Source organism: Oncorhynchus kisutch, linkage group LG23 (genome assembly GCF_002021735.2).
Source record: "Oncorhynchus kisutch isolate 150728-3 linkage group LG23, Okis_V2, whole genome shotgun sequence".
NCBI classification, from domain to species: Eukaryota; Metazoa; Chordata; class Actinopteri; order Salmoniformes; family Salmonidae; genus Oncorhynchus; species Oncorhynchus kisutch.
The window spans coordinates 11,004,140-11,238,113 of record NC_034196.2 but is presented as its reverse complement, the minus strand read 5'-3'; the positions used below and the strand labels follow the sequence as shown (position 1 = coordinate 11,238,113).

The 233,974-nt window shown below is 42.9% G+C and overlaps 10 protein-coding genes and 3 non-coding genes across 18 annotated transcripts; 11 read left to right on the top strand and 2 right to left on the bottom strand.

The window, feature by feature from the left end:
* The first annotated feature begins 13,911 nt into the window (after nt 1-13,911).
* On the top strand, nt 13,912-17,422 carry cfap53 (cilia and flagella associated protein 53). The gene is made up of 8 exons (XM_020457239.2): nt 13,912-14,534; nt 14,931-15,160; nt 15,267-15,440; nt 15,551-15,854; nt 15,963-16,181; nt 16,303-16,519; nt 16,689-16,791; nt 16,917-17,422. The coding sequence occupies exons 1-8, from the start codon at nt 14,460-14,462 to the stop codon at nt 17,158-17,160; spliced, it is 1,566 nt and encodes a 521-aa protein (XP_020312828.1). The 5' UTR covers nt 13,912-14,459; the 3' UTR covers nt 17,161-17,422.
* A 2,080-nt stretch (nt 17,423-19,502) lies between these two features.
* myo5b (myosin VB) lies at nt 19,503-96,792 on the top strand. Of its 2 annotated transcripts, none has more exons than XM_031802517.1 (39): nt 19,503-19,658; nt 51,250-51,360; nt 51,922-52,093; nt 53,759-53,903; nt 54,595-54,751; nt 56,929-57,072; nt 57,366-57,447; nt 57,659-57,766; nt 57,938-58,047; nt 58,170-58,435; nt 64,482-64,563; nt 65,208-65,348; nt 65,891-66,013; nt 68,806-68,889; nt 70,879-71,031; nt 71,262-71,359; nt 74,257-74,343; nt 75,134-75,245; nt 75,832-76,043; nt 76,233-76,389; nt 76,839-77,078; nt 77,309-77,545; nt 78,218-78,311; nt 81,497-81,630; nt 81,724-81,843; nt 81,959-82,093; nt 82,240-82,302; nt 85,879-86,124; nt 88,243-88,337; nt 89,834-90,032; nt 90,240-90,333; nt 90,476-90,625; nt 90,910-91,061; nt 91,224-91,313; nt 91,570-91,720; nt 92,125-92,419; nt 92,739-92,913; nt 93,067-93,147; nt 93,258-96,792. In XM_031802517.1, exons 1-39 carry the CDS (start codon nt 19,581-19,583, stop codon nt 93,408-93,410), a joined length of 5,526 nt encoding a protein of 1,841 aa, XP_031658377.1. In that variant the 5' UTR covers nt 19,503-19,580; the 3' UTR covers nt 93,411-96,792. The 2 variants fall into 2 exon arrangements, with proteins under 2 accessions (XP_031658377.1, XP_020312948.1); XM_020457359.2 differs by lacking the exon at nt 19,503-19,658 and adding an exon at nt 20,224-20,696.
* A 7,633-nt stretch (nt 96,793-104,425) lies between these two features.
* On the top strand, nt 104,426-116,554 carry il7r (interleukin 7 receptor). Of its 2 annotated transcripts, none has more exons than XM_020457371.2 (8): nt 104,426-104,651; nt 104,849-104,966; nt 105,144-105,295; nt 108,730-108,881; nt 109,069-109,228; nt 109,371-109,470; nt 112,441-112,522; nt 115,204-116,554. In XM_020457371.2, the coding sequence occupies exons 1-8, from the start codon at nt 104,570-104,572 to the stop codon at nt 115,624-115,626; spliced, it is 1,269 nt and encodes a 422-aa protein (XP_020312960.1). In that variant the 5' UTR covers nt 104,426-104,569; the 3' UTR covers nt 115,627-116,554. The 2 variants fall into 2 exon arrangements, with proteins under 2 accessions (XP_020312960.1, XP_020312961.1); XM_020457372.2 differs by having other exon boundaries at nt 104,427-104,651; nt 115,207-116,554.
* A 1,825-nt stretch (nt 116,555-118,379) lies between these two features.
* capslb (calcyphosine-like b) lies at nt 118,380-121,186 on the bottom strand. 2 transcript variants are annotated; one of them, XM_020457384.2, is made up of 5 exons: nt 121,117-121,186; nt 120,525-120,666; nt 119,920-120,097; nt 119,607-119,816; nt 118,380-118,792 (listed from the first exon to the last, which is right to left on the bottom strand). In XM_020457384.2, exons 1-5 carry the CDS (start codon nt 121,151-121,153, stop codon nt 118,691-118,693), a joined length of 669 nt encoding a protein of 222 aa, XP_020312973.1. In that variant the 5' UTR covers nt 121,154-121,186; the 3' UTR covers nt 118,380-118,690. The 2 variants fall into 2 exon arrangements, with proteins under 2 accessions (XP_020312973.1, XP_020312974.2); XM_020457385.2 differs by having other exon boundaries at nt 120,525-120,669; nt 121,117-121,174.
* Nucleotides 121,187-123,329: 2,143 nt separating this feature from the next.
* lmbrd2b (LMBR1 domain containing 2b) lies at nt 123,330-144,127 on the bottom strand. The gene is made up of 18 exons (XM_031802516.1): nt 143,959-144,127; nt 136,059-136,266; nt 135,788-135,903; nt 135,027-135,125; nt 134,586-134,753; nt 134,187-134,397; nt 132,604-132,678; nt 132,319-132,432; nt 131,994-132,177; nt 130,087-130,268; nt 129,814-129,947; nt 129,411-129,516; nt 129,222-129,319; nt 128,915-129,018; nt 128,749-128,795; nt 128,525-128,639; nt 128,149-128,275; nt 123,330-126,357 (listed from the first exon to the last, which is right to left on the bottom strand). Exons 2-18 carry the CDS (start codon nt 136,230-136,232, stop codon nt 126,294-126,296), a joined length of 2,118 nt encoding a protein of 705 aa, XP_031658376.1. The 5' UTR covers nt 136,233-136,266; nt 143,959-144,127; the 3' UTR covers nt 123,330-126,293.
* Nucleotides 144,128-160,322: 16,195 nt separating this feature from the next.
* Nucleotides 160,323-164,980, top strand: LOC109868016 (protein phosphatase 1 regulatory subunit 3B). Of its 2 annotated transcripts, none has more exons than XM_020457380.2 (2): nt 160,323-160,700; nt 162,628-164,980. In XM_020457380.2, the coding sequence occupies exon 2, from the start codon at nt 162,659-162,661 to the stop codon at nt 163,520-163,522; it is 864 nt and encodes a 287-aa protein (XP_020312969.1). In that variant the 5' UTR covers nt 160,323-160,700; nt 162,628-162,658; the 3' UTR covers nt 163,523-164,980. The 2 variants fall into 2 exon arrangements, with proteins under 2 accessions (XP_020312969.1, XP_020312968.1); XM_020457379.2 differs by having other exon boundaries at nt 160,683-160,963.
* Nucleotides 164,981-169,384: 4,404 nt separating this feature from the next.
* Nucleotides 169,385-172,163, top strand: LOC109868014 (3'-5' exoribonuclease 1). The gene is made up of 7 exons (XM_020457376.2): nt 169,385-169,857; nt 169,978-170,150; nt 170,314-170,536; nt 170,685-170,768; nt 170,890-170,999; nt 171,111-171,225; nt 171,334-172,163. The coding sequence occupies exons 1-7, from the start codon at nt 169,780-169,782 to the stop codon at nt 171,574-171,576; spliced, it is 1,026 nt and encodes a 341-aa protein (XP_020312965.1). The 5' UTR covers nt 169,385-169,779; the 3' UTR covers nt 171,577-172,163.
* A 1,341-nt stretch (nt 172,164-173,504) lies between these two features.
* LOC109868005 (malignant fibrous histiocytoma-amplified sequence 1 homolog) lies at nt 173,505-200,765 on the top strand. Its single transcript, XM_020457363.2, has 3 exons — nt 173,505-176,885; nt 198,997-199,337; nt 199,538-200,765. Exons 1-2 carry the CDS (start codon nt 173,930-173,932, stop codon nt 199,125-199,127), a joined length of 3,087 nt encoding a protein of 1,028 aa, XP_020312952.1. The 5' UTR covers nt 173,505-173,929; the 3' UTR covers nt 199,128-199,337; nt 199,538-200,765.
* Nucleotides 200,766-206,089: 5,324 nt separating this feature from the next.
* rpl17 (ribosomal protein L17) lies at nt 206,090-211,321 on the top strand. 2 transcript variants are annotated; one of them, XM_020457387.2, is made up of 7 exons: nt 206,090-206,164; nt 206,603-206,652; nt 206,900-206,940; nt 207,244-207,378; nt 207,827-207,925; nt 210,676-210,867; nt 211,241-211,321. In XM_020457387.2, exons 2-7 carry the CDS (start codon nt 206,613-206,615, stop codon nt 211,286-211,288), a joined length of 555 nt encoding a protein of 184 aa, XP_020312976.1. In that variant the 5' UTR covers nt 206,090-206,164; nt 206,603-206,612; the 3' UTR covers nt 211,289-211,321. The 2 variants fall into 2 exon arrangements, with proteins under 2 accessions (XP_020312976.1, XP_020312977.1); XM_020457388.2 differs by having other exon boundaries at nt 206,145-206,202.
* LOC116356670 (small nucleolar RNA SNORD58) lies at nt 206,749-206,818 on the top strand. Its single transcript, XR_004205097.1, has one exon. It is a non-coding gene; the product is annotated as a small nucleolar RNA SNORD58 (small nucleolar RNA).
* On the top strand, nt 207,644-207,713 carry LOC116356669 (small nucleolar RNA SNORD58). The gene has a single exon (XR_004205096.1). It is a non-coding gene; the product is annotated as a small nucleolar RNA SNORD58 (small nucleolar RNA).
* On the top strand, nt 211,078-211,147 carry LOC116356668 (small nucleolar RNA SNORD58). Its single transcript, XR_004205095.1, has one exon. It is a non-coding gene; the product is annotated as a small nucleolar RNA SNORD58 (small nucleolar RNA).
* Nucleotides 211,322-226,076: 14,755 nt separating the features above from the next.
* Nucleotides 226,077-229,441, top strand: nkx6.1 (NK6 homeobox 1). The gene is made up of 3 exons (XM_020457377.2): nt 226,077-227,156; nt 227,504-227,676; nt 228,606-229,441. The coding sequence occupies exons 1-3, from the start codon at nt 226,604-226,606 to the stop codon at nt 228,849-228,851; spliced, it is 972 nt and encodes a 323-aa protein (XP_020312966.1). The 5' UTR covers nt 226,077-226,603; the 3' UTR covers nt 228,852-229,441.
* The last annotated feature ends 4,533 nt before the right edge of the window (nt 229,442-233,974 follow it).

Here is a 233,974-nt window from a genome sequence, read left to right as displayed (position 1 = left end):
GAGCCCCATTGGTGCACAGCAGAGTCCTCTGCTCTTGGCACCCGACCAGTAGAGGGGAGTGGAGTGTGAGTGTGCGTGCTCATGAAATGTTTGTGTGTCAAGGAAGCGTGAGATAGGGGGACTGGCAGTGTCTGCTTTAGGCTCAGGTGTTTCCTATCTTTGCAGGAGTGCATGCAAAGATCAATGTCAGTGAAATAGTTTGGCACTCTAAGCTCGTTAGTGTTGCAGGATGTTCTTTGTAGTTTACAGGGGAGTATATTTGAGTGGTGGCAGCCATGTGTCCTTCGGATAATCATGTTATTGCACGTAGGCTCTAAACTTGACTGAGGACACTGGGCCCAGAGTTATCTGAGGACATCCGGTTTAACCAGAGCATTGCCCTGCTAGTAATGCTTGATATTTGATTATTTTTACAACAAATCCCCCTCTTCACATCTATTAGATGTGAATACTATTATAAAAACGAGAAATAGCGAACGATAAAAACGAAAAGTAGCGAACGAGTCCATCCCCCCTATCTATTAGAAAGCAAAATAAGGTAATGGTACATAAAAATAGGATAAAAAGGTACTCTGGTATTTACTGACAGAAGGAATACTGTGGCGGGAGGGTATACTCCTCAAAAGAGGTCAAAACATCCTCTGTGTTATCTGTTGCCAATAACGGGTACATATGGACCTGGTCCTTTGGCATAGGGGTAATAGCAGTGGTAATTACTCTAGTGGCCAAAGTGCGGGCGCAGGGAATGCAACAACATCTGCACAGGGTTAGGATAGCTACAAAAACAGCAATGGACACTAGGATAGAGGAGATCAGTGTTTTATATTTACCAAAAGCATCCATTCAGGAGTCCCACATAGAGGTATCGACCCCAGAGTGGTATTTCATTTTACCATTAAGTGTTCGAAGTCCCTCTAGGGCAATGGTTAGACTACCATCCGTGGCTGTGTTATTGGGAATAAAAGTGCAACATTGCTCACCGAACATGGCACATACACCACCACGTTCAGCCAACAGCATATCGACTGCGATTCTGTTTTGGAAGGCCATGAGGGATGTGGCAGCCAATTGGCCATGAACAGCCTCGAAACCTTGTTGAGTCCAGTTGCCTAGTTTCTGGACATTAAAATGAATGTAGTTTATTCTATCAACATTTTTGTTAACTGTGCACCACCAGCAGATTGAAGATTCAAAACCTGCAGCAACTTGGTTGACTAATTTATACTCATCTGGTACCCCCCTGGGTACTCCAATGGCGTCAATATATGTTGGATCCCCAGCTGTTGGGGTAACCGCACGCTTGGTCCTGCTAGGCCAATAGATAGGGCCCTGGTCATTTATGCGAGTTAGCAGGTCTTGCACGCCTATGGGGTAGACAGAGATAGGCAACAGGAGGTTTATGAGGGCACAGGTACCAGTGGCGTTGCGGGGAAGTCTGTCAAGCAAACGAGTTCCCCCACACCACCACCACACATCAGCTCTGGATACTGGTTTATAAGTAGCCATAAACATGTGAGTGTATGAGCAGAAATCAGTAGGAATATCACAAACAAATGCCAAAATATTCCTAGCCTTGCCCAGGGAGAGAGAGATATCCCTCTAACTGGGCGAGGTTCCTTTTTCAGGGGAGATGGAGTTTGATACTCCATCACCTGAGTCAGGAGTGTCTTCATTTGGTATCGAAATTAGGCTGTTCAAATCAGCTCTGACTTCAGTCAGTGTTCTGGAAGGAGTTGGGGCTGGGGTGCAATGTGTAAGGTGGTGCCAAGGTGCGCCTGATTTACCTTTGACCTGGACTGAGGGTGAAGTATCCTCCTTCACTTCGTACGGTCCAGTCCACCTGGGTTCCAGCCACTTTCTTTTGTGGACTTTAACCCTCACCCAGTCACCAACTTTTACCTTCAGTAGTGGCGTGTCCCCCGGCAGCTCCCCCTCTTGGACAATGTGAACCTGAGAAGAGAGTGCTGCAGAGAGTTCCGTCAATTTTTTACATATTACAACATTTCAATTTGTTGTACATCAAGAGCGGGCATATGACCTCCCTCCCTTGGTGGACCAGGCATGACTCTACCAGTCATTATCTCATGAGGAGAGAGATGGGTGCCTGCTCCTGGTGAGGCTCTCATGGCCATCAGCGCCAGAGGCAGGGCTTCAACCCATGTCCACTCTCGAGTGGAGTTTTGGTCTCTGCTGAGGCCACACACATCATGTCCAGTTTGTTTTTTTGGCAGCACCCTCCTACTCTCTTGTATCACCCATGTCCCTATTTTCAACTCCGCTTCAGCTCGCTCTCTCTCTTTAGTGCCTTCCTTTTTGAACAAATGAGTCTTGTTCCCCTCTGTCTCACTTGCTTTCGTCCCCTCTACGGCTTCTTCTAGCCCTCTCTGCATAGATTGGAGTTCCTCGTCTACTGGAGGTCCCCCTCTAAGGTAACCTGCCTGTATCCATTTTAGTTTCACCCCCTCCCACACTTTCTTTACTTTTTTATACTGTTCTTTCCCTCCCGCTCTATCAGTAATGCGCTGTTCTAAGTATTCATTGAACTTGAGTTTGGGTGTAGTTGAGCCAGACATGTTATCACAAAATAATTACGTGAACTGCTAAGGTAATTATTAACGCGGTTAGGCAAGATATAACTACGGCAGTGATTATCTGAAAAAGGTCTTATTTGGCTCCTATTTCCTGTTCTAGCTCATCTGGTAATGTCTGTAATGTGTCCTCTAGGTTTCAGTCAGTCCTGTACTATGTCCTGTGTAATATGTGTTTATTTCTATCTTTGTATACTTAGCCCGTCCTTGATCGAGACCAGGGATGTATTCGCGGTGCTGGCACAGACTTATCTCTTGCACCCCACCCTCGCACACAAAGATTTTGTCAGTATGTGGTGACAGTTACGTGTGTATTTCTCCGGTATTTTATTTGAATTTGTTATTTAGGTATTTTCTAGAAATGATTCGGCGATTTCCTTTTGGAAAAATATATTAGTGAATTCAGGCGGTTCTATAACAATTGTCGGAATAATTTTATCACTTTGGGAACCGGTATTTTTATTCGGATATGTTCAGTGATTTATTTAAGTACTTTCTAAAAATAATTCAGCAATCACCTTTTGGAACAATATATTAGTAAATTCCATCGGTTCTATAACAATTGTCAGAATCATTTTAGTACTTTAGGATATACCAACAGAAATGGAAAACTAAAATTCAGTGTTTAGCTCGGCGGCTGTCAATCAAAAGTCAGTGCTCAGCTCGGCGGCTCTTCAGCGGGTGTACAAGATGCTCTGAAAGCGGCATGATGACTAGACTACTAGGTGGCTAGACTAGCAGTACGAGTACATATAACCCAGTTACATAACTTAGCATGGCGGTTACTCCGCAACAAACGTTTCTCTCAATTGGGTATGGGATTTGTAGTCTATGGTTTTAATTTCCCCGGTCTCAAAATCGTGGAACGTCAACTCTGGTTCATATGTTTTCTCAATACCACATTCATTTGTATGAAATTCACATTTAATTTCCAATATCCATTATTGTGTCCATTATGTGTTAGAACACAGCCACAGCCACAGTTTAACCTCACCTCATACACAACCTATATATAATAGGACAGTTTTCTATGCAGATTTCAGAACAAACAGGGTCCCAGAAGGAATCTAACACATTGGTCAATCACAATTCACCGTGTCCATCATGTACTAGAACACAGCCACAGTTTAACCTCACCTCATACACAACCTATATATATATAATATCCTTTTCTAAACTAGGGATAGAGGGTAGACTGACTCAGTCCACAGACTTAACCCAGGGGTGTATTCTGCCCCAATGTCAGAGGTTAGTTAGTCTGAACTAAATAGTCAACCTGTCAGGGGGTCGTCTTTCTCTTGCAGGGTAATGACGACGTACAGGTGAGTCTGCAGTCACATTATCTCTGAGTGGTGATGGTGTATGCCCAGACTGGGGTGCAACAGTACTCTGAGTAGGCACTCTGGCTGGTTCAGGTGAGTCTGGAGCACTTTCCACATTTGTAGGTTGCTACAGTGGATGTTCAGGTGATAGCTCGTTGTCATGGTAGGTCTCCAGTAGCTGATCTTGGTTTGTCACTTGACATGAGTCATCTCTGAGGTTGGTTCCTGGCAACAGTTGATCCACATGTCTCCTCCAGATTATGTTTTATGGTGTGTGAACTGTGTAGGACACAGGCCCTGTTTGTGCAACCACTGTGGCTGGTATCCACTTTGGACCTTTGCAGTAGTTCCGAGCAAGAACTCTCTCTCCAGCTATGAAGCTTCTGTCTTTTGCTTTGCTCCGTCTCTCCACCTGTGCTCTCTGTTGTGTCTGTACAACCTGTCTCGTCTTTGGAGGTCGAGTCGCGTGTGAAGCTGTCTTTTCATCATGGCTGACGCGGGTGCCACTTTGCTTGTAGCGTGGGGAGTGTTTCTATAGGTTAACAGGAAGGTGTTTAGACGCCTATTGAGGGAGCCGTTCCCTTGTGATGATTTTAAAGCTTGGTCATCGTTTGGACAAACCTTTCAGCGAGGCCGTTCGTTGCAGGGTGATACTGCGCTGACTTGATGTGCTGAATTCTATTTGCTTCCATGAATGACCGGAACTCTTCAGACACCAGTTGGGGGCCATTATCACTAACGAGTTGCGTTGGCAAGCCGAAGCGACTGAAGATTGACCGTAGCTCTTCGATGGTTCTCTCCGCTGAGGTGCTCTTCATCACTGTGACCTCAAGCCATTTGCTGTGTGCGTCAACTACGACTAAGAACATACAATCCTCCAGTGGGCCTGCATAGTCTATGTGGACTCGCTGCCAAGGCTCCTCTGGGAATTCCCATGGGTGTAGTGGCGCTAGTTGAGGCATGTTCCTCATCTTTTGACATGCAGAACATGACTTGACCTTGTCTTCGATAGCTGCGTCCAGGACTGGCCACCAAAAGTAGCTGCGTGCAATCTCGTTCATTCGCACCATGCCACAGTGCCCTGAATGGAGTTCTTCAAGCACCTGCCTTCTCAGTGGCGGCAGTATGATGACTCAAAAACCCCATAGCAAGCATCCAAACTGAACTGTGAGTTCGTTTCTCCTCATTAGATAAGGTTGTAGGCTGTCCGACATCTCTCCTTTTCCACGAGTGACAATGTCCACGACCTCAGACATCACTGGATCAGTGTGGGTGAACTTTTTCACTTGAACAGACATAACTGGGGCGTTTGTCACTTCCTTGAAGTAGAAGATTTCAGCCTGGGAGTGCTCAGTGTGTGTGACAGGTAAGGGAAGCCTTGAGAGGCCATCTGCATTGCAGTTCTGCTCAGACCTTCTGTACTTGATATCGTACTGGTGAGCAGATAACAATAACGCCCATCGCTGCATGCGGCTGGCTGCAAGCAACGGAATGCTGGTGTGGGGACCAAAGATGGAGGTAAGGGGTCTATGGTCCGTCAGCAGTGTGAATTGTCGGCCAAACAGAAACTGATGAAATTTCTTAACTCCAAACACAATGGCGAGTGCTTCACGCTCTATCTGTGCATAATTGCTCTCGGCTTTACTTAAGGTCCGTGATGCGAAAGCAATTGGCCTTTCTTCACCTGATGGCATGATGAGTGAGACAACCGCACCAAAGCCATAAGGCGATGCATCACATGCCAACTGTAATAGCAAGTTGGGGTTGAAGTGGGTTAGGGCCTCTGACTGAGCTAAGGCTGTTTCCACTTTCTTGAAGGCCTCCTCACATCTGTCCACTTCCACTGTTTGGTTTTGTTCAAAAGTTCATGCAGTGGCTTTAACATGTTACCTAGGTTTGGCACAAACTTAGCGTAGTATGTCCGTAGTCCTAAGAATGATCTCAGCTGACTCACATTCTGTGGGGATGGAGCTTCCGCAACGGCCTTCACCTTCGATGGCGCCTTGCGGAGCCCCGAACTGTCGATGATGTGGCCCCGGTACTCAACAGAGGGCCAGAAAAACTTGCATTGAGTGAGCCCGCTCAGTATCTGGTCCATAGCGCTCTGAAACAAGGCCCGGAGCTGAGGTGATTCCAAAAGGAAGCCTCCGGTACCTGTACAGTCCTTTGTGAGTCACTATAGTCAACAGTTCTTGTGACTCTTGGTCCACATGCATCTGTAGATAGACTTATGTCAGGCCTATCTTACTGAGATTTTGTCCTCCAGCTAAACCAGAAAAGAGGTATTCAATGAGGGGTAGTGGATATTTTTCAGCAGTCAAGACTGGGTTAATGGTGACTTTGAAATCACCACAGTCTGAGTGATCCATCTTTTTTTATGACTGGAACAACGGGTGTAGCCCATTTACTAACATTCACTGGAGCCAATACTCTACTCTCGACTAGTTTGTTTAGCTCAATTTCAACTTTTGGTTTTATGGCATATGGGACAGGTCTAGCTTTGAAGCATTTTGACTTGTATGTCCTTCATACTGCCAAGGTCTCCTTTGAACACATCTGCATGTTTCCTCAATATCCCTTGTAGGTTTGTGTCATCTTTTGCAACCATGTGAATTTCCTGCCAGTTTAGTTTGATCTTTTCCAGCCATGTGCGTCCTAGCAATGCTGGATGTTTGCTTTGTAGTGGTAGCTTTACCTTCTGTTTGTTGAGCTCCACTGTAACAATCACGCTTCCTCTCACTGGAACAATCTCACCGGTGTATGTTTCAGGCATCATCTTTGTGGGCTGTAGTATTAGGTGATGTAGTTTCTCCTTGTATACAGCCTCAGACAGCAAATATATGGCTGCCCCAGTGTCCACGTGCATCAGTACTGCGTTTCCATCCTGTAGCGGTGTCACCCAGTACCCGTATCCATGGTCTAAAATGGACAAAACATGCAAAGATTCTTCTCCTTCAGACAGGGTATAATTTTGTTAATCCTCTGTGTGCTCCATTTTATGCACTTTCTTTTTGTACTTCCTGAAGTCACTTTTCCTTTGTTCAGTACTTTGTTTGATTGTGTCTTTTTGTTTTTCCATGCATGTTCGATGTGACCCTTTATTCCACAACTTCTCCAGTCTAAGTCTTTGCACCAACACTACTCTGCTTGTTGACCTGGTTTCCCACAGCGATAGCATGGCTTCCCACCTCCTGCCTTGTTTTTTTTACTCCGTAGACCCCTTATGCACTTTGGTCGATGCACTTAGCTGTTGTGTGTCTTTATTTGCCATTTCCATTGACGTACTCACTTCTCTTGCTCTCTGCAATGTTAAGTTACTCTCAGTCAAAAGGCATTTCTGAATTGCCTCACTGCGCATGCCACACACTAACCTATCACGTATAGTGTCACTCATTGATCGCCCAAATTCACAGTGTTCAGAAAACTGTTTCAATAAAGCCACAAACTGTGAGATTGATTCCCCCTCTTGATTTCTCTTATGAAACCGGAATCTCTCTGCGATTATCAGTGGTTTGGGAGAATAATGTCCTTTTAAGGTAGCCACAATTTCATCATATGATTTATCACCAGGTTTTTCAGGTGTTACTAGGCTGCGCAATAGATTGAATGTTTTTCCTCCCATAACAGTCAAAAATGACTTCTGCTTTAATTCCATTTGCCAACACAAAGTACTCAAAACGTTCTGTGTAAGAACTCCATTGTTCCACAGATTCATCAAAAGTTCCTATATTTCCAATCAATGCAGACAATTTCGGTTTATTTTTCTTTCTCACACTTTTCACACGGTCCCTTACTCCCAGTCCCTTTTTTCTTTCTTTTAACTCATGCTGACTTCCCTTTCTCCCGCAGCGAAACTCTTAACTTTTTTATTATTATTATTTTATTAGCGAAACTCTTCCTATCCCTCCAGGCACTCGTTGCCGTGACATCAAAGGCTAGCTGGCATCACTCGACTGGCTAGCTCCACGTTTTGTTTGCGTCTTTCTACAGCGAGAAAAAAAAAACTAATTTAACTCAAGACTTTCTGCCAAAGATGATGAGCACAAACGTGAGAACGTTTCTTCCTCGTCGCCAGTTGTGTTGTATAGCACACTGTATTACTTAGACAACTAATATAAGGACAGGACATGAGACGGGAGTAGCAATGAACGTGGGCATTGTTTAATGGGTTTCACAGGAAGAACATTCCAAGCATTTCAACGTAGGTAAGCAAGGGTGGTTACTGGTGCCCTAAAGGGACAAAACTAGAATATCAATACACAACAGTCCCTGTAACACCTAACGATTTTGCAATTGTTTTAGATGCCATTCCCTCAGGTGTTGCTCTGTTATTCAGGAACGTGTCAAGACCTGACCCCCAGAGCTTACCTTCAATTGACCCTGTTGACTCATCAGTAGGAAAGATTTATTTCTCTTTTGGTCCATTCAACAACAGAGTGATACGAACCTTGTTTCAGCAGGATGTTGTATCTATACCTTATGTCATGCCTTATTGGAATGGATTTATTGATATCTGTTGGGAAAAAAGTTTGGATGTTGCCACACACATACCTACATGTTAACCAAATTAAGGAAGTCTCCTTTAAAATGAATCATAAATATTATCCTGCCAACCACTATATGAAGAAGTTTAAGGAAAACATCAACTCAAATGGCTCCTTTTGTAATGACAGCCCAGAAACAGTGTTGGATCTTTTTTGGCATTGTATTCATGTAAGAAAACTGTGGCAAGACATCAGTAGATTTATAATTGAACACATTTATGAAGGTTTTACACTATTGTGGAGAGATGTACTCTTGGATTCTTTACATACGATAGAAATAAGATGAACATTTTTATGTAATTAATTTCATTATTCTTTTGGCCAAATTTCATATACACAAATGTAAATTTACAAACAAAAAAACACTTTCTTACCCTACAAAAATAAATTGAACTGTATCTTAAGACAATTAAATACTCTACTAACAAAAAAGCTGTTAGAATTATAAGTATGTATGTTCCTTGAGGTCCTTGTAATTGTAATGTGATATTGTAACCCCTAGCTCGATTGTCCATTGTATATAATCTATATATACCTGTGTTCCCTCATGTACTTTCTGTATTGATTTGTTGTTAATAAAATATATTTTTTAAAGACACTATTTCCGTACTTTAGGGCCCATAATGCAATTTTTCAAGAAATGGGCATGGATCCACATCGTTTTCAGATTTCAAGAAAATGGCGGAAAATATGCAGCCAAAGTCCAACAGCGGATACAAATTCATTGCTTTAACTAATTATGACAACAAAATGTTGAGAAATGTCAAAGTAATGACTTTTCCAATAAGTTACCTTACACGCTGACAATTTGTTAGCTACGCTGTCCTTACGAACCACATAGCATATCAATACAGCAGAATGAACAGGCGTTGTGCCGAAAATCGTTCATTGCTGCGACTTGCTTGCTAGAACTTGAGATTTCTGCTCTTCACTTCGTTGTCAGTTTAGCCTACATTTCATTGATCTTAGTAGCAGAAAGCATTTTTGTCTGCAGTTTTCGGTTTGGCTATTTGTTTCTAGTGTATGTGGCGGTGGGCGGCTGCCATTGTCGCCCATACCTAAATCCGCAACTGATTTTGTAGTCTATAAATACATATCTTAGCCAAAATTCGTAATCTCTCCCATGTCTCATTTTACTAGTATTTTTGAAAGTGTAAGGATAATAATAATATTATTATAATTCAGCCATAGTAATAAAATGTTTATTTCTTGCTAACATGTTACTCCGTCCACTATGTTTAATATAACACACATACATTCATTATTACTTTTGGATGCCTATCCTGGCGTGAAGTTTGTTCTATAGAAGGTATTTGACTCTGATGTGTGCCACAGAAAGTATTTGACTCCAGCCACAAAAATTAAGGAAATTAGAAGGGGGGGGGGGGGGTTCTGGCAGGGCGAGCTTTTCGGCACAACACCTGTATGTTAGCTAACTAACGTTAGTTGGCTACTTATACATCAGTATATTAACTATAGGCCATCTAACTACCCAACGTTTATTGACTTAATTATTCCATTCTTAGCTAAATTGTATTATCGTTGTGCATTCTCAATGAACGTTGGGTGCTTTCGTAAATTCGCTCTGGCTATCTACTCCGATTGTGTACCAGTCCAGAGCACAGAATAATGCATGTAGGAGTGCTCAACAGCGGTTGAATATGGCAGACAAAAAAAGCGTCATTAAATTGTTGCTACCAACGCTTTGGACAACATAAAAACTGCCTAACCAGCTCTGCTATGGCGAGTAAAATGGTCAGAGTGGTCACTCTCATTTGTGTCTGGAAGTAGCTAGCCAACATTAGCATGGTGTCAATATGCCTTGTCCATTGTTGTTCTGGTTAGTGTTTATTGGCTTATTTCACTGTAGAGCCTCTAGCCCTGCTCATGAGATCTTATCAAACCATTCAGTTCCACCACCCACACATGCGATGACATCACCTGGTTTCACTGATGTTTCTAGAGACAATATCTCTCTCATCATCACTCAATGCCTAGGTTTACCTCCACTGTATTCACATCCTACCATACCTTTGGCTGTACATTATACCTTGAAGCTATTTTATCGCCCCCAGAAACCTGCTCCTTTTACTCTCTGTTCCAGACGTCCTAGACAACCAATTCTCATAGCTTTTAGCTGTACCCTTATCCTACTCCTCTGTTCCTCTGGTGATGTAGAGGTGAATCCAGGCCCTGCAGTGCCTAGCTCCACTCCTATTCCCCAGGCGCTCTCTTTTGATGACTTCTGTAACCGTAATAGCCTTGGTTTCATGCATGTTAACATTAGAAGCCTACTCCCTAAATTTGTTTTATTCACTGCTTTAGCACACTCTGCCAACCCGGATGTCCTAGCCGTATCGGAATCCTGGCTTAGGAAGACCACCAAAAACTCTGAAATCTCCATCCCTAACTACAACATCTTCAGACAAGATAGAACGACCAAAGGGGGCGGTGTTGCAATCTACTGCAGAGATGGACAGAACTCTTCAGGCTTACTATCCAGGTCTGTACCCAAACAATTGGAACTTCCACTTTTAAAAATCCACCTCTCTAAAAACATGTCTTTCACAGTTGCCGCCTGCTATAGACCACACTCTGCCCCCAGCTGTGCTCTGGACACCATATGTGAACGGATTGCCCCCCATCTATCTTCAGAGCTTGTGCTGCTAGGTGACCTAAACTGGGACATGCTTAACACCCCAGCCATCCTACAATCTAAGCTTGATGCCCTCAATCTCACAAAAATGATCAATGAACCTACCAGGTAGCACCCCAAAGCCGTAAACACGGGCACCCTCATAGATATCATCCTAACCAACTTGCTCTCTAAATACACCTCTGCTGTTTTCAACCAAGATTTCAGCGATCACTGCCTCATTGCCTGCATCCATAATGGGTCAGTGGTCAAATGACCTCCACTCATCACTGTCAAATGCTCCCTGAAACACTTCAGCGAGCAGGCCTTTCTAATCGACCTGGCCCGGGTATCCTGGAAGGATATTGACCTCATCCCGTCAGTAGAGGATGCCTGTTTTTTTTTTTTTAAATGCCTTCTTCACCATCTTAAATAAGCATACCCCATTCAAGAAATGTAGAACCAGGAACAGACATAGCCCTTGGTTCTCTCCAGACCTGACTGCCCTTAACCAACACAAAAACATCTTATGGCGTTCTGCATTAGCATTGAACAGCCCCCGTGATATGCAACTTTTCAGGGAAGTTAGAAACCAATATACACAGGCAGTTAGAAAAGCCAAGTCTAGCTTTTTCAAGCAGAAATTTGCTTCCTGCAACACAAACTCAAAAAAGTTCTGGGACACTGCACTGAGGAGTGGAAACTCTGTCACCACCGATAAATCCACTATAATTGAGAATTTCAATAAGCATTTTTCTACAGCTGGCCATGCTTTCCAACTGGCTACCCCTACCCCGGTCAACAGCACTCCACCCCCCACAGCAACTCACCCAAGCCTTCCCCATTTCTCCTTCTACCAAATCCAGTCAGATGATGTTCTGAAAGATCTGCAAAATCTGGACCCCTACAAATCAGCCGGGCTAGACAATCTGGACCCTTTCTTTCTAAAGCTATCTGCCGAAATTGTTGCAACCCCTATTACTAGCCTGTTCAACCTCTCTTTCGTGTCGTCTGAGATTCCGAAAGATTGGAAAGCTGCCGCGGTCATGCCCCTCTTCAAAGGGGGTAACACTCTACACCCAAACTGCTACAGACCTATATCTATCTTACCCTGTCTTTCTAAGGTCTTCGAAAGCCAAATTAACAAACAGATTACCGACCATTTTTAATCCCACCGTACCTTCTCCGCTATGCAATCTGGTTTCAGAGCTAGTCATGGGTGCACCTCAGCCACGCTCAAGGTCCTAAACGACATCATAACCGGCATCGATAAAAGACATTACTGTGCAGCCGTATTCATCGACCTGGCCAAGGCTTTCGACTCTGTCAATCACCACACCCTCATCGACAGACTCGATAGCCTTGGTTTCTCAAATGATTGCCTCGCCTGGTTCACCAACTACTTCTCTGATAGAGTTCAGTGTGTCAAATCGGAGGGCCTGTTGTCCGGGCCTCTGGCAGTCTCTATGGGGGTGCCACAGTGTTCAATTCTTGGGCCGACTCTCTTCTCTGTATACATCAATGTATACATCAATGATGTCGCTCTTGCTGCTGGTGAGTCTCTGATCCAATTCTATGCAGACCACACCATTCTGTATACTTCTGGCCCTTCTTTGAACACTGTATTAACATCCCTCCAGATGAGCTTCAATTCAATACAACTCTCCTTCCGTGGCCTCCAACTGCTCTTAAATACAAGTAAAACTAAATGCATGCTTTTCAACCGATCACTGCCTGCACCTGCTCGCCCGTCCAGCATCACTACTCTGGACGGTTCTGACTTAGAATATGTGGACAACTACAAATACCTAGGTGTCTGGTTAGACTGTAAACTCTCCTTCCAGACTCACATCAAACATCTCCAATCCAAAGTAAAATCTAGAATTGGCTTCCTATTTCTCAACAAAGCATCCTTCACTCATGCTGCCAAACAAACTCTCGTAAAACTGACCATCCTACCGATCCTCGACTTTGGGGATGTCATTTACAAAATAGTCTCCAATAACCTACTCAATAAATTGGATGCAGTCTATCACAGTGCCATCCATTTTGTCACCAAAGCCCCATATACTACCCACCACTGCGACCTGTACGCTCTCGTTGGCTGGCCCTCGCTTCATACTCGTTGCCAAACCCACTGGCTCCAGGTCATCTACAAGACCCTGCTCGGTAAACTCCCCCCTTATCTCAGCTCGCTGGTCACCATAGCAGCACCCACCCGTAGCATGCGCTCCAGCAGGTATATCTCTCTGGTCACCCCCAAAACCAATTCCTCCTTTGGCCGCATCTCCTTCCAGTTCTCTGCTGCCAATGACTGGAACGAACTACAAAAATCTCAGAAACTGGAAACACTTATCTCCCTCACTAGCTTTAAGCACCAGCTGTCAGAGCAGCTCACAGATTACTGCACCTGTACATAGCCCATTTATAATTTAGCCCAAACAACTACCTCTTCCCCTACTGTATTTATTTTGCTCCTTTGCACCCCACTATTTCTATTTCTACTTTGCACATTCTTTCACTGCAAATCTACCATTCCAGTGTTTTACTTGCTATATTGTATTTACTTCGCCACCATGGCCTTTTTTTGCCTTTACCTCCCTTATCTCACCTCATTTGCTCACATTGTATATAGACTTATTTTTCTATTGTATTATTGACGGTATGTTTGTTTTACTCCATGTGTAACTCTGTGTTGTTGTATGTGTCGAACTGCTTTGCTTTATCTTGGCCAGTTCGCAATTGTAAATGAGAACTTGTTCTCAACTCGCCTACCTGGTCAAATAAAGGTGAAAAAAAATGGTGCTTGACTGCCGTTGTAAGGTCAGAACGCTCAAACCCTACACTCCTCGGGCCTAGCGTCCAGTGTGCGCTCCGAGAGCGAAACGCTCTGACTTTACAAACGGACAATGACAACGCTCTGAATTTACGAGCGGACTCTGGCACCCAAGGTTGGATTTAAGAACACAACCGAAGTCGTAAAATATCTAACTAGTAATTTGTTACGCTAACTAGCTAGCAAGAGGTTGCATAGCAACAGCATCAACTTCCGGTAGCCCGGTGAAGAGCTAGTACGCTCAACTGAAAGGATACTGTTCCGTTTACAGTATACAAAAATTAACTTATAGTATGTAGTATATACTCATTAAATATGTAGAATACAGTATGTTAGTATGGGTATTCGAACACGGCGCCAGTGATCAACTCCTGCAGCATGTTTTGTAGTTGTCATGGTAACAATTTACTAGTTCCGTCAACAAAATCGCCGGAGAGACTCCTCGTCAAGGTCCATGAAACAGTTGGGAAACTTGATGGGATGCAGGACAAATAGGAGTATCTGGCTGGGAAGAAGCTTGTTTTGTATCCAAGTATGTTGGCCAGTCAGACTAGAAATAAACCACAATGTCGCGAGTTTACGGGACCAACACCTCATTCAGTGGCTGTGGTAAGTTCAGCACAAACTCTGTGGCTAGTTAACGTTAGTATCCTAGCTAGTAAGAAACCTACCGCAAGCTAACGTTAGCTAGCTAACGTTAATACGAGTCACTACATGTTGTACATTGCTAAACAATCGTATTGTTTTGTAAAATTAGAGAGTAAACATATCTAGGAATTATTTTTTAAATGTTTTTTTTTCCTGACCCCAGTTGACCTGGGTAGGAAAACTGGCCCCTAGTTGTACTGTAGCCAGATAGATTCCCGTGTGACAGTTCTGTACAATGTTTTAGTTAAAGCAAATAACTACAGTAGGGCCTGGAGTTTTCCTTGCCAGGTCACTTGGTCAGGAGAATCTGCTGCCTCCCATAAACATAATTACTAAACCCTCACCAACCTTTTCCAGAGGGCAAGGTTCCCATCATCCAGGCCCCCAGACTACCTCATCCTGGAGAGAAGGAAACAGGAGGAGGCCCGGGACAAGGTGTTGGAGTTCACCAAGTACCAGAACACCTGTGACCTTAAGACGCGCTGGGAGAAGAACTCTGACCGGCGCATTGTGTTGGGAACCATTGAGAGACGGGTCAAAGATGCCATTGGGCAGTATCAGATGACCATCAATGAGAGGAGGGATAGGTCTGTGACAAATCTTTCTGTTGAGTTCCTATAACAGCTGATCATATTTTTTTAATAGAGGTATTTCAATTGCTCCATGTCTGTCTATCACCCCTGTCTCCCTTAGACTGCATGATATGTTGGAGGCAGAGGAGAAGGAACTGCTGAGAGAAATGGAGACCAAGAAGGAGACAGTACTGGAGAGACAAGCCAAGATGCGAGAGAGAGCCAAGTTACTGCGAGAGAGGAGGGAGAGTGAAAGACTAAGTGTGGTTGAAGACAAGCTTGAACAGCTATTCAGGTAGACAGAACACCTAAAGGGAGGTTCTACAAGACAATGTTGCAGCTTTCTTTTCTATGTGTGTGTTCAAACCTCTATACAATTAGATTTTTTAAATGGACCAATTTCAGAGAGCAGAGTGAGGAGCTCCGGACTGAACAGACTCGGCGCAGGCAGGACGAAATTTGCACAGAGAGGGCTGCGCAGCTATGTACACGGCAGGTGACGCAGCGGCAGAAAGAGGAGGAGGAGCAGCTCTTTGCTCAGCTGTGGGAGAGCGACCGGCGAGCCAAGGAGGAGCGGGAGGGCCAGGATGCGCAGAGGCAACGCCAGAGTAACTTGCAGCAGCTGGTCTACCTGCGCGTCCAGATGGAGGCTGCCGAGCAGCAGAGAGAACAGGACAAGCAGCTCAAAGAGGAAGAGGCCCTGCTACTGGTAGGCGAATTCAGCCTGTAACTGAGATGCTTCTCTCTGTGTCTGTGTGGGTTTCTGCTTTGTGATCACTAATTGAGCCCTCTCTGTTTTTCTCTGTGTGTGTCCCAGAGGGAGCAGAGAGAGATGCTGCATCTGGAGGAGCAGAGAGAGCACCGTCATAAGCTCCAGGGTCAGGAGAGCCGGCGCAGGCTGCTCGACCACTCTCTGAGGCTGAAGATGAAGCGCCAGGCCAGGGAGCAGCAGGACGAGCTGGCCCTGGACATGAGCATGCTCGAGCAGCTGCTGACGGAGGAGAGAGATGAGAAACAGGGCAAGGTCACGAGGAAGGTGGGAAAGTGGAGTCGTATTAGCATGTTAAATTACCACATTGTCACTATTTGGCACACAAAGAAATCTTATGAAACTACAAGAGGCAGATGATAACTGACTGAGCGTGTGTGTACCACAGCTTGAACTGCGAGAGGAGCAGAGTAGGTACCAGCAGTACCTGGCCGATCAGCTTGAGGAGCAGAAGAGACAGGAGGTAGAGACAGAGAAGCTGATCGAGGCAGAGCTAAAGCAGACCTGGGCCCGGAGGGCAGAGCAGTGTCACAAAGAGAAACAAGCCAGGGATAGGCTGATGAAGGATGTGATGGACACACGCCGCCTGCAGATCCAGGAGAAATGTAAGAAAGCGGAAGAGAGGGAAGCAGATCTGTCACTTGGGCAGGTCCTCTGTGACAGTGCAGTTGATTTACAGTTTACAATGAATCGTTTATATCACAAGTCATATTTTAAATGGGATGTGGTCTCATGGTGTGTGTGTGTGCTTGTGTATTTGTGCTTCTTCTTTAGTGGATTTGAACAAGCAGAAACAGGCTCAGCTGGCCGAGGAGAGAGACGAGCTAAACAAAACCATACAGGAGAACAAACTGCTGGATGAGAGAGAGAAAACTCGGTATGCATAGTGTGATCAAAGATTCTGACATGCGTCCTCTCACAGAAATACACAATCATTTTACCCTTTTTCACACACAGCAGAAGTCTTCACAATTAATACATATCTCTGCTTTCCTCTCCCAGTCTGAGACAGGGCTGTCAGGAGTTCCAGGCAGACCTGCTGGCCCAGATGATGTACCAGCAGCAGTTGCGTGATGAGGGGAGATCTCAGACAGAGCAGGAGCACCAGCAAGGCCTGGTCTACCAGGAGCAGTACAACAGGAAGATGCAGGAGATCCTCTCCAGGCCTACCTCACACACCAGGGCTGTCCACCCCTTCAGGAGAACCTCTTCCACTAACCCACAGGGACAGTTTAGCTTGGAGTAACCTAGCATGTGAAGTAAAGCAAATGCATTTATGGCCTGGCTCGACAGGGAACACATACTTTCGTAATTCAGACAACATACACAAAAACGAATCTCTAAAAACCATACACCCACATGCCTGATCCTGTCTTACCTCACAAACATACATCTCCGGCAAGTGCTTTATGTGTAATCCTCTTAAGACAAATCCGAAATTAGCTGTCCCAAGTTTCTCAGAAAATGGCTAATGGATATTAAATGCAAATAAAATAAGTTTAATCATATTTTTGATTTCAGAAAATGTTTCCATTTTGCTCCATGGCAGAGTGCTATATTGCAAACATTGATGGAGGATTGCCCCAGGAACAAAGCTGTTAATATTTTGTTCAGTAGGTAGCGCTGAAAATGTATTTTTTTCAGTTCAATTTCAGGAACTCTTTATGAGCACGTTGTTGGTATATTAAATGTACCTAATTTAAGGATAAGTCGATTTTCAATTGAATAATATTACTGTGGAGGTGGAGGCCTGCCTGCATACATTTCAAGAAAGCAGTGTCTTTCTGGATTTTGCAATGTAATGTAATATCAAGTGATGGCAAACATAACGTTGTTGGATAATACAGGGATAAAGTCTGAAATACATTGTGTCATGAGCATAAGTTGCTTTCTCTGGATATAGTTACAGCAAGTGAAGGCAGAGAAAGATACAAGAAAAACTATCTTGTCGAGTGTGAAAGTGTGTGTGTGTGTGTGACATTTAAGATAATGCATCATGTGCTATATAAATCTACCAAGCGAAAATTAGATGTGCCTGTATTTAGCATGTTTAAATAAGGCATGATTTAGTGGTGCCAAAAATAAGAATTGGGCTAAAAGCTTATTGTATCACCCAACTCGACTAACTGGATTTTAGTGTCATACTGCCATTAAGTCTATTATGCTTAGACTCATCGCATGGCACATACCTGTAGGTAGTTGAGCAGGTGGTAGGAATCCAGTGGTTAGTCTGGCTGAGTTACCAGAACAGGTTGTTAGTGGCATGTCAAAGCATTGAGTCCTATTATCTCAGTGTCATTTCCCAAAGCAACCCATGGTGTTAGCCCCAACGTTAGGACCACCTGCTGTGGAATAAGGCATACACAACTCTCCAAATGGATTGCTGTGGAAAATATTTCACAAGCACTAACTGAGTAATCTCTATCCTCTTTGTAACCGACTGTTTTAGGCCCATTTCATAATAACACAAACCCTTTTCCTTACAAACCATTTTACTTATCTGTGCTAGTTATCAATACTACTGTAGTTCAATGTGACCTTCAGTGGAATGTATACAGTACAAATTGTAGAATGTTGAAGAATAATTGTGTATTCTTGTACAAGGCATGGATTGACATTTGGAAACCAAATGAGCAAATAGCACATTACCAGTCATTTTCCTTGTGACCTGTTCCATCTGTGATCTCTGTTCTCTTTATTTAATAAAAATATATATATATTTCACCTTTATTTAACCAGGTAGGCTAGTTGAGAACAAGTTCTCATTTGCAATTGCGACCTGGCCAAAATAAAGCATAGCAATTCGACACATACAACAACACAGAGTTACACATGGAATAAACAAAACATAGAGTCAATAATACAGTAGAAAAAAAGAAAAGAAAAAGTCCATGTACTGTGCGTGCAAATGAGATAAGATAAGGGAGTTAAGGCAATAAATAGGCCATGGTGGCAAAGTAATTACAATATAGCAATTAAAACACTGGAATGGTAGATGTGCAGAAGATGAATGTGCAAGTAGAGATACTGGGGTGCAAAGGAAGATAAATACAGTATGGGGATGAGGTAGATTGATGTGCTTATTACATATGGGCTATGTACAGGTGCAGTGATCTGTGAGCTGCTCTGACAGCTGGTGCTTAAAGCTAGTGAGGGAGATATGAGTCTCCAGCTTCAGTGATTTTTGCAGCTCATTCCAGTCATTGGCAGCAGAGAACTGGAAGGAAAGGCGACCAAAGTAGGAATTGGCTTTGGGGGTGGCCAGTGAGATATACCTGCTGTAGTGTGTGCTACGAGTGGGTGCTGCTATGGTGACCAGTGAGCTGAGATAAGGTGGGGCTTTAATTAAAAAATAATCATTTTAATGGGTGGAATCTATTTTGACTGTGCCTGCATACTTTTCAGATTCCATATAGCAGCCTGGTAGGTGAAGTCAATCAACACCCCATACCTGCAGAAGGAGTGGTTTGGGAGTGTAGTCATGGCATGATATTGGAATGGATTTTTTTCTTCTTTCAAGCCTGCCTTCTGCTAAGGCTTAAATAGCCTACTGATAATAATGTATTGAGAACAGTATGATCTGGAACATGGAATAATCACAGCTACCTCTGAATAGAGTAGCAGAATCTTCTACTACATACAGTATCTAAGGACTATAACGCCATAATGAAAAGGCAAGTGAAGGAACATAGCAACATAATGAAGAGACAAGAGGGGAAGATTGACCATGAACTTTACTGCAAGGTAACATACTACTGTTGTATTTTGTGATATTGTTGATCATAGTGGGACTAAATGCGGAACAGGATGTATAAATGATGCTGTGTTTTCTAAAGTCTAATTTCCCAAAATATTGTAATCTTGCAGCTGTCATGGACATACAACTTCACATTTTAAGCATGACATTTTTATAGGCTTCAGGTAACAGCCTAGTTCCTGTCACAGATTGTACTACTACAATCAAAGATAACACTCTGACGTGTTAATGCTTGCCTTGGACTAAGATACTAGGTCCACTGAGTTCAGGAAATCATAGTAATTGATTATCCATACCTTTGCTTTTCAGAATGATTTTGTGGTGTGGAGCAAAAAGTTGCGTTAATTTCATTAAGATTCCCAAAATGTGCCAAGATAAATCACATAATAGCCATACATATAGGCGTATATTAGAAGTTTTCAACTTAACATTATGACCTAAACCCATAATTGGACCTACCCCTCCACAGTCCACCATGGTATCCCCACTGTAATGTTCGTTCTCATTTAGAGCTGGAATAAAATTGTAGTGCGCTGATGAGCCAGTTGGGGTCTCGTGCGGTACTTCGGTACAGCCTGAGCTATTGCCAGTCAACATGACTTGAGTCCATGGATACGACGGGGAGGATCTAAAGGGAAGCTATTGATAAACTATTTATAGTTTATGTATTTGCACTTATAACCTACTGGGGCTGGCTACCCATATCCAGTCGTCATTCGTTGGCGTTTTTCATTATTGAGTAATATAAGGGGGATCAAGCAACACTGAGTTGTTACGCAACTCATCCACGTGAAGACACCTGCCGTTCGTGACCAGGAAAGGGGTCGGAAGTGGCTAACATATTTAACTCAACCCTGGACGACGACACTCGGGAATATGACGACGAATTAAACTTCTAATTAGATGAAAAAACTTTACGGGATTATCAACAATCATGAGATATTGTCATTTATAAAACGCTGCAGTTACTTTTCAGTTTTCGTTGATAGTGTTGGACCATGTCCGTAAACGAGTTATATTCAAAGGTGAGTGATTTGTACAGTAATTGATTCTTTATATACACTTCTTTCTCCAGTCCAGGTCCTTTTGTTATTGCATAATTATTGTGGCAACCACATCTAAAGAGGGTGTAATTGTAGAATTCGCCATTGTAGCCAGTTTCCTGCTTGGATGGCATGTATTTTAATGCAGGCGTAATGACAAGTGTTCAGGAAGAAATCGAGCGCCAGCCATCCCAGTTCTGCTGGCTCGGATGTCATTGCAGCTTGTCTGACAGGTGCACGAGCAAGTTTAGTTTCGGTCTGGTATCGGTGTTCGGTTGTAGTTTACTGTTGTCTTCTAGCCTTGTGAGCTACTGCTGGACCTAGTTGTGGCCATAATAGTAAAATCATACATTTTCAATACTGACTAGTCTTAAGATAAAATAACTTCTGTTATCTTTTATTAAAGGATAGTGAGTCAAAGCATTCATAATCTGATTGTACAGTATCTCCCAGGCGACAGTGAGTTTTGAACATGGGATAGATAATTGCAAACAAATTATACTGAAGCTGCTTTGTGAAGAGGGTCAAAAGAGGCGTTTTAATCATGGATTGATTGAATATTCTATTTCTGGTGGGAACATGCTTTATGCAGTAACACAGGCTTGTGCCCAATCCTCAAAAAGGGATTTAGTTTTTGATATACCCCTACCCGAGGTATAACAAAGCACAACCATTTTTCCCCCCCCATATCTCGAAGGTCTCTCATATGAAATGGATGGTTGTACAAAAATATATAAAAAGGCAGCAGACTGCTTGGCATGGCAACACCAAGTATTTATTCCAAGTCACAAGCCTCTGAGGATCAATGAGGCAACTGGGAGGCTCCAACAACAGGAAAGATAATGTAACCCTGGACTCTGACACGTCTTCCTAGCTCTACAACTTGCCCCCACTGTGGTATAACTTGCACCTCCAGGATTGGGCTCTTAAATCACCTCCTTATCATTTAGAAGTGAGCTTTGATTCATTGCTAGTCTAATATGTCTGCCTGAATCTAACATGACCTTTTGCTGGCTCACTGCATTTCTGATGTTTATTGGGATTTTCTGGTGCACTCTTATCCTGTTTGGTTTGAGCTGGCACATTGCTTCTTCCAGACTTTCATGTCCACCATCCTGGCCATCTGCCTTGGAGTTGCTGTATATCTCGACTTGGTGACAGTTATGGTGTACCACACATAAACAAGCTCATAAGGCAGGTGTTCACTACAATGAACCGACACAACCTGACACTCATTGACCCATAAACCTATTGGGCCTTCACATGCCATCCATGCCATCCTGGATCTCCCAGAACTGTCCATGATAGGCCCAGTCCACTATCAGTCCTTCCCTCATGTAGTTACTAGAGACAGACACACCATGGAACTGGACTGCCACATGTCAGGAGGCCATTCAACAGCAAAAATGCCATCTGGACATTGCTGGCGTTCATTGTCCTCATATGTACCTACTGTATTTGGCTACCAACCATGGCTGGCCAAGCCATGTGATACCTGAACTGTACTCACTTGTGAAGAATGGCCTTTTATGCTGAGGTGAATCATGTTTTGGTCTGGGAAATCCCAACATCCCTATAAGGACATATGTCATTTATGGCAAATGAGGAACCTTAGGATGGTAAAAGTTGCTGTATGTGATCGTTTATGGTGGCTGGGGATTGACTATGAGAGTGGTCTTTGTGGGTCATGCTTAGTCTGCTCCACCTCCTCTGCAACCCTTATACTGTCCATCAAATCCCAGGGATTGTCTTCAAATGTATATGTGTGTGGAGCTGTGCTATGTCCCTCACAACCAATGCTTCTTAGTCATAGTCTATGTGGCACAGCGGTCTAAGACACGGCATCTCAGTGCAAGAGGCGTCATTACAGAACCTGGTTCGAATCCATGCTGTATCACATCTGGCCTTGATTGGGAGTTCCATAGGGCGGCGAACAATTGGCCCAGCGTCGTCCAGGTTAGGGTTTGGCTGGGGTAGGCTGTCATTGTAAATAACAATGTGTTCTTAACTGACTTGCCTAGTTAAAGGTTAAATAAGTTAAAAAATAGCTACACTCTAATTGACCTCTAAATATAAGTCAACCTCACAGGTTCTGTCATTCTACATCTCCTGCTTGTTGTGCCCCAGTCGCTAATCAATGCCAACCACCCACAGATAATATCGGCAGAATTATCATCCTACCTGACTTCCAAAGGAATTTCAAGAAATATGTAGGACTTGACCTGCAGGACATTTTGCCACATTCAACATATAAAAAACCACACCCACAGGCCAATTAGGTATTGGAAAGATCTAAAAGCAAGTCTGTTTTTGACAGCCCTTTCACAGACTTCCCTTCACAACCAGACAACCAACCATTCCACTACTGGTGTATCCCCAGCAACATTCAGGCTGGGATAAAATTACAGTTAGACTTCTAGGCAGAGTTGCAAAGAAAAAGCCATATCTCAGACTGGCCAAGAAAAAGATTACGATGGGCAAAAGAACAGACACTGGACAGAGGAACTCTGCCTAGAAGGCCAGCATCCCATACTGTTGACGTTGAGACTGGTGTTTTGCGGGTACTATTTAATGAAGCTGCCAGTTGAGGACTTGTGAGGCGTCTGTGTCTCAAAGTAGACACTCTAATGTACTTGTCCTCTTGCTCAGTTGTGCATCGGGGCCTCCCACTCCTCTTTCTATTCTGGTTAGAGACAGTTTGCTCTGTTTTGTGAAGGGAGTAGTACAAGTAATTGTTTTCAGTTTCTTGGTCATTTCTTGCATGGAATAGCCTTAATTTCTCAGAACAAGAATAGCCTGACACGTTTCAGAAGAAAGTCGTTTGTTTCTGGACATTTTGTGCCTGTAATCGAACCAACAAATGCTGATACTGCAGATACTCAACTTGTCTAAAGAAGGCCAGTTTTATTGCTTCTTTAATCAGACAACAGTTTTCAGCTGTGCTAACATAATTGCAAAAGGTTTTTCTAATGATCAATTAGCCTTTTAAAATGATAAACTTGGATTAGCTAACACAACGTGCCATTGGAACACAGGAGTGATGGTTGCTGATAATGGGCCTCTGTATGCCTATGTAGATTTTTTTTTTTAAAAGCAGCCGTTTCCAATTACAATAGTCATTTACGACATTAACAATGTCTACACTGTATTTCTGATCAATTTCATGTTATTTTAATGGACAAAAAAAAAGTGCTTTTCTTTCAAAAACAAGGACATTTCTAAGTGACCCCAAACTTTTGAACGGTCGTGTATACACCTACTAGAGTAGCTGTTTTATTACGGTTGCTTTCCGGTTACTTGGTTACGATACTGTGTGATGTGTGTTGTGAAAGCTTGTTATTATATTTTAAGGTTTTGCTCCTTGTTGAAATGAATGAGATTAAAACATGAACACACATTGTGGCTATTCAAACACAACTGAGGCATGACAGTGCCACTCATTGTCCTTGATATACCAAGAGCCTTATGAAACCATTTCAAAGACAGAATAACACAATCAAAATGAACAAGGGCTATTTATATGGAGGCTAAGGTGTTTGAGGGTAATCAACATGTTGGCCATGTTGAATTCAGAATACAATTGATTCAGAATTAGGAATGAGGGTTGTAAACAATTGTGAATAAATGCCTCCCATTTACAAAATTCATATTTGCAGGTGACTTAACCTTGATCAAATGTTATTATGGCAGCCATAATTATATTTTTGGATTTGAGGCTAAATATAATCTGTGATTGCCCCTTTGACCTAATTGCAATCCTTTAAGGAACCTTGGACCCCAAAAGTTTGTATACTGATGTTTGTTGTTTTCCTTAGAGCCAATTACAATAGCCACAACATCAAAGAATGTGTAACTGTATGTATTTTTTTCAGGCAGGACCATACAGTAATGAATGAGAGCAAATTTGACTTGGAAAATGTTCCATTGAACAGCTACCAAAACGTGAAGTTTCATAAATATTTGTATATCTGATATTGCCGTCTATTGTATCTCTGTGTGTTTACAGGTCTACATTTTATAAGATGCTTTAACATATGCTAATGTTTGTTTCGGTATGTAGGGCAGATAATTGTCTCCTTCTATTCCAAATTCTAGCAATATCAGAGTTTGCAGTACTGGGTTACATGAGTCACCCCCCCCCCCCCCCCCCCCCCCTCAGCCAGGCAGGCATTATTCTTTACTGTTTGAGTTAAGGTAATGTCACAACATCTATCAATTTAACCACTATTGCTATAAAATATTTGTATACAACCATCCATTTCATATATTTATAGGAGACCTTTAGAGATATGGAAAAATGTGGTTGTTTTGTTATACCTTGGGTAGGGTTATGTAAAACATTTTGGGGGCCTTGTCACTAGCCTATTTTCCAATACTGGGGGCCCACAGTTGAATGAACATGCAACAATAACTTGAACGGACACCATTACACACATTACAGACAATTAATGGGTTACTGGCCTACTCTGACATAGATTGTTGTGCAAAATTAGTACTTTGAATTCATACTTTGTATTTTGTTCCAATTGTTATGAAATATTATAGTTTTTTGTGGTGTAGGCCTATGTGTTGATTAACCTAGAAGATTTGTGTACACCACTGGAATGACTCATTTCAGGAAGAAACCTAGCCCAATGAAAGACACTAACTGCCTTCAGCGCCTAGTGACGATAGTGTCTTCTGGCCGGGGGAGTTTCTTTAAGAGCCCTGATGCTTGTTCTAAGCATTAACACTCATTGCTTGCGGCACAGTTTTGGAAACATAAGGAACGTGTCTTTCATATCAGCGAGAAATAATTAAAAAAGGGTTAGGGTTCCCACATGGCCATATTTCCATGTTACAGTGCTTGTTTACGGGAAAACAGACGTAAGACTACCTGTGCTAATTAGCTATCTGCGTCTCTGAACACCTGTGTGCAAATGGAAGACAGACGCCACAAACGTGTTGTCACTGATAAATACTGTCGGCTGCAACTGTGTTAAAACAGTGTTCAGTTAGTGTGTTTTGCATTTGTGAAATTATTTAGATGTTATGTGAAAGTAAAGGGATTTTAATTTTTTTTTTAGAACCGTACCGATATCGATTCACTTTTAAATGGAGTATTTGGCTGTTTTGGCTGCCAGAGACAATTCACCTTTTAAACAGAACATGTAAGGTCCTTGGACTATAAGGAGTAACATTAGGCTCCTTTAGTCTAGAAGAAACCTAGCCAAACTATTGAGAAAGAGATGTCTTTTGAAGTGTGGAGTTATACATTGCAGGTGTTATTGGCTAGAGAACAGAATCAGGTTACACACATTATTTGTCACTAATCCTCCATGACTCAAAATCTAGTTTCACATTCCTCTGCAGAAATGACAAAAAACAAAGCTGCATTGTTGTTTTGTTTTAGAACTCTTGCATTTAGTTTAGATGTTCCCTTTACTCAACTTTTGACTTGTTGAGTGAATGGCTGTTACAGTTCTCTGTCCAAACATATTGTTCCATTTATTTACTAGTTACTTCCCTCTGTCTCTCATTTGTTTACTCAGGGACAGACCAGTCAAACTTTGTCCCGTGAATAATTAACTTAGTCTGACAGATGTCAAACCTTTTTCTTCATGTTTTCCTTTGTGTATCGTTAGTAAAAATAGGACTTGTGACATCATTGTAAAACACTAAAGACACACCTGTAGGCATTGTCATCTGAGTATTTCTCCTCTCTAGTCATTCCTGCTCGGTGCTTTCATCCGTGACCTTTTACCTTGCATTGTGTGACATCTCTATGAAATATTCTACCCTGTCTGTGAATTATATTGTATAAGAAGATTCTTTATGTCATAATTCTGTCTCGCTGGGCCAGTTCAAAGTCTTCTGATTAGGAATCCATTTAGCTTTTAGATTTAGTTTTGATACTGGATTGCAGTACAGTAACAGTCCTCAAATTGCACTCCTCAGTTAATAAGCTATTATCTTCCTGGTCCATCCTACTCACACTCTCTGCAGCCCCCCCCCCCCCCCCCCCTCCCCCCCAAACATGAAGCCCAGTAATCCAGAATAAAGACAAATCCTACGATTCCATCTGTTTTGTGATCAACGGCTGTACCAGCTGGCACACAGATTCTTTTTTAGCTTACTATGTTGTGGTCAAAACACAGATTCAGCATGTGTCGTCTATCTACTATCTACCTTGCATTATGTACATAACCCGTAGATGTTGTGATGTCATTGCAGACCTATAGTAATTAGGCCTTCCCTCTGACTGTGTGTTTGGTCTGCTGGTGGAATGTTGTTTCTTTGTGTTTAGTCAGGCTGTGGGCCTTCTAGAGCGGGATTATTTGGAGTCGCCACTAACCCCTTCCAGTTTGGGCCTTGGAGTGAATTTAGCCTAAACCTGCCCTCTGTTCAGAGTTTTTAGTGGATTCCCAAATCATGACAAATACCTACAGTTGAAGTCGGAAGTTTACATACACCTTCGCCAAATACATTTGAACTCCGTTTTTCACAATTCCTGACATTTAATCCTTGTAAAGATTCCCTGTTTTTAGGTCAGTTAGGATCACCACTTTATTTTAAGAATGTGTAATGTCAGAATAATAGAGAATTATTTATTTCAGCTTTTATTTATTTCATATTCCCAGTGGGTCATAAGTTTACATACACTCAATTAGTATTTTGTAGCATTGCCTTTAAATTGTTTAACTTGGGTCAAACGTTTCAGGTAGCCTTCCACAAGCTTCCCACAATAAGTTGTGTGAATTTTGGCCCATTTCTCCTGACAGAGCTGGTGTAACTGAGTCAGGTTTGTAGGCCTCCTTGCTCGCACACACTTTTTCAGTTCCCGACCACAAATTCTTCCATAGGATTGAGTTCAGGGCTTTGTGATGGCCATTCCAATACCCTGACTTTGTTGTCCTTAAGCCATTTTGCCACAACTTTGGAAGTATGCTTGGGGTCATTGTCCATTTGGAAGACCAATTTGCAACCAAGCTTTAACTTCCTGACTGATGTCTTGAGATGTTGCTTCAATATATCCACCTAATTTTCCTTCCTCCTGAGGCCATCTATTTTGTGAAGTGCACCAGTCCCTCCTGCAGCAAAGCACCCCCACAACATGATGCTGCCACCCCCGTGCTTCACGGTTGGGATGGTGTTCTTCGGCTCGCAAGCCTCCCCATTTTCCTCCAAACATAGTGATGGTCATTATGGCCAAACAGTTATATTTTTGTTTCATCAGACCAGAGGACATTTCTCCAAAAAGTACAATCTTTGTCCCCATGAGCAGTTGCAAACCGTAGCCGTGGCTTCTTCCTTGCTGAGTGGCCTTTCAGGTTATGTCGATATAGGACTTGTTTTACTGTGGATATAGATACTTTTGTACCTGTTTCCTCCAGCGTCTTCACATGGTCCTTTGCTATTGTTTTGGGATTGATTTGCACTTTTCAAACCAAAGTACGTTCATCTCTAGGAGACCGAACGCGTTTCCTTCCTGAGCGGTATGACGGCTGCGTGGATCCATGGTGTTTATACTTGCGTACTATTGTTTGTACAGATGAACGTGGTACCTTCAGGCATTTGGAAATTGCTCCCAAGGATGAACCAGTCTTGTAGACGTCTGCAATTATTTTTCTGAGGTCTTGGCTGATTTCTTTTGATTTTCCCCTGATGTCAAGCAAAGAGGCACTGAGTTTGAAGGTAGGCCTTGAAATGCATCCACAGGTACACCTCCAATTGACTCAAATTATGTCAATTAGCCTATCAGAAGCTTCTAAAGCCATGACATAATTTTCTGGAATTTCCAAGCTGTTTAAAGGCACAGTCAACTTAGTGTATGTAAACTTCTGACCCACTGGAATTGTGATACAGTGAAATAATCTGTCTGTTAAACAATTGTTGGAAAAATGACTTGTCATGCACAAAGTAGATGTTCTAACCGACTTGCCAGAACTTTAGTTTGTTAACAAGAAATTTGTGGAGTGGTTGAAAAACGTTTTTTAATGACTCCAACCTAAATGTATGTAAACTTCCGACTTCTACTGTATGTGTTCATGTGGGCCTCAGAGGAATGTTATTTCTCAATTGCTTGTATCCCAGCCTAATGGTAGGCCTATGTTTTTCCCATTTATCATTGCAATATTTGAATTGTTTGAACTCTCACCTCCCCACTTAATGTAGCAGTATTGACAAGTGCTTGTTGTTAAATGGCAGGAGTCAGCTAATGTTAAACATCTCCATTGCAAGATGTCAGGTGATGGTGTAATTCTACTCCATACATTGTTTATTAGACATGCCAGTGCAGTACTTTCCTTTCATAAACAGGTAATAGGGTGCTGTCAGTGAGCCACTTTCAGCGCCAACATATACGTTATCTTGCAGGCTATTCTAAAAGTTTTTTCCATACATGCCCAAACAGACATTTCTTTACTTCAGACCCCAGTGTCCTAAACTCCTAAAGTATACGCTTGGCTACTGTATGTAAGAGTAGGACTGAAACACGGACCCTGTATCGTAGCTGAAGGGAAGTTAACTGTAAAAATGTTAAGGCACAAAAACAGAGGGAGAAAATTGTACCATGAAGCAGGAAGTTGCTGTGATTCTCAGGAGTACAGCACATAGAGAAGCTGGTAAACAACAACCTTGGTTCTTCAGGGAATTGAGCTTAAAGCCAGGTGTGTGTCTGTGTGTTTGATATGTGTGTTCCTCTCCCTGGGGATATATTGTCCCTCATAGGGCTTGTAACTGTAACATTACCCAGAAGCTTCACAGTAGAGTCGCCAGCCCACAAATGTCTGTCAGGGAGATACTAGTTGCATATAGCCTCAATGTCATATGTAGGCTATTCTAAAAGGGCTCTATTCTGACTTGAGATACTGTAAGTAGACTTAACTTAACATGGACTTATGTCAAACACTGTTAAGTCAACTCAAGTCTGAATAGGGCCCAAAGTGATTAGCATTTCGTTTTGTGGTCAAATGCTACTGAAAAGGGTGACATGTTTTTAACACCACATCTTTTGCATCATCAAGCATATCTCTTGATAATTATCTGCAGCTAGTCTGTTGCTTCGGAAAAGGTGTCATGTCCTTTGTACAACAAAGCACTCCAGGAAAACCTTTATTCCACCTGCCTGCCTCATGATCATGCTAGCTGACATTCTCAGCATTTTCCCCCTAACACCTAAACGTTTCTCCTTGATTCTGTCTTTAGAACCGGTGTAATTAGCGCTCTCTTTTTCCGATAAAGAGACAGGTCAAAGTTCCTGGAGGAAGGGATTATGGACGTGACTTCCTATTGGCAACAGGCAGCAGGTTTTCACCTGACGCAGTAATAATAGTCCTTGTGCTGCCTGACACGCACATCCTAGCAGGGCGGGGCAATGATAGCACTGGATCAGAAGGATAGAACACCTGTACAGTAGCTAGCTCCATTCTCACGGTTTGCATTTTACCTGTGTGTATTTACTTCAGCAGTTTATAAAGGGACTTTTACTGAAACCCGAGAGTAGTCTCTTCAGGTTAACCTCGTTTTCTCTCCTCACGACCCTTCACCAATTTATCCTATAGACAAGAAGAGGATAACTTTTCACCAACTGTTATAAAACCCATTAATAGTTCACAAAAATTACAATGGAGATTGAAGAAAAAATATTCTTTGCCTAAAAATTTGAGCCAACAGCCCAAAGGTTAGCCTAGCTGTAATTTGATTTCATTTTTTAATCATTGCGATTGTTTGTAATAATATGGCCCACGAAACTTTTCAATGTTATAGTCAGTGGTTTAGTGGAACGTAAACGCCCCACAATGACAAAGCAAAAACAGTTTAATTTAGAATTTTTTTGCTGATTATGACATTTTTTTTTTCCTACAACTTGATTGGAGTCCACCTGGGGTAAATTCAATTGATTGGACATGATTTGGAATGGCACACACCTCTCTATATCAGGTCCCACAGTTGACAGTGCATGTCAGAGCAAAAACCAAGCCATGAGGGCAAAATAATTGTCCGTAGAGCTCAGAGACAGGAATGTGTTGAGACACAGATCTTGGGGACCTTCAATGCTGCAGAAATGTTTTGGTACCCTTCCCCAGAATACTGGCACCCATCATACATAAATGGAAGAAGTTTGGAACCACCAAGACCCTTCCTAGGGCTGGCCGCCCGGCCAAACTGAGCGATGTCGGGAAAAGGGCCTTGGTCAGTGATGTGACCAAGAACCCGATGGTCACTATGACAGAGTTCATCTATGGAGATGGGGAGAACCTTCCCTTAGGACAACCATCTCTGTAGTGCTCCACCGATCAGGCCTTTATGGTAGAGTGGCCAGACGGAAGCCACTCCTTTAGTAAAAAGCACATCACAGCCCGCTTGGAGTTTCCCAAAATGCACCACAAGAGTCAGACCATGAGAAACAAGATTCTCTGGTCTGATGAAACCAAGATTGAACTCTGGCCTGAAAACCAATTGTCACGTCTGGAGGAAACCTGGCCGGTCCCTACGGTGAAACATGGTGGTGGCAGCATCATGCTGTGGGGATGTTTTTCAGCGGCTGGGACTGGGAGACTAGTAAGGATCAAGGGAAAGATTTAATGAAGGAATGTACAGAGATCATTGAAAACCTGCTTCAGAGCGCTCAGGACCTCAGACTGGGGCAAAGTTTCACCTTCCAACAGGACAACCACCCTAAGCATACAGCCAAGACAATGCAGGGGGGACTTCGGAAGAAGTCTTTGAATATCCTTGAGTGGCCCAGCCAGAGCCTGGACTTGAACCCGATCAAACATCTCTGAATAGACCTGAAAATAGTTGTGCAGCGATGCTCCCCATCCAACCTGACAGAGCTTGAGAGGATCTGCAGAAAATAATTGGAGAAACTCTCCAAATACAGGTGTGCCAAGCTTGTGGTGTCATACTCAATAAGGCTGTAATTTCTGCCAAGGTGCTTCAACAAAGTACTAAGTGAAGGGTCTGAATACTTATGTAAATGTTATGTTTCAGTTTTTTATGTTGAATAAAATTGCTAAAATTTCTAAACCTATTTTTGAATTGTCATTATGGGGTATTTGTGTATAGTTTGATGGGGGGAAAAAACAATTATTATCAATGTTATAATAAGGCTGTAACATAACAAAATGTCTGGGTCTGAATACTTTCTGAATGCACTGTATATAACATTATATTGGTTGCAAGAATTTTGTATAATAATTCAAATAAAAAATGGGAAGTTTTAAATCTGGCATCGTTTTGTGCACCGATGTCATGTGCCAGTTTATCTACTACATTTTTTACCACTACAATCACTGGTTATGCTAGTGTTATAACCATGAGTTTAATCAGTCTTGTTGTAGGTTGGTTGACTGACGTGGATACGGGTAGTATCAGAAAGGCAAGGGGATTTTAAGACATTGCGCAACAGCATGACTTCATCAGGGTCATAGGGGAAACCGGTAATGTAACTTTGTCCTCTGACGTTATTTTCTTCTTCTCTCCCTTATTTCCCTACTCGTCCCTCCTGCCACCCTTACAGGTGTACTTCCACTAACTCCACCAGACCTGTCTGGATGCTTGTTTTATGTCTCCTTTCTTTACACTAGTAGTATTTGGTTGGACTACTACTGTATCTAATGTATTGTTGCCTCTTCTCACTGTTAGAAATCAGATGCCTGAACTCTGATCTATGGCTGTCTATTAGATTTCCTTCTCTTATGTTCTACATATTTGACACAGAGCATAGGGTACTACCCCTATGACAATTCTGTCAGTCCATGGCCATGAGAGAGAGAGAACAAATACACACACACACACACACTAAAGACTGATTCTCAATGTTTCCTTGTCAAGATCATAAACATCCCTGTGTAACTCCTTTGTGTCTTGTCAGCCCATCTGCAAAGCAAGCAGGACCAACACTAAGCCTGATTGAATTGACCCAGTGCAGTGGCCGATTGGTAATACAAATAATAATAAAGCAATTTCATTAGGTCTGTTGGAAAGTGTGATGGTGTGATCAGAGGGGGAGAAAGAGGCAGGGAGTGAGCGAGAGTAGGTCTCAGTTAGTTAGTAGTCAAAGCCAGTACTAAGTGAATTTAGGCTTATTATACCCTGTCATTACTGATCCTGTCTTTTGTACTCAACAATGAGGAATGGCATCCCTTTTTTTTGATGACCATGGGTGACATGGTTAGTCTTCTAAATAGCACTGATTGAACAAAAATGACAATATTACTCACAACAACAGCTGTCGGTGTACAACAAATGTCACCCATTGTCTCTTAATGTGCTTATATCCAATACCTGTAGGGTAGTCAAAGCATTACCTGTCTGTGACTATTGTCCATCAGAAGGGACATGGAGATGCGATCTTGGCTATTGTATCTTTCCCAGTATAAATTATAGTGGCACGTTGGCCATGTAATGTCTCCTATTATTTTGGCTGATGTCTGACTGCACAATCCCAACTTTTTGGGACTGCTTCTTTGTGATTGAATTCTGATGAACTGTACCTGTCATCATAGAACTGTGGCCTATGATGCAGCACAAACTACAAATCATGTCAGTTCCATTATCAAAGACATAAGGTCCTATGTGATAAAAATCGGGAACCATATTTCTTGGATAATGAGGAAATAACTTTCTGCCCAGCGAAGAAGCATTTTTTGAAGTTTACTTTCTTTTCACAGTGGGATGGTTAGGATTGGATGAGAGGAGTGTAGAGGTAAACACTCAGCTGAGTGTCATTGAACTTGGCTTTCGAAACATGCTAGGGGCTCATTTCATTACGATCAGAGTCTTCACTAAAGTTTCACCCACGCAGCGTTTGACATAGCAGAACAGACTAAATTCAAATGGCTGCCTCAAAAATATATATATTTTTAAATAAGGTCACATTCATCAACAGTATATAATTGCAGATATCTGTAATGTAGTCTACTCTATCTGAACACCACCACACTATCCTATCAAATCACAATTTATCACATGCTTTTTGTAAACAACAGGTGTAGACTAACAGTAAAATGCTTACTTACTGCCCCTTCCCAACAACGCAGAGAGAAAAATAATAAAGATAACACAAGGAATAAATACACAATGAGTAGGAAACATGATTGATAATACGCTGTAGCAGCAGTGTGTGATGAGTCAGAGTTGGTTCAAAGGGGGGTCAATGCAAATAGTTAAAATTTGGTTAACTATTTAGCAGTTTTATGGCTTGGGGGTAGAAGCTGTTCAGAGTCCTGTTGGTTCCAGACTTGGTGCATCGGTGCCGCTTGCCATTCGGTAGCAGAGAGAACAGTCAATGGTGGCTGGAGTCTTTGACCATATTTAGGGCCTCCCTCTGACACTGCCTTGTATAGAGGTTCTAGATGGCAATGGGGCTCAGCCCAAGTGATGTACTGGGGCTTACGCACTACCCTCAGTAGCGCCTTGCGGTCGGATGCCAAGCAGTTGCCATACAAAGCAGTTATGCAGCCGGTCAAGATGCTCTCAATGGTGCCGCTGTAGAACCTTTTGAGGATCTGAGGGCCCATGCAAATTATTTTAATCTGTGGATCTGTTGGGTTGGTATGTGAATTGTAGTTGGTCAAGGGTGTCTGGGATGATGGTGTTGATGTGAGCAATGACCAGCCTTTCAAAGTATTTAATCGCTACGTATGTGAGTGCTACAGGGCAAAAGTAATTTAGACTGGTTACCTTGGCGTTCTTGGGCAGAGGAACAATGGTGGTCTGCTTGAAACATGTAGGTATTACAGACTGGGTCAGCGAGAGGTTGAAAATGTCAGTGAAGACCATTTCCATTTTTGCTGGCATGCTCGGAGTACGCGTCCTGGTAATCCATCTGGCCCCGCAGCCTTCTGAATGTTAACTGTTTTAAAGGTCTTACTCACATCCGGAACAGCTGGTGCTTTCATTAACTTATTAGTGTCACGTTCTTTGAAAGTGGCAGCTTTAGCCTTTAGCTCAGTTCGTATGTTGCCTGTAATCCATGGCTTCTAGTTGGGATATGTACGTACGGTCACTGTGGGGACAATGTTGTCGATGCACTTATTAATGAAGCTGGTGACTGACGTGGTAAACTCCTCAATGTTATCGGAAGAACCCAGGAACAAATTTCTGTGCGAGCAAAACCGTCCTGTAGCTTAGCATCTGCTTAATCGGACCACTTCTGTATTGAGCAGGTCACTGCTACTTCCTGTTTTGAGTTTTTGCTTGTAAGCAGGAATCAAGGTTAGTTGGTCATCAAGTATTGTGATTCTGATGACTTCTGTGTGAACCACGTCTAAGGACAGGATAGATGTATATGTTTTGACGGCAGAAAGGAGTGGTGTCATGGATCTAGGGGAGGACACTTCAGGATAAATGAGGCCATCTTCATATGCGTTCAGGATTGATGTTTGTTTCCGAAGTGAAGAATGGGTTGGAAAAGTGTGTGTGTGTGTGTGTGTGTAGGCTATTGTATGTGTGCTGATGTTTTAGGGGGTGGGTAGGACCGGGTGTAGCATCGCATCAGAACAGAAGTCTTTAGCAAAAAGACTCCTTCACAAAGCTCTCTATCCATCTAGGTTCCACGTTCATTTGGCAATGTCTTATTGTCCTTTCTTCAAACAGTGATGGGCTGAAGTGAGATTGCGCCCGCTGCGCTACTTATAAAGTTCTTTATTTTGGATTTCAACTCAGTTGTTGAAGAGTTTGAAATTTGGAGAATGTTTAGTCACCTCTATGTTTAACCAGAGGCACAGATAGGCTACTAAATAATCCCAGTTGAATCAATGTGGAGAAGGATCTAGCTGTCTTTTGCTCACATTGGCAGAGGAGCTTGGCTTTCCCCCTACTGTGTTTAGTCTGATGGTACATAATTAAAGATGGTTTGATCAGGACCTAGCAAGAACACTGCCCTCAAACGCCTTAGCACACCATGGGAGAGAGACATGAAAGATTAGGAGAGAAAAATCAACTGCAGAGAGAACACCTGCCCTCACTTCTGTGGCATGAAAATAGATTTTTCGCCAAGTGATTTCCCCTTAGACTTTTATGTAAGTCTGGCAAGAATTGATTACTTGTATAAATATGTTGGAAAATAATCCTTAATGTTCATGATCTCCTGAATGCCTTAGTTTATGAAACAAACTCATAATTTTACATTTGAGTGTCAACAAAAAAATGTGTCTCACATCCAGTCTAAGCACCAGGTTTCTTAATAAAGGCGTACACTACTCCTCCTCCGGCCTACTGTATGTTAGGCATAGCCTACATACCATAAGTCCGTATGTTTGGCCTGCTTTGTTTATATAGTTTTTTTCTGGGTCAATCCATGGGCCGTGGGACATGTAGAGGTCCTTTGTGACGGTCATTGAATGAGCCAGGCGCAGTCAGAGGGCCAGTCCCCCCCCCCCCCCCCTCAAAATCTCTAAATGGATTTATAAGGAGGAGAATCAGCCCCTGAATTCATAACTTCAGAATTACGAGAGAGCCCACTCTGGAAATGTAATGTACTTAGAGTATATTGTTCCAAACGTTTTAACTACTTCACAGATATGAAACAGACAATCATCATATCAGTCAAATATCAAATTCCCAGTTTATGCTTAAAACCAACTTTAATAAGAGGTTTTTCAAATAAGTTTTATGTTTTTACTCAAAATTCCATGACGTACAGTTTAGAATTTTTGACCGAAATAGATGGATGCAGTTCAATGCATCATTTATATAATCAATACATAGCTTGCTAGCTAGCTAGCTGCTGGGAGGATGTCATGTCATTGGAGGAGTGGGTGAGTGACCAACCTTATTCCCCTCATCGTTTTTCAGTGGCTACAGCTAGAAATGCAGGTGTCATTTGTTTAGCTAGCAAGAAATGTGAATCGCTTTGCTTGGTATGTTGAATTTGAACGACTGTTATCCAGTTAGCATATCTCTTGCGTTCTTAAATGAACTCTGGCTATTTACTCTGATTAAAGAGCAGAGTCTGAGTGTGCCAGAGTGCACAGTAACTGATGAATTGATGAAAGAGCAACACCTGCTGAATATATCCAGTATCAGTAAATGTCTGCAAAAAAAAAGTTATTAAATTGTTGCCAGCAGTAGAGTTGGTCACTAACGTTCTAGATAACATGTAAACCGCCTAGCTCTGCTAGGGCGAGTAAAATGGTCAGAGTAAGGTCATTCTCTCATTTTGTGTCTGGAAGTAGCTAGCAAGCTAGCCACTGTGAGGAACACTCGGATCAACCCTACTCCTCGGCCAGAGCGTGAAGTGTCAATAGTGCAGTGTGCGCTGTGAAAGCTCTGAATTTACAAACAATCTGACAACGCTATGAATATACAAATTACCCAGAGCGCACTCTGACAAACTGGAGGCAATTTACGAGCGCACCCTTAGTTGTCAATCAAATGTATTTGGCATCGATCAAATGGGTGGGCAGATCCCAATCATTTGTCAAAATGTGGGTTGGGACAAGCATGCATTGGCAGGCAAGCTGCAGAAGGACGAGCAGGATACAAGTATTTTACACCATTTTAAAGATAAATTCTCGTTAATCTTGCCACCGTGTCTGATTTAAAAAATGCTTTACAGCGAAAGCACCACAAGCGATTGTTAGTTCACCACCAACTCACAGAAAAACACAGCCATTTTTCCAGCCAAAGAGAGGAGTCACAAAAAGCACAAAGAGATAAAAATGAATCACTAACCTTTTGATGATCTTCATCCGATGACACTCATAGGACTTCATGTTACACAATACATGTATGTTTTGTTCGATAAAGTGCATATTTATATTTAAAAAATCAAATTTTACATTGGCGCGTTACGTTCATGAGTTCTAAAACATGTGGTGATTGTGCAGAGAGCCACATCTATTTGCATAAATACTCATTATAAATGTTGATGAAAATACAAGTGTTATACATGGAGTTAGAGATATACTTCTCCTTAATGCAACCGCTGTGTCAGATTTTCAAATAATCTTTACGGAAAAAGCAAACCATGCAATAGTCTGAGTACAGTGTTCAGACAACAAAGCAGCCAAAAAGATATCCGCCATATTGGGTAGTCAACATTAGTCATAAATAGCATTATAAATATTCGCTTACATTTGATGATCTTCATCAGAATGCACTCCCAGGAATCGCAGTTCCACAATAAATGTTTGTTTTGTTCGATAATGTCCATCATTTATGTCCAAATAGCTTCTTTTGTTAGGGAGTTTGGTAAACAAATCCAAAAGCGCGTTCAGGTCCAGCCGAACGTCGGACGAAAAGTTAAAAAAGTTCCGTTACAGCCCGTAGAAACTTGTCAAACTAAGTATAGAATCAATCTTTAGGATGTTTTTATCACAAATCTTCAATAATGTTCAAACCGGAGAATTCCTATGTCTGTAGAAAAGCAATGGAACGAGAGCTAACTCTCTCGTGACCTCGCCTCAGAGCCTGTGGCACTCTGCCAGACACCTGACTCATTCCTCTCTCATTCGGTCCCACTTCACAGTAGAAGCCTCAGAACGTTCTAAAGACTGTTGACATCTAGTGGAAGCCTTAGGAAGTGCAACATAACCAATATCCCAATGTATCTACAATAGGGGCTGAGTTAAACTACAAGCCGCACATTTCCACTTCCTGGTTGGATATTTCTCAGGTTTTCGCCTGCCATATGAGTTCTGTTATACTCTGATATCATTCAAACAGTTTTAGAAACTTCAGAGTGTTTTCTATCCAATATGACTAATAATATGCATATATTAGCATCTGGGACAGAGTAGCAGGCAGTTTACTCAGGGCACCTTATTCATCCAAGCTACTCAATACTGCTATCCTGTCAACAAGAAGTTAACACAAAATCTGGGGGGGGGCCAGCTGAGTATAAGACTATCATCTGCATATAAATGGATGAGAGAGCTTCCTACTGCCTGAGCTATGTTGTTGATGTAAATTGAGAAGAGCGTGAGGCCTATGATCGAGCCTTGGGGTACTACCTTGGTGACAGGCAGTGGCTGAGACAGCAGATTTTCTGACTTTATACACTGCACTCTTTGAGATAGTTAGCAAACTAGGCCAAAGACCTGTCAGAGACACCAATACTCCTTAGCCGGCCCACGAGAATGGAATGGTCTACCGTATCGAAAGCTTTGGCCAAGTCAATATAAATAGCAGCACAGCATTGCTTAGAATATAGGGCAATGGTGACATCATTGAGGACCTTTAAGGTTGCGGTGACACATCCATAACCTGAGCGGAAACCAGATTGCATACCAGAGAGAATACTATAGACATCAAGAAAGCCAGTCAGTTGACCATTGACAAGATTTTCCAACACTTGATAAACCGGGCAAAATAGAAATAGGCCTTTAACAGTTAGGATCAGCTTGATCGCCCCCTTTAAATAAAGGATGAGCTGTGGTTGTCTTCCAAGCAATGGGAACGTCCCCAGAAAGGAGAGACGGGTTAAAAAGTTTGGAGATAGGCTTTGCGATGATTGGGGCAGCAACCTGAAAGAAGAAAGAGTCTTGAAAGAGTTGCCAGAACAATTTGAGACACCCAAAATATTATTGTCTACGCTGGCGTGGAATCATCCCAAATTTAGTCGAATAACTCTTCAAAGTACTTTGTTCTTTTGTATGTGTTATAGTGGGAGTTTTCAGTATATTCTTGGTGTCCTAATTACAGTTTGATAGGGCCCACGCTGAGCTGTTCTGCATTCAGGGGATGGGCAGCACTCTTTTCTGTACGCTGTACATATTGGAGAACTTCACTGACCCAGATAAACACAGAAAACGGGGATGGGAGGATTCGCTTTGCAGCTGATGCATTTAAATTTTAACAGAATAGCTTAGGCCGACTTATTAAAATGCCCAGGCCTGCAAGAAGCAGAAATGTCTACTACGGCATGTGCTCATATGGGTGCGGGGAGGAGTTTACTAAGGATGACCTCATTGCCCCCTTTTAACTTTCTCTCTCAGTCCGATGCAGCATCTATGACATTTTAGAGGATATCGTGAATACTGTCACAATTACGAAGAGAAACAACAATTCCACGTTCCAGCTAACCAGGGTATGATTTTGGCTACTTGATTTAATGTTTGTCTTGCCCGAGTCCAAATTTGCAACAAACCTTTGGAAATAGCGAAGTGTTGTGATGGATTGTTTTGAAAGGTGGACTAATGGTCCAGTTTTGCTGCAAAAGCTGCATGCATACTGTTGTTGCTTCTGTAGAAGATTATTTATGCCATATAACCGGGCTTTAATCTTGTTTGTTGTTAGTCTCAAAATGCTTTCGACCTGTAGAAAATCACAAAGCAAAGAGCGAAGCAAAGGACGGGAAAATGCCAGAATGCCAGTCCCAGCAATAGAATGTAACGAGTGAGAGAAAGATGAGGAGTAGAGGGAGTTTTACAGTACTGATCAAGTCCATCTCATTCAATGGAGCTGATTTACTTCAGCACCACTGCAGCTTGACTCACAGGTAGCTGCTGCTATTCCTAGGCATTACTGTAGCTTAGCACTGCTACAGCAGGGGCTACTGTTGGAATGGTGGCTAGAACACATATTGTAAAGTCATTAGCGCACCTTCCTGATCTCTACAAAGCAAACTGCAGTCAGAAGTCCTCTGTCAAGTCTCTCCATTCATTTGTTTTCTAATGTAATAGTGAGGTCATATTTAGCCCTGGCTCTGTCAGCCATTGCTGTTTATTTTAAGTGTACAGAATGCTGGTTTGAGGAGGAGTGAGGCGGAGCTCTAGGAGATGACACTGTTTTACAAATCAAATGAGTTCCTGCCATCACTGAACAAGATTTGCATTTCTGCTACTACCGCACGAAGGAACAGCATTCTCTGCCAGTTTTCCCTCTTGCTTCCAGTTCACTTCAGAGTGCTGCACCATCACAATCACCTGACCCATGGGGCAGTCCAAGACAATTGAATTAGCCTATTCCTTTCAAAATGTCTTTATGACTGACTGAAGCCATTTACAATGTAATGGCAATTGCCTTTCAATCTCATGTTTTTCCTGTTCTTCCTCTTTTGACAGTTTCCATCCCACCACACTTTATTTCCCTTTTCTGTTGACTTTCTTTCATTATTAGGCAAGTACCACATCAGAGGTAGTACCTGTACCGTAGTTCCTTATTTGTGTTGATTCATGAAGCCTTTGAACTTTAGTTAAACATGGGTATTTTCTACAGATTTGTCCTTTTATGTGCTAAGTTAGAGAATTGTATGTCCACTCTAACTTACATGATACCCCAGTGACTACTACAACCATGCACTACTGCCAGCAGATAGTCCATCTGCTCTTGTTCAGGTGCCCTAGAACGTTGCCGTGTCTGTGTAAAGGCAACCATATGTGACTGTCATGTTTACACTGCTGAGAGAAACTGACTGGGCTGCTACAGCGTTAGAACTGTTTGCCATCAAACCAGATTATATCACAATGGTCTGACACAGCTGCCGTGTGAATGGCCATAGCAGCCACCCAGCATGCAAAAAAAAGCTTGCCGCTCGCTATTTTTAAAGTTCTACCACCAGCAGGTGAGCAGAGTGCCGCTTAAGACATGATTTACATCTCTGGCGGGTAGCCCCCAGTCAGAGGACTGCTACAAGCCTTCAACAAGCCCCTTATGTTATTTGGCTGTGTGCTTAGTGTCGTTGTCCTGTTGGAAGGTGAACCTTTGCCCCAGGTGAGGTCCTGAGTGCTCTGGAGCAGGTTTTCATCAAAGATCTCTCTGTACTTTGCTCTGTTCATCTTTCCCTCGATCCTAACTAGTCTCCCAGTCTGTGCCGCTAAAAAACATCCCCACAGCATTATGCTGCCACCACCATGTTTCACCCTAGGGATGGTATTTGCCAGGTGATAAGCGGTGCCTGGTTTCCTCCATGCATGATGCTTGGCATTCAGGCCAAAGAGTTCAATCTTGGTTTCATCAGAGAATCTTGTTTCTCATGGTCTGAAAGTCCTTTAGGTGCCTTTTGTCAAACTCCAAGTGGGCTGTCATGTACCCTTTTACTGAGTAGTGGCTTCTGTCTGGCACTCCACCATAAAGGCCTGATTGGTGGAGTGCTACAGAGATGCTTGTCCTTCTGGAAGTTTCTCCCATCTCCACAGAGGAACTCTGGAGCTCTCTGAGTGACCATCAGGTTCTTGGTCACCTCCCTGACAGAGCTCCAGAGTTCCTCTGTGGAGATGGGAGAAACTTCCAGAAGGACAACAGTCTTTCATCAGTCCTTTTACATGAAAATGAAGTCTAGACCAGATTTTCCCAAATATTCTGTTAACAAATCTTTTATTACTATAATGTTATACTATATGAACCCTCAATTGAATTATACATAAGCCTATTCTCTTTTACAGAAAGTCAAGATCTATGTATAGTGACAGTCACACGTTAACTTCCCAAGCAAAGTCTCCATTTTTTGACTTCTTGACTTTAGAAGGACTTAGCTCAACTTCTGAATGTCATAGAGACAAACCAAAGATATTCCCATGTGCATCAGTCCCGTCTATCTCTGGCATTTTACAGCTTGTTTCACAGAGTTATGCGTTGTTATAGATCGGTTCATACAATCCCGAATTTGTAAAAATAAATGTTTAAAATTACCACTCATATCAAGGACGGTCCCGTGATACTTTGGTGTCTCCCACAATTTTGAAAAAATGGCCAAACCATTAAACAATTGGTACTGTGAGTAGGTTAGATTGTGTTTTGAAGACATCAGTGCTGCCCGTAGTGGAAGCCAATGAAGCAGAGCGTTAAAAGCATCTTGTCAGGATCAAAGGGAAATGACTCTGGTGTTCCACTGAAATACCAGTTGTCCTTTTGAAAGGGTCTGTAACCTGGAGCTCTGGGCCTGATTGGTCATCTCCTCTGGGCAGATCCATCTTATAGTGGGCTGAGAGAGTCCCTGAACTCTGAATCATGTCCCCATTGTGTCAGTCTGGATCTCTCACACGCTCCAGGTGATGGGCTGAGTAGAGCGCTGGGCTGGCTCGACCCAAACCCGCAGAGCCAGGAAAAAAGGCAGCAAATTGTTTACTGTATGTTTATGCTCTGTTTACAATCACATGGTCCAAAAGTTCTGTCTTGGTCTCATCAGCCAATCTTTAGGATAATCAAATGGCCAGTTCAGTGGCACTTTGCCAAAATCCTTGCTATTTATAAATGAATTCTTCTCTTCTCTAAATGCATGTGTAGATAGTCTACTGTGTAGGGGCACTGTAGTCACTCAAGACTGTGTAGTGGTGGATTATTGCAATTCAATGAAACAGAGACAAGTGTGATTTTAATTAGGAGATTCATATGCACAGTAATGCTGAAGTAAGTCAAATGCATCAGTGAGTGACATTGAGATGGGATGCTTCAGTACTTCTTTGCGATTATTTATCCACTTAGATATTGTTTATCCAATTTCATGGAAAATTGTCTTACTTCCACTGCATGGGGTTTTGGCAAAAGGATTTCAGACATCAAAGACCCAGTAAAGATGAAGACTTAATGGAAGTTTGCCCACCAGCCTGAGTGCAGACTTAGGTGTAGTAATACACGTATGATGCTGAATTCCTCTCTTTTTAGCCATGGGATACAAAATATGGGCTATATCCCAGCCACTTTGTCATGTTTAAGAAATAACGTCATGGCGACTAAGCTTTTCATTCAAACAGTATCGGAGCAGGGGCCGTATCCATAATGTGTCTCAGACTAGAAAATTGGTCCTGACAATAGACACTTTATGCCTACTCTTATGGGTAAAAAATAAAAGCTATGCATGAAGCCTCTTTTAGTCATAAGAGTCCTACCTAGTCGACAGATTATTTAGGAGACCTCATGAGATGTCCTAAAAGGCAGCGAGTTAGTGGTTCCCGCGCCATATACAGGCAATTGCTTTGGAGTTTTTTAAAATGTATTTATTTATATATATGTATGTGTGTGTGTGTGTGTGTGTGTGTGTATATATATGTATGTATGTATACATACATACATACATGCATACATACATACATGAATTTATTTGCAAATTATGGTGGAAAATAAGTATTTGGTCACCTACAAAAAAGCAAGATTTCTGCGTCTCACAGACCTGTAACTTCTTCTTTAAGATGCTCCTCTGTCCTCCAATCGTTACCTGTATTAATGGCACCTATTTGAACTTGTTATCAGTATAAAAGACACCTGTCCACAACCTCAAACAGTCACACTCCAAACTCCACTATGGCCAAGACCAAAGAGCTGTCAAAGGACACCAGAAACAAAATTGTAGACCTGCACCAGGCTGGGAAGACTGAATCTAGTAATCTGACTAGTAACTAGTAATCTGTCGTTCTGCCCCTGAACAAGGCAGTTAACCCACTGTTCTTAGGCCGTCATTGAAAATAATAATTTGTTCTTAACTGACTTGCCTAGTTAAGTATAGGTAAAATAAATGTTTTAAAATTGACTGGGAATACAGATATGTATGTGTTGGTCACAGATAACTTTTAAAAAAGGTAGGGGTATGGATCAGAAAACCAGTCAGTATCTGGTGTGACCACCATTTGCCTCATGCAGCGATCTCCTTCCCATAAAGTTGATCAGGCTGTTGATTGTGGCCTGTGGAATGTTGTCCCGCTCTTCAATGGCTGTACGAAGTAGCTGGATATTGGTGGTAAGGATCTGTACACAACATGCTGTCGTACATGTCAACCCAGAGCTCAATGGGTGATTTGTCTGGTGAGTATGCAGGCCGTGGAAGAACTGGAACGTATGTTTTCCGCTTCCAGGAATTGTGTACAGATCCTTGCAACATGGGACTCTGCATTATCATGCTGAAACATGAGGTGATGGTGGCGGATGAATGGCACGACAATGAACCTCAGGATCTTGATAAAATGCAGTTGTGTTCATTGTCTGTAGCTTATGACTGCACATACCGTAACCCCATGGGGCACTTTGTTCTCAACGTTGACATCAGAAAACCGCTCGCCCAGGGCCTCCCGGGTGGCGCAGTGGTCTAGGGCACTGCATCGCAGTGCTAGCTGTGCCACCAGAGACTCTGGGTTTGCCCTCAGGCTCTGTCGCAGCCGTCCGCGACCGGGAGGTCCGTGGGGCGACGCACAATTGGCCTAGCGTCGTCCGTGTTCGGGAGAGTTTGGCCGGTAGGGATATTCTTGTCTCATCACGCACTAGCGACTCTTGTGGCGGGCCCGGTCGCAGTGCACGCTAACCAAGGTTGCCAGGTGCACAGTGTTTCCTGCGCGCTGCGTTAAGAAGTAGTGCGGCTTGGTTGGGTTGTGTTTCGGAGGACGCATGTCTTTCGACCTTCGTCTCTCCCGAGCCCGTACGGGAGTTGTATTGATGAGACAAGATAGTAACTACTAGCAATTGGATCCCACGGAATTGGGGAGACCGGGATTAATCCGTGAAGAGCACACTTCTCCGCCGTGCCGGTTAGCATTTTCCACATAAGTCGGTTGCGATGCCAAACTGCAGTCAGGTCAAGACCCTGGTGAGGATGATGAGCACACAGATGAGCTTCGCTGAGACAGTTTCTGACAGATAATGCAGAAAGTCTTCGGTTGTGCAAATCCACAGTTTCATTAGCTATCCGGGTGGCTGGTCTCAGACGATCCCGCAGCTGAAGAAGCTGGATGTGGAGGTCCTGTGCTGGCGTGGTTACACATGGTCTTCTGTTTGTGAGGCCGGTTGGAGGTACTGCCAAATTAAAAAACAATGTTTAATGTGGTTTATGGTACACCAATTAACATTCAATTCTCTGGCAATGGCTCTGGTGGACATTCCTGCAGTCAGCATGCCAATTGCACGCTCCCTCAACTTGAGACATCTGTGGCATTATGTTGTGTGACACAACTGCACATTTTGGAGTGGCTTTTTATTGCCCCCAGCACAAGGTGCACCTGTGTAATGATCATGCTGTGTAATCAGGTTGACGGATTATCTTGACAAAGGAGAAATGCTCACTAACAGGGATGTAAACAAATTTGGGCACAACATTTGAGAGAAATAAGCTTTGTACCTATATAACATTTATGAGATCTTTTTTTATTGCAGCTCATGAAACATGGGACCAACACTTTACATGTTGCATTCATATTTTTGTTCAGTGTATATATTCCTGTATGATCAATCCATAAATAACCTAGGCCTTCATGCAGCAGTTTCTCCTGCACTTTTGACAATGATTTCACCATGAGGCCTATTTCACATGATATGCCTAAATACTTATAACCTCTAGGCTAATAAATAATCACATTTTGTCCTTTCGATTATTCCATTAACCTACATCATGTTCTTTCAAGTTGGGCTATTGAATGCATCCAAGGCCTATGTGAACTTTGATTGTGTTTGGTGAAAATGATAGACCTTCCAAACATTTTATGCAACATTATCAGCAACGGACTTGATGCCTACTGTGCCAAAGCGATTTAGAGTTGTTGGAACAGGAGTGACGAGTGTGTTGACATAACAGTAGCCTAATATTATAAAAAGTTGGCTTTTAATAACCATCATACTGTATGATTCAGTGCAATATGCCTATCACATTCAACATATCAGAATTGTTAAAAAGATTTAAGAGTAGACAAAGTGATCGTGTCAGGCAAAAATATCAAGCTTTTTTAAAATCTTTGCAACATTTGATGTAGTCACATTCACTGTGATTGTCTGAGGCTATGGAGTTCACAGCTGGTGAGCCTCGTCGCCATTGGTTATTCCCCATAATTTGCAACAATGTCAATAAGCGTCATCGCCATCTTTCCTTTGGGGTACCTCAAACTGTCGCGATTACCGGCTGAGGTTGAGTTGAACATCATCCTAAAACCCACTCTGAGCTTTGAGTTCTTTTTAGTCTTAAAAACGGTTTTAACAAGATTCCTTGGACCTTTTCTGAGATGCTTTGTGGCTACTACCCCAGGACATGCATAGTAATTCAATTAGGCTAATAATGAATGCTGCCATTTCAAACGCAACCTTTGGAAATGGCACAGCCCAGTTGCCATTTCCGTTCCAAATCCTTGATCTTTTCTTGATCTTGACATTCAATCAGCCTCTCAAATATGAAGAAACAACAGTCTGTGAAAAGAGTAGTGAGGATTCCTCTTGCATTATATGCCTACGGTCGGTGCCAAAAATGTCCTCAATCGTTTTGTCAATAAGGATTCATTGGAGAAGTGTCAGGATGTCAGCCATGCTTACAAACATCTTGTATTGATTTAAACATTTCTCTCTCCTTCCTTAGATCCATCCCTCGCTCCCTCTCATTCTCTCTCATGTTTCCCCTATTGATTTCTTCCCTGGTGATGTTAAGTAACTGATTTACATGTAGCTAACCAATGAAAGTGTGTCCCAGCATGTTGTATCAGCGGCATGGGGAGTTACTGTAGTTGCTCAGTGGGATCCAGAGAAAGGGCTTTGTTTATTTCCTTCTCTGATGTGTCGCCCTGGGATGATGATGATGATGGTGATGTAGAGTCACACCTGACCTGACTGCTGTGATAGTCTGTGATTTGGAGGGAGGGGGGGACTCACTCATTGTTCTTTTATTTCCGTGCTAAAAGAATGGTCACAAATTGTCATAGCTCTGCTGGATACTTAACAAGTGCACAGAAGTCTCTGTGCTTGTGAAGAAGAACTCTGAGCAAAGGAGGAGCATTGTAACCCATGAGCGTAATCTTGCAATCGGGAGCGAAGTGAGAGCACCTTTGTGACCCGTCGTCGATCTCCTTACAAGTAAGCGCGTGAATCGGTTTTTATGTCCCACGTCTAAATGGACTGGTGGTGAGTGAGTTGCTGGCTCTGTTGTGCAATAATTTTGAACAAGGCCCTATGTAACCTAATAGGTTAGTCATAAATAAGGTACTGATCAGGTCAAATAAGCCATACTATTTCCTACAACTGTAAGCTGCAAAACAGAATGAAAGTCACTCACAGTACAATAAGATTTTCCCTCGGGTTGTGTGAGAAAGTTTCAGACTAGGAGACAAACGGTCTTTAAGTGTTCCCAGAGTCAAAGCCCAAGTGACCCTGGCTGACACGTGGGTAATATTAGTGATATCACGGTCGGTTGCAACGCTACGCAAGGTTATTATGTATCGCTACACCCCCCCCCCCCCCCCCCCAGTTATCTGCCAGCCCGCCCGCTGCCTCCTTATTAAAGCGGATTAAAAAGCGCTGCTGTCATCTCGCCTGTCGTAATACGCTGTGCCTCTCAGTTGCCCGGGAGGGGGGGGGGGGGAGAAGAAGAAGAAGACAGCGCTCAAAGTTCAGTCTTTTAGCTTCTCAGTCAGAGCATGAGTAACAAGGACTTGGCGTCGGTAGGTGTCTTCTCTATAATGTATTTCTACAGGGGAGTGGCCTGCGACATGGTTGGGAGGTGTTCTTGTTGAAATATGAATGGGCCCTCTGTGACCCGAGGTAAATGTTAGGTTAAACCTCATGGGGTAGAGTGTCATCTGACTCCTCTCACTGTTTTGATATCAGGCTGAGAGATATCATGATGTACTGATCTGAGATAGCTGGGCTCTCTGGTAACCGTAAACACTGACAACGTGTTGAGAAGTAAGTTTCCGATGAAGTTGAGAAGGTCGTACAGAGAGTTTGTTCTCCATTTGAGACACGCAGAGCTCAGCTGTGGAAAATCCACTTGACTTACACACAGAGTACACAGCTCCGTAGGGCTGAGCACTGCATAAACTCTATTACCCCTGACAAACTGAGTTAATTCAGTCTGCTTCTGAAATGGGAACCGTAGTCTACAAATGATTCCGTCAACTTACCTTTTTCTAATGAATATAATGCCAATGTGGCCGAATGGAGGAAATGAATTGGAACGTTCATTAACCTTTGCAGATGTAGTTATTTTTCTAAAAGTTTCCTCCTCTCTCCCTCTGTAGTGTTGTAAAGGAGAAACAGTTCTGCACTGGAGGGATGTTGCTACTTTATGACCCCCCCCCTTCTTTCAGCACCCCTTTTTGTTTGGGCTTTCTTCCTCTGCTGGCTCAAATTGACATGCATCTAGCTGCTATCTGCTATCTGCTGGTTTTATGTACATAAACTATGTATATATTGGGGTGAAAGTAGAATTAATTTCTTCCTGGTATGGGAAATCCCTATGTGTGCATGCCTGTGCACCCAGAAAATGTGTGAGCGTAACAGGCCTGGCCCTGGACATTCTGCCGCCCTAGGCGAGACAAAAAAATCCCCCTCCCCCATCCTCGCTAAACTAGAATAGTGTACAGCATGGGTTGGCAATAGGTTTGGCCTAGGGCAATTTTCTCAGCTAATAGTCAGCAGAACAGAACATAATAGCAGCCCAATTCATAGGCCTATGTTACACATTAAACACAATGTTTAACACATCTGGTTAGTTGGCTATATAATCAGGTCAATGTCAATAACATATCCTCATATTTTCAATGTGATTACACTGATAAAATCACCAACGTCTCTATTAAATTTGTTTTTTATATTTCTTTGTGCGTTGATTGGGGAAAAACTGCTTGCAATCAAGAGAATGTTGCTCTGAAAAAGTCTGAAAAGAAAGATGGATAATGAAAAATAGAGCTTTCAGGGAAGAATGGACAGAGGAATAGGCATATTTCTCCAATGTCAAACCAGAGTGTGGGCTTAGTCATAAAGATTTGTCATTGAGCTTTATAGTGGCATAAACACAACCAGTCATGATGTTTTCCTCTGCTTGTCTAACAATCACTTCAAAGGGCTCCTTCACTAGGCTACCCACGCACGTTCATCCACTCACAACCATATTTCCATCCTCCAAACAGTTGTGAATGGAAAGAGACTTCTTTTACACAAAACACCAAAAAGTGTCATGACATTTGGTGATTGTCATTAGGCCAGAATGAATGCCTCCACTGCTGTCCGCGTGCTTCTTGGTGTGGCCACCCATCTCTGCCTTGGCACATTTCTGTGTTCTTGTCGAAGCCGAAATGCAATGTGGTATCACCCACTTTCAAGTCCATTTGCTCTTTCATGCCTCTGACGTATGGTAATGATAAATAATGGTGGTACAGCCTACAGTTTTCTTGATGTTTTAGTTATTGTGATCGGCCCAGGTTTTACCGGTACGGCGTACCACCCCCTATTTATTTTTCCCGGGATGCCGTACAGGTCCGCCTTACTTTCATCCCTGTGCAATGGTGGAAAAGGTACCCAATTGTCATACTTGAGTCAAGGTAAAGATACCTTTTTAATAGAAAATGACTTGTGCTTGATCACCCACAGTGAACCCTATGTAGTTTAGCTGTCTGAGGTTAGGCTGCTACTCTACTGTACTGTGTTTCTAAGGTCTGCAGCTTAGGCCGGCTTATCTCTGTCAGATAAAATATGGTTGTGGTTTTTAAAGAGCTGAAACATCTCAACAGTGATTATACTGCGTACAGTAGTTTTGTTTCGCCTTCTCCTTTGTCTGCTGTTTCCCCCACTTACTCCCTATTACCTCATAGCAGTGCATTGTTAGACTGTCTTGTGCTTGTGAAGGAATGGGAGGTCAGGAGGACCGTGTTTAGGATAATTTGTCTGGCTTTTCTTTTTGCCCTCAAGAACACAAAAAATAAACTGCTTGTCCTTTTGTTCTGTGGGGCAGTAGTTTGCATCTGGTACGGTCGTTATAGGCCTAACTGTCAGTGAAGTGAAACCTAGGCCGATGTGCTGAGAAATGGACTAGTCAATTAATGATTAATTAACGCCATAAAATGATATGCTCCATTTTTTTGTTCAGCAGGGATTTTTTTGTAAACAAAAATGATTGTTCTGATCCTGAATGAAATTGACAATACCTAATTTCATGTGTTTTTTATTTTTATTTACCATTTACCCCCCCCTATTTTTTTATATATATTTTTCTAATAGTTCTAATTTCAAAATGCAATTAGCAGCGGAGGACCAGCTAATGGTTTGTATGATTTAATCAGTGAGTTATCACTCCCACTCTCCTGACAAAAATAATAATAAGTGCTATAAAAAGTTTCATACATTTTCATAACAGAAAGAAACCTCAAAGCGCTTCAAAAGCAACAACAAACAAACAAACAAAAACGATCAAGCAATAGGCTGAGTAGCCTAGCTATAGTTAGCTAGGTCCACCAATAGAGGCCAAGTCTTTGAGTGAAGGTTTCCTCCAAAGATGGAGATGGTCAGTTTATGGCTTGATCAGATGAAGGTAGAGGGAGATGGTTGATGGAATCTGATGGTGATTTTTGTCGAGGGTCAAGCCCTTCTCCTTCACAATGGGTGGGTAATGGGGGCCTATCAAGGGTATCTCAAGGCGGGATGTGTCACAAACAAATTGCCTCAACACTGCCACATCGTCAACCTGTTGACACTTATTTTCAGCTTTAGTTTGAAACAATAACGCATCTTTGAGCTGTCATATCAATTGGACATCTCTAGAGCATTCAGCAGTTCTGTCGCTTTTTATGGCTTGACAGTATGTTTGCATGGACTATAAATTACACACGGTCAATGAACATGGGCAAGTAGGGGAGGAATGCTCTCTAAATGTGCAAACAATATCCAAAGTAATTGATGAGTTGAATGTGTTGTATGTGTTTTTGTGTTGCAGTACACTCGGGTGTGGATCCCAGACCCAGAGGATGTATGGAGAGCTGCAGAGATCATCAAGGACTACAAGGAGGGAGAGCCAATCCTGCACCTCAAACTTGAAGATGAATCGGTAATCCCCCCCCGGGATCAGGCCACAATTATAAGATAAATATCGTTATAATTTTTTTTAAATAATCTAGCCCTTGCTTAAGGACTCAATATGCTTTGGTCTATTTTGTCGTGCTCATGTACATTTGTACATGTCCTCATTAAAGCAGTTAATGTGTGTGCGTGCCCACGCACATTCAGAAACTTTGGTGCCATGAATCATTAATCATATTTTTTGAAGTGAGAGATGCAAGCCCTGAGAGTACAAGATACAGTTATTAAATAAGAATGCACTGTGCCAAGAGTAGTTTGAATGAATCAGCAGATGATGATATTATCGCTGTGTGCAGCAGCAGTATGTTTCCCTACTCACGATCACAATCTCTAGTTGATACAGGTATGATTCATAAACATCTAGAAGCCACCAAATACATGTCCTTTAACATGTGTAGTTATGGACAGTGCTGCAATGTGATTTCAACTGATAAAGGGAGTCATCATACCCTCAAACTAGGTGCACATACTTTGCTTTTAATGTTTTTTTAGTATTGACATTTTTTGGCTTGAACCCCTCCTGTCCCAGCTGTTGGAATACCGCATCGGACCCAAAGACAACCCTCTTCCCTTCCTCCGGAACCCTGATATCCTGGTGGGGGAGAATGACCTCACAGCGCTCAGCTACCTTCACGAGCCTGCTGTCCTGCACAACCTCAAAGTGCGCTTCCTCGAGCCCAACCACATCTACACATACTGTGGTAAGTATCTATACTGTACCACCACCTGCTCTGACAGCGCTACTTATAGTAACCAGAATGTCTGGTCTGTATAGGGTCTGACCTTGTGCTGCAAATTCCTCCTACGTTTATTATGGTAGCTGGCTTATTTTACACCATGTGTAGGGTCGAGGCTTTCATTTACCTTTTTAATGGTTATCTTGTCCCAACTTTTACAAACCTGTCCTCCCAATTCCCCGATCAACTAGGGTTCCATTGACGTTAACAGCCAATGAGTGATCTGTTGCCATGTGTGGTATGCGCCCTTAACAAAGCAGACAAAGGGGAATGAGCAAAGACAATATTTGTCTGTTGATCCTACACTGGTCATAGATATCACCATCATGTTTTAATTAGGGAAATCTGTCCCCATAGTAACCCTGCCATTGCAAACTTGGGTGAGCCTACTACATTCCTCTGGTAATATGGATGTTGTCATATGTTTTGATAGTATTTGCCTATCAAAGGTAGCAGGAAAAATACAAAGGGCTGTTAACAATGTGTTTTTACCCACAGTAGCATATTGTACTGTACTGTATGATAGGATTATCTAATTATTATTATTATTATTATTATTATCATCTGTGATATGTTGTTGTCCCACCTAGCTATCTTAATGTGAACGCACTGACTGTAAGTCACTCTGGATAAGAGCGTCTGCTAAATTACTAAAATGTAGATGCACATACAATTAATGGACTTAAGGTATTCTGGTGGGAATTCAGGTATTTACTTTCTCATATTTTCTTAGTATATCAGGTATTTCTTAAATACTTTGTGAAAATATGTTGCCTCATTTGCATATATACAGTATGCTGGGTGTATTTGCATTCATGAATAAATGCATATAAAGGGGTGGAGCCACCCAAAACTTGCTCTGTCTCTAGGTTACTCCTTCCTGTTGTTGTCACCTTCTCGTGCATAGTTTGACAAGTGTGTCAAGAGAAGGATAACCAATGCTAATAGAACTCTACACGCTTGGCTCTAGATTACACCCATCCAAACATATTTTACAATGTTTGTGAGATCAGACCTAATGTCACTAATCCAAGTTTTCATCAGAATTTGCTTTCATTTCAGCGCATTTAATTTGTAAGTATTTCAACTGTATCAAATCATTACTTTTTTTTCCAAATTGGACAAAAAAAAACTACCACCCATCAAAATACCTTTTTTATCTTTGTTCTCTTTCTTGTGATGTAACTGTCGAAGACGTGCCGTTAAATCTCGTACGAAGCGTTAGCGTTCTTATAGATGTATTTTATTGAGCCCATTTCAGCCATTACCAATACATCCAGCATACTGTATATATGCAGGTCATTCCAAACGTTTCCGCGGTCTTTACATTAACGGGGGGGGGGGGGGGGGGACGAATGGCACAAGCAATGGTGGGAAAGAGTCACCAGTGAAATGAAGGCAATCAATCCAGCAAGATTTCAGTGACCAAGTGGATTTTGCACTCCTCAAACACAGGAAATAGATGGCTGAGATCCTCAGCTGGGTTGCAAACCCCAGAGACACACAAATACACACCCACAAGAATATATGGGATGTATTACTAAATATAGGATTAAGTAACTAGAGGTTACAGCCTCACTGACTGGCCATACTATTTTCTCTGTCCTCCCTTCCCTCCTTCCTCTATAGGTATCGTACTGGTGGCCATCAACCCCTACGACCAGCTTCAGATCTATGGAGAGGAGGTCATCAATGCCTACAGTGGGCAGAACATGGGAGACATGGACCCACACATCTTTGCTGTTGCTGAGGAGGCATACAAGCAGATGGCCAGGTACTGGATGAGCCTCAGGGTACAGCTAAACGGGTATAACACAGGATCAGGATACTGTTAATGTGTTAGACCTGGAAGAGTTGCCAATTAATAACCACATTCTATATATTAGTCTGTTTTGGGAAGCAATTGAGTTGTTACTGTGTGGCACGTGGAGCTGTGTAGCATAGCAAGCACTTGACTCCTCATTCGGTTTGATATGTAATTTTGATAGTGTGTGGCTCAGTTGGTAGAGCGTGGCGCTTGCAAAGCCAGGGTTGTGGGTTCAATTCCCATGGGGGACCAGTATGAGGGGGAAAAAAAGTGTGAAATGTAAATGTATGCACTCTCGATAAGAGCATCTGCTAAAATGTAAATAGTGTTGGTGTGGGACTGAATAATGAGTCGCCACAGAGATAAACTGTGTCTTCAATGGAAGATGTGGGTGGATAATAACAGTGCTCCCGTCCACATTAACTGTCAACCTCATCAATGCTGCTCTTCTCTGTAGAGCAAAAGACAATAAATACCATGGCCACTGCCTACGTACTGTGCATGCCCACTGCTGGGTAGTCCTGGCAACTCCAGTCATGTAGAGAAAATGAGCGTTGTGTAACTCTAGACGTGGCCCATTTTAATGCAGCTCTGGTCAAGTTACCTCTTTTTATTAAATGTTCCAAATGTCTTTCTCTCTCTTTTTCTTTTCCCGTAGAGATGAGAGGAACCAATCCATCATAGTAAGTGGGGAGTCGGGGGCAGGGAAGACCGTCTCTGCTAAGTACGCCATGCGGTTCTTCGCCACTGTGGGAGGGTCGGCCAACGACACCAACGTTGAGGAGAAGGTGCTGGCCTCCAGCCCCATCATGGAGGTGAGGAGGGGAACTGGGGATGGGCTGCTGGTCCCATACTGTAGTCCAGCCCGGCAGAATGGCATCCTAGTAAAGGAGGTCGATCCGGGAATATATGTCTTACATAATATGATTTGTGTCTTTTTGGAGATGACACATGTATCTTCTGGACAACCAGGTAATATTTTATTTACCTGCTTCGATGGGTTCTCGTGAAAACGTCATCGTGTTATACTTTTTCTATGCCCTGAAAGTTTTATGAATCAGCTGTAACTTTGTAGAGATTACAGCACAGTATTCTTATGGGGAATCATTTTGTAAACTGTAGGTGGAGAAGCTAAACACACCAGGAGTCCATTAACAGCAAAGTCCCACAGCCTGCCTGGGAAGATACGGCTAGGAGAAGCTGCTAGCTAGAAAGTTATCATGACTCTCTGTCCTTCAGGAAGTTATAGCTGAGGAGAGTCCGACATCTCTGAGTCCATTACCAGCCTCACCTCAGCTAGATCAGTCAGAGTGAAGAAACAGGACAGATCTGTATGCAAGGCCAGTTGGGCACAGTCTCCATCTTGGCAGATGACACAACTCAAAATTAGGAGCTTTACAACTGTCAAGGCACATTACGAGCAGCAAGGAGAAGCTAAAGGTTTTTGTGTGGCATGAATCACAATTTCAGAAGATATAAACTCTTTTTTTCAGGACCCTGTCTTTCAAAGATAATTAGTAAAAATCCAAATAACTTCACAGATCTTCATTGTAAAGGGTTTGAACCCTGTTTCCCATGCTTGTTCAATGAACCATAAACAATTAGTGAACATGCGCCTGTGGAGCGGTCGTTAAGACACTAACAGCTTACAGATGGTGGGCAATTGTCACAGTTATGAAAACTTAGGACACTAAAAAGAGGCCTTTCTACTGACTCTGAAATACACCAAAAGAAAGATGCCCAGGGTCCATGACCATCTGCGTGAACATGCCTTGCATGCTGCAAGGAGGCATGAGGACTGCAGATGTGTCCCGGGCAATAAATTGCAATGTCTGTACTGTGAGACGCCTAAGGCAATGCTACAGGGAGACACGGCGGACAGCTGATCGTCCTCGCAGTGGCAGATCACATGAAACAACATGATCAAAACATCCAAACATCACACCTGCAGGACAGGATGTCAACAACTGCCTGAGTTACACCAGGAATGCACAATCCCTCCATTGGAGCTCAGACTGTCTGCAATAGGCTGAGAGAGGCTGGTCTGAGCGCTTGTAGGCATGTTCTCACCAGACATCACCGGCAACAACGTCGCCTATGGGCACAAACCCACTGTTGCTGGACCAGACAGGACTGGCAAAAAGTGCTCTTCACTGAGTCAGGGTTTTGTCTCACCAGGGGTGATGGTCAGATTCATGATGTCAAAGGAATGAGCGTTACACCGAAGCCTGTACTCTGGAGCGGGATCGATTTTGGAGGTGGAGGATCCGTCATGGTCTGGGGCGGTGTGTCACAGCATCATCGGACTGAGCTTGTTGTTATTGCAGGCAATCTCAACGCTGTGTGTTACAGGGAAGACATCCTCCTCCCTCATGTGGTACCCTTCCTGCAGGCTCATCCTAACATGACCCTCCAGCATGACAATGCCACCAGCCATACTGCTCGTTCTGCAAGAGAGGAATGCCAGTGTTCTGCCATGGCCAGCGAAGAGCCCGGATCTCAATCCCATTGAGCACGTTTGGGACTTGTTGGATCAGAGGGTGAGGGCTAGGGCCATTTCCCCCCCAGAAATGTCTGGGAACTTGCAGGTGCCTTGGTGGAAGAGTGGGGTAACATCTCACAGCAAGACCTGGCAAATCTGGTGCAGTCCATGAGGAGGAAATGCACTGCAGTACTTAATGCAGCTGGTGGCCACACCAGATACTGACTGTTACTTTTAGATTTTGACCCCCCCCCCCCTTTGTTCAGGGACACATTATTCTGTTAGTCACATGTCTGTGGAACTTGTTCAGTTTATGTCTCAGTTGTTGAATCTTGTTATGTTCATACAAATATGAACAGACACATGTTAAGTTTGCTGAAAATAAACGCAGTTAACGGTGAGAGCACCTTTTTTTGCCGAGTTTAAATCTATTTTACAGTGGTTATGATTTTCTTTTGATCTCTGAAACTCCCACATTTTTTTCCTCCACCCCTCTGCTTCTCTTTTCAGGCTATTGGAAATGCGAAAACCACGCGCAATGACAACAGCAGTCGTTTTGGGAAGTACATCCAGATTGGTTTTGACAGGCGTTATCACATAATAGGTGCCAACATGCGCACGTATCTGCTGGAGAAGTCGAGGGTGGTGTTCCAGGTACGTGTAACTCCACGCTGCGCAGTCTGGGATGAAACTCTGTATTACTGCTTACTAAGTCCGTGCTTCCCTTCACATTTACTCTCCTTCATTTAAACATTTGATTAGGTCCTAGCTTGACATGTTTTTTTCCCAGCCAATCAAATATCAAAATAAACGTATCGAAGTACTTTACAGAAATTAATACAATATTAAATTGCAGCCTGTGGGAACTCATGATCTAACAAAAGTCTTTCATTCCTCAGAATATATTATTGATAAAGAGTAAAGTGTAGTATATTTCTGCTTTTTAGGCTGAGGATGAGAGGAATTACCACATCTTCTACCAGTTGTGTGCCTCTGCTAGCTTCCCGGAGTTCAAAGACCTAGCCTTGAGTAAGTGTCACAGACCGTGCCAATATTCAACTAAGTTTCTGTTAAGGAAGCAACTGCATAATAACTGCAATCGTTATTTTTTTTATGTCAAGTTTACAGGAGCATAGTCCTTCGAACTACATTCAGAGAATAGTACGTGTCGTCTGTGAGGACGTTCAAATAGGAACACTTTTCTAATACGTTTATTCCGATCTCTGCTTTCATCTTAAAGCCAGTGCGGAAGACTTCATCTTCACATCGCAAGGAGAGAACATCTTCATTGAGGGGGTGAATGATGCCGAGGACTTCAAGAAGACGAAGGAAGCCTTTACACTACTGGGTAACGGTCTGACTACATGGGTACATTCTAAGATGGTAACACCGCTACATTAGAACAGGCTCAGAACAAAGGGGTTTATGTATCTTGGACATAAATACTGACTGGGTTTTTGTTCTTTTTTTCAATCTCCCTGTGGAACAATATTTACCTTATTGTGGTTTGTTTTTGCAGGTGTTAAGGAGAGCAGTCAAAGCAGCATCTTCAGAATCATAGCTTCCATCCTGCATCTGGGGAACGTGGAGATCTGCTCGGAGAGAGACGGAGACTCCTGCCACATATCAGTATGTCACTATACAGCCTTATCCAGCTTAATTCTGTTTGAGTTTATAGTTCCACATCACAGCCTCAAACCGTATATCTTCTCTATACATAATTTATTGAGAAAATCTGTGTGTGTTTGTAGAGGAACGACCCTCACTTGACGCACTTTTGCCGGTTGCTGGGGGTGGAGCTGGAGCAGATGGAACACTGGCTATGTCACAGGAAGCTGGTCACCACGTCAGAGACCTATGTCAAGAACATGTCCCGCAAACAGGCGGCTAATGCCCGCGACGCACTCGCCAAACACATCTACGCCCACATGTTTGACTGGATCGTGGAGCACGTCAACAAGTCCCTGCACACCTCCTCCAAACAACACTCCTTCATCGGTGTTCTGGACATCTACGGGTAAGACTGCCCAGCTGTGCTCCCCAGAACCTCTGAAAACAAACCTCAACAGTGGGTTGGTTTGGGATTGTGAGAGAAATTTGACTGTGTGGTGAGACCCGATTTTCATGCCAGCAATAGAAGTCTTATTTCAGGAGTGTAATCTCAGCCATGGTGAATGGTAAAAGCATCCCAGGCGGGCAGTAAGTTAACACACTGTGACAGCAGACAAACAGAAGAACATCATTTTCCCTCGCAGTTCTGTCACACAATGTTTTCTGTACTAAAGGCACGGAGAAGCATGATATTTGATGAGTAGATTTCAAATCTACTCTTTATCTGTGCAAATCAAATCAAATGTTATCAGTCACATACACATATTTAGCAGATGTTATTGCTGCTGTAGCGAAATGCGTGTGTTCCTAGCTCCAACAGTGTAGTAACATCTAACACTACACACATCTAAAAGTAAAATAATATCAATATTAGGACGAGCAATGTCGGAGTGGTATTGCATAGAATACAGTATATACATAAGAGATGAGTAAAGCAGTATGTAAACATTATTAAAGTGACTAGTGTTCCATTATTAAAGTGACCAGTGATTCTATGTCTCTGTATACAGTGGGGCAAAAAAGTATTTAGTCAGCCACCAATTGTGCAAGTTCTCCCATGTAAAAATATGAGAGAGGCCTGTAATTTTCATCATAGGTACACTTCAACTATGACAAACAAAATGAGAGAAAAAAAATCCTGAAAATCACATTGTAGAATTTTTAATGAATTTATTTGCAAATTATGGTGGAAAATAAGTATTTGGTCAATAACAAAAGTTTCTCAATACTTTGTTATACACCCTTTGTTGGCAATGACAGAGGTCAAACATTTTTTGTAAGTCTTCACAAGGTTTTCACTTGCTGGTATTTTGGCCCATTCCTCCATGCAGATCTCCTCTAGAGCAGTGATGTTTTGGAGATGTTGCTGGGCAACATGGACTTTCAACTCCCTCCAAAGATTTTCTATGGGGTTGAGATCTGGAGACTGGCTAGGCCACTCCAGGACCTTGAAATGCTTCTTACGAAGCCACTCCTTTGTTGCCCGGGCGGTGTGTTTGGGATCATTGTCATGCTGAAAGACCCAGCCACGTTTCATCTTCAATGCCCTTGCTGATGGAAGGAGGTTTTCACTCAAAATCTCACAATACATGGCCCCATTCATTCTTTCCTTTACACGGATCAGTCGTCCTGGTCCCTTTGCAGAAAAACAGCCCCAAAGCATGATGTTTCCACCCCCATGCTTCACAGTAGGTATGGTGTTCTTTGGATGCAACTCAGCATTCTTTGTCCTCCAAACACGACGAGTTGAGTTTTTACCAAAAAGTTCTATTTCGGTTTCATCTGACCATATGACATTCTCCCAATCTTCTTCTGGATCATCCAAATGCTCTCTAGCAAACTTCAGACGGGCCTGGACATGTACTGGCTTAAGCAGGGGGGACACGTCTGGCACTGCAGGATTTGAGTCCCTGGCGGTGTGTTACTGATGGTAGGCTTTGTTACTTTGGTCCCAGCTCTCTGCAGGTCATTCACTAGGTCCCCCCGTGTGGTTCTGGGATTTTTGCTCACCGTTCTTGTGATCATTTTGACCCCACGGGGTGAGATCTTGCGTGGAACCCCAGATCGAGGGAGATTATCAGTGGTCTTGTATGTCTTCCATTTCCTAATAATTGCTCCCACAGTTGATTTCTTCAAACCAAGCTGCTTACCTATTGCAGATTCAGTCTTCCCAGCCTGGTGCAGGTCTACAATTTTGTTTCTGGTGTCCTTTGACAGCTCTTTGGTCTTGGCCATAGTGGAGTTTGGAGGTGGACAGGTGTCTTTTATACTGATAACAAGTGCCATTAATACAGGTAACGAGTGGAGGACAGAGGAGCCTCTTAAAGAAGAAGTTACAGGTCTGTGAGAGCCAGAAATCTTGCTTGTTTGTAGGTGACCAAATACTTATTTTCCCCCAATAATTTGGAAATTACAGGCCTCATCTTTTTAAGTGGGAGAACTTGCACAATTGGTGGCTGACTAAATACTTTTTTGCCCCACTGTATAGGGCAGCAGCCTCGACGGTGCAGGGTTGAGTAACCAGGTGGTAGCCGGCGAGTGATGGCTATTTAACAGTCTACCTTGAGATCGAGAGACTGAAAAACAGCTTCTGTCACAGCTTTGATGCACATGTACTGATCTCGCCTTCTGGATGGTAGCGGGGTGAACAGGCCGTGGCTCGGGTGGTTTTTGTCCTTGATGATCTTTTTGGCCTTCCTGTGACATCAGGTCCTGTAGATGATGGGTTGGGCAGACCGCACCACCCGGTGATGGGTTGGGCAGACCGCACCACCCTCTGGCGAGCCCTGCACTTGCAGGCTCTTGGATGCTCTCAATTGTGCATCTGTAAAGATTTCGGAGGGTCTTAGGGGCTAAGCCAAATTTCTTTAGCCTCCTAATGTTGAAGAGGCGCTTTCCACCTTCTCCACAGCACTGTCCCGTCAATGTGGATAGGGGGGGCGCTCCCTCTGATGTTTCCTGAAGTCCACGATCCGCTCCTTTGTTTTGTTGACGTTGAGGGAGAGGTTATTTTCCTGGCACCACTACTCACTACTACGCCTCACCTCCTCCCTGCAGGCTGTCTTGTCATTGTTGGTACTCAGGCCTAATATGGTGGTGCCGTCTGCAAACTTGATGATTTAGTTGGAGGCGTGTGGCCACGCAGTCATGGGTGAACAGGGAGTACAGGAGGGGGCTGAGCACACACCCTTGTGGGGCCCCTGTGTTGATGATCAATGAAGTGGAGGTGTTGTTTCCTACCTTCACCACCTGGGGGTGGCCCGTCAGGAAGTCTAGGACCCAGTTGCACAGGGCAGGGTTCAGACCCAGGGCCCCAAGCTTGATGATGAGCTTGGAGGGTACTATGGTGTTGAATACTGAGCTGTAGTCAATGAACAGCGTTCTTACATCGGTATTCCTCTTGTCCAGGTGAGATAGGGAAGTGTGCACTACAATGGCGATAGCATCGACTGTGGATCTATTGGGGTGGTAAGCAAATTTAAGTGGCTCTAGGGCAGGGGTGGGCAAAGTTTTTGGCCCAAGGGCCACATCGGGATTTTGAAATTCAATGGAGGGCCACATTTTTTGGAGGACCAATTGTTGGTTAAAATGAATTTGCCTCCCGGGTGGCACAGTGGTCTAAGGCACTGCATGGCAGTGCTTGAGGCGTCACTAGAGACCCGGGTTCACAGCTGGCCGTGACTGGGAGACCCATGAGGCGGCGCACAATTGGCCCAGCGTCGTCCGGGTTTGGCAGGCCAAGATTTCCTTGTCCCATCGCGCTGTGGCGGGCCAGGTGCATGCACACTGACACGGTCGCCAGGTGCACAGTGTTTCCTCCGAAACATTGGTGCGGCTGGCTTCCAGGTTAAGTGGGCATTGTGTCAAGAAGCGGTGCGGCTTGGCTGGATCGTGTTTCGGAGGATGTACAGCTCTCGACCTTCGCCTCTTCTGAGTCTGTACTGGAGTTGCAGCGATGGGACAAGACTGTAACTACCAATTGGATACCACAAAAAAAAAACGGCCCGGATTGAAGTGCCCGGCTGGCCGGATGTGGGCTGTACACCCTTGGTCTCGGGTGTTATGTAAGGTAGAGGTGATATGATCCTTAACTAGACTCTTAAAGCACTTCATGATGACAGAAGTGAGTGCCACGGAGTGAAAGTCATTTAGTTCAGTTACCTTTGTTATCTTTGGTACAGGAACAATGGTGGACATATTGAAGCAAGTGGGGACAGCTGACATCGGATAGGGAGAGATTGAATATGTCCGTAAACACTCCAGTCAGCTGGTCTGCGCATGCTCTGAGGACGCGGCTAGGGACCCCGCCTGGGCCGGCAGCCTTGCGAGGGTGAGCAAGCCTTACTCAAGTCGGACACGGAGAACGAGAGCCCACAGTCCTTGGGAGCGGGCCACGTCGACAGCACTGTGTCAAAGCGGGTGAAGAAAGGTGTTTAGCTTGACTGGGAGCAAGACGTCGGTGTCTGCGACGTGCCTGGTTTTCCCATTGTAATCCGTGATTGTCTGTAGACACTGCCACATACGCATCTGTGTGTGTGAGCACTCAAATACCTCCATCCCCTGTGTTTAAGTGCCTCTTTTCATTACAGTAGATAGAGGATGGAACCATATTGAATTGGGGTAGCTGTGCTTTTCTTATTCATGACCCTGTTTGACTGAGGGCTTAATTGGTTCTCTGCTGTGGGTTAGATTATTGATAAAAACTGGCAGCCTGGCCTGGCGCTGGGAGGGGAAAGATGCTGAGCTACAGTAGAAAGCCCAAATAATAAGACATACAGCGGTGGGGTATTTGTAACTTGAGTCTGATAATTATCTGTACAAAACAGTTCATCTGAAAATACTTCTGGAATATAAAATACTTGCTTGATTCACTGTTTGTCATGTTTCCCAGTTTCTTGAAATACTTTTCAAATGCAACTGATTTCTACGTGAAAAGTGAAATGATCTATTCATTCCTTTTCCATTTTAGTAGACCGTCTTATCCAGAGCAACTTAAAGTAGCGAGTGGATACATTTTCATACTTTTTCGTACTGGTCCCATGTGGGAATCGAACCCACAACCGTAGCATTTTAAGCGCCATGCTCTACCAACTGAGCCACATCATCATCAATGTACTCAATTATTGTATTGTGATGGAAAGTGTACAGGTACAAACCTTGATGACCAGCCTATGTACAATACGGTAATTTACATTTAAGTGGTTTGTAAGGATGGTACATTAATACCTCACAAAAAGTGGTTGTTTTCCATGTTATTTGATTAAGAAAAATATTTAATTTGATGTGGATGTTTTGTGTCTTTGCCCATAACTTTGCACCTTTTGTAAGTGTTTGAGAACATGGTTTTGTTCTTTCTGGATTCCATTAGAATGACAATCGCAAAGAAAGGGACAAGGCAACAACTCTTACTATTGAATCCTGCTAGATGCAGTTCTTAATTATACAACTACCTTATTTGCCAAAGCAGAGATGCTGGCCAAAAGAAGTTTTGCCCATGCTATCTGTTTGCCAATACTGGTAAAGGCATACTGCAGTACTTAATTTTTTTTTTTGTATAAATATATTTTTAATTCAGATTTTTCAAGGGGTGCTGCAGCACCCCTACTTCCCGTGGCTATGCAGCAGGGGTGTCAAAATCATTCCATGGAGGGCCTAGTTTCTGCAGTTTCTTTTATAGACCTAGACAACCAGGTGAGGGGAGTGCTTTACTAATTAGTGACATTCATTTATTAATCGAGTGTAAGGGAGGAGTGAAACCACGCAGACACTCAGCCCTCTGTGGAATGAGTTTGACACGTGATCAACAGTGAGCTCAAAATATAAGGGACATTTTTGTCGTTGTTTGTCTCTGGACTCCAGCACTTTGGATTTGAAATTGTACAATGACTAGGAGGTTAAAGTTCAGACTGTCCACTTTAATTTGAGGTTATTTTTATCCAAATCGGGTGAACCGTTTAGAAATTACAGCACTTTTTGTACATAGTCCGCCAATTTTAGGGGACCAAATCTATTGGGACAAATTCACTTATGTGTATTAAAGTAGTAAAAATGTAAGTATTTGGTCCCATATTCATAGCACACTATGTATGACTACATCAAGCTTGTGACTCTACAAATTTGCTGGATGCATTTTCTGTTTTGGATTATTACAATAACAGGGGTGGTTAACATTTTTGGGGGGATATATTTGTGCATCTGTAACTTTCTCACTCATCATTATTCACAATTCATTCCAGATGATCAGTATTCATGGTAGCATCCACATGAATGTAGACGTGTTTAGAAACATTATCTTCTCATTTAGAATAAAAGTGACTCCAAAATTACACACTACATTATTTACTATTTAGTTTTCCTCTAGGCCTAAAATCACTGTCTCAAACAGAGGATGAAAATAGACCGGAGACTTCCGACTCACCAAATATGTGACTGTTTTCTCTTCATCTGAACAGATTTGAGACCTTTGAGATAAACAGCTTCGAGCAGTTCTGCATCAACTACGCCAATGAGAAACTGCAGCAGCAGTTCAACCAAGTGAGTTTAAGTCTTATATTTATAATATACACTGAGGGTACAAAACATTAAGAACACCTGCTCTTTCCATGACATAGACTGACCAGGTGAAAGATATGATCCCTTATTGATGTTACCTGTTAAATCCACTTCAATCGGTGTAGATGAAGGGGAGGAGACCGGTTAAAGAAGGATTTTTAAGCCTTGAGACATGGATTGTGTATGTGTGCCATTCAGAGGGTGAATGGGCAAGACAAAATAGTTGCGTGCCTTTTGAATGGGGTATGGTAGTAGGTGCCAGGTGCACCGGTTTGAGTGTGTTAAACTCAACAGTGTTGCAATTATTTTCACGCTCAACAGCTTCCAGTATGTATCAAAAATGGTCCACCACCCAAAGGACATCCAGCCGACTTCACACAACTGGAGTATACATGCCCCTGATGAATTGAGGTAGTTCTTAGGGCAAAAGGGGTTGCAACTCAATATTAGGATGGTGTAGCTATCTACCTTATATTCCAATGTTCAGTAGAGGAGACCTGAGAACTTCTAGCGGTTAACCTCATGACTCAACATGAATGTTTTCAAGTTAAATAATTCAGGACTTAGTCTAACTGATAACCTACTGTGCTGTAGCTCACTGTGGGACTGTCTCTCTGTGTCCTCAGCATGTGTTCAAGCTGGAGCAGGAGGAGTACATGAAGGAGCAGATCCCCTGGACGCTCATCGACTTCTATGACAACCAGCCGTGTATCGACCTCATCGAGGCCAAGCTGGGCATTCTGGACCTGCTGGATGAGGAGTGCAAGGTGGAGTACCCGGTCTTACATACATAATGTGTTCGTCTTTAGTCCTGATTCTGTCCTTGCTCCAGTAGTTCTTAACTTCTCTTTTTGGGATGCATTAGCGGGGAAGTGTATATGAACAATTGGCTACTGGAGGAGTTTTAACGCTGAATGCACTTGAGCAGTCACAGGTGTTGAACAATCTCCTGTGTTTTGGTCTGGAGGGAGCAGAGCGGAACACACTGCTGATCCCTGCGTTTTAAACCTCTGGTCTCAGTTAATGGGATTCATCCTGCATTCATAGGTGCACAGCGTGGCCTGCGTCTGTTTTCCCCTGCCTGCATCCGGATTGTTATCGGAGTTAAGGACTTTGCAACAAAACTGATGACTTATTTATTTCACTCATCCTCATCCCACAGCCCTTTGAAGTTATTGACGATAATTTGGAACAACCTCAAAAGAATTGTTATTCTGAGCACAGCTAACCTGGATAGAAAGTTTTGGTTTCCTTCATGGTTTTATATAATTATTCTCCTTTATTTCCCCCTCACCTGCTGCTGCTACAGGTGCCCAAAGGGACAGATCAGAACTGGTGCCAGAAGCTGTACGATCGCCTTTCAAGCAGTGTCCATTTCCAGAAACCACGGATGTCCAACATATCTTTCATTATCATTCACTTTGCTGATAAGGTGGGTAGACCCAGCCTAGAGACATGTTTCACATGAAAAGCACCTGTACGTATGGCTCTTCAATTAGGTGAAAATTGACCTGATGCTAGGCTATTGGTTCAAATGTCATTTTGGCTGGGAAATCCTATTGTTTCTGTCCTTAAGCAAAGGTTGTGTGTTTAAACCAAACTGCTTCAGTATACCTGGCTGAATAATTGGGAACATCTACAAATTGTGCTATTCAAAAGACCTGACATGAATCACCCTCATTGCAGGGGCTTTGCCTGAAAAGAGCTAATATGATTATCCCATGATGACTCATCAGAGAGGCTTTGTGTGTTAGTATTATTGTGAGTGATCTCATTGGCCCTGCAATGTCACCCCTCCTCCTTATGACACATACACAAGCTCTAATTAACTCAAAGAGCAGCGCTCCTACGCAGAGGAGCTGGCACTACGTAGAAAGGACTGCCTGTGTGTCTGCCTAAAGTGGGTCATGTAAACAGATGAAAGGCAGGCAGCTGTAGCAATGTCCTTTTATTTACCGTGGTAATTTCCGTGAAAAGCTAGGATGTGAGTGGCTAGAGTGGGACGAGAGAGTCCGGTTAATGTAGATAGGATTTCCCCAGCTCTCCTCTGTTAAGATGGTATTAAACTGATTCCCTTGGTGTTTCTCTTCGTCTAACTCTTCAAGTGAAAAGGAGTAGGGATCTGCATTCAATTACTGTTCTTCCTCTCTCTCGCTAGTTGTACAGTCGTGGCTGGAAGTTTTGAGAATGACACAAATATTAATGTTCACAAAGTCTGCTGCCTCAGTTTGTATGATGGCATATACTCCAGAATGTTATGAAGAGTGATCAGATGAATTGCAATTAATTGCAAAGTCCCTCTTTGCCATGCAAATGAACTGAATCCCCCAAAAACATTTCCACTGCATTTCAGCCCTGCCACAATAGGACCAGCTGACATCATGTCAGTGATTTATCTCGTTAACACAGGTGTGAGTGTTGACGAGGACAAGGCTGGAGATCACTCTGTCATGCTGATTGAGCTTGAATAACAGACTGGAAGCTTCAAAAGGAGGGTGGTGCTTGGAATCATTGTTCTTCCTCTGTCAACCATGTTACCTGCAAGGAAACACGTGCCGTCATCATTGCTTTGCACAAAAAGGGCTTCACAGGCAAGGATATTGCTGCCAGTAAGATTGCACCTAAATCAACCATTTATCGGATCATCAAGAACTTCAAGGAGAGCGGTTCAATTGTTTTGAAGAAGGCTTCAGGGCGCACAAGAAAGTCCAGCAAGCGCCAGGACCGTCTCCTAAAGTTGATTCAGCTGTGGGATCGGGGCACCACCACTGCAGAGCTTGCTCAGGAATGGCAGCAGGCAGGTGTGAGTGCATCTGCATGCACTGTGAGGCGAAGACTTTTGGAGGATAGCCTGGTGTCAAGAAGGGCAGCAAAGAAGCCACTTCTCTCCAGGAAAAACATCAGGGACAGACTGATATTCTGCAAAGGGTACAGGGATTGAACTGCTGAGGACTGGGATAAAGTAATTTTCTCTGATAAATCCCCTTTCCGATTGTTTGGGGCATCCGGAAAAAAGCTTGTCCGGAGAAGACGAGGTGAGCGCTACCATCAGTCCTGTGTCATGCCAACAGTAAAGCATCCTGAGACCATTAATGTGAGGGGTTGCTTCTCAGCCAAGGGAGTGAGCTCACTCCCAATTTTGCCTAAGAACACAGCCATGAATAAATAATGGTACCAACACATCCTCCGAGAGCAACTTCTTCCAACCATCCAGGAAAAGTTTGGTGACGAACAATGCCTTTTCCAGCATGAGGGAGCACCGTGCCATAAGGCGAAAGTGATAACTAAGTGGCTCTGGGAACAAAACATCGATATTTTGGGTCCATGGCCAGGAAACTCCCCAGACCTTAATCCCATTGAGAACTTGTGGTCAATCCTCAAGAGGCGGGAGGACAAACAAAAACCCACAAACTTCAAGCATTGATTATGCAAGAATGGGCTGCCATCAGTCAGGATGTGGCCCAGAAGTTAATTGACAGCATGGCAGGGCGGATTGCAGAGGTCTTGAAAAAGAAGGGTCAACACTGCAAATATGAACTCTTTGCATCAACTTCATGTAATTGTCAATAAAAGCATTTGACACTTATGAAATGCTTGTAATTATACTTCCGTTTCCCATAGTAACATCCGACAAAAAATTCTAAATACACTGAAGCAGCAAACTTTGTGGAAATTAATATTTGTGTCCTTCTCAAAACTTTTGGCCACGGCTGTACAATTTCAAACAGCCTGCAACCCTATCTGTGAGAAAGAGGACAGAGCAGGGGTGAAGTGTGACACCAGACTGCCTGGAGGCTGGGGCTGCTAATGGACAGACAAAAGGGAAGGACGATAGACTGACTGACGGAGGGATTTCCTTCCAAACAATACCTGCACTCGTGTTATTTTACATATGACTTTTTTATAAATAAACATTGATTGCTAATCTGGTTCATCTTCTTTTTTTCCCCCCCATGCTCAGTAAATGCTTCTGTTTAAACTGCCACATGCTTTAAATTATTCAATGGACCGCTGGATGTTTGTCGACGGTTCCTATAAGTGCATTGCTGTGGGACACACGACTGTATGGGCCACCTGGGATTTGAACAAACAACCCTCAGTCCCTATTGTACATAATTACCATAGTTGATTAAATGTTTGCTAATTTAGTTGTCAGTGTATTTGGCTGTGAAGTGTAGTCTGTTATATATATGTATGTATATCTCTGTTCCCCTCCCTTGGCAGGTTGAGTACCAGTGTGATGGCTTCCTGGAGAAGAACAGAGACACCGTCTACGAGGAACACATCAACATTCTGAAGGCCAGCAAGGTGAGATAAAACAATGTCATTAGATCGCTACCCCAATGACACAATCATCAAAATGCTTCTAGTGGACACTTCAACTCACACTGAACAGCCCACTGTGACCACTTAAATGCAGAAAGCATGTCGCAAAGAATTATGTTTTTAAGCTCTAACTCATTTAACCGTGTGTGGACTTCTTTCTTGGAAAAGCAGCACCGTAAAAGTTTTTACCAAATTAGATTACTGCCGAAAGAGGCTTCAGTTTTGGGATAGAGTGCAACGACGCAAAAGAAAGTAACACGATTTAGAAAGTGGCAAGTTGGAAACATTTCACAGGTTCATATGATGGGAAGTATAGCTCCTATCAGATATGGTTGTTGTTTAAAGCCAGACTGACAACTTGGCAACACTCCACATGAACCCTGAAGTTTAAATCCTGCTTTACATTCTCATTTGAAAAACATGAAACTCTCAAAATTCTAATATATTGCAGAGGAATTGTCTCCCACACACACACACACACACACACACACACACACTTTCTAGAGATCCGCTGACTCCTGCCTCTCCCAGCCAAACTCAAACTGCTTGATTGGAACGTAATTTCAGCTCATGTTCTCTGCATGAACTTTTTAACTGATTAAGTGGTGAGAGCCAAAAGTGCATTAGCTTTCTCAGTCATTTCTGTTCAGTTCCACCTCTCTCCCACTCTCTTTGGGACAAATACCAACTTTAGTTCACTTCATCTCGTAATAGGCATCTCGTATTCAGCCCTTTCTCTTTCATCCATCTCGTCTCCCTCTCGCCAAAATCCTCTCCTCAGCATTACTATTGCAACAGCCATTAAGAGTGTGCAAATGAGAAGGAATATTGAGAGGCAAGGAGAGATTTCATATTTTATGTTCTGTCTAAAAGCATCCAGTCTGTGCCAAATCTATTTAGTATCAGAAAGGCACCAAGCTCCATTGAACAGCATGGATAGGACCGAGTTTGGGAAATGCTGCAATAAGGTTTCCTAAACAAAATCAGTGATAAAGACATAGCACGTCTCAATATTGTACAATATGCTGTACTGCATTTTTTTTTTGTCTCTGTCATTTCAATTGATTTTCTAATGTCAATTCTGCTCAGTAGTTGAGAACTTGGCAAGAGCCCCTAGCTTGTTTAAACCCCCTCATATCTAGCTGACAGTGATGCAGACACCAATCAACATTGTAGAGCCTTGGAGGACATTTTCCTCCAGCCGATAAGTCTTTCCTGAATGGACTATTACTATCATCTTGCACAACCTGAAAGCCCTGCTAACTCTGAGGTACCTGAGCTGTACCCCAAGCCAGAGGAACCTCCATGAATCTTCATAGAAGTCCAATCCTGCTTACAGAGCATATTCTTTGCAAAGTGATAAAGGAAACATTTTCCGAAAGGAATTTTGTGTTAATTTCACATTTTTTGTTGTTGTTGCAAGTTTGGCATGAGAGAATAGTTATCAGTATGGATGGTGGGACTGCACTGCAGTCTGTTAGTACTGTTTTACCGCACCAGCCTTATCTGACATCTGTGACTGAGATATTATTATTATTATTATTATTATTATTATGCTATTATCAATGTTCCCTCTGCATCTACCGCAAATACGTGGATGCTGCTGCTTGACACTCAAATTGTTCACCTTCACTGGTTCTGCTGTGGAGATATGACTACAGGACCATCCTGACAGACGCCTTAATGCTGGTTTATTGATGTTCTGTCCAGCCATGCTTTTCATTACTGTAGTCTCATCAGTGTTCTTTAACACACCCGCCATTACACTGGATCCTACAGTACAGCACTATGCAAAAAATATATCTTATGAAAAAAATTTTTTTGTGGAAATTCAACGCCACTTTTTTTGTGCGGTTTGGTGAATTTATGTTGTTATCCGGCTGTAAAATGGCTTATATAATCTGTTTTATGCTAAGTTGTTTTGGATGAAACAATCTGATAAACATATTAATGATGTTCCCACTCTCCCAGTTTCAGCTCGTGGCGGATCTGTTCCAGGACACTAATAAAGACGGAAGCAGCTCCACGTCTTCTTCCAGCAAGTCCTCCAGGATCAACGTGCGCTCAGCCAAACCGACACCTAAAGTCCCCAACAAGGAACACAGGAAAACCGTGGGCCACCAGGTTAGCATCCTCTCTGACACCATCATGAGTTCAATCAGTGTGCCTTTGGACAGGAGCCTGTCTGTGTTAGTGTCATAGTCATTTTCTTAACAATGTCTTTAACCTTTCATTAGGAAGCAATGATGTAACAAGTCTGTATTTTTACAATGATTGGTGGGATTAAACAGTTTTTTTTGGTCAAACTTAGCATTTGCAGTACTTCTCATCCTCCGTTCCTCTGTGCACTGTAGTTCCGCAGCTCGCTGCAGCTTCTCATGGAGACCCTGAATGCCACCACCCCCCACTATGTGCGTTGCATCAAGCCTAATGATGAGAAGGAGGCATTCTCGTGAGTAAATATTTGTTTTTCAGTGACGGTGTACAGTTGAAGTCAGAAGTTTACATACACCTTAGCCAAATCAAATGTATTTATAAAGCCCTTCTTACATCAGCTGATGTTACAAAGTGCTGTACAAAAACCCAGCCTTAAACCCCAAACAGCAAGCAATGCAGGTGTAGAAGCACGGTGGCTTGAAAAAACTCCCTGGAAAGGACACGCATATATTTAAATTTAAACTCAGTTTTTCTGACATTCCTGACATTTAATCCTAGTAAAAATTCCCTGTCGTAGGTCAATTAGGATGACCACTTTTATTTTAGGAATGTGAAATGTCTGAATAATAGTAGAGAGAATGATTTATTTCAGCTTTAATTTCTTTCACCACATTCCCAGTGGGTCAGAAGTTTGCATACACTCAATTAGTATTTGATAGCTTTGCCTTTTTAAATGGTTTAACTTTGGTCAAATGTTTCAGGTAGCCTTCCACAAGCTTCCCATGGGCGAATTTTGGCCCATTCCTCCTGACAGAGCTGGTGTAACTGAGTCAGGTTTGTCGGCATCCTTGCTCGCACATGCTTTTTCAGTTCTGCCCACAAATGTTTTATGGGATTGAGGTCAGGGCTTTGTGATGGCCACTCCAATGCCTAGACTTTGTTGTCCTTAAGCCATTTTGCCACAACTTTGGAAGTATGCTTGGGGTCATTGTCCATTTGGAAGACCCATTTGCGACCAAGCTTTAACTTCCTGACTGATGTCTTGAGATATTGCTTCAAATTATCCATTTAATTTTCCTGCCTCATGATGCCATCTATTTTGTGAAGTGCACCAGTCCCTCCTGCAGCAAAGCACCCCCACAACATGATGCTGCCACCCCCGTGCTTCACGGTTGGGATGGTGTTCTTCCCCCTTTTCTCCCCCTTTTTCCTCCAAACATAACTATGGTCATAATGATCAAACAGTTCTATTTTTGCTTCATCAGACCAGAGGACATTCCTCCAAAAAGTACGATCTTTGTCCCCATGTGCAGTTGCAAAACGTAGTCTGGCTTTTTTATGCCGGTTTTGGAGCAGTGGCTTCTTCCTCGGTGAGCGGCCTTTCAGGTTATGTCGATATTGGACTCGTATTACTGTGGATATTGATACTTTTGTACCCGTTTCCTCCAGCATCTTCACACGGTCCTTTGCTGTTGTTCTGGGATTGATTTGCACTCCTTCCTGAGCAGTATGACGGCTGCGTAGTCCCATGGTATTTATACTTGCGGACTATTGTTTTTACAGATGAACATGGTACCTTCAGGCATTTGGCAATTTCTCCCAAGGATGAACCAGACTTGTGGAGGTTTAAAAAATAAAAAATCTGAGTTCTTGGCTGATTTCTTTTGATTTTCCCATGATGTCAAGCAAAGAGGTTACTGCAATTGACTCAAATTATGTCAATTAGCCTATCAGAAGCCTTTAGAAGCCCATCAGAAGCTTCTAAAGCCATGGCATCATTTTATGGAATTTTCCAAGCTGTTCAAAGGCACAGTCAACTTAGTGTATGTAAACTTCTGACCCACTGGAATTGCGATACAGTGAAATAATGTTTGTAAACAATTGTTGGAAAAATTACTTGTCATGCACAAAGTAGATGTCCTAAACAACTTGCTAAAACTATATAGTTTGTTAACAAGAAATTTGTGGAGTGGTTGAAAAACAAGTTTTAATGACTCCAACCTAAGTGTATGTAAACTTCCAACTTCAACTGTATGTAGGCAACAGAATACGGAAGAGTTTGTGTGTCTTGTCTGTCTCATGTAACTTCTCTGCTCAAATAGCCAAGTTGTTTGGATTAGCAAACTTTTTTTTCATGTTGACTGAAAAACCTTGCTCATTTTTAGTGGAAGAGGTGCTTTTGGGACTTCTGCACCCACCGGTACAGTATTACTACAGTATTACTGTAAACAAAGAGGGCTCTGTCCTGTGTGTATGTTTGTGTACAGTGTGTTTAAGAATCAGAAGCCAACTTCTTATCGTGACCTGCTTCACTAATCAGATCTTGGAGCCTAATATGTGGTCTGCCATTCTTATTTAAACGTGGTACGGTCATTGTGAGGTAATTTTTGCTTATGTATACAGAACACTAATAAACATGCATGGAGTCGTGGGAAAAGACAACCAGGAGAGAGTACTGTGTATGACAGACAGAGAACATAACCTGCGTGTGCTGTTTGTTCTTTGGTTGCCTAGACCCGAGTGTAGCCTGAGGTGCTGATTCTGTCTCTTGCTGAATAACTCTCTCAAGTCCTCTGACTCAATAACAGTTTCTCTTGCTCACAGTGGCACAACCATGTTGACTGTTACCAGAAACTCCCGTCCAAAATAAAGACTGCTTTTCAATAAACAATGTTGTCTTGATAAGCAGTGTTGAATGGGGCATTTAAGCCAGCACACTAGATATCCTAGGTTGTTGTTTTTCGAGGTCGATTTAAGGAATTGTCTTGTGTTCTAATGCTTTTCTACGACAGGACAGAAGGAGAGGTCAGGTTATGTTGCCATCTTCTTGATGCATTCTTTCGCACAAATGCCTCTTCAAGGTCTCTAAATCTAATGATGTGCCTTGGTCACATGCTGTGGCTGGACTTTAGCAAACATACCGACGGCTGTATGTAGGGACACAGTCAGTCTACCCAGGCAGCACCTAGCTGACTAGCATTAACCACCTCTCAATGCTTCTGTCTTCTGCCTAGTGGAGATGTGTACAATAATGAAGGGGAAGCTTAAGCTCAGGTACAGTAGGTAGAGGGAAATAGCCTTTACCTGTGTATATGTATGGTAACTACTCCCAGAATGCTGTGTTTCCATTGTGATGGGGATTATTTTTTTAAACTTTGTATACATGTTCTTTTGTCCCTCTCTCTGTTGCAGGTTTGACTCCAGGAGAGCTGTGCAGCAACTGAGGGCATGTGGAGTCCTGGAGACCATCCGCATCAGTGCTGCTGGGTACCCATCAAGGTAAGATTGCTTCTCACACATAGAGCACTACCGTTACACGGATGGCCAAGGTGTCTGCTGTGTGCAATAGATGGTGGAAGCACAGAAATTGATTGTGGTCCTGTGTGGGTCAGTTGGTAGAGCATTGCGCTTTGCAACGCCAAGGGGCGGGGGTTTGATTCCCGCTGGGGCCATCCATATAAAAAAAAAATATGCGCCGCAAGGCTGTCTGTCACTTTGGATAAAAATGTCTGCTAAATGGCTTATTATTATTATTATATATATTGTAATAGAATGGGATTGTTATGCGACTCCTGGTGATGTAATGGGCATGGGCTCTTCCTCTGTCTGTTTTTATTGCTCCATCATTGAGCTTTCTTGGTCGTCCTAAGCAGGGAGGAAATTGAATTCCGTCTCCCCTGAGGTACGTGCTTCCCTGAGGGAGAACAGCAGGAGAGCAATTCACCACAGAGCACGAAAACCCTCTTAATAACAATTTGATTCCGTTACACAGCATAAAACAGATTGCACTTTCTCACGCAGTACTTTGTCTTATGCAGTCTTACTGTTTCAAGTCTAGAGGACTGACACTAGTCCTGACCTGCTCATGGTTGCAAACCAAAAAGTAACTAGAGATTAACAATAATCATGCCTTTATGTTGTGTGGAAGTGGTAAGGATTTTTTTTTTACAATTTTGTTTTGTTCAAAATAATACAAATGGTTTCCTTTTTCATGGATTAAAATATGCCTGTTTCAGATTTGGGCTGTGTGTGTTTGACTTGCATCTCAGCCAGTCCTATGTGATTCCAGGTGGACGTATCCAGACTTCTTCAACAGATACAGAGTCCTCATGAAGAAGTCAGATATGACCGTAGGAGACAAGAAACTGGTGTGTAGGAACCTACTAGAGACCCTGGTCAAGGTAAGAAATATTTCCACCCTAAAGCCCCAAGCAGGATAGGAAAGGAAATGAATGAATAGAAAGGATCACTTTTGTTCCTCCCATGGTGAACCTCCCATGGTGAACCTCCCATGGTGAACCTCCCATGGTTAAAGGATGTTGTTCTCTTCAACGGAGCTCCCTAACTCCTTCAGGGCCAGTCCATCTTTGCATTATTGAACCTACTGCATGTCTGCTCTGATAAAGTACATGTTAACTTTTCCAGTATTGAGAGACAACAGGTTTTGAATATATGTACCTGGGGGAATGGGGATGTAAAGAGGCAGGTCATGAGTTTCAGTCCTAATGGACAAACCCCGTTGTGTTCTCAGTGGAGAATTCATCATACACAGTCTGAGATGAATCATGTTATTAATACATTATTACAGGAATATAATTTGAATGCGCCTTGGACAGTATGTCATGGATTCCTTAGGGGAGGTGGGGGACGGGACGGACTATTTAACCTTGTGTTTGATAACATCCACTTAACTAGCTGCCTTGATGCTCAGTTGATCGAGCTGAAGTTCCATTTAACTGAATGAATGAATGACTGGTCCCTCACCAGGACCCAGACAAGTTCCAGTTTGGTAAGACCAAGATCTTCTTTCGGGCGGGCCAAGTGGCCTACCTGGAGAAGCTGAGGGCAGACAAGTTCCGCTCCGCCTGCATCAAGATCCAGAAGACAGTGCGACGCTGGCTACAGATGGTCCGCTACAAGAAGATACGCAAGTCTGCCATCACCTTGCAGAGATTTGGCCGCGGTTACATGGCCCGCAGGTGAGAGGAGAAGCACAACGTTCTGCTAGACTAACAAAGTAGCTGGTCAATTCAGAATTCTTCCCACGAGGGAACTTCTTGATAAATCACACTACAAGGGTCGTGAACAAGTTTTGATTTTTTTTTAAATCAATATCGGTGCCAGTATTGTAACTACTTTCCGTGTCCTCCTTTTGCTGTCTTTCTCAGGTATGCGGAGCGGCTGCGTCTAACCCGCGCTGCTGTTATCTGTCAGAAGCAGTATCGTATGGTCCGAGAGCGGACGGCCTATCTGAGGGTGAGACAGGCTGTTGTCACCATCCAGGCCTTTACCAGGGGCATGTTCACCCGCAGGATCTTCCAGGAGGTACTACAACCACAACACTCTACCTGTTATGTCACTGGTTTACCTTTTACCTTTTTTATCCTGGATTTTGTATACACTCTCATTTGTTCCCAATCCCGCACTGTATTCATGTTGAAGCTATCCGTGGTTAGATCTCTCTTAGATCTCTATCAGGAGTAAAGAGTACCCTGGGAAGATGCCTCAGTCTTGGACTTGTTGTCCTGTTTGTGTGACTGGAAAATTGGAGACGAAGTGCTCGGATTTGAAATGGAATGTGATCAGGCGGGCCTCGCATAAATGCTGCCTGCTATTGCGCCTTCTCGGATACTCTAGATTCCCTTTGGATTTAGTACTCTAGAATATCCCCCTACTGGGAAATCTAGTTAATTGCATATTTCTCATCACATTGTACAGTATAATAAATGGTTCCTTGTCCCTGATCTCTACCTCCCCTCACCCCCCCACCCCAGTTCCTTCTGCATCACAAAGCCATGATCATCCAGAAGCATGTCCGAGGCTGGCTCACCAGGAGGAAGTTCAAGGTGGCACGGAACGCCGCCATCACCATCCAGTGTGCCTACCGCCGCATGCGAGCCAAGCGGGAGCTGAAACAGCTGAAGATTGAGGCGAGGTCCGCTCAACATCTGAAGAAGCTCAACACGGGCATGGAGAACAAGATCGTCCAGCTGCAGAGGAAGATGGATGACCAGGTACAGTCAAAGACGCATGGTTCTGACTTGTACCACTAGCAGCTTACAATGAGTGCCATAATACAAAGACTGGTCAATGAAAGGTCAATATTTCCCTTTGCAATCATTTTGGCACCGAAGGTTTTTTTTGGCTAGTCTAGACTGCAAGTTATGTTAAAAAGGGATTGATTTGAAAGTGATGAGACGTCCCATAGTAGTAACAGAGCTCTCTCTCCTGTCCCACTGTTTAGACCAAAGATCTGAAGACTCAGAATGAGCAACTGGTGGTGGCCAAAGCCTCCCTGGGCTCAGAGGTGAACAAGCTGCAGAAGGAGCTGGAGACCATGCGCAGTCGCCAGGGAGACGGCAGTCAGCTGACCTCTATGAAGGATGAGCTGGAGAAGCTGAGGGCGGAGCTCCAGGAAGCACACGCCCACAGGAAGAAGCTGGAGGAGGAGCACAGCAACGAGAAGATGAGATTTGAACAGGTGAGCTGTCAATCACTGAAGAGGAGAAGGTAATTTTTCTTTACCTTGTATGTTCTCCAAAGCCCTAATGTTGACAGAATAAAACCTTCTGTTTGAAACCAGTGGGTGAAAACAGTCATCAGTTGCCCGTGTAACTACAAAAGATGCTGGTAGCAGCGGTTTTACTGAATTCTTGCTCTTTAGAGTCAAGTTACTGAAAATCTGATTCTCCAACAATCTCAATGTGGATTTAACTGTATGTGTCAGTGGTCTTCTACTGACCTGGAAGTGTTATCATGCATACATTTTTGTGTAGTTTTGACCACCTGACTTAAGAAGATCATTGTTAAGTAGATTGGCCTCAGGCTGTCTCAGTGGTAATAGACACCCCTCTTTGGCCCTTTTGATTCAGTTTGTAACAATGCAAGAATTGTCCCTGGCTCTCTTGCTCCGTTTGACATCACTATGAGAGCCTCACACGCAGGATCGACAGATTTATAGTCACTTAAAGAGAAACCGGGAAACAAAACAACTAAATAGACCTTTTGCTCACTTGTAGAGAGTAAGTAGCATCTATCGTCTGAAGTAGAAAATTGAAATCGATAAAAGAAAATGCATTGGCTCTTGAACGACCACCATGCTCTTTCTGATGTCTCTATTGCTTTCATTAATGCTCTTGTTCTTTTTCCTTAGAGAGTGGAGGAGTTGGAGAGGGAGAATTCCCTGCTGAAGAGTGAAAAGGAGAAGATGAACCAAAGGATTCTGCACCACTCCAAGAGCACAGAAGGTAAATGCTTTTTAGATCTCATACACCACTCACTGTAGTCAGTGAGCCCTGCATTCTGCCTTACCTGAGGGGAGGGACGGCTTGTTTCCCCACACAAAATGGGTTTCTGTGGAAGTAGGACAAAAGGTAGAAACCGCATCAAGTTACACGGCAGCAGCAATGTGAGACTTTTTTAAAATATATAAACCTGAGACTGAAATCAGCCCTTGTTTAGCACTTGGTTCACGTGGAAAAGTATTCGTTTTGGAATATGTACCTTTGTGTGCGAAACATGAATCAATCAATTTGTTAAATCCATTCGTCAATGGACTTCTCTTTGTCAATAAGAAGTCACTTCTAGTTTACATCATCACCTCTGAACATGACCACTGCCTTTATCTGAATACCATGTGCATGATGCTTCATCACCGAGCAGTTAAAAGGAAATCATTTTACATAATATGACACCAGCCATGACCCACATCTGACTTACTGAATACCGTATCCACTCTATTCTGGTGAAAATGTCAGTAGTTATTGAAGAGTTGTATTGGCCAAATCTGCTCTCTTTATCCGCAGTGTTACTGTAGGGTTCTCTCGGGGCCCCTTGGGATGAGCGATATCACAATGTACTGTAACATTACTGTGTTTTTCTTTTCTACTGCCGGTTAGAGCAGCATGTTGTCCAGGCTGGGGTAATAACCCATGTTTATGGAGCTAGGGATATTACAGACCAGAGAGCCCCTGTTTTTATCTATTACATTATTACAGTAGCAACATACTATGATCCCAGTGATGCTGCCTTCATATTCATTCCCTTGTAATAACAGAGTATGACATGGTCCTCCTAGGATCCGTGGGCATGAGAAGAGACAATAAACGAGTTATCAGGCAACTTTCATGTTTTCATCCTCCCTAGGACCAGGAGTTTTTCCAACGGTTTCTTTTTAAACCATACAACCTGATTTAAAAAACAATTACAAATCTGGGGGTCTCCTGAGTGGCGCGGTGGTCTAAGACACTGCATCACAGTGCTAGCTGTGCCACTAGAGATCCTGGTTCGAGTCCAGGCTCTGTCACAGCCGGCCGTGACCAGGAGACCCATGGGGCGGCACACAATTGTCCCAGTGTCGTCCGGGGTAGGGGAGGGTTTTTGCCGGGCAGGGATGCTCTTGTCCCATCGTGCGCTAGCGACTCCTGTGGCGGGCGGGCGCAATGCACGCTGACACAGTCGCCAGGTGCACAGTGTTTCCTCCGACACATTGGTGCGGCTGGCTTCCGGGTTAAGCGGGCATTGTGTCGAGAAGCAGTGCGGTTGGGTTGTGTTTCGGAGGACGCACTTCTCTCGACCTTCGCCTCTCCAGAGTCCGTACTGGAGTTGCAGCTTTGGAACAAGACTAACTACCAATTGGATACCACGAAATTGGGGAGAAAAAAAGGGGTAAAATTGAAATAAATAAAAAAGTACAAATCTGGTCCCATCATAGCCTAAATAAAACTTTTTTTATCATAGCCTAAATAAAATTGATTTATTATTATGTCATATCCAGAGTTTTACCTGGTGTGGTTAGCCTACCAGATCATGAAAAACAATCCCCCCCATCCCCCTGCAAAGTACAGCGAGGTCCTTGATGAAAACCTGCTCAGGACTTCAGACTGGGTGTAAGGTTCAACCTTCCAGCAGGACAACGACCTTGAGCACACAGCCAAGACAACGCAGAAGTGACTTCGGGACAATTCTCTGAGACCTGAAAATAGCTGTGCAGCAACTCACCCCATCCAACCTGACAGAGCTTGAGAGGATCTGCAGAGAAGAATGCGAGAAACTCCCCAAATAAAGATGTGCCAAATTTGTAGCATCATACCCAATAAGACTCTAGGCTGTAATCACTGCCAAATGTGCTTCAACAAAGTACTGAGTAAAGGGTCTGAATACTTATGTAAATGTGTTATTTCCATTTTAGCAAGGGGAAAAAACAATTTAATCAATTTTAGAAGACTGTAACCTAACAAAATGTGGATAAAGTCAAGGGGTCTGAATACTTTCCAAAGTGTATGTATATATATATATATACACACACACACTGCGCTAATGGGCTTCCATTGTTTATCTTGGCTCAGTGCAGCCGGCAGGCAGCGGCTACTGTGACAATTTCAGAGCGTAACAGGGTATTAACTGCAATTTCAGTTGTTAGGTTCTAAATATCAGAGTAAGAACTCAATGTACACTATGAAAGCTTAAACCAAGTTTATTCACCCCAAAGCATCGAACAGCTAAACAGGGTTCCACCAGTGGTGGTATATATATATATACCCCAGTTTGGGTTGGAATCTCCTCCTTCTCTTTAAACATTACATCTCTGTCGCTAGGCAGGAAATTAAGTGACGCGTGCAATAAACTGTTCATTCTCCCTTAACGTGACCTGACCTCGGCCCTCTTTCTCACTAATCCACAGCTCTCCACTCTTATCAGTGCCTGCCAACGTGATGGCTTTTCCTTTACTCAGTACATTCCAAGCTTAATTGTCTCCACCATATACATTCCTCCTACAGATAACCATTAACTTCTGGTGTAGACCCTAGACTATGGCACCCCTCATGTCTCAATATTTATATCACAGGTAAAAACTCCATAAAACACGTCTCAAATATAAGTCTATACATTTCAGCTGTTTCGAAAACATTGCTCTGTAGGAGTGTTAAGCTCAACGAGGTCAACTGCCCTGCTCGGAGGGGGGCGAGTGTAGTGCGTGAAAACTGTCATCTCTTTTCTAGTGTAAAACCAGATGTAATGCTCCAGGCGTGATCATTTTGCAAGTTTACGTGACAGTATTATTGTCTCTCAAAAATCTATGCCTCTCGAAAACCTCTCAAGAATGTCCCTATGCTATCAGCAATGTCTTCCCAGTGTACTCTTTCCAAGATAGAAAAGTTATTTGGAATCATGACAATACAATAACCTATCCCTCAAATGAACATATGAAATGGTGCTGACACCAAGGTAACTTAATAAAATCAATATGACATCAAAGACTAGCAATAGATATTCAGTACCTGTAATGGAGAATACTGTATGTAACTTAATGATGGCTTGTTTTCTAGTCAATCAAATGAAGGCTCATCTATAGGACAGTAATTGAGTAATAGTAAAAGTGGAAACTCGTGAAAGTGATTTGATGTGGACTGGTCGTGTGTGTGTGTTTTAGACCAGGAGAGCAGTGCATCCCAGAGTGTGGGTCGGGTCCAGGCAGAGCTGGATGAGGAGAGGCAGCGCTATCAGAACCTGCTCAGGGAGTTCTCCAGACTGGAGCAGAGATATGACAACCTACAGGAGGCCAAGGTGCGTGTGTGATGGTTTGTGTGCACATTTGCATGTAGGTTTCCTATGCCAAGCCAGATGTCCAATGGTTCCCGGTCTCCTCTTACCCTTCAGTTTCAGCCTGGCCACAGGAGGAACAATTCTAACCAGAGCAGCCTGGAGTCTGACTCCAATTATCCCTCCATTTCTACCTCGGAGGTGGGAGACACTGACGATGCCATCCAACTCGTAGAGGTAAGACCTCCTTAACCAGGATTAACCCGTTTTATACAGTCTTATACATTCTAACACACGGTTACTGTACATAGTTGCTTGGGCTAGGGTTTCACCTGCCATTGTTCCCCTGTAGGAGATGGGAGTGGAGAAGGCAGCAATGGACATCGGTGTGTTCATGAAGCTGCAGAAGCGTGTTAGGGAGCTGGAACAGGAGAGGAAGAGACTGCAAGTCAACCTGGAAAAGATGGAGGACCAGTCTAAGCGCAAGGTGGGCCCATGTCTCAGTCTAGTGTTATGTTCTTGCTTGTTTTTCTATACTTCTAAAATACTTACACAAGTTTCTCCCGTTACTCTTTGTTTTGAATACCTTTAAGTTTAAGATCCTCAATATTTACTATTAGCCATCTCTCTTAGGGCATTGAGCCAAAGACGACATCAGAGCAAGAGAATGCGGATCTGGCCTACAACAGTCTCAAGGTACAGATACACCAATTAACATGCATACAGACAACCACAGTGTACAGTACTATTCAGCAGTGTGATGTCTCTATTTGTCGTGTTCCATTTCTTCTTCACTCTGGATGTTCTGGTGTCTTTGGTCTTCCTGCCCTCAGCTTCTCAAGCATATTCAAAAAATGAAATTGTATGTTTACAGGTCGCCACAGAAAGGTAGAGGATCTGATTCATGTTAATTTTGTTGTAGCAACACCTTTTCACTGGAATAATAATTTCAATATCCATGAGACACAGTTGAAAACAAAAAAAACTCAAATATAGCTGCAAGCAGCAATGAATGGGGTTCAAAGGATGAGAGAGAGGACGCACGGGCAGTTGGATAACAAAGCAAAGGTTCATTAGAGGAATATGTTTCAAGTATTTTTTAGCAGATCTGCTTATGTAGATCTATAGGGACAGTGCGGCCATTTTTGAATGCAGCAAAAAAAAATCGCAAAACCATTAGACGGAGTCTAAATACAAAATCAGGAGTGAATCTGGCGTATGGTTCGTGAGGAGAAGATGATTGCATATGATTTTGAGCATTACCGTTACATATGAAAATAATTAGATATTAAAAGTTTCCTTGTTTTTTGAGATATCAATACCAAATTCAATGGTTTACCTTAGGGACGTCCATGATAGCGATGACAAGTTTAAAGTTAATAGGCAACTGTGAAGTGGATTTATAGTGGTTTAAATGGATACGTCAAATCTGAACTCCACAATCTTTTGACCAGCTTTTCTCAAACTAAGTTAAGACTCGTACCATGGGTATACTTTCCAAATGTGTTGTCATTTGATCCTATGGTTCATGAGAAGTATTTTTTGCATAATAGCCTATGTGCTAATATGCTTCTACTGGTATAGTGTGGCCATCTTTGAATGCATTAGCGTTATATTCTCCAACTCTTTACGGACTATTGTGATGAGTACAAAAACCAACTTCATTTATTGATTTTAAATTTTGCAGGATGAAATCTCTTGAGATGCACCATTCCATTTTCAAGTGTCCAAATGAAAGAAAATGAACAAACAATACTTAGTAACAAGAATATGGCAGTTGTTGTACAACTACTAATAGTTCCAACTACAACTAATAAAACAAAGTACCTAATAATATATACAGTGCATTCAGAAACTATTCAGACCCCTTGACTTTTTCCACATTTTGTTATGTTACAGCCTTATTCTAAATGTGATATTTTTTTTTAATCATCAATCAACACACAATGCCCCATAAAGACAAAGCGAAAACATTTTTTAAAATGTTTGCAAATGTATTACAGATAAAAAAGCTACATTGTTTGCATGAGTATTCAGACCCTTTGCTATGACACTCAAAATTTTGTTCAGGTGCATCCTGTTTCCACTGATCATCCTTGATGTTTCTATGACTAGATTGGAGTCCACCTGTGGTAAATTCAATTGATTGTACATGATTTGGAAAGGCACACACCTGTCTATATAATGTCCCACAGTTGACAGTGCATGTCAGAGCAAAAACCAAGCTATGAGGTTGAAGGAATTGTCCGTAGAGATCCGAGACAGGATTATGTCGAGGCATAGATCTGGGGAAGGGTACCAAAACATTTCCGCAACATTGAAGGTCCCCAAGAAAACAGTGGCCTCTATCATTCTTAAATGGAAGAAATTTGGAACCACCAAGACTCTTCCTAGAGCTGTCCGCCGGGCCAAACTGAGCAATCGGGGGAGAAGGGCCTTGGTCAGAGAGGTGGCCAAAAACTCTGACAGAGTACTCTGACAGAGTTCCTCTGTGGAGAAGGTAGAACCTTCCAGAAGGACAACCATCTCTGCAGCACCAATCAGGCCTTTATGGTAGAGTGGCCAGGCGGAAGCCACTCCTCAGTAAAAGGCACATGACAGCCCGCTTGGAGTTTGCCAAAAGGCACCGAAAGAACTCTCAGACCATGAGAAACCAGATTCTTTGGTCTGATGGAACCAAGATTGAACTATTTTTCCTGAATGCAAAGCGTCACGTTTGGAGGAAACCTGGCACCATCCATACGGTGAAACATGGTGGTGGCAGCATCATCAGGGGATGTTTTTCAGCGGCAGGGACTTTGGAACTAGTCAGGATTGAGGGAAAGATGAACGGAGTACAGAGAGAGCCTTGATGAAAAAGGTTAACCTTCCAACAAGACAACTCTAAGCACACAGTCAAGACAAACCAGGAGTTTCTTCAGGACAAGTCTCTCAATGTCCTTGAGTGGCCCGGACTTGAACCTGATCTAACATCTCTGAAGAGACCTGAAAATAGCTGTGCAGCGACGCTCTCCTCTCAACCTGATCGAGCTTGAGAGGATCTGCAGAAAAGAATGGGAGAAACTCCTCAAATACAGGTGTGCCAAGCTTGTAGCATCATACCCAAGAAGACCCGAGGCTGTAATCATTGCCAAATGTGCTTCAACAAGGTACTGAGTAAAGGGTCTGAATACTTATGTCAAATCAAATGTATTTATATAGCCCTTCTTACATCAGCTTATATATCAAAGTGCTGTACAGAAACCCAGCGTAAAACCCCAAACGGCAAGCAATGCAGGTGTAGAAGCATTGTGGCTAGGAAAAACTCCCTACAAAGGCCAAAACCTTTCTAGGGAGATTATTACAGAACATGGCCAAGATGTTCAAATGTTCATAAATAACCAGCATGGTCAAATAATAATAATCACAATAGTTGGCGAGGGTGCAACAAGTCAGCACCTCAGGAGTAAATGCCAGTTGGCTTTTCATAGCCGATCATTGAGAGTATCTCTACCGCTCCTGCTGTCTCTAGAGAGTTGAAAACAGCAGGTCTGGGACATGTAGCACGTCCGGTGAACAGGTCAGGGTTCCATATCTGCAGGCAGAACAGTTGAAACTAGAGCAGCAGCACGGCCAGGTGAACTGGGGACAGCAAGGAGTCATCATGCCAGGTAGTCCTGAGGCATGGTCCTAGGGCTCAGGTCCTCCAAGAGAGAGAAAGAGAGAATTAGAGAGAGCATACTTAAATTCACACAAGACACTGGACTAAGACAGGAGAAATACTCCAGATATAACAGACTGACCCTAGCCCCCCGACACAAACTACTGCTGCATAAATACTGAGACAGGAGGCTTTTGTGGAGCGATGGGTAACGGTGCTTCAAGGGTTACTGTTGTCAACGTGTCCAGAGGGTCCCTGGTTCAAGCCCAGGTTGGGACGAGGAGAGGGACGGAAGCAATACTGTTATAAAGTCTGATCCCATATCCTACACCTTCCCTCTACCTTTTGCATGCCTGTCCTGGGGAAATGGTTAGAGGCTTCAGGAATACTTATGTCTCCTTAATGATCATTGTCTGTGCAACATGAGACAGCGGATGGATTATAATCACTTACAATGTATGACATATTCTTCACATTTAGTGGTGCTATAACACTGGCCAGCTAATTCAACTATTTGGGTTCTTCCTTACATTGAGCCTTGGCATTTCATTACTGTTATTACCAACGATTACCAAAATTCAATTTTAAATTGCAGATAAATCTCTTTGAACTTTGGCCTTGTTTTTCCACAGAGACAGGAGCTGGAATCTGAGAACAAGAAGCTGAAGAATGACCTGAACGAGCTGAGGAAGGCCATCGCTGACCGCGCCTCCAAGAACAGCTCCTCCAATGAGCTTCAGGACGGCTACAACCTGTTGCTGGGCCAGCTCAAGGCAGCCAATGAGGAGCTGGATGTGCGTAAGGAGGAGGTCCTTATCCTCAGGAGTCAGATTGTCACTGCAGCCCAGCAGAAAGAGAAGGAGACAACCAATCACATTGTAAGTCACCAAACTGGGAGCTGAAAGTTGACATGGCTTAATTTGTCCAATGGGAAGTGTTTATTGTCCAGTTTATATGGCCCTATTGATTAATCAAAAGGTTATCTACACATTAAACTGGTACCAAGGACCTTCAAATTAGTCTTGTGAGGCTTGCGTTCTAGGGCAAAACAGAGAACACCATGTTCATGAGTCTCAGCATGTCACGCATATCTATAGTTTAAGCAGATGGATTTTGATGGGAATGTTTTTATGTTAATCAGATTTCCACTGGGGCTATAGGCCAAGGGTTGAAAGAATGTTCCACAGCTTGTCTCCACGACTTCACAGCAAGTTGTTAGTGGCCCTAGTTATCCAAATTGCCCATATATTTATATATATATATTTATTTATAGTAAAGAATCAATAAAATAGCCTTTTATCAAACCAGGAAGTCATTTGTTAGAATGATGAGATTACTACAGCTTCGATGGTGCTTTGCATCTGGAAGGCAGGTACAGTATGGGGAGGCGTGTCTAAGCTTAATATAGTAACGATAGCAGAACTAACGATACACAACCGCAATGCACACAACAGCACTATATGAAATTATGCCAATATAAAAACATTATCTAGCAGGCGCCTGTTCTCTTGGCCCCAGGCATATTTTTTTTCTTCTCGAGTGGATGGTCAGGGTGCCGGAACATAATTACAAATCATTTGTAGACTGCACATTGACCGCAAGATGCACAAACCGATATATTTGACTAAAACATAATCATTTCACACCTTGCTTCCATTTGTATACAAGAGTGTACGGTCACATGAAGTATCTTTCTATTCTGCATGGGAATACTTTACAAAATGTAAATTACTTGGAGCTGATTTGCTGGTGTTTTTTACAGTCTTATGTCCAACCATAAAACATACAAATAAATCAAATCAAAATGTTTTGGTTACATACACATGGTTAGCAGATGTTATTGCGAGTGTAGCGAAATGCTTGTGCCTCTAGTTCCCGACAGTGCAGTAATATTTACCAAGTAATCTAATAATTCCCCAAAACCTACCCAAGGGTCAAATCTGGAAAAAAACAATACCTAGCCTTTTGATCTACAGAACTCATTTGGATTCCGTAACCTGAACGTTCGTTTAAGGATCGCTGATATACTTTCCTTGTTTGTGACTCATGTGGGTTGAAGGTCAACAGAATTATTATCATTATGCAGCGCGATTGAGTCAAGTCAGCCAGTGATGGAAAAGCACGTGATAGTCTTGCACTGTATGTTATGGATTCCAGTGACCTGTATCTTACCCAAACAAAACACTGGAATATTTAATCAAATGTTTCCAGTTGGATTTAGACAGAGGTACAGGCAGACAAGCATGTAACTGGAGAGGTCTCATTATGAGACATATGAGAGAGACTGGCCTCCGTGCCTGACCTCCAACTGGAACTGAGAATGACAGTCTGACAGATCAGCCCTTAAACTGCAATAATCCAGCGCGGCATTCACCTGTAGTTATGTCCTCCTGAAGAGTTCTGAATATGATCCCCACTGCTGTTAAACACCGTGGGTAGCCAGGCGTTTGGTTTGAGAAGGGAGTGCATCAGGACAGGAGAGCAGAGAGGGCGAGCATGGTGTGCGGGAGGCAGCAGAACAGACAGCTCTCATTCACTTAGGCATTTCCACTTCTACCCCCTCACACCTCTTCCCCCCCCCCCCTCACATCTAGGTAATATTTCAGACACTCCTGAGCTGCACTCTCCCAGTCCCACCTGCTAGGCTAGTGGAGGATATGCCTTGCGTGTCATACTCCTTAGAAGGGTGGTGATTATGACTCCACTGAGATGATGGCCTGTCGCTCTGATTCTTCCTTTCCCAACTGTTGAAGCTGATTAGTTCAGATGCAGATATTAGAGAGGCGCTGGCCTGTAATATGGATGTTGAGGGCAGCTCTACTATAATATGGCCTATGACTCAGGTTTATGAGTGTGTTAAACACTGACTAGTTTTGACCTAAAGAGGGAAAGAGACAAGTCGGATGAATGTCATTACCTTATAAAGCAGTCCCACGGGTTTTACTACCTCTTCAATGGCATCATAAATTGACCTTCATGTCCCCCTCTCTCCATAGGAAACCAATAATTTGCCTGAATGGACCAACAGCAAGAAGCCCATAGACAAGGAGGAGGCTCTGAGGTCCTATCATGGACTCTGTGAGTCTAAGAAGTAAGTGTCTTGACCTTTTATATTGGAAGTACAGTAATGGAATACACACTGGCCTGTGACGAATATGGCCTCTTTTTCCCTTTTTTTTTTGTCATACCCACTGGCGCACAGAATGTTTTTCAATGTAAATATCACATTTATACTTCTGGATTGACAGGGTGAAATGAGGAAAGTGTCTGGTGGTTATCATTCCATGTGACTACATCAAACTGTTGCCAGCGCTATTATTGTTTTGTCCAACTAGAAATTGTCTAGAGACCTTCACTACTGTACTTCTATGTCCGGCGCTTAGTCCAACATACACAGTGTAGCTACCGTATGCTCAGGGTGACAGACCACAGGAGATTACTCTCAGGGTAACATCAGATCACCTTTCTAATCTAAACTGTCCCAATCACTTTGATGGTATAATGACATATTCATGGAAAACTGCCCTGCTTTTGATTCCACCCTATTGAAATGGACACAGTAATATCCTTCCTGAGCCATCTACCTTCATGGCCCTCTGTCATCATCAATAACAGAACCCTCAGACAGTAAGTGAGTGACGGGACTTAGATGGCACTCAGATTGCCAGGGAGGAAAGACATTTGTGCTGCTCATAATGAGCCACTCGAAGCACACCGATTTATCTCGATCCAAAGCAATCTTCCTTTGACCCGCGATCTATTCCTGTTTTTTTTTATATCTTTCATTCTGTGTACCGGCCCGGTTTGAGAGACCTAGACAAAATGCCAGGGTGATTTGAACACCTCTGTTGTGTCTGCAGAGCAGAACCTTTGAACCCGGAGACCCGGAGGTATTTGTTAGACGTCCTCATTATGGCAGAATGCAGATAGATGGCAGTAATGAGAGGCAGATGCTGATATAACGACTCTCTCTCATCGTGATCGGGTTTTAAAAGGGTGATGTTAGTGTCTGTCTATCTGTCTGTTGTGTGAGAGCTTGTTCCTATGTCAGCTATAGGATTGTAACTGGAGAATCTCTGGTTCTGCTCTACCTCTCTGTGGTGCTAACTCCTATTGCTCTGTTCTGTTTTCTCCTGTCCATTTTTGTTTCACTTCCTCCTGTCACTCCTTTCTTCTTGCCATCTCTCTCTTTTCCTCTATCTCTCCGTCTCGCTATCTCTATCTCTCCTGGCTTGCCGCCGGCAGCAAAGCTTCTGACTGGGGTTATTTGAATGAAGATGGCGAGCTGGGCCTGGCATACCAGGGTCTAAAGCAAGTGGCCAGGTTATCTTCTGCTTTCCTTCTCTACTTACTGCCTTCCTGTTTTATCCTCTCCCCTGTTCCTATGCCTAAAAGAGGCACAAACTGTGGGGGTTAAGATGCGAGTTAATGAGCTATAAAACCATACTTAATACAGTAAGTCTCCACACTATGGTACCGCAATGCTACAAGTTAGACGTTTGGGAAGGTTCAGTCAGCTTTGGGCTTATTGTAACCATCCCCTCTCTCCTCCTTCTTCCTGTCTCCCCCTCTCCTCCTTTCCCCCAGGCTGTTGGAGGCCCAGCTCCAGTCTCAGGCCAGGAAGCACGAGGATGAGCTGGAGGCGTTCCGCACCCAGATTGAGCTGCTAAGGGACGACATAGAGAAGAAGCAGGAGATGCTAAACCACACCATGTCTCTGTCCCCTGAGGCCCAGGTGGAGTACAGCGTCCAGCAGGAGATCACCCGCCTCACCAATGACAACCTGGTGAGAACACTGCAACCAGGGTGCTGCTCTAGGACTCTCAACCATACTATTATGATCCAAAAGGCAAAACTGATCCTGTATCAGCAGTCCTACTCTGAGACTCTTTGTGAATACAGGCCCAGGGGCACCTATTGGAATGGAACAGCCCAGAGCTCTGAAAGTTAGTTAGTGTAGAGTTGACCATCTTGAATGTTTTTGTTACTATAGGACTTAAAAGAGCTTGTGGAGAAACTGGAGAAGAACGAGAGGAAGCTGAAGAAGCAGCTGAGGATCTACATGAAGAAAGTACAGGAGCTGGAAGGTGAGAGACCTGGAGCTCCTAATAAATTCTGTAGCCTATTCATTTATTGGTCTCACTAAGCTGTAGTGAAGGGCAAAAAAGGGACATACTGTATGATGGTTGTTGCGGTATCAGTGACCACTTTGTCCTCTGCTCTGTCCAGTGTCCGTGACTGCAGCAGCATCTCAGTCCACCACGGCCAAACCAGAGATGACCCGTCAGGTGACTGTCCAGCGCAGAGAGAAGGACTTTGAGGGCATGCTGGAGTACTACAAAGAGGACGAGGCCCTGCTGGTCAAAACGCTCATCACCGGTATGACGTGGCGGCAGAAAGTCGGCTCATCACACAATATGACAGCATCCCAAGTACAAACACCTGTCAAGTCCAGAGCGTATCACTACATTCTCAAATCCACACGATGACTACTGAAATTAGTGGAGGAACCTGTTCCAGGACACATCACTCTCTGTTATAGAAATGGAATGTCACTGTAATGTAATGTCATTGGAATAACTTATTGTAATGCATTGTTAATGTAAAGTTATTGTGATAACAGTGTTATTGTAATAACTAAGATGTGCTGTTTGGTGTTCCAGACATGAAGCCCCACGCTGTATCAGCAACAGTGCCCTGCCTACCTGCCTACATCCTCTTCATGTGCATCCGCCATGCGGACTACATCAACGATGACCAGAAGGTCCACTCTCTGCTCACCTCCACCATCAACGCCATTAAGAAGGTCCTCAAGGTACAGATACAGAGTTGTATTCCCGCATACAGATGGAGACTTCACTCACATACTTTAATGCGGTGCACAGTCTTTGGAAGTAAGTTGCGAGGAACGCTCGGTCAGAATAGAGTACAGCGACTGGTATTTGAACATTCTTTTCATTTTGCAATGCCTCTGCAGAAAAACAATGATGACTTTGAGATGACCTCCTTCTGGCTGGCCAACACGAGCCGTCTGCTGCACTGTCTCAAGCAGTACAGTGGAGATGAGGTGAGCCTTACTTTGAACGATCAGAGATCATTCTGCTTATTATGAACTGTGACGAGATGCTAGAAAGGATGCTCAGTACTTTAGCTGGTTGAAATAAGGGGTAGATTGTCTGACATTTAGACAGTCTGACGGCTCCTTGATTCCTCTCCATGCACGATGCATTTTACAGATGTGCAGACTGACATACACTTGCTTTAACCTACTCTACAAATCGTAGCTCTTTACGACTCTCATTCCTTTCTTGCTGTTTTCCCAGGCGTTTATGACTCAGAACACGGCCAAGCAGAATGAGCACTGTCTGAAGAACTTTGACCTGGCAGAGTACCGCCAGGTGCTGAGTGACCTCTCCATCCAGATCTACCAGCAGCTCGTCAAGGTGGCAGAGCATGTGATGCAGCCCATGATTGGTGAGGTGCTGGGGCAGCTTGGTGGGCAAGAACTGTATGGTCCAGAAGTTGGAGACAATGGACTTGGAAATTGACCAACCGTTTCTTCATTCTGGGTTGATTGTACCGCTGTTTTGTTTTGACATATGTATGTATGTATGTATGTATGTATGTATGTATGTATGTATGTATGTATGTATGTATGTATGTATGTATGTATGTATGTATGTATGTATGTATGTATGTATGTATGTATGTGTGTGTGTGTGTGTTTTAAACCCCTTATTATACTGATCTATATTTTCCACAGCTGAATGTTTAGTTCAGTACTTAGGTTTCCTAAAAGAAGAAAAGTGAACCAATTAAACCTATAGATAGTTAACGCAATGTTCATTCATTCATATCTCCTCCCTTCAACTGGGCAGTGTCGGCCATGTTGGAGAGTGAGTCTATCCCCAGCCTTGCGGGAGTGAAGCCCATGGGTTACAGGAACCGCTCCTCCAGCATGGACAAGGACGAGGAGGGCCCAGGGAGCTACACCCTAGAGGCCCTGATCAGACAGCTGGGCCAGTTCCACGGGGTGATGGGCGAGCACGGCCTGGACCCAGAGATAGCAGGCCAGGTGATCCGGCAGCTGTTCTACAGCATCAACGCTGTCACCCTCAACAACCTGCTGCTCAGGAAAGACGTCTGCTCCTGGAGCACTGGCATGCAGCTCCGGTATGTTTGTTTATTTATGTGTGTGTGTGTGTGTGTATATGTATATATATATATATATATATATATATATATATATATATATATATATATATATATATATATATATATATATATATATTACACACATACAGAACCATGCTGGGGATATTATATGTTACTAGGGACTGACCAGGAAAAGGCCCTTAATGCTACATACAGTATAGCTAAAAGGAGCACTCGGTACTGTTAGAGAGAGAAAGTAGCATAAGGGTTTAATTTATGACCCGTCACTGAAGAGGTGGGTCTGTACTACTAAGTGTCTTTCACTGGGATTGGTCAGGTACAACATCAGTCAGATGGAGGAGTGGCTTCGGGGGAAGAACCTCCACCAGAGCGGGGCGGTGATTAACATGGAGCCCGTCATCCAGGCCGCCCAGCTGCTTCAGGTCAAGAAGAAGACGTCCCAGGACGCCGAGGCCATCTGCTCACTGTGTACCGCTCTCACCATGCAACAGGTACACTCATACACCTGTTACAGAAACCTGTTACGAGCCTGTTAAACATCACCAATCCTTGAGCACCGGAACGCCCCTCACAACTCCGTCTCAAAGTTCACAGGAAGAGTGACGTGTCTTCATATACTAACCAGTGTCCTATTGGTCATACAGATTGTGAAAATCCTCAACCTCTACACCCCGCTCAACGAGTTTGAGGAAAGAGTCACTGTGTCCTTCATCAGAAACATCCAGGTAACAACTCTCCGTCTGTTATAATGAGTGATTGAAACCCCTTCCAGTCTAATATAATCTATTTTCCATGTCATTTATTCATGTTTTTTTATTTATTATCTTGTCCTCAGAATCGTCTGCAGGAGAGGAACGATGTCCCAATTCTCCTGGTGGACACCAAGCACACCTTCCCTGTCCTGTTCCCCTATACCCCCTCAGCCCTCAGCCTGGAGACCCTTCACATCCCTGCCAACCTCAGCCTACACTTCCTCACTCGAGTCTGAGGCTTCAGCGAGGCCTACCACAGGCCTGGTTCTTAGCAAGGAGAAGCAGAGCCCAACGGAGCTCCCTCTAACCTGGGTAGCTTTCAGTTGCTCTGCTAAACAGCAGAGGGCACCAAGTCTACAGCACTCAATGGAAGGCAAAAGAACCTTCCAGCTGACCAACAATGGATGCTGTCAAGCTTCTGTCTGTGTAAATCCAGCAGAATGTGTCAAGTCGTTCTTTATAGCTGTCCACAACTGCTTCCTCTATTTGGCGTCTTCTACAGTGGGCTATCGAGATGCTGTGCTTCCTCAGTTCTGTCCCATACAGTCAAATTTATTTTCATTCGCTGTAAGTCGTCTCTCTATGGTAAGCCGACTGTAAATACATTCCTCTTAAAGATGAATTGAATCTGTGTAAATGTGTGCTCCCACTTCCATTGACAAGGTATTGATTCCCAGTTAGCCACTCCGCCAAGCATTCGGTGTCCTGTTTTATTTATTGTACAGTAGGCAGTGGTCTACCGTGTCAGTCTGGCTTCCTCATGATGAGTTAATTGTAGCCTCACTCGTCTCTACACCCTGTCAATGGACAACAGATCAGACTCGGGAGCACCCCTGCATTGCAGTGGCTCTGTTTGTGACTCAGTCTTACACGCAGCACTGTGGCTCTGCTGCTCTCGATCCTTCCTCTGCCTTGAGGAATCCTCAGTCTTCAGAGCCCTTCTCTCACTGAGGCTCGAGTTTTGATCTTATATAAGAGCCGTATCTCTTCTGTGTTCAGATCAGAGCACACCGTCACACCATCTCCTACTACACGCTATGGTCCAGGAAGTCTGAAGCGCTCAACAAATCTCTCAACAGAGAGATTAGTTGTTGTTTTTACGCTGAATTCAATTCAAATGAATTGAACCCATATGATCTCTGAATCAGGAGAAGTGAAGGCAAGCTTTATGTAAGTGGGGTAGATCCATGTGTTTGTGAAGACTAGGGTTGAGTAGAGATGGGCGAGAGAGCACTTGAAAATGGGACTGGAGAGGACAGACTTAGCCTGGTTTCAAATCTGTTTGTGCGGTCTTGCCAACTCCTGCATGGCATGACAATGACTGGCAGGAGTTGGCAAGACTGCACAAACAGATCTGGGGCCATGCTAGGTCTGCTGCAGGACAGGGGGATTAACCCTTTACACTTGTGGGAATTGGCATATGGATAGGGCTAAATTGAAATGTTTCTCACAGAAGACATATGGAAAGCATATGCATAAGCATGGTAGCAATTGAAAGGGAACAGTTTGGATATTATGGGGAAATTATTAGACCAAAATTGAAGACACAATCTGACACACTAAGACTGAATCCAAACATTACACTGTCGATTGGATGTGCATTTTACATTTACTGTACATTTTGCCGCATTTGTTGATAACGAAATCTGAAAATACTCTGGATACATTCAGTAACATGAGAATATTCCCTGGAAAATGTGGGGTAGGTGCAACATAATAACAAACGACAAGGGTTTGAATGAGAGGACTAACTGGTTTCCCTCACTCGGACAACGAAACGTTTTGCTAAAGTTTCCCAATTAGCAGGAGGGATGGGGTCAACCTCTTGTTGCATGCGGTGCTCAAGTTCAGAACGGCTGTCAGTCAAAATCCTACAGAGCTGTGAAGCGCAGAGCCAGAGCTCTGACGTAATGTATAGCATGCTACTGTACATCCACTGCATTCCAATTTAGGCGCTTATCAGTGTCCAAATATGCCAACCGCGCATACTGGTACGAGTGTAAAGGGTTAAAGGTTAAGTGGAAGTGAGAGATTGTTCATTAGTAAGTGAAAAGGGAGAAAATTAGAAGTGACATTGGTTGGGAATGAGAAGAGCCACACAGCTATCAAAGACTACTGATGAGAGAGGAAGAATGAAACCTGACTTCCAATAATGACTACATTTTGAGCCCAAGTCATCGAAAGCGGCATTTGTCTGATTTGTTGCCGTTACCTTGGACTGCTGCCACAGTTGTGAAGCAGAGAGCACGTGGAAGGTCAAAGTAACTTCATGACGATACATGGAGAGCACTGTATCTCAAAGTTAAGACTGCGAGCGTATAAGCTCCATGAAACTGAAGTAATAAATAACAGATCGTGTCTGCAACTCCACTGTTTCCGCACCAGCTATTCCTATTGGATAGAAAACACATACTGTTGTTGGGCCTCTGAAGTTTTAAGCTCGTCTTCAAATCACGTTCAGAGATATCAGAGCAGCTTTTACTAGAACAAAGCCTGTGTGGGGAAAGGTCTCTAGCTACTAATGATGCCACTAACATGTACAGGACCATCTTTGATTCACCTTGTGCTTGTATTTTGTTTGGAATATGTTCATGTGTTTATTTTTAGTTCTTTTTTTATTACTGTTGAGAGTTTATGATAAAGGGAGCAGGTTTTTTCTAACACTACTACTCACTCATTTTGAGTGTCATTCCTATTTCCGTTGTATGTTTTGTAGTGTGGTTATATAACTTGGTCTTCTGTCGATTTTGTGCCATTATAGCAGAGTTTCAGATGCAGGTTCCTATAACATCCTTTCTGCTACTCTCACTTGTAAAGAACTTGATATTGCTTATGTTAAGACTGGAAGTTCAGTATTTTTCACTGCATTCCTCTTTATGTCATAACTTACGATCATATCCATTATATCATGAGGCTATACACAGAAAATATTTCACAGGGGCCACATCCCCAGAGAGGCCTTCAGTCTATGGGCCCTGTGTGCCATAATAACAGTTAGAAAACACGAACAATGCATACATTTAACAATGTCGTAATGTTCATCGATATAAAAATAGAGTCGCACACTCTATATATAAACTCCCGGTAATTTATTGGGTAAAATCATTGATGAAATTGAACTGGGGTCGAGGCCCTGGTGTGTGATTTAGAGTATGGATGTCAGCGTTCATACATTGATTGATGTGTTGTCCTTAATTGAAGCTCTTTCTAAAGCAGTGGTCTTGTCCTAAAGTTGAATCTTGATGTGGACTTTATAGAAGTGTGTTTGATTGTAATGCAGATTAGTACATGTTGCACAATATGAATTTGGTGACATGGACACATTTATTCTGCCAACATCTCATTGAATGATCAAGGATTGTGAATTATTTTAGATGAAGCATTGAAAGCCCACAATGATCTGGTTTTGTGGATGAGTAAATGATAAGCAAATGCATATGACAATGTTTTGTATGGTCAGGGTCAGGGTTTTCCATCTTATATCTGTATAATTAGGAAATGTATTTAGTCATTGGGGGGGGGGGTAAAATAGTGTATTGACTCAGTTTGAACAAAATGTAACCTCACAATCTTTCTTTGAAAAAAATGTTGTAAAAATTCAATAAAATGTTCAATTTATATTTTGTGTTGTGAATTGTGGTTTACTACTGTTACGTTGCCCAGCAAGAAAACCAAATAATGTTGCTCAATCAGAAGGAGGATCGAACAAAGTCACTGACAACAGCCAAAAGGAAACGTGGGGTTTTAGGAGGGGTTCTGAACGAAACCCGTGGGGGTGTCCATGGTAAGTTAACTAGCAACAACAACTGGAACCAAAAAGACACCCACCATGAGAACCCACTAAATTTGCCCAAGAACAGGAAAACAAAATTAAAACCCCCACCAGGACGTAAACCAAAAAAGTGGAGCAAAACAAAATCAGACAAAGGAATGTTTTTCTAGAAATCCAATTTGGAGAGCCAACTAAAGGTGTTGACCCTCCACATCTCTCAAGACAACCGGAGTACTGGGCCAGCCACTCTTAAATATCAGCTGTGCCAGCACAGATGAAACACTTAATGAGATGACAAATCAGCACTGGTGTACGCATACTGACTAATGAGGTGACATCAATCGGTTATAGCTATATGTGCAAAGTCCAACCTCAAAACATAAATGGAAAAACCAAAGCCTGTTCACTATCAAAAAAACTTTTCAGATGTGATTACAGAATTGCATACATTATCTGCTGTGTGGGATTGCCCTGGGGAATGTTTTAAACTACTCAAGGCTATTAGTTAAGAGTAACTTGCTTAACTCTTTTGTAATAACACAACTACAGCCCTGCAACCACTTGGTGTCTGTGGGTATTGGTGGAATGGCAGTCTCCCCTTCTTCCTCTCACACAGACACCTTCATTTCACACAAACACCAATACACGGACAGAGCTGATGTGTGAAAGTGTCTCAACGTGGTGGCAGACCGGTTGTGTCTATAGCTAAGCAGCTATCACTGTGGCTGTCTAGCTCCGTGTCCGTGGTTAACTTCAGTCTCTCAGGTGGGTAGTAACTCTGCTCTCAGAACAGGCTAATCAGCGAGGAAATGATAGGTAGTGTTGCATGGCTGTTTGGTATGTTTTGTTTTTAAATATATTTGTATGTTTATTGGATTGAGAACGATAGAGGTTAACCCTTCTACAATTTCTGTGGCCCTGTGGAAATGAATTAACATAACACAAAAATCCCCATCAAAATCTGTCTGTTTAATTAAAGGCAGGAGAGGGAATGCTGACAGAACAGTGGGTCTGATTCAAACCCATGCTGGCAACTGTACATCGTACATGTGCTCCAGAACACACCAGGCCACGTTATGTTCAGTTTGACAGTAAGGCTGACGTAGACAGGTTAACCTCCATTGACATAACCACCAAAAACATCTCTATTGTCTGCTAGTCTTATTACAAATGACAGCTTTCTGGGTTAAAGCAGGTTTTGGTAGGTTTACATCAATGAAAGTGTGTCACACAAACGTGTTGTCAAATGGGCCTCTATGGTTCATCTTTGACTCCGAGGATGACTCAGTATCTCTGCCTCCGCCTGCACCAAAAACACTAAGCTGTATGATTAGAACAGACTTGAGACATTGTGAGATGACAACATCCACTCTACATTTGTGAATGTTGAACACAATTACAGAGTGACATAAGGAGGTGGATTTCTTGACCAATTAGTCAAAAGATATGCAGGTGAAAGTCATTCAGTTGAGTTTTATAGGCAAAAACACTAAGTTACCTCTGCAACCAGGTCTACCTTTGTTTCAGAATATTGCAAAACAGTTTGTTGATGTTGAGTGCAACCTTGGTTAGAGAAACAAGCAAAAGGAAGCAGGAAGCTCTCGGAGTTGCTGTGCAGCGGAGAGATTCATGTGGCTGCCACAGACATAGGTTCAAAGAGTTGCTTATATTGGTGTGGCTTCACTGGAAATGAGCCAAACAATAGTAGTATGAGCTCAGAGTGCCTTCATAGTGGAGGTGGAGGATATATCTGAAGGTTGAGGTCAGAGGTGGCTTAAAGCAGCACTTTACCGAATCTGTTTACATGCTTGATGGGGATGTTTTAATTGTGTTTGGTTAAAGATGCACTCTCAAACTTTTGTATAATTTCAGCCAGTAGTTCTGAAAGTGCTGCTCATGAGTCAATAGTGGTCCCTGTTTTTTGTGTCCCATGTCATCCATTTCTTATGATATGCTACGTCAGGCTAAAAAATATATACTGTATATATTTATATTCATATGATGTTACAGATTTGTTGTGCTTAAGATCCTGGAGTGCATCTTTAAAGGTCGACTGCACTTCCTGATTTGACCTTGTTTTAGATTTGTTTAATTAAGAAATGCTGAATTCATACTGAATTCAAAGTGAGTCGGTTTCGGTGTGTGGTTTGATGTGGGTGTATCCTGTGTGTGTTTGCAGGTGGGAAAACTTAGCCAAATCATTTAACCAATTAGCTTCAGCCGGCTGGTGTGCACTGGCAAAATTGGTTTGACTTTGGATATACGATATCTGAGGCTAGTTTGGGACTGTCAATAAAATTACACAATGTAAATGAGACAATATTTTAATGTTGCACATCTATTAGTTGTCTTAAATGCTTTAAATATTTAAATGAATTTCTACAATTTAGTTGGTTTGAGGTTAAGTCATTGAAATTTGGAGCTATTGACCTTTTAATATATTGTTCCTTGTACATCCTTTACTGATGGGGCCTAACTTGCCCCGTAGGGATGTTGAATGTACAACCAAATTGACCATGGGCATTACAATCGAGTCCAATGCTGCTGCGCTTCAAATGTATGACTACTTGGGTGCTGCCAGCTGTGGGCATCTGAGCAGGATTAAAATAAACCCAACCCAAGAAAAACTGTTACGGTACCCTTCATTCAGTAACATACCCTTTTATCATATCAAATCTCAGTTATGGACGAGGTTGACTTTATGACAAAAATTATCCTATTTACACATTGTAGTCAATTTTTACACAAGAATAAATGTTTCATTTTCAAAATGAAAAGTAGCTTTTTAGGGACAGTTGCTCTTTAATTATGTGATATATTTTGTAGGTTTTTGCGGTTGCTTTTCAATACATTACTAAAGACTCTTTTCACCAGCACACAGGGACCATGCATCATCCTTTACCCACAAGCACTAAGTAGTCTCTACACTCAGTCAAAGGATGAGGATTTAGACACCCCCGAGAGACTACAAAACAGACGAGAGAACAGTTCCCCAGGCCTTGTGGAGCTCCAGAAAACCATGTGGTATAAAACCACAGCAGATGATGTTTGTGAGATGAGTGTAGAGATAATGCCGCCAGCTTGTGGTTTCAGGCGAGGCGGGGCAGGCTGGTTGGTTCCTCAGAACTCCGTAGAATCAGATGTGTACCAACCAGGCTTTTACGACGCATTGTAGAGAATGGTGTGCTGCTAGGCAAGTGTTAACTAACCTTTGACCCTTCTCATAACCATCTCCCCTTCCCTAATGCAGGTATCAGTGTAACACAGGCAATCACAGGCTTTGATAAACAGCTACAGTGGGGAGAACAAGTATTTGATACACTGCCGATTTTGCAGGTTTTCCTACTTACAAAGCATGTAGAGGTCTGTAATTTTTATCATAGGTACACTTCAACCGTGAGAGACAGAATCTAAAACAAAAATCCAAAAAATCACATTGTATGATTTTTAAGTAATTAATTTGCATGACAGAAGTATTTGATCACCTACCAACCAGTAAGAATTCCAGCTCTCACAGACCTGTTAGTTTTTCTTTAAGAAGCCCTCCTGTTCTCCACTCATTACCTGTATTAACTGCACCTGTTTGAACTCGTTACCTGTATAAAAGACACCTGTCCACACACTCAATCAAACAGACTCCAACCTCTCCACAATGGCCAAGACCAGAGAGCTGTGTAAGGACATCAGGGTTAAAATTGTAGACCTGCACAAGGCTGGGATGGGCTACAGGACAACAGGCAAGCAGCTTGGTGAGAAGGCAACAACTGTTGGCGCAATTATTAGAAAATGGAAGAAGTTCAAGATGACGGTCAATCACCCTGGGTCTGGGGCTCCATGCAAGATCTCACCTCGTGGGGCATCAATGATCATGAGGAAGGTGAGGGATCAGCCCAGAACTACACGGCAGGACCTGGTCAATGACCTGAAGAGAGCTGGGACCACAGTCTCAAAGAAAACCATTAGTAACACACTACGCTGTCATGGATTAAAATCCTGCAACGCACGCAAGGTCCCCCTGCTCAAGCCAGCGCATGTCCAGGCCCGTCTGAAGTTTGCCAATGACCATCTGGATGATCCAGAGGAGGAATGGGAGAAGCTCATGTGGTCTGATGAGACAAAAATAGAGCTTTTTGGTCTTAACTCCACTTGCTGGGTTTGGAGGAAGAAGAAGGATGAGTACAACCCCAAGAACACCATCCCAACCATGAAGCATGGAGGTGGAAACATCATTCTTTGGGGATGCTTTTCTGCAAAGGGGACAGGACGACTGCACCGTATTGAGGGGAGGATGGATGGGGCCATGTATCGCGAGATCTTGGCCAACAACCTCCTTCCCTCAGTAAGAGCATTGAAGATGGGTCGTGGCTGGGTCTTCTGATGTATCAAATACTAATGTCATGCAATAAAATGCAAATTAATTACTTAAAAATCATACAATGTGATTTTCTGGATTTTTGTTTTAGATTCTGTCTCTCACAGTTGAAGTGTACCTATGATACAAATTACAGACCTCTACATGCTTTGTAAGTAGGAAACATGGCCGATTTTGCAGGTTATCAAATACGTGTTCTCCCCACTGTATGTGTTTGTGGTGGTTGAGTCAATTAGACCATGCCTATTTCAATCTTATCTTTCAAAAACAGTTATTTCTGAATATTTAGGCAAGTTAGCTGGCCAACTCCTTGATCCTGCTTTGTAATCTCTTGTAAGATGTGGCCCCTCAATGTAAACAGTGCAAAAGCCAGTGAGTGTAGAGAGGAATAGGATTCTTCCCCTTCCCCTACATATTTTTTAAATCTTTCTTCTACATCAAACTCAGCATCAGAACCACAGCTGCCACCCACAGACGCATTCGCTCACACCAACATCTACCTTCCACCCACGGGCACCCGCAGGTACCAGTAAACACACACAGATCCATCACCTTCCCTCCAATCCTTCAGATCTAGGTTATGTTATTCTCTCTAATGTTAAATCCTGATAAACACATTAGGTATTTTATTTATTTATTAGGGATCCCCATTAGCTGCTGCTAAGGGTATCCAAACACATTAAAGCACTTACATCACACAAAAGATAAAACAGCACATCATATAACATTATTACACCACTACATATCTACAATACAACATGTATAATACCATCATACAACAATAATACAATGTACGTGTGTGTAGAGTGCGTGTTTATGCGTGTGTCCAGTGGTGTAAAGAACTCAAGTAAAAATAATTTGAAATGCTACTTAAGTAAGTTTTTTTGTGGTATCGGTACTATATTATTTCTATTTTTAACTACTTTTACTTCACTACATTACAAGAAAATAAAAAACAATGATAATACAAATCTTGTAGTTTCTTGAATCTTGAAGTTAGGATTAGCCCATCAATAGCAGAAGAATATAACCTGAATATTGGATGAGTATCCATACAACAATACAATGTACACTACCATTCAAAAGTTTGGGGTCCCTTAGTGAAGAGGCGACTCCGGGATGCTGTTGACGTTGAGACCGGTGTTTTGCAGGTACTATTTAATGACGCTGATAGCTGAGGACTTGTGAGGCGTCCGTTTCTCAAACTAGGCACTCTAATGTACTTGTCCTCTTGCTCAGTTGTGCACCGTGGCCTCCTACTCGTTCTATTCTGGTTAGAGCCAGTTTGCGCTGTTCTGTGAAGTGAGTAGTACACAGCGTTGTACGAGATCTTCAGTTTCTTGGCAATTTCTCGCATGGAATAGACTGACGAGTTTCAGCAGAAAGGACTTTTTTTCTGGCCATTTTGAGTCTGTCATCGAACCTACAAATGCTGCTGCTCCAGATACTCAACTCGTCTAAAGAAGGCCAGTTTTATTGTTTCTTTAAATCAGTACAACAGTTTATCTGTGCTAACATAATTGCAAAAAGGGTTTTCTAATGATCAATTAGACTTTTAAAATGCTAAACTTGGATTAGCTAACACAACGTGCCATTGAAACACGAGTGATGGTTGCTCAAAATGGGTCTCTGTACGCCTACGTAGATATTCCCTAAAAAAATCTGTTTACAGCTAAAATAGTAATTTACAACATTAACAATGTATACGCTGTATTTCTGATCAATTTGATGTTATTTTAATGGACAAAAAATGTGCTTTTCTTTCAAAAACAAGGACATTTCTAAGTGACCCCAAACTTTTGAACAGTAGTGTATGTGTGTGCTAGCATGTATGAGTATGAGTATGCGTGTGTCCAGTGGTGTAAAGTACTTAAGTAAAAATACCTTGAAGTGCTACTTAAGTAGTTTTTTGGGGTCTGTACTTTACTATTTATATTTTTGACTTTTTAAATATTTCCTTGGTAGTTAGGTTGGTCTCTAGACATAACAGGAAAATGTGGGGAAATTATATCAGTAAGGGGATTTTCTTTACTGTCAAGTTACAGGACACATACCACAAATGCAATGGAACCTTATCAATGTAATACAAGAAACTGTTGAAACAAGTGTGTCAAGTCATCCTCACAACATCCTGTAATGGTAAACTCCTTTTTCTGATTTTATATTGTTATATTTTGGCAAGCAATGAAGGATATATCGATTGTGAAGAATTATTCAAACTCAAACTTTTGTTCAGTGATAAGGTTAGTGTTGAGTACGTTCTGGCCTCATTTGAAACCAAACCAGTTAATTTGAGTTGACAGGAAGTGGTTTGTAGGTTACTGGTTTGTTTTTCTCTTCATGGTTGTTGGTACATGGAGAGGAAGACTTGTTAAATGCACGCAGCACAGGTTATTGCATGATAGTAAATGCACAGGTTGTTGCACAATAGTAAATGCACAGGTTGTTGCACAATAGTAAATGCACAGGTTGTTGCACAATAGTACATGCATAGGTTGTTGCACGATAGTAAATGCACAGGTTGTTGCACAATAGTAAAGACAGCTGAAAAGTATTATAATATTCAAATGACTAGGTCCTTACACTATGTGAAAACACAAGTGTTTGAAAGTAAGACAATTATATATTCTTCTGTCTGTGTAAATATACAAGGTCTCCATAACAGCAAACCTATTGTAATGCTTGGAGCACTGAACAAATAGGCACCCAACACCTCCCCTTTTCTTAGTTGTTTCTGTGAGAACGTTTTCTATCTGAAATTCACATAAAGGAATGTGACCTGGCTAGATAAACCTTGAAATACTGACCCTGTGATATCACTGAGAGTGATGTGCTTAGAATAAACAATGGTAATACAAATCTTGAAGTTAGGGTTAGCCCGTCAATAGCAGAAGAATATAACCCGACAACTGGATGAGTATCCATACTACTCTCAGGGATATTACAGAATATAACCTGACAATTGCATAAACGTATCCAGTAAGGCATATGGACCCAAAAAACCTTTCTCTGCCCCCACCCTCTCTCACTCTCTCTGCCACTCCCTCTTCCTACCACTCTCTCTCTCTCTCTCTCTCTCTTCTGCTCTCCTCTGTGATATTTATACTGACATTTCATTGAGACAGCTGAGACATCACTTTGAGTTCCTTGTGCGTGTGTGCCCTAGTCTAACACCGCTGTGTGTGGGGCCACTACATCTTACGTTAGTGCCACTACATCTTACGTTAGTGCGACACCTTTGTAAAAGAAAAATGGCATACAGCCTGTGGATTGCCCTACTCCTTCTCCCGGTTCTGGTGCACTCTCAAAGTGGAAGAGAATGGGCTGACAATGGTGAGCTGCCTTTTCTCTTGAAGTTATTTTAATTCTCTTTAAGAATGATTTACATTCACTGCAACATTTGTGTCCAAAAATACAGTGCTGGTGCATCATTGACGGTTATTTCTCACTCCATACCAAAATGTATCTGGATTCGCTGCTGTTGACCTCATCTAAACTGCTTTAATTATTTCCTTTCCTTTCCCTCCCAGAACCCAGAATACTCTGCACTTCTCATCTAAGTCTGTCGTCACCAAACACCCTAACCTGCTACCTTGATGATGACAACGGGGATGATGAAATAGAGCACGTAAAAGCCATGACTCTTTGGTAATGAACCTTCTAGAAGACCACTGAACATCAGCTATGTTAGTTAGGAGCTTGTACAATATATAGGACATAAATCATGGGTAGAAGAACTCCACCCTTACTGTGTATACAGATATCCAAATGTGTAAAATCCTCAGCTGGACTAGGAAATAATATTTATTAATATTATGTTTACAGCTACAGCAAGCGCATTGGTGAGCAACGCTGTCTAACAGAGAAGGGGAATAATGTCACATTTACGAACCTGGACACACTGTCACCATGTAATCTCACCATTCAATTGAAAGGAGGCAGCACATTTTGGAAAACAATCCTCTTGGCAAAAATAAGTAAGTTAAACAACAGGTGTAGACCAACAGTGAAATACTTACTTATGGGTAGATTTCCAAAAATGCAGAGTTAAAAAAAAAAAATCTATAGAAAAATAATGACAAGAGGAATAAATCCACAATGAGTAACAGTAACTTGGCTATACTCACGGGTACTAGTACCGAGTCAATGTGCAGGGGCACGAGGTAATTGAGGCAGATACTGTATGTTCATACACAGTACCAGTCAAAAGTTTGGACACACCTACTCATCAAGGGTTTTTCTTTATTTTTTACTATTTTCTACATTAATAGAATAATAGTGAAGACATCAAAATCATTCTTGGCATGCATTTAAATTAATAGGTGCACCTTGTTTAAAGTTAATTTGTGGAATTTCTTCCCTTCTTAATGCTTTTGAGACAATCAGTTGTGTTGTGACAGGGTAGGGGTGGAATACAGAAGATAGCCCTATTTGTTAAAAGACCAAGTCCATATTATGGCAAGAATATCTCAAATAAGCCAAGAGAAATCGACAGTCCATCATTACTTTTAGACATGAAGGTCAGCCAATCAGGAAAATTTCAACAACTTTGAAGGTTTCTTCAAGTGCAGTCTCAAAAATCATCAAGCTCTATGATGAAACTGGCTCTCATGAGGACCACCACAGAAAAGGAAGACCCAGAGATACCTCTGCTGCAGAGGATAAGTTCATTAGAGTTACCAGCCTCAGAAATTGCAGCACAATTAAATGCTTCACAGAGTTACAAAGTAACAGACACATCTCAACATCAACTATTCAGAGGAGACTGCGTGAATCAAGCCTTCATGGTCGAATTGCTGCAAAGAAACCACTACTAAAGGACACCAATAAGATGAAGAGACTTGCTTGGGCCAGGAAACACGACCAATGGACATTAGACCGGTGGAAATCTGTCCTTTGGTCTGATGAGTCCAAATTTGAGATTTTTGGTTCCAACCACCGTGTCCTTGTGAGATGCAGAGAAGGTGAACGGATAATCTCTGCATGTGTAGTTCCCACCGTGAAGCATGGAGGAGGAGATGTGGGCCCTCGGATGTGATGGTGTGGGGGTGCTTTGCTGGTGACACTGTCAGTGATATATTTAGAATTCAAGGCACACATAACCAGAAAGGTTACCACAGCATTCTGCAGCGATACGCCATCCCATCGGTTTTGTGCTGAGTGGGACTATCATTTGTTTTTCAACAGGACAATGACCCAAAACACACCTCCAGGCTGAGGGAGGGCTATTTGTCCAAGAAGGAGAGTGATGGTGCTGTATCAGATGACCTAGCCTTCACAATCACCCGACCTCAACCCAATTGAGATGGTTTGTGACGAGTTGGACCGCAGAGTGAAGGAAAAGCAGCCAACAAGTGCTCAGCATATGTGGTAACTCCTTCAAGACTGTTGGAAAAGCATTCCTCATGAAGCTGAGAGAATGCCAAGAGTGTACAGAGCTGTCATCAAGGCAAAGGGTGGCTACATTGAAGAATCTGAAATATAAAATATATTTTGATTTGTTTAACACTTTTTTGGTTACTACATGATTTCTTATTTGTTATTTCATAGTTTTGATGTGTTCACTATTATTCTACAATATAGAACATTGGTATAAATAAATAAAAACCATTGAATGAGTAGGTGTGTCCAAACTTTTGACTGGTATTGTAGGTAGGGATAAAGTGACTAGGCAACATAGATAATAAACAGTACCAGCAACGTATGTGATGAGTCAAAAGAGTTAGTGAAAAAAGTGTCAATGCAAATAGTCCGGGTATTGGTCATCTTTTTTTTTTTAAATTTTTACCCCAATATCGGGATATCCAATTGGTAGTTACAGTCTTGTCCTATAGCTGCAACTCCCGTATGGACTCGGGAGAGATTAAGGTCGAGAGCGTGCATCAGCGTGCATGCGCCAGGCCGCTATAGAGCGATGGGACAAGGACTTCCCGGGCGGCCAAACCCTCCCCTAACCCGGACACCAATTGTGCGCCGCCTCATGGGTCTACCGATCGCGCCCGACTGCGACACAGCCTGGGATCGAACCCTCGGTCTGTAGTGACGCCTCAAGCACTGCAATACAGTGCCTTAGACCCGGGCGCCACTCAGGAGGCCTAGTGGTTATCTTTTTAACTAATTACTTAGCAGTCTTATGGCTTGGAGGTAGAAGCTATTCAGGGTCCTGTTGGTTCCAGACTTGGTGCATCGGTACTGTTTGCCATGCGGTAGTAGAGAGAACAGTCTATGACTTGGATGGCTGGAGTCTGACAATTTTTAAGGCCTACCTCTGACACCATCTGCTATAGAGTTCTTGGATGGCAGAGAGGTCGGCCTCAGGGATGTACTGGGCTGTACGCACTACCCTCTGTAGCGCCTTGCGGTCAGATGCCAAGCAGTTGCCATGCCAAGCTGTGATGCAGCCAGTCAAGATGCTCTCAATGGTGCAGCTGTATAACTTCTTGAGGATCCGAGGGCCCGTGTCAAATCTTTTCAGCTTCCTGAGTGGGAAGAGGCGTTGTCGTGCCCTCTTCATGACTGTGTTGGTGTGTGTGGACCATCATTTCTTAGTGATGTGGACACCAAGGAACTTTAAGCTCTCAACCTGCTCCACTGCAGCCCTGTCGATGTGGATGGGAGCGTGCTCGGCCCTCTGTTTCCTGTAATCCGCGATCGGCATCTTTGACATTGAGGAAGAGGTTGTTGTCCTGGCACCACACTGCCAGGTCTCTGACCTCCTCCCTATAGTCTCATCGTCATCGGTTATCAGGCCTATCACAGCAGTCATGGGTGAACAGGGAGTACAGGAGGGGACTAAGAACACACGTGTTGAGGGTCAGCGTGGCGGATGTGTTGTTGCCTACCCCCTCACCACCTGGGGGCGGCACATCAGGTAGTCCAGGATCCAGTTGCAGAGGGAGGTGTTAAGTCCCAGGGTCTTTAGCTTAGTGATGAGTTTGGAGGGAATTATGGGGTTGAACGCTGAGCTGTAGTTAATAAACAGCATTCTCACATAGGTGTTCCTTTTGTCCAGCTGGGAAAGGGCAGTGTGGAATGCAATAGAAATGGAGTCATCTGTGGACCTGTTGGGGCGGTATGCAAATTGGAGTGGGTCCAGAGTGTCTGGGGTGATGGTGTTGATGTGACCAACCTTTCAAAGCATTTCAAGGCTACAGATGTGAGCACTATGGGGCAATAGTCATTTAGGCAGTTTACCTTGGTGGTCTTGGGCACAGGGACTATGGTGGTCTGCTTGAAACTTGTAGGTATTACAGAGTGGGTCAGGGAGAGGTTGAAAATATCAGTGAAGACACTATGGTTTGAATTACAGTTTTTACATGACATCTTCCATCAATTGATAGTCCTTAGTTGTCTCCTTCATCAATTGCCCTTAACACTTATCCTCTGTTTCTTGTTCATCTTTATGGTTTAGTTAAACCCATGAGTCCTTGGGTGGTGAATGTCACATTTCTGGGGAGCTCCAACCGGGCTCTTATTTACATTGGGAATCCATACCTAAACGATTACCTGAAAGCCCGCAATCAACTGTTCCAATTTCACATCTGGAGTGTCAAAAATACTCTGGTACAGTAGCCAAAAGCCTAATTTTCTTGGATTTTTGGATGCAAACGCTTAACTATATGATATATATTTCACTTTAATTCCGACATAATAATTATTTCGCAACACTGTAGTTACTCTGTATAGTACAGTATATTCTATGAACACAATTTCTGTCTTGTTCTTCTGTTACGGTGTCCCCTGTTCATAGTTTCATAGCATAACCTATCAGCCTCTGATCATCGAGGGGGACGAGTACCTCCATAAGAACACAGAGTATCACGTCAAGGTTCGAGCCAAGCCAAACGGGGGGTACTTTGAAGGGAGCTGGAGTGAATGGAGTGTCCCTCTCAGTTTCAGAACAGACGAAGGTAAAAAATAAATAAAAAAGACTTACGTGTCTTAAAAGTATAGTATGATATCGAGACTGTGCAGTTGGAAGTGATAGAGGGTAGAGGAAATGGGAGTCACATGCATCGTCTCTGCTCTCGTTCTCTCTCCCCTCCCCTACAGAGACAAAGACAGATGTCCAGATGCTGTCCTACTCACTCATCGTGGCCATTTTTTCTCTGCTTCTGGTCACCTTGGCAGTTAGTATTTTCTGGAGAATACAGTGAGTATTAAATTGGTCTCCTTTTCCTCTGCAAATCATCTTTTGTGTGTGTGTGTGTGTGTGTGTGTGTGTGTGTGTGTGTGTGTGTGTGTGTGTGTGTGTGTGTCAAATCAAATGTGATTTGTCACATGCGCCGAATACAACATTAGAGTGAAATACTTACAAGCCCTTAACCAACAATGCAGTTAAGAAAATACCAACAAAAAAGTAAGAGATAAGAATAACAAATCATTAAAGGGCAGCAGTAAATAACAATAGCGGGGCTATATACAGGGGGTATCGGTACAGAGTCAATGTGCGGGGGCACCGGTGTCGAGGTAATATGTACATATAGGTAGAGTTATTAAAGTGACTATACATAAATAATAAAAGAGAGTAGCAGCAGCACAGAAAGGGGGGGGTGCAAATAGTCTGGGTAGCCATTTGATTAGCCACTTGTCGTGCGGTAGCAGAGAGAACAGTCTATGACTAAGGTGGCTGGAGTCTTTGACCATTTTTAGGGCCTTCCTCTGACACCGCCTGGTATAGAGGTCCTGGATGGTAGGAAGCTTGGCCCCGGTGATGTACTGGGCTGTACGCACTACCCTCTGTAGTGCCTTGCAGTCGGAGGCTGAGCAGTTGCCATACCAGGCAGTGATGCAACGTGTCAGGATGCTCTCGATGGTGCAGCAGTAAAACCTTTTGAGGATCTGAGGACCTATGCCAAATATTTTCAGTCTCCTGAGGGGGAATAGGTTTTGTTGGGCCCTCTTCATGACTGTGTTTGTGTGCTTGGACCATGTTAGTTTGTTGGTGATGTGGACGCCAAGAAACTTGAAGCTCTCAACCTGCTCCACTAGAGCTCCGTCGATGACAATGGGGGCGTGCTCAGTCCTCCTTTTCCTGTCAGGTCAGGTCTCTGACCTTCTCCGTATAGGCTGTCTCATCGTTGTCGGTGATCAGGCCTACCACTGTTGTGTCATCGGAAAACTTAATGATGGTGTTGGAGTCGTGCCAGAATGTGCAGTCATGAGTGAAATGGAAGTACAGGAGGGGAGCACGCACCCCTGAGGGGCCTCGGTGTTGAGGATCGGCTGTAGTCAATGAATAGCATTCTCACATAGGTGTTCCTTTTATCAGGGTGTGAAAGGGCAGTGTGAAGTGCAATAGAGATTGCATCATCTGTGGATCTGTTGGTGCAGTATGCAAATTGGAGTGGGTCTAGGGTTTCTAGGATAATGGTGTTGATGTGAGCCATGACCAGCCTTTCAAAGCATTTCATGGCTAAAGACATGAGTGCTACGGGTCGGTAGTCATTTAGGCAGGTTACCTTAGTGTTCTTGGGCACAGGGACTATGGTGGTCTGCTTGAAACATGTTGGTATTACAGACTCAGACAGGGAGAGGTTGAAAATGTCAATGAAGACACTTGCCAGTTGGTCAGCGCATGCTTGGAGTACACGTCCTGGTAATCCGTCTGGCCCTGCGGCCTTGTGAATGTTGACCTGTTTAAAGGTCTTACTCACATCGGCTGCGGAGAGCGTGATCACACAGTCGTCTGGAACAGCTGATGCTCTCATGCATGTTTCAGTGTTACTTGCCTCGAAGTGTGCATTGAAGTTATTTAGCTCATCTGGTAGGCTCGTGTCACTGGGCAGCTTGCGGCTGTGCTTCCCTTTGTAGTCTGTAATAGCTTGCAAGCCCTGCCACATCCGACGAGCGTCGGAGCCGGTGTAGTACAATTCGATCTTAGTCCTATACTGACGCTTTGCCTGTTTGATGGTTCGTCAGAGGGCATAGCGGGATTTCATATAAGCTTCCGGGTTAGAGTCCCGCTCCTTCAAAGCAGCAGCTCTACCCTTTAGCTCAGTGCAAATGTTGCCTGTAATCCATGGCTTCTGGTTGGGGTATGTACGTACAGTCACTGTGGGGACGACGTCATTGTAAGCAGGAATCAGGAGGATAGAATTATGGTCAGATTTGCCAAATGGAGGGCGAGGGAGAGCTTTTTACGCGTCTCGGTGTGTGGAGTAAAGGTGTTTTTTTTCTATTGTTTTCTTCCCCCTCTGGTTGCACATTTAACATGCTGATAAAAATGAGGTAAAACTGATTTAAGTTTCCCTGCATTAAACTCCCTGGCCAGTAGGAGTGCCGCCTCTGGATGAGCGCTTTCCTGTTTGTTTATGTCGGTATACAGCTCATTGAGTGCAGTTTTAGTGCCAGCATCGGTCTGTGGTAGTATGTAGTCATTTACGAAAATGAATGATGAAAGATGAAAACAGATGAAAACTCTCTAGGCAGATAGTGTGGTCTACAGCTAATCATGATATACTTTGCCTCAGGTGAGCAAAACCTTGAGACTTCCTTAGATATCGTGCACCAGCTGTTGTTTACATATATGCATAGGCCCCCGCCCTGTGTCTTACTAGTAGCTTCTGTTCTATCCTGCTGATAGAGTGTATAACCCGCCAGCTGTATGTTATTAAATGTCGTCGTTCAGCCACGACTCGGTGAAACATAAGATATTACAGTTTTTAATGTCCTGTTGGTAGGAAATACGTGTTTTCAGTTTGTCCTATTTATTTTCAAGGGATTGAACGTTAGCTAGCAGGACGGATGGTAAAGGCAGATCGTTGCCTGATCCTCACAAGGCACCCTGATCTCTTTACGCAAATCTTTGTTACCTTCTCGAGCGAATGACGGAGATGAGGGTCCGTTAGAGTGTTTGTAGTATATCCTTCCCGTCCGGCTCAATAAAGAAAAACTCTTTGTCCAATTCGAGGTGAGTAATCACTGTTCTGATGTCCTGAAGCCCTTTTTCGGTCATAAGAGATGGTAGCAGCAACATTATGTACAAAACAAGTTACGAACATGTGAAAAAACAAACAACAAAGCATGGTTGGTTAAGAACCGATAAGACGGCAGCCATCCCCTCCGGCATGTATGTGTGTGTGTGCATGTCCTCCACTCTCATGTCTCTCTTTCCTCACAGAATACATTCCTTCATATGGCCAAGCATTCCACATCCCAAACACACACTTCTCCAGATCGTCCAGACGTATGAGCCAATGAAGGTACACTATACAGTGCATTCTAAAAGTATTTGACCCATTGACTTTTTCCACATTTTGTTACGTTACAGCCTTGTAAAAAAAAAAGATATGTTTTGTCATCAATCTACACACAATACCCCATAATGACAAAGCATACTAAAATATTACATTTACATAAGTATTCAGACCCTTTACTCAGTACTTTGTTGAAGAACCTCTGGTAGCGATTACATCCCCAAGTGTTGATGCTTACAAGCTTGGCACACCTGTATTTGGGGAGTTTCTCCCATTCTTCTCTGCAGATCCTCTCAAGCTCTGTCAGGGTAGATGGGGAGCGTCGCTGCAAAGCTATTTTCAGGTCTCTCTAGAGATGTTCACGTCCGGGCTCTCTCTGGGACACTCAAGGATATTCAGAGAGTTGTCCTGAAGCCATTCCTGCGTTGTCTTGACTGTGTGCATAGGGTCGTTGTCCTGTTGGAAGGTGGACCTTCGCCCCAGTCTGAGGTCCTGAGTGCTCTGGACCCACTTTCATCAAGGATCTCCCTTTAGTTTGCTCCCTTCATCTTTCCCTGCAGCTGAAAAACATTCACACAGCATGATGCTGCCACCACCACGCTTCACCGTAGGGATGGTGCCAGGTTTCCTCCAGACGTGACGCTTGGCATTCAGGCCAAAGAGTTCAATCTTGGTTCCATCAGACCAGAGAATCTTGCTTCTCATAGTCAGAGTCCTTTAGGTGCCTTTTGGCAAACTCTAAGAGGGTTGCCATGTGCCTTTTACTGAGGAGTGGCTTAAGTCTGGCCACTCTACCATAAAGGCCTGATTGGTGGAGTGCTGCAGAGATGGTTGTCCTTCTTGAAGGTGGAGCTCTGTCACAGATGGAGCTCTGTCAGAGTGACCATCGGGTTCTTGGTCTCCTCACTGACCAAGGCCCTTCTCCCTCCGTTGCTCAGTTTGGCCGGGCGGCCAGCTCTAGGAAGAGTCTTGGTGGTTCCAAACTTCTTCCGTTTAAGAATGTTCTTGGGGACCTTCAATGCTGCAGAAAGGTTTTGCTATCTTTCTCAAGATCTGTGCCTCAATCCTGTCTTGGAGCTTGAGGGCCAATTCCTTCGATCTCATGGCTTGGTTTTTGCTCAGACATGCACTGTCAACTGTGGGACCTTATAGACAGGTGTGTACCTTTCCAAATCATGCACAATCGATTGGAGTCCACCTGTGGTAAATTCAATCAAGTCATAGAAACATCTCAAGGATGATCAATGGAAACAGGATGCACCTGAGCTCAATTTCAAGTCTTATATCAAAGGGTATGAATACTTATGTAAATAAGGTATATAAATAAATTAGCAACATTTTCTAAAAACCTGTTTTCTGTTTCTCATTATGGGGTATTGTGTGTAGATTGATGAGGGAAAAAACATGACATCTATTTTCGAATAAGGCTCTAACGTAACAAAATGTGAAAAAAGGGGTCTGAATACTTTCCAAATGCACTCTACATACAAAAGTATGTGGACACCTATTCAAACTAGTGGATTTGGCTATTTCAGCCACACCCATGGCTGACACATGTATAAAATCCAGCACACCGCCATGCAATATCCATAGACAAACATTGGCAGTAGTATGGCCTTACTGAAGAGCTCAGTGACTGACTTTCAACGTGGCATCGTCATGGGATGTCACCTTTCCAACAAGTCAGTTCATGAACACAAAGTGGGCCACACAAACTCATAGAATGGGATAGCCGAGTGCTAAGCCGCATCGGTTGCAAACTCTCAAGAAAAGCACTTACAAGCACAAGATCTCAAAAGCACAAGAACTGTTCATCAGGAGCTTCATGAAATGGGTTTCCATGGCCAATCAGCCGCACACAAACCTAAGATTACCACTCGCAATGCCAAGAGTCAACTGGAGTGGTGTAAAGCTTGCCGCCATTGGACTCTGGAGCAGTGGAAACGTTCTCTGGAGTGATGAATCATGCTTCACCACCTGGCAGTCCGACGGACAAATCTGGGTTTGACGGATGCCAGGAGAACACTACCTTCCCGAATGCATAGTGCCAACTGTAGAGTTTGGTGGAGGAGGAATAATGGTCTGGGGCTGGTTTTTAATGGTCCGGGTAGGCCCCTTAGTTCCAATGAAGGGAAATCTTAACGCTACAGCATACAATACTATTCTAGACTATTCTGTGCTTCCAACTTTATGGCAACAGTTTGAGGAAGGGCCTTTTCTATTGCAGCATGACAATGCCCCCATGAATTAAGTAAGTTCCATTCATAAATGGTTTGTCGAGATTGGTGTGGAAGAACTTGACTGGCCTGCAGAGCCCTGACCTCAACCCTATCGAACACCTTTGGAATGAATTGGAACGCCGACTGCGAGCCAGGCCTAATCGCCAAACATCAGTGCCCGACCTCAATAATACTCTTGTGGCTGAATGGAAGCAGGTCCCCGCTGCAATGTTCCAACATCTAGTGGGAAGCCTTCCCAGAAGAGTGGAGGCTGTTATAGCAGCAAAGGAGGGACGAACTCCATACTAATGCCCATGATTTTGGAATAAGATGTTCAACAATCAGGTGTCCACATATACTTTTTGTTATGTTAGTGTAAGACCTCTGATATGCACTAGATTGGGAACAATAATGTCCATAATGAGTTAGAAGGATATTGGTTTATCCTGTCTCTTTCCTGTGATCCAGCAGGGCCAACCTCTGAGCTTTAACCCCGAGGTGTTCAGTGACCTCAAGATCCAGCTGGTGGAGCTGGACGAGGAGCAGCACGTTACTGCCCAAACCCCTGACTCTAACGCCCATCACCTCACTGAGGTCAAAGATCAATACCTCATTCAGGAGTGTGATGGGGATACGAAGTCCTGCCATAGCACCAGTAGTGGAGGTTCGGAGGCCATACTGTTGAGGTGTGAGTCCCCAGGAGAGCACCCCAACTTTGGGGCTGGGAGCAGTGGCTCCACCATGGGTATCCTGGACCTGAAGAGTGACACGGAGAGTGTGGAGACAGACGACAGTGATGGTAACATTGGTCCTGAGGGGCTAGTCGCTACTCAGCAAGGAGACAAAGGTGAGGTGTATGTCACCATGTCTAGTTTCTATCAGACCCAGTGAGAGATGTAGAGAGAAAGAGCTTATTCAAGGTTATAGCTTCTTATTACATTCTTACGCTGAGCTCTGAGCGACTTTGTTAACGGCTGCTTTCATTTGAAGTCTATTTGATCCACCGTGACTCAAACTGACTATCCACTGACTCCCAGTATCACAAGAGACTAGCAGAACTCAATGCACATGTTATTTACAAATGAGGAGACATCCTCATTACATTTCTTAGGTCTTGTGTTATTAATCTGTTGGAAGTTGCAAACTTGACTTGACTAACTTGAAATACAAAGCTTTCCCTCGTTATACATTATTTTTGGCATTTGCACTTCTTCCCATTCTGTATATTATACTGAGGATAGTATAGTGAGGAGCCATGGTGATATCCTGGCCTAATATTATTATAATACACACTGCTGCTTCTTATGGCCTTAACAAAGATACTCTTTACTTTACCATGACAACAGCTGCAAAGTAAACCTAGAATGTATCATTCAATTCCTCAGGGTTTGAACCCTTCTACACATTTGTATACATAAACATGGAAATAAGGTTTGATTAATTTATCTGTTTAATGTTTGTCACGTTTTTTTCCTTCTTTTTTGCACATACATGATTGTATTTCCTGCAGTTACCAGTACGTAGTTTTTTACTTTGAATGTATTATACTATTACTATACTATGCACTATCATGCATTCGTTTTCAATGCAGGATGCTTGATCATTTTGTTGAACACGTTATGGGAGACATAGCATTAGACAGTCTTCAGCTTCACCGTATTACAGTTTTTTTAAATGTGTATATTTTACTCTGACAAATGTGACAGCATTTCCTGTATAAAAATCACCGTTGTTGAATTTTGTTTAAAACATTTTATTAAAACAGATCAAATGTGTATGCATAATAAATAAATAAAAAGTATAATTTCTTCTGCTCTCATCCCCTGAAATGACTGTACTTTGATGTATCATTCATGTTGTATCTGCTCAACCAATCTGAATGTAAGGGGATCTCTATGGTTTTCTAACATTGACGCCTCAATCACAATCTGGTACACCAGAAGTACATTCATTTACAAAGGAATGCTGCTTTTGCTTTGCAGCATTGTGTTGCAGAGGCAGTTGCAGTGCGTTCTGTGTAATGCATAACATGGTATGGTATATACATGTGTTCAGTTTAGTTGGGTAGCGATGCAAAACGGTATGTAATGACGCTGTCGGTCTGATAGAGGCGTCAGACTGTGGACTACAGTTTTCTACAATACATATACAGTGGGGCAAAAAAGTATTTAGTCAGCCACAAATTGTGCACGTTCTCCCACTAAAAAAGAAAGAGGCCTGTAATTTTCATCATAGGTTCACTTCAACTATGACAGACAAAATGAGAAAAAAAATCCAGAAAATCACATTGTAGGATTTTTTATGAATTTATTTGCAAATTATGGTGGAAAATAAGTATTTGGTCAATAATAAAAGTTTATCTCAATACTTTGTTATATACCCTTTGTTAGCAATGACAGAGGTCAAACGTTTTCTGTAAGTCTTCACAAGTTTTTCACACACTGTTGCTGGTATTTTGGCCCATTCCTCCATGCAGATCTCCTCTAGAGCAGTGATGTTTTGGGGCTGTTGCTGGGCAACACGGACTTAACTCCCTCCAAAGATTTTCTATGGGGTTGAGATCTGGAGACTGGCTAGGCCACTCCAGGACCTTGAAATACTTCTTACGAAGCCACTCCTTTGTCATGCTGAAAGACCCAGCCACGTTTCATCTTCAATGCCCTTGCTGATGGAAGGAGGTTTTCACTCAAAATCTCACAATACATGGCCCCATTCATTCTTTCCTTTACACGGATCAGTCGTCCTGGTCCCTTTGCAGAAAAACAGCCCCAAAGCATGATGTTTCAACCCCCATGCTTCACAGTAGGTATGGTGTTCTTTGGATGCAACTGAGCATTCTTTGTCCTCCAAACACAATGAGTTGAGTTTTTACCAAAAAGTTATATTTTGGTTTCATCTGACCATATGACATTCTCCCAAATCTTCTTCTGGATCATCCAAATGCTCTCTAGCAAACTTCAGATGGGAAACTTCAGACGGGCCTGGACATGTACTGGCTTAAGCAGGGGGACACGTCTGGCACTGCAGGATTTGAGTCCCTGGCGGTGTGTTACTGATGGTAGGCTTTGTTACTTTGGTCCCAGCTCTCTGCAGGTCATTCACTAGGTCCCCCTTTGTGGTTCTGTGATTTTTGCACACCGTTCTTCTGATCATTTTGACCCCACGGGGTGAGATCTTGCGTGGAGCCCCAGATCGAGGGAGATTATCAGTGGTCTTGTATGTCTTCCATTTCCTAATAATTGCTCCCACAGTTGATTTCTTCAAACCAAGCTGCTTACCTATTGCAGATTCAGTCTTCCCAGCCTGGTGCAGGTCTACAATTTTGTTTCTGGTGTCCTTTGACAGCTCTTTGGTCTTGGCCATAGTGGAGTTTGGAGTGTGACTGTTTGAGGTTGTGGACAGGTGTCTTTTATACTGATAACAAGTTCAAACAAGTGCCAATATACAGGTAACGAGTGGAGGACAGAGGAGCCTCTTAAAGAAGAAGTTACAGGTATGTGAGAGCCAGAAATCTTGCTTGTTTGTAGGTGACCCAATACTTATTTTCCACCATAATTTGCAAATAAATTCATTCAAAATCCTACAATGTGTTTTTCTGGATTTTTTTCCCCTCATTTTGTCTGTCATAGTTGAAGTGTACCTATGATGAAAATTACAGGCCCGTCTCATCTTTTTAAGTGGGAGATCTTGCACAATTAGTGGCTGACTAAATACTTTTTTGCCCCACTGTATAGCTAGATGTCATTAGTTAGCTTGTGGAGAGAGTGACTAACTGAAATACATATTTTAACATTGCACAAAATATAAACAAGTCATTCATAACCATTTGCATATCATTGGAAAATTATAAATATTAGTTTGTCAACATGATTTCCATAATGAAATATTAGTTTAAGAAAGCACCTTGAAGAACTGTCCATTAAAAATCATTATCATAAATGTATCAGCTTAAAACTCATAATTTCCATGCATTTTTCATCATGAGAATGAAATAGACATCACTATCGATGGAGGCGCTGACTCCGCAGTAGTAGTTGAGAAACTCCTCCTTGGTGACCTGCAGAAGGGGAGGAAGTGACAGACAGAGCTTACTGAACCAGCCTATACCATCAGTGTCAGATAGAGACAGAAAACCCACATTGCACTGATAAGGAGGACTGGAACACCAAAGAGGTGAAAGGGAAAGACAAGGTTGTGTGAGAGCTGAGGGTGTCACCCTTTTGCTACCCTCATTTGCATTCTGTTAAAGGTCCCCAAAGCACACACATCCCTGGATTGCTCCTCTTTTCAGTTCATGGCAGCTAGCGACTGGAACGAGCTGCAACAAACACTCAAACCGGATAGTTTTATCTCAATCTCTTCATTCAAAGACTCAATCATGGACACATCTTACTGACAGCTGTGGTTGCTTGCGTGATGTATTGTTGTCTCTACCTTCTTGCCCTTTGTGCTGCTGTCTGTGCCCAATAATATTTTTACCATATTTTGTGCTGCTACCATGTTGTTGTCATGTTGAGCTGCTACCATGCTGTGTTGTCATGTGTTGCTGCCTTGCTATGTTGTTGTCTTAGGTCTCTCTTTATGTATTGTTGTCGTGATGTGCGTTTTGTCCTATATTAGCATTTTTAATTGCAGGCCCCGTCCCCGCAGGAGGCCTTTTGCCTTTTGGTAGGCCGTCATTGTAAATAAGAATTTGTTCTTAACCGATTTGTCTAGTTAAATAAAGGTTAGATAAGAAAATCTATAATCTCATTCATATCTGACTGAATAATGTACAGGCTGTTAGTTGAGCAGTATAGGTGTACACTACATTAGAGGTGGATTATGGTGAGACCATTATTACCTCTACCCAACGTTGTCATCAGTATTACCTGTCCGTCCTTGTCGTAAGGAGAGTCGAAGCTGTCCAGGAATTTGCGGAATACTTGCTCCTCTGTCCATTCCCCGTTTTGATATTTGGGGTGGTACTTGACATTGTAAACCCCTCTTAGATCTTCAATAGTGATCACCCCGTCATTAGTCTTATCCAGCTTCCTAAATGCCTGCGTGATCACCTCCTTCCTGGCATTGGACATTGGAGGCTGCAAGCAAAAAATAAAGTTTACAAATGGCATACTGTAAGTGTGATCACATTTCAACAGTTATCATGTACTTCGGAGGCTCACCCCTACCACTGATATTTACCCTGAGAGTGAGGAGAAATTCATCGAAGTCGATGAATCCACTGTTGTCCCGGTCAAAACGCTGAAACATTGCCACGGCTTCCTCTTTCTCGATGAGGACACCATAGTCATTAAGGCCCTTGATAAACTCCTTCATATCTAACGTACGGTTATTGTCATCATCCATTATCTTGAATGTTCTGACAGATAATTAAACAATTGAAGAAGAAAAAAAGATAAATACTTGGCTGTTGAAGAAAATCAGACCGTATTTCTTGGAGTTTACATTACTGAAACAATCCTTGCATTTTATAAACCAATCAAGAGAGGTCCTTAGACTAATTCAGACTACTTTACAGGCTTGACTAGTGGCATATTTGATACAGCTGGCCTGTTAATCACTACTGCAACAAACATTTGTCATTCTGCCCCTGAACAAGGCAGTTAACCCACTGTTCCTAGGCCGTCATTGAAAATAAGAATTTGTTCTTAAGTGACTTGCCTAGTTGAATAAAAGGCAAAATAAAATAAAACTATTAATTTGATGTTGATGACCTCCTGGGCAACAGTTGATATAGAACTATTTACTCTGCCCTTCACATAAAAGTATACTGTCCTTTCTCTCACCTGCCCAGACCCTTGATGCCAGAAGAGCCTCTTGCAAGACACTGCAACCTCAAGCTTTCCACAGGGTCTGTGCACACAGACAGCTGTTTTTTGGCGTTCACTGCCATCTCCCGATCATGTCGTGACGTCCCCGCCATGATACCTGCTGCCGGGAAATGCATTTGCATAACTGATTTCCAAGCATTCAGTTCGATTTGATACAGAAAACATTCAATTTTCGATGACGCCTAGTACAGTATTTGAGAGACGGTGACAATGATAAATGAAACGTAAAGCTATGCCATAGCTATGTGACAAAGGGCGTAGTGGGACGGTATTTGAGTGACGTTGGTGACAAAGATAAATTAAACATAAAGCTAGAGCTATGTGATAGCTATGTGACAAAAAGGGCGTAGTGGGGAAACGAACAGGTAGGTTCAAGTTGTCACCTGGCGCTTGCTAGCTGAACGGTCAAACTAGCCTAGCAAGTCGTTTGCATTATGACCGTGTTGGCAATAAAGTCTGACTGTATACATTTAGATAATTCTAGCTTCCTAATTACACATTATTTGGAGTTTGTTTGCTATTTTATCTGTAGATGCGAGCAACTTACCGTGAAAGTTAATATTGCAACCTGCAACTGTAAACATCAGCAGCGGCCCCTCCCAGTCCCCACCCCTACGCGTTTCCATAGAAATGTGGGCTTGCCTTATCCTCTTCACTGCCCCCTTTGGCCCTTGAGCACAAGTCAGTTTACGGAAAGTGGTGTAAAGTATCTACAAACAAATACTTTGAAGTACTACTTAAATAGTTTTTGGGGGTATCTGTACTTTACTGTTTATATTTTGTTGACATCTTTGACCTCACTAACGTTACATTCCTTAGAGAAAATATGTACTTTTTTACTCCCATACATTTTCGAAAGGGTAGACCATACTAAACTCAGCAAAAAAATAAACGTCCCCTTTTCAGGACCCTGTCTTTCAAAGATAATTAGTAAAAATCCACATAACTTCACAGATCTTCATTGTAAAGGGTTTAAAAACTGTTTCCCATGCTTGTTCAATGAACCATAAACAGTTCATGAACATGCACCTGTGGAACGTTCATTAAGAGACAAACAGCTTACAGACGGTTGGCAATTAAGGTCACAGTTATGAAAACTTAGGACACTAAAAAGAGGCCTTTCTACTGACTCTGAAAAACACCAAAAGAAAGATGCCCAGGGTCCATGACCATCTGCGTGAACATGCCTTGCATGCTGCAAGGTGGCATGAGGACTGCAGATGTGGCCAGGGCAATAAACTATAATGCCCATACTGTGAGATGCCTAAGACAGCACTACAGTGAGACAGGACGGACAGCTGATCGTCTTTGCAGTGGCAGACCACGTGTAACAACACCTGTGGGACAGGTACAGGATGGCAACAACAACTGCCCGAGTTACACCAGGAACACACAATCCTTCCATCAGTGATGTAAGGCAGGCCCTCACCAGACATCACCGGCAACAACGTCACCTATGGGCACAAACCCACCGTCGCTGGACCAGACAGGACTGGCAAAAAGGGCTCTTCACTGACGAGTCGCGGTTTTGTCTCACCAGGGGTGAAGGTCAGATTTGCGTTTATCGTCAAAGGAATGAGCGTTACACTGAGGCCTGTACTCTGGAGTGGGATCGATTTGGAGGTGTAGGGTCCGTCATGGACTGGGGCGGTGTGTAACAGCATCATCGGACTGAGCTTGTCGTCATTGCAGGCAATCTCAACGCTGTGTGTTACAGGGAAGACATCCTCCTTCCTCATGTGGTACCCTTCCTGCAGTCTCATCCTGACATGAGCCTCCAGCATGACAATGCCACCAGCCATACTGCTCATTCTGTGTGTGATTTCCTGCAAGACAGGAACGGCAGTGTTCTGCCATGGCCAGCGAAGAGCCCGGATCTCAATCCCATTGAGCACGTCTGGGACCTGTTGGATCGGAGGGTGAGGGCTAGGGCCATTCCCCCCAGAAATGTCCGGGAACTTGCAGGTGCCTTGGTGGAAGAGTGGGGTAACATCTCACAGTAAGAACTGGAAAATCTGGTGCAGTCCATGAGGAGATGCACTGCAGTACTTAATACAGCTGGTGGCCACACCAGATACTGAATGTTACTTTTAGATTTTGACCCCCCCCCCTTTGTTCAGGGACACATTGTTCTATTTCTGTTAGTCACATCTATGGAACTTGTTCAGTTTATGTCTCAGTTGTTGAATCTTATGTTCATACAAATATTTACACACGTTTGCTGAAAATAAACAGTTGACAGTGAGAGGATGTTTATTTTTTTGCTGAGTTTAGTTACATTTCAAATGCTCAGCCAGGAGAGCAATATGGTCAAATTCACACACCTATCAATATTTTACATTTACATTTTAGTCATTTAGCAGACGCTCTTATCCAGAGACTTACAGTCAGTACATTCACATTAAGATAGCAAGGTGGAACAACCACATCACAGTAAGTAGCCTACAGTACATTAATCCTCAATATTACGCATTGTCATCCCTACTGCTTCTAATCTGGCAGACTCAAAAACACAACTTTTACTCAAGTAGAATTTTAAATGGGTGAGTTTCACTTTTACTTGAGTAATTTTCTATTAAAGTATCTTTACTTTTACTCAAGTATGACAATTGAGTACTTTTTCCACCACTGCTTACGAAGATCATAATAACCTTTTTATTATTGAAAAGAAAGGTTACGCAAGTGCACCATAGGTGCCCCTTGTCCTGTCTGTAAATTGCCAGTCCTCTCCAAAAAAAAATACGATATGATAGGAATACATAATTTTAAGATGTTTTATTTCGTTCCACAACACTTTAGTCTAAATACTACATTAAAAAACCCCACAGAGGACCAACACCTGGGTTTAATAAATTATAACATTCCAGCATCAGAGTACATGTGCAAAGAAAATGAAATATACCTGTACATAATATATTTCAAGATACAAAGCAAAAACGTCTTCACCAAAATCAGTGTGAGGTTACCCATCTCACTAACACTACAGTATAATTCATTAGGAACTTTAATTCATTTCTTACTTTTTACAGAGATTTTAAGGAGATTAAGTTAAATGGGCATCTAAACAGATGTAGTTCAATTCATTTACAATAAATAGCATGTTGTACATGTGTTGACCTTTTCTGTCTGCTATCTTAAAAGAACAATATAAAACAAAACAAAAAAGCTAACAAATTATACAACAGTGCATCATTAACAAAGACATGGAGAGAGACTTTTCTGGTTAAATCTAAAATATTATTTACAGCAGATTACATTCAATTATAATTTAACATGATTTTAGGATAATTGTCCATCTCCTTCAAATATGAATATCATGCATTTAACCTGCATGCTATCATGTGTGTGTGTGTGTGTGTTTGTTACATCTGAATTACTCAATCCAACTAGAGCGCTCATACAGTAGTTCTTCCATGTTGACACATTGTGCAGTCCTTCTTTTGGGAACCTGCCTTGAAAGATGTTTGGGAATGTACAGTATTTCAGTGATGTAAATGGCCTGTTGCTTTGCTGTACCTGCCAGCAAGACCTCTTGATCAATGTAAGGATAAATATTTAAAAAGTTGAAGGTCACTTGTTTTTGTTGATTGAGCCAAGTAATTAAAACCAAAAATGGAATCATAATTGGGAAAAATGTGCATTTGCCATTTTCGTAATGGAGCCGAATAAACACAAATAAAACAATAAATGGCACAATGATACCCCAAAAAGACTTCAGTAGATTCTTTAACACCTACAATTCTAAATAGCTCAAAAATGTCCAGCGGTCAATGGTTAATGACACAATATTGCTAATTTTTTTTAAACAGGCCTTTCAACAGAATTTAAACAAATGAATTCTCAAACACAAAAAGTTTAAGGTCATTCTGACATTAGGAATAGAAAAGAGAGTATACATAACAATACATAACAGCTGTATCAGTTGACCTCCATCAATTGCAACAACATCTCTAGCGTTATGGGCCGAATTCCAACTTGAGTTCCGATTTGCACTAATCTGACATCAATTCCCTTGCACAAATAATGTGAGTTAACAACACACATCTCAAGTTAGTATTCAGCTCTAAGGGCAGTATAAACACCATGCATGTTAGCTCAGTATGGGCTGGATCACATAGATTATACAAGAAATAGAGGACTGTCTACTGTACACTTGGTTTCTATGGTAGCAGCTTCAGAAACAGTCCCAAGCAACTGTCCATCCTTCCATAAACCAGAACCATAAATCATAGAATTCTACAAGACTGACAAGTGACAACACAAGACTAATTCATTGAAACATTGATCATTTGTTCCACTATTTCTATTTTTCTGGCACAGTTAAATAAGTAGGTAGTTAGGAACTTTTAGGAGATAAATATAAACGCATAAAAAAATATATATACATACATACACACACACACACACACACTACCATTCAAAGGTTTGGGGTTACTTAGAAATGTGCTTTTCTTTAAAAAACAAGGACATTTTTTGTCCATTAAAATAACATCAAATTGATCAGAAATACAGTGTAGACATTGTCAATGTTGTAAATGACTAATGTAGCTGGAAACATCAGATTTTCTTTAATGGAATATCTACATAGGCATACAGAGGCCCATTATCAGCAGCCATCACTCCTGTGTTCCAATGGCACGTTGTGTTAGCTAATCCAAGTTTATCATTTTAAAATGGCTAATTGAACATTAGAAAACCCTTTTGCAATTATGTTAGCACAGCTGAAAAACTGTTGTCCTGATTAAAGAAGCAATACAACTGGCCTTCTTTAGACAAGTTGAGTATCTGGAACAGCAGCATTTGTGAGTTCAATTACATGCTCAAAATGGCCAGAAACAAAGCTCTTTCTTCTGAAACTCATCAGTCTATTCTTGTTCTGAGAAATGAAGGCTATTCCACGTGCTAACATAATTGCAAAATGGTTTTCTAATGTTCAATTAGCCATTTTAAAATGATAAACTTGGATTAGCTAACACAACGTGCCATTGGAACACAGGAGTGATGGCTGCTGATAATGGGCCTCTGTATGCCTATGTAGATATTCCATTAAAACAAATCTGGCGTTTCCAGCTACATTAGTCATTTACAACATTGACAATGTCTACACTGTATTTCTGATAAATTTGATGTTATTTTAATGGACAAAAACATGTCCTTGTTTTTTAAAGAAAAGCACATTTCTAAGTAACCCAAAAACTTTGAATGGTAGTGTATGTCTCTCCCCTCCACAATATCCTTCATTAGTGTTAATTACTTATCTTCTCAAAAAAAAATTTTTTTCGCTCAACCCGTCAACCAGATTTTTGAGGGAAGACACATCCCAGTGGGTATCAAATGAACAGAGGACCTTTAATAGAAATTCATGCACATAAGTAACAAATGAAATAACAAAACGGATTAACAATGATAAGCCCAAATAGGGTACAGGTTCATGCATTCATGACATGATGCACACTGGCTGGCACTGGGAGGACAGCTATCTGCCTAATGGGGAAGTGTATATTAACAGCCACTGGAGTGTTCTGACAGGCGACAAGCTATTGGAAACAAAGGGTAGCAGATACATCAGGCCAACAGTGTAGTGTGAGATAGAGGTCATGTGCTACATTCACAGAGGTTGAGAGAGCGTCTCTCCTTCGTATGGTCTTCCCTGAAAAGTGGAGCATGAAAATTAATGTGTGTTTCTAGCTTTCCTGTTCCTTCGACTTCCCCTCTTTACTTCTCTCAAACGTCATCAAAGATTCTGCTCCGTGACGAGGACATGGACAGGTACCTGCCTGGTACATGTCTGCAACATGGAGAGGCACAGTGAGCATATTGTATATGTTTAACACACACACACACACACACACACACACGTCTGTTATTTGCTTACAGGTATCGACCACAGCAGAGCAGAAAATTATACACTTAATTAGATACAGTGCCTTGCGAAAGTATTCGGCCCCCTTGAACTTTGCGACCTTTTGCCACATTTCAGGCTTCAAACATAAAGATATAAAACTGTATTTTTTTGTGAAGAATCAACAACAAGTGGGACACAATCATGAAGTGGAACGACATTTATTGGATATTTCAAACTTTTTTTAACAAATCAAAAACAGAAAAATTGGGCGTGCAAAATTATTCAGCCCCCTTAAGTTAATACTTTGTAGCGCCACCTTTTGCTGCGATTACAGCTGTAAGTCGCTTGGGGTATGTCTCGATCAGTTTTGCACATCGAGAGACTGACATTTTTTCCCATTCCTCCTTGCAAAACAGCTCGAGCTCAGTGAGGTTGGATGGAGAGCATTTGTGAACAGCAGTTTTCAGTTCTTTCAACAGATTCTCGATTAGATTCAGGTCTGGACTTTGACTTGGCCATTCTAACACCTGGATATGTTTATTTTTTAACCATTCCATTGTAGATTTTGCTTTATGTTTTGGATCATTGTCTTGTTGGAAGACAAATCTCCGTCCCAGTCTCAGGTCTTTTGCAGACTCCATCAGGTTTTCTTCCAGAATGGTCCTGTATTTGGCTCCATCCATCTTCCCATCAATTTTAACCATCTTCCCTGTCCCTGCTGAAGAAAAGCAGGCCCAAACCATGATGCTGCCACCACCATGTTTGACAGTGGGGATGGCGGTTCAGGGTGATGAGCTGTGTTGCTTTTACGCCAAACATAACGTTTTGCATTGTTGCCAAAAAGTTCAATTTTGGTTTCATCTGACCAGAGCACCTTCTTCCACATGTTTAGTGTGTCTCCCAGGTGGCTTGTGGCAAACTTTAAACAACACTTATTATGGATATCTTTAAGAAATGGCTTTCTTCTTGCCACTCTTCCATAAAGTCCAGATTTGTGCAATATACGACTGATTGTTGTCCTATGGACAGAGTCTCCCACCTCAGCTGTAGATCTCTGCAGTTCATCCAGAGTGATCATGGGCCTCTTGGCTGCATCTCTGATCAGTCTTCTCCTTGTATGAGCTGAAAGTTTAGAGGGACGACTAGGTCTTGGTAGATTTGCAGTGGTCTGATACTCCTACCATTTCAATATTATCGCTTGCACAGTGCTCCTTGGGATGTTTAAAGCTTGGGAAATCTTTTTGTATCCAAATCCGGCTTTAAACTTCTTCACAACAGTATCTCGGACCTGCCTGGTGTGTTCCTTGTTCTTCATGATGCTCTCTGCGCTTTTAACGGACCTCTGAGACTATCACAGTGCAGGTGCATTTATACGGAGACTTGATTACACACAGGTGGATTGTATTTATCATCATTAGTCATTTAGGTCAACATTGGATCATTCAGAGATCCTCACTGAACTTCTGGAGAGAGTTTGCTGCACTGAAAGTAAAGGGGCTGAATAATTTTGCACGCCCAATTTTTCAGTTTTTGATTTGTTAAAAAAGTTTGAAATATCCAATAAATGTCGTTCCACTTCATGATTGTGTCCCACTTGTTGTTGATTCTTCACAAAAAAATACAGTTTTATATCTTTATGTTTGAAGCCTGAAATGTGGCAAAAGGTCGCAAAGTTCAAGGGGGCCGAATACTTTCGCAAGGCACTGTAAGAGTGGGCATTGGAGGACGTATTACCTGGTGGAACCTGCTTCAAGAGGGTCGTCTGAAAGGGTCTCTGCATTGAAGTCCAAAGGCTCTGCGTCCTGGAGAAGTTCTATAGAGTCTCTCTCTGTTCCTCTGCCAGTCCGAGAGTACTTGGCCTCTGTTGGAGGAACGACAACAGTCAATACCATTTCACTGCCTTCCGCAGTTCAATTCAGATACATGTTAGAAGGGATTTATAAAGAAGATGTGGTGTTGATATCCTCAGTGGCGTTATGATAAGCCATGACTCTACAATAGGAAACGAACCAGTGATTGATTGTTTAACAAAGCAACGTGTAAAACCTAGCCAAACTGTAGAAAAACAAGCACAACGTAATGCAAGCAGGCTCGGCGACCATTCACTCACGTCTAGTGTTAGGGACAGTATCGGAGTAGTTGGTCTCTGTCATTTCTGCTGCTTCATTTCTAATCCTGTTCCTGGCGGTGTCTTCCCGGGTGTTACCATAGCGCTCTTTCCACTCCTAGAACACAGGCCTGACGTTACCATCTGGATCTGTTTCTTTGCAAAAAAAATAATAACTACCAACGCACCCAATAAAGGGCCATGGGAAATTAAAACTAGGCACTCGCCCTTCGTCGGTTCTCTCCATCCTCAATCCTTTGGAGCTTTCTTTTCTCTGTCAGAAACAGAGAAATCACTAAGTACCGTTCTTTTTGTCGACAACCACACATACACAGAAAACCAAAGCCCCCCCCCCCCCCCGTTAAAAAGGTTTCAATTCAAGTGGTGCCAAACCTCGCCGAATGAGCTCCTTGCCCTCATCGATCAGGTCAGAGGTCATTTCATTGTCTCCCACAAACTGCTGAAAGCCCAGGAGGTTCAGACAGCGGGTGCCCAGGCTAAAGGGTTCAAACAGAAACTATGAGGGTCTATCATAAATCAATACTTGTTCTTGCACAGTATGCGTGTGCGCTGATAGTCCTTCTGGGTAATTGGAGGAGTACTCCTTGTAGAACACTAAGTTGATATCATCATGTATCCTAATATTATTGATCTACAAATGCAATTGAATTCCAAAATCTAAACAGCAGACTGGACTCACCTGAAGTAGGTAGCGATGCAGAGCAGCAATATGAGCATGGGGTAATAGATGTAGAAGCCATTAGCTATGAACGATAGGACCCTCATAGAACCCATGATCTGCAAAGGAGTAACATATCATCAACATGAGGAAAAGAACACATCAAGGAATATGTTCAATCACTGTCAGAAGGACGTGCTTGTGTCTTACAGATGTGTAGGCCGTCTGCTCCTTCTGTTGGTGGGAGATAGCAGAGTCCATGTGGATCAGACCCAGGAAGTTCAGACACAGAGGAGGGGTCAGACGGCAGAACAGCCTAAAGAGCAAGAAGACGACATTAGACATTTAACATGAAATCATGTTACATACACATATACCAGGGGAAAAGTAAGGGATGGTATGGTCATTTTCAGTGTAGCTGTCCACATACAGTATAGCTCTGTGCACATATGCACCAAAACCAGAAAAACACACCACTTTCTGAATGTCAATTTCCTCCATTTCTACCTTATACGGTCTATGATTTTCAGAGAGGTTCTCTCTCTTTGATACTTAGCTATCCAATCAGACCCAAATTCCTCCTCTCACTGCTCTCTACCGCCCAGTCACTTACATGCCACTGAACTGCAGGCTGTAGGCGTCAGTCTGGTGGTGTGAGGCCAGGTAGTAGTAGTTGAACACTCTGATCCGGAACACAGTGGAGTAAACACAGGTGCACAGGAAGAAGATGGTGATGAAGCACGCCATCTAGTGGACAAAACAATAACCATGTGAGAAGACCGACAAGCTCCAACTGAATTATGAATACACAACAGGATGTTGATGATATCAGATACTGGTGTACTACTGTACTAATTGGTGTAACTGCTTTCTGTTGGCGTCTCACCTCAATGTACAAGTAGTTGTAGTCTCTCTCAGCGAGCTGGATGAAGACAGCGAAGAGAGAGAGGACGGGTCGGGTGCTGAAGAAGGTGCACTCAGACCACACCACGGCCACAGAAAATAGAGACAACACCACAGCCAGCAGCCGGTAGAACCAATGTTTCAGCAGGCACTCCCAGTACCACTCTGGAGAAGAACACACAAGGATCTTAAGACGTTCAGAAACATCCCAAATGAGAAGCGGAATGGAAGAATAGACAGGGTAAGACCCATTAATGAGCCCTGCACCCGACACTGCAAAGATCATACTGTAGGTAAGTGAACAGTCAGTCAGTTGTAAAGTTGATCCAGAGGGTATGGACATATTCAATCTCTCCCTATCCCAGTCTGCTGTCCCCACATGCTTCAAGATGTCCACCACTGTTCCTGTACCCAAGAAAGCAAAAGGTAACTGAACTAAATGGCCCCGTAGCACTCACTTCTGTCATCATGAAGTGCTTTGAGAGACTAGTAAAAGATCATATCACCTACCTGCCACCCTAGACCCACTTCAATTTGCTTACCGCCCCAATAGATCCACAGACGATGCAATCGGCATCGTACTGCACTGCCCAATCCCATCTGGACAAGAGGAATACCTATGTAAGAATGCTGTTCATTGACTATAGCTCATCATTCAACACCATAATACCCTCCAAGCTCATCATTAAGCTTGAGGCCCTGGGTCAGATCCCCACCTTGTGCAACTGGGTCCTGGCCTTCCTGATGGGCCAGCCCCAGGTGGTGAAGGGCACCTCCACTTCTTTTGTCCTCGGCACTGGGGCCCAGCGGGGATGCGTGCTCGTCCCCCATGATTGCGTGGCCGCGCGCGCCTCCAGCTCGGTCATCAAGTTTGCGGCCGACACGGCAGTGGTGGGCCTGATTGCCAACAGTGCCGGGTGGCCTGCAGGGGGGAAGTGGGGGCCCTGGGGGTGTGGTGCCGGGAAGATGGCCTCTCACCCAACGTCAACAAAACAAAGGTGCTGATCGTGGACTTCAGGAAGCAGCGGAGGGTGTGCCCCCCTGTCCACATGGACGGGACCGCAGTGGAGAATGTGGAGGGCTTCAAGTTCCTTGGCGTAAACATCACTGACACTGAGGTGGTCCACCCGTGCGGACAGTGTGGTTAAGGGGGTGCAGCAGAGCCTCTTCAACCTCAGGAGGCTGAGGGGATTTTGCTTGGCGCCTAAAATCCTCACGAGCTTTTGCAGATGCACAGTTGAGTGCGCCCTGTCGGGCTGTGTCGCCGCCTGATGCGGCGCAGCTGCGGGGCCCTCCAGAGGGTGGGGGTTGTCTGCCCAGCGCATCACCGGGGGCGGGCTGTCTGCTCTCAAGGACACCTGCAGCGCCGATGTCACAGGAGGGCCAAGGGGATCATCGGGGATGGCAGCCACCCGGGCCACTACCTGTTCACCCCACTGTCATCCGGAGGGAGGGGGCAGTGAAGGTGCATTGAAGCTAGGACCGAGAGACTGAGGGACAGGGGCCATCGGACTGTTGAATGGCCATCGCTGGCACATTGGAGGCTGCTGCCCTATATACATAGACTTCAAAATCGTTGGCCGCTTTAATAGTGGAACACTAGTCACTGATTATGTTTACATATTTTGCATTGCTCATCTCATGTGTATGCTGTGTTCTTTCCTGTTCTGCTGTATCTTGGTCGGTGCTGCTCTGACATTGCTCGCCCAAATATTTGTATATTCTTGGTTCCATTCCTTTACTTTAGATTTGAGTGTGTTGTGAAATTGTTGGATATTACTTGTTAGATATTACTGCACTGTTAGTGCGAGAAACACAAGCATTTCGCTACACCCGCAATTACATCTGCTAAACAAGTGTATGTGACCAATACAATTTGATGTGACCCACCTACGGTAGGAGTGTAAAAGTATCGGCTGAGCCAGCTAGTTGGTTCTGTGGAGGGGAAGCTGCGGACAAACTGGTGGGCTGAGCTGGTCTCATTCTTCGCCACGTCCTCCAGGTGCATAGCCTGCTGCAGGAGGATCAGCCACTGAACACGGGTCCGGTTGTGTCTCTGCACTGCGTAAATTACCTGACCATTCACAAAAATAGCCACATTAGTCTGATTTAACCACAATTGAATATAATATAGCTACTGGATATATCAGTACAATAAAGTAAACACAATGAAATACTTAAGTGAAAAGCCTTCTAATATATTTCTTTATTTTACTTGTTTGTGAAGCTTCACCAGGCTCTTCTCACTGGGATAGGTGTTCTGTTTGTCATCAAAGTCCTCATAGTCATCCATGTTTCTGCCCATCTTCTCCTGGTAGTCCACAGGGCACTAAGGGAGAAAACTTGTGTGTTAGGATTAACAAAAGGCACCAGTCTTTCTCAGGCCACGTCACATTCCTCACTTTAAGCACACGGAGTGGAGATTGTGTTGGGGCTCCATCTATTCTTCACTAAGAATGTGCAAATTGTTTCTTTCCTCATGAAGCTCCTTTAATCTTACCTTTCTAAGAACAGTATCGATGTACTTCCTCAGTGGGTGGTTGTACTTGATGGATTCTTGGACCTTTCGCACTTCCTAAAACGGATCCACATAAAAAAAAAAAACGGACATCAATTAACTCTAGGGAAGCCGAGAGCGTCATGTTGACTCAAAACAAAATGTACTTTTTTTAATTACTCTGCCATTTTTTAAGTCATCCCATGTCCCCACATGTCCTTGACTTTCCGAAATAAGTCTATAAAATCAAACATAAATGAGATAAGCAGTTTCAAGAGGACACCGTGAGTCATTCACTGGCAATCAGCCTGCGTAGCTGATGGCCCATCGAAACTACACCTAACAAATAAATTCACACATAGAATAAGAGAGTTAGCCTAAAAACTAGATTAAATTGACAATAGTCTGATGGGTGAGAATATTCTAAATTCTATATGAAGAATCTGATGCAATATATTTCAACTGTTCTGCCTGCGGATATGGAACCCTGACCTGTTCACCGGACGTGCTACCTTATCCCGGACCTGCTGTTTTACGACTCTCTCTCTCTACCGCACCTGCTGTCTTGAATTCTGAATGATTGGCTATGAAAAGCCAACTGACATTTACTCCTGAGGTGCTGACCTGTTGCACCCTCTACAACCACTGTGATAATTATTATTTGACCCTGCTGGTCATCTATGAACGTTTGAACATCTTGGCCATGTTCTGTTATAATCTCCACCTGGCACAGCCAGAAGAGGACTGGCCAACCCTCATAGCCTGGTTCCTCTCTAGGTTTCTTCCTAGGTTCCTGCCTTTCTAGGGAGTTTTTCCTAGCCACCGTGCTTCTAAATCTTCTTTGCTTGCCGTTTGGGGTTTTAGGCTGGGTTTCTGTACAGCACTTTGTGTCATCGGCTGATGTAAAAAGGGCTTTATAAATACATTTGATTGATTGATGCACAGCGGGGCTTGGAATTGACACAGAGGCAGGTAAACAGAGCGCCAAAAAGTGACTTTTTCAAATTATGTCTATATAGTATCAGAAAGAGCATTCGGTAGTTTCCAAATTACCTATCATTGCCCTTGAGCTCTATAAAAATAAAAAAATAAAAAGTTTTGGGAGAATTACCAAGATTCCATGCGCTCCCCACGTGAACTCGCAACACTCACAGTAATATATTTAAATTCAAAATGCTATTCTGTTCTTTTTCAATGCTTTTATTCAAAATTCAAAATGTTCCTTAAGACCAGCTTGTAATGAATGAATGATATTAGTGGTGATGTTTATTTAAATGGTTTTTAACACAAATTGTGGCTTTGTTTTTTTCCTTTGTATGGTCTACAGTTGAAAATGCTAGTGTTCTTTGAAATTCTTTCGTATTCTAATGTTATAAACACAACTCGATAGCATACTGTATATAAGATGTATTTATTAGACTGTTAGAATGTTGACGTTCAAAAGAAGCGTCATTGGCCCGAAGGGGGGGGGGAGGGGTCAAACGAGGCCAGGCTTTTCTAGTGTTAAACACAATTTAACTCAGTTTCTAAGAAACAGAGCACACTAAACTTTCCATTTCATAGTGAGAGCAGGAAGTATTCCCTACCTCCATGACATCCTCTAGGTTCTCCTGTGCATCAGCCTTCTCCGTCATCAGCTTGGCTGCCTTGAAGTAGGTCTTGATGAGCAGGTGTCCCCGCCGCGAGGCGTTCCAATAGGAGCGCGGAATCTCCACCAGGCCGTAACCCAGCAACAGCACCAGCAGGAACAGACCCCAGGTGTTGGCTGCAGTGATGCCTATTGTCTGCAGCTCATACCTGAGAGAAGCAGGGAGACAGACCAAACCAGATTTACGCGAGATGGTTCCTCCTAATTACCCTTCCATGTTTGCACCGAGGTTTGTAGAATACAAATGAGGTGAAATACGGAATATTAAACTTTTTTTTTGTGTAGTCAACAGCACACTTTCCAAACCACAAATGTGTCCATGTTGCTGTGCACTCACCAGGAGAGGTGCCACTGAGGATGAACGGCCACGTAGATAAGCAGTGAGCCGAAGATGAGCAGGTACGTTCCGTAATAAATGGCATTCTCTATCAGTGCAGTCTTTATTTTCCCAGTGATGGAAAAGCCCCCTGAGCGTGCATAGGACTGCATGAAGGGCAGCAGCAGCCTGCAAGAACATAAACATCTGGAGTAAGGCAGGTGTACTAGAATATGTGAATTAAGAGAACATAAACATCTGGAGTAAGGCAGGTGTACTAGAATATGTGAATTAAGAGAACATCTCTATAGGGACAGATGTGGGTGATTGGCTTAGTGAAGAAAGACTGTCAGTCAAAACTAAATTAACTCGGGCAGACAATTCCTGTACCAAGTCCTTGTCAGTCTAGTGTTTCCAGTACAAGTACATACAACACCATGCAAATTCTGCTCTAAACCTCACCAGGTGAGACACTGAGAGGTCCAGTAAACAACTCTCCAGAACACAGGCATGATTCCATCTGGAATGTAGCTCCATGGCTTGTAACACACCTTCAGAACACTGTCGAAGAAAACACAAAGTGTTAATATGTAAGCAAACTTGGGGAAATAAAGCTTACGCTATACTGATTATACACTAAGTTAGTTATACACCGAGTTAATGTTTTGTACACTCAGTGTATACTGTGCTAGTGTGCTGGTGACCTATTTAAGATGAATCAAAGCATTGAAACTGGAGCAAAGTACACGAACATTGATCTTCATATTTAAACCATGGAACTCCAATGTTTGCCTTGTATAAACTATATGGGTAACATGTCAGACTGGGAAAAAACACTTTACATAACGATGAGCAAAACTAAAAAGGACCCGATGTACTCAACATTTCATGGTAGGAAAAGGCTGGACTTTTATAAGTGAAATTAGATTACGTCTAGCTGTTGCAAATAAGTGTGTGTGACAACAGATATGTCTTGTAAATCTGATTTAGACGAGCCTCTGCAAAACCTCTCTGGTTTGAGAAGACAGCTGAAATACAGTGTCATGTTCGAAATTACAGCAGTGGTTACTGCTTTCTGGCTGGGCCCCTCGTCCCTGGTCTTTGGTAACCAGGGTACGCTGGCGTTTTGTTCAACCAGATCCTGACCTATCATGTCATTACCCTGAATGCTGAACCAAATCATATTACACATGAACATTTGATGACACCCTAGGCACTCTAACCTTTTATTGGCAGTGGCCATAGTTGAGTTTCCTGCTGTTTGATTGGATAGCAGTGGGATCACAGGGAGTACGGCGGGATGTTCCTCATGATCAATCTTACACTGCTTGTAGATAGTCTGAAAGGTCAAACACACAGGAAGACATCAGAGAGGTACGCAAACACAGACACCACAAAGTTAATGGTCACCATTTTGATCCAGGTTTTTTGTCAAAGGGAATGGATAAGATGAGGCTTCAGTGTGTGGTGAATGTGTTCAATAATAGTACTAACTGTGCTGATGTCCAGAGGAAGAATGAAAACGATGAGGAAACACAGGTACCAGGCCAGCAAGGTGCCAAACAGCACCATTCTCTGCTGCTTACGGAAGTCTGCATAGCGATGCAGCAGGAACAGAGCCAGGAAGAACACCACCACTATCTCAATGCCCAGCGCAGCCCCACTCATCCTGCCTCTCTTACCGCTCTCTCAACGGCAGTCACTGAAAAGAGAGAAAGTTTTAGAATCAATCCCTAGAAGTTATATAGACTAATGTGCTTTCAGGGTTCTTCCCCGGATTATTTTAATGAGGTGGTGCTGCTGCGTATAGCACACTTGCCAGCTAGATGCTGGCAAGTGTGCAAGGCAGTATTTAATGTCACTGTCGCCTCAAATTTGTCTCTCGACCTGTGTGCACCTACGTTGTAAACTTTCATTCTTAGGCTGGTTTTTAGCAACCTCATGATGGCTATATATAGTCATAGCTGTGTACATTCCCCCTCAAGCAAACACCAAGACAGCCCTCAAGGAACTTCACTGGACTCATATTACTCCAGTGCTCTCTACACTGGCTTCCTGTTAAGGCAAGGGCTGAATTCAAGGTTTTACTGCTAACCTACAAAGCATTACATGTGCTTGCTCCAACCAATCTTTCCGATTTGGTCCTGCCGTACATACCTAGACGTACGCTACGGTAACAAAACGCAGGCCTCCTTACTGTCCCTAGAATTTCGAAGCAAACAGCTGGAGGAAGGGCTTTCTCCTATAGCGCTTCATTTTTATGGAATGGTCTGCCTATCCATGTGAGAGACGTAGACTCGGTCTCAACCTTTAAGTCTTTACTGAAGACTCATCTCTTCAGTAGGTCCTATGATTGAGTGAAGTCTGGCCCTCTCTCTCTCTCTCTCTCTCTGAGGACCTGAGCCCTAGGACCATGCCTCAGGACTACCTGGCCTGATGACTCCTTGCTGTCCCCAGTCCACCTGGCCGTGCTGCTGCTCCAGTTTCAACTGTTCTGCCTGCAGACCTTGCTACCTGTCCCAGACCTTCTGTTTCAACTCTCTAGAGACCGCAGGAGCAGTAGAGATACTCTGAATGATTGGCTATGAAAAGCCAAATGACATTTACTCCTGAGATGCTGACCTGTTGCACCCACTACAACCACTGTGATGATTATTATTTGACCCTGCTGGACATTTATGAACATCTTGGCCATGTTCTGTTATAATCTCCACCCGGCACAGCCAGAAGAGGACTGGCCACCCCTCATAGCCTGGTTCCTCTCTAGGTTCCTTCCTAGGTTCCTGCCTTTCTAGGGAGATTTTCCTGGCCACCGTGCTTCTACACCTGCATTGCTTGCTGTTTGGGGTTTTAGGCTGGGTTTCTGTACAGCACTTTGTGATATCAGCTAATGTAAGACGGGTTTGATACAATCATTGATTGATTGATTGACTATGTATACTGGAAACTATATATCAGGAGGCTGCATTTATCGTAGCTGGGGATTTTAACAAAGCAAATTTGAGAACAAGGCTACCTAAATTCTATCAGCATATTAATTGCACAAAGTGCAGGGATAATACTTGACCATTGCTACTCTAACTTCAGCGATGCATACAAAGCCCTCCCCCACCCTTCCTTCGGCAAATCCGACCACAACGTCATCTTGCTCGTACCATCTTATAGGCAGAAACTCAAACAGGATGTACCAGTGGCGAGAACCATTCAATGCTGGTCTGACCAATCGGAAGCCACGCTTCAAGATTGTTTTGATCACGCGGACTGGAATATGTTCCGGTCATCCTCAGAGAGCAACATAGACCTATACGCTGACTCTGAGTGAGTTTATAAAGAAGTGCATTGGAGATGTTGTACCCATCGTGACTATTAAAACCTACCCTAACCAGAAACCGTGGATGGGTGGCAGCATTCCAATCCACCGCATTTAACCATGGAAAGAGGTCTGGAAATACGGCTGCATATAAACAGTGTAGTTATTCCCTCTGTAAGGCAATCAAACAAGCGAAATGCCGGTACAGAGACAAGGTGGAGTCGCAATTCAACGACTCAGACATGAGACATATGTGGCAGGATCTACAGGAAATCACGGACTACAAAAACAGCCTGTTTCATGGACACCGACGTCATGCTTCCAGACAAACTAAACACTTTCATTGCCCGCTTTGAGGATAATACAGTGCCACCGTCGCGGCTCGCTAACATTGACTACAGCTCAGCATTCAACACCATAGTACCCTCCAAGCTCATCATCAAGCTGGAGGCCCTGGGTCTCAACCCCACCCTGTGCAATTGGGTCCTGGACTTTGATGGGCCGCTCCCAGGTGGTGAAGGTAGGAAACAACATCTCCCACTTCGCTGACCCTCAACACTGGGGCCCCACATGGGTGAGTGCTCAGCCCTCTCCTGTAGTCCCTGTTCACCCACGACTGTGTGGCCATGCACGCCTCCAACTCAATCATCAAGTTTGCACACAACACAACAGTAGTGGGCTTGATTACCAACAACAACACAGCCTACAGGAACAAGGTGAGGGCACTCGGAGTGTGGTGTCAGGAAAACAAACTCTCACTCAACGTCAACAAAACAAAGGAGATGATCGTGGACTTCAGGAAACAGCAGAGGGAGCACCCCCTATCCACATCGAAGGGACAGCAGTGGGAATACGAAGGTGGAAAGTTAAGTTCCTCGGCGTACACATCACAGACAAACTGAAATGGTCCACCCACACAGACAGTGTGATGAAGAAGACACAACAGCGCCTCTTCACCTCTTCGCATCACCGGGGGCAAACTACCTGCCCTCCAGGACATCTACAGCACCTGATGTCATTGGACGGCCAGAAGATCATCAAGGACAACAACCACCCAAGCCACTGCCTGTTCACCCCGCTACCATCCAGAAGGCGAGGTCAGTCATGGTACATCAAAGCTGGGACTGAGAGATTGAAAAACAGCTTTTATCTCAAGGCCATCAGACTGCTAAACAGCCATCACTAACTCAGAGAGGCTGCTGCCTACATTGAGACCCAATCACTGGACACTTAAATACATGGATCACTAATAACTTTAAATAATGCCACTTTAATCATGTTTACAGTGGCAAGAAAAAGTATGTGAACCCTTTGGAATTACCTGGATTTCTGCATAAAATTTGATCTGATCTTCAGTCACTACAATGGACAAACACAGTGTGCTTAAACTAACACAGAAATTATTATAGTTTTCATAAACATTCACAGTGTAGGTTGGAAAAAGTATATGAGCCCCTAGGCTAATGACTTCTCCAAAACCGAATTGGAGTCAGGAGTCAGCTAACCTGGTCTCCAATCAATGAGACGAGATGTTGGTTAGAGCTGCCTTGCCCTATAAAAACAAACTCAAATCTTGAGTTTTCTATTCACAAGAAGCATTGCCTGATGTGAACCATGCCTCAAACAAAAAATGATCTCAGAAGACCTAAGATTAATATTTGTCGACTTGCATAAGGCTGGAAAGGGTTACAAAAGTATCTCTAAAAGCCTTGATGTTCATCAGTCCACGGTAAGAAAAATGGTTTATAAATGGAGAAAGTTCAGTGCTGTTGTTACTCTCCCTAGGAGTGACTGTCCTGCAAAGATGACTGTAAGAGCACAGCGCAGAATGCTCAATGAGGTTAAGAAGAATCCTAGAGTGTCAGCTAAAGACTTACAGAAATCTCTGGAATATGCTAACATCTCTTGACGAGTCTACAATATGCTAAACACTAAACAAGAATTGTGTTCATGGGAGGACACCATGGAAGAAGCCACTGCTGTCGCAAAAAGAGCACCTGATGTTCCACAGCGCTACTGCCAAAAATTCTGTGGACAGATGAAACTAAAGTTGTGTTGTTTGGAAGGAACACACAACAATGTGTGGGGAGAAAAAAAAGGCACACCACACCAACATCAAAACCTCATCCCAACTGTAAAATATGGTGGAGGGAGCATCATGGTTTGGGGCTGCTTTGCTGCCTCAGAGCCTGGACAGCTTGCTATCAGACAGAAAAATGAATTCCAAAGTTTATCAAGACATTTTGGAAGAGAATGTAAGGCTATCTGTCCGTTAATTGAAGCTCAACAGAAGTTAGGTGATGCAACAGGACAACAACCCATTAGACAGAAATAAATCAACAACAGAATGGCTTGAACAGAAGAAAATACACCTTCTGGAGTAGAGGTTGACCGATTATGATTTTTCAAAGCCGATACTGATACCGATTATTGGAGGACCAAAAGAGCCGATACCGATTTAGTCACTCGATTATAAGGTATTTGTAATAATGACAATTACAACAACTGAATGAACACTTATTTTAACTTAATATAATACATCAATAAAATCTATTTAGCCTCAAGTAAATAATGAAACATGTTCAATTTGGTTTAAATAATGCAAAAACAAAGTGTTGGAGAAGAAAGTAAAAGTGCAATATGTGCTATGTAAGAAAGCTAATGTTTCAGTTCCTTGCTCAGAACATATGAAAGCTGGTGGTTCCTTTTAACACGAGTCTTCAATATTCCCAGGTAAGAAGTTTTAGGTTGTAGTTATTATAGGACTATTTCTCTCTATACCATTTGTATTTCATTAACCTTTGACTATTGGATGTTCTTTTAGGCACTTTAGTATTGCCAGTGTAACAGTATAGCTTCCTTCCGTCCCTCTCCTCGCTCCTCCCTGGACTCGAACCAGCAACACAATGACAACAGCCACCATCGAAGCAGCGTTACCCAAGCAGAGCAAGGGGAACAATTACTAGAAGGCTCAGAGCGAGTGACGTTTGAAACGCTATTAGTGCGCGCTAACTAGCTAGCCATTTCACTTCGGTTACACCAGCCTCATCTCGGGAGTTGATAGGCTTGAAGTCAGAAACAGCGCAATGCTTGACGCACAAGGAGGAGCTGCTGGCAAAACGCACTAAAGTGCTGTTTGAATGAATGTTTACGCGCCTGCTTCTGCCTACCACCGCTCAGTCAGATACTTGTATGCTTAGTCAGATTATATGCAACGCAGAACACGCTAGATAATATCTAGTAATATCATCAACCATGTGTAGTTAACTAGTGATTATGATTGATTGTTTTTTTATAAGATAAGTTTAATGCTAGCTAGCAACTTACCTTGGCTTACTGCATTCGCGTAACAGGCAGGCAGTCTCCTTGTGGAGTGCAATGAGAGAGAGGCAGGTTGTTATTGCGTTGGACTAGTTAACTGTAAGGTTGCAAGATTGGATCCCCCGAGCTGACAAGGTGAAAATCTGTCTTTCTGCCCCTGAACAAGGCAGTTAACCCACCATTCCTAGGCCGTCATTGAAAATAAGAATGTGTTCTTAACTGACTTGCCTAGTTAAATAAAGGTATAAAAAATCATAATAAATCAATAAAAAAAATATTTAAATTTTTTGGGGCAAATCGGTGCCCAAAAATACCGATTTCCGATTGTTATGAAAACTTGAAATCGCACCTAATTAAATCGGCCATTCCGATTAATCGGTCGACCTCTACTACGGAATGCTTTCTACACCTTGTAGACTGCATGCCCCGAGGAATTGAGGATGTTCTGAGGGTGGGCGTGGGGGGGGGCAACTGAATATTAGGAAGTTGTTCCTCATGTTTAGTATACTCGGTGTATAGCATATGTTCAGTTTGAGAAGGAGAGCGCTAAACATGAAGTGGAGGATCAGAGCTAAACTTACATAGCTTGCTACTGCTATAATAAATTTTTATTAAAAACAATGTTTCTTGCACATGATGTATTTATCAGAGTTATTGACCTCACAATAAGCCAGATTTGAATAACTTACATTGTGGTACTGAAACGTGAAGCAGCAGCCGCTCGTCACAATCAATCACTAACGGACAGCAGGCTAATTCGAGTATGCATAATTCATTTAAACAGTCTATATCTTTCTATTATGAGGTAGGCCTACCTGTTTGACAGACTATATTAGGCTATAGGCTGCTATATCCATAGATTTGTCGGTCAGTTCCTCCACCCACTCTTTAAATGCCCTACCTCCATATAAGGGCTGTTAAGTTAAAACCAAGATTCGAATTGAGAAAGTATGCCATAGGACTACCTTTAATTAAAGAAAATGGCAAAAGGCATAGGCCTACCCCTTGTTAGCTTAAAATTTTGAAGAAAATATAACGGATCCGTTTTAATAAAGTAATCCATAACAGCGCTTTGGTCCGCAATGATTTATGCTAGAAACACGCTGTAAAATACCCTGGAAAGAAGTGACTCCGATGCATAAAGTGATGTCTTTTTTTCATTTCTTTAACATTGAGAGGCTGAACTACAACCTTCTATAACAGAAAAGACAAAAAATTAAATTTGCTTGGGAAGTAATCTAATTCCGTCACTATCAATTGATTAAGCTATTCAATTTCTGTACAATAGAAGATGTTTAAACCCAGACAGCTTTTAGCGAAACACTTGTGACCTCGTGAAGCAACAGAAGAGTAGCCTGCAGTTAAAGCTTACATTTTTCTGCATTGGTAGACCTAACTTTTGAAAAGTACCAGGCTCAGATTCCTAATGATGTCTCAGATTTTTATTTTTGTAATTGTTATCCCCTTTTTCGTGATTACGACCTTATCTCATCGCTGCAACCCCAACGGGCTCGGGAGAGGCGAAGGTAGAATCATGCGTCCTCCAAAACTTGACCCGCCAAACCGCGCTTCTTAAATAACCTCCTCGCTTAACCCGGAAGCCAGCTCCACCAAAGTGTCAGAGGAAACATTGTTCGACTGACGACCGAAGTCAGCCTGCAGGCACCAGGCCCGCCACAAGTAGTCCCTAGAGCTCAGTGAACCAAGTAAAGTCCTCCACGGCCAAACCCTCCCCTAACCTGGACGACGCTGGGCCAATTGTGCGCCGCCTTATGGGACTCCTATGGGATCGAACCCCAGGCTGTAGTGACGCCGCAACACTGTTCTGATCTGCAATAGGACCTTTTTTCTCGGACCTACAAATATGATGATAGATTCATGCAATGTTTTACTATGAAGGATATGTTTCCACCCATACTGTGGTCTGCGAACCCACAACCTTCTGGCCCGCAGCCCTGTGTACCATCAAAATCCATGTAATGCTTACAGCCACAGTTTCTAATGATGCATTTCTAAGGAGACATGTTTTCTGCTATCCAATTTGTTTTAATTATTATTTGGGGTATATAGGGGAAGGTCACTTTCAAGCATTCAGGGAGGGTTTAGGTAAAATATAGGGAGGGCCATCCATTTAAATTTCTGAAGAGGTCCGATTTTCTCCATGGAACCCTTATTATAAATAACAGTCACTCCCTAATCGCTAGAAAAATGGAAAGGCATAGGCCTACCCCTTGTTAGCTTAAAATGTTGAAGATAATAAAACGGATCCGTTTTTAAATAAAGTAATCCATAACAGCGCTTGGAACAGCGCCCGTGCATGGAAACATAAAATCCCTCAAATGAGCAGAGAGCGCCGCCTTGCTTGCTAACTAGCTAATTCTACACATTGGCCATGTTCGAGAGCATCAAAACCGTGATGTATGATGTGTAGATCAGAGTCAGTCTCGACCTGACTTAAAGTCGGCTGCAATGTCGAACGCGCCCAACGTCTTAGCTGGTATGTCAGCTCACATTACAATTCAATAACAAAACAAACAAAGATGCTTCCACACTTGTTAAACAAAAATCTAAAATCCAACTTGTCAAACCAAATTAACATCAACGCTTCAATTGTCTTATTTCTTTATCGCATTTTGGGCCGCGATGAAATATTAATAGCAAACGACCTGTCAAAAATACTAAATTATAGCTAGCATTAGCTAACCTCGACTCGCGAACAAACGGTCTTTGCAGCTAACTACATACCCTAAACTAGTATCTTACCTTCGTTTTTGTTTCGAATATACGGTTAGAATTATAGCCAAAATCCCAGCTATGATCCTGTAAAATACAACCACTGTGTACCATGTAAGAATTAGCGTCACATCCTTGGTTCTTCCTGGTCTGCGTTATGGCAGCTGAGGATGATGGGAAGTGTACGCGTTTCTAACATGTTTTGTCTCAAAGTACCTTTGAGCTAAAATACTATGGACTACATATACAGGAACCAATAATGAAGTCAGAGAGAGCCACGTCTTTCAAAATGACAACGCAAACAAAAATTAAAGTTGGAAAGAAGGAAACATTAAAATCACTCAAAATCAGTATGACTATGTTCTTATTCCAGATCAGAATCACATTTATTCGGTTACTATATTTACACATACCCAGAACTTTTATTGGTGATATGGTGCTGCTAGCAATATACAACATATAGAGACAGAAACAGAGAGGAATTTATACAGCTCTCTATGTTCACTTATCATTTTTGTATATAATATATGTAAACTTTGTGTAAATTCCTCTGTCTGTTTCTGTCTCTATACGTTGTCTGGGATGGCACAGTAGAGAGGAGCCTGGAGAGAAATGGGGGAGGGTGGAGTTGGTAGTAGATTGGGGGAGGGGGGGTAGTAACCTGAGAGTTGAGAGTCTTTTGTGATTCGAAACTGCAATAGAACTGGTTCAGTTTTTTCAGCAGTAGGAGTCGCCTGCTATATGGGGGCTTTGTGTTTGTAATTTGTGCACTTTTGAAGCCCTCTCCAGACAGATGAGCAATCGCTAGCGTAGAATCGTTGCTCCAGTCTGTCCTTGTACTGTCATTTGGCCTCCTTAAAGCAGCAATCGGGTGGCAGGTAGCCTAGTGATTAGAGCATTGGATCAGTAACTGAAAGGTTCCTAGATTGAATCCCCGAGCTGACAAGATAAAAATCTGTTGTTCTGCCCCTGAACAAGGCAGTTGTTCCTAGGCCGTCATTGTTCCTAGGCCATCATTGTAAATACGAATGTGTTCTTAACTGACTTGCCTAGTTAAATAAAGGTTAAATAAAAAATCAAATCAGCAGTTGAAACAATAACAAAGTGTGTTCCCCACCACTGTTATGGCGAAAAAAGCTGAGGGATGGGGCTCGAGAAATGTTTAAACTCTAAAATTTATAGAAAGAGCTATAATGCATAGTTGTAAACATGTTTTGAGACTAAATTGTTTGTTTACATTTACTTTGTTTACAAACATTGGAGTAAAACAAGCATATATTTTGGGTTCTGATGGGTTTTGACAGTTGAACTAAGCTCCACTATGTTCTTCAAGAATCAATGGGTATATAGAATATATATATATAAAAGTATGTGGACACCCCTTCAAATGAGTGGATTAGACTATTTCAGCCACACCTGTTGCTGGCAGGTGTATAAAATTGAGCACACAGCCATGCAATCTCCATTGAAAATATTGGCATTAGAATGACCCGTAATGAAGAACTCAGTGACTTTCAACGTGACACCGTCATAGGATGCCACCTTTCCAACAAGTCTGTTCGTCACATTTCTGCCCTGCTAGAGCTACCCTGATCAACTGTAAGTGCTGTTATTGTGAAGTGGAAACATCTAGGAGCAACAACGGCTCAGATGGGAAGTGGTAGGCCACACAAGCTCACAGAACAGAACTGATGAGTGCTGAAGTGCGTAGCGCGTAAAAATCATCTGTCCTCAGTTGCAGCAAACTGCCACTGGAAGCAATATCAGCACAATAACTGTTCGTCAGGAGCCTCGGGAAATGGGTTTCCATGGCCGAGCAGCCCCATACAAGCCTAAGATAACTATGCACAATGCCAAGCGTTGGCTGGAGTGGTGTAAAGCTTGTCGCCATTGGACTCTAGAGTAGTGAAAACACGTTCTCTGGCGTGATGAACCACGCATCACTATCTGGCAGTCAGACAAATCTGGGTTTGGCAGATTCAAGGAGAACGCCACCTGCTCGAATGCATAGTGCCCACTGTAAAGTTTGGTGGATGAAGAATTATGGTCTGGGGCTGTTTTTCATGGTTCGGGATAGGCCCTTTTAGTTCCAGTGAAGGGAAATCTTAACGCTTCCTGTTTCCTCATGACAATGCCCCCGAGGTCCATACAGCAATGGTTTGTCGTGATCGGTGTGGACGGACTTGACTGGCAGGCCGACTGAATTGGAAGGCCGACTGCCCGACCTTGTGGCTGAATGGAAGCAAGTCCCCTCAGCAATGTTCCAACATCTAGGGGAAAGCATTCCCAAAATCGTGTAGGCTGTTATAGCAGCAAAGAGGGGACCAACTCTATATTAATGCACATGATTTTATAATGAGATGTTTGACGAGCAGGTATCCAAATACTTCTGACCATGTAGTATATATATACGGTACCCGTCAAAAGTTTAGACACATCAAGGGTTTTCTTTATTTTTACAATTTTCTACATTGTAGAATAATAGTGAAGACATCAAAACTACGAAAAAACATTTATGGAATCATGTAGTAACCAAAAGCGTGTTAAACAAATATTTTAGATTCTTCAAAGTAGCCACCCTTTGCCTTGATGACAGCTTTGCACACTCCCAGCTTCACCTGGAATGCTTTTCCAACAAGCTTGAAAGAGTTCCCACATATGCTGAGCACTTGTTGGCTGCTTCTCGTTCACTCTGCCGTCGAAATCATCCCAAACCATCTCAATTGGGTTTAGGTTGGTTGATTGTGGTGGCCAGGTCATCTGATGAAGCACTCCATCACTCTCCTTCTTGGTCAAATAGCCCTTACACAGACTGGAGGTGTGTTGTGAGACGCCGCACAAGTCCTCAACTGACAGCTTTATTAAATAGTACCCGCAAAACACCAGCCTCAACGTCAACAGTGAAGAGGTGACTCCGGGATGCTGGCCTTCTAGGCAGAGTTCCTCTGTCCAGTGTCTGTGTTCTTTTGCCCATCTTAATATTTTCTTTTTATTGGCCAGACTGAGACATGGCTTTGTCTTTACAACTCTGCCTAGAAGGCCAGTATCCCGGGGTAACCTCTTCACTGTTGACATTGAGACTGGTGTTTTGCGGGTACTATTTAATGAAGCTGCCAGTTGAGGACTTGTGAGGCGTCTGTTTCTCAAACTAGACACTCTAATGTACTTGTCCTCTTGCTTAGTTGTGCACCGGGGCCTCCCACTCCTCTTTCTATTCTGGTTAGTGCCATTTTGCGCTGTTCTGTGAAGGAAGTAGTACACAGCGGTGTACGAGATCTTCAGTTTCTTGGCAATTTCTCGCATGGAATAGCCTTCATTTCTCAAAACAAGAATAGACTGATTGCTGATGCTCCAGATACTAGTCTACTCTAAAGAAGGGCAGTTTTATTGCTTCTGTAAATCAGCACAACAGTTTTTAGCTCTACTTACATCATTAAAATGGTTTTCTAATGATCAATTAGCCTTTTAAAATTATAAACTTGGATTAGCTAACACAACATGCCATTGGAACACAGGAGTGATGGTTGCTGATAATGGGCCTCTGTATGCCTATGTAGATATTCCATAAAAAATCTGCCATTTCCAGCTACAATAGTCATTTACAACATTATCAATGTCTACAACATGATCAATGTCTACTGTAGTTCTGATAAATGTGATAGTATTTTAATGGACAAAAAATTTGCTTTTCTTTCAAAAACAAGGACATTTCTAAGTAACCCCAAACTTTTGAACAGTTGCGTATATATATATACATATTATTAACAGAGAAACCTTAAGTTTCTCATGTCACATGCATTTATTTAATGGGTTACTTTGGGATTTTGACAATGATGCCCCTTAACGAATTCCCTAGAGTCAGATGAACTCGTAGATAACATTTTTTATGTCTCTGTTTCCAGTATGAAGGAAGTTAGAGGTAGTTTCACGAGTCAATGTGGGGGGGAAAGGCTTGCCTGACCTCTACTTGTTCCTGGGCAGCCACTACACAGCGCTACATCTCACTCTTGCTACCTCCCCGGTCAACAACAAGATGTTACAACGTAATGTTAGCGCAATAACTGGAAGTCTATGGGTATCTACGCAATGACTGGAGGTCTATGAGTATCTGCTAGCATGCTAGTAGATACCCATAGACTTGCAGTCATTGCGCTAACGCTACTTAGCATTGGCTCTGCCAACTACATCTAACTTCCTTCATTTTTTTTTATTTTGGAAAAGTTTTATTATTACATTTCCTTTACAAACAGCTCATTTATATTTGTACATTTATACACATAAAAACTGAATAAAAGCATAAAAACAGCATTTAAATATTACATTTAAATTTGTTAAAAAGCACATGTTGCTTATTTAAAAACAGTAGAAACCACTATGAATAAAATATATTTTTCTTGTAAACATCCAATCTGTAAAAGCCATTTAAAATGTGTACAGATGATTTAACAAAAGTAAAACATTTTTAAGACATGAAAATGTGTTAAAAAGTCACTGTTTAAAAGCTGTATTCGGTCCTTTGTACAGGAATGGGGTGTGTCCTCCTTCTGCTCTTCTGAATCAATAACCGTCCTGTCCTTCAGGGTCCAGAGGAGATCCCTCTCCTAGGCGCATCGTCCTAGGCGCCGCAGCGCTTTCAAGCCGTGGCAGCCGGGACCTTGGGTGTAGTGGGGGGCCTTTTGTCTGTGGTCGAGGCCCCCCTTCTTCTGTACCACACCAGGGGCTTCCGTGGCTACCATGGCCACTGCCTGGGGGGTGGTCTCTACTCGTTCTGCTACCAGCAGGTTGAGGAAGGACCAGACATGTGAGGGTGGGCCAGAGCTTAGTGAAGGCCTTTGGTGGATTAGGCCTTCGGCCCACCCCATACAGCACGAGCTAGGGCGTTAGGTCCTCCCCTGCTGGCAGATATGGGGAGCTCAGGGGGCCTGCCTCCTTCCACAGGTCCCTGGTGGCTCTGCACTCCCAGATCAAGTGCCTCACGACTCATCTTGGCCGCAGCCTGGTCGGGGGCTCGCGGATGTCCTCGCCATGCCCCGGGAGTGAATAATGGCCCTGACCGGGAGGATCTCGTTGGCGGCCATCTAGGACAGGTCCCGGTGCCGATTCAGCAGAGCAGGATGGGCCACGTTGCGCCAAACCATTGTGGGCTCACCTGTAGCAAGCCTGCGCACTGGACACACTGGTTCCCGCTCCTGCACAAGAGAGAGAAGAGAGCGGTGTTTAGTTAAAACCGTAACTGCCTCTTTTTCCAGTTTAAAATGTCTTAAAAACTTCTAGAGCTGGACATAGTGTGTGGAGAGCAGGAAAGAGACCGGGTCTTGCAGGTCGACTGGGATCAGCCTCGAAGTCCGGAGGTAAGATCCCAGCCAGAACCGCGCGAGGGCCTGGGTCTTGTTGTTGACCGGGGAGGTAGCAAGAGTGAGATGTAGCGCTGTGATGTAGCGCCTTTCCCCCCCTTGGACCTGGGCCTCTTGACCACCTCCCTCCTAAGCCTCTCCCACTTGCTTCCCCACAGGAAGTAAAAAAGCATCTTCTCCAAACCTAAAAGAGTTGTTCGTTGGGGGATAAAAACAGAACTGATTAATAAAAACACAGGTAAAATCACAGCTTTAATGATTAAAACCTTGCCCTAATAAGTCAGCTGTTCCAGCCGCACAGTCGCCAGGATCCCACTCCAGTTGCCGCTTCCTCCTCCCTTCCTGTCAAACTTTACCCCCAGTACCCTTACATCAGTCATTTTAACTGTCATTGGTAGTCTGGTCAAATCTGGGTCTGCCCACGGTCCGAAGAATTGGGCTTCTGTCTTGTCTCGTCCATACCAGTCAGTCCTGTTCAGGGTCCTGTCGACAGATAAAAGGTCGGTGCATAAAATGTTGACGTCGTCCATGTAAAAAATGCACTTGGCGGTCATCCCCCCACTCCCCGGGATACCCACCCCACTGATCCGTTGGTCCCTTTGCAAGACCTGTGCCAGTGGTTTGATGCAGGCCATAAACAGAAGAGGAGATAACGAACAGCCCTGACGGACGCCGCAGTGTACTCCCACTGCTTTTGACAAATGCCCATTGGATTTTGCTGGTGATATCCCCATTCAGCAGTCTCACCCAAGCTAAGAACCTGTCCGGGAAGCCCATTTTTGCAGTACCTTGAAGAAGTACTGGTGCGAGACCTGATCAAAAGCTTTTTCGAAATCTAAATTTAGGACTACAAGCCGCATGTTTCTGTCTCTCGCATAACAGATGGCATCTCTGATCTGTACCAGGCTGTCTGTGATCTTCCTTCCGGGAATGGCACAGGTTTGGTTCGGGTGGATCACTTCCCCTAAAACAGAAGACATTCTGAGTGTTAAATCCTTAGTAAAAAGTTTACAATCAAAATTTAAAAGGGTAATCGGTCTCCTGTTTCTAAGGTCTGTCCTGTCATTTTTCTTATATAAAGGTGTCATGATACCTACTCTAAACCTGTCCGTTAGTCTGTCATGTTTTTCAAAGTACATAAAAACAGTCAGAAGTTCGTCGGCTACAACATCCCAGAAAGTCAGGTAAAACTCCAAAGGGAGGCCGTCCTCCCCCGGTGACTTACCCCTCTTAAAATGTCTCAGTCCTTTGTCAATTTCTGTCATCGTCAGGTCTTTTGTTAGGTCGTCTGTGTTGGGTAAGGTACTGTCAATATATGTTAAAACATCCCCCCTGGTTTCCTCACACACGTCTTTTACTCCAAACAGTTCCCCATAAAAATCCTCAACAACTTATTTTATTCCTTCTGTATATGTTTTTAAAACAACATGTATGTTTTTAAACCGGTCATTGTCCTACCCTTACTATTTTCTTTAAAACTTCTTCTTCTAATTCCCTTTCCTTACTTCTTAAAATAACCCCCTTACTTTTCTGTTCTCCTAAAATGCCATTTCCCTTTTTACTTTAATTTCATGGTTAAAATCAAAGCCCTGTTGACCTAGATTAAAATACCTTTCCAGTCGCCTCTGCAGTCCCACCATGGTTCCTTACTTTTCTTCTTTCCTATCTCTCTAAAGAAGGTCCTCGTCCTACCCTTCACCATTTCCACCACTGTGCTCGTGTGTCAAAGAAGTCCTATAGCGTCTGTCACTGGCTGAACTGCTTCCTGTACTGACTAACTACTCTATCATTTTCTAAAGGGTAGCAGTTCAGTTTCCAGGGCCCTCTTCCCACACCCGAAGTTAGTGAAAAGGTGCACGTCAGCATTACGTGATCTGAGAAGAAAGCAGGGGTTATTCTAGCATCAGTTGGGGGACAGTCCCGGGTAAACAGATAGTCAATGCGAGAGGCTCTGGTGCCGTCACCACTGGTCCAGGTGAAGCCCTCCTCTCTTGGATGCAGGGTTTTAAAACAGTCAGTCAGTTTAAAATCCCTGCACAACCCTTGCAATAAAACACTTGACCTATCTACCTTCAAATCCTCTCCCGCCCCTCTCCTATCTGCTCTACTTAAAACACAGTTAAAATCTCCACCCACAACTAGAGGATCCCTCCCTAGCATGTGGGACTGCAGGCCCTCTAAAATTGCGCACCGGTCATGTTTATCGTTAAAACCATACACATTTAGCACATTAAAATCCCTCTTCATAAAAGTGCAATTGGCTAAAAGAGAACACCCACTAACCACCACCGTGCTCCCCCTCACCACCACCTGTGGGGTCCTGATTAAAATGGCAACACCGTCATTTTTTGTTAAAATTGGAACCACTCCAAATGGAGGGCCCGTGCTGCCACTTATCCTGCCATTTACTGTAAGAGGACAAAAAGGGTAGACCGCACTCCTGTAATAAAAACACATCTGAGTTAAACCTTTCTAAAAAGGATAAAACCAACTGTGCCTGTGTCTCTGTTTTTACACTCCTTACATTAATAGTTGTAAGGAGTGAGTAAAAACAGTGCTAAAAGAAAAGAAGGCATTTTGAACAGTTAAAAGGGGTTACTTTCCAGGTACTTTCTCTCTCCCTCCGGGGTAAAGGGGATGGCAGGGAGAGGAGGTTAAAACAGGACTTAAAAAGGAGATTTGGTTGGGGGGGGGGGATGTTCTAGATTCTTCCTCCCCCTGGGAGCTCTCCCATTCCAACTTGCCCTTTTTTTCCTCACCCTGTTCAGGGGTCGGAGAGCTCCTCAGTATTTATTTTTCGTGGGGAAGGTGTTCCTCCAGAATCTCCCCACGTCTCCTGTATCTCCTGACACCGTCCCCATGCTGTTTGACTCACTTGGGGAGCTCTCGCTCAAACTCTCCGGAGCCGTCTTTCTCGGCCCTTTCTCCTTTAGGGGTCACAGCAGTCTGGGTCAGGGGGATTGGGGTGGGGAGGGTTTTTTCCTCTCCTCCCACTTCTTCCACCACCGCAACTTCCACAGCCGCAGATGAGGTGGGACCGCTCGCTACAGAGGTTGCATGACCTTCCGTTCGTGCATTCCTCGTAGCGTTGGCCCACCTCCCGGCACTTCATGCAGACCACCTTGTCGCAGGCGTCTGCTAGGTGGCCATGTTCATCACACTTACAGCACAGCTTGGGCTGGTCCTGGTAGTGAACATGGCCCCTGTTCTCTCCGAGGATTATGGTGGATGGGATGGCTTTCAACCACCATAGCCCCCAAGATCCTCCCTCTGCTGGACAGTGACCCTCCAGGCCCCTGTCCAGATCCCATCGGGATCCTTCACCTGGACCAGGGGCCCCCTCACATTGCAGTACCTGCCCAGCCACACTGCAACGTCTTCCGGTTCTACAATTTCTTTGTACATACGAATAATAATGGTTTTAATGCTATTATCCATCAGCTTGGTCACCTCAAACATTGCTGTCAGGGACCCCTGGGTGTTCATGGTGTTCTGGAGTTTACCCCAGAACTCCCTCAGGAAGCTGGCACAGGTAAAACTAAAATTGAAGCCTTAGGAGAGGGCTCCTGGAGATATCAGGAATCCTCTAGCTACAGAATAAAGCACCTTTGGGCTGCCCACACTGGGCAAAACTGGGCGCATTTCACAAGAGCAAAGGCGCATTTCACAAGAGAGCAGATTCAAATAATTGAATGTCTCCATAGCGAATTGCTCTATTCAGAAATAAATGTTTCTTTGTCTCCAAAACATGCAACCTCCCTCTCAGCATTACATTGGTCCAGTCAGGTGAGGTTCTCACTAACTAGCACCATCCTAACTAACTAGCACCATTTTGTCACACAAAATTATGAAATAGGCAGAGTGTGTTTGGCAGATATATGGGCCACATGTCAATATTGATCCAGTAATTTATCAGCAGCCTGGTGAAGTTCAAAGTGGCCCAGGTTTGTGATAAGCCAAACATTTGCACTGGCAGTCAGCCGAGGTAGACTCTGAACTTGTCAGACTGTGAGCCTAAAATAGCCCCTCAGTAGCATGTCCCTTGGCTTTGGTGGGCTTGACGAAAGCAAAGGACAGGGATACATGGGTGTAGTTCTATGGTCACACGTTCCCTCTTGTGCAACCGTTACTGAGAGTATCATTCCAGTTTAAGTGTTCTGTTGTGTAATGTTTAAAAAAGATATATTGTACACTGCCAATGATGAAGTCTGTGTCCAGTATGAAGTAAGTTAGCTTCTCGGCCTTTTGGCTAAGATCAAGTGTAGTTTCTTTAACAGTTGCTGCATTTGATCAGAGAGATGATCATAAGCCGGAGGGTGCCCGGGAAATTGTGTTCCAAGTTATTTTTGTTAAATGTATTACTCTTGTTCTGTTTCACCATTGTTTTCTTTGGTCCTGGGTTAGGTGGTGGTTTTGGTAGTGGAGTTAAGTTAAGGCCCTCTTGTCCTTTTTCTTTATTAATTCAATTTTTGTTTTCCCTTTTGCTTCTCCTGTTTTGCATCTCCCCTCCCCCCGTGTATCCTATAGTCTTCCCTTAGCTCCTCCCACAGTCTTCAGTTTTGTGTTGTCTGCTAGCTGGGGTGGCTTTCTGGCTTGCCGGCCTGCTAACTTTAACTTGGATTGGCCTGCTAGCCTCCTGGCCCCTTAGGCGTGACAGGCATTGTTTGATAGTCTTTCGTTATCCCCTTTTGACCCCACCCATCTTGTACCCTTAGTTTATCCCACAAATTGCCCATTGTTTCAGTTTCTTGTTGTTTTGTGTTGTCAACTGAGGGACCTTTTTGCTGGCTGGCCTACTAGCTAGCTGGTTAGCCTAGCCTGGCCTGCTGGTGAGGCTTGCTAGCTTTCTCGTCCCTTACATTTGGCAGGTATGGTTGGTCAGTGTTTTTGTTGTCCCCTCATTCCCCTTTACCCCAACCATCTCAGTTTCGCTGGTTTTAACCCCTAGTTTGTCCCTCCTTTTGGTTTGTGTGTTTTGTTTGTTTTTGTTGTGAGGCCTCTTGGCTGGCAGGCCTGCTAGCTGGTTAGCTTAGCCTGACCTGCTGGTGTGGAGTCCTAGCCTTTATTTGGTTTGTGGTGTGCTTTTGTCTTTCCCCTTTGTGGATAGTTGAAATTCCCCTCCTAGTGTCCCTTCCCATTGTCGATAAGATTAGTTTGGTGCTGCGCTAGATAGTTTGTTGTGTGTCCCGTGGTGCTGGTAGGCCCTGTTAACATAGCCTAGCTGAGCCTGCTAGCTTCTTTGGTTGCCTACACCCCTCCCCCTTTCTCCCAACCCCCTCTCCCTTCCCACTCCCCTTTTTTTCTTCCCCTGCCCCCGCCCCCTTTTCCACTTCCCCTTCCCTCTTTTCACTGGTGTTTGGTTTTAAAGGGAGTGGGCCTCCATGTCAGCAGCACAGGCTGGCATGAGGAGGCACCATTCTCTTAAAGGAGAAGGGAGCCAAATTTATGGAGTTAACCCGATTGGATTTCTCCAGAAAATTCCTCCAGAAAGAGCTCGTTTTCAAACCTGCGCATGTGAACTGCGTCCTAGGAGTAAGGGGCAGGGCAATTTGCGCTGTTGTTGTTTTGGTAATCAAAGGCTATATTGGAGAGGGCGTGGTTTCTCCTCTCATAGGCAATTAGTACCGGGAGGTGTGCTCTTCACCTTTGAGAAGCAATTTGCTATTATACTGAACAAAAATATAAAATGTAACATGCAACAATTTCTAAGATTTGACTGATTTACAGTTCATATAAGGAAATCAGTCAATTGAAATAAATAAATTAGGCCCTAATCTATGGATTTCACGACTGGGAATACAGATATGCATGTGTTGGTCACAGATACCCCCCAAAAGTAGGGGTGTGTATCAGAAAACCAGTCAGTATCTGGTGTGGCCACTATTTTTCTCATGCTGCGTGACACATCTCCTTCGCATAGAGTTGATCAGGCAGTTGATTGTCGTACACATCGATCCAGAGCATCCCAAACATCCTCAATGAGTGACAGGCCATGGAAGAACTGAGACATTTTCAGCTTCCATGAGTACTGATCCTTGCGACATGGGGCCGTGCATTATCATGCTTTAAACATGAGGTGATGGCGGCGGATTAATTGCACAACAATGGGCCTCAGGATGTCGTCACGGTATCTCTGTGCATTGAAATTGCCATTGATAAAATGCAATCGTGCCCGTTTTCCGTAGATTATGCCTGCCCATACCAAAACCCCACTGCCACCATAGGGAACTCTGTTCACAACGTTGACATCAGCAACTGCTCACCCACACAACGCCATACTAGTCTGCGGTTCTGAGGCCAGTTGGACATACTGCCAAATTCTCTAAAACGACGTTGGAGGAGGCTTATGGTAGAGAAATTAACATTTAATTATCTGGCAATAGCTCTGGTGGACATGCCTGCAGTCAGCATGTCAATATCATTCTCTCTCAAAACTTGAGACATCTGTGACATTGTGTTGTGTGACAAACACAATGTCAAAGCTTCTTGATATGCCACACCTGTCAGGCGGATGGATTATCTTGGCAAATGAGAAATGCTCACTAGAAGGGATGTAAACAAATTTGTGCAAAAAGCTTTTTGTGCGAAGAACGAAGACCATTGGTGAAACAAAGACGATTGTGCAGAGTTGTTCGAGGAAGGAAAGAGAGCAAGGCTCCACACCACTCTCTCAGTTGAGTATTTTACCTAGTTCGCTCCTGCAGGATCATGCTCTACAACATACCATGTCACCCCGCTCCTCCGCACACTCCACTGTCTTTCAGTCGAAGCTCGCATCCACTACAAGACCATGGTACCTGCCTACGGCGCAGCAAGAGGAACTGCCCATCCCTACCTTCAGGATGTGCTCAAAATCTGCACTCCAACCCAAGCACTCCATTCTGCCATCTCTGGTCTCTTGGCCCTCCCACCCCTACGGGAAGGCAGCACAACAATGGTGGAACCAGCTTCCCCCTGAAGCTAGGACAGCAGAGTCCCTGCCCATCTTCTGAAAACATCTGAAACCCTACCGCTTCAAAGAGTCTTAAATAATCCCACAGCACCCACCCCCCTACAAAAACATAATTTTGTGAACTAACACTCGCACTTGACTTTGTTTTCCACCTTGCTAGCTCTGACCTTGCTGATAGCTACCTTGAGGAAAACATGTACTTACTATGACTGTGATATGTGTTTGTCCCACCTAGCTATCTTAAGATGAATCTATTAACTGTAAATCACTCTGGATAAGAGCGCCTGCTAAATGTCTAAAATGTAAATGCAGTCCATATCTGGTGAGGGCAGCCCTCACTTTGCCAGAAATTAGCCCATCTTTTCCCACTAAACATACCAATATGGCATGATGTGGGCTCAATGCGGGTTAAAACATTGGACCCATGAAGGCTGCTGTAACGGCATTCCTTCTCCTCTTCTGAGGAGGAGAAGCGAGAAGGATCGGAGGACCAATGCGCAGCTTGGTAAGTGTCCATAACGTTTATTTTAAGATATAAACTGAACACTATGAAAATACAAAACAATAAACGTGAACATGAACGAAACCGAAACAGTACCGTGTGGCAGACGGGAGACTCTGGCGGCTCGGGACAGACGGGATACTCTGGCAGCTCGGGACAGACGGGAGACTCTGGCAGCTCGGGACAGACGGGAGACTCTGGCAGCTCGGGACAGACGGGAGACTCTGGCAGCTCGGGACAGACGGGAGACTCTGGCAGCTCGGGACAGACGGGAGACTCTGGCAGCTCGGGACAGACGGGAGACTCTGGCAGCTCGGGACAGACGGGAGACTCTGGCAGCTCGGGACAGACGGGAACACCTGTAGGCAGAAGACGGAGAGACAACCTGGTGCGGGGGGTTGCCACCAAAGGGCTGGTGCGTGGAGGCGGCACTGGGTAGACCGGACCATGCAGGCGCACTGGAGCTCTTGAGCACCGAGCCTGCCCAACCTTACCTGGTTGAATGCTCCGAGTAGCCAGGCCAGTGCGACGAGGTGGAATAGCCCGCACTGGGCTGTGCTGGCGAACCGGGGACACCATGCCTAAGGCTGGTGCCATGTACGCCGGCCCAAGGAGACGCACTGGATACCAGATGCGTAGACCCGGCTTCATGGCACCTGGCTCGATGCCCACTCTAGCCCGGCCGATACGAGGAGCTGGAATGTACCGCACTGGGCTATGCACATGCACTGGGGAAACTGTGCGCTCTACCGCATAACACGGTGCCTGCCCAGTCCTTCTCTCTCCGGTAAGCACGGGAAGTTGGTGCAGGTCTCCTACCTGGCTTCGCCACACTCCCAGTGTGCCACCCCCCAAGACATTTTTGGGGTTGCCTCTCGGGCTTCCAGCTGCGCTGCCGTGCTGCCTCCTCATACCAGCGCCTCTCTGCCTTCGCTGCCTCCAGCTCTGCTTTGGGGACGGCAATATTCCCCTGGCTGTGCCCAGGGTCCTTTGCCGTCCAGAATCTCCTCCCATGTCCAGGAGTCCTGTGTTCTTTTCCGCTGCTGCTGCTGCCCTTTACCACGCTGCTTGGTCCTTTGTTGGTGGGTGTTTCTGTAACGACATTCCTCCTCCTCTTCTGAGGAGGAGAAGTGAGAAGGATCGGAATGATTAAATCACTTTTTCCACATCAATCTACACACATTATCCCGTAATGACAAAGCAAAAACAGGTTTTTGCAAATATATATAAAAATGAAATACTACATTTTTGCAAATATATATAAAAATGAAATACTAAGTTGACATAAGTATTCAGACCCTTTACTCAGTACCTTGTTGAAGCACCTTTGGCAGCGATTACAGCCTTGAGTTTTCTTGGGTATGACACTACAAGTTTGGCACACTTGTATTCGGGGAGTTTCTTCCATTCTTCTCTGCAGATCCTCTCAAGCTCTGTCAGGTTGGATGGGGAGCATCACTGCACAGCTATTTTCAGGTCTCTCCAGAGATGTTCGATCGGGTTCAAGTCCGGGCTCTGGCTGGGCCACTCAAGGACATTCAGAGACTTGTCCCGAAGCCACTCCTGTGTTGTCTTGGCTGTGTGCTTGGGGTCGTTGTCCTGTTGGAAGGTGAACCGTCGCCCCAGTCTGAGCGCTCTGGAGCAGGTTTTCAACACTCTGTACTTTGCTACGTTCATCTTCCCCTCAATCCTGACTAGTCTTCCAGTCCCTGCCGCTGAACAAGATCCCCATAGCAGGATGCTGCCACTACCATGCTTCACCGTAGGGACGGTGCCAGGTTTCCTCCAGACATGATGGTTGGCATTCAGGCTCAAGAGTTCAATCCTGGTTTAATCAGACCAGAGAATCTTGTTTCCCATTGACTGAGAGTCCTTTAGGTGCCTATTGAAAAACTCCAAGTTGGCTGTCATGTGCCTTTTACTGAGGAGTGCCATAAAGGCCTGATTGGTGGAGTGCTGGAGAGATGGTCGTGTTTCTGGAAGGTTCTCCATCTCTACAGGGGAACTCTGGAGCTCTGTCAGAGTGGCCATCGGGTTCTTGGTCACCTCCCTGTCCAAGGCCCTTCTCCCCCGATTGCCCAGTTTGGCCGGGCGGCCAGCTCTAGGAAACTCTTGGTGGTTCCAAACTTCTTCCATTTAAGAATGATGGAGGCCACTGTGTTCTTGGGGACCTTCAAGGCTGCAACAATTCCTTAGACCTCATGGCTTGATTTCTGCTCTGACATGCACTGTCAACTGTGGGACCTTATATTTGTGCCTGTCCAAATCATGTCCAATCAATTGAATTTACCACAGGTGGACTCCAATCAAGTTGTAAAACATCTCAAAGATGATCAATGGAAACAGAATGCACCTGAGCTACATTTTCCAGTGTCATAACAAAGGATCTGAATACTTATGGAAATAAGGTATTTCTGTTTATTATTTGAAACATATTTGCAAAAATGTTTAAGAACCTGTTTTTGCTTTGTCATTTGGGGGTATTGTTTGTAGATTGGTGAAGGAAAACATTAATTTAATCCATTTTAGAATACGGCTGTAATGTAACAAAATGTGGAAAAAGACAAGTGGTCTGAATACTTTCCGAATGCACTGTATATCCAGGTATCTCTGCCCTAGCACTTAATCCCATTACATTACACATAAATCATTGAATAAAAGTGTCTTCTGTAGGGGATGAGATTTGTTAAGAGCCGTGAGGCATGGTCTGAATATTAACACGCATTGCTTGTGGTATGGTTTTGGAAACATCAGGACCTTATCTTTAATATCAGAGAGAAATACTTTTCTAAAAACAGAAGGTTGTCCCCGTTGTCCCTGAAAAATACTGTAGGCTGCAACTGTATACAGTACAGTAAGTGTGTATTTTGCATTTGTGAAATGATTGATGTGATATGAAAGTAGAGGGATTTATGTTGCTAGTACCATTCCGCAATTGAACAACGATAAACCTTTAGATGGTGAATTAGGCTGTTTTGGCTTCCAGAGCCAATTCACCCTTTAAACAGAACATGTAAGATCCTTGGACTAAGATGAGTAACGTTAGGCTACTTTAGTCCAATATTGGGCAGCCTTGCCTTAAAATGCTTAAGCAGACTGGAACTGTGACAACAAAAAAGTAATGGTAAACAGTGGTACATCTTCATTGATCCACCAGCTTTGATTTAGCTTTAGGACATAGACAGAAAGTAAGATGAGAAGCGAGAGGGTTTGCTCAGCTTAAAATCTGTCCACGATAATAAGACCAAGAAGTGAGGATTTTTTTATGATAGTCAATGAGTGTCGAATTTAGTCAACAAAAAATGTAATTCCTAATTTGCTACGTGAGGCTTATTTGATCGAATAGAAGTTATGTGCATACCTCACAAGACATGCCACAAGAATGACTACATGGAACTCTATTCCACATCAAGTAAATCATGACAGCAGTAAAATTAGATTACAAAAACACCATATGGGACAGCGGGGACTGCGAAGCAACACAAACATTGGCACAGACACATGCATACACACACAATAACATACGCACTATTCATACACATGGATTTAGTACTGTATAAATGTGGTACTGGTGGAGTAGGGGCCTGAGGGCACACAGTGTGTTGTGAATGTATTGTAATGTTTTTTAAATTGTATAAACTGCCTTAATTTTGCTAGACCCCAGGAAGAGTACCTGCTGCCGGGGATCCATAATAAATACAAATGGTTAGGTTGTTAATCAGACGCACGTGGCATTCCGGCAATTTACAACAAAAAAATACTATATTGGTGTTGTGCCAGTTGTTGACGAGCAAAACTGCCCTCTCATTTGCTAGAATGGTCCCGCCTGATCTTGCCTGTCTTCGATCTTTGAGGACATGTATTTCCATCGTTAGAGCGGTCATTCGACTATCTCTAGATATTCTTTCACCAAGTTGACGATTCACCGAGCGCTCCTCCACGGCCCACTTGTGATTGGCTACAGGTAGGCCTACATGTTCACTTGAACCCAGTCTGGTGTTTGAAACGGTGGAATGACCGAATCTGGATACAGTTTGAAGTTGCTATTTACTTTTGATTTGTAGCAATAGTAGAGTAGCATTGCAGCAAAATTGAATATAGCCTACATATAAACGGCAAGGAAGAGGAGCTTTCACCGCTGAGATGGTGATTTCTGACTAGTAGACGTAGCCTATCATGTCAACCCTTCCTGAATTCATTGCAAATGTTACAAACCAATTGCACAAGGTAAGCTTGTTTCATGACTAACGTTAGATAAATAAAATTATCACTTTTGCAGAATTGTAATCCAATTCGCAGTGGTAGTCTATAACATTGAGTTAGTTCATAGCCAAGGAACTCATGCCTCTGAGGTCGAGAATAAATAGTCTCTGAATATGGCCCATAAAACAATGCAGTCATGCAACATTCAACTAACCTTTACTTGCCGGTACTTTCTTCGTTCTTGATTCAGAAAGCTGCGGTGTATTATAAACATCTGTTTCCAGTTGCAGGCGGAACGCCAAAAAAAAGAAAATATCCAGGAAAATCTTAAATCCACTTTTTGTATTAAGTGAGATGCGTCTTGCATGTGTGTAGATCTTTGCTTGGGTTGCGTGGCCGCGGCATTGTCATTTTTAAAAAACTGGATAGTTTGTGGAAAGAATTTGGAAACGTGAAATGTCTGCTAGCTAAAATGTCTCCTCACTCTCTGCAAAAAGTGCTTTTAATATCTTTCTTATGAATGTTACCTCATTATTGGGGTTCTACTTGCAACTAGAACAGGAGATAATAAGACAATGCGGGCTTCTGAATCGAGATTTAATAAAGTATCGCCAAGTAGTGTGAATGAATGGCAAAACATTTGCTGATTAGGCAAATCCTTAAGCAACACCATCATATCAATGGCTATTCGCAAGCTTTAACATGTAATGTTGGGTATAGTTTATTGGCTAGTTAGTGTACCGTGTTTTTTGTTTCACAATGAACTGTCAGAAAAACTGAAACCAGAAAGAGAGACAATTATGGGTCCTGTGTTGCTCAGTTGCAACACCAGGGTTATGGGTTCGATTCCCACGCGGGTCCAGTATGCAAATGTAGGGAATCACAACTGTAAGTTGCACTGGATAAAATTGTCTGCTAAATTGCCCTTGTTTGGCATATTAGAAATTAAAGGACAGCATGTGTGTAACACTGAGTAAGTAATGATCTGTAGCGTTTCAGTTCTGAAGTTCATGTTAGTAAAGTGAGACAAGTTTAGTGCAGTAAAAATTGGCTTTAAAGTGATACTTTGGCAATGAGGCCCTTTATTTACTTCCCAAGAGTCAGATGAACTTGTGGATACCATCATACTTAAATACTTCCTTAACTCTATTTCTGTCAGATATCAGTTGCGTGCCTATGCCTCACCTCAAGACAAGGCTATCCAATAAAATAAGTCAAGTACAAGAACTGTGGATATTATGGAGACAAACTCATTTAGCATTTCAGAAGAACCCCCACCCCACCCCACAGCATTTCAGGATAAGGCTATACATGATCACCTTCCCTTTTCCAAATTATTGCATGATGGATTGTACAAATGCTAAGGCATACCCATGATTATACACATTGGGCAAGGTTAGAGAAGACCTTTTGACAACTTAAACAGTGATATTATACGGCAGACAATCAAATGCATGTGATGGTTGGCTGAACATGAGTAACTTGGGAGTTGATCTATCAGCTGATGAAATTTATGCAATGTTTGCTCTGGCCATGCACTTAGCCTACGGTTGCTTAATGTTTCACATGCAAATTCAGCAATAAAGATACTGTATACATTTCACAAGAGAATGTGTATTCTGTCAAACATTGTTTGAAGCAACTGGATGAATGACAATGTTCTGGTATCTTTGTTTTTTTCCCCTCAGTCTATTCAGCCTCTTTCCTCACAAGTCCACCATGCCGATTGAATTGGCCATGCCGCTCTACCTGTCAAACGATGACTTCTGCTACACGAGGTCCCCGAAATCACTACAACCACTACGACCCTGTCTGAAGCCCTGCATGCAGTTCAAACCCTCTGCCCCTCCTATGCAGACTGAACCAGATTTGCTTCATGAGAAGAATGGGAAACCTAAAAGGCGAGTGTCCTTCGCCGACCACAAGGGCCTGGCCCTCACCAAGGTGAAGTTCTTTTCTCATTTTGACACTATTAACATCCCACTCAACATCACAGAGCTGTTCAGCTCTTCACTCAAGTTACCAAATGAGGAGGACAAACTGATAATGGGCTTCACCCAGCCCTCCTCTGATTACCTGCTGTTCCGTCAGCGTCTGGAGACTGAGCTTGTCTGCCTAGAGCACTGCATGCTGAAAGAGAAGGCACTGTCTGGAACCGTGAAAGTCAAAAACCTGTCCTTTGAGAAGTCTGTCAAGGTGCGTGTAACCTTTGACACTTGGAAAAGCTACACAGACTTGGAGTGCCAGTACTTGAAGGACACCTACACAGGCTCGAACTATGACACCTTCGCCTTCAAGGTTTCCCTTCCAGCTGAGCTGAGGCCGCACAAGCACATAGAGTTTGCCATCTGCTACAAAGTCAATGGCCAGACATACTGGGACGGTAACCAGGGCCGAAACTACAGGATCATCTGGTCTGCTCTGAAGATGGACGGCCAGGGCAGCTTCAGCAATAACCAGCAGAGACACTCGTTTGATCTTGGAATTCAATTCGACTTCTATGGAAGTCCTAGATGCTCCCATGGGATGTTCCCAGAGTGGCCAAGTTATGCAGGATATGAGGATATTAGACCGTACTACTGAAAAGCCGTCATCCTTAGAGTAAAGTGTTTTTTGTTCAGAGAAAGGGCTGTTCCCGAAAATGAAATGTATATATATATATATATATTTTTTTTTTTCAGGCCAGGCCAGTCTCGCCATGCTCGGGGGAACAAAAGCAATAAGAAAAATAAATACGTTTTGGGATGGGGGTTGTATACTCTGGATTATCAGAACTAGAATATTCAGATGTGACATTTACTGATTGCAAAGCAGGTTTAATTAACAGGCATATCTCAGTGTAGATGTTGACTGAACCAAGAGAAGAACATAATTAATATCTAGCTTTTGTACTTGATCTACAGTGGGTTCTGGAATTATTGGATCCCTTGATAAAGATTAGTAAAAAAACGAAAAATTCAAACTGGTCTCTATTCTATGCTCAAAAAATGTATAAATTATATTTTGTACTAATACAATTGCTCAGACAAAGATCTTGTTTAACAAGTAATAAAAAAAAATCTCAAAGTTGAGGTCAAAATTGAGGGATCCCATGTTTTCAATATTCAATAGACCATAGCACCGCCTGAAGTTTGCTAAACGGCAATGGCACTTGGATAGGAACCAGTGCTATTGTCATAAGACATGAAAATAGTAGTCTTTGCCCACGCACACCAATGGTGGGTTTAGCCTTCGAAAGAACAATGTGCATGCAGAAAATACCTCAGCCCTACTGTGAATTGTGTCGTTATCCTTAAAAAGGGATGGACAAACACAGGGATGCTGGACTATTGAAAACAGAGGATCCAATCATTTTGTCCCTTATCTTTTTGAGATTGTTTAACAAGTATTATATATATATATATATATATATCTCTGAGCAATTGTATTAGTGTAAAATATACATTTCATGCAATATAGCTCAGTATTTATTTTATACAGTGTATTTTGCCCCTCTTTGTCAAGGGATCCAGTAATTCTGGACCCCACTGTGTGTTGGGATAAGCCATTACATTAACTGGTAAAACTATGTACACTGTTATGTGTGATGCAGGTCAAAATAATTGGAAGAACAATGTTTACGATGAAACTTTCAATGATTTTTAACAAATAGATTTGGAATCAAAATGTCTGTACTTTCACATCACATCTCTTGTACTGAGTTCTTTAAGTTGATTTATGTTAAGTGATATGACTTCAGAATAGACTGGTATTTTTAAGTCCCTTCAGGATTTGCACCATGTTTGTTCTGAGCTCATTCTGGAATGTGGGTGTATTGAGTTCAAATCCTTCCATTTTTAAAGGGGTGGGAATGGCAGGAATTTACTTGGGACTGGAACCTTAGAAATACACATTCTGTCTGCTCCTGTTGATGATTTAAAATGTTTTACCGTGTTCACTATGCTGCTCTATGTAAATAAGAGTCATTGGAAATGTTTTTAAAGGAACAAGTATGAAGGATGGAATTTTGTATGTCAGAATTAAATATGTTTTGCAAGAATATTACATTTTTTTTTGTTTATTTAAACTCCTCGTTGAAACCTCCAGCACAGAGGTGGTATTACTACTGTGGGTGATATGAAACAAGCCTTTTGATGGCAATTCAGTGAAATGATAGGAGAGCTAACCAAAGGTTTGTTTGACTTATCAATCCCATGACCTCGTCACTATGAACTATGATACTCAAACAGATGTCTATAGAAGTGACTGAAGCCTGTTCAACGCATAGCAACCTGTACAAAGGTCTGCCAGCTGAACTATATTCAGCAAGACCCTTAGACACCATTCACCAAGCCATACATTAACAGATAAGACTGTTTACTGTAGAGTTCACTACTATATCAAACACACTAAAAACAAAAATGAACTGAGTGAGGGGGAAGAAATCTTTCTTGGTCACTAAGAACAATTTGCTGCCTTTTATAAAGGGTCTTATAAGAGTTGGAAATTTTAGCATGTAAATCTTGGGGCAAACAGAAAATATAAGGAATTTGAAATATATTTATTTATTCTACTTTTGATACTTAAGTATATTTTAAAATCAAATACTTTTAGACTTTTACTCAAGTAGTATTTTGCTGGGTGACTTTTACTTGTAACTTTCTATTAAGGTATCAAAACTTTTACTCAAGTATGACAATTGGGTACTTTATCCACCACTGACAAATGGTGCCCACAAACTGTTAGGGCTCACATAAAGCTTTCCCAACTGCGGAGTACCAACATCAGTCCCAACACCTTACCACTGCCACACCTGGCAATCAGCGGAACCTTGTGTGGAAGCAAAACAGATAATTCAGCCTCATTTACTGCCTTTCAAAAATAATCATGGCTGACTTGCAAAAACAAATGTGTTTTCTACTGACAATTGAGATGTACAAACTATGGCATAAGGGGACGACAAGCGGAAAAGAGGCAAATACATAATTTTAAGACATCAATGAGCGAGCTAGGTTGGAGGTAGCCATAACTAGTTGTCCACCACTTTTGAAATGTACAGTGACAAAATTCAGAACATTGTACACCAAGTCAGAACTGTAGGATAGATAAAGGAGGCATATAAGCAGACCATGAAGGCTCTTACAATATTCAATGATTACATTTCTCTAAAACTTGAACCCGAACGAACATGTCTGGAGAGACCTGAAAATAGCTGTGCAGCTACGCTCCCCATCCAATCTGACGGAGCTTGAGAGGATCTGCAGAGAACAGGTGTGCCAAGCTTCTAGCATCATACCAAAAAAGGCTGTAATCGCTGCCAAAGGTGCTTAAACAAAGTACTGGATAAAGGTTCTGAATACTTACACTACCGTTCAAAAGTTTGGGGTCACTTAGAAAGGTCCTTGTTTTTGTAAGAAAAGCTTTTTTTTGTCCATTAAAATAGCATCAAATTGATCAGAAATAGTGAAAACATTGTTAATGTTGTACATTTCTATTGTAGCTGGGAATGGCTGATTTTTTATGGAATGTCTACGTAGATGTACAGATGCCCATTATCAGCAACCATCACTCCTGTGTTCCAATGGCACGTTGTGTTAACTAATCCAAGTTTAGCATTTTGAAAGGCTAATTGATCATTAGAAAACCCTTTTGCAATTATGTTAGCACAGCTGAAAACTGTCCTGATTAAAGAAGCAATAAAACGGTCCTTCTTTAGACTAGTTGAGTATCTGGAGCATCAGCATTTCTGGGTTTGATTACAGGCTCAAAATGGCCAGAAACAAAGACCTTTCTTCTGAAACTCGTCAGTCTATTCTTGTTCTGAGAAATTAAGGCTGTGTATGAGATCTGTGTAGCCAGAATAGAAAGAGGAATGGGAGTCCCTGGTGCACAACTGAGCAAGAGGACAAGTACATTAGTGTGTCTAGTTTGAGAAACAGATGCCTCAACTATCATAAGTCCTCAACTGGCAGCTTCATTAAATAGTACCCGCAAAACACCAGTCTCAACGTCAACAGTGAGGAGGCGACTCCGGGATGCTGGCCTTCTAGGCAGAGTTGCATCGAAAAAGCCATATCTCAGACTGGCCAATAAAAAGAAAAGATTAAGATGGGCAAAAGAACCCAGGCACTGGACAGAGGAACTCTGCCTAGAAGGCCAGCATCCCGGAGTCGCCTCCTCACTGTTGACGTTGAGACTGGTGTTTTGCGGGTACTATTTAATGAAGCTGCCAGTGAGGACTTGTGAGGCGTCTGTTTCTCAAACTAGACACTCTAATGTACTTGTCCTATTGCTCAGTTGTGCACTGGGGCCTCCCACTCCTCTTTCTATTCTGGTTAGAGCCAGTTTACGTTGTTCTGTGAAGGGAGTAGTACACAGATTTCGTACACAGCTTTGCACGATATCGTCAATTTGCTTTTCTTTCAAAAACAAGGACATTTCTAAGTGACCCCAAACATATGAACGGTAGTGTATGTAAATGTGATATTTCCGTTTTTAATTTTGTATACATTTGCAAACATTAAAAAAACTGTTTTTGCTTTGTCATTATGGGGTGTTGTGTGTGTACATTGAGGAGGAAAAAAACTATTTCATAAATTTTAGAATAAGGCTGTAATGTAACAAAATGTGGGAAAAGTCAAGGGGTCTGAATACTTTCCGAATACACTATGTACAGTACCAGTCAAACGTTTGGACACACCTACTCATTCAAGGGTTTATTTTTAATTTTTTACTATTTTCTACATTGTAGAATAATAGTGAAGACATCAAAACTATGAAATAACACATATGGAATCTTGTAGTAACCAAAAAAGTGGTTACTTTCAATCAAAATATATTTTATATTTGAGATTCTTCAAATAGCCACCCTTTGTCCTTTGCCTTTCTCTCAACCAGCTTCATGAGGTAGTCACTTGGAATGCATTTCAATTGACAGGTGTTCCTTGTTAAAAGTTAATTTTTAATGCGTTTGAGCCAATCAGTTGTGTTGTGACAAGGTTGGGGTGGTAATACAGAAGATAGCCCTATATGGTAAAATATAAAAAGGTCCATATTATGACAAGAATGAGTAGTTGTGTCCAAACCTTTGACTAGTACTGTATGTGGAACAAAGCCTTACAATTATGTTTAGTTATAAATTTCATTTGAGAATAATTCACATCCCACTGTTAAATCAACTTTCCATGCACAGTGTAAGCACCAGTATTTCTGCATGAGTTGTGCTGTGACCACCAATGTACTGTAGCTTCACCATTATTGTATACTGAAGGACAATATCAATTTAACATACAACAATTTCAAAGATTTTACTGAGTTCCAGTTAATTTAACGAAATCAGTCAATTGAAGTAAACTCATTAAACCCTAATCTATGGATTTCACATGACTGGGAATACAGATATGCATTTTTTGGTCACAGATACCAACAAAAAAAAGAGGTAGGGGTGTGGATCAGAAAACCAGTCAATATCTGGTGTGACCACCATTTGCCTCATGCATTGCCACACATTTCCATCGCATGGAGTTGATCAGGCTGTTGATTGTGGCCTGTGGAATGTTGTCCCACTCCTCTTCAATTGCTGTGCGAAATTACTGGATATTGGCAGGAACTGGAACATGCTGTCGTACACATTGACCCAGAGCATCCCATACATGCTCAATGGATGACATGTCTGGTGAGTATGCAGGTCATGGAAGAACTCTGGTATTTTCAGCTTCCAGAAAATGTGTACAGAACCTTCTGACATGGGGCTGTGCATTATCATGCTGAAACATGAGTTGATGACAGCAGATGAATGACACGACAATGGGTCTGAGGATCTTGTCACGGTATCTCAGTGCATTCAAATGGTCATCTGTAAAATTAAATTATGTTCATTGTCTAGTTTATGCCTGCCCATAGCATAATCCCACAACCACCATGGGGCACTTTGTTCACAACGTTGACATAAGAAAATCTCTGGCTCACACAATGCCATACATGTGGTCTACGGTTGTGAGGCCAGTTGGACGTACTGCCAAATTCTCAAAAATTATGTTGGGTATGGTAGAGAAATTAACATTGAATTTTCTGGTAACAGCTCTGGTGGACATTCCTGCAGTCAGCATGCAAATTGCTCACCCCTCAAAACTTGAGACATTGTCTTGTGTGACAAAACAGCACATTTTAGAGCTGCACCTGTCAGCATCATCCTGTCAGCTTCTTGATATGCCACACCTGTCAGGTGGATGGATTATCTTGGCAAAGAGATGTAAACAAATTTGTTTACAACATTTGAGAGAAATAAGCTTTTTGTGCTTGTGGAAAATGTCTAGGATATTTTATTTCAGCTCATTAAACATGGGACCAACACTTTATATTTTGCGTTTATATTTTTGTTTCATAAATTAGATTGATTGCTTGTTACTTTCTAGTGCGTCCTTGTTTAGATTCAACTAAAAAGAGGAGCCTGGTAGTCGATTTACTGATGTAATGGTCTTCCCTGTCATTAGGTGTCGCTAATGTATTTTAGGCTACAAGTTTAACCGGAACTGCAACCGGAGATTACGTTTGATTGTTTATATTTTCCCACAATTTTATATGTATTATGTAAAATGTGTATTGTCTGAATAAGGTTGGAAAGATATGAATAAAGGGAAGTGTCTAATATCGTGTAACGTTAACCTTGTTCCGCGACAAACTTCGGATAAATATTTTCTTTAATCGCTGACCACGGACACGCGGGAAGAACGCGCGGAAACAGAGGACATGACAGGAGGATTGTTTGCTACAAGAGACCAGATAGCTAGCAAGTAGCACGCAAACATTTTATTTCCAGTAAACATACTTGGATTAGTTGGTTGAAATCCTATCCCTCAATAATGGAGGAATACAAGGAGAATATTCAAGACAAGGGTGACAATGTGAAATTGTCTTCTAAACCCGAGGAAGATGACAAGGTGAGTAATTTACTGTAGAGCTAACGTTAACTCTGCTAAAGTAGGAATAACAGCCAGGTGATATTTTAAACGAGTTACCTACTTGTGAGACTAACGTTATATTCCTTTCTCTATTTCAAGTCTTGCAACAAGGTGTGTAGTAACATTGGCGAACCTGTCCCTCAAGTATCTTCTACTCGTGGCGAGTTCAGTGATCCTGTTTACAAGGAGATTGCTCTTGCAAATGGACATATCAACCGCATGAACAAGGATGAGCTTCGGTCTAAACTGGCAGAGTGTAAGCTTGACACAAGGTATGTAGGAACACTTGTTTCAGCAGGAGATTGCTACAAACGTAATCCATTGGAGATCAGGATTTCTACGTTAGGAAATCCTAGAGCTGCTTGACATGTCACTGGAAAAAGATCTGTATCACTGAACATGATCCCAAGTGTGTGTCTCTCTCACTGTGTGTAGAGGTGTGAAGGATGTGATGAAGAAGCGGTTGAAGAACTACTACAAGAAGCAGAAGCTGTCTTTGATGCAGTCTGTGACAGAGGGTGGACCAACTGATGCCTACTATGACTTCATCTGTGTGGTGGACTTTGAGGCAACGTGTGAACAAGACAACCCCCTTGACTTCACGCATGAAATCATTGAGTTTCCAATGGTCCTGTTCAACACCCACACTTTAGACATTGTAAGTGAGGAGGGGACATTGTTAGAATCAATGCATTGTAAGGCTTGCGTGTACTATCAGATGTATGGCCCTTTTGAGTGCACATTAGTAGTTGATGCAAATAATACACATGTTTTGTTATCATGAATGACACTTGATTTCATTGTAGGAGGACAGCTTTCAGGAATATGTTAGGCCAGAAGTCAACACACAGCTGTCAGAGTTCTGCATAAAGTTGACAGGGATAACACAGGTGAGACACCAGACAGATTGTTGTCTAAACCAATTTTGAAGGACTAGAATACTATGATCCACAATACTTCACACATTGTACTGTTAATATAAGAGTTTTCTAACTGCTTTTTTTGGGCCAGAAAATGGTGGATGAAGCAGACACGTTCCCCGATGTTCTTAAGCGGGTGGTGCTTTGGCTTCAGGAGAAAGAGCTTGGCACAAAATACAAATATGCCATTCTTACAGATGGGTATGTACGTGTTGTCAGGGGGCACTAACACTGCTTTTATGTATTAATGATAACTAGCGAGATATTACATGTTCTCATTAGTACAACTATGTGCTTTTGTTATTTCCACAGATCTTGGGACATGAGCAAGTTCATGAACACCCAGTGCCGTTTAAGTCGGCTCAGATATCCACAGTTTGCAAAGAAGTGGATCAACATCAAAAAATTCTACGGAAACTTCTATAAGGTTGTGATAATAAAATGATCAGAAATATCTCTGTAAATGTAGAGACATGTTAGACACGATCTGTTGAGTAGAACAATAGAACTAGAATCCTCACTTTCTTTTTCACAGGTCCCTCGTACCCAGACCAAGCTGAGTAGCATGCTAGAGAAGCTGGGACTTCAATACGAGGGCCGCCCTCACTCTGGCCTGGATGACTCGCGCAACATTGCTCGCATTGCGCTGCGCATGCTGCAGGATGGTTGCCAACTGCGCATCAACGAGCGCATGCACGAAGGACAGCTGCGGACTGTGCCCAGCTCTGCCCCTGTGGAAGGAGCCCCACCCCCACATAATCCTCGCAGCAGAGTCTAGCCCCCCACCTCGACTTCAGCTCCACATCCCCTGGCTCTGACTTCCACATTGGGGCCTTCAAGCAGGCATCCCATGTCTGTTTTACTCCCATGACTTGAAAATAATTCATTGTGTTTTTCCCACTCAATCTGAGTCTACTTTTTGTCCCAAATTGTGGGACTCTGTGGATAGTTTTTTAATTTTATTAGTAGTGCCACTTACCACAATAAAAATGTTGTTTCTGCCTTTTGACAACTTCTGTAGATTTCCACAGTAGCACTCAGACATGGTTTGCTACAAGTTTCTTTAAAGAATAATTGTTATTTCGCTGGGCTTTTGTCTTTCATATTGTCTGAAAACAAAACAACCTTGCTGACCCTCAAATGTACTTAACTGTGTCTGTTAGAGGCCTGGCTTCAGTTTTTTTATTTTTTATTTTACAGCGCATGCCTGTGTACTTATTGAACTTGTGAGTCCACTAAAACAGGTTCAAGAAAATTTAGGATATGTTTGGTGTAAGCAATGCACAAACTCGTGGGCTAATAATGTATGAGCTATTGTCTTAAACCATTTCTAGTTTAATACTAATAAATATTTACTTCATTTTAGCCTGCTTTCTTTACTTTCTGCTGGGCAGTATATTTTAAATGGCTTTTGTGGGAAATATACACAATTGTCATACTTGAGTCGAGCACACCAACACTCAGACATCTTTTAAAAACGAGTGTTTGTGTTTAATGAGTCCGCCAGATCAGAGGCAATAGGGATGACCAGGGATGTTCTCTTGATAAGTGTGTGAATTGGACCATTTTCTTGTCTTACCAAGCATTCAAAATGTAACGAGTACATTTGGGTGTCAGTGAAAAATCTATGAAGTAAAAAGTGCATCATTTTCTTTAGGAATGTAGTGAAGTCAAAAATATAAATAGTAAAGTACAGATACTCCCCAAAACGACTTATGCTGTACTTATTAGTATTTTCACTTAAGTACTTTACACCACTGGTCCTTAACATGTATCGTCTATCTCGGTTTGTGTTGCGTTTTTTAATCAGTTTGAACATCATGGACTCGCATTTGCATAAAATATAATTTACAAATGGTACAACATCTAACATTTCTGTGCTTCATGGTAACGGGTTCACGAGAAAAGCATTATGCCCTTTTTATGTTATGTACAAATCCAATCAAATTTCAAATTTGGGGTCCCGAGTGGCGCAGCGGTCTAAGGCGCAATAATGTGTTCTTAACTGACTTGCCGAGTTAAATAAAGGTAAAAATAAAAATGTCTAATTTCAACACATAATCCAATGTGATATGGTGACGTAATGATTTTTACCAAATTCTGTGCATTCACATCATATCCGTTAGATGGAGACAAATCACATGTAACTCACGGTACAAAGAACACGCTGTTTCCCGTCAAGGAATACCAAGAGAAAGTGGTACAGTATTTTGTATTTGCCCCCAATGAGACATCAAATCAAATGTTATTTATCACATGTGCCGAATACAACTGGTGTAGACTTTAAAGTGAAATACTTGCATACGAACCTTTCCTTACGATGCCTTGAACTCATTACATCATGCAAGTTTCAATGTCTGCTACTAAAAAATACATTTGGAAGGGTGACATTAAATATGGTGTTTGATCAAAATAACATTCCAGAAACTTAATTCAGTACTATTTGGTCTGTATTTCTTATAAGCATCGTATATCCCATCTATGACCAGAATAATTATGGGGGAAATGAGCTCAATATAGAATCATTAATTCAACTTTTACAACTCATCAGTTGGTGGGGAAAATATATCTAAATAAAAAAAACAGTTGTCTTCTCTGGATTAAACATAAATAGGCCTTTATTTTTCTTGCCAAGCAATAATAATAGCTTTCCCTCATCATGGTCAATAGAATCAATAACTTAACCAAGAAGGTGTGCTCAAAGGCTGACGCAGTGTGTTCTAGGCGTTGTTGCTCTTTCCACACGTCCCTGAGCAGGAAGGACTGCAGTTCACGAGAGAACACGGACAGAGAGAGTAGCAACTAGCGAGACATAAGGAGTGACCGTTCCCGTTGTTTGATTTCATGCATTGTTTGTTTGAATAAGGGACGCGATTGGATGCTACAATACCAGATAATGCGCTGGAGGGGCCAGCCGAAACGCATGGGTTTTAAAATAGACTTGAAATTGCGGTAGGTTTCCCTTTTCATTGTGTGGTTCGCGGCCGTAGATAAAAGAAGATGCGTGAAGCGCTGCTGCCCAGGTCCAATCGTCTTGATAGGATTGAAAAGCATGGTTTTGCTCCTACTCGAAATGGAGTTACTGTCGTTTTCCCCGTTGTTTGTATTGTTGATGATAAGAACAATAAACGATGAAACAAGCACCTAGACCACCATGCGACCAGGATAACAAGGAGGGGTCGGTCTGCAAAGCCATGGAGGACAAGGAGAACAATCTCAAAACGGCTACGCTGTGGAGAGATGCTGCTGTCCGCTCTAGGAAGCTGCGAAGCAACCTGCGTCAGCTCACTATCTGCTCCAAAGACAGGGAGAGGATAATTCTACCTGAAAATATAAACGAGATAGAGGTGCTCAATCTGGGCAATAACTCGCTTCACGAGCTACCAGAAGGATTGGGGGCTACCCTCACAAACCTGCGTATCCTTATCCTCCGCAGGAACAAATTTGTCACAGTTCCTTTTGTGGTGTTTGAACTAGGTCAACTTGTGGAGCTGGACATGAGCCACAACTGCTTGAGCCACTTCTCTGAGGATATAGGCCTGCTGAAGGGGCTGAAAAAGCTCTGCATCAGTCACAACAAGATCCAGTACCTGCCGTCACAGATTGGGGCACTGCAGTGCTTGGAGGAGCTGGACATAAGCTTCAATGACATACGTGATTTCCCCAGGTCCTTCTCACAGCTCAAGAGGCTCCGTACTCTGGATGCCGACCACAACAACCTGGACCAGTGTCCCCCGGAGATTCTTGCCTTCGGTGACCTGGAGGAGCTTGACTGCTCTGGGAATACGTTTGCGTGTCTACCAGGGGACATCATGAAGCTGCAGTTCATCAAGATCCTGTGGCTCAGCAGCATTCACATCTCCTCATTACCTGACACCTTCTGTCAGCTGCACAACCTGGAGAGCCTGATGCTGGACAGTAACAACCTCTCAGCTCTGCCTCGTTCCTTTGGCAACCTACAGAGACTTAAAATGGTCAATCTTTCATCTAATGAGTTTGAGGAGTTTCCCCAGGTTATCCTGAACATCACAGGACTAGACGAGCTTTACCTGAGCAGAAATCGACTGTCTTTTGTCCCAGAAGAGATAGGCCAGTTGCATAGGCTGGCAAACCTCTGGTTGGACAATAATAAGATTACTTATCTGCCTGACTCCATTGTGGAGCTAGAGAGATTGGAAGAGCTTGTTTTACAGGGTAATCAAATAGCCATACTTCCAGATAACTTTGGAAAACTCTCCAAGGTAAACATTTGGAAGGTGAAGGATAACCCCCTCATCCAGCCTCCCTATGAGGTCTGTATGAAGGGAATCCCCTACATCGCTGCCTATCAAAAGGAACTCACACATTCCCAGCTCGCTGTGAAGCCCAGATTAAAACTGGTCCTGATGGGAATGAAAAATGCTGGGAAAACACGGCTCAGACAGAGTGTGGTGAGTGAGCAGCAGGATGCCAACTCTGCTCAGGGGAACAAAGGGATTGATGTGACTAACTGGGTAGCGGACGCCGATCGCAGTCTTACATTTTTAGTGTATGACCTGTCAGGGAAGCCAAATTATGACCTCGTCAAACCGTTTTTTCTCTCACCCGGTGCTCTGTACATCCTTGTTGTGAATCTGAAAACATACTCACCCAAGAGCTTTTACGCCCACGTGGGGTACTTCCTCCACCTCCTCAGTGCCAAAGTTCCCCACGCTGTGGTCTGCATGGTGGGCACACATACAGACCTGTGCGGAGACATGGAGGTGGAGGAGAAGAGCCTGGATATTCACAGACAGATTGCCCTGCAGGAGAAGTGGGACAGCCATTGCCTGCGGACCCTCGCCCAACAGGTGGACCAGGCCCTGGAACAGGGCTACAACATCCGTACCTCCAGCCCTCACATCCTCTTCTATGGTGTCACAGACAAGAACCTGAGGCGGAAGAAAGCCCAGCTGCAGTACATGCTGAACCACAGGCTGCAGCTCCTGTCCCCTGTCCTGTGTGTCAGCTGCACGGAGAGCCAGAGGAACATCCAAAGGCTGAGGGAGAAGCTCATGTCAGTGGCTGACCACAGGGACATCTTCCCCAACCTCCACCGCGTGCTGCCCAAGTCCTGGCAGATGCTGGAGGAATTGCACTTTAAGCCCCAGGACCTGTGGCTCTCGTGGTGGGACTCGGCCCGCTTGGGCCTCCAGGCAGGACTCACAGAGGACCGCCTGCAGAGTGCCCTGTCCTACCTGCACGAGAGCGGGAAGCTACTCTATTTCGAGGACAGTCTGACACTAAAAGAGTACGTCTTCCACAACCTGCCACGCTTCATCGCCATCCTCAATGTCTTCTTCCAGAGTGATGAGTCCACTCTGCTGGAGAGGCTACTGTCAGATGGGGAGAGGGGGGACAAAAGGAGGGCCAGTGTGGTTATGGAGGGGGAGAAGGAAGAGGACCTCCGGGCTACCCATCTACAGCACCATGTGGAGGGCTTCCTCAGCCACGGCCTCCTGCCTTCCAACGTAATCCGGCTGCTCCTGAGACCTCTCATCCAAACCCAGCAGGACCTCCACCTCATCATGGAGCTGCTGGAGAAGATGGGGGTCTGCTACTGCATCAACAAGCCCCGCAGCAAGCCTCTGAACGGGGCCACCGTCTGGTACAAGTTCCCAAGCTATGTCAGCAATGAGGAGCCCCATGCCGAGGCCTGGGTGAACGGGAGCTCAGTGGCTGCTAGTCCATTCTTCTCTGTGGAGCAGCTGAAGATTGAATACAGCTTCCCCTTTCTCTTCCCACCTGGACTGTTTGCACGCTACAGTGTGCAGATCAACAGCCATGTGGTTCAGAGATCAGATGGGCGGCACCAGATATTTGCCTATCGTGGTAAAGTGCCTGTGGTAGTCAGCTACCGTCCGGCTCAGGGCAGACTGCAGTCCGAGACACTGTCCATAGCCAGCCATGCCTCCCTGCCAAATATCTGGACTGCTTGGCAAGCGATAACACCACTGGTTGAGGAGCTGAATGTCCTTCTGCAGGAGTGGCCCGGGCTCTACTACACTGTTCATGTTCTGTGTTCAAAGTGCCTCAAAAGAGGGTCACCCAACCCACACACCTTCCCAGGTAAATATGATTTCCCCTCTCTCTCTGACTCTTTGATTCTCTGTCCCGCTCTTTCTCTATCACATCCCTCTCTTTCTCTATCACATCCCTCTCTTTCTCTATCACATCCCTCTCTTTCTCTATCACATCCCTCTCTTTCTCTATCACATCCCTCTCTTTCTCTATCGAGTCCCTTGTCAAGCCTCCCAGAAGTAGGCACATTTTAATTGTTACACTTCGAATTTAGCAAAGATGTGTAAAGGACTTTGTAGTTTACATTGCCCCACCCTAATTTTCATTATTTTAATGACAATATTGAGGGTTATATGTGGTGAGAGCAACTGGAAGTGTAAAATTACCAGTGGTTTAGGATCATCATGGCATTATGGAAATATCTCATGGAGGGGACATCTGATACAGGTGTTTTTTATGACATACTCCTCTCCTGGGATTCATTTCAATGGATGAAAGAGAATAATGAACTGCTAATAACAACAGATTTGAGTCAGCGTCACGCCGTGGAATTACCCAACAGTAATATGGTCTGACCTATTATGAATGCGTCAAGCAATCTTTGGAGGTTTGAGTGAGAAAGTGAAAGCCGTTCTGTACACTCATTCACTGCTCTTGTGCTATAGTCAATCAAAATAGGGGTTTATTGCTGTGTTTGTGTGAGGATGACTCATTAGGTTTAAGGTCAGTCAGTCAGTGGGGGATGGAGGCTACACAAAGCCTACAGTGCCGCTGTAGGTGACATTAGCTCAGCTAAAAGAGGGAGGGAGGACCAGCTCCGTGGGGCCCAAGCCCCACCTCCTGATACACAAATTGGCCTCGGAGCTGTCTGTTCTCGGCCTCTGGCTGAGTTCATGGACAAGTTCTGGTGTAGACTGGGGGTTGCCATGGCAACACAATGTGCCTTTATTTTCTTGGAATGTGACTATAGTAGATGGATCATACAGCATGAGCAAGCCCAATCTCAGCTCTTTTGTTATGATGCACAATGCCATCCAGACATCAGTAGACCAGTGTAAGCTCAAATGGCGAAATCAGTAAAGGTCTCCCTATTCATGCATTCATTGGGAAGAAGTGTAGGCCTACAGTACATTGTCTCGTTACTGCTGCTAGTATGAGATTGATTTTGTTGTGATGTCATTGTATTACCTCCTTCGAGTGCACTCTTTTGTATGAGAGTAGAGCGCCTACTCATTTTCCTGATCCTATGAATGACAGAATATCTGCCAGACTGATATCTTTCCCTTTTCTTAAATAGTGCTTTTAAATGGGGCCTTTTTTATACTGCAGATCTTGTTTGTATCTTCTGCTGAAGCAGTCTGTAGTGCTGGAGCTATGTGCCAATCAGGATTGTTGATATCGTAAATTAGGTGTGGTCCTGATTTGAGCAGACAGCTGGGTCTTGGCTGGATGGGTAGCTACCCCAATCCCTGGCCCTCCTACCCTAATTTTATTTCTCCCTCTTTTCTTCTCTCTGTGTCAGCTCCTCACACTCTTGTTTTCACGCTTCAATCCCCTCATCCACCTCTCCCTCTCTCTGGCCCAGGGAGGGCTTTGGCGGTCTTTTGTGGATTAGTTCACGTCTGCGGCGTTGCTGGTTTGAATCATTAGACGTGAGACCGTGCTTTTTCAGAGCTGTTTCACTGGCATGCCTAGGCTTCCGGAGCAACCGTCTGTCTGACTGACACGGGAGCCGGGACACAGACCAGCGCCTGCTATACTAATACACTGGAGCTTAGCTAGGCACATAAACTGGCCGGTAGATCGAAGTAAGGCATTTCTCTGGCAGATAGACTAGATGTCATATACTGTAGTAGAGACCTAGGAGGGACATACGCACTGTTGTAGTTTGCCACATTTCAGAAGGCACAACATATAGGGATTAATGTTAACCAAGGTGATTGTCCTGTAGACACCAACAGTTTATTGAACTGACTAGTAACTAGATGGTGACTGCTTCGTGCTTATGTAAATGTGTCACATTTTCATTGCAAGTGTCATTCTAATTTCTGCTAGATAGGAGTGAGAGAGTTACTCTACCACAAAGCTAGTCTTTCTGCTTGGGTATTTATTGAAGCAAGGCTGGATGTGATATCATGCTTGGGAGACTTTGACAAAGTGAATGGGGTGGGAGGGAAGGGAGGAGATGGTTTTGTTTGCGTGGGTGGGGGGGGTGTAATGTGTTTTAGGTTAGTGACTTGGAATTCAATTAATGGAACTTTAGCCCTGTGCACTGTAGCCTTCTTCTGACCAACCCCAGCTGTGCGCTTCTTAATTTAGACTGGCCAATAGCTGAACTTGAACAACTCACTCAAGTAGTGACTTTGCAGGTGACTTTTGTTCAGCTGCACCTGCCTGTTTCCATGGGAATGTGCCCTCTTGTTGTGTTCACTGGAGCAACTCGATGGTCGCTATAGGTTTGCTCTCCTGTAAAAACATTTGGTGATTCAACTCCTATAGAATGTTCCTTTACCCCTGCTTTGTCTCTGTAGAAATGAAAATGTTCTACCTTTTCCACAACCTGTGTTCCTCCTCCATTTAGCTGCACAGATTTTCATATGTCCTAATATGGCCATGTTTTTGTCTGCTGCAGCTTGTTGACTCAGTGTTGGGGCTCCTCTCTTTCCGGCAGACTAAACATGGAGGACTCTTGAATATAATCTTTCTTCTGTGGAATCTAGAGAGACGACCTCCATTGCAATAATCGTTTCCTTGCATCTGTTTCGGCCTGACATCTTTTAATCCAACAAAGGCATGCACTCCCCTTTTTATTCATGACCTGATCTGCTTTTATATGGCTGGAAAAAAATCTCGGCAATGCAGACTAATTTCCCCCTTACACGGTGCAACCCCACAAACCTTGTATTGTGTGTTTGTGTAAGTGAGTCTGTTTGTGCTTGTGTTGAATGTATGTGTAAAGTGACAGAGGGGGGTGAGTGAGTAATTAGTAATGTGCAGTTAATTATTTCCTCTTCCACACACATCCAGATTCGTTTGTTGCCTTCTGCTGATCTGACCGATAATGACACTTGTCTTAAGCAGAAAGAATGTGATCCTTCACAGGTTATCCTTAAAATTGATGTGCCCACTCACTCCTGACCACACAAATGGTGTTTTAAAATCCTGTTCAAATAGCCCTCATTTTGGTCGAACTCTTATTGACCTCTTGAGTTTTTTTTGCGGGGGTACAGTACACGTTCCTGAAAATCGTCTCAAAGTGTGTTTGTGCAGACATCCAAGCTGCCGTCAGTCGACCCTGAGTGGAAGATGTGTGAGAAACCAGAGCATGATCTCTGGCTGGGCGCCCAGGGTCTGCCCTTCTCCTGTACTTTGCTGTACCTGTGAATTGTAGTAACAGCACAACAAATAAACCTACTGGCCTATATATCTGTTTGTCAACCTGTGAACTTTTAAACAATGCTTGGTGCAATTTACATTCCAAGCTGCTAAGTACAATAGATATATTTCAGGTGCTTACCAAGATGCCTTATCTCACAGATCATTCGTGCCCATCATACAAGTTCAAAGGAAGAGGATAATATTTTGTGTACATCTGCTCTTTTCAAATCAAATTTGATTGGTCACATCCAAATATTTAGCGGATGTAGCGAAATGCTTGTCTTCCTAACTCCAACAGTGCAGTAGTATATAACAATTCCCAACAATACATACATCTCAAGTCAAACAATGGAATGAAGAAATATATAAATATTAGGATGCGCAATGTCAGAGTGGCATTGCCTAGAATACAGTATATACATATGAAATGAGTAAAACAGTATGTAAACATTAATGTGACCAGTGATTCCATGTCTATGTACGTAGGGCATCGGCCTCTAAGGTGCAGGGTTGAGTAAGCGGGTGGTAGCCGGCTAGTGACAGTGATTAAGTTCAGGGCAGGATACTGGGTGGAGGCCGGTTAGTGATGGCTATTTAACAGTCCGATGACCTTGAGATAGAAGCTGTTTTTCAGTCTCTCTGTCCCAGCTTTGATGCACCTGTACTGACCTTGCCTTCTGGATGCTAGCGGGTTGAACAGGCCGTGGCTTGGGTAATTGATGTCCTTGATGATCCTTTTGGCCTTCCTGTGACATCAGGTGCTGTATGTGTCTTGGAGGGCAGACTGTGCCCCTGGTGATGCGTTGGGCAGACCGCACCACCCTCTGGAGAGCTCTGCACTTGTGGGCCGTGCAGTTGCCATACCAGGCAGTGATACAACCCGACAGGATGCTCTCGATTTGTGCATCTGTAAAAGTTTGAGGGTCCAAGCTGAATTTCTTCAGCCTCCTAATGTTGAAGAGGCGCTATTGCGCCTTCACCACACTGTCTGTGTGGGTGCGCCATTTTCAGATTGTCAGTGATGTGTACATGAGGAACTTGAAGCTTTTCACCTTCTCCACTGTGGTCCCGTCCAAGTGGATGGGGGCGTGCTCCCTCTGCTGTTTCCTGAAGTCAAGGATCAGCTCTTTTGTTGACGTTGAGGGAGAGGTTATTTTCCTGGCACCACTCCACCAGGGCCCTCACCTCCTCCATGTAGGCTGTCTCGTGATGTTTTGGTAATCAGATCTACTACTGTTGTGTCGTCTGCAAACTTGGTGTTTGAGTTGGAGGCGTGCATGGCCACACAGTCATGGGTGAACGGAGTACAGGAGGGGGCTGAGCACACACACTTGTGGGGTCTCAGTGTTGAGGATCAGCGTAGTGGAGGTGTTGTTTCCTACCTTCACCTGGGGGAGGCCCGTTAGAAAGTCCAGGACCCAGTTTCACAGGGCGCAGTTTAAACCCAGGGCCCGAACTTAATGATGAGCTTGGAGGGTACTGTGGTGTTGGAAGGCTGAGCTGTAATAAACAAAGTATCTGTTGTTGAAGGACAGAGATCTAGGGAGTGGTGTCCAAAGCCGGCTTTGATTCTTAGTGTCGAAGGCGAGCCCTCCAGCACTTTCCCTCTCTGTGTGGATCCTCAAGCCCAATTTGACTCTGCAAACCCCTCTAATCCAGTTAGGGGATCTGCTCGGATCAGGCTGCTAGTGATAATGGTCATGCAGGGGACTGGCCAAGAAGGCAAAGCTAAGTTGGTTCGATTATCGAAGAAACACAGTCACACAGACACACGAACAAACGCATTCATCATTCCACTTACCCTCAAGCTCCTCACAGCCTCATCCACCCGTACCTTTAGAGGTATAGTAGTTACATTGAACTTTACCCAGTTTTTCCTGTATAATTGCATCGTTCTTTTGTATTCTAAAAATGAAAGACATGAGATGACTGAAAGCTCACAACTTTAGGCTGCCTGCCCAGCAATGACTGTATTGAAGACATTTCAGTTCACTGGAACATTTGTTGGGACATGTTCCCACATTTATTTTAATTTCATTCTGACTTTTTAGTGAATAAGAAAACTAACTTTTCACTGTGGAAGAGCTGCTAGCTGCTTGCTGAGTAGTGGTGAGCCGTAAGTGCCCATACAGTCTATCCTCTTCGTCCCAGTACGCCATGGATATACTGTATCAAGGAGGAACATAGATCAGTCGTACAATCAAGTATTGTTTTCTCACCACATGGAGGTCAATTTAATTGGACTCCTTACATGTTATTTAGATCTGGAAAATTCTTAGGCCAACTTAAGATAAATTATTGCGTTTTACCCCTAGAGACAGAACTGGTGGGTGCTCCAAATATAGCCAAAGGCCTAAGACGAGCCACTACATTGATACCTGTCACAGGAATCACAGAGAAGATGTCTATGTGCTAGTATCGGCTAAGTTTCATTGTTTAAAAATGTAGCAAACCACCTTTTTGAAATCTTGAGCAATATGGAGCTGTCATTACCAGTAATGGAGTACGGGGATTGGCGATGAAGTCTAAATGAGGAAAAAGTTGAAAACATGTTTCTTGCAACTCTTCGGCTGGAACTTCTCTGTCCGTTTATGACTGTGTGTTTTGCCCTTTAAAATATGCCACTGGTGGAAGTGCTGGGAAATGACGCAGCTTAGACACTTTGGCCAAGGACTGACCGCAGGGTCAAGAGGAAACTCAGCAGCTGGTGATGATTGTTAACTCAGTAACAGCCAAGCACAAGGTACTCTGGAAGAATGAGACAGAATCTAACAGCCAAAGTAGAGCTGTTTTCAGGTACTGTTCAGAGACTGGAGATCTGAGAGGCACAGACTAAACTACAAATGCAGTGTATTGGTTAATGCCAACTTAGTAAGCTGCTGAAGGGCCTGACTTGTTGCTGAGTGGCTGTATCTAGTGAATGTGGGGCCAGTCACAACTGTTGATGCAGAGAGAGAGTTATCATATTTAGTGATTGTGGCAGGAAACCTGCTGGTTCTGTTATAATGGAGAGGTTCAGATGTCTTGCGCTTCCCGGCTCAGGGACGAGGCTGGAAGTGAAAGTGCTAGAGCTCCTATTGCCCCTCTGACTGATGTGCTGCAGTGGCCTTCTGAATTGTCTGTCTGTTCAGTACAGTTGGCCTAAAGTGTTCTTCTCGGTTGTGTATGTTCGTGTGTGTCTGTGTTGGGGACGTGAATGAGCTGTTGACCTGAAAGAAGGTTAGCCTAAAGGGTGTTTTGTTTTTAACTCTGTGGACATCACATGGGAAATGGTCTTCTGGATATCTCACATTAGATGTGACCCTCTGATGACCTGACCATAAAGTTAAATAGGCCTACCTATGATTGTCTTCCTGTACAGCTCATGCTGACATGGTTTTATTTTCTACCTGTGAATTCTAATTCTCGCTGTAGTCTGAGGAATTACTCCTGTCTGCACCTACCTGTGCACTCTCTACCACACACTAACTACACTTAGGTGGATAAGACACCAGTGAGCTAAATTCGTTTTTCAGAGTTGCTGTGTGTTTTGAATGGTTTGGTCTGCTCTAAATGTTGTTTTCCATATCACCAGCTTGTTTTTAAAAAATGTATTGTGCTGTATGAAATCTGTCCTCAACGCAGCCTAGTAATCTCTAAGAGAGGACGTCAAATCCTGTTATGTCACCAGTTGGCTGCCCAACTGGAGTTGTGTGCAGTAAGCCTGTCCACTGTATTATCTCTTAGACATGTGACAGACAGTGGCTGTCGGGTTTGGATGGGTTCATCGCTTCTATCCTGTGGGAACACAGAGTCAATGGTCACCTAACCTCCACCGAGTCCCCAACAACCGGCTGTTCAGGTTTTGTTGCTGCATTCATAATGTATGGATTTTGCAAGCCTGGTTGCCAGCCCTCGTTTTGTGGTGATGATGTATATCAAACCCTTTTCAGCTATAGCTTTCCCCTTTTGCCTGCTAGTATCAGTCAAAATCCTGAATGTGTTGACCAAAGCCACCATTTGGCAGGCCATTGTCTGCCTTGAAAGGGAAATGGTGTCTGGAAGTAAAATTAGGGCACTCTCATTTATAGTTCTTCACATTCAGGCTTTCAGGCTTTTCTTCCGGGCAGCGCACACTCCTTTGACGTGGTCTGAGGTCTAGAGCTGATAGCAATGGTGGAAATGGGCTGTTTTGGTCACCGTCGGACAGTTCACGTCCTGGATGAAGCATGAGCACAATGCTCCTCTAGGCCAGGGATAGACCACTTTGATGGGGGTGGGAGCCATAAAGAAATCTGAACTGATGATGAGGGGCCGCAGTTGCTCACGAGTTAGCCTATCCACAACCCCCTCCACCCACTGCAAGCAAAACATTTTAGTGACCCCCCCCCCCCCCCCCCCCCCCCCCCCCCGCAAATGTTTGCAGTTTTAAATATGATATTGAAGTCAGGCTAACAAAATCAATAGGGGCCCCCTGGCTGGTAATTGAACCATGCTAACACGGAGAATGAACCTGTCCTCAGATCAGTTCAGTTCCTGGCAGATTGCCTTGCCAGCTGCCAATTACTCAGCTCCGCCTGAGGAATGATGATGGGGGGGGGTAGAATGTGATGACCAGGCTGTCTGTTTTAATGACCATGATAACCTAGCTATTACTGTTAGCTGCTAATTAATACAATGTTCAGCAGCATCCTCGCCCCAAGGAATGGACAGCTATTTTAGGAGCCCCTCTTGTTGGTTCTACTCTGGGTTTATTTTCACCATTGGCGGACATATACAGTTGAAGTCAGACGTTTAAATGCACCTTAGCCAAATACATTTAAACTCATTTTTTTTCACAATTCCTGACACTTAATCCTGGTAAAAATTCCCTGTCATAGTTCAGTTAGGATCCCCACTTTATTTTAAGAATGTGAAATGTCAGAATAATAGTAGAGAGAATTATTTATTTCAGCTTCTATTTCTTTCATCGGATTCCCAGTAGGTCAGAAGTTTATACACTCAATTAGTATTTGGTAGCATTGCCTTTAAATTGTTTCACTTGGGTCAAACGTTTCGGTAGCCTTACACAAGCTTCCCACAATAAGTTGGGTGAATTTTGGCCTATTCCTCCTGACAGAGCTGGTGTAACAGAGTCAGGTTTGTAAGCCTCCTTGCTCGCACACGCCTTTTCAGTTCTGCCCACAAATGATCTATAGGATTGAGGTCAAATCAAATCAAATCAAATTTATTTATATAGCCCTTCGTACATCAGCTGATATCTCAAAGTGCTGTACAGAAACCCAGCCTAAAACCCCAAACAGCAAGCAATGCAGGTGTAGAAGCACGGTGGCTAGGAAAAACTCCCTAGAAAGGCCAATACCTAGGAAGAAACCTAGAGAGGAACCAGGCTATGTGGGGTGGCCAGTCCTCTTCTGGCTGTGCCGGGTGGAGATTATAACAGAACATGGCCAAGATGTTCAAATGTTCATAAATGACCAGCATGGTCGAATAATAATAAGGCAGAACAGTTGAAACTGGAGCAGCAGCACAGTCAGGTGGAAGTTGAAACTGGAGCAGCAGCATGGCCAGGTGGACTGGGGACAGCAAGGAGTCTTCATGTCAGGTAGTCCTGGGGTATGGTCCTAGGGCTCAGGTCAGTTGAAACTGGAACAGCAGCATGGCCAGGTGGACTGGGGACAGCAAGGAGTCATCATGTCAGGTAGTCCTGGGGCATGGTCCTAGGGCTCAGGTCCTCCGAGAGAGAGAAAGAAAGAGAGAAGGAGAGAATTAGAGAACGCACACTTAGATTCACACAGGACACCGAATAGGACAGGAGAAGTATTCCAGATATAACAAACTGACCCCAGCCCCCCGACACACAAACTACTGCAGCATAAATACTGGAGGCTGAGACAGGAGGGGGGGTCAGGGCATTATGATGGCCACTCCAATACCTTGACTTTGTTGTCCTTAAGCCATTTTGCCACAACTTTGGAAGACAGAACGCGTCTCCTTCCTGAGCGGTATGACGGCTGTGTGGTCCCATGGTGTTTATACTTCCGTACTATTGTTTGTACAGATGAACGTGGTACCTTGGGGCATTTGGAAATTGCTCCCAAGGATGAACCAGACTTGTGGAGGTCTACAATTTTTTTTTCTGAGGTCTTGGCTGATTTTCTTTTGATTTTCCCATGATGTCAAGCAAAGAGGCACTGAGTTTGAAGGTACATCCACAGGTACACCTCCCAATTAACTCAATTAGCCTATCAGATGCTTCTAAAGCCATGACATATTTTCTGGAATTTCCCAAGATGTGTAAAGGCACAGTCAACTTAGTGTATGTAAACTTCTGACCCACTGGAATTGTGATGCAATTGTGGTACAATTGTTGGAAAGATTACTTGTGTCTTGTAGATGTCTTAACCGACTCACCAAAACTATAGTTTGTTAACAAGAAATTTGTGGACCTAACCCCAACCTATGTAAACTTCCAACGTCAACTGTATCTGGTTCTCTCATGTTGTGATATTACCGTGTATTTTAATGTATCCATGCTCAAGCTGATTTTTAAGAGGATACTGGATGTGTCCATTTTCAGTGTTTTGATAAGGGCTACATTTGAATGTGACAGATTTTTATGAAAGACATTTACACACAGGAAAAAATGTTATTTTGCTCGAGTGGACAATAATTGCAAGAATTTTGCTGTAGGGAATATTTTTGTTGTTGTTGTTGTCTCTCTCCTGCTCTCTCTCCCATTTCCCTGGGGCAGACTGAGGCATATTTGCCTGTCACATCACATGGTGTATTTTCCTGCGTTATACAGTCGCCAGGTGTTACCATTAAACCCATATTTAGTCATTTTCTTGTTTGCGTTTATGACCTTGCTACAACAACCCGATATACAGCACACGCTGTTTTAAAACGGATATCCGTTTAATATGCATTACTCTATATTAGGGTTCCTTTAGCTAAGCCCAAGGATTGTCTCATTCAAAATGAACATGATTGTGATTTAGGGCCTTAGCCCTAAATCCCCACCAGCCAGGCCCATCAGTGTGAGTGGGCTGATAATGTGATTGGACAGCTTCACTGTCAAAGGAAGAGGAGGGCAGTGGGGCTGGGGCTGTTTTTGACTGCTGTGCTGCATCAGGGTGATCATCTCATTATGCACCAGATGTTAACATCTGTCCCTGCAGCACGCACACACACGTTCGCTCGGGCATGCACACACCACTGTCCGAACAGATGAGCAGCAGCTGTCTCTGTGCGCACAATATACAGGGGAGAATATAATGGTCTGCTAGTAGTTATTCCATATCTTGCCCTGGTTATAAGAGCCTGTCTGCACTATGCTGCTACCCTGGCTATGATGGTAGCCTGTCTGCACTATGCTGCTACCCTGGCTATGATGGGAGCCTGTCTGCACTGTGCTGCTACCCTGGCTATGATGGGAGCCTGTCTGCACTGTGCTGCTACCCTGGCTATGATGGGAACCTGTCTGCACTGTGCTGCTACCCTGGCTATGATGGGAGCCTGTCTGCACTATGCTGCTACCCTGGCTATGATGGGAGCCTGTCTGCACTATGCTGCTACCCTGGCTATGATGGGAGCCTGTCTGCACTGTGCTGCTACCCTGGCTATGATGAGAGCCTGTCTGCACTATGCTGCTACCCTGGCTATGATGGTAGCCTGTCTGCACTATGCTGCTACCCTGGCTATGATGGGAGCCTGTCTGCACTATGCTGCTACCCTGGCCATGATGGGAGCCTGTCTGCACTATGCTGCTACCCTGGCCATGATGGGAGCCTGTCTGCACTATGCTGCTACCCTGGCCATGATGGGAGCATGTCTGCACTATGCTGCTACCCTGGCTATGATAGTGCAGACAGGCTCTTATGTTACTGCCTCCTCTCTATTTATTGCAGATGTGTTCATGTGCAGGATAATGCCGCCTTGATTAAAATCTCTTCTCTGCCTGCCAGGATTAAGCTCCACTTTAACCACAGCCATCTTAAACACACAAGTGCTGCTGGCTGGTTCTCCCGTCTTCACCTCTTCATCCTAAAGGACCCCAGAAGGCTGCCTTTGACACTGCCAGATTCTCGTCTGGCCTACTTGCTGTTTGCCAGGCAGGCCCAACTCAGTCTCCAAGGCAACCCACTGTGGAATGGCCAGAATGGGTTATTTTTGTGCCATCTCCTCTGGCAGAGAAGTAGGGCACACATTCCTCAGGCTGTGGGCCTGTCCGTGTCAGGAGGCAGGAGCCACTCGCTGTTCAAAAGGGATTAGTCTAATTTAACGCGTTTGAGAGACTGGTCACGATATCTTCCCGTCTCTTTGTTAAGCTGCCTCTAAGATAGAGGGAGATAGTCATGTCTCCAATCTGTCTGTAACCCTGACTCTTATCAGACTAGTCAGCAAAGTGTTTCTACATTTGTGTCTAGTGTTTGATTTACCCCACATCTTGTTCTATAGCGGACTGCAGTGCTTTAAATAACTGATAGGAGCAACTATTTTATGATTTGGTCAATATTTCCCTCCTTTTGGATTTATGGAGTTTGTTAGAACTAGACTAGAATGCCAAGCAGCAAACTCTGATGTGTAATTATCCTCCCCCCACTTTCTGGCAATGTGCATTGTTCATAAACAGTCAGTTACCTCATCAGACAAATGATGATCTCATCGAGGTGGTGGTCCAAATTGATGCAGCAACTGGAACACTTACATTTGCTGGCCAAGGAAAGCCACTTCAACACTCAAAGCCAATCAAATTGCACGCTTTTTTGTTGTTGTGGAGTCTGAGTTAGGTCTTGGCCGAGGCTACCAAGACCAAAGTTTATGCTCCACACCAGATGTCACAGACATAGGCTAGTAACAACAGAACGTTAAGTGATTTAAAACCCTTGTTATGCAGTACGTGTAAGGTAATGACTGACCCTGGTGATCAAAATGTGTGTTAAAGTGGAAAGAATGTGGTTTTCATTGGGACATTTTAAATGGCGTTCTGTTTGGGCCTCATCCTGGGCCTTCTCCCCTGCACAGCACAGACTGGGCAGAGCAGACAGCTGCCTATGTGGAAATCTCATTCGCACCCAGCCCTAACTCAAACGCATCTGACCACCAGACAGCTGCTTGACTCTGTGTGTGTTTGGGTGTCATGGAAAACTGAATTTTGTGTGTATGTGTTTGGGTATATATAGCACTGCTATATGTCGGTCTGTGTCAGTGAGACAGAGTGAGTTGTCTCTGGCCATGTTTGTTGATCATGACCAGCTGCTTCATGTAACGTGCTTGGCCGGACTGTTGTTTTAACACACTGTGGTGCTAATCCTCTGACTGAGCTGTTGGCCTCTGGATCTGAACTCAGAGCAGCTGCCGCTGCCCTATGTCTACCACTGACTCACTGCTCTCTCTCTGCCTGCCCTGGGCACTACCGCTTGGTCTGACGCTGCACAGGTGGCAACCGGAGCGCTGTGTCTACTGTCCAAGATGTCTGATCTGTTTACTAGAAACTCAAAAGGTCAGAGTATGCCAGTACTCTGGCATCCAAACATCATGCGTTCCTGACTGTACGAGCCACACTGTCTTTACTCAGGAGGAACCTGAACTGATCGGACTATGTACAGGCACCCTGAGCTCTCTTTCCCTGTGCTAGTGTAGATTTCCGTCACTGTTCTCTGTGAGGGGTCAAATGGTAGGCTGCTGATGAGGGACATATAGTTGAAGTCGGAAGTTTACATACACCTTAGCCAAATACATTTAAACTCAGTTTTTCACAATTCCTGGCATGTAATCCTAGTAAAATTCCCTGTCTTAGGTTAGTTAGGATCACCACTTTACTTTAAGAATGTGAAATGTCAGAATGATAGTTGAGTTATTTATTTCAGCTTTTCTTTCATCACATTCCCAGTGAGTCAGACGTTTACATACTAATTGAGGTTATTTGGTAGCATTGCCTTTAAATTGTTTTGACTTCGGTCAAACGTTTAGGGTAGCCTTCCACAAGCTTCCCACAATAAGTTGGGTGAATTGTGGCCCATTCCTCCTGACAAAGCTGGTGTAACTGAGTCAGGTTTGTAGGCCTCCTTGCTCGCACACACTTTTTCAGTTCTGGCCACACATTTTCTATGGGATTGAGGTCAGGGCTTTTTGATGGCCACTCCAATACCTTGACTTTGTTGTCCTTAAGCCATTTTGCCACAACTTTGGAAGTATGCTTGGGGTCAATGGAAGAGCCATTTGTGACCAAACTTGAACCTCCTGACTGTTGTCTTGAGATGTTGCTGCAATATGTCCACAATATTTTCCTTCCCCATGCTGCCATCTATTTTGTGAAGTGCACCAGTCCCTCCTGCAGCAAAGCACCCCCACAACGTGATGCTGCCACCCCCCGTGCTTCACGGTTGGGATGGTGTTCTTCGGCTTGCAAGCCTCTCCATTTTTCCTCCAAACCTAACGATGGTCATTATGGCCAAACAGTACTATTTTTGTTTCATCAGACCAAAGGACATTTCTCCAAAAAGTACGATCTTTGTCCCCATGTGCAGTTGCAAACCGCAGTCTGGCTTTTTTATGGCGATTTTAGAGCAGTGGCTTCTTCCTTGCTGAGCGGCCTTTCAGGGCATGTCGATATAGGACTCATTTTACTGTGGATATTGATACTTTTGTACCTGTTTCCTCCAGCATCTTCACAAGGTCCTTTGCTGTTGTTCTGGGATTGATTTGCAATTTTCGCACCAAAGTGCGTTCATCTGTAGGAGACAGAACGCGTCTCCTTCCTGAGCGGTATGACGGCTGCGTGGTCCCATGGTGTTTATACGTGCGTACTACAGTTTGTACAAATGAACATGGTACCTTCAGGCGTTTGGAAATTGCTCCCAAGGATGAACCAGACTTGTGGAGGTCTACAACTTCTTGGCTGATTTTCTTTTGATTTTCCCATGATGTCAAGCAAAGAGGCACTGAGTTTGAAGGTAGGCCTTGAAATACATCCACAGGTATACCTCCAATTGACTCAAATTATGTCAATTCGCCTAACAGAAGCTTCTAAAACCAACTTCTGACCCACTGGAATTGTGATACAGTAAATTATAAGTGAAATAAACGGTCTGTAAACAATTGTTGGAAAAATGACTTGTCATGCACAAAGTAGATGTCCTAACCGACTTGCCAAAACTATAGTTTGTTAACAAGAAATGTGTGGAGTGGTTGAAAAACAAGTTTTAATGACTCCAACCTAAGTGTACTTCAACTCTTTGTGTGCAAGTTGAACTGTAGGACAGAGGACACTCCAGCTGAAGAAGTTCTTCTGAACTAATTTGAGATTGTTGAGAGGCTCGTCTTCTGTCATGATAAATCACACTGAAAATACCACAATTATTTAGGCCTGGTGGGTCTGAAAATATGTCTCTCCTCATGATCAGTGTTGGCTAACTGTGAGCTGAATTTAGACAGAAAATAGAAAATTGTTTGAGCAACTATATTCCAGTCACACATACGGTACAGTTGTTTTTGTCCCATGAACACTTAAGGTACATACCTGGAGAGCTGGAAATACTTGACCCAAATTTGACTGTAAAAAGTTTGACAGAAGCATGTTTCTGCTTGGATGCGCTGGTGAAAACGTAATGGTATGTCAGGACTGGATAGTTATAATAGGATATTATTACAACACCAACATTACAGTAGTAGCTCTGCCATTATCTCAGCTTTGTGTTTGTGGGTCGTAGTTCAAATACAGTAGGTTTACAACACATCAGTTATTGTGTTGGGAGGTCTGACTCATTTCTGTAAAATCATATAAAATCAATTACCCTGGTTAGTTGAGGTTATTAAGGTAATATGTACAGTACATGTAGGTAGAGTTATTAAAGTGACTATGCATAGATAATAACAGTAGTAGCAGCAGTGTAAAAGGAGGGGGCAATGCAAATAGTCTGTGTAGAAATTTGATTAGATGTTCAGGAGTCATGGCTTTGGGGTAGAAGTTGTCAAGTAGCCTTTTGGACCTAGACTGCGGTACCACTGTTGTGTCACCTGCAAACTTAATGATGGTGTTGGAGTCCTGCCTGGCCATGAAGTCATGAGTGAACAAGGAGTACAGGAGGGGACTGAGCACAGACACCTGAGGGGCCCCCGTGTTGAGGATCAGCGTGGCGGTTGTGTTACCTACCCTTACCACCTGGGGGCGGCCCGTCATGAAGTCCAGGATCCAGTTGCAGAGGGAGGTGTTTAGTCCCAGGGTCCTGAGCGTCGTGATGAGCTTTGAGGGCACTATGGTGTTGAACGCTAAGCAACTAATAGCATTCTCACATAGGTGTTCCTTTTGTCCAGGTGGGAAAGGGCAGTGTGGAGTGCAATCAAGATTGCGTCAACTGTGGATCTGTTGGAGCAGTATGCAAATTGGAGTGGATCTGGGGTTTCTGGGATAATGGTGTTGATATGAGCCATGACCAGCCTTTCAAATCACTTCATGGCTACAGATGTGAGTGCTATGTAGTAGTCATTTAGGCAGGTTACCTTTGTGTTCTTGGGCACAGGGACTATGGTGGTCTGCTTGAAACATGTTGGTATTACAGACTTGGACAGGGAGAGGTTGAAAATGTCAGTGAAGATATTTGCCAGTAGTAGGTGAGCGCATGCTCGGAATACTCATTCTGGTAATCCATCTGGCACTTTGTGAATGTTGACCTGTTTTAAAGGTCTTATTCACACCGGCTACGGAGAGCGTGATTACACAGTTGTCTGGAACAGCTGATGCTTTCATGCATGTTTGTGTTACTTGCCTTGAAGCGAGCGTAGAAGTAATTTAGCTCCTCTCGTAGGCCCGTGTCACTAGGCAGCTCGCGGCTGTGCTTCCCTTTGTAGTCTGTAATAGTTTGCAAGCCCTTCCACATCCGACGAGCACCGGAGCCAGTGTAGTACAATTCAATCTTAGTCCTGTATTGACGCTTTGCCTGTTGGATGGTTTTTCGGAGGGCATAGCGGGATTTCTTAAGTTTCCGGGTTCGAGTCCCGCTCCTTTAATGCGGCAGCTCTACCTTTTAGTTCAGTGTGGATGTTGCCTGTAATCCGTGGCTTCTGATTGAAGTATGTACGTACAGTCACTGTGGGAACGACGTCATCGATGCTCTTATTGTTGAAGCCAATGACTGGTATAGTGTACTCCTCATTGCCATCAGGAGAATCCCGTAACATATTCCAGTCTGTGCTAACAAAACAGTCCTGTAGCTTAGCATCTGCTTCATCTTACCATTTTTTTTATTGATCTAGTCACTGGTGCTTCCTGCTTTTAGTTTTTGCTTGTAAGCAGGAATTGGGAGGATAGAATTATGGTCAGATTTTACAAATGGAGGGCGAGAGAGAGCTTTGTACATGTCTCTGTGTGTGGAGTAAAGGTGTTTTTCCCGACTGGTTGCACATGTAACATGCTGGTAGAAATTAGGCGAAACGGATTTAAGTTTCCCTGCATTAAAGTCCCCGGCCTCTAGGATCACCACCTCCTGGATGAGCATTTTCTTGTTTGCTTATGGCTTTATACAGCTCATTGAGTGCGGTCTTAGTGCCAGCATCGGTTTGTGGTGGTAAATAGACAGCTACGAAGAATATAATGAAAACGTCTTGGTAAATAGTGTGGTCTACAGCTTATCATGAGATACTCTACCTCAGGCGAGCAAAACCTCGAGACTTCCTTAAATTTCATGCACCAGCTGTTGTTTACAAATATGCATAGACTGCCACCCCTTTGTCATACCAGAGGCGGCTGTTCAATCCTGCCGAAACAGTGTACAACCAGACAGCTGTATGTTATGTATGTTATTCATGTTGACTAATAGGATTGATGGTAAAGGCAGATTACCCTCTCGCCATCGGATCCTTACGGAACCCAGACCCTGATATCTCCGTGTCTTTCTCCTGTGAATGACGGGGATGAAGGCCTTTTCGGGTGTCTGGAGTAAATCCTTCGTGTCAGACTCGTTGAAGGAAAAAATATATATATCTTCCAGTATGGGATGAGTAATCGCAGTCCTGATATCTAGAAGCTCTTTTCGGTTATAAGAGACGGTGGCAGAAACATTATGTACAAAATAAGTTACAAATAACGTGAAAAAACATTCACAATTGGTTAGGGGAGCGTAAAATGGCAGCCATCTCCTCCGGCGCCTTTCTCAGATAAACCATATGTTTTTTAAGTTACACGTGACGTGGCGAATTCAGTGTGTAGGTCGATTCCCTGTCCGATTATTCTGGCTGTGTCAACAGAACTGCAGTCAGTCCTGTGTGACTAATTAGAGCACGGGAGCTGGTGGAAATCCTCCTCTGGTGTGTGTGCATGCTAATGATGGTGAGTGTGGAGACAGCCGCAGGGGTTCCAGGAACTCTCACACACAGCCCCTCCCAGTTGTAGTGCCATTGTGTCCACACAGCCCCCCCCCCACCCCCACCCCAACAGGACTAAAGCTGCAGGGGTGTAAGCTTGAAAACAGCCACTGCCCTCCTTTGTCCCCCTGCCTCAGAGAGGCTGGTGCTTCCTCCCTGTTTCAATCCACTTGAGTCTCAGCGGTATCTTTGTGTGCACAACACACACACACACACACACACACAGACATTAGTTATACATCTAGAAGGCTAGACCTGTGGGGCATGTTGTTTTGTGAAAGGGGCGGGCAGTGGCAGGCTGTAGGCTGATAGGTTGTTGTGTTACCCTTTGTGTGGATATGCTCCAAGAGCATAATAATGTAATGCTGCAGTAGACGGGTGGGGCTGGGACATGTGTAGATGCTATCACGAGGACCATCATCCTTGAGGTTGGGGATTAAACTGTGGAATTGGTTTCTAAAACCCCTTTTCTGTGACCTAAGCTGATATCTAGTATTGAAAACAAATATGATCTTTTGTGCTTTGTCCAATCCCCCCTCTGCCCTGTTACCCCTAAAGGTGATTATGAATATGGCTATGACATGCTCGCAGTATTGTGTGTGTTCTTCTGTTTGGTATTTCTTCCATGGCGGTTGTGTTAGCTCTTAATAGGCCAATGAGGGAAGAGGAGTTCTCTTTACCCTTCATTAATATGGAGTAACCTAATGTAGCAGGCGTAAAAGAAATGCCTGAGCCGGGTCGTCAGAACCCGTATGCATCGGGTTTTCAGGCTTCACCTCTATTCTCCTTTCCCCCTGAACTGGGTGCTTCCGGTTTCTACTGACCCCCTGAGGGTGAGTGTGGATACTGGGGAGAAGGCAGCTAGCTGCCCGCCCTGTTTGCTTTAGGCCTGACCTGGGCACACTGCAAGCTTTGTCACGGCATTGGCTGTTACTCAGTCCGCCAGGGAAAATCGCCTCTTCTCGGTGGCGTTGCCTTTGTTTCTGTTAGAACAGCTGTGAAGAACTCTGGCTTTTTATCAATCTCCTCAAACCCCAGTGTGAGTTCTCACCTATCAGTGTGGAGCGTGGCAGATGTGGAAAGAGGGAGGAACCCCTCCTTTTTGTTGTATAATGAATGATGTCACCTGATGAGTAAGAGGAAATTAGTGTGTAAGAAGACGATGATTGAAACTTGGGGAAATGTTGATGTGGTGACAGAATGGAGGAGGGACAAGGCCTGTAAAATCAGTCTTGATTGGATGCTGAGGGTCATTCCCTTTGCGGGGGATGGGGGCTGACTACAAGTGGCCCATTTGATCTTCCTACAGAAACATTGTGTACAGAGAAAGATGTATGAACGAGAAAGTAATTGAGTCCGACCCCCTCCGAAACCAGGCCCTTTCATGTGTTCATATGCCCCTCCTCCACCCTCTGAGTGTGTGTGTTGTTATCGATCATTGTCAATAGCCTTCTTTGAAATGAACCCCCTTCTACGACCCCGCCAACCCCTCTTCGCCCCTCTCCCTCTCTTTCCAATGATGCCCAAAGCCGGGAAAAAGGGGAAGTGGAAGCGAAGGACTGAGTCCATTGTGAAAAGACCAGACGTGGACATTCTCAGCTAGACTCCTCCTGTGTTTTTCCAAACACATCCAGCATCCTACTGGGACATTCTTGGAAACAGGAAAATATATAAATATATATTTTTTCTTTTCTTCTAGCAAGCCTGAAGAAATAGCAGTTTTCCTTTTATGGTGGTAGAGTTCAGTGGAGAGAAAAAGAGCAGAAATGGACAGCCTGGCAGAAGATCAAGCCTAGCAGAGCAGGGCAGCAGCACAGGAATGTACATGCTCATTATCCTACCTGCTTGCTGATGCAATTGTGAGGAGGGGGGAGTGGAGGTGAATAGCACATTCCTAGTCCTTGATGTCAGGGCCAACAGAGTCCTCTGTCCATCTGCACACTGTATAACTAGCCTTCACCCAGTGAGCAGTGAAGGAGGTGAGACTGGAGTGAGGGTTTCTTTTACTGTCCTCTGTCTGACTCTCTGACCCAGATGAGGGGAGCGGCAGAGATGACTAACTGGCTGTGTGATTCAGCACGTATGCTTCCTGTAACAGACTCCCCACTGTTTCCACACAGAGAGATCTGGTGCCGGCAACATTCTCAGGAATGAACCACTAATACATCACATGTCAGGACGTCCTGTATATAGCAACACTGTGATGTTATACATTCCGACTGTATTGCAGTGAACAGCGGCACTACAAGCACAATACTGTAAAAATCACACCTTTTTAACCAGGACAAAAAATACCATGACTTTAACCTTTTTATTCCAGTCTGTCTGTTTCCGGTGCTAAACGACTCCAGCATGCTAGTTGGACCCCCTGCTTTGTCCTGATGAGAAGAGAAAATCAATGGGTTAAGTGCTGCTAAGGACAGGCTATTAGATAGGCTACTGCCTTACACACCCAGAGGGAAGAACAGGCATTGAGATGAATCCTATACATTGTGTTGAGTGTAGGGAAGAAAATCTGTGTGAACTAAATTGTTTCAGGACTAAGACACGCTGAGAAATGAACAGTGCTTGAAATGATCAGACATACCAAGACAAGAGCAAATATCAACCATGGTAACAAACTATATATTTTTTGCCATATCCTTGGTAACAAAAAAAACAAACATTGCCTTTTGGATAGGGTTGCTATGGAGGTTTTAGTTTTACAGCATGGTGACAGTCATGGTCACACAGACACAGCCTCGGAGACTATACTGGAGCTGAACAGTGTTGAGCCAGCGGGTCATGACGATATGAGGTGCAGATAGTAAAACCAGGTCAATCTTTTTCTGTAGCAGATAAGCCCAGATCAGACCCTGCCGGTGATGGGGCAGTACAATATTAGTGAGCTATCTAGGCAGTCTAACAAAGACAAACAAGAGGGGTGCATCATTATTTAACCAAGGAAAAGGATCATCGGGCCTAATCCATTCTTACAGCTAAACCATTCAAATCATGTGAGCTCTGAGCATGCTACACGTCAGTGAGTATAAATGATTCTGTCAAAGTAGCATGCAACATCCCCCCCCTAACATATTGATTGGGGTTGCCTTTATATCACACAACAGAGATTTTATAATAAAACCATTAATGATAGAGAATGTAGTGACATAGTATTACTGATGGGATTTAACCGCTGTTTGTCTCATGGACTTCCAAGCACTATGTGAGTACATTATCCAGTTGGCTATAGTAGCAGTGTGTGGTCAGGCTGTCTGTGTACAGACAGAGCATGTACTAAACCCACTCACTGTCTGATGGGTGTAGTCTCGTGCTGCACTGCATTACTGTCAGAGGCAGCCAGCCAGGCAGGATGACCGTAATCTTATTCCGTGACGGATGATGTAACAACTCATTGTTTCTGCTTGCCTCAATCGGACCGATACCCCGCCATCATCACAAACAGACCTACGCACAGCATCCCAACATGCCCTGTCAGTTGCGAACTGGCTGGCAGTGTTTGGAGGAACCCTGGCTGTGCCACACAGGACTTCTTTTAGAACCATTAAGGATGCAGCAGAGAATGAAGGAGACTTGGGATGTTTGTTTTGACCTTTTTAGCTGCCTTTCTGATTCTGTTCGTGCTGCACCTGCTCTGTTTCCTGCTATTGTGTCTGAAAATGGAAAGAAGAGGTCTTTCAAAAATGTTCTGCATAGATCCCTCCACTCAAACCAACTAAGGCTTTAAGGGTAATAATTAAGGTTTAGTTTTCTAGAAGATGACGAGTAAATCGACTATCCTGGATAGAGAATGAAGTTCAGGCATGTTTTTCTGTACATTCGCGATCACACAACACAGTGGTTAAAAGGCCTGCAGATGGCCTGTTAGTGAGGCAAATGGGGCGTTTTTTGTTTTCCCCATAAATAGAAGGCCATAACATGTGACGTACAGCCTGTTCTGTGCTGATAGTCAGGAAATGGCCTTGGTTACCGAACATGTGGTGATAAACACCCATGCACGTTCACATGCACGTGCATATTCAAACACACGCAGGATCCACGCACAAGCTCTTTCTCTCACTAACACACATTCCCCAGCAAACTGCCAGTACCTTGTGATTTTGCTGACGAGGACACACCCTTTGAATATGAGGGGATCTGCAGCTATTAAACAAAGCCTGTTGGAGCCCTCCACTCCACAGAGGTCTCAAGGGAAATGAACATGCAGTTATTTTTCTCTGTAGCAGGCTCTGGCAATCAGTGGTAATGCAGTGAAATTGCCATCTAGTGGACAAATAGAGAACTATTTTGTTACAGCTCAAATCTTGGCAAAACATTGATTTTGGATCCTGTAGAAAATCCACTATATCCTGATATCATTGGATAAATAATCTCTGTCGGTTGGATAATTTGAGTATTATTTTTAAACTAACTCTCCCCCTGTCTTGCTCTTTCTTAGGTGAGCTTCTAAGCCAGCCGCGCCCTGAGGGGCTGACTGAGATAATCTGCCCAAAGAATGGTTTGGAGCGGGTTGACGTGGCGCTGGTTTACCCACCTACGCCCACTGTGGTCAGCCCCTGTCTCAAATGAGCCACACGGCCTGGCCTCTACTGTCCTGTCTGACTGTACCCTCACGCCCGACTCTAGCCAACACCTGCTGCACACCTGAGTCTGAACCCCACAACCCAGCTCTCCCTCTGAATCCCCTCAACCCACCCAGGCAGCAGCCAGACGGGACACACAGCCATGCAAGGTCACAGAGATATGCACCGTCAGCTGGATGCAGTAGAGCTGATAACTGTAAGTATCTTCCAGAAAGGGTCATAGGTTGGTAACTAGAGGGTACGATGCTTAGAAGCTTCTATATACTGTGTAAATGGATCGACATCTAACCTGTAATTGAATATACCTGATAAAATTGATGATCGTGAAGCTGTACTACAAATGACAAAGTATAAAAGTAAGAGTATGTTATATTCTTTGTATTTTTTTATTTGCAGGTTATCCAACTGTTCTTACACTGCCTCGCTATGATGACAAAGGCCATATTACAGGACTTTGGCTGAAGGCAAACCTTCACCTTGGTCGTTTTTAAGACCCCATCAGCAAGCAGTGTCTTTTCCAACTCTCTTACTCCACGCTGCCCTCCAGATCTATGACAAACCTCTGCCTATAACCTAACCAAGACGAAACACAGGAAATCCACCGTATCAACTATCAATTAAACATTCAAGAGATGAGTGGGCAAAGACTTGGACGGATTTCTCTCTTTACTACATAGTGGCGTCATGAAATGTTGGAAACCTCTTGGCTGGACTGCTACCCCATTCTAATTTCCCGTAATGCTCATTTTTAATGCTCATTTTTAATGCTCATTTTCCACGTGTCCACGTGTAAAGGCTGTGATTTGAAGAACATAGAAAAGAGAACTGACTGAACCTCCTACTATATCAATCTATGACTGACAGTTGTGGGGTCTATCTGCCTGTCTGTTTATATGTCTGTAAACCAAATACAGCCTTGTATAGCCAAACACATGAACACAACCTACTCTCAAAGAACACAACACACGTTACCCATGTACGGACCTTAACCTTTGCTTTAGCTTGCAAAGGGGCAGATGTATCATATGAAGTAAATGCTGGAAGGACATATTATGTGAGGTCAGTGGACTGTGTTTTATGCCAAGGAAATCCCACTTCAGCTGTACTTGTTTCTTTGTAGCATATCCTGACTATGGTGTGATGTATTTGTGATTTGCCATTTCAGCTTTAGCAAGAAAAGTACTCAGTTTCACTTTAGACTCGTTCAAAAATGATCATTGTATGTAAATAAAAATATGATCATGTTCTCTGAAGGAAACAGAAAAAGATGTCTGTAGGTATTGAGTCTGAAGTCTTCACAGCACCTTCTTTGGTCGTGTTGGAATAGAGGAATTTATTTCAAGATGGTCTTCACTGGTATGGGGGAGATACTGCAATATGTTTAAAACATCCAAGAAATAAGTTTATAACTTTTGTATATAATATCTTTATTTTTGTATATTGACTTAAGGTGTCACCACTCTCTTTCAACATTATTTGCAGTGCAACGTTGTGCATGGCTCACTTTTAGCCATTGTGAGAGTGTAGGCTACGCACACTTTTATAAGTAGCAGGTCAAACTGTCTCACAGCACAACGTAAAAAGCACCAAACACAAAATAAACCAACTACTGGTTTAAATATGACCACGTTGTCTTTTTCATTTGTCTTTCTCTACACACTAATACTGATTATACATCTTTATGGGAAAGATACTTTGATATTGGTCGCTGTGTTTAAATGACTTTACATAGAGTTATGACTGATGGCAGCAAACTGTCTCCCAGCACTGTATATCACGTTTGATTAAAGTCAGGAGTGTAGTCTCTGTATGCTCTCTCTTAGTAAAACTGCTCTAGTAGTAGAGCATGGGAGCTTAGTTGCAAGGCCGTGATAGTGGGTTCAGTTCCCAGGATGACCCAATATTTTCAAGTGTATGAGCACAGCTACGTCGCTTTGAATAAAAGCATCTACTAAATGGCATATATTATATTGAATGACCACTCTCATCTCCGCCAACTACACACTCCCATTTTAAATAGCTGAGGTCACGTTCCTGACCTGGACTCCCAGTCCAGGCCAGAACGCAAGGATATTAGATTGACTAGAGTAAAAAAAAAAGATGACCTGCCATTTTTGAACCTACTAATCTATAATCTAGATTAGATCTACTTAGAGGGGGCACCTCCACTGCAGACTGATCAGGTCAGAGATCAATAATGTTCGAGCCAGGGCAACCAGAGAAGAGGGGGTGAGATACAGGATATTGTGCTGCTAAGGTGAGGTATTCCACACAACATATGCGCTGGAATCATATAGGTGATCGAGGCAGTCTAGAATCAAGGGGAAAAATATGACATGCTGCATAGACCATCTATTTTACAATCTGAATTTCACAGACTAGTTCACAGCACTTTCTGATTAAAAGGAGCTCTCTTGTATATCAGTTACTTACGTCACAGTTGGTCCAATGTTGACTATTTGCCAAGGTAGCAGCACCACAAAATCAGAGACTCCTACAAGAATTTGAATGATTAGCCCCTCTAGTGATAAAACAGACCTCAGCAGCACACCTAATCATTTGAGGTGGAGATGAGAGGTCCCAAAAACTCAGTGGTGGAAAAGGTACCCAATTGTCATACTTGAGTAAAAGTAAAGATTCTTTAATAGAAAATGACTTGAGTAGAAGTCACCCAGTAAAATACTACTAGTAAAATTCCTTAAATTAAGCAAACCAGACAGCACAATGTTCTAGTTTTTTTTAACAGAAATCCAGGGGCACACTCCAACATCATGAAGCATTTGTATTTAGCAAGTCCACCAGATCAGAGACATGTTCTCTTGATAAGTGCATGAATTGTACCATTTTCCTGCTAAGCATTTTTATTTGAACCTTTATTTAACTAGGCAAGTCAGTTAAGAACAAATTCTTATTTACAATGACCGCCTACCCCGGCCAAACTCAAATAATGCTGAGCCAATTGTGCACCACCCTATGGGACTCCCAATCACAGCCAGATGTGATACAGCTTGGATTTGAACCAGGAACTGTAGTGATGCCTCTTGCACTGGGATGTAGTGCTTTTGAGTGTCAGGGAAAATGTATGGAGTAAAAAGTACATTATTTTCTTCAGGAATGTAGTGGATTAAAAGTAAAAGTTCTCAAAAATATAAATAGTAAAGTAAAGTACAGATACCCCCAAAAAACTACTAAAATAATACTTTGAAGTATTTTTACTTAAGTACTTTACACCACTGCAAAAAAACCTCCAGTACAAGAACACGAGCTTATATTAAATACATGTAAAGGTAGTTAGAGAAATGTGTGGTTTATGAAAAACAAGGCATGTTGTCCCCCACGAATGATGCAGCCTCCCACCTTATAGCCCCCGCCTTGTACCAATCAGTGGAATTTAGTAAATGCCAGATCTCTATGGCAAGATGCATCATTCACCCAAGTTTCGTCAAAATCCCGCTAGTGCTGTCTGAGATATCACATGTGACTAACATACAAACGTACTAAAGAACAGAGACAGATGCACAGTTACCTCCCCAATTTCATTGTGGGGGTTAATCATTGAATTACTTACAGTATATGATCCCATCAAAATACTAGACTATTGGTCCCATCAGGCCTTTATGCTTATATTGATTTAGACAGGGGTCCTGAACTGCTTTGACTGAAAAACAGAAACCAAAATATATATTTTTAAAGGCAACAGTAAATCTGTCGTCCCCCCACGAATGATGCAGCACCCCCCTTGGGCCAATCAGTGTAATTGTCTAAGTGATGGATCCCCTTGGCAAGACGCATCATTCACCCAAGTGTCATCAAAATCGGGTCAGTGGTGTTTGATATATCACATGGGATAGCTGGACTTGTATCCCTGAGAATGTGTGCCAAATTTCAGCATTCTGAGTCAAACAGATCAAGCGATATTAACATGTGCCCAATTATAGCGCCACTGTGTGGTCGATATTAATTTTCTTTCATGTACTGAGTCTTGACAGTGTTTAAAAGATGCGTACCAATTTTTTTGACAATACGACTATCCTTTACTGATTTATATGCATTTCTGTGCCAGACCACGCCAACTGGAATGTTTATTGGTCAATATGTTGTTTTAGGTACTAGTCTGTAAAATATTGCGTTGAGAGATCTTTGTCCATAGATGCCACATAATCAAGTTTAGAGCAGATCGATTATTTGGTGCCAGAAGAGTATCGTTTAAGTGTTTTTTACAAAATAAAAATCCATCATGGCGGACCTTATGGCTCACTGAGGCAAATTTGTTCCTTGTGAGGAGAGGGGGCTATGTATTGACTTTAGGTCAAACGGGGTGAGGGGCGTGACCTTTCAAATCATTTTAAATATCTTGTTATAGTACCACCATCTAGCCAATCAGTGTATTTTAGTAAATGCTGGAACTCTACGGCAAGACCCATCATTCACCCAAGTTTCGTCAAAATCTGGCCAGTGCAGTCTGAGATATCATGTGTGACTAGTGTACAAATGCACTAACGGATGGAGACAGATGCACAGTCCCCTCCCCGATTTAATCGTGGGAGACAATAATATGTCTCTGTTGATGGTGGTACTGTACTTGAAATAATCAGAGAACATCATTTTCCTGCTCTTTGAGCCCATCAGGGGGCGACTTAGTGATTTGGAGGGCTCAGGCAGAGGATTGAAAGTAAAGACGTAATTTAACTATAATAATGTATTACCTTTTAATGTGCCATGAACAGAACCAGTCATGATGTTTTCATCTGATTGTCAAACAAATCACTTAAGAAAGTAAGTTACCCTTGCACGTTCATCCAAAATAATTCCAGCATCCGAACAGTGCACTGTGCATTGTGCACTTGCCAACTTTCCTTCAATTCGCAAGTGGCTGAAACTATCTCACTGGAGAAAGCATCCGAGCGAGTGTAGCAGCAGCGCCCCTCTGTTTACTATACAGTATGTAGCCCATGTATCTGAAGCTGTCTGGCCAGAAAGAGTATGACATGCCATAAAAATAATTGGCCAGATAGCATCACGTACATGGGCTACACATACATGTCCTCTGCCTCGATGACAATGGCAGTATTATCAGCAGCACCTGTCTTTTTACTAAACAAATGTGTATTGTATCCCCCTAGAGTCTAAGGGCCTAGGTTTGGGTTTTCTACTATTTTATTTGATCTTATTTAACCTTTATTTAACTAGGCAAGTCAGTTAAGAACAAATTCTTGTTTACATTGACGGCCTACTAAAAGGCAAAAGGCCTCCTCCGGGGGTGGGGTCTGGGATTATTTTTTTTTAAATAAATTCAATAAAGATATAGGACAAAACACGACAAGAGACAACACAATATTACTTAAAGAGAGACCTAAGACAACAACATAGCATGGCAACAACACATGACAACAACATGGTAGCAACACAACATGGCACGTAAACATATGGAATTGTTTTAAGATTTTCATACCAAGGATAATTTAGCAATACCTGTAAATATAAAAATATATATATTTTATGAAACATTTGGCCTTACCCCTTAGTCCATAGAAATCCATTGAATAACAGATTCAAACAAGGAAAATAGAAGGAACAAAAGGAAATATGTTTTGAAGTACCTGTCTTATATCTGAGAGATACAATCAGCATAAGAAAGCTCTGAATGTTGTTTTATCGTGGAATTATCCATATATGTAAACATGGATGTAATAAATGTATCACTAGTCACTTTATATAAGGTTTACATACCCATCTCATATCTTTATTTAACTAGGCAAGTCAGTTAAGAACAAATTCTTATTCTCAATGACAGCCTAGGAACAGTGGGTTAACTGCCTGTTCAGGGGAAGAATGACAGATTTGAACCTTGTCAGCTTGGGGGTTTGAACTTGCAACCTTCCATCTGGCTACTAGTCCAACACTCTAACCACTAGGCTACCTTGCCACCCCAGTATATGTATATACTGTAATCGATACCATCTACTGCATCTTGCCTATGCTTTTCGGCCTACGCTCATCCATATATTTATATGTACTTATTCTTATTAATTCCTTTACACTTGTGTGTAAAAGGTAGTTGTTGTGAAATTGTTTGATAACTTGTTAGATATTACTGCATGGTCGGAACTAGAAGCACAAGCATTTCGCTACACTTGCATTAACATCTGCTAACCATGTGTATGTGACCAATAAAATTTGATTTGATAACTTTTTACGTGAAAATTCCCTATTCAAATCAAATCAAATTGATTTATATAGCCCTTCTTACATCAGCTGATATCTCAAAGTGCTGTACAGAAACCCAGCCTAAAACCCCAAACAGCAAGCAATGTAGGTGTAGAAGCACGGTGGCTAGGAACAACTCCATAGAAAGGCCAAAACCTAGGAAGAATCCTAGAGACGAACCAGGCTATGAGGGGTGGCCAGTCCTCTTCTGGCTGTGCCGGGTGGAGATTAAAACAGAACATGGCCAAGATGTTCAAATGTTCATAAATGACCAGCATGGTCAAATAATAATAATCACAGTGGTTGTCGCGGGTGCAGCAAGTCAGCACCTCAGGAGTAAATGTCAGTTGGCTTTTCATAGCTGATCATTTAGAGTATCTCTACCGCTCCTGCTGTCTCCAGAGAGTTGAAAACAGCAGGTCTGGGACAGGTAGCACGTCCAGTGAACATGTCAGGGTTCCATAGCCGCAGGCAGAACAGTTGAAACTATTCAATTCCATTCATTTTTCAGCCCGGTATTCGTTTACCCAGATCATGAGGCCCCTTGATGATGTGAGGCCTCTTCTGCCAAATGTCCGCCAGTGCATCTAGTTCATAAACGTTTCACAGTGCTTGTTCAAAACGAGAATGCAATATCTTTGTAATACAAAAGGCGGCGGTAAACTCTTTCTATTGGAATAAATGCGTGTCAGAAATTACACCAAAGAAGAACACCTAATCTCGTTCAAAGATCTCCAAATATCTCGCGAGACGACATTTACGATTTCCACTCCCAGAATGCTTCTTTCTACCTCTTCCCTTCCGCGGCCTTAGAAAGTAAGTGAGCCGATATACAACTGCGGCCGAGAATCCATGTAATCGCTTTAATATCTATGGCATCCTGACTCTTAAATGTTAAATTTACTTGTATTTAAACTACTACTTAGAAACGTGGGCGTCCATGCGTGTATCGGTGGCTATTTTCACCAAAAGTCATATTTGTGATATGCTTGGCCCCCAGCCACTTTTAGCATTGCTAACGAAACCATGACCATGATGCCGGCCCTACGAATGAGTCTTGATGAAATACATAGTCCCAGTGATGTAATCGTATGTGATTTGCTCGATGTTTTGGGTTGGTTTAATGTTTGCTAGCTATCAACTAACACGTAGCGCATCCTCCAAGGTGTCTGACTTGTTTCTCAGTCAACCAACACACTTAACACGTTCTCCGACTAGTTTTAGTTAGCTAGTTAACCCGTTTATCTTTTGCAGATCTCTGAAAATGGTCCGCTACTCGCTCGACCCCGAGAACCCGACTAAGTGTGAGTACCGGTTTGATTGTTGCCCTGGATTTATTCATTAGCTCGCTAATGCAAGTTAACTAGCTAAATTAGCTAGTTTATCAGACTTAACCATGGTTGTAATGATGACTTTCTTAGGACACCTTTAGATTACCCATGAAAATAAATATGAACGAGGCTGAGCAACCACACATACATGGTTTATTCACCATGTAAGGTTATTTATGTCTTGTGACCTTACTGATCATTGCTGTATTTTCTTCTGAAGCATGCAAGTCGAGGGGCTCTAATCTCCGGGTTCACTTCAAGGTAAGGTGTTCTCTTTTCTGATTCACATGAGAAGTTGCCTTCAGACATTTTGTCTACTGTAGTTGTTTCAGTGTGGGAGTTAGTTGCTGTTGGTTGATATGTATTGGTAGTCATAAATGTGTGCAGGTTGAAAGGTATGATGCTTTGCTATGATGACAACATTGGAGACCTTTGGAATCAAATGTGACAATATCTAACAAATAACTGAGCAATTTTGCATTCATGCCCATCAAGACGGTTATAACAATCTGTTATTGATATAGCTAGCTACTACAGTAACGCTTCTTGTTTGTTTCCCATCAGAACACCCGTGAGACAGCTCAGACCATCAAAGGCATGCACATCCGCAAGGCCACCAAGTACCTGAAGGATGTTACCATCAAGCACCAGTGTGTTCCCTTCCGTCGCTACAATGGGGGTGTCAGCAGGTGTGCCCAGGTAAACGCCAATCCAATTACATTTACTCTAGCCTCAATTTAAATGTGTATAGGGGACTTTGGTTGGTTATCTTCTAACAATGTTTACACTTTATTATATTTCCTATGTAAAGTATTGGGATTAGCAGGTATGAAAGGGATCAAAAAAATAAATAATAATACATTTGTTCAACATGGGCTTTGGAGAGGGGCACAAAATGACTTAAAATCTTTCTGGCTTATCAGACCTTGCACTTATGGTTTTAATGCATGTCTGTATGAAATGGTTGCAATGATGACTTTCTTAGGACACCTTTGGATTAGCCATGAAAATAAATATGAACGAGGCTGAGCAACCACACATTTGCGCTTATGTCTACATACATTTTCCCCGATGTTGACCAGAAATGAGGGCACCTATTCTGGCCCAGTGTTGTATGCACACGACTGACCAAACTGTTTCTCTGCAGGCCAAGCAGTTTGACTGGACACAGGGCCGCTGGCCCAAGAAGAGTGCAGAGTTCCTTCTCCACATGCTGAAGAACGCTGAGAGCAACGCGGAGCTTAAGGTACTGTTGGTATTTTTGTTGGGCCTGCCTCTTATTGTGGCATGCCTGTAGTGGAGAGATTTGTGAAAAGTATGATGCTACCAAGCTTGTTGGGGTTCAAACTGTGAAATGGGCACAATTCATGATTGCAACGATGACCATTTGGGACACCTTTGTATTAACCATGAAAAGGGGCATCTAATCCACCGTGATGCTTTTATGAACAATATAATTTAAAGCTGGAATCCTTCATCGAGAAGATTGTTTTGGTCAAAAGCTGCATGATGGGCCTGAAATGTTAACCCTCTCAAATTCAAAGCGAGAGCTTTGAATGCATGGACTGACATCCATGATATAAGCATTGGTTTCAACCATGTTTTGAGGCTTTAGTATTAGTTTAATATACCTTTTCAAACATTGGACCATAACAAGCTTATTCTGGGTTCTGATTGGGTACAGCAGTTGAATTAAGCTCATGAGGCATTTAGAAAATATTTTCTTCCCGAATCAATAAGTACATATTATTAATCCTAAAATTGATGTAGTAATTAAGGATTCTAGCTTTGCCATTTTCAACACTTGTATGGGTGTAAAGAATTAGATTTGTGTGTTGATACGCCCCTAAATTGGAACGTAGTGGCTGTACAGTGACATACGATACATGCCAGAGTTCTGGCTCTGCGCTTCACAGCGCTGTGTGGGTTTTGACTGATGGCCGTTCTGAACTTGAGCACCACGAATGACAAGTTGCTCCATCCCTCCCGCTGTTTGAGGAACTTTTGCAAATTTTGCTTGAACGAGGGAATTGCTGTAAATTGAATTGCTGATTTTTACAGATGAGATGTTGAGGATTATAATAAATACTGCTTTGATGTCGCAAGCCAAACAGATGTCCAGATGTGCACTTCACATGTCCAAATCATAAAACTCATGTCATATAGTGTCAATGTTTATGATCACTATTAGCTGTAAAGTTACAAAGATGACATGTCTTTGAACAGAATTAGCTTGTTTATTGAGAACAAAATTAGCTGCAGCACACACACCTGAATGCACTCATGACTCCTTTCTACTGTGCATTCGGGAAGTATTCAGGCCCCTTCACTTTTCCACATTTTCTTACGTTACACCCTTATTCTAAAATGGATGACCTTTTTTCCCCCTCATGAATCTACACATAATACCCCATAATGACAAAGCGAAAACAAGTTTTTAGCGCTCGGGTGCATCCTGTTTCCATTGATCATTCTCAATGTTTCTACAACTTGATTGGAGTCCACCTGTGATAAATTCAGTTGATTGGACATGATTTGCAAAGGCACACCTGTCTATACAAGGTCCCACAGTTGAGGATTGTGTCGAGGCAAAGATCTTGGGATGGGTACCAAAATATTTCTGCAGCATTGAAGGTCTCCAAGAACAGTGGCCTACATCATTCTTAAATGGAAGAAGTTTGTAACCACCAATACTCTTCCTAGAGCTGGCCACCTGTCCAATCGGGGGGGGGGGGGGGGGGGGGGCTGACCAAGAACCCGATGGTCACTGACAGAGCTCCAGAGTTCCTCTGTTGAGATGGGAGGACCTTCCAGGAGGACAACCATTTCTGCAGCACTCCACCAACCTTTATGGTAGACTGGCCAGACCAAAATTGATCTCTTTGGCCTGAATGCCAAGCGTCGCATCTGGAGGAAACCAGGCACCGCTCATCACCCGGCCAGTTCTATCTCTACGGTGAAGCATGGTCGCAGCATCATGTTGTGGGGATGTTTTTCAGTGGCAAGGACTTGGAGACCAGTCAGGATTGTGGGGCAAGATGAACGGAGCAAAGTGCATAGAGATCCCTGATGAAAACCTGCTCCAGAGCACTCAGACTGGGGTAAAGGTTCACCTTCCAACAGGACAATCCCCTAAGCACACAGCCAAGACAATGCAGGAATGGCTTTGGGACAAGACTCTCAAGGTTCTTGAGTGGCCTAGCCAGAACCCGGACTTCAACCCGACCGAACATCTCTGGAGAGACCTGAAAATAACTGTGCAGCAACACTCCCCATCCAACCTGACAGCTTGAGAGAAGAATGGGAGAAACCCCCAAATACATGTGCCACGCTTGTAGCGTCATACCCAAGAAGGCTCAAGGCTGTAATTGCTGCCAAAGGTACTTCAGCAAAGTACTGAGTGAAGGGTCTGACTACTAATTTAAATGTGATATTTCAGTTTTATTTTTAATTAGTTTGCAAAAATGTCACCTGTTTTTGCTTTGTCATTATGGGGTATTGTGTGTCGATTGAGGGGGTGCAATTGAATCAATTTTAGAATAAGGCTGTAATGTAACACATTTGGAACTCGTGAAGGGGTCTCAACACCCAAAATGTTATTTTATTACTTAGCTAGTCATGTTGGCAATGGAACAAGCTTTCAAATCATGCCCACCTGACCCAGATTGGGACTTAAAATAGACCGTTGTTGTGTTCCAAAAGAAACCACTACAAGTGTGCCTGCTCTAGTTCAACGGCACAGCTAGGATAGCTCAAAGTACTTCATAAACTAGGTTCCTATCTAATTGGCGACACAATTTTATGAAAATATTCTCAAATCTTTACTTTGCATGTACTTTTCGTATTTATTTTGTAAGAAACATTGTCATTTAGCTCTATACTTATAGGCCAATTCTGACAAGTGTCAAAGTTAAGTACTGTATCCCACAGACAACTGGCCATGTATGTGGATTATTTGACTTGCTAACCAGTTTAATCTGTGCTTTATTCTGACAGGGTCTGGATGTAGACTCCCTGGTGATCGAGCACATCCAGGTCAACAAGGCCCCCAAGATGCGCAGACGCACATACCGTGCCCACGGTCGCATCAACCCCTACATGAGCTCCCCTTGCCACATTGAGATGATCCTCACAGAGAAGGAGCAGATCGTTCCCAAACCAGAGGAGGAAGTCGCTACTAAGAAAAAGGTACGCATGCCAACGCATTTTGCAGAAGACTGCTTGGTATCTTCCTGAAAATATGCACACGTCCCCATATTTCCCATGTAAAAGCAGTGTGATTAGAAGCTTTAAACTCTTGAATAAGAGCTCTGTAGACTGGAACGAAAGAGTTTACTATCCTTCTGGCATTACTCGTAAAATCTTATCAGACCTTTCACATAGGTGTGTCTGAAATGGTTGCAATGATGACTTTCTTAGGACACCTTTGGATTACCCATGAAAATAAATATGAATGGGGCTGAGCAACCACACATTTGCATTTAAGTCTATATCATTCTGTCCCCATGAGGGTATTATCAGAATCAGTATGGTGGCCTAATACAATTTCTTTGTCCTGCAGGTTTCTCAGAAGAAGCTGAAGAAGCAGAAACTCATGGCACGGGAGTAATGTAAATTAAATGGAACCATTCTTACCAAAATGGAATGTCTCTGTCCTTTTCATGCTTCTTCATAAGTATTATGAAATCCCTACACCTCATGTAAAGTTGGCTTTAATCCATCTAAAGGCTCCGGGTTTGATACGACCCAAATAGTCATGAATCATGTATCCTAAGGGCAATGCTGTTAAAACGTTGCAGGTGAGACAGGTTATTTGGGTTACTTACTGAAATGACACGTGCCGAACTAATCATATTCTGGCTTAAAGAGATATCTATTATTCACATCAGTATGGACATTGTAAAATCAAGCTGTTGGCACTTGTGACTCCAATGCTGGCTTTCATATGAGGGGCAAAGGGATGTATGTAAAAATGGAAGTGCTAGGCCACAATGTGCTATGAGGATTACATTTCAGATTAGTGCACATGACATTTCAACCTCATTTTCATTATTTCTAGAACATCAGTGGGAAGGTGTTTATTTTAAATAGAAAAAACGTCCTCTTTTAATCATCTCTGGATTAAAACCAAATTATGATAAATGTACCATATTACGTATTGGATCACTAAAAAAATGCACATTTTACATTACCATGTAGTTTACCAATTAAATGGACTGACGGAGATGTAGACATACTCGGTATACAAATCCCAAAGGAAAGAAATGATCTTACTCCAATAAATTTTTATAGAAAGTTAGATAAGATCTTGCTACCATGGAAAGGAAAATACCTGTCTATTTGTGGAAAAATCACCCTGATTAACTCCTTAGTTATATCACAGTTGACCTATTTGCTTATGGTTTTGCCTACACCTAGTGACCTGCTTTTTAAATTATATGAACAAAAAATATTCAATTTTATATGGAACGTCAAACCAGAAAATTAAAAGGGCCTTTTTATATAACGAATATTAATTCGGTGGGCAGAAATGATTAAATATTCAAGCGTTAGACCTCTCACTAAAGGCATCAGTCATACATATACTTAAATCCAAACTGGTTCTCTCGTCAATTGGTACGAATGTTTCATCCTATATTCAGGAAGGGCCTTTTCCCCTTTATTCAGATCACACCTGCTCACTTTCAGTTGTTTGAAAAGGAAATAATCTCCAAAATATCTTTATTTTTTAAACAAGCCTTGGAAAGTTGGTTGCAATTTCAGTTTAATCCGCCTGAAAGGACGGAACAAATAGTACAACAAATATTGTGGTTAAATTCAAATATACTAATTGATAAATAAACTATTTATCGAAGAAATGTTTAAGAAAGGTATAAATTTTGTGAATGATATCATAAATAGGACTGGTGGAGTTATGTCGCACATGCAGCTAACACAGACATGGAAATGTCTGCTCTACCCAAAATTGCAACTAATTAATTGCAGCATTACCACAAAAATGGAAGAGGCAAGTAGAAGGGGAAAAAAGTAAGGAACTTGTGTGTCGGCCTTGTATTAAAGAACATGAATGGTTAAAGAAAAGTGTGATAAATAAAAACAAATACCAATTTCATTTAAGGACCAAAAAACTGACAGCTGTGACATATAAATTGCAAAATAGTTGGGAAGAGATTTTCGATGTACCCATTCCATGGCACATGGTTTATGAATTGATACGCAAAACAACGCCGGATTCAAAACTTCGAATTTTTCAATATAAATTACTATACAAAATTCTTGCACCTAATAGAATGTTATATATATATGGGGGATACGATCTTCCCAGCTCTGCAGGTTCTGCTGTCATTGGATCATTTATTTTGGTATTGTCCATATGTAGCTCATTTTTGGTCACAGGTCCAGGAATGGCTGAAGAATTGAAACATTTGCCTAGAACAAACACTACGGATAGCAATACTGGGTCATTTGAAAAGCTATAGTCAATCAATGAATAATATAATTATTTTAGCAAAAATGTTTATTTTTAATTACAATCTGTAGAAGCTATGAGAATAGGAAGGTTCAATTATTTTGTGAAGCATCACAGCACAGTTGAAAAATATATGGCAAGTAGAAATCTGAAATGGATGATGTTGAGAGACAGATGGGAGAGGTTGAGTGGAGCTGAAGGGTGGGACTAATAACAAGATAAACAATGTAGGGCATAAGGGATCTGTAGAATGTATATAGGTTCGGAGCTTTTGTGAAATAGCGTAGTTACAAATAGAAATCAAACTGGATGGACATCAGAAATAGAGGAAGGACTAAGAACAAACAAGAGAGAACTATTGTAAAGTAGACTGTAGAGTGTGTATAAGATGTATGGATTGAAGGTAGAAGCAGAAGTGTTTATTAGTTTACTCCAATTGGGGGATCGGTGGAAGGGTTTGCGGGGAATAATAATAAAGGTATATTCTTTTAAAAAGTATGTATGTATGTGTATGTATATATGTGTATATATGCATGCGTGTATGGATATATATATATTTACCCAAAAAATATGGGGGATTGGAAATGCTGCAGACAATTACATTGGAAGCAACATTCTTTCCGCAATATTAAGCTGATCCACCCTCTGAGGGAAAAAAACACAAAAAAACGTGTTAAACGTTTCTACTCGACGACATCAAAAGTTTAAACATTTTAACCTCTACGTGATCTCCAGCCGCCCCTCCCCCCGCTGGACGGTCTTATATGGGCAGAAAGCTTAAATTCTTGTTAATCCAACTGCACTGTCCAATTTACAGTAGCTAGTACAGTGAAAAAAATACCATGCTATTGTTTGAGGAGAGTGCACAACTTTTATTACGGCAACTGGTTTGATGCATTCGCCTCTGAAGGTAAATAATGTACTCAAGTCATCTTGCTCTGATTTGTCATCCTGAGGGTACCAGAGATAAAATGTAGCACAGTTTTGTTTGATAAAATACATTTTTATATTAAAATGTAGGAACTGGGTTCTACACTTTGAACCCATGCTGTGTCTGCCCCCCCATCTAACTCAAGGTTGGTGTATTTTCTGTATGGAAGCTAATTGTAACGGATGTGAAACGGCTAGCTTAGTTAGCGGTGCACGCTAAATAGCGTTTCAATCGGTGACGTCACTTGCTCTGAGACCTTGAAGTAGTGGTTCCCCTTGCTCTGCAAGGGCCGCGGCTTTTGTGGAGCGATGGGTAACGATGCTTCGAGGGTGACTGTTGTTGATGTGTGCAGAGGGTCCATGCTTCGCGCCCGGGTATGGGCGAGGGGACGGTCTAAAGTTATACTGTTACATTGGTGCCGTGACCCGGATCACTGGTTGCTGCGGAAAAGGAGGAGGTCAAAAGGGGGGTGAGTGTAACGGATGTGAAATGGCTAGCTTAGTTAGCGGTGCACGCTAAATAGCGTTTCAATCGGTGACGTCACTTGCTCTGAGACCTTGAAGTAGTGGTTCCCCTTGCTCTGCAAGGGCCGGCTTTTGTGGAGCGGATGCGTAACGATGCTTCGAGGGTGACTGTTGTTGATGTGTGCAGAGAGTCCCTGGTTTGCGCCCGGGTATGGGTGAGGGGACGGTCTAAAGTTATACGGTTACATAATTATCCATCATTTATGACATTACTGAGAGTATAAACTTAAATGTATTATCATATTTGTATGTTCTCTAAAGTTTTGTACTTAAATGTATCAATTGACCAATTTGGAACATTTGGGCGGACTTGATACATTTTGAACAGTAATGCAATGGTTCATTAGATTAGTCTAAAACTTTGCAAATACAGTGCTGTTGTCTAGTGGCCAAAATCTAAATTGCGCCTGGAGTCCTAAGTGATATAATGGCGTACTCTTGCATTTCAAAGATGGAACAACAAATAGAAAATGCATGTTTTTTTGTTTTATCTTATTCCAGGTCCAATGTGTGTTATTATCCTACATTCATTTCATATTTCCACAAACATAAGTGTTTCCTTTCAAATGCTATCAAGAATATGCATATCCTTGCTTCAGGTTCTGAGCTACAGGCAGTTCGATTTGGGTTTGTAATTTTAGGTGAAAATTTAGAGAAAAAATGATTTTCAAATACTGATTCAAGGTGATGTGGGGTGTGAGGAAATACCCTCCCTTGGTCTAAAGTTGTTGCAGGTTATGAAAATGTACTTTTAATCCTACCCTGTGATGTCAGACAAGCATTGTTGAAGGACCTAATCCTTTTTAACCACAGATCATAGAAAAGCTCTGTTCACGTGTAGATACTGGTTTGGTGCTGGAGTTGATGAATGAGGTTATTGGCAGAATTGGCCTTTAATCCATTGACTTGGAAATGAGTCTACACCAATGATTTATTTAAATGAGCAAAAATAAACACAACACGTAAAGTGTTGGTCTCATTTTCATGAGCTGAAACAAAAGATCCCAGCGATGTTCCATATGCACAAAGCTTATTTCTGTCATTTGTTAGTGAGTATTTCTCCTTTGCAAGATAAACCATCCACTTGACAGGTGTGGCATATAAAGAAGCTGATTAAACAGCATGATCATTACACAGGTGCACCTTGTGCTGGGGACAATTAAAAGCCACTCAAGTGGAATACTGCCAAAGATGTCTCAAGTTTTGAGGGAGTGTGTAATTGGCATGCCGATATCAGGAATGTCCAACGGAGCTGTTGCCAGAGAATGTAATGTTAATTTCTTTACCATAAGCCGCCTCCAATGTCATTTTAGAGAATTTGGCAGTACATCCAACCGGCTTTGCAACCGCAGACCACTTGTAACCACTTAAGCCCTGGACCTCCACATACGGCTTCACCTGCAGGGTCGTTGGGGGAAGGGGGGTGCTAAGGAGTATTTCTGTCGTAATAACCTTTTTGTGGGGAAAAACATATTCTGATTGGCTGCCCTGTCATGGGAAATCTATAGATCAGGGCCTAATGAATTTGGTGGTGGCAGCATCATGCTGTGGGGATGTTTTTCAGGGACCGGGAGACTAGTCAGGATCGAGGGAAAGATGGAGGGAGCAAAGTACAGAGAGATCCTTGATAAAAGGTTGCTCCAGAGTGCTCAGGACCTTCAACTGGGGGTGAAGGTTCACCTTCCAACAGGACAACAACCCTAAGCACACAGCCAAGACAACACAGGAGTGGCTTCCGGACAAGTCTCTGAATTTGGAACAAGTCAAGGGGTCAGAGTACATTCCGAATGCTATATATACACTGCTCAAAAAAATAAAGGGAACACTTAAACAACACAATGTAACTCCAAGTCAATCACACTTCTGTGAAATCGAACTGGCCACTTAGGAAGCAACACTGATTTACAATACATTTCACATGCTGTTGTGCAAATGGAATAGACAACAGGTGAAATTATAGGCAATTAGCAAGACACCCCCAATAAAGTAGTGGTTCTGCAGGTGGCAACCACAGACCACTTTTCAGTTCCTATGCTTCCTGGCTGATGTTTTGGTCACTTTTTATGCTGGCGGTGCTTTCACTCTAGTGGTAGCATGAGACGGAGTCTACAACCCACACAAATGGCTCAGGTACTGCAGCTCATCCAGGATGGAACATCAATGCGAACTGTGGCAAGAATGTTTGCTGTGTCTGTCAGCGTAGTGTCCAGAGCATGGAGGCGCTACCAGGAGACAGGCCAGTACATCAGGAGATGTGGAGGAGGCCATAGGAGGGCAACAACCCAGCAGCAGGACCGCTACCTCCGCCTTTGTGCAAGGAGGAGCAGGAGGAGCACTGCCAGAGCCCTGCAAAATGACCTCCAGCAGGACACAAATGTGCATGTGTCTGCTCAAACGGTCAGAAACAGACTCCATGAGGGTGGTATGAGGACCCTACGTCCACAGGTGGGGGTTTTGCTTACAGCCCAACACCGTGCAGGATGTTTGGCATTTGCCAGAGAACACCAAGATTGGCAAATTCGCCACTGGCGCCCTGTGCTCTTCACAGATGAAAGCAGGTTCACACTGAGCACATGTGACAGTCTGGAGATGCCGTGGAGAACGTTCTGCTGCCTGCAACATCCTCCAGCATGACCGGTTTGGCGGTGGGTCAGTCATGGTGTGGGGTGGCATTTCTTTGGGGGGCCGCACAGCCCTCCATGTGCTCGCCAGAGGTAGCCTGACTGCCATTAGGTACCGAGATGAGATCCTCAGACCTCTTGTGAGACCATATGCTGCTGCGGTTGGCCCTGGGTTCCTCCTAATACAAGACAATGCTAGACCTCATGTGACTGGAGTGTGTCAGCAGTTCCTGCAAGAGGAAGGCATTGATGCTATGGACTGGCCCGCCTGTTCCCCAGACCTGAATCCAATTGAGCACATCTGGGACATCATGTCTCGCTCCATCCAGCTCTGGGAGGAGATCCCTCAGGAGACCATCCACCACCTCATCAGGAGCATGCCCAGGCGTTGTAGGGAGGTCATACACGCACGTGGAGGCCACACACACTACTGAGCCTCATTTTGACTTGTTTTAAGGACATTACATCAAAGTTGGATCAGCCTGTAGTGTGGTTTTCCACTTTAATTTTGAGTGTCACTCCAAATCCAGACCTCCATGGGTTGATAAATTTGATTTCCATTGATAATTTTTGTGTGATTTTGTTGTCAGTACATTCAACTATGTAAAGAAAAAAGTATTTAATAAGAATATTTCATTTATTCAGATCTAGGATGTGTTATTTTAGTATTCCCTTTATTTTTTTGAGCAGTGTATATTAGATGGCTGACAGGGCGCTGTTCTGAAGCCACCGGCAGCCATGTTGGCACTCCATTGTGAAAAATATTTTGGAAGCTATAGAAATGCATTTTAATGTCACATTTTTTGCCACTTTTTCTATGAGCTAATCATGAGAAATATAAATTTTCCTTAAGCTACAATATGTAACATTTTGGCCAACTGACCAAATTCCCCTAGAAATATGAGTTATAGATGTCACTTATTAAAAGCTTCCCTTGCATAAGTTTCGTTTTTGCGTCTCTGTTTTTTACACCAGCTTCAACAGCTGAAAATAAAATATTTTGGGTTATGGAAAAGATTTCACAATGGTTTAGATGGTACATTGATAATATACACTATTAGGTGCTTGTTTTGTCACAAACTGAAAATAGACCAACTATTAGAATTTTTGGACCAGGAAATGGTCGAGCGATTTCCGCGTAGTGCAGCTATAATCTCAAGTACTAATGTTACTGTTGCCACTACAACAAAATACTGAACTGTAATTTTGTCCTTAACTTTAAATTAAATGCTATAGAATTACATCAATTCCTGTGGTGGAGAGCCAATAGAGAGAAATATTAATGGCGTCTTTTTGTAGGCACTAACTCTGACATGGTTCGTTGGACAAAGCGTATGGGATAATGAATGGTGTTTGATAAATGCCGAAAATGTCTGGCAACACACAGGTTTAGGAGATCTTATTTGTTTTGATCTATAAGAATCTTAATCTGCTAACAACTTTTTTGTGTGAATTCTGACATTTATGTAAAAAAAAAAAAGCACAAAGGCTTCATAATTAATAAAGGTTGTAACTGACTGCTATTATCTTATAGAACAATCTTATTTTCTGCATTTATTCCAAACCCTATTCTTTCCCCATTCATTTTTCCCATAGGGAAGGATTCACGAACCAGAGGTAACTAATTTCTGGGTTTTAGAACTACAAACTGAAGAGCTCTATAAGGCTGACAGGTGGCGTCAAAGCCTCTTTGGTCAATAGAGCCCCACTTTGGAGGTGTCATAATATCCATAAAACCTAGCGGTCAACCAACAGGGAAATGGTTCCAATTGTTTTTCCACCATTCATTTTTCCCATAGGGAATTTTAGAAACACAAAATAAGGTCTGTGTTTCATGTAGGCTTACCCTGGAGTGGCATTTTGATTACCATGTAAATCTCTCTCGGACAAGGTAACTCAATATATTCGGCTCTATTTTCTCTGATTCGAAAATGCTAATTAGCATCAAAGTAGACATCATGCAAGACTACAAATCTCTGCAAACTCGCATGTAATCTCTAGCTGACACCTTTGATAACAGGTATTGTGTCAATTTAAAACTAGCACAAGACAGTTCACAGAATTGTCAATTTAAAGAAATGTAGCCAATTTATTCATTACTAAATGTAGCTAACATTAGATAGTTAATCCAGAGATTCTTATCCTTGCCTCGATTTAGCAGTCTAGTCCAGATCATCATTACATTTAAAGATCTTTATGATAGCCACATTAGCAGCTAATTAGCATTTCATTTTTGAGGGGTAAATATAAGTGTTTTGATAGCTGTGTAATTCTCTCTTGGATAAGGTGAGTTTTAACAATATATTTGCCTCAATTTTCTCTCAAATTCAAAATGCTTATTAGAAACAGAGAAGACCTCAGCAAGACTATACATTCCTACAGGAAGATCCTGCACGTCATCTCTAGCCGACACTGTCAGCTACCATTCGCCAGTTCAATCAGAGAGACCTGTGCTCAATCCATGATGAATCCATGTGCTGTATTGAAATGAATTGAATAAAGTGTTGAACTTCTTCCATTCCCTGCTCTCTTATAGCATCCGCAATCCAGGGTTTACATCAGAGATCTATATATAATGACGAGATGCTCATGTCTCTGCCCTAACAATGGGAGTCGTTGTCCCAAAGGTGACAAGGCAGAAGACAAGCACAGTGAAACCTCTCGCTTCGCCTCTTCCTCTCCGTTTATATACACCATTGGTCTACACTGGGATAAAATCTCAATTTGGTTTCGCCCATGTCCAAATTTCTGATCCCTACACTGGATGTAGGCTTCAATACAGGTTCATCATGGCAGAATTGTTACCTTTTTTTATTCAGAGAATAAAGGCACTTGAAAGAGTCACATCACATGAGTAACATCTGCCCATGAGTAAATAGGTCTAAATCATTTCTGCATTTTGTCTACAATTAGTTTTCAACTTCTCATGAATCTGTCTATCTGTTAACTGGCCTCTGTAAAATGGTATAGAATCAGCTTGATCCCCTCTGTCAAATGCGCTTAGACCTTTTTTTTTAAAGGAAAATGAGAATTAAAAACAGGTTCAGTCGAGATCTTGCAGAGTTACTCCACCTCAAGAATTGCATTTGGCAAAAGGCTTGGCACACGCATACTCAGGCTGACTGGCTATAGTTCAGGCAAATGAGAAATTAGTGCACTCAGGCTATCCGGAAGGCCAAAATGAGTTACTTTAAGGAGCAGTTCTCTCTCTGTGGGTCTAACCCCAAGACGTTCAGGAAAACGGTTAAAGACCAGGAGAATAAACCCTCCTCACAGCTGCCCATGTCCCTTAATGTTGATGATGTGGTTGTTACTGACAAGAAGCACATGGCTGAGCTCTTTAATCACCACTTCATTAAGTCAGGATTCCTATTTGACTCAGCCTTGCCTCCTTGCCCGTCCAACATTTCCTCATCTCCCACCCCTTCTAATGCAACTATCCCCGATGCTCCTCCCTCTTTTTCCCCTGCCCCGCTACAAAGTTTCCCCCTGCAGGCAGTTACTGAGCGAGGTGCTAAAGGAGCTCCTTAAACTTGACCCCAGAAAAACATCTGGGTCAGATGGTTTAGACCTTTTCTCCCTTAAGGTTGCTGCTCATATCATTACCAAGCCTATCTCCAACCTTTTTAACCTGTCTCTCCTTACTTGGGAGGTTCCCATTGCTTGGAAGGCAGCCACAGTGTGTCCTTTATTTAAAGGGGGAGATCAAGCTGATCCTAATTGTTATAAGCCTATTTCTATTTTGCCCTGTTTTTCAAAAGTGTTGGAAAACTTGTCAATAATCAACTGACTGTCTTTCTTGATGTCTATAGTTTGAGTTTGAGTTTATTTTTATTTTTACAGGGACAGTGCACATTAATCAACATTTCAATAAAAGTGCCGGTTTTAGCCAACCGGATAATTTTCAACCGCAGTCCCTGGGCAGGTTATTAAAAAGAATTACAATATAGACAATAGCAACATAGAACAAGCAAGACATAGCAACATAGGACAAGCAAGATGTAGCATACAGACAGAGCAGCATAAAACAAAAAGCAGCAAGACAAAATTCATAAAAGCAACAAAGTGTTTCCACACCTCACAAGCTACAGACAACAGACAACATGGAGAGTGGCAACACACAGCTAGGGACCATGTTCACAAATCTGATTGACCTTTAGCCATGTCTTCAAGCATTTTGTGAAAGTGTGATATGTGGTGCAGTTATGTGTGTCTGATGGCAGTGTATTCCAGACATGGGAAGCTCTCACAGAGAATGCAGATTTACTAAAGGTGCTTTTCCTTAGGGGAACTATACAGTCACCTCTCATGGCAGACCTTGTGGATCTGCTGCCATATGTCTGGGTTTTCTGTTTAACAAAAATATTGAGTGGTGGGGGAGCCAGGCCATTGAGGATCTTGAATACAAGACATGCGTCAGTGTATTGCACAAGATTTTCCCAACTCAAGAGCTCATGCTTTCTAAGGATGTGACAATGATGATGGCTATTGGGCTTCCTATCAAGCACTTTGAGAGCCTGTTTGTAGACAGACTGAATAGGTTTTAATGTTGTACAGCAAGCTTGGGCCCAACTAGTAAAGCAGTATGTTAGTAGTATCCTCTCTGGTATGCAATCTGGTTTCCGCACAGGTTATGGATGTGTCACTGCAACCTTAAAGGTCCTCAGTGATGCCACCATTGCCCTCGATTCTAAGCAATATTGTGCTGCTATTTTTATTGACTTTGCCAAAGCTTTTGATACGGTAGACCATTCCATTCTTGTGGGCCGGCTAAGGAGTATTGGTGTCTCTGAGGGGTCTTTGGCCTGGTTTGCTAACAACCTCTCTCAAAGAGTGCAGTATATAAAGTCAGAAAAACTGCTGTCTCAGCCACTGCCTGTCACCAAGGGAGTACTCCAAGGGTCAATCTTAGGCCCCACGCTCTTCTCAATTTACATCAACAACATAGCTCAGGCAGTAGGAAGCTCTCTCATCCATTTATATGCAGATGATACAGCCTTATACTCAGCTGGCCCCTCCTTGGATTTTGTGTTAAATGCTCTACAACAAAGCTTTCTTAGTGTCCAACAAGCTTTCTCTGCCCTTAACCTTGTTCTGAACACCTCCAAAACAAAGGTCATGTGGTTTGCTAAGAATGATGCCCCTTGTTCCACAGGTGTTATTACTACCTCTGAGGGTTTAGAGCTTGAGGTAGTCAACTCATACACGTACTTGGGAGTATGGCTAGACGGTGCACTGTCCTCCTCTCAGCACATATCAAAGCTGCAGGCTAAAGTTAAATCTAGACTTGGTTTCCTCTATTGTAATCGCTCCTCTTTCACCTCAGCTGCCAAACTAACCCTGATTCAGATGACCATCCTACCTATGCTAGATTAAAAAGACATAATTTATAGATCGGCAGTTAAGGGTGCTCTCGAGAGGCTAGGTGTTATAGGACACATCACTGTACTCTATACTCCTCTGTAAACTGGTCATCTCGGTATACCCGTCGCAAGACCCACTGGTTGATGCTCATTTATAAAACCCTCTAAGGCCTCACTCCCCTCTATCTGAGATATTTACTGCAGTCCTGATCCTCCACATACAACACCCGTTCTGCCAGTCACATTCTGTTAAAGGTCCCCAAAGCACAAACATCCCTGGGTCGCTGCAGATAGCGATTGGAACAAGCTGCAACAAACACTCAAACTGTCACGAACCCCGCTTCCTGAGTCTGTGTTTGCCTGTGTTTCTGTCCTGGAGTGTGTTTCCGGTGTCCTGGAACGCACCCTGTCTGGTTGCCGGGCAGATTAGCTTGTTGGGAGATCGATGTTCACCCGCACCTGTATCCCATCAGTAATCTGCACAGCTGTCCTGATCATCACCTCTCCCCTTCAAAAGCTCTGACCTGACATCCATTCCCTGCCGGATCGTTAGCCATGAACAGTATGTTGTGCCATAGTATCAGCCTCAAGTTGGATAGAATTTGTTTTGTTGTTTTGTACGTCTTGCTTGCCTTCAACTTACCTCCGTTTGTTCTGTCTTCAGTTACTCACCCGGATCATTTACCCCATTCCCGCCTGGTCATCGGAGGATTCCGCTTCCCCATTGGATCCACCTATTTACTCCCATCAACTCACCACCGCTGCCCGCTACGCCACCTGGATGTATCTACCCACTCACATTCACTTGTAAATAAATACTCACCTTCTTCCTACTCTCCTTGTCCTGGTCTGCTTCTGGGTTCGATTTTGAAGAAACGTGACACAAACCGGACTGTTTTATCTCAATCTCTTCATTCAAAGACTCAATCATGGACACTCTTACTGACAGTTGTGGCTGCTTTGTGTGATGTATTGTTGTCTCTACCTTCTTGCCCTTTGTGCTGTTGTCTGTGCCCAATAATGTTTGTACCATGTTTTGTGCTGCTACCATGTTGTTATGTTGTGTTGCTACCATGCTGTGTTGTCTTAGGTCTCTCTTTATGTAGTGCTGTGTTGTCTCTCTTGTTGTGATATATATTTTGTCCTATATTTATATTGTATTTATTGTTTTTAATCCCAGGCCCCCGTCCCCGCAGGAGGCATTTTGGTAGGCCGTCAATGTAAATAAGAATTTGTTCTTAACTGACTTTCCTAGTTAAATAAAGGTTAAATAAATACATTTAAAAATTTGTGGGTAATTGAACGCTAGTAACAAACTGCCTAGTCAAGACTGCCAACGATAAGAGGCCATGGGGGACTACTGTTCAGTCGTGTGGTCAGGTGCCATAAAGAGGGACTTAGGAAAATTACAATTTGTTCAGAATAGGGCAGCACGGCTGGCCCTTAAATGTACACAGAGAGCAAACCCTTAATAGTATTTGGTATTTTATTAGGATCCCCATTAGCTGTTGCAAAAGCAGCAGCTACTCTTCCTGGGGACCACACAAAACATGAAACAAAATACAGAATGAAATAATACAGAACATCAATAGACAAGAACAGCTCAAGGACAGAACTACATTAATTTATGCTTGTCAATCTCTCATGGCTCAAAGTGGAGGAGAGATTGACTTCATCACTACTTGTTTTTTTAGGAAGTGTTGACAAGCTGAATGCACGGAGCTGTCTGTTTAAACTACTAGCACACAGCATGGACACCCCATGCATACCCCACAAGACATGTGGCCAGAGGTCTCTTCACAATCCCCAAGTCCAGAACAGACTAGGGGAGGTGTACAGTACTACATAGAGCCATGGCTACATGGAACTCTATCCCACATCAGGTAACTGATGCAGCAGTAGAATCAGATTTAAAAAACAGATAATACACCTTATGGAACAGCGGGGACTGTGAAGAGACACACACACAGGTACACACACACGCTATCACACGCACTCTACATACACATACATTGTAATATTGTTGTATGGTGGTATTATACATGTTGTATTGTAGATATATAGTGGTGTAATATTGTTATATGATGTACTGTTTTATCTTTTATTTTGTGTGTGATGTAAGTGCCTTAATGTGTTTGGACCCCAGGAAGAGTAGCTGCTGCCTTGGCTAATTGGGATCCCTAGTAAATACAAATAAATACAAATACAGGGGTAGCCTACTCAAATCTGAGCCTGGAGTTCTGGAGGAGCCTACTGCTTTCTGTTCTCCTTGGTAGTTAGTTAGATGAATGTCACTGACTGGCCAGACATCCCACTCACCCGGAGCCCTATATTTCTGAATCAGTGTCAGGTTAGAGGGGGGGGATTACAATCATCAGTAGAGGTAGAGGTCCAGATTTGAGAAAAAGTCATGTAATTGCAAGAAAATATTAGGGAAATGCAGCATTCCATTAAGTGCAGTATTAGATTCTACCACTGGGTGTCACTAGTGTCTGTCTTGCAATCCTTCAGTCGTTCTTTAGGAACAGCTTGCAATGTGGCATAGTGAGGCCTACTCAAACGTTGATCCATATCATCCATATATGAGCCATTTAACTTTTTTTCCAATGCAGAATAATATTATTGACATCCATTGCTCAAGATTTTTAAATCGTCAGTAGACAATTTATTTCATGGTGCATTTGATTTTGCCACTCTGGATTGATAGGCTGGAAGACTGGGCATAGGCTATGATTGATTTCAAGTCAATACCTGTTGAACAAAATCCCAATAGATAATTTTACAATTATGTTGGCAAAAAGTCCTAGTATGAATTCATATTCGAATAGTGGAAGTGTTGTACTCAATTGATCTAATTAGGCTGATCACAGACACACACGCACACACAAACTCGTGCCCTGTTTTCTCAAATAGGAAGCAATCAAATAACCTATTGTTTCAAAGTAGTTTTGAACCTAAATAAGTGGACTACAAAACTGGATACAAACGGCTAGGCTACTCAAGGCTATATTTATTCCAAATTTAGTTTGGGCTTCATTTTCATGATGGCCCTCCAACATAAACGAAAACGTTAGGGCTAGCCTACTATTTGATCTTGTTGAACGGACAATAAATATGTCATGAGTCATATTTAGGTCTATGGCTGAAAGCATCTCTCAATAGCCTAAGCTACAGCTTCTTCAATATGAATGGGTATGGATAGACAAAAGCTACATTTGGATATAGTTACCTAGGCTACTAGGCTATGTCACATGATGAGCACATGCAGATGTCCCTTTATCTAAAAAGTAGATCTAGAATTGACTGGATTGATTCTGTTGCTTTTGTGTTTTGGCTAATAGTGGATCGGGTGGCAACTCTTTTAATGTGCAAATCAAAGCTATGATGGAGAGCCAATGAGGACACACTCCTAAATCCTGTTGGCGCTCACGCTTGACACACCGCCTACGTCACCGTTGGGTTACCCAATCGCAACAGAAACACCCCGTCTACTTTCTGTTTTCTACTCTCAAAGTTTTTACTTTTGTGGTAAAAGACAGCGGAAAGTGATGATAATGTTTTATTATCTCAATGATCGTCTTCTGCATCGGAAAGAAATGGTGGCGTTTTATCAATAGATTTCAAATATTAAATAATATCATCTCTAAAGCAGTCTGTCCAAGTTAGCGAGGACGACGTGGGAAATTCATCCTATTTGAACGACTTTATTCTCAAGATTTGCAAGGTTGAAGAAGCGGAGTTATCCCTGTAATAATGGGAATTGGATCTCGGCTAAATTAATCTGGGATTTCGTCTAGCATGGTTTCGTTTTAAAACACGACATTTTCATTTTAGAGACAATTTTTCAGCCGCTCAGTTTGCAAATGTTGAAGTTGGGCTAATATAGGCCTACCTCCAAGGAAACTTGTATTATTCTGTCTGTTTAATGAGAAAAACTTTGCATTATCACTTGAGAGCGTGAGCATTGCGGGTATTTTTGTTGTTGACAAAACCGTCGCATTTACCTATTCTCGGTTATGTTAGCCGTGGGGCAGATGGACGGGTCCAGACAGAGCGCTTTCCTCTTAAGCACCCCACCTTTAGCAGCTCTGCATAGCATGGCGGAGATGAAGACCCCACTCTACCCAGCCTACCCGTTATCTTCCACCGGGCCGGCCTCTTCTACCTCACCTACTGCCACCTCTCCAAACCCCGGTGGCATCCCGGTGTCCTCACCGGGGATCAAACCATCCTCCGGAATGTCATCTCTCGGATCCCCCCATCAATGCAGCGCGCTAGGAACACCTCATGGAATAAACGACATCCTCAGTCGTCCCTCGATCCTTTCCCCAGGAGCTGCTGCTGCCGTTGCTGCGTCCTCTTCTGCCGGAATCTTGTCCGGAATGCCCCGCTTCAGTAGCTTGAGCCCCCCGCCACCCCATGGGCTCTACTTCAGCCCCAGCGCTGCAGCAGTGGCAGTGGCTCGCTACCCCAAGCCGTTGACAGACCTTCCAGGCAGGACCCCGATATTCTGGCCAGGAGTCATGCAAAGCCCACACTGGAGAGACGCCAGATTCGCATGTTCACCCCGTAAGTAACTAGTCCACGTTTTTGAGCTATCTGAACTTCAATTTAACTTATTTTTTTTTACAGTTAATGTAGAGGCTACAGGGGTTATTAATAATTCCCCAGTAGCCTATGGTATTTATTCCTGAAAACCGAAGCTGATCTGACTTGAATGTCTAGCTGCAATGTGCATTATTATAATGTCCCGAACAAAAGTTAATATTATAACAGCTCAAATTCAATTGATTATGATATCATATGATAATATTCTAACATTAGGCCTATTCTAATATCATAGACATATTAGCATATTCTATCAATAGGCTACATTTAGTTTAATGGACTAGATGCTTTATGTTTTACATTTTCAGATCAGAATTCTGTACTGCTCGACAAAGATGGAAAAAGAAAACATACACGTCCCACCTTCTCTGGACAACAAATCTTTGCCCTGGAAAAGACTTTTGAACAAACGAAATACCTCGCTGGGCCAGAGCGAGCACGACTGGCCTACTCGTTGGGAATGACAGAGAGCCAAGTGAAGGTAAGGCATATTCTGAAATAGTCTTTATAAAATCCAACAATATGCATAATAATATTGTTTGATAAGTAGCCTGTAGTTAACCTGCAACTAAAGGGGAGCACACTAGCCTCTTGTAGACTCTTTATTTGAAGAATTTCTCAATGTGAACATTTCTCAGTGCCTCGATGTTTTGTCTTTCGTTTCAACATTCCTAAATAGAAAGATATAGCCTACACTGTCAGTTGAAGTGCCTCGTGTATTTTAGACAATGTTTGGTCTTTCGTTTCAATATTCCTAAATAGAAAGATATAGCCTACACTGTCAGTTGAAGTGCCTCGTGTATTTTAGACAATGTTTGGTCTTTCGTTTCAATATTCCTAAATAGAAAGATATAGCCTACACTGTCAGTCGAATAACAGCGGTCAACGAATCTAAATAGAAATGACTCTATTGCATTTCATATGAATGAATCGCCAAATAGGCCTAATTGTTGTTATAGGCACAACTATAAATATTTCTAAAATATTAGTATGTATATTTAATGAATTATTAATAAAGTAAACTACAATTTAACGAAGCATTTTGTTAATTTATGTAATGCAAATTAGTAAATAATGGTAGCAACGTTTTGCAGTGCAGAGCAGCATGTAGACGTTTGCCAACAACATGGATGGACGCAAATTAAACCTATATTTTCTCTTTAGAAAAAAGATTTTGTCAATTTTTCTAAACGAACGATTAGAATGAAATATAACCTACTATTATTTGGACATGTGGTGACTTCACGTGACCCAGGCATATGCCCTTTTCATTTGGCATATCAGCAACGTTTGTAGGCCCAGGCTACATAAATGATATGCAAATTATGTATGATGGTTGTTAATCAATATCTTTGCAATAGATTAAGAGGTTCTTTATTTGCATGTAATCAATGAATATCAACTTTTTAGGTGTGGTTTCAAAACCGAAGAACTAAATGGAGAAAACGGCACGCGGCTGAGATGGCTTCGGCAAAGAAGAAGCAGGATTCTGAGACCGAGAGGCTGAAAGGGGCTTCGGAGAACGAAGATGATGATGATGATTATAACAAGCCGTTGGACCCTAACTCAGACGACGAGAAAATAACACAACTACTGAAAAAACACAAACCAAACTCCTCACTCCTTATTCATACGTCAGAAAACGACAGTTCGTAGACAGACAAGGGAGGAACGACTTTTGACGCAACATTTCAAAGTGGAACTGGTGCAGGTTGTCCCTTTTCTCGTCCAAGTTTTGAAATTAATAAATTTGCACGAGGACGGAGGACGCATGCCAGATCAAAGGAATAGACCGCAATTTTGTAGTCTGGATCATTGGCCAAAACATGGACTCTTCAATTTATAGAAGTTTCAGCATTAAGAAGATGGTACTTACATGTAAATAGAAACGTGAGTTGTATTAAATAGAAATTATATTACTGTGAATATTTATGTGTAAAAAAAACATTTTTTTTGTATCAAGCACTGCTGAGTCTCTTATGCTCAGTTCTGACGTCTGACATTGTTATAGCTTTGTCAATTGTTAAAAGCGTAGCCTATATTCTCATCTTCATTTTCCTTTTGTTTTTGAAATTTGAAATTTACATTACATTTCAGAGTGAAGTAATAAGATACACCTGTTTATAGGACCCAATTTTCAACCTTTATGGACTCTGAAACAATATCAGAACAAGCTTACCTAAACCTATTGCCTTTGTATACTGAGTATAAGAAAAAAAAATGAAATGAAATTAGCCACATATTTTACGTGTAAAAAATACTGGTTGTGACACAATTGAAGTAAATTTGTAATATACATGAATACTGTTTGTCTCCCTAATGGTAAAATGTTTTTTTTTCCCCCCACATGTTACTTAATTTATATAATGTTTTAAGTTTGTAACAGTGATTGAATCCTGCATAAATGTGTAGGCCTAACGTTACCGCAGGTTCATATGTAATGCACTTTTATTTAATAAAAGATAAAATGCATGAACGTTTGCTTTACTCTGGACATAAAACAATTAAATGTTGTTCTCGGCAGCATTAAGCTAATGGAGAACATAATGCAAAAAGCATAGGGGGAGGGTCAACTAATTTATTTAATTTAGTTTTATTTTATCTACCTATAGGCCTACATTTCTATTTGTGTACATTAACGAAAGACATTTGAAGATATAAACAGGATTTGAGACACTGTTACTATTCATCTTAATGTAGGGGTAATCTCTCTTTGCAGGGCAGCGTAAAAGTTGTATATTTGTTTATGTAAACAGTGAATATATGAATCATTATTATTGTTATTATTATTATTATTGCTGGTGATGTCATGTCACGTTTCCTTGCTATGATATAGCACCAGCAATATGCACATATATTGTTGTAGGCCTATAACCACGCTATAATAATAATAATAATAATTTATAGTAAATCAATAACAGTATTCACTTTGCAGTGCTTTTATAAAAATTATTCTGCACTCTTTCCCTAGATTACTGGATCATAGAATAGGTTTTTGAATATCGAATCGAATAAGTAAGCCTAGACCACAGAGGGTACAACTAGTATGGACTTGCGTTCACAGTACCGTCTGACGCCGATATTAATTCATTATAATTGTCTATCTGGCTGAAATTGTTCATCGTGCGATGGCGTGAAGATACAGTCGATGGGCAGAATATTCCAACAGTCACAGACACTTAAAACATGTCCTGAAAAGTTCATAATTAATTTATCTGTCGAAGAATCTAGAAATTCACTCCGCAGTGTCTATGCGTCTTCAGATTCGCATGATTACATCAGCATGTTCTTTTAAAATTGGAAATCACTCAACCGATTCACAGCGCTAGTAAATATTTAATTTATCAGATGTGGATATAAGTAAGTTGAGGCATTTGCCAAGTCATTTTGGAGAGACTCACTGTTAGTAAATGCTAGATTTAAGACTTTAGCCTATTGAGAAGGGTATGTGATAGTGTTATCAACATTTGGTCTAAGTTATATAGACTAGGTCTAGAGATAAATAAAGGTTAAATAAAGGTTAAATAAATAAATAAAAATAAATGCTCATTTTAAAATCTAATCGGCAATTGTATTGTACATTTGCAATATGGTAGTCTTAATAGCAACCTACATAGATACAATGAACAGTTTGAAATAAAAGTAAGTTCGGGAACCTGAAAGAACACAACGATGTCTCTCAGTTAGATATGATTTCGAGTGCAGAAATGGTTAGTTACTCTGATGTAAGCCTATACGAAATATCTGCTACCAGACAGAAGGACCTGTAGCTTATGGATGTAGTTTATGGACTTGAATGGTAGGCCAATGCGTGCCAGTAGAGGCTGCTATTTGTATAACCATTTGAGATTCAGGCTATAACCTACTAAGTAACTTTCTGAATTAACATCATGTTAAAAATGTGGTGGCAGTGTATTTTGGTTGACCACTTTTTCTGTCCACTTTCTCTTTGAATATGTAGCACAACTACAACTGCAGGATTTCAATAAATACATTTTTATCTGCCATTTTGTCTCAAGTCTGCAGTGCCACCACGTGTTTTTAACATGAAGTTAATTGTTAAAAGTATGCAATGATGGAGAACAACAGCTGACAATGAGGATTTGTATGTCTCACATTAGAAATATTAATGTGGCATATTTTCGAACGTCATTAGCAATTTTTTAGCCTACTAATTCAGCCTATAGGCGATATATTTGATGCAATTTATAGACCGCACTAGGGCATAACAGGAACGTAATAGTTCCGAGCTTCATGTTGCACAGTGCACAGTGTAACGCGTGCGCCTCTTCAGGGTTTAAACTTTTATTTTTATAGCTGTCCGGTCGCAGTGGCGGAAAAGGCGAATGAGAACTGCACAGGTAAGCATGTTTTTATATTTTCACAGAAATTATGTGATCGTCAAATGACAAGATCATGAACACGTGAAAAATCCGGCCCGTTCAAATTAGATATTTGGGCAATAGGCCCAGTGTAGGCTATTGTCGATCCTATAGTCCTATACAGAGCATCATGTTTGTAGGCTATGCCAATATGACTGGAATGCATGTTCTATGTGTACTGGAGTAAAATGCTTACCATATTATACTTTTTTGTTTGATGAAAAAGGCTATATTTAACTTGTAGCCTTTTTACTCGGTTCCTCCTATTGCTCCCATGCTGCTTTTGTTCACACTTGCAGTGAACATGAATCTCTCTAGCACAAAACTGGGATTAGTTCCTTAAAGGCATCCATCCCAATAAGGGAAACTAACTCCAACCTAATCCATTCATGGACGCTCACTACCTTTTTAGCGCCTAATGACGATAGTATCTTCTGGCCGTGTTTTTTTAAGAGCCCCGATACTCGTTCGGGACATTAAAACGCATAGCATGCAATAAGGGTTTGGAAACATAAGCACAGTATATTTTATACCAGCTATAAATAATTTTAAAAAACCAAATGTTCAATTATCTCACACCTTTATAGGGTTAGAGTTAGTGTTCCCACACGGCCATATGATGTCTACCTACTCCATTATTATTACATTGAGTAGCTAGGTCCTTTTCAGTGGCCACACTCAATGGAAGTATTTCAGATTGGGGGCGGTATGGCGATGTCAAGTCATGGCGTTTGGGGATAGCTCCTCCATATAACTGGCATCTCACACTGCCACAGGGGTCAGTGCAGCCACTGCATTGTGTGCTACTTGTCATTCTTAGCGGCTGCTTTTCAATTTGCTGCCTGTGCTATAATATCAGTCAGCACCAAAAGCACTCAACATGGGCTTTGTCCCGTCCACCTCTTCAAATGGATTTTGAATGAGGAATTAAATACAGACTCACTCTGGGTGAGATCTAAAGAGTGCATGTTTGACGACAGAAATGGAGTTATGCTGAAAAGCAACAACAACAGTGGTTATGACTGGACATGGCTTTCATGTTGTCACGGATAAGGCCACAATATTCTAACACTGGTGATTTTATTCTTGTGAGATTTTGATAAAATGTGATTTTTTTTTTAGCACAGATTGTTTTATTTGGGGGAAAATACTATTTGTTGATGCACCAGATAACACTGGTTCTGTGGATTCCAGGTGTAGGCCTAGTGAACACTGGTTCATTGGTTTGCATTGTGTGTACCACCAGACCTATATTATTTAGGGTATTTCAATTACTTTCAAAGTATTTAGATATGTTTTAGTTGGCCTAGTTGAATATTGGAATGTATCTTTAAAATAATACTTATATACGCAAGTACACTCGCATGCATTTAACCCAGGTATTTGAAAATAGTATTTGAAATAAGTATTTGAAAATACTTTAAAATAGTTGGCTATTTATAGGGAATTATTTGAAAATACTTCAATAGAAGTAGTTGATTCGGAACATATTTGAAGATACTCAAATACACAGAAAGTAAGTATGTAAATAACAAATCATCAAAAACATTTTGAACCCAGGTCTGGAGAACACTGGTTCGATGGTTTCCAGGTGTGGAGTACTTTGGTTCTGTGGGTTCCAGGTCTGGAGAACACTGGTTTGATGGTTTCCAGGTGTGGAGTACTTTGGTTCTGTGGGTTCCAGGTGTGGAGAAGACTAGTTCTGTGAGTTCCAGGTGTGGAGAACGTGGGTGGTGTTCCTCGGGGGACTGGCAGCAGCATCTGTTGACCAACTGCTCTGCCAGACTGCCAGCCAGCATGCTCACTGACAACGCTCACCTACACCATTCTGCCAACCACAGCTATTCTGCTACATCTACCCAGATGCTACGGAGTCTCCATCTTCCCACATGAAACACATCCTGGAGGAGAGGTTAATTAGTAGAGAAATAAATACCTTGCTTCTAAAAAGGGCATTTGCACTGTCTCACCTGCACAGTCTCGCTATGCCTCATCCCTTCATGTACACTGTTATATACAATAGTGTTATTCTTATGCCACATAGTGAATTTGTGGTATTTTGTCTTCAAAAACATTTAGCTTGGAGCAATGTAATGGCAGGATGACTAACTGCAGGGTGCTGAAAATAACATGTTTTTGGGAAAGTGTTGCTGAGGTTCAACAAAACCCCCAAATGGATTCATCATAATACCTCAAATATACAATACAGTTGAAGGTTTTAACTATGTCTTCATATCCCTGCCTGTTGAATTCCCAGTCGGCCAAAATAATTAGCTATTTAGTGGTGCAACTAATGTGTTAGCCTTACCCGGCTATCTTTATAAAGAGCCCATTGATGGGGCTCTCAGTTGACCATGTACTACAAGAGATTACACACAATGACATGTGTCAAAGGGG

Coding starts and splice junctions, on each gene's coding strand:
- cfap53 (XM_020457239.2), top strand. CDS start 14,460: ATGTTGGCCAGTCAGACTAGAAATAAACCACAATGTCGCGAGTTTACG. Junction 15,441..15,550: donor AAGCTTGAACAGCTATTCAG/GTAGACAGAACA, acceptor GACCAATTTCAG/AGAGCAGAGTGAGGAGCTCC. Junction 16,520..16,688: donor CCTGCAGATCCAGGAGAAAT/GTAAGAAAGCGG, acceptor CTTCTTCTTTAG/TGGATTTGAACAAGCAGAAA.
- myo5b (XM_031802517.1), top strand. CDS start 19,581: ATGAAAAGGCAAGTGAAGGAACATAGCAACATAATGAAGAGACAAGAG. Junction 86,125..88,242: donor AGGAGACAACCAATCACATT/GTAAGTCACCAA, acceptor CTCTCTCCATAG/GAAACCAATAATTTGCCTGA. Junction 90,033..90,239: donor GCCTCACCAATGACAACCTG/GTGAGAACACTG, acceptor TTGTTACTATAG/GACTTAAAAGAGCTTGTGGA.
- il7r (XM_020457371.2), top strand. CDS start 104,570: ATGGCATACAGCCTGTGGATTGCCCTACTCCTTCTCCCGGTTCTGGTG. Junction 105,296..108,729: donor AATCCTCTTGGCAAAAATAA/GTAAGTTAAACA, acceptor TTTATGGTTTAG/TTAAACCCATGAGTCCTTGG. Junction 109,471..112,440: donor AGTATTTTCTGGAGAATACA/GTGAGTATTAAA, acceptor CTTTCCTCACAG/AATACATTCCTTCATATGGC.
- capslb (XM_020457385.2), bottom strand. CDS start 121,153: ATGTTTACAGTTGCAGGTTGCAATATTAACTTTCACG. Junction 120,098..120,524: donor GGCATCAAGGGTCTGGGCAG/GTGAGAGAAAGG, acceptor ATTATCTGTCAG/AACATTCAAGATAATGGATG. Junction 119,817..119,919: donor AATTTCTCCTCACTCTCAGG/GTAAATATCAGT, acceptor TTTTGCTTGCAG/CCTCCAATGTCCAATGCCAG.
- lmbrd2b (XM_031802516.1), bottom strand. CDS start 136,232: ATGAGTGGGGCTGCGCTGGGCATTGAGATAGTGGTGGTGTTCTTCCTG. Junction 132,679..134,186: donor ACCTAGAGGATGTCATGGAG/GTAGGGAATACT, acceptor GATCCGTTTTAG/GAAGTGCGAAAGGTCCAAGA. Junction 128,796..128,914: donor CAAGGAGCTCATTCGGCGAG/GTTTGGCACCAC, acceptor TGTTTCTGACAG/AGAAAAGAAAGCTCCAAAGG.
- LOC109868016 (XM_020457379.2), top strand. CDS start 160,941: ATGTTACAAACCAATTGCACAAG. Junction 160,964..162,627: donor TTACAAACCAATTGCACAAG/GTAAGCTTGTTT, acceptor TTTTCCCCTCAG/TCTATTCAGCCTCTTTCCTC.
- LOC109868014 (XM_020457376.2), top strand. CDS start 169,780: ATGGAGGAATACAAGGAGAATATTCAAGACAAGGGTGACAATGTGAAA. Junction 170,537..170,684: donor ACACCCACACTTTAGACATT/GTAAGTGAGGAG, acceptor ATTTCATTGTAG/GAGGACAGCTTTCAGGAATA. Junction 171,226..171,333: donor TCTACGGAAACTTCTATAAG/GTTGTGATAATA, acceptor TCTTTTTCACAG/GTCCCTCGTACCCAGACCAA.
- LOC109868005 (XM_020457363.2), top strand. CDS start 173,930: ATGAAACAAGCACCTAGACCACCATGCGACCAGGATAACAAGGAGGGG. Junction 176,886..198,996: donor CAACCCACACACCTTCCCAG/GTAAATATGATT, acceptor GCTCTTTCTTAG/GTGAGCTTCTAAGCCAGCCG.
- rpl17 (XM_020457387.2), top strand. CDS start 206,613: ATGGTCCGCTACTCGCTCGACCCCGAGAACCCGACTAAGT. Junction 206,653..206,899: donor CCCCGAGAACCCGACTAAGT/GTGAGTACCGGT, acceptor TTTCTTCTGAAG/CATGCAAGTCGAGGGGCTCT. Junction 207,926..210,675: donor AGAGCAACGCGGAGCTTAAG/GTACTGTTGGTA, acceptor TTATTCTGACAG/GGTCTGGATGTAGACTCCCT.
- nkx6.1 (XM_020457377.2), top strand. CDS start 226,604: ATGTTAGCCGTGGGGCAGATGGACGGGTCCAGACAGAGCGCTTTCCTC. Junction 227,157..227,503: donor CAGATTCGCATGTTCACCCC/GTAAGTAACTAG, acceptor TTACATTTTCAG/ATCAGAATTCTGTACTGCTC. Junction 227,677..228,605: donor TGACAGAGAGCCAAGTGAAG/GTAAGGCATATT, acceptor TCAACTTTTTAG/GTGTGGTTTCAAAACCGAAG.